Consider the following 226,717-nt stretch of genomic DNA (forward strand, 5'->3'; position numbering starts at 1 on the left):
TAGAAATTTGACTTCTAATTCTTCTAATTTTCCATTTCACATTCTACTGACAAACTGCCACTGCAGTAGGTCTGTTAATACAATACCTGAGCAACTTGTGTAGGAAAGGGGATTTAAAAAAATAACATCCCTTGGTGGTGTCTACCCAAAAAAGTTGGGAAAGGGGGGAGTGCATCACCCCTCCACCTTCCTCTGGGCCTTGGAAGCCAACCTAGAGGACCTTTTCCTCTAAAGAGTTTCAGTGTCATTCACTGTAGCAAACTAACAAATAGGAAAGTTACAGAGGGGGGTTATCAGGAGGTTTGTATTTGAAAAACAGCTGGGTTTTGGCCAAAGTGATAAACTTGTCCCAGAAATTTGTTTTCTCCCAGACCAGAGCTCAATTAAAATAAAGACTTTTCACTTTGCTTCCGTTCTTATAAGCTGTGTGACCTATGAAATTGCTTAACCCATTGCCTTTACCAAAACTGTATAATAGGGGCAAACTCATCCCAAATGCCTCACCTCCCAATCCAGGTGATAACTGATCCAAGTACAAAAGGTGTCAAAGTGGAATAAATTAGATTTTCCACAGACCTCAGGCATTAGGGAAACCAAAGTGTGAAGCTGTTAATGCCCTGCTGGGATGGTTCCCCTTCACTGACAGATGCATCCATCCCTTCACCCCAGTTGTTGTGTCAGCTGCAAATAACTCATAGCTGCCCCCTTCTGCAGACAACTGTTGATAGCTGATGAGGAGCCACCTCATGGGGAAATTAAGCAGGCCTACTGTGGGTAAGTAAAGTATCAGGCTTTTCTGCCCTCCCACCATTAGGATTGATGATGGTTCCTTACGGTCCTGAATGCATGCCTGATGGCGGATGCCTGGAGTAGGGTGTGGGCATACGTAGATGGGATTCACCTGGCCTGAGAGACGGGTTTATAAGGGTGGTGTCATGGGGCAGCCAGTAGAATGAATGGAAGAGCAGAGAAGCAGAACCACGAGAGGAAAGAGAAGCAGAGAGACCACCAGAGAATGCCAGAGAGCCCAGAGTGAAGATTTGCTGGAGGCTGGGAGGTTGGCCAGCCCCCCAGCCCCCCAGTACCTCTGCCTGCTGTGTACCTGGTAAATCCCAATAATAGCCTGGAAAAGCCACCGAGGGCTCCAGGACTCACTCCTCCTTTACCCCGTCTGCTTGGATCATAGAGATCCTGCTCCGTGTCCTGTCCTGCCGCTACACCTACCTCCCCTTTACTGCCTATGCCAGTGGCTTACTGGCACGGGGGTTCAGAAAGTCCTAGCTCAAGTTATGTACTATTTTATGGTGCAGTTCAAGCTCCAGTGGGTTCCAAGGGAAGCTCAGCTCCCACTGAGACTACATCCTTGCTAAATCCTTGCCTGCCCTCTCCTACCATCCCCTCTTCCCAGAGTCCCAGAAAAATTTAATTACATATGTAGCTCACATTATGTTTTTGTTGGTTAGTATTACTATAAGTAGTATTAATATAAGTAGCATATTCAGGGTCCATGAGAGTAAATTAAGGCCCAGAAAAAAACAAACAAGAGGAATGCGAGAAAGGGTAGATTCGTAGTGCTGGCAATGTAGTCTCACTGGGAGTTGAGCTTCCTTGGATCCCATTGGAGCCTGAACTGCACCATGAAAGATTTTCAAAAAGTGGCTTTTTAAGAAAATTTTCATATGATTTACAAATATGAAGGCAAATATTATCCTTAAACATGTCCCACTAGCTACATTTCAGGTTGCTGTGTAGCTGCGGTTAGCTAGTGTCTGCCATTTGGGATCATTAAGGTGTGTAGAATCCTAAGCACCAGTGAAAGAGAAGGATACTGCATCTATCAGTGGGCCAAAGTCTATGTGGCCTAGTACTGTTATAAAAGAAAGATGCAATAATATAACATATGAAGAGAAACCCTAAAACTCTTTTTTAATACTTTTTTATTTATTTATGCATACAAAAACTGGTGTGTAGGCCAAAGGTGCAAGGGTGGGGTGAGAGGTTTCACCAGAGACAGAGTGGGGAGCAGAACAGGAGGACTGACTGAAATACATGGCTGAAAGGAGCAGCGGGCGAGACAGGAGAGGTCTGCTGTGCCATGTGGATTGCTCCCTTGCTGGGGATTGAACTCCGGCAAGAGTGGCTGGCAATAGCTTGATAGTTCTGAGACTTTAACCCCTGTGCTACCAGGAAGGCCCAATAGAAGTAGTTTTATTGCTTCTTTTCCAATTCAATTTCAATTGAATTTCCAACGAAAACCCTGTATTTCATTTTCCTGCTCTGGTTAGAACTTCCAGTATAATATGGTAAAAGTGGGCATCATTGTCTTTTTCCTGATCTTGGGGAAAAGCCTTCAGTCTTTCATCATCTAATATGATGTTAGCTGTGGATTTTTTTACAGATTCCCTTTGTGAAATTGAGGAAATCCCCCTCAATTGCTAGTCTGGTCTGTATTGTTATTGTGACATAGTGTTAGATTTTTGTCAAATGCATTTTCTGTATGAATTGTGTTGACTGTAGGTTAGTTTATTAATGTTAAAACACCCTTGCTTTCCTGAGATAAATCCCTGAGATAGTCTTGAAGGTAATCATTGCAACATGCTGTTGAATTTGGATTGCTAGAATTTTGTTGACTATTTTTGCATCTATTTCAGCATGGACATTGGGTTATAATTTTGTTTTTGCCTGACTTTGGCCAATCTATCTAGAAAATAATCATTATAAGAATATACATACCTAACAAAAGAACCCCAAAATATATTAAACAAAAACAAATCCAAGAACGGACTGGAGAAATAGACAATAATAGCTTGGAAACAAAAATACTTTACTCTCAATAATGATTAAACAGACAGAAAATCAGTAAAGAAATAAAGGAGTTGTACAACACTATAAGCTAGCATTTTCCAGGACAGACCATATGTTAAGTAACAAAACAAGTTTAAGGAAATTTTCAAAAGCTGAAATCATACAAAGTATCTTTTCTGACCACAACAAAACCAGAAATCTAGGAGAGAAAATCAATACAATCAACAGGAGTTAGCGTACAAAAGTTTGGCTCATAAAAAAAGTTAAGCATGTAAAGTCTCCATGTATTAACATCACAATGTAAAAAATTTATAAGCAGTGACTGTCATCACACACACACAAATGAAGAAAATACGAGAAACAAACTGAAACAACTTGTAGGGCTTCAATGAAGAACATGATCAAATGTAACTGAGGGAGTCTTGCTAAATGGGGAGTGTAACTTGACAATGAAAAGGCATCATGTGGCCCAAATTAGATGTTAATTGTGATGACATTTATGACAAAGGAATTCTTTCTGGAACATAATAAATTGCTTATAGAGAAAATATATAGCACCTTTTAATTAAGTTACAAATGTACTGTAATGAGTCCCAAGAGGATTCCTTCTAGAAAAATAGTAAAGATGTTTTTTATGTTCTCTAGGCAACAAACACACTAAGTTATGAGTACAGCTATGTACACTGGCCACTCCCCCTCCCCAAACAGTTCATTCATTCATTCATTTATTCATCAATTTTCCATTGAGTGATCACTTAGCGTAAGGGAGTATATATGATAGAGACAAGTGGTGGATAAGACATACACACAGTCCTTGTACTAATGGGATTTCTACTCTAAGTGGGGCTGGGAGTTGTGTTTTGGAGGAAAGAAGAGGAATTGACTTCAAAAGAGTAACACCTACAATAATATAGTGTGCTAAATGCTATGAGGTGTGGATATAAGACATTGAAACACAGAGTGGAAGGTGCTAAAGTAGAGGGGTGAAGAAAAAACTATGAGGATAATGTTATGGGTTGGGTTGTGTTCCCTCAAAAAATATGTTGGTGTCCCAACTTCCTCTGAGAATGTGATTTATTCGGAGACAGGGCCTTGTTAAGGGACATCATGTTAAAATGAGATCCTTAAACTGGGTCTTCATCCAATGACTAGGGTCCTTATAAAGAGGGGAAATTTGGAAACAGGAGAAGATAAAACAAAAGTTGGGATGCTGCCTTGACAAACCAAGGAATGCCAGATACTGCCAACAAACCCCCAGAAATAAGGAGAGAGACAAACAGATTCTCTCTTATAACCCTCAGAAGGAAACAACTTGAAGAAGATACCTTAGTCTTGGAACTCCAGAACTGTGAGAAAATTAATTTCAGTTTTTTAAGCCACCTATGTTGCAAACTAGTGAACTAATAAAGGGAGTGTGATGTACATAAATGCTACAAGTCACATTTAATTCCAGACCTGAGGAATAAGTAACAAGAAGTCAGGTAAGGGCCTCCCCAGTGGCGCAGCAGTTGAGCGCTGGGTTGCGAAGTTGCCCGCAGCCTCTGCAGCGCTGGTTCAATCCTTGGCCACCCGTGAGGGTCCCACATGGTGCGCACATGGTCCCACATGGTCTCTCCTGCCACCCGCTGCTCCCCTCAGCAGTGTACTTCAGTCCTTCTGCCTATTGTGCTCCCTGCTCTGGCTCTGGTGAATTCTCTCACCCTCCCACGCTTCTGACTGTACCCAGTGCTTGTATAAATAAATAAATAAATCTTTACAATTGCTTTAAAAAAAAAAAAAAAAGCAAAGTCAGGTGAAGTATCCGCTAGGACTAGGGGAATGTTCTGGGCAAAAGGAACCAGATCTGCATTTATTAATCACATTTTAAATTTTTTTCTGTATTTTGTGACTTTTTGACAACATAGAAAGCTTACTGCTTAGGCGAGACTGTCCCTCCAAGGCTAATTCTTAATGATAGCAAAGGGTATGGCAGCCAGTGCAAACCAACCAATCCCAGAGATAGATGTGGGCACCTCAGCCAGTATTTCCTCTGCCCTCAGTCATCCCAGGGCCAGGTACCAGGCAACTAGAGACCAAAGTCCATTGGAATTATTCCAACTAGTCATTCCTAAGCTGCTTACTTCCCTGCCGTGACTTTCCAGTAGAGGCCACAATAACGGCCCTGGTTCAGGGATTCTTCTTCCTGCCTTCTACAACCTGATCATAACCTGGTGCTCCCTGCTGGCCCAGCATGGCATGTGGTGACACCTTCTTTGGGAGCTGTGAGTGTAACAGATCTCTTCCTTCCAAGCTTTGTTCTTATTTTCTCTTGCAGCTATACCCACTTTACCTCACCACATCCAGCATTTATGTTCTTAGGACACTGCAGGACTCAAAGAGGGGGACAGGGGGAGAGCTGGAGAGTAGCGAAGCAAATTTCTAACTCACCACATGAGTGATGAAGATCCAAAATTAGACGCTTTCAGAAGAAACTTTCTGCTTAGGGAGAAATGGCAGAAGACCAATGAATGAGGAGACACTACCACAGGGTCAGCGTATTTGAAATGAGTAATGAGAGTCGGTGCTGGCAGGAAGAATCAGTCTCCTAGGAGCAAAGGGTCATCATTAAGAAAGGTGTTAGGGCATCCCTGGTGGTGCAAGGGGTTAAGTCTCACCATTATGAAGCTATCAGCCACCACTGCAGCATAAGTTCAATTCCTGGCCAGAGAGCTACCCACATGGTGCAGCAGACCTCTCCTGACTCGCCTGCTGCTCCCCTCAGCAGTGTATTTCAGTCCATCATCCTGTTCTGCTCCCCACTGTCTCTGGTAAATCCTCTCACCCCCCGCTCTTCTGGTCTACACCCCAGCTCTTGTATGCATAAATAAATACAAAAAAAAAAAAAAGCAAAGGTGTTAATACCAGCTAACCTTGGGGATATTCCTATGTCCCAGGTACCACTTCTAAATGATTTAGATGTGTAGACCCATTCACTATGTGCAGAGAAAGTAGGTACAGTTTCGTACAGTTTCCTTTCACAGATTAGAAGTGTATTACTCAAGAAACTCACAAATACTATCAACTAATATTCCTCAGCATTAAGCTGTATGTGAACAGATTCATTGGAAGATCAGAAATAGATGTGGGGAGGGCCTCCCTGGTGGCACAAGGGGTTAAGACACAAACCATGAAGCTGTCCGCAGCCTCCGCAGCACGAGTTCAATCCCCAGACGGCCAAGGAACTACCCACATGGCGCAGCAGACCTCTCGTGGCTTGCCCACAGCTCCCCTCAGCAGTGTACTTCGATCAACCTGCCTGTTCTGTTCCCCACTCTGTCTCCAGTGAATCCTCTCACCCCCACACACCTCTGGCCTGTGCCCCAGTTCTTGCATGCATAAATAAACAAATATTTTTTAAAAAAGAAATAGATGTAGGGACAGGGAGATTTTTCTAGGCAGATGGGACAACATAGGCAAAGGCAGAAATAAAAGCGAATATATATATATATATTAAAGAGTCATTGGAGAAAATTCATGACTATCTCTAACTAAAGATGGAAGAAGTTTTGCTTCCACCAGGGTGGTTTCTCTGGCCTCAGTGCTATTAGTCAGTGTCTGTAGTGGTATGAAGTCTAGAAAGGGTCAGTTATCAGGTCATAAGTAATTCAAAATCCATATGTATTACACATTAACTTATGTTCAACAACCCTATGAGGAAGGGATGATTAGAGTTCCATTTTACAAGTTCCAACAATTAAAAGGGGGTGGCTGAAAAGCAAATCTATGAAAGATGCACTGGGCAAATAAATGGGCTGGGAGACACCATCATAAAAAGGTAGTGGTTATAAAGGGGACCTCATAGATCTAAGGACAAATCCATCCTTGCTGGTGAAAGGTCGATGCAGGGAGCAGGAATGAGGAAGCCCACATAAAAAAAAAATCAGACAATAAACCTTTTCTCGCCCTTCAAACCTTTTCCTGCCCTACCGAACCAAGCAAACCCAGTTTTCTGCCCTGCAAACCCAGTTTCTGGCCTGACCTCTCCTCACCCTATAAAAACATCCCTCCCCCTGGCAACAGCTGAGACTTCACTGACCCCCACCATGGGTCTGTGAACCTTGCCCGGGAGCTCAAATAAAGTTTCCTGCCTGTGAGAAACTTGGCCTGGCTCTCCTTCTCTTTACCCCGCCAATCCTTTCAGCTGGGGGAATCTAACTGGGTCCTAACTAGCTAAGCCCTAACTTGACCAATGGAAGGTTTGCACATGATCAGTGTTTAAAATGCAGTTATGGGAAAGTTCTCAAAGTCATACTGTTGGCTGGTAAAGATATGATTTACCAAAGATATGATTTTGTTTTCCCTTTTGCTTTCTTTATCTAGACTAACCTCTAGGAGACATATGTTTGTTTGGGTCCAGAAAAGAAACACATGATTAAGGTACTAGTGAGCACAATAAAAAAAAAAAAATGTTTTGAGGTAATTCCAAAAGATAACATAAAAAAAAATTATATCAACAGTGCAAAATTTTAAACGTTGGTTTTAGGATTTCTGAGCAACAAATCTAATGTATTCTTCTGAAATAGCTACTTTATATAGTTACTGGAAAGAGGAAGGTACTAAATAATATGGACTTCCTTTCACAAATAAATGTCCATATATTTTCATGTTGAGAATCTTACCTTAAAAGAAGTCAATCCAGACTCATTAACATGCTCATCACATTTAAGTGCTCATCTAATCTCCCCCCATAAGCTCTGAATAAGCAGATTGTGGGACACCAAGAAGTAAGCAGTACAAATGAGGAGGAACGCACTTGCTTTAAAGTGGACAGTTCCCAAAGTGGGGGTGGGAGCAATTTGCTGACCAGTACATAAAATAGCATACTCTAAGACAATATACCATGATCCCCAAATAATGTTTTTTCTTTGGGGACGTGTGTTTATAAAGACATGATATAATCACATATATATATTGGCATTTAAATATTTTAAATATCCTGGATTACATATAAATGTATTTATTGGGTCTTGTGCATATGTACTAAACAAGTATATATACAAGGGGTATATATACATATACCAACAACATATATATAGCAACGGCATAGTTTTTTTTTTTATACTAAGTACAGTTACCTTTATTTTAAGAAGCAAACATGAAATTTTATTTTACTATTACTTTAAGAAAGACCAATACTGACTTATTTTGGTATATAATATAATTATCATATCGTACAAGACTTTGCTATTTCCTTCCTCTCCTTAACCCCGACTTTTTAATAAGGTGTGATTTAAAACCTGTATTATTATTGTTAATAATAATGCTTATACTGTGCAGCGGCATAGTTTTATTTATGCTTATGCGTGTTTTTATAGATTTACGTATGTGTATGCGTATACATTTATGTGTACACACACAGGCACCCAAGTCCCCACAATACGTGGTAGTACTTTGGGTTGTATTTTTCTTGGCTTATGGTATGCTATTTTATGTATCGTTTTGCAACTTGCTTATACATAATACATAATGTGTATTAATGACTATAAAAATCAGGAGGGTACGCAAAGGATAAAACTCTTACTTCTGGGGGAGGGAGAAAGACAGAGATGGGCATAATGGTCAGCCTGGACCTTGGGCCTTTAGGAGGGCTGCTGGTGAGGGTGGCCCGGAGCGCAAGGGGGTGGTCCAGATGGCGTGGAGAGCCCACAGCCCCTGAGCCGGCCTCACCGCCCACCCCCTGCCCACCCCCTGCCCACCCCCTGCCCACCCCCTGCCCACCCCCTGCCCACCCCCTGCCCACCCCCTGCCCACCCCCTGCCCACCTTCCCCAGCCCCGCCCCGATTCCCTCGCCCCGCCGTTCCCCTCCCCTCCGGACCTGCCCAGCCCACCAGGGCGCGTGCGCGGGGCTGCGCCCAGCGGAGCCGGAGCGGCTCATCCTCCCGGAAGGGGCGGGGCGGAGCCGGGGGCAGGCCCCGCCCCCGAGGGAGCGCGGGTGGCCCCAGCCGGTTTCCCCTTTTCGAGGGTCTGTTTCCGGATCCGGTGGGGGTCCGTGCAGGGCGCGTTTGCTTTAGAGCTCGGGAACTTCTAGCCTCCTGGGGTACAGCCCCCTCAACACCGGGCCCGGGAGGGCGCCGGCTGCGGGATGGGAGCTGTGCGAGCCGCCGGCGGAGGCCTTCCCCGCCCGGGGCTGGGCCCCCGAGTAGGATGGTGAGGGACCAAGGCGGACTTTCAGGTAGAGGGAACACCTGGTGGAGCTAGAGCAGGGAGTCGGGGAATGTATTCAGCGCCTCTCAGCTAACCTTTGAAAGAAAAACCACAACCGTTAGGAAATCTCATTTTAAAAGAGGAGACTAAGGGAAGACACCAAGGCCCAGAATTGCTGATTTCCAAGTTAATGTTCTGTGCAGGACAGTTAGAATCAAGTCTCCTGGAGCCAAAACTAAATCAGCTAACCAGGGAGAATAATGTATTGGGTGACATTTACAAAATACTGTACATGAACGTATCAATTTAATCCTCACTGCAGCCCTGTAAAATTAGGTGATATTAAAATCTTTACCAATGTATATAAAGCCACAGCTAGTAGCGGCAGAATTCCCTATAAGCCTTAAGCTGGATACAGATTTTTTTTCTCGTTGTTTGTAATATTGATATACTGGAGACAACTTATTCTCCTTCAGCTGGAGAAGTGGATAAACTTAATTATGGAATATCCAGTTATGGGATACTATGCTGTACTAACCTGGAAAGTTCCCAAAAGACATTTTGGAGTTGAGAATAATATGTATTTAGTTATTATTCAAAACCTCCAAGCGCCTAAAAACAGTACTCTTTTATTCTGGCACACATATATCTTGTAAATTAGTAGAAAAAAGAACGAGAATAATATACACTATACTGACAACAGTGAATGGGAGGAAAGGAAAAACATAGGGACTTGCAGTGACATAGAACTTTATTCCTATTCATGAAATCTGGGGGGAAGTGATGTGGTCAGAAAAAATGTATATATGTTCTTTATATGATAAAAAATTAATTTAATTTTATTTTTTTTATAATTATTCAGTTTTTTTTTTAGAGGCATGTTTTATTTATTCATTTATTTGTTTGTTTTGTTTATACATGCACTGGGTACAGTCAGAAGCGCGGGAGGGTGAGAGAATTCACCAGAGCCAGAGTGGGGAGCAGAACAGGCAGAAGGACCGAAGTACACTGCTGAGGGGAGCAGCGGGCGGCAGGAGAGGTCTGCGCGCCATGTGGGACCCTCCTCCGGTGGCCAGGGAGCAGCCGGGGAACGAACCGGCACTGCAGAGGCTGCGGGCAGCTTCGCAACCCAGCGCTCAACCACTGCGCCACCGGGGAGGCCCTAAAAAGTTAATTTTAAAATGACATTTTTATCCTTGAAGCACCCACTCTGCTATCAGTAGCATTTGAATAATTGGAAAAATAAAATACAGTATGAAGAGGTGAAGATTTGTGGACCATGAGACTATGAACATAAAAATAAGACAATCTCAGGAATTCCAAAACAGAACATTAAAAGTAATTTAAACAATGCAATATTTAGTTGCTTAGTCTCAAGAAACTTCAAATATAAATATTAGCCTCAAGCTCCTCTAGGTTTATATTTCATATCTTTTTGGATAGCCAAGAAGTATTAAGTAACATTCGCTAGTTCTTCAAATATGTGTACTGAGATTTTCAGTTGAAATATTTTATACCATAACTTAAAATTTTTTTTAAAAGATTTATTTATTTATGCATGCAAGAGCTGGGGTGTAGATCAGAAGAGTGGGGGGTGAGAGGATTCACCAGAGACAGAGTGGGGAGCAGAACAGGCAGATGTACTGAAATACACTGCTGAGGGGTGCAGTGGTTGAGACAGGAGAGGTCTGCTGCACCATGTGGGTCAGCTCCCCAGCCAGCTGGGGATCGAACTTGTACTTCAGTGACTGGTGACAGCTTGACAGCTGTGTCTTCAACCCCTGCACCACCAGGGAGGCCCATAACTAAAGTTTTTTTTAATTTTTATATTATAAATGTATTTATTGTTTAATTATGAAATGTGAAGTTGGGGCCTCCCTGGTGGTACAGGGGTTAAAGTCAGCACTATCAAGCTATCACCAGCCACTGCAGCATGAGTTTGACCCTGACCAGGGAGCGAAACCACTTAGCTCAGTCTCACTTGCTGCTCCCCTCAGTAGTATATTTCAGTAGATCTGCCTGTTCTGCTCCCCACTTTGTCTCTGGTGAACCCTCTCATTCTCTGTACCTCTGGCCTACACGCCAGTTTTCTATGCATAAATAAATTAAATAAATATTTAATAAATAAATAAAACATTATGATGCTGTACATCTTTAAAAAAAGATTTTTTTATACAAGCACTGGGTACAGTCAGAAGCGCGGGAGGGTGAGAGAATTCACCAGAGCCAGAGCTGGGAGCAGAGCAGGCAGAAGGACCGAAGTACACTGCTGAGGGGAGCAGCGGGCGGCAGAAGAGGTCTGCGCGCCTTGCGGGATCCTCCTCCGGTGGCCAGGGAGCAGCCGGGGATCAAACCGGTGCCACGGAGGCTGCTTCTGCAGGCAGCCTCGCAGCCCAGCGCTTAACCGCTGTGCCAGCAGGGGAGGCTCTGAAGCTGTACATCTTAATGGTTTTCTAAAATCTCATCTTGGAGCACTATATAAAAATAGTTTAAAACAGACGAAAACCTTTAAAAACATCTGTTGTAAATTGTATGAGGGTCGAGGCCCCAGAACTGAAAGAGAAGTCTAGGGATTGAAATGAAGTGATATACTCTAGTTGGCAATATCCTCTTGGAATTGCCACTTAAAATGTTTTGACCAAAGGAATATCTTGAATCAAGAACTAAGGGTTTGAGGATCCCTTAGTGACTCATCTTTATTTGGGAGAGAGGAAAGCAAAAATAGATATGCTCACCTTGGGCCTTTCCTTCCCATGATTGGCAAGATCCCGTTAAATTAGGGTTCCAATCCTGATGATATCACAGCTATTGCTTGAGATACCACCTGATCAACAGAATTTTCACAAGATGGTAGGTTAGGCCATTCCTTATCTGACAAGATGCTTGAGATCTAGTTTAGCATAGGTATTTATTACTGCTGTGTAACAAATTTCTCCAGAAGACATTTTCTCCCACAGTTTCTGATGCCCAGGGATTCTAAGCAGTGTAGCCCGGTGGTTCTTGTACAGTCTTTCTTGAGCTTGCAGTCAAGCAGCTGTCCTGGGTTGCTGTCATCTCGAGGCTCTACTGGGGATAAAGAATATCCCAAGCTCATGCCCATGTTGTTAGCAGGTCTCAGCTCCTCATAATGTGAACCTCGCCATAGGGCTGCTTGAAACATGGCAGCTTGTTCCCCCAGAGTGAGAAAGATGGAGAGAGCAAATGGAAACTAAGTGTCTTTTACAATAATTTTGGAAGTCTCATGCCATCAATTCTCCAGTGCTATTGATCATACAGGCCAACCTTATTAGTACAGTGTGAGAGGGAACTTGAGAAGGCTGTGAAGAACTAGAGAGCATTGGGAACCCCGCACATTGTAGCTACTAAGATGTGGCACTATTCTAAACTCTCACTCTCAGTGATAATTGCTACAGCCTTCCTGAAACTATAGGAGAAATAAAGAAATTAGAGATATTGTATAAACTAAAAATTTTGGCTACAAATGCTACACTTGTATAATTTCTTTAACATCTGTTTAATAAGTTATCAGGGAAGATGATACAATGTATAAAATCAGTTTTACATAGTATTCTAAACATGTTGCTGATTACCTTATACAATATACTTAAACATCTGTTTACTGATACATTCCATTGAGACAGTATCTCTTTATTCATTCCCCACTATATCAATGAGAAATGTTGACCTCCTCTCTCTCATTACTACCAAACATATATATGGCTAGGCCATTCATTTTATACTATTAAAGTTTATAGCACTTACCTTCTGTTGGGTAACTATAATTATTTACGTAGTCATGATGATTAGTGAAGGTAAGTGGTGGGGACTTCCTCTGATGTTATTGATTTTCCTCTTAATTAAGAGGGTAGACTTTGAAGTTCATGTGGATGTTGAGATTGACTGGAAGGTCTCACTTTTAGAAGGCTTGTGATGGGGGAGCTAGAGAGACTAAGTAGGCAAAACAGGAAGCCCTAATCTGGGATGCCAGCTCCCACTTTAAAAGCCCTACCTCTGCCATGAAGAAGTTTCCATTTCTTTTGAGAGTTTGTCTTTGCTTCCTCATGAGAGAAAAACAATACTGCCCATGCAGTATAAATGAAGTTGGGTGAAGGGCATCTATACAGGCAGTGCCACCAGTTGTTAAGTCACTGAGATTTTGGTCTTCTGCTGTGGCTTTCTGTCCTTGGTCCAAAGGCTATGACCTTAGAGCAATTTCCACCTCTGCTCTGACCTTCTCTCATGAATGCATGCCTTGTGTCTTACTATTCTGTTCATTCATTGGTGTGATTTTGTAAAATACCATGAGAGTGGCATGAGCGGAGACTGGCAAAGTGGGCTGGGGCTCTGTTGAAAGTCCCTTTAGGTTCTGAATTTTGTTGTAAGTGCATTGGGAAGGCTGACCCATCACCAGACCTCATTGGTCCTTCTGCTTCCACTCCTGCCTTCTTCTTCCCTCACTTCTTTTTCGAAACACACTGAGCTCAGTGTCTGTTTACTTTCTTTCTGTCTGGGATAGTTTCTTCTGGATCGTAGCATGAGTAACACCGTCTCATGATTCAACTGCTCAAAAGAGACCTTTTAATCTTTATTTTTTAAAAAAGATTATTTATGCATACAAGAACTGGCGTGTAGGCCAGAAGTGGGGGGTGAGAGGATTCACCAGAGACAGAGTGGGGAGCAGAACAGGCAGATTGACTGAAATACACTGCTGATGGGAGCAGTGGGCGAGATAGAGGTCTGCCGTGCCACGTGGGTTTCTCCCTGGCTGGCTAGGAATTGAATCCATGCTGCAGAGGCTGCGGACAGCTTCATAGCCCTGCGCTCAACTGCCTGTGCCACTGGGAGGCCAGCTCATTTCTTAAAATAAATCTCTTTATATATACTTACTATGGTTCTATTTCTCTGGAGAACCCTGATGCACTTGCTTTCTTGAAAATAAACACAAAATGGGATATTCTTCAAACATATACAAACATAGAAAGAATAATGTAAACACTGGTATTGCCACACTCAAATTGAGTAACTGCCTGACATGATACTATATTTGCTTGAGAATTGTTTTTCTTAAAGAAGTAACATTTACAGGGCCTCCTTGGTGGTGCAAGGGATTAAGCACCATACTATGAAGCAAGCTGCAGTCTCTGCAGCATGAGTTCAATCCCCAGCCAGCCAAGGAGCATCCCACATGGCATGGCAGACCTCCCCTGTCTCGCCTGCTACTCCTCTCAGCAGTGCCTTCAGTCCATCTGCCTGTGCTATTCCCCGCTCTGTCTCTGGTGAATCCTCTCACCCCCTACCTGACTGACCTGTACTACAGCTGTTGTATGCATAAATAATAAATAAATCTTTAAAAAAAGTAACATTTACAGATATAGTTAAATTCCTATTTTTATTTTTTTTATAATAAATTTTATTTTTATATTCCCTATACAATTTCAACCGCCCCATTTTGACCCCAATCCCTCCCTTCCCTCCACCCACCCCCCCAAAAGTGTCTCTGGATCATAGATTTTTGTTGATTTTGATTTTTACTTTCTTATAGTTATTCATTTTCCTGGTCCCTTATTTAAATTTTCTAGATTCCTGCTATGAGTGAGACCATCCGGTATTTTTCTTTTTCTTTCTGGCTTATTTCGCTGAGCATGATCCCTTCCAGCACCATCCATGTTGCTGCAAATTGCATGTGTTTATCTTTTTTGAATGCTGAGTAATATTCCATGGTATATATGTACCACATCTTCTTGATCCAGTCATCTATTTTTGGGCATTTGGGCTGTTTCCAAAGCTTAGCTATTGTAAATAGTGCTGCTATAAACATAGGGGTGCAGGTGTTCTTTGGAATTGATGTTTCTGTGTCCTTTGGGTAAATACCTAGGAGTGGAATTGCTGGATCATATGGAAGCTCTATGTTTAGTAGGTCCAGAAATCTCCACACAGCTCTCCATAGTGGTTGGACCAGTTTGCACTCCCACCAACAGTGCAGAAGAGTTCCTTTTTCTCCACACCCTCGCCAACATTTGTTGTTGCTAGTTTTTTTAATATGTGCCATTCTCACTGGTGTAAGATGGTATCTCATGGTAGTTTTGATTTGCATTTCCCTGATTACAAGTGATGTTGAACATTTTTCAAATGCCTGTTGGCCATTTGCATTTCCTCTTCAGAGAAGTTTCTTTTTAGCTCTTCTGCCCATTTTTTGACTGGATTATTTTCTTTGTAGTTGTTGAGTCTCATCAGCTCTTTGCAAATTTTTGTGATCAATCCTTTATCATTAGTGTTGTGTGCAAAAATGTTCTCCCAGTTGGTGGGGTTTCTCTTTGTTTTTGTTATTGTCTCTTTTGCTGTGCAGAAGCTCTTTAATTTGATGTAGTCCCAGCTGTTTATCTTTGCCTTCACTATCACTGCTTTGGGTGATGTGTCTGTAAAGATGTCTTTGATGTGCAAATCACGTAGTGTTTCGCCTATATTTCCTTCTATGTATTTTATGGTTTCAGGTTTTATGTCTAGTTCTTTAATCCATTTTGAGTTGGTTTTTGTGTATGGTGTGAGGTAGTGGTCAAGCTTCATTCTTTTGCATGTAGCGGCCCAGTTTTCCCAGCACCATTTATTGAACAGACTTTCTTTGCTCCAATGCATATTCTTTTCTCCTTTGTCAAATATTAGTTGACCATAAATCTGTGGGTTTATTTCTGGATTTTCTATTCGATTCCATTGGTCTGTGTGTCTGTTCTTGTTCCAATACCATGCAGTTTTGATGATTATGGCTTTGTAGTATAGTTTGAAGTCTGGGAGTCTGATGCCTCCATTCCCTTCTTTTTTTTTCAGGAGAGCTTTGGCTATTCGGGGTTTTTGGTGATTCCATATGAATTTCATCAATAATTGTTCTATTTCTTTGAAGAATAACATTGAATTTTTTATTGGAATAGCATTGAATCGGTATATTGCTTTTGGTAGGATGGCCATTTTAATAATGTTTATTCTGCCAATCCATGAGCAGGGGATGTCTTTCCATTTCTTTGTATCTTCTTCTATTTCTTTTAACAGTGTTTTATAGTTTTCTTTGTAAAGGTCCTTTACCTCTTTTGTTAGATTTATTCCCAAGTATTTGATTTTTTTTGTTTCAATAATAAAGGGGATGGTTTTTTTTTCCATTTCTTCTTCTTCAGATTTATTGTTAGTATATAGGAAGGCTTCTGACTTTTGCATGTTGATTTTGTATCCTGCCACTTTGCTGAACTGATTGATGAGTTCAATTAGTTTTTCTATGGAGTTTTTGGGGTTCTCTATGTATATTATCATATCATCTGCAAATAGTGATAGTTTGACTTCTTCTTTTCCTATTTGGATTCCTTGGATGTCTTTCTCTTGTCTTATTGCTCTGGCTAGGACTTCCAGTATTATATTGAAAAGCAGTGGTGAGAGTGGACATCCTTGTCTTGTTCCAGATCTTAATGGAAATGCTTTCAGCTTTTCACCATTGAGAATGATACTGGCTGTTGGCTTGTCGTATATGGCCTTTATGATGTTGAGGTATGTTCCTTGTATCTCAAGAATTTCAAGGGCTTTTATCATGAATGGGTGTTGCACTTTGTCGAAAGCTTTCTCGGCATCTATTGATATTATCATATGGTTTTTATATTTCTTTTTGTTGATGTGTTGGATAACGTTGATTGATTTTCGGATGTTGAAACATCCTTGTGTCCCTGGAATGAATCCTACTTGGTCGTGGTGAATTACCTTATGGATACACTGTTGGATTCTGATAGCTAAAATTTTATTGAGGATTTTTGCATCAGTGTTCATTAGGGAGATTGGCCTATAGTTTTCTTTTTTTGTGTTGTCCTTGTTTGGTTTTGGTATTAGTGTAATGTTGGCTTCATAGAACGTGTTGGGTATTATACCTTCCTTCTCAATTTTTTGGAAGAGTTTGTGAAGGATAGGCACCAATTCGTCTCTGAATGTTTGGTAGAATTCATTTGTAAATCCATCAGGTCCTGGGCTTTTGTTTTTGGGGAGGTTTTTGATTACCATTTCAATTTCGCTGCTTGTAATTGGTCTGTTTAGGTGTTCTATTTCTTCTTTATGTAGCTTTGGGTGATTGTAGAGTTGTAGGAATTTGTCCATCTCCTCTAGATTGTTGAACTTGTTTCCATATAACTGTTCATAGTAGTTATTAATTATTCTTTTGATTTCTGCTGTGTCCGTTGTGATTTCTCCTCTTTCATTTATGATTCTGTGTATTTGTGCTTTCTCCCTTTTTGCCCTTGTGAGTCTGGCTAGGGGTTTATCTATTTTATTTATTTTTTCGAAGAACCAGCTCTTGGTTTCATTGATCTTTTGGATTGTTTTTTTAGTTTCGATTTCATTTATTTCTGCTTTGGTTTTTATTATTTCTTTTCTTCTACTGGTTTTGGGGTTTTTTTTGTTGTTCTTTTTCTAGATCTTTGAGCTTCGAGATTAGGTTGTTTCTTTGAGTTCTTTCTTGTTTCTTGATGTGAGCATCTATTGCTATATATTTTCCTCCTATTACTGCTTTTGCTGCATCCCATACATTTAGGAAATTGGTGTCCTCCTTGTCATTCAATTCAAAGAATTTTTTAATTTCTTCTTTTATCTCCTCGTTAGTCCAGTGGACTTCCAGTAGTGTGGGTTTCAATCTCCACGAGGTAGGAGAGTACCTTGCCTTCTTTTTATGGTTTATTTCTAGTTTGATGCCTTCATGGTCAGAAAAGATGGTTGGTATGATTTCAATCTTGGTGTATCTGTTGATGTTTGTCTTGTGCCCCAGTATATGATCGATCCTAGAGAATGATCCCTGTGCGCTTGAGAAAAATGTATACTCAGATTTTTTTGGGTTTAGTGTTCTATATGTGTCTGTTAAGCCCAAGCACTCTAGATCCTTATTTAGAGCTTTAGTGTCTTTACTTATTTTTTGTCTTGTTGATCTATCCATTGTTGATAGTGGTGTGTTGAAGTCTCCCACTATGTATGTGTTTTCTCTGATGTCTGTTTTCAGAGATGCCAATAGTTGTCTGATATATTTTGGTGCTCCTTCGTTTGGTGAATATATGTTAATGAGTGTTATTTCTTCTTGAAGTATTGTCCCCTTGATCATAATGTAGTGACCACTGGGGTCTCTTTTTATCTTTTTAAGTTTGAAATCTGTTATATCTGATATGAGTATAGCTGTTCCTGCCTTCTTTTTTTGGTCCATTTGCTTGTAGAATTGTTTTCCATCCTTTAACTTTGAGTCTATTTTTATCTTTTACAGCTAAATGTGTTTCCTGGAGACAGCAAAAGGTTGGGTTTTGTTTCTTAATCCAGCCTGCAACTCTGTGTCTTTTTATTGAAGAGTTTAGTCCATTTATATTTAGAGTTAGTATTGATATGTTAGCATCTGTATTTGCCATTGTGTTTGTCTTTCCTTTGATTTTATTTATTTATTCTTTTAATAACTTTCTTTGGCCTTCTTTTGTTGTTATTCGTCCCTCTGAGGTTCTGGCTTTAGGACTCCTTGTAGTATTTTTTGGAGTGGGGGTTTAGTCGTAATAAAATTCCAGAGTTTCTGTTTGTCTGGGAAGGTCCTTATTCTTTCTTCAAAGAGGAAGGAGAGCTTTGCGGGATAGAGTATTCTTGGTTGGCATCTGTTTTCTTGGAGTCTGTTGACTATGTCCCTCCACTCTCTCCTTGCCCGTAGTGTTTCTTCAGAGAAGTCTGATGTCAGTCTGATTGGTTTCCCTTTGAATGTTATCTGTTTCTTCCCTCTTGTTAGTTTCATTATTTTTTCCTTGTCTTGGATTCTTGGGAGCTTTACTATTATGTGTCTTGCTGTATTTTTCCTTTCGTCATGGAAGTTTGGTGTTCTTCTTGCTTCTTGTATATCAATTTTCAGCTCCTTCTTCGCGTTTGGGAAGTTCTCTTCAATTATCTCCTGGAATATTTTCTCTGTTCCTACATCTCTCTCCTCTCCTTCTGGGATTCCTATAACTCTTATATTTTCTTTCCTCATGGAGTCAGATAGTTCCTGAAGTCTTTCTTCGGTCTTTTTCCTTCGTACGTCTCCTTCCTTTTCTGTTTTAGTTCTTTTTATTTCTGTGTCTTCAAGAGTACTTATTCGTTCTTCCATTTCATCTATTCTGCTTTCATTGCTTTTCCCAGAGTTCTTTAGCGTCTCCATTAATTCTTTGATCGCCTGCATTTCTTTTACTTCCCTCTTTAGGGACTCAATTTCATTCTTCTGGTCATTAATTATTTTCCCCTTATCATTGTTTTCCTTTATGACTTCTGTCAGTTTTTTAATCACAGCAATTTTAAATTCTCTATATGGAAGGCTCAGAAGTTCTTCCAAGTTACTGTCGTTGCAATCTGGTAGATGGTTTTCTTTTTGCGGTGTGCTTTTTTGCTGAGGAGTTGCTGGGTTGCATGTGGTTTTTCTACTCCCTACTGCCTGTTTTCTAATTTGCCGTATTCCTTGTGACACTGTGTTGCTGGTACTGGTCGGCATCTTGGGCGACCTTCCCAGCTCCCCACTGGCTCCTCTGGGGAACTTCTGCTGGGTTCACAAGTCTCCAGCAAAGAAAGGTCCCTGCTGCAAAATGGCGATGCGGGAACCCGCTCCCCTGCATGCTCGGTCTGCCCCAGTGGTGGGTGCTGCTCCCCTCTGGGCTGGAACTGCAGGCTAGAAGGCGCCCGGCATGGGCAAGCCTCCCAGCTTACCTCTGTCTCCTTGGTGAGCCTTCTGCTGGGTTCACACAGTCTCCAGCAAGAAAGGTCCCTGCTGCAAAATGCCGGTGCCGGGGACTCACTCCCCTGCATGCCCAGTCTGCCCCAGCGGTGGGTGCTGCTCCCCTCTGGGCTGGAACTGCAGGCTAGAAGGTGCCCAGCATGGGCAAGCCTCCCAGCTTACCTCTCTCTCCTCGGTGAGCCTTCTGCTGGGTTCACACAGTCTCCAGCAAAGAAAGAAAGCTAAATTCCTATTTTTAATCCTTTCAGACCCCACTTTCCTCCTAACAATCTTTTTTTTTTTTTTTTAAGATTTATTTGCCAGAGAAGTTGTGGTACAGGCCAGAGGTGTGGGGGATGAGAGGACTCACCAGAGACAGAGTGGGAAACAGAACAGGCAGACTGACTGAAGTATACTGCTGAGAGGAGCAGCAGGTGAGCCAGGAGAGGTCTGCTGCACCATGTGGGTTGCTCCCTGGCTGGCCAAGGAATTGAACTCGAGCTGCAGAGGCTGGGGACAGCCTCACAGGGTGTGTCTTTTTTTTTTTTTTTTTAAGATTTATTTTTTTTATTTATACAATAGCTGGGGTATAGGCCAGAGGCGCAGGAGGGTGAGAGGATTTACCAGAGACAGAGTGGGGAGCAGGACAGGCAGACAAACTGAAAGCACTGCTGAGGGGAGCAGCGGGCACAACAGGAGAGGTCTGCTGTGCCCTGTGGGAATCTCCCTGGCCACCTGGGAATCGAACCCACACTGCAGAGGCTGCAGACAGCTTCACAGATCTGTGCTCAACCAGCTGTGCCACTGAAGAGGCCCACAGGTTGCATCTTAACCCCTTGCGCCACCAGGGAGGCCCTCCTCCTTCCATCTTAAGTCAGGCCTTATTCCCATTTCATATTTTTACTATTAATGTGTGTGTGTCTCAAAAAAATACACATTTTTCATATATTAGAAATTTCTTTATATACATGACATATTGTACTTTACAAGGCTGAATTTAGAGCCAGTTTTCTTGGATTTAAATTGTCTGCCAGAAATATTTTTTTAGGGGTGATGAAGGTATTCTAAAATTAGGTAGTGGAGATGGTTGTACAACTGTGACTATACTAAAAGCTACTCAATTGTGCACTTAGAAAGAGTGAGTTTTATGGTATGTCAGTTATCTCAATAAAGTTGTTATAAAATACAGTTAACAATGGAAGGTGACATGTGAAAAAAAATCCTGCCTGCAAATACAAGCGCTGTGACCTTGGGCAAAGTATTTAAAAAACTCTTAGCATCTATGTTCTCATCTATAAAATGGGATAATTATAGTATCTAGCTTGTAAGTTTGTTATGAGGATTGAATGAGTTAATATTTGTAAAAGCACAACAGAGTGAGGGAGTGGTGTCAACAGTACACAGTAAATATTAGTAATTATTAATGTTATGTAGTGCTCTGCAATTTACGCGTTTCTCTGTTTTCTATGATAAAAGGTGGGTCTAGTTGATTTCATTCTAATTGTTCTATGCTATTCATTTGCAAAGAGAACACATTTATTTTATTCCTTATTGATGGATAGTAGGTCATTTATACATTTCTTAATACAAACAATGTTGCAGTAAGCACCCTTATATACATATCCTTGAGCACATATAGGGGTATCCATAAGGAACCTAGAAGGAAATTACTGGGTCATTGGTATGTACCATTTGACTTTATTAAATATTGATATATGGCTTTGCATCAATGTATGATAGCTCCCCTTTCTCTGCATCCCCACCAACACTTGATAAGGTTTCAAAAAATATGGTAGTTTGAAATATTTCATTGTTAATTTGCATTCTATTAACTAGTGAAATTTATACATCTTGTGCAATGTTTGCTGGCCATTGTGGGTTCTTTTTTTGTTAATCATGTTTAATATTGTATGCTTATGTGCTATATCATCTATTTAAAAAAAAGGCTTTTACTTATTTATGCATACAAGAACTGGAGTGTAGGCCAGAGATATGGGGGGGTTTGAGAGGATTCACCAGAGACAGAGTAGGGAGCAGAACAGGCAGCTCTACTGAAATACACTGCTGAGGGGAGCAGTGGACAAGACAGGAGAGGTCTGCTGTACCAGGTGGGTTAGCTCCTTGGTAGGAGGATTGAACTCGTGCTGCAGTGGCTGGCATAGCTTGATAGCACTGAAACTTTAACCCCTGTGCCACCAGGGAGGCCCCATCTCTTTGTTTTAAAATTAAGTTCTAGGCAGGTTATATATATATATATTCTAGTTGTGGATTAAAGGCTGACTCTTAGGCTTTAGATTTGGACAAGTAGGTGAATTGTGTGCCATTAACATGGATGAAGACAATAGTAGAAAACAAGTTCTAGCAAGAATATCAAGAGTTCACTTTCAGACAAATTTGAGATGCTTTTGAATCATCCAAGAGAACAAGTCTGTGCTGCGGAGATACTTTTGGGAGTTGTCCTCTTACAGATGGTATGTAAAGTGATAGTGATGCACGTGGTTATCTCCTGAGACAATTTGGAGTGACATGAGAAGAATACTATAGAATTTATAGGTGGAGGATCCAGCAAGGACACTGAGTTGGGGGGCCAGTGAAATAGAAAAATAAAAAAAAAAACCAGAATCGTGTGATATCATGGAAGCTAAGAGAGGAATGTGCACTTTTCCTCCCTCAGGTTTTGTGATGAATGCATGTTTCATTGCATGGGTGTACCCTGTTTGCTTCTTGGAACTTAGATTTTTTCATTTTTTTTTAAATTATAAACTATACTTTGGTGAACGTTCTTGTAGATTTATCTGTTTTTGCAACTCTGGTTATTTCCTTTGGTATACTCCTACATGTAGGTCAAAGGGTATGCCTGTTTAACAGCATTTACTATAAGTTACACATTGTGTACTCGAAAGGTTGTGTTCATCTCTCACTCTCCAGAATGAGTTTGCAGTTTTCTTCATTTTTTGTAGTGGTGGGGAAGGGGTGAGAAACAGATATCACATACCAACATTTCTAATGGTTGCAGAGTGTGCTAATGTATGAATGTTCATAATTTAGTCAATTACATTGTTTTCTTGTTTTTGCTAATTACAGCTATGTTACAATTAATAACTTTTTTTTTATTATTTTTTTTTTTTTTAATTTTCTAGAGGCATGTCTTATTTATTTATTTATTATTTGTTTGTTTGTTTGGTTTATACATGCACTGGGTACAGTCAGAAGCGCGGGAGGGTGAGAGAATTCACCAGAGCCAGAGCGGGAACCAGAGCAGGCAGAAGGACCGAAGGACACTGCTGAGGGGAGCAGCGGGCTGCAGGAGAGGTCTGCTCGCCATGTGGGACCCTCCTCCGGTAGCCGGGGAGCAGCCGGGGATCGAACCGGTGCTGCAGAGGCTGCAGGCAGCTTCGCAACCCAGCGCTCAACCGCTGCGCCACCAGGGAGGCCCAATAACTTTTTTTTTAAAGATTTATTTATTTATTTATACAAGCACTGGGTACAGTCAGAAGCACAGGAGGGTGAGAGAATTCACCAGAGCCAGAGCGGGGAACAGAACAGGCAGACAGAGGAAACACACTGCTGAGGGGAGCAGCGGGCATGGCAGGAGAGGTCTGTCGTGCCCTGTGGGGCCCTCGCCGGTGGCCGGGATCGAACTGGCGCTGCAGAACCTGCGGGCAGCTTCGCAGCCCAGCATTCAACCGCTGTGCCACCAGGGAAGGCCCCAATTAATAACTTTTAAAGTTAGCTCTTTCTGCTTATTTTTAATCTGTTCCATAGAATAAATTCCTGAAAGTGGACTTGATGAGTCAAAAGTATTTGCATTTTTTTTTTTTTTTTTTAAAGATTTATGTATTTATTTATACAAGCACTGGGTACAGTCAGAAGCGCGGGAGGGTGAGAGAATTCACCAGAGCCAGAGCGGGGAGCACATCAGGCAGAAGGACCGAAGTACACTGCTGAGGGGAGCAGCGGGCGGCGGGAGAGGTCTGCGCGCCATGTGGGACCCTCCTCTGGTGGCCGGGGATCAAACCGGTGCTGCAGAGGTTGCGGGCAGCTTCGCAACCCAGCGCTCAACCGCTGCGCCACCAGGGGAGGCCCAAAAGTATTTGCATTTTTAAACTTGCGGATACAGGGCCTCCCTGATGGTGGAAGGAGTTGAGTCTCAGCACTAATAATCTATGGACAGACTGCAGCAGGAGTTTGATCCCCCGTCAGGGAGCTAACCTAACCCACATGGTGCAGCAGACCTCTCCTGTCTCGCTGCTGCTCCCCTCAGTGATGTATTTCAGTCAGTCTGCCTGTTCTGCTCCCTACTCTCTTTGGTGAATCCTCTCATCCCCACCCCTCTGGCCCATACCTCAGCTCTTGTATGAAAAAATAAAATAAATCTTAAAAAAAATAAAGTTGTGGATACATATAGATAAAATACCCTCCAGCGATACCCTCTCTGCATTTCCCATCAGCATGGTCATGTCTAATCTTTGAAAATTATTTGGAGAAGGGCCTCCCTGGTGGCACAGTGGTAGAGCGCTGGGTTGCGAAGCAGCCCTTGGCCTCTGCAGCGCCGGTTCGATCCCCAGCTGCTCCCCGGCCACCAGAGGAGGGTCCCACATGGCACGCAGACCTCTCCTGCCGCCTGCTGCTCCCCTCAGCAGTGTACTTCGGTCCTTCTGCCTGCTCTGCTCCCCGCTTTGGCTCTGGTGAATTCTCTCACCCTCCCGTGCTTCTGACTGTACCCAGTGCATGTATAAACAAAACAAACAAACAAACAAATAAATAAATAAATTAAAACATGCCTCTATTTAAAAAAAAAAAAAGAAAATTATTTGGAGAACCACGACGTCCATAATTACTTCCTTCAGGCTAAATGTATTCAGGATGACTCGATAGGAAAAGTGTGTTCAAATAAAATATCCAAACAATACCAACTTACGCACATTACACTGGAATTGAGGCCCAAGATCTAAAAAGGTTTTTATTGGGCCTCCCCGGTGGCGCAGCGGTTGAGCGCTGGGTTGCGAAGCTGCCCGTGTCCTCTGCGGCGCCGGTTCGATCCCCGGCTGCTCCCCGGCCACCGGAGGAGGGTCCCACATGGCGCGCAGACCTCTCCTGCCGCCCGCTGCTCCCCTCAGCAGTGTACTTCGGTCCCTCTGCCTGCTCTGCTTCCCGCTCTGGCTCTGGTGAATTCTCTCACCCTCCCGCGCTTCTGACTGTACCCAGTGCATGTATAAACAAAAAACAAAACAAACAAAAAATAAATAAATAAAGCATGCCTCTATAAAAAAAAAATTGTATTAAAAAAATAAATAAATAAAAAGGTTTTTATTCCAGGTCTATTACTGATCTGTGATCTCTAAAGAATTGTTTCAATAACGTAGTGTTTTGTTAGGTGACCAAACCATCAGGGACATCAGAGGGAAAAGAGGGTGGGATTTTGAAGCCAAGGGTTTCAAACCACAGTTGATTCAGTGTGGCCAAGGGGACGGTTGGAAAAGGCAGTCTCACGTAGTGTTTCGCCTATATTTCCTTCTATGTATTTTATGGTTTCAGGTCTTATGTCTAGTTCTTTAATCCATTTTGAGTTGCTTTGGAAACAACCTAAATGCCCAAAAATAGATGACTGGATCAAGAAGATGTGGTACATATACACCATAGAATATTACTCAGCATTCAAAAAAGATAAACACATGCAATTTGCAGCAACATGGATGGTGCTGGAAGGGATCATGCTCAGCGAAATAAGCCAGAAAGAAAAAGAAAAATACCGGATGGTCTCACTCATAGCAGGAATCTAGAAAACTTAAATAAGGGACCAGGAAAAAGAATAACTATAATAAAGTAAAAATCAAAATCAACAAACAACTATGAACCAGAGACACTCTATGGGGGGTGGGGGGCGGGGAGGGGAGGGATTGGGGTCAAAATAAGGGGGTTGCAATTGTATGGGGAATATAAAAAGAAAATTTATTTAAAAAAATAAAATAAAAATAAATATAAATTAAAAAAAAAAAGGAAAAGGCAGTCTCAGGTTTGAAATCATTTCAGTTGAAAGTTCTTCAAAACCAGTGGATTTCGTGTTGGGTTGCCTTCGCTTAGGAATCTAGTTGGCATTTCCTGTTTTATTGTGGCTTAACGGTTGACCAAAATAGCTTCAGAACTCATAGAGACGGGTCTTGTAGATTTTTTTTTTTTTTTTGAAAAACAAATGGCAAAATAGTCACTCTTGTATCCGCTAAAAGTAAACATCTGGATTCCAATCTCTGCGGACACCATTCTTACACTGGCACTGCTGTTGGCGTGAGAGGTGAGTGCTCTGACTCATCTGCTGTCTGAGGCAGAGGCCGATGTCCAACCCGCGCAGTGGCCATTGCCCCCCAGTCCCTCCCGGTCCGTCCTCCAAATCCGCCCCCGGCCCCCCGACCCAGCCATCAGGGCTCTGACAGCCCCGCCTGCCCTCCCGGAAGGGGCGGAGCCGGCGGCAGGACCCGCCCCCGGCGGCGGCGCAGGCGGACGGGCGAGTCTTCCGGCTCCCCGGGGCTACTTCCGGGTCCCGTGAGAGCGGCGCGGCTGCCCAGCGTGGCGGTCCTGGGGGAGCCGGCGGGCTGGGCTGCGGCCCGCGCGCGACCGGCGATGCTGGGGGGCAGCTCCAGGGCTCCGGAGTGCGAGGCGGAGGGCGGCGGGGCGGGGGCTCTGCCCGCGCCGCCTGCCATCGAATTCCCAGCCGAGGGCTCGGACCCCAAGTACGATGGTGAGACCCCGGAGTGCCTTGGCGGCCGCGACTGGCCCACGTCCACCCTCAGGCCCGCGGGCAGGGGACAGCGAGGTTCGCCTCAGGTCTGGGCGAATTTGGCTGGATCTGGGCTCGAACCCGGAGTCCAGGGGGGGCCCCATGGCCGAGTGGGCGGGCCGTCGAGGGTAAGGTAAACACTTAAGGAAACGAGTGTCTGCACCCCTCGTTTGTTTACGTTTCTGTTCTTTAGTTTCCTCTGCGGTCTCCGGCTTCGGACTAAGACTTCCTTCGGGCGACTTTCCAGCTCTCTAGCCCTGTAGTTTTGTCAGGCGATGGGTGTGGATCAAGAGTCTTGCTTTTTCCTTCTTTAGTCTTTCGCTTCGCTGACAGTAGCTCTAAACCTCTCGTAGTGAGGCAGTGTGGCAATCATTCTCGTCGTTTTAAAAACAATTGGCCAAGTTTTCTTGAGGGCTTTATTATTTTTTTTAAAGATTTACTTATGCATACAAGAGCTGGGGTACAGGCCAGATGTGTGGGGTGAGAGGATTCACCAGAGACAGAGCAGGGAGCAGAACAGGCAGACTGACTGAAAGACACTGCTAAGGGGAGCAGCAGGCGAGTCAGGAGAGGTCTGCTGCGCCATGTGGGCTGCCCCCTGGCAGGCCAGGGGATGGAACTCATGCAGCAGAGGCTGAGGACAGCTCCATGGGTTGGGTCTTACCCCCTTGCCCCACCAGGGAGGCCCTCTTGAGGGCTTTGGTTACTAGGAGATAAGCATTAGTGAGTCAAGTTATTTAGCATAAAGTAAGTTACATAAAATGTTGGCTCTGCCAGTTCACAGTATCTAATATTTAAATGAAAGTGCAATAGGCAAGTTATTTTAATTGCTACCAGTTTTCTTGGCCACTTTAAGAATTGTGTATCAAGACTGAATATATTGATTCAGGAGGGTTTTTACTATAATAGTTGCAATAGGAGAATTACAGAGAACACACATTCGGTTGGAGCATGAAACAATTATTAACATGTTGCAATGGGTTTAAAGGTGCACACAGAATTGAAAAGGTTTCAATTTCTTAAATTCATTGGTTTTTCATTCCTAACACTACCTAAAATTCTTGATCATAAAGGGAGACAAAAGCAAACTGGTAGTAATTTAAGTAGGAGTTGTAAGATAACTTTTTTATGGGACAAACACAGTTTTTTCCCCCACATGTAAGTTGTATATTACAGCAAGTCAAAACTATGTAAAGTGTTATGTCATAGGAAAAGTCCCAGCTGTAAACACAGTCTATCTTTTCTGTAATGTTGTGATAAGGTTTTCTGCAAGCTAAAGATTATTCTTGAAGGGAGTGATCTTAGATAAGTTTAAAAAAACTTCCTTATGGTTTCTAATAGTACTGTTGTGTATACACATTGCTTTTTCCTCCAAAAGACTCTCAATATCCAGACATGACTTACCTTTTTATATGAAAAGTGAAGCCTGTGAAAAATATAGCTACAGTTTTAATAGACATCAAAACAGAATAAATGATTTCTTGAAGGTCGTGGGATGTGAGGAGGTCTCTCTGCCAGTAAATGGTAGAGTCAGAAAATTCAGGTATAATCTTACACCTGTGTTCTTTGGCAACTACTGTGTAGAGATTTGCTTAGAGCCATAATCAGCCTTTGGTCAAAGTTGCTGTGGTATCTTTTTTTTCACCCCTGTGGAACATCATTCATTCAAAGGAAGGCCAACCTTAAACCCATTGTCAGACCCATTCATTTTTCTGTTCATTTGGCACAAGTTTTTCAGAATTTTTACCTTAGACTAGTTTTCCAGGTTCCTCTTTCATTTAATGAGTGGCCATCTGGATGATACTTCCCGGAGCAGATGGAGTTAGGTGATTCTTTTCCTGTCTACTCCTTTTCCACTGGGCAGAGATCTGGAACTCAATTTCACCTAGGATCTCTGTGTTATTTCTTACTCTTCTATAAACGAACTTGACAGCATCTTTCCTTTTAGCCACACTCCTCTTCTATTCTTGACCAGATTGTGAAAAGGGGAATTTATCCTTCTCTGCATTTTAGTATCTGACCAGTGGCCTTTTAAAGCTGTCATTTTCTTGATTTCCCAAATTCATGTGACTCCAGAGACCATTCTTTTTTTTTTTTTTTTAAAGATTTATTTATTTATTTATACAAGCGCTGGGTACAGTCAGAAGCACAGGAGGGTGAGAGAATTCACCAGAGCGAGGAGCAGAACAGGCAGACTGACAAAGTACACTGCTGAGGGGAGCAGTGGGCATGGCAGGAGAGGTCTGGGCGCCATGTGGGACCCCCGCCGGAGGCCGGGGATCGAACCGGTGCTGCAGAGGCTGTGGGCAGCTTTGCAGCCCAGCACTCAACTGCTGCGCCACCAGGGGAGGCCTGAGACCATTCTTTTTTTTTAATTAATAAGTAGAATTTTCTCATTTTAGAAAATAGGAAGTTATGAGTGGACCTAAACTCATAACACAGTGGACCTAAACTCATAACACAGAAGTGGACCTAAACACAGAAGTAGGATTTGTTGGATCAGAAAAATAAGCATAAAATTAAAGAAATATTTGATAATTTTGTTGCAGTGACCTCTTTAAAGGTTGTTAGTTTTGGGCTTCCCTGGAGGCACAAGGGGTTAAGTCTCACCACTATGAAGCTATCAGCAGCCACTGCGGGAGTTTGATTCCCAACCAGGGACCAAACCCACATGGCACAGCAGACCTCTCCTGTCTCACCACCTGTTCCCCTCAGCAGTGTATTTCAGTAGATCTGTTCTGCTCCTCACTCTGTCTCTGGTGAATCCTCTTACCTCCCTGCACCTCCGTCCTACACCCCAGCTCTCGTACTCATAAAAAATTAAATCTTTAAAAAAATAAAGGTTGCTAGTTTTTATGAAACTATCTGGTATCACCTTCATCAGTATTACTATCTGACAGCCGCCTTCTTTGATTTGATAATGGACTATTTATGATCATCTTTCTCTACACCATCATTTCTAACAGCAGTTTAGTATTCTGTGTACAGTTTATAATTTATTTAGCCAAATTTCAATATTCTGAAGAATTATGCTGAATAGTTTGTACATATGTATCTGTTCTGCTTTGCTTAATTATTTCCTTGGTATACATTTCTAAAAGTAGAATTGATGGGTCAAAGCATTGTACATTCAAAAATTCACAGTGTATTGCTGAAGGTTGCAAGTACTTTTGCCCCGTGGATTAAAAATATCTGCTTTCTGTGCCCTTAAGAATACTAGGTACGTGGTGGGTGGGGGGCGGGAGGGGAGGGATTGGGGTCAGAATGGGGGGGATTGCAATTGTATGGGGAATATAAAAATAAAATTTATTAAAAAAAAAAAAAAGAATACTAGGTACCCCAGGCTTTAAGTAGTTCACCAGTTAAATGGTAAACTACAGTACTCAAACAAGTATTGTGGTTATTTTAATATATGCTATTACTCTAGTTATATTAATCCTATATAAGTTTTAATTGTGGTTCACTTTCATATTAGCTTGTAAGAGCTCTGTAAATTTACTACCTTTTCCTTTTCATTATGGTACAGCTCTATGTACTGTATCTAAATTTGTGATTCATAGTTTCACTTTAAGATGTCTTTACATAGAGAAGTTTTTGCATGGCCACATTTTTCATTCTTCCTCAGTAATACTCATTTGAAATGAATAGCACATCTGCATCTAAACAGAGCTTTTATTTTAAGATTAATATAGCCACCAATTTAGATCAGAGAGGAAATTGCAATGAAGTCTGGATTTGAAAACTTTGGCTTTTCTAGGACCTTGAGTAGTTAATAGAGGAGAGTGGAATAGAATATCCATTTTCAAACAATAAAGATTAAATAAATGGTAGTATGATAGTCTTAATATCATTAATAGAATGATAGTCTTAATGTTTTTAAAGACTAATTTTTCATAAGAAGTGAGATTGACCTACTCAGTATTTCCATCTTTTCTTCTTTTCTTTCCTTATCTGTAAAGACTTTTTTCTTTGGGCCTGGCCTTGGTTGTCGTCTAAAAGAAGCCATCCTATTCCTGCCTGCTTGATTGTTGACTTGAATTTTTATCGATATTTCTACTTTTACAAACATCAATACTAAATACTAAAACTACCCCGTTCCTTCCCCCCCTGGTGTCTTTCTGCTAGTTCTCCAACTTCTAGAATTCAACTCAAAACCAGTTCCAGCAAGTCTTTCCTTTCTGGCTGAACTGACTGATCAGCCCTACTCAGCTTACTGCTCGTTTTTTATTTTTTAAAATTTAAGAAGTTTCTGTTTCAGTAATTAGAGTGTGCTGTTTTGTCATTAGAAGACATGCTTAACATTTACTAATTTTTTTTCTTTTTCTAATTTTTAGAATCTGATGTTCCAGCAGAACTCCAGGTGTTAAAAGAACCCCTACAGCAGCCATCTTTCCCCTTCGCAGTTGCAAACCAACTATTGCTTGTTTCTTTGCTGGAACACTTGAGCCATGTGCATGAACCAAACCCTCTTCGTTCAAGACAGGTGTTTAAATGTTAGTAAGATTAAATTAATCTTGCTAAATAGAAGTTGTAAAAAATAGTATGTTATTTAATGCCATAGGTCTGAGCAGCAGTTGGTATATAAAAATTTGAACTATTAAATTTTAATAGTTTACATTCATAAAATTCATTTTATGTTTTCCTTTGGGTAATTTCTTAGGAATATAATCATTCTGGGATCCCAAAAGATTAATTAAATATATACCACAAAAATTGTATATATTTAAATAAATAAGATAGTTTTGTATCTATAACATGATCATATAATTTTGGAAGATCTGCTAAGGTTCGGTCATTGACTAAGTGAATGGAAAATCACAGATACTCATTCTGAACCAGTTATTGACCAGAGAATTGGAACAATTGTGTTTTTGTTTTTGAAGGAAACCATTTTCCTTTACATACTGAATTCTCTGACACCAAATGTGGATTTTTTTTCCCCCTACATGGGCCAGTTCTCTGACACTAACTGGTCCTTGCAATTCAGTTCAATCCTTACACTAGCTGTCTGGAATTCAAGTCATAACTCATAGGTTAGGGACTTAGGCTAGTAAGATTCTCCTCATTTCAGAGCCAATTTTAAGTATAGTGGGTCTTTAGATTCCTCAGGTTATCCACGCTTCTTCTTTTAACTTCATTCTTGTATTTTGGGCTGCCAGTAAAGTGGAGTGTGTTTGAATGTCAGAAGACTACCATGCTCACATATTGTGTTGCCTTTTTAAAAAATAAACCCTAGTATTTTACTGACTGACCAGGCCTGGTCAGCAAGTGAGTGAATGGTTTCAGGTGAGTAATGACATCATGCTCCTAATCCGTGAGCACACCGACTCTTCCTTCTTTTTTGAGGATCAGTTACCACGTTGTAATATGTGTATAAATACGACTTTTGCCTAGTGGCTTTTTTTCCTAATAGAGGCCATTATTCCTCTTTATTCTATGTGTACTCTTTAAAAGTTACTATTTTGTTGATGGTGTTTCTGATAATAGTTTTCCATATTCTTTTTATAGTACTTTGTGAGACCTTTATCAAAATGGGACTGCTGTCTTCTTTCACCTGTAGTGACGAGTTCAGCTCATTAAGACTGCATCACAACAGAGCTATCACCCATTTAATGAGGTCAGCTAAAGAGAGAGTTCGTCAGGTAAGCACTGAGAAATGTACTTTGTATATGATAAAAACATTCTAATTTCAAGAGAACTGTATTTTAAATCATGATAATCATGATTTTAAAAATAGCTTTGTAACAATGTTGTCATTTGTTTATTCAAGAAATATTTATCAAATGACTACGAAGTGTTAGGGTCTTTTGTAGGAGCCAAGGGTTAAGCAATGAAAAAAATTAGAAATCTCTTTTCTCATAGAGCTTTTGTTCTGATGAGGGGGCCGTAAACAATAGGAAAAAAATATATCCATAGGAGTTAGATGGTGATAAGTGTTAAGAAGAAACATAAAACAGTGAAGGGATTTAGACCATGTCGGGAAGGGCCCTGTTGATTTTTGGATGGGCATAGAGGGCCTTGCCAAGATGGTATCATTTAAGTCAGGAGCTGAAGTGGGGAGATGAGATAAGCACTATTTGGAAGAAAAGCATTCCAGGCAGAGGAACAGAAATGCAGTGAGCTTGGCATGTTTGGGAAACTGATAGGCAGCCTTTTGGGGGAATAGGGTAAGCAAAGGGAGAGAACAAAAGGTGGGACTTGGGGAGCCAGACAGGGAAAAGGACAGATGGAGTAGGATCTTAAGACTGTTTTAATGTTTCTGGTTTTAACTCAGAATAAGATGGGAAGCTTCATAGGATTTTGAGCAGAGAAGTGATACAGTCTGACTGACTTATATTTTAATGGGATCACACCAGGTGCTGTATTGAAAATAGACTGAGGACAGGCAAGGGTCAAAGCAGAGAGGCAGGTATAGTCACAGAGGCTAGAGATACGGTGGCTTGGAATGGTGGTAGCAATGCAGTTTCTGCATATGTTTTCAAGGCAAAGTTAATATTTGCTGATGGAATGCCTTGGTAAATTCTCAGCTTTGGCAGTGAATAGCAAGAATATAGCTTTTTTATTAGTGATCTTTTGATTAAGAGAGAGATATTATCAATTGTAAACTCAAAGTAATATTGAAAAAAGCATTGGGCTTTTTTAAAAAAAATATTTTTTGAGCATTTGGAACAATTGATTTTTGATAGATTCCTTATTACATAAAAATTTCAAAATGCTTTTTAAAAGTTGTATTTTATTTTAGGATCCTTGTGAAGATAATTCTTATATCCAGAAGATCAGGTATGTGTTAAATACTTTTTTGATTATGCAAAGATTAAACTATCTAAAAGAAATCATGATTAGGAATGAATCTTGAATTAATCAGAAATTAGCATTGAGGTTAAATAATGTAGTTAGTGTAGTTTATGAAAATTAAAAGCCTTCGTCTTAGCAATTAATTACTGCTTCAAGATTTGCTTTACTTATTTCCCTCCTCTTTGATTCCCCCTGCCCCCCCTCATCTGCCAGTCCCCTCTGCCTCCCCCATTCTGTGTGGATTCCATAAACCCCACTCTTAATTTTGAGTACTGATACCCAGGCTGTCAGGGAAACACCACTGAATTTTGGTTATTTTTAGGAAATGCTAGTTTAAAATCTGAAATTGGTCTGACTCATTAAGAAATTTTAGTAAATTTACCACTTAACTAATCAACTTCTTCCTCTTAGTCATCCTTAAGATTGATGCTTTAAAACAGTGATAATCATTTCTAAGTAGATTACTAATTACTGGTAAAAAACTTGAACTTAGATTAATGATGGCCTTGCTGTCATTACTTTATTGATTCGCTAATCAGCAATCTATGAAATCTCCTCACAGAGAATGAAAAAGTTTGATTTAGCTCATCTTCCCAAATAACCACAGTTGAGTGATAAGCAAGGTTTGGCAGCTTAGTAATAAAGTAGTAACACCCCCTTTATCCTTGGAATGTGTGTTCCCAGACCCCCAGTGGTTTCCTGAAACCTCATAATACTGATCCTTGTACTTACTATATTGTTTCCTGTAAATACATACCTGTGATAAAGTTTAATTTATAAATTGGGCACAGTAACATATCAATAATGGGAAGTAATGAAAGAAAGAACAATTACAATATGGTAATAAAGGTTGTATGAATGTAGTTTCTCTCAGACTATCTTACTGCATGTAATATTTTCTCACTGAGAATAACTGAATCACAAAAATTAAACAGTTCACTAGTGTACCATGAACATGAGCTGTCTGAGAACATTTTGATTCTCTTGTTTTAATGGTTTGTTTATATTTAACTTTCAGATCAAGGGATATAGCCTTTGAAGCACAAACTTCACGTTACTTAAGTGAATTTGAAGAACTTGCCATCTTAGGAAAAGGTGGATATGGAAGAGTATACAAGGTGGTTTTACACATTTGTTTTAACTTTCTCTCTAAATAAATGTTCTAAATGAGATGTTGTTCTCATCATCATGTTTACAGGAAAATTCTTAGAAATCATGTATATTTACTTTTCACTAAGATTTGTCATTTAGAGGAAATTTGATAGGTTTTAATATTTTCCTGACCACATTAATGTTATAGATAGATTCTAAAAATTTTGATCTTGTGTTCTGTTGTTAAGTTTTATAAAAAATGTATTAGAAGTTGTGCTGCTGTGTTTTGGGCCTTACCTAGCCCTTTTTTCAGATATTGCCATTCTTTAGCCCTAAGAGCTTCTAGGAATTGAACTCTCACTGTTGTTTGAAAAGCTAGTCTGGCTGATTACTATTGACTTTCCTGCACAGAGTAAAGAGGATGCTTGTCTCCATCTTAATTTGGATCTCTAACAAGTTTGGATTATCTAAGCTCAGATGAAAAGAACTTTATTCTTTTGAAATTTAATGGCTCAGTAAATTTTGTCTTTTCCTTCATTTTTTAGGTCAGAAATAAATTGGATGGCCAATATTATGCAATTAAAAAAATACTGATTAAGGGTGCAACTAAAACAGATTGCATGAAGGTATGATTTTGAAAATTTTTGTATTTTGAGTAAATGAGCATTTGGGTCCCTCTTAAAGAATTATATGTTATATGTATATATTGGCAGAAAGGTGATTTAGATTGCCAAGTTATTAATAATTGGTTACAGTAAAATAAATGTCAACAATGAAATTTTATTTAATTTTGTTATATGCACTTTGCACTGACCACATTTCAGAATCATTGCTGGAGAAATTAACTTTTCAGCAAATGATTAATAAAAATGTAGCTTGTTGGGCCTCCCCTGGTGGCGCAGTGGTTGAGTGTGGCTGCGAAGCTGCCTGCAGTCTCTGAAGCACCGGTTTGATCGCCGGCTGCTGGCGAGGGTCCCACATGGTGTGCTGACCTCTCCTGCTGTGCCCGCTGCTCCCCTCAGCAGTGCATTCCGTCCATCTGCCTGTTCTGTTCCTTGCTCTGGCTCTGGTGAATTCTCTCACCCTCCCATGCTTCTGACTGTACCCAGTGCTTGTATAAATAAATAAATAATTAAAGGCACATAACAAATATATATAAAAAAAATGTAGCTTGTTGTGAAAAAACACAAGCCAGCTCAATATTCTCCTTGTCGTGCTGTGTAGTCCTGGGCCAACAGACCTAGTCCTTTCAGGCATTTGTCTCCTGTTTTTGAAATAGTGGTGATAATTTTTTTTTTAACTTGGAGGACTTAAGTTGATATCAAATAAGAGAATGATTATAAATGAACTGTGAAAAGTAAAAGTGTTACATACTTGTAAGTTACTTACTGTAACAGTTACATTTATGAACCTCCCTGGTGGCACAAGGACTTGAGTCTCAGCACTATGAAGCTATCAGCAGCCTCTGCAGCATGAGTTCAATCCCCAGCCAGGGAGCTAACCCATATGGCACAGCAGACCTCTCCTGTATCGCCCACTACTCCCCTCAGCAGTATATTTCAGTCAGTCCACCAGTTCTGCTCCTATTCTGTCCCTGGTGAATCCTCTCACCCCCGCCCCCCCGCACCTCTGGCTCTTATATGCATAAATAAATAAATCTTTTTTTTAAAGATTTATTTATTTATTTTATACAAGCCTTGGGTACAGTCAGAAGCACAGGAGGGTGAGAGAAGTCACCAGAGCCAGAGTGGGGAGCAGAATAGGCAGACTGACGAAATACACTGCTGAGGGGAGCAGCGAGAGTGGCAGGAGAGGTCTGCCACGCCACGTGGGACCCTCGCCAGCAGCTGGGGATCGAACGGGCGCTACAGAGGCTGCGAGCAGCTTCGCAGCCCAGTGCTCAACCACTGTGCCACCGGCGAAGCCCTAAATAAATAAATCTTTTAAAAAATTGTATTTGTCTCTCACAGAAATATTCCCATTATTTTAATATAGCTTAGATTCTTTGTACAGAGGAGTTTTTGTTATTTTACAGTAGAACAAATAATATTTGCTAACGAGCAATTATCAAAAAACTAAGTATATTTCTTCTTTAGGTACTACGGGAAGTGAAGGTGCTGGCGGGTCTTCAGCATCCTAATATTGTTGGTTATCACACTGCTTGGATAGAACATGTTCATGTGGCCCAAATGCAAGGTAAGCAGTTTTGATGATTTAATTGAGGTGTTGGCAGAATTCCTTCTGTGGCCAAATCTGGCCTGTTCCTGTTTTTGTACATCTCAGAAGCTGAGAATGCTTTACTTTTTACATCTTTAGATAGTTAAAAGAAATCAGAAGAAGAATGTTTTGTGGAAATTGTATGAAATTAAAATCTCAGTGTCAATGAATAAGGTATTAGAATACAGGCTCCTTCACTGAGTGCCTGTGACTGCCTTTGCACTGCACAGCAGAAGTGAGTACTTGAGCAGAGTCCCACAGGGCCTGCACAACCTAAAATGTTTACTTGATACTCTGCAGAAAGTTTGTGGTCCCTGGTCTAGTTGAATGGCTCTGTTTCTGTATTTCCTCAAATGTGCCAGTCATTTGAATAATGAGCTCAGTGTATTGTATTTTGCCAGAAGGTCAAGATATTTGGAGACTTGTAGTCTCATTTGGCATTTGTATATTTCAGCTCTGCCTTAGCCTGTAAATTAGAAAACTGGGCTGCTTGAAGATTTGTTTTTGTTTTTGCTTTTGTTCAGCAGATAGAATTTCTATTCAGTTGCCATCCCTGGAAGTGATCTCTGACCAAGAGGATGGCAGGTATGTAAGTGGGTATTGACCTTTACACTTTAGACATTTCCAGCTGTCACCTGTGTTGGATTGCTTTTGCCTCTTGCTACTAGGAGTTTGGGAGTATTTTAGAATTTCTTTTTGCTTATTCCCATTATAAAATATTAAATTATTTCCCTCCTGTCAGATATTTCCTGTTGGTATTTTATTTTTATTTATTTATTTAAATTTTAAATTTTACTTATTTTTACAAACATATATTAGCTTGAAGTGTACAACATGATGATTTGACATTTGTGTATATTACTAAATGATCACAAGTCCAAATTCACTATACATAGTTAAAAATTTTTTCTTCTGATGTATTTTAATGTAATTAAGCACATTTTAAGTATGTAATAGTATGCTGTATCTTCTCTTACCAGTATTTTAAATAGATGCTTCTAGATGGATTTGAAGTCATTTTTTTCAGGTGATTACTAATGAGAGTCATAGTCTTGAAGAAACAGTTGAGTTACACTTGCTCTTTTCTTTTTATATTCATTTGTGTTTTTACTGTCTTTTTTCCACCAGTGATCAATATGATGTTAGAAGTGATGAAAGTAATAGTCCATCCATCATCTTTGCTGAGTTTGCTTCAGAGAACAAAAAATCCTTTGGAGGACTGGAGCATCAGAATAACAGATTGGTGAACTACACCAGCAATTTAGTCACGAGAAATGCCAATGAATTTGAGTCATCTCTGGAACGCCAAGAGAGTGACTTGGCTGACTTGTCTTCCAGATCAATTGTTGAACATCATCTGCCACTTAGACATAAGTCAGATTTAGGAGAAATTTCCTCATCCATGGAGGAATCTTCTGAAGAAAATTTAAATTTGCTGGGACAGACAGAGGTATATTCCTTTCTCAGAACCTACTGAGTTAATGTTTACCAGGATGACTGTAAAGAACTGTGACTAGATGTGGCCTTTCCTTTCCCTGCACTGACTTCACCCATTGTGCCTCTCCCTCTCTCTGCTCCAACTCTTCTGCTCTGTGTTCATTTCCCTCTTGACATATGGCCTTTGTGGTTCATCTTCCTTCCTTCAGTTCGTTAGCTCCTGCCAATCCTTTACTGACCTCCAGTTCTTGTCCTGGAGTTGGAATCATCATTCACACTCTCATTTCTGTTGTATATTAGAATCATGCTATAAAAATATGCTTATGCATAGAAACTTTCTATATTTGGAACATAACTTTTAGTAGAGAATCCTAGTAGGATTGCCAGGTCACTTTCTGGGATTCTTTTGTTGAGAATTACAGATATCTGCTGGTGAGACCCCTATATACTCTTTACCAGTATTATTAGTATTTAAAAAATCTTGGACTTTAACAGGGTCTACCATAACCTGTGATGTTGAGGTTACAAAGCTGTGTATACCGCACACAGAGAATTTAATCTTAGCTAGAAATATGTGTTTCTGTTGAAGAGGGTTTTTTTTTTTTTTTTTTTTTTTTAAATGAAACACAAAACTTTGTATAGGTTCACCTGAATACAAAGGAACCAAGTTTGAGGGACTTTTAACAGAATCATTTTCTTTCTCTGTATTATATTTGAAAAATTTTCCTGGGTGCCTAAATAAATGGGCTGTTGTGAGTTTAACTTTTGCTGACCTTTTCCTGCAACAGGTTATTAGCTATATATGATATAAAGCCAGCCAGAGTATTTATATGGGCTTGGGGTATAAAGACAGTAACAGATATGGTCATTCTTTGATGCTTCATCTTAGCTTTTACACACTTTCTGTCTTGAGCAGATGACATACTTTCAGATCCAGTGCTTCAGTGTCACACTGAGAACTCTGCCATTTGAGGCCTGCCCAATTCCAGCCAGGCTTACCTGTACCCACTTGGATCATGACACACCTAATTGTTGTTGACCCTTGGACAACATGGATTTGAACTGTGCGGGTCCGTTTATAGGAAGATCTTTTTCAACTCCTCTTCCTCATCTTCCTTCTCCTCAGTCTATTCAAAGTGAAGACAGTGAGGATGAAGGCTTTTATCATGATCCACTTATTAATTTCTTAATCTTTTCTCTAGCTTACTTTATTGAAAGGGTACACATTTGGACATATGTAACATAAAATGTGACGGTTATTGGTAAGATGTTTGGTCAACAGTAGGCTATTAGTAGTTAAGTTTTTGGAGAGTCAAAAGTTATATGCGGGTTTTTGACTGCTTGTGGGGTGGGGGGAGGTATCAGCTCCTTTAATTACTGCATTGTTCAAGGGTCAGCTGCATTGCCTTACTCATCTGTGTCCCTCACTGGGTTTCTTGCACAGGCTTGTGTCTCTTTCCTCAGCACTTAGCTTAGTGCCTGGCTTAAAGTAGGCAAGTGAGAATTTTTGACTAAATGAACAATGTGGGTAAATTCTGCAAACATGATCCCAGCCATGTGTTGTGCCCCAGGTGCAGTACCACCTGATGTTGCACATCCAGATGCAACTGTGTGAGCGCTCGCTGTGGGACTGGATAGTGGAGAGAAACCAGCGGGGACGAGAATGCATGGATGAATCTGCGTGTGAGTAACCTGGGTCTACAGATCCCATCCTGGGAAGTAAAGATGCAATCAGAGCTGCAGCTTCTATTGGAGGACCTGCCCGCAGGGATTTAGATATTGGGGAGAAAGTCACTTTGGTAACCCAAATGGTGCTATTGTCATCATTTCTCAAAAACAAACAGGTATTTGGAAGTTAATCCAAAAGTTATCACTTTCTCTGTGATAGTACAGCTTGTGGATTTTTTTTTAAAGTGCTAATAAGTTAGAATTTTAGTTAATGATATTAGATAGAAAATGTCTTTAAAATTTTTTTTAAATTTTTTTAATCATTTAAAAGACATTGCAATTATAACCTTTTTGCACAAGCATTAGCTCTCCATTGGTAAACACTTTTTTTCAAAAATTTATTTATTTATGCATATAAGGGCTGGAGTGTAGGCCAGAGGTTGGGGGCGGGGCTGGTGAGAGGATTTGCCAGAGACAGAGTGGGGAGCAGAACAGGTGAATTGACTGAAATACACTGCTGAGGGGAGCAACCGGTGAGACAGGAGAGGTCTGCTGCGCCGTGTGGGTCAGCTCCCTGGCCGGGGATTGAACTTGTGTTGCAGTGACTGCGGATAGCTTCATAGTGCTGAGACAACCTCTTGTGCCACCAGGGAGGTACTAAAGTTCTTTTTTTTAATTGATGGCATCTTTTTAAAATTTTCCCAGGTGGTTCCAATGTGCAGCCCAAGTTGAGAACTAGTGGTATAATTTAAAATCATTAACAGTGGGCCTCCCCGGTGGCGCAGCGGTTGAGCACTGGGTTGCGAAGCTGCCCGCAGCCTCTGTGGCGCCGGTTCGATCCCCGGCTGCTCCCCGGCCACTGGAGGAGGGTCCCACATGGCGCGCATACCTCTCCTGCCGCCCGCTGCTCCCCTCAGCAGTGTACTTCGGTCCTTCTGCCTGCTCTGCTCCCCGCTCTGGCTCTGGTGAATTCTCTCACCCTCCCGCGCTTCTGACTGTACCCAGTGCATGTATAAACAAAAAAAAACAAACAAACAAATAAATAAATAAATAAAGCATGCCTCTATAAAAAAAAAAAAAAAAAAAATCATTAACAGGATTTCTAGAAGGATATATATTGATATTTTACTTTGGGGAGGTGGGGGAGGATCTAGATCTTGAGGGGGGACAAACTTTTCTTTACATACCCTTGCTTTCTTTAAAGATTATCTTTTTGTAATAGCATTGCACTTCAGGTTAAAAATATAAACAAGTACTTAACTTTTTTCCTTAAAAAATGTACTGTATATGGTTGATCTTTAAAACATAATACTTGGGAAATGAATCCCTCTTGAAGTATGGGATGAAAACTCAATTTATACCATCCTGTACAATAACCCTATCAAACAGTGAAGCAAAAAAATGTATGCTACCACTACCAGGATGTCCATTTTTCTAGTCTAATCACGAGAAAAATGCCAGACAGATCCCACTGGAGGGACAGTCTATAAAATACCTGACCAACACTTCTCAAAACTATTAAGGTGGTCATCATAAACAGGAAAAGTCTGAGAAACTGTCACAGACCAGAGGAGCCTCAAGAGACATGACAACTAAATGTAATGTGATATCCTGGATGGAATCCTGGGACAGAAAAAGGACATTAGGTAAAAAATAGGGAAATTGGAATAAATTATGGACTTGTGTCATCATTTGGTGCTTAATTATGGCAGATGTGCCATGCTAGTGTCAGGTGTTAAATAGGGAAACTGGATGTGGTCTCAACAGGAACTGTCTGTGCTGTCTTTTCAATTTTTCTGTAAATCTGGTGTTTAAAATGGGTGTTGTTTTGTACTACACCATGAATTTGGCCTGAATAGGACTTGGCTTTTGGTATTTTTTGAAAGTTCTGTTGTTGATTCTAATGGGTAGCCAAAGTTGAAAATCATTGTATGAGATTATTAAAATTAGGGATTGAAATGACCCATTTTTGCATAGACTCAGCTACTAGTCATTTGCTCTTGACTTTAATGACACTGTAAACCCTTTATTTTGTCTCAAATGTAGGTCACTTAACCTCCTCAGACTCTTAGGCTAGCTTCCCGTGGAAACATGTCTCCCTCCCGCAGCCCCAGTACTCTGTGCATACACCTGTGTTCACTTCAGTGGTAGCAAGTAGCAGGGAGGATATTTCAGAGCCCTCTAAAGTTGTATGCTTTGTGTTCTGCATGAGCATTGTAGTGCTATGTGCAGATGTCTTTTTGAAAAGGACAGTGTGTTTGTTTTTTTTAAGTCTTGTATGTAGTTGATCTTTAAAACATAACATTTGGAAAATGAATCCTTTCTGAAGTATGGGATGAGAACTCTAATTTATACCATCCTGTACAATAACCCTATCAAACAGTGAAGGCAAAAAATGTATGATACCACTACCAGGATGTCTATTTTTCTTTTAAAAGCACTGTGTGTACAACTTTGTATCAATTATATTTTTATATTAATCATGCCCAACAATCCCATGAGTGATAGATCTAAGTTTGACTCCTAATACAACAGGTTATGGTTTGGGGCAATTCAGGTAGCTGTTGTTAGTCTTTTTCCTCACCTTAAATGGAGAGTCAGTTATCTCCATTTTTTAGGGTGAGAATTAAACCATTAAGTGTGAAGGAGAGGGCCTCCCCGTGGCGCAGCGGTTGAGCGCTGGGTTGCGAAGCTGCCCGCAGCCTCTGCAGTGCCGGTTCGATCCCCGGCTGCTCCCCGGTCACCGGAGGAGGGTCCCACATGGCGCGCAGACCTCTCCTGCCGCCCGCTGCTCCCCTCAGCAGTGTACTTCGGTCCTTCTGCCTGCTCTGCTCCCAGCTCTGGCTCTGGTGAATTCTCTCACCCTCCCGCACTTCTGACTGTACCCAGTGCTTGTATAAATAAATAAACAAATAAATTTAAAAAAAAAAAAGTGTGAAGGAGATAGCAGGGAGTGAAGAAAAGCTTCTCACTGGACCAGGTCTATGTGTGATTACTGAATCCTCCAACAGTTGCCTATGTTTGAATGTGTTAGGTGGATGGAAATGACAACCATTGGCTTCAAAGAAAGACCATGGAACATGGTTATTCTGAATAGTTGTGAACATCACAAAGCCCTCCTTTCATGCCTACCCAGATAGGAAGTTAGGCACTTGAGTGTAAGGAGCAGCCATACTAGAAGTACTTAGAAATGGAGCCTTTGTGTATACACACGCACAAGAGCACACACACAGAGGCATAGTACTTGAGGTCCCTAAATTACACACTATATAGTGTAGAAGGACAGTGTGGTCTGGGTGTGAGCTGTATAAACAACAACGGTTCAGGGGGGAGTGGTGTGCCTGAAGGTAAACAGTAGGCTTAGGATTTATAATTACAGACTGCAGAGGAGTCCTTCAGTTTTTATTGTGCTATTACTAAACTTACTTGGTTGGAAAATGCCAGCTCTTTTTTCTTTACCAATTTTTGTTTCAGTCTTATAAGACCTCTCTGCTCTGTAAACTCATATAAGTCGTTATGTTAATAGGGTAAGGAATTCATTAACTCCCCTCTCTCTCCCCCATAGCCTTCATTTGTCATCTTCCAGATATTGGCACTTCATCACTTGAGCCATCATAATTTATTTTTTTTTCTTATTCTATTTGTAAAAATGTCTTTAATCCTTAGTGGGCTAGGACACCAGATTTAATTAGCATCAAACTCGGAATGTTAGGAGTTGAACAGGATTTAAATGTAATTTAATCTAGCCACTACTGGATGCCTGAGAATCCTTTACAAAGTAATTAATCCAGGGACTCTGAATGAAATTAGAGGGCCTTTCTTTGTGCTGACAAAAAGTTTCTTCTCTCTTGGGTGCTTGTTTGTGATGGCTTCTTGGCTAGCTGAGGATCTCCCCCTAATTCCTAGGTTTGAAAAAATTTTTGGAGTGTTGGAAATCTGAATAATGGATAGGTGCCAGATGTTAATGTATTTAGAACTACATTTAACTTTTAGATGTTAAAAAAGATTAGAGAAATAAAACTATTTTTTTCTTTTTTTTTTTCCTTAAAGATTGATTTATTTATGCACACAAGAGCTGGGCCACAGGCCAGAGGTGTAGGGGGTGAGAGGACTCACCAGAGACAGAGTGGGGAACAGAACAGGCAGATCGACCGAAGCATACTGCTGAGGGGAGCAGCAGGCAAGGCAGGAAAGGTCTGCTGTGCCATGTGGGTCTCTCCCTGGTGGGCCAGGGATTGAACTCATGCCACAGAGGCTGTGGATTGCTCCATAGTGTGGTGCTTAACCCCTTGCACCACCATGGAGGCCAGAACTAAAACTTTTTTTTCTTTTTTTTTTTAATTTCAAGGTCCTTACGTTATGGCCAATGTTGCAACAAAAATCTTTCACGAATTGGTGGAAGGTGTGTTTTACATACATAACATGGGAATTGTGCACAGAGATCTGAAGGTAAGTGGGGAGAGAGTCATGGAAAGCAATGGTAGTGTCTAATCAGGGAGGATATGGTGTTGGGTCATTAGATTAAGTCATTTGTGCCCTAGTCCATTTACTTAGGAAGCTTTTATTACTTTTATATAAATCTTCATTGCATAGGTCCAGAACATGAAATCTTTAGATTGAATTTGAAAGCAATAAATCTTTGGGCATTTGAAAATGCTCTGTGGGGCATTAGTACTATTTTTTTAGGTAGTGTATGGAGTCCTAATGTAACTGATGATGCTAAATGCACTTATGCTGACAGAAATGCCCAAATATTACTGCAGTCTTAGCGTTAAATCTATTTCTGTAATTATCCATTTTAGAGGAAATCTAAAATGGGAATTTTGTTGCTGCTTCTTTTAAAAATCTATAATGACTATTCCTGTTTTTATCTGCATAATACTATCAAGAAAGAGAAAATAAATTTACCTTGAAAAGCTTTTTAATGTGCTTATTTGGGGAGAAAATATTAAATCAGAGAAAATGTATTTAAAAGAATATTTAGGACCAAAAAGTTTATGTCAACTGTTTATTTTTGAAAAGGTTTATAAGCCAATAGTTTGCACTTTTCGGATGGGTTATGTACCAGGTGGTGGGTTAAGTGTTCTCTGGGTACATAGAGCCAGAAAATGCAGTTTGAATTAATGAAATTATCTGGCATTGTGAAACTTTGAGTTCTTATTTCAAGAGGTAAGCTAAGTCATAATAACCATATACAGAATTCCATATCTTCACTGGGAGAACTTGCTTCAAGTGTTGTTTGTATTTCTCTCCATAAATATTTCTGATGTTTCTTTTACAGATATCCTCTAGAGACAAGGGTTTTTGAGCTAACTTTATTAGCGTTTCCCTTAAGAGGTGGAATTCTGGTAGCATGATCCCTGCAGGTAGAATTCCCTGGTTATTGGTCAGTCTTAGAGGGTAAGAGCGAGACAGCAAACTGGCCAGCAGTGCTGTGTCTCTTACGTTGGAACTGCGCTGAAGGTACATATATATTGGAGATTCTCCATTTCTTGTTAAGATATTAACATTTGCTTCAAATTCAAGCAACAGATTGATAATTGCCTCTCTGCCTCCGAAACAGGCCTCGTGGATAGCTGTTTGACCTTCGTGGTCCTGGGCATTTACTTTGGCTCCGTGAATAAGCAGCAGACGGATGCAGCTTACCCCTGCTGCTAGCAGTCGGCCTGCCTTGCTTGATGCACTGCACACTGCCAGTTTAAGGGCTGTGTTCCCTGTAGTAGAGACAGCACAGTTAATGTCTGCTCCACAGGCAATTAGCGTTTCTATCATCTCCTTATTCAGTATATCTGCAGCCATGTGAAGGGGCGTCATGGTGGATTCATTAATAGCATTGACATGGGCACCATTTTGGGCCAAAATGGAAAGAACTGGATAGGTCCCATATGTTATGGCCAGGTGGAGGGGTGAGTGTTTGTTGCTGTTGTCTACTCGAGCATTCACTTGAGCTCCGTGTTCACACAAGATGCGCAGACATGTTACAGCGTTGTTCTGAATGTCTGTCAGGATCCTTTGGATTCTGTCTCCTGGTTTTGTCCATGTGGTCGAAGTGATTGGCCAGTGCAGTAGCATTAGGTGCAGTGTGGTCAGGCCTCTTGTGTCCCTGGAACAGGTATTGATCACAGATTACACTAAATTCACAACGAAATGGTTTTTATGTGAAGAGTTAATGCTTAAGAAGGCAACCTTTAAAGTAAACCGCCTTAATTACTTTAAAGAAGTGTTTGAAAATCTGCATTGCTTTTAACTTCTCAGGCTATCACAGCATTGGGGAGAGGGGGTGGTGTGCATCATAGCATGGTGGTGTCCGGCTTCCTATATAGCAGCTTGCTAGGACTGTGGCCTCTTCGAAGATCTTGGTTATTTCTGTACCCCAGAACCTCATCAGTGCTGAAATGTGTTAACAGACATTTAGTAAAATTGTGTGGACCTGGGTATGCTCTGGTATTGTCCTAAAAGGGAGCCATACAGCCAGAACCCCGCTGACACAGTTTTTTGTGAGCATCTGCTCTGCCTCCTGATATTGCACCCTTATGTGTCGGCTGAGTAGCTGGCCAGGCTGAGTCTGGAGACATAGTCACTGAAGTTAGGGAAGCCAGGCCATCTCCAGGCCCTGTTCCAACCCAGGTGGAATGAGTGTTCTAACCTGCAGCTCTCCTCAGCTCCACTATTGTAGTCTCTCAGGGTTGCCTCCAAAATTCCTTTATTTTGGCAGAAAAAAAGGGAAGGTTTATTTTGAAAATCTGACTGCTCTGACATTCAAAAATGTTTTTCACTTCACATGTATTTATTTAATAGAAGACCTAACATAACCCCACCTTCTCAAGGCTTATATTCAGTAAGGGGCGAACATTGATACATTGAACAACTGAGTACACAATTGCAAGTAAAGTAAGCAGAGTTCTAGGACAGACAACCGTCTCTGGTCTCCCCCGTGGATGGCATGTGGCTTGCAGGGTAGGAAAGGGTGTTCTGAGGAACTCTTGAGGCTGGGCAGAGTTTGAGATGGTCTAGTCATGGAAAGACTGAGAGAGGACCTGCAAAGTAGGATGGTGTGCATGGGGGAGGTGAGAGTAGGCCAGGCCAGGTGGGCTCTTCTGCTGTGTAAGGCTTTGGAACCGAACTTCCTTTTATTTTTATTTATTTATTTATTTATAAGTATTTATTTATTTATACAAGCACTGGGTACAGTCAGAAGCACAGGAGGGTGAGAGAATTCACCAGAGCAGAGCGGGGAGAAGAACAGGCAGAAGGACTGAAGTACACTGCTGAGGGGAGCAGTGGGCGGCAGGAGAGGTCTGCGTGCCATGTGGGACCCTCCCCGGTGGCCAGGTATTGAACCGGTGCTGCAGAGGCTGCGGGCAGCTTCGCAACCCAGCACTCAACTGCTGCGCCACCAGAGGAAGCCCTGAACTTCCTTTTAAATGTGATGGGGACAAGACGTTCTGTTATTTTTATACCCTGTAATTGTTGCACTCATTCAGCTAAGTATTTTTGAGCATTTACTAAGGAGCAGGCATTGGTTTTAGATGGTGAAGATATACTGGTGAGCTAAACTTCTCTCATGAAGTTTTCCTTCTAGTGGAGGGTAATAAATCCATTCCTTGTTTATATTTTATTTTTCATCCCTAACTTGGGTTTTTAAGCTCTTCTGAGGGCTGTAACCAAGGCTTAATGTATTTTTTACAACACCATTGCTGAATCTAAATACTGAGAAGGCTTTAAGTGGGCTAACTAATTTGTATTCTTGTATAGCTTCCAATTTTTCATAGTATCTTATCTAGCAGTGAAGAATTGGTTCATGCAAAACATGATAATTTGTTGTCCATAGCTCAGGTTTATTCTCATTTTGATGCGATCTCCTGTTGAGTTAACTTACCTGACTTCTGGGTTGGCGCCATGTTCTAACAGACAAAGCAAACTTTGCGCCCTGCGGTATTCAGCAGCCAGGTGAATGGGGATGATTGACTGTGTCTGCTTCAGGGGAGAATTCAAAATATATTAGCAAGTAGCTCTTTATAGTTAGAAATAATTACTGTCTTAGCTTGCCATTTCAAAGGAAGTTAGTGTATTTACCATCTCTTTGGTTCAGTATTTTTCTGGTATGTGCTTTGACATTTTTCTTTTCTTTTGCCTGTTTTAAATGACCCCAAACCAGTGCATTTCACTTATAAAATTTGTGTTTTATATAAAACTAAATTTACCAAGACAAAAGAAATAATGAAAGCTTTGAAGTTGATTCTGTGAAGAGTATAAGATTAATGGTAATAGATATTAAGTCACTTAGTCTTAAAATTAACCCACAGGGTGATTGCCAAGTAGGTTTTTATGTTTTTTAAGTCTTTGCCAAAGTTATAGACTCAGTAGTAATAGTAAAACTAGGGTTTTTGGGGAAATTTTTTGGGTTTCAGAGATAATGCAACATATGTTCTATCTCTGATTAGCAGAGCTGTTTATACCAGTTATTAAAAGATACATATATATGAGTAGTGACTGTATAGCATGGCTGCATGATAAGGGAGAAGGATGGGTTAGAGGGAGAGTGACTTTTTGAAAAACATTTTAATTATAAAGGTAAAGATCACTGTATAAAAATTTAGAAAATGAAAAAGTAAGTCTCTGTAAAAAAGGGAAAAAAGAATTCCATCACACAGATATAATCATCATTGTTATGTTTGGAGGATGACATTAATGTCCTAACCAAATGAGCTCTAGTCTTTTCTTGCATCAGATTGAGTGTAACTGAAGGGGGGAGGGGTGTGCAGACTCAGAACCCTGCTCTGGATGTCAACAGACATGTACTGTTGAGCCTCAGACATGCTGAGGGCAGTGGAGGTTGGATGAGTTCTCAAGGACTAGGTGGTGTTCATTGAGAAACATCTTTTTTCTGAAGCGACTGAACAGAAAAGAGGGTACCTGGTTCAGAAGTAATCTGTAGCTGGTGGAGTTGGCCAGAACGGTCATAGGCTGGTTGACAGGATGACATCTTAGGAGTGCCTGGATGGACGTGCAGTCTTCTCTCATTATGGCTTCGTAGAGTTTAGTGTGAAGCACTACCAGTGACCCATCTTCCAGTGACTTGGCTGTGTCAGTGACCAGCTCCCTGCTGCCCTTCTTGGTTATGTTTCCCATGAGAAAAAGACTTTAGAGTGAAGACTTAAGATTCAGGGGGAAAACTGTTATGGAATCAGTTAGTTTGAATCTCTCTATGATTCCTTCAATTCAGTTCTAGAACTATTCTAGAATTGTTGAGAATTGTATCCAGGAAAATGCTTCATTTATATATAAGAATCTAAATTGTAAAATTTAGATTTTACAATGTAGTCCAAATGAGAAGCACAGTTTTGGGGACCTTTTACTCAAAATCATAACAAAATTTACTTAGATTATCATCTTATACATAAATTATCTCTATTTTCTCTTCTCATTCAGTTATAGTTCACACAAAACTAAAACAGGGAATTATACATTGAAATAAAAAATACAAATTACTACATTTAAAGTAAGAAAGCACACATTTTAATCTGTATTTTTAGTTTTTTATTGGACTGCCTCCCTTCCTTCCCCCTTATGGGTACAGTTTTTCACTATCATCGGGATTGTTCTATTGGGAGATTTTTGGGTTTATGATGATTGTTTAAATAGAGCTAAATGTGCACTTTCATAGTGTGCCCTGGTTATTCCCAGTTCTGCCAAACATATAAGAATCATTTGAACCCTTAAAAAAAAATCAAAGTTTTGGGCCTCCCCGGTGGCGCAGCAGTTGAGCGCTGGGTCGCGAAGCTGCCCGCAGCCTCTGCAGCCCCTGTTAAATCCTCGGCCCCCAGGTGAGGGTCCCACATGGTGCACAGACCTCTCCTGCCGCCCGCTGCTCCCCTCAGCAGTGTACTTCGGTCCTTCTGCCTGTTCTGCTCCCTGCTCTGGCTCTGGTGAATTCTCTCACCCTCCCGCGCTTCTGACTGTACCCAGTGCTTGTATAAATAAATAAATAAATCTTTAAAAAAAAAGGGAATGCTTTAAAAAAAAAAATCAAAGTTTTTGATTTTTTTCTGACTTGATGGAGGAAACAGTAATTTGTATTTCTTTTGTTAATATTTTTTTCAACAGCAGTTATTGCATTCTTTTTTCTAAGATTATTTTTTCTCCACCACCATCCCTTGTATCCCCAGTCCCTTCAACTCCCTCCCTCTTAACCTCACAGCCCTCAGGGTGTTTATTGATGGCCACTGGTTTTTCAGTGTTTTATGTTACTGAATTGTCTGCTTTGTAAATGTCCAGTTTTTGTTTTTGTTATTCTGACTGATTTTGCTGCACATAATTCTCTCAAACTCCCTCCATTGTGTTGGTAATAGCTGTATTTCATCATTTCTTGTGGCTGTAAAGTACCCCATGGTGCCTATACACCACATCTTCTTGATCACATCATCCTCCAGTGGACATTTAAGCTGCTGCTGTGTCCTAGTTGTTGTAAATCAAGCTGCTGTGAAAACTGTGGAGTGAATGTTTTTTCTTTTTAAGATTTATTTATTTATGCATACAAGAACTGGGGTACAGGCCAGAGGTGCGGGGAGACAATGAGAGGATTCACCAGAGACAGTAGGGAGCAGAACAGGCACATCTACTGAAATACACTGCTGAGGGGAATTGGGCGAGACAGGAGAGGTCTGCTGGGCCAGAGTTAGCTCCCTGACTGGGATGGAACTCGTGCTGTAGTGGCTGCGGATAGCTTCATAGTGCTGCGACTTAACCCCTTGCGCCACCAGGGAGGCCCCTGGGGTTTTTCTTGTTGTTGATGATTTCATAATCTGAATAGATCCCCCAAGAAAGGGAATGCCAGATTGTATGGTATTTCCGTTTTTTGTTTTCAAAAATAAATCCAGATGGATTTCCATAGTACTTGCCCCAGTTCAAATTCCTACCAACAGTGTGATGGGGTTTGTTTTTTCCTCCATCCTTTCCAGCACTTGTTGGGAGTCCTTTTAATATGTGCCATACCCAGGGATGTGAGATGGCATCTCATTGTAGTTTTAATCTGTACCTCTTTTGGGCTTCCCTGGTGGCGCAAGGGGTTAAACACTGTACTATGAAGCAATCCGCAGCCTCTGCAGCACGAGTTCGATCCCGGGCCAGCTAGAGAGAAACCCACATGGCGAAGCAGACCTCTCCTGTCTTGCCTGCTGTTCCCCTTAGCAGTGTATTTCGTTAGTCTGCCTGTTCTGTTCCCCACTCTGTCTCTGGTTGAATCCTCTCATCCCCTGCCCCCTCCCCCCCCCCCCCCCCCCCCCCCCCCGCATCTCTGGCTCTAGCTCTTGTATGCATAAATAAATAAATCTTAAAAAAAAAAAATCTGTACCTCTTTTATTAGAAGTGACAATAAACATTTTTTCATAGGTCTTTTAACCTGGATATACTAACTGGCAAATTGTCTATTCATAACTGCTGGCCATTTATTAATTGGGTAATCTTTATTGTTGGATTATATGAGTTTTTTATATATCTTGGCTATTAATCCCTTACCAGTTAAATATTGTGTAACTATTTCTCCCTATTCAATAGACGTTTATTTAATTCTTATACTTTTTTTCACGTTATATATAGAAGCTTTTTAATTTGAGGTAATTCCAATTGTTTATTTTTGTTTTTAATTTTCTTTCCATAGGGATTGAGTGCCCAAAATAACTTCATTGTTGACATCAGGGAACATATAGACAATGTTTTCTTTTATGTATCTTATTGTTGTTGGTCTTATATCTAAATCTTTAATTCATTTGGAGTTTATTTTTGTGTGTGGTGTTAGCAAGTAATCTAACTTCATTATTTAATGTGTGGCTTTCCAGTTTTTCCAGCACCATTTATTAAAGAGTCTGTCTTGTCTTCCTTTTGGGGTCATGGATGCTTTGTCATAGATTAGGTGCTGGTGTGTACAGAATTTACTTTCTGGGCTTTCAAGTCTGTCCTATGGATCCATGACTCTGTTTTTGTGCCAATACCATGTTGTTTTTAATACCTTTGCTTTATAGTGAAGTTTGAGATTAAGTAATGTGAGACCTCCATTTCTCATGTCACGGTTGCATTTGCAATTTGAGGCCTTTGGTAGTTCCATATAAATTTCAGTAAGTTTTATTCAGTTTCTTTGAAAAATCTTACGGGTATTTTGTTGGCGATTGTGTTAAAATAGCTTAAAACCATTTTAGGCATCACAGTCATTTTAATTATATTGATTCTTCCATCCATAAGTGGGATATCATTCCATCTCCTTAGGCCATGAGTCCTATAGTAACATCTTGCAGTCTTGCTGTATATTTATCTCCATTGATTCTGAGGTATTTAATTCTTTTTGAGGCAGTTGTGTATCTATTTTTTTTAAGAAACTTTATTTTTACTTATTTATTTTTTAAGATTTATGCATATAAGAACTGGGGTACAGGCCAGAAGTGCGGGGGGTGAGAGGATTCACCAGAGACAGAGTGGGAAACAGAACAGGCAGATCAACTGAGAGACACTGCTGAGGGGAGCAGCAGGGGAGTCAGGATAGGTCTGCTGCGCCATGTGGGTCACCTCTATGGCCTGGGTCGAACTCGTGATGCAGAGGCTGTAGATTGCCTCACAGTGCTGTGCTTTACCCCTTGCGTCACCAGGGAGGCCCTTGAGTCAGTTATAAATGGAGTTACTTTCTTAATTTATTTTGCTTCTTGTTCATTGTAATAAAAAGACTGGATTTTTGTATTATGATTTTGTAACCTGTCACTGTACTGTATTCATTTGTTTCTAATAACTTTTTTGATCGAATCTTGAGGATTTTCTATACATAATACCACATCGTCTGTGAATAGTGATAGTTTCTTCTTTTTCCCCACCCCCTCATAATGTTTATTGAGGTGAAGTTGTTTTACATCATTGTATTTGTTTTAGGGGTTATAGGTTGAAAATTCTACACGTTTTCACACACTTTTCATGCCTACCACCAAATCTCCAGTAATCCTCTGCAATGCTCTGCTGGGTCTCCACCCTTCCACCCCACCACCCTCCCTTCTGGTTGCCTCAGTTTTGCAGTCAGATGTCAAGGGTTTGTTATTGGCTTGGTTTGGCTTTGTCTGACCCTTTGTTTTATTTCTCTATATTCCACATATAAGTGAAACCATCTGGTATTTGTCTTTCTCCTTCTGACTTGCTTAGTTTAGCATTATCCTCTCTAATTCCATCCATGTTGTCACAGGTGGCTAAAGCGCATCTCTCTTTTTTAAGCAGAGTAATACTCCATTGTGTAATAAATGGACCACATTTTTCTCGTCCATTCCTCTGTGCTTGGACACTTAGGTTGTTTTCATAACCTTGGCTGTTGTAAATAGGGCTGCAGTTAGTGATAGTTCCGCTTTTTCTTTTCCAACATGCATGGATTCCTTTTATTTCTTCTATTTGATAGTTCTGGCTGAAACCTCTAGTACTAAGCTAAACAGAAGTGATGACAGTGGACACACTTGACTTGTTCCTGATCTTAAGGGGGAAGTTATTAATGTTTCACTATTGAGTTTTATATTGGCTGTTGGCATGTGATATATAGCCTTTATTATATTGAGGTAGGTTCCTTCTTTTTCTAGCTATAGTGTTTCTTAGTGCTGTTATTTCTAATTGTAGCTGCTTCATATTTTCCCTACCTTTATTTTGTTGTTTTTATTCCTTTTTTTCCCCCCAGTTCCATAAGCATTGCCAAAACTGTCACCCTGAACTCCGCTGGTATTCTGCTTAGGGTTTTGTTTTTTTTTTTTTTCTGGCATTTGTAATGTGTTCTGTTTCATTTTTAATTTTTTATGGGTCTTAATAGGGATAGATTTTCATACTGTTGCTTTTGCACCTGTTGAAGTAATATGAGGACTAGAACCAGTGAGGGGCAGTAGGTATAAAGACCAAAGCAGCAATGCACAAAAGTGCTGCACCTCCCCCTGCAGTGACCTTTAGGGCTAACCGGCCCTAGGTCCGGCTGGGCAACCAGCGCGCAGGGGAAGAACAGCAAAACCCTACCTGCTGCACCTCCCCCCGCAGTGATCTTTAGGAATGGCTTTCGCCACGGTCCCTAGATCCGGCTGGGCAACCAGCGCGCGGGGAGAGAACAGCCTGAAGCAGAGGAAGTGCAGCGGAAGTTCCCTGAAAAGGCAGAAGCTTATCAATAGATAACGACCACCAAGAACCACTACAAGAATGCTAAAAATCTTATCCCGTCTTTCTAGAACTACAGCTTTAATCCCTTATCTGTCTTTCTAAACTTCCTCCTTTCTTCTATAATGGTCATTGCTTGTTATGTAGATCACCTCCCTGATGGTGATAGACTGAGCCCATGAGCAAGCTAATTTCTTTGATATTCATTCCTGTGCTTTTGGAAAACATATATATACTGGTCACAAACTCAAAGAAAATTACACTCAGATTTTCACTCTTGAAGTGTGTCTGTTTGTCATTTCTTTCGCCGACGCCCTGACCACCCTGCACGCTTCTCTCAACCCTGAGGTGGCCTCATCGTCTACTGTCTACTGCTGTGCTGGTCCGCGGCACAAAAGGGTCACTCCAGTAAACTCAGGAATTTGAACTTCCTGCTGTGCTGTGGGTACCAGGGCTGTGCTGTGCGGATCCAAGTGATGCCCTCCTCTGGGCCAGCTCCTTGGTCTTAGTATCTCATATTCTTATGTCCACTGTACATTATTTTTAAGCACTATATGCAGAGCTGGGTATGGACTGCAATTGATATGAGGTCAGGGATTTGTTCTCTTTTCTTTTCCATCACAAGAATCTTATTCTGGGGTGTTTGCTCCTATTGTTTGTAGGTATTTGAGCTCTAGTTTGTTCAAGCATTTCTTTGTTTAGGGTTTAGCCCTGGGGTGCAGGGTGGCAGGTGTTTTGAAATTCTCAGCCTGGGCTTTGAGTAACTTCTTCTGTAAGGAAATCCAGGTGTTCTGACCTGATTGAGACTATAGCTATTCTATATTAAGAACCTTAGGCTCAAGTCGTTAGTCCCTGCTCTCTGCCCTCACCTCTGCTGCTCTCCATCAATGCACCCGGCATCCTGGGTGCCTGCTCAGTCATCCCCTAAACCAGTCAACTCTGGTTCTCAGGAGCCCTGATGTTCTGTGCCTGAGTAGGTAGCTGTTGGGTCTCTGTACTGCACCTATTCTTTCCTCTTTTGGGTTGAACTGCACCATTATCACTGTAAACAGAATTCACTTAGTTTTTCCTACCCCTTTCTGCTGGACTGATGCTCCTAGTGTGCTGTGGATGTCTATCCCTTAGAAGATTTTGGGCTGTTTTACAGAGGTTCAGTTGTGAATATCTGGAGGAGGTAAGCTCAGCGTCTTCACTCTGCCATCTTCTGGCCAAATCTCGACAGTAATTTTTAAAAGATTCTCGGTGATTTTGATGTTTCAGTGTTGAGAACTTGTGTATGGAGCAGGCTTTACATTCCTGGTTCTCAAACTTGGAATGACATGGGGACTTTTAAATAATATTGATACCTGTGTTCACCCTTAGGAATTCTGGTTTCATTGGTCTGGGAGACAGGTTGGCATGGGTTTTTTTGTTGTGTGTTTTTTTTTTTTTTTTTTAAGATTTATTTATTTATGCATACAAGAGCTGGGGTACAAGCCAGAGGTGCAGGGGGTGAGAAGATTCACCAGAGACAGAGTAGGGAACAGAACAGCCAGACTGACCGAAATATATTGCTGAGGGGAGCAGCAGGTGAATCAGGAGAGGTCTGCTGTGCCATGTGGGCTGCTCCCTGGCCAGCCGGGGATCGAACTTGTGCTACAGAGGCTGCGGAGAGGTTCATAGGTTGCATTTTAATCCCCTGCGCCACCAGGGAGGCCCTAATTAATTTTTGAAGGGGCTACTCACTTACTTCTGAGTTGAAAACTCCTGCTATCCACATATTTTACTGTTTGCTTTAAGAATATCATGGAATTGACTTGTTCTTCTTGTTAACAGCCTAGAAATATTTTTCTTCATGGCCCTGATCAGCAAGTGAAAATAGGAGACTTTGGTCTGGCCTGCACAGACATCATCCAGAAGAACACAGGCTGGACCAGCAGAAATGGGAAGAGTAAGTTTTATTTGGTGGGTGGGTGTTTTTGTTTATTGCATTAAAAAGACACCATTGAACATGTCAGTATTTAAAGAGAACCTTAAAGATTCAGTATATCGTAAAGGTAAAAGAGACAGAAAGCAGCTCCTGTCCTCCTGGGAGTGAAAGTACCCTGCTCAGATTTGGAGTTCTTTGTTGTTGACAGTGTGAATGCTGCAGTGCTTACTATTTTGATTTTTTAACACTAGGGACAGCAGTACACACTTCCAGAGTGGGCACTTGTCTGTACGCTTCACCTGAACAGTTGGAAGGATCCGAGTATGATGCCAAGGTAGTGTTTCTTACCGTCTGACTGGACTTCACTCTGCGGTTTTAAGTAACAAAAAGTGTATAATAAATGCAGTGGCAGTTCCAATGTAGAGGTGTTTTCGGAGAACAGTTCTGTATGTTATCTATACATCAGACTGACAATTAGCAAAGCCTCACTTTTAGACAGAATCTGATTGCATTGCTGTATCTAAACTCCTGGGTGTCACAATTGTTTTTGAAATGAGCTTTACCTTAAAACATCTCTGTGTACCTCAGGATGGTAGAAGTCAGAGAAACCTATTTCAGCCTCTCATCCTTCAGTTTTCAAGTGTAGGTAATAAGTATTACGGGATAGGGTGACGTTTGCCTCCCTCTGAAGTGGAATGAATGGAGTGGAGAAGTTTTAATCTACAGTCTCTGAAGGAATGTCAAAAGTAAATCCTTTTTTCAAAATAACAGCCTAGTAAATTTTTATCTTTTGACAAATCATTCAGGCTTTTTATGATTTAGAAAGAACTTCCAGAGAAAATCATTGCAGCCCCTAAAATCCTATCTAGTAAAGGTCCTCCCCAAAAAACTATTTTGAGCAAAAGCAACAGATTGTATGCAGTTTGTTAAACTTTCCACTGAGAGCATTCTTGGTAGAGGTGAAAGTAGAGTAGGCACCAGGGGCTCCCTTGTGGCCCCATGTAGCTGGCATCTGTGTGTGAACTCACATTTCCCAGACTGCCTAGTCAGGGAGGAGCAGTGACTGCTGTGGGTGGTGGAGGGCTATCCCTGCCCATTTACGTGGCCACCAGTCCTTTCCCATGGATGCCAGTTTTTATATTAGAGAGATGGGATTGTAACATTCAGGTCTCCTCCCGCTCAGGATGTGGGTCTAGCAACAGACTCTGGTCTCTGAGGGATGAGCCAGCCTGCTGTGATCCCCCACCCCCCTTTGTAGAGACTGGACATCGTCCTTCCTTGTTGGAGTGCACTGAATGGGAATGTTATTTTGAATTTCACTACTAAATTACTTCCCTCCAACCCCCTTTTTCCAGTCAGATATGTATAGCTTGGGTGTGATCCTGCTAGAGCTTTTTCAGCCATTTGGAACCGAAATGGAGCGAGCACAAGTTTTAACAGGCTTAAGAACTGGCCAGATACCTGAATCCCTCAGCAAAAGGTGTCCCGTCCAAGCCAAGTACATCCAGCAGTTAACTGGAAAGAACTCATCCCAGAGACCGTCTGCTGTTCAGCTGCTGCAAAGCGAACTTTTCAAAAAATCTGGAAATGTATGTATATATTTTTCAATGATGGGGAGGATGTGAAACTTGATACAGTTTATTTAATTCCGATTCTGTGAAGAACATTTGAACTTAGAATAATTTGGAAACAAAATACTTAAATCCATTCTGAGTCCTAGTATAGCATACTTGTTCTTATAATCCACGTGAGCAAGAATATACCATTACCAACTGCTCCAAACATTGTAATTATGAACTTCAGTTTCTAGCCTCATCTTGCTGAGTCAAAAGGTTTTATTTTTCCTTTGCAACTATGGTATATACTTTTTATAAATGATTACAATAAACCTATTTGAAGGGCTTCCCTGGTGGCACAGGGGGTTAAGATACAACCTATGAAGCTATTTATAGCCACTGCAGCATGAGTTCAATCCCTGGCCGGCCAGGGAGCATCCTACGTGGTGCAGCAGACCTCTCCTGACTCACTTCCCTCAGCAGTGTATTTCGGTCAGTGTGCCTATTCTATTCTGTTCCCCACTCTGTCTCTGGTCAATCCTCTCACCACCATGCACCTGTGGCCTGTACCCTAGTTCTTGTGTATATGAATAAATCAATCTTTGGGAAAAAAATAAAAATGTTTGTCAAAACTGTAACAGATATGGAAATGGAAGAAATTTAAAAACTAGTATTTTAGTGCATTGTAATTGAGAATTTGAGTAGCTTGAACAGTGCCTACCTTCATCTCATTGTATAACTCAGTTTGGAGCGATCATCTTTTCTGTCTTGGTGAATTGTTATACTCCTTTCTATGTTCGATCAGTTCTACATTTTATCCTTTGTATTTAGATGCTCTGAACTATCTGAATTCTTTTATCGAGTTTTTTGCTAGTCTCACTTTATTTCCCTCATTTCCTTTGATAAGTCACCTTCATTTAGCCTATTGTGCATTCCCATAGCTGTTTCTTTTGGAGCACCATTTGTTTGATTTTGAAGTCCATTACTTGCATTTTTGTTGGCTTTTCTTATCCATTTTTTTTTTTTTTTTAAATAGAGGCATGTTTTATTTATTTATTTATTTGTTTGTTTGTTTTGTTTATACATGCACTGGGTACAGTCAGAAGCGCGGGAGGGTGAGAGAATTCACCAGAGCCAGAGCGGGGAGCAGAGCAGGCAGAAGGACCGAAGTACACTGCTGAGGGGAGCAGCGGGCGGCAGGAGAGGTCTGCGCTCCATGTGGGACCCTCCTCCAGTGGCCGGGGAGCAGCCGGGGATTGAACTGGCACCGCAGAGGCCGCGGGCAGCTTTGCAACCCAGCGCTCTACCGCTGCACCACCGGGGAGGCCCTTCTTATCCATTTTTAAATGAATGATGTGGATTTATCACTAGAAGACAGTGATGTAACACAACTATACACAGTACCTGTGTGTGAACTCAGAGCTGTGTTAGTGACAACACTGAGACTTTGAAAGATGTAACTGGCCCCTGATCATGATCTGCATGATCAGTGGAATGAAGCACTAATGAAACTAGTTACTGTATGTGGTAACTTACACTTGAACCGGGGTTCACTGCATTCTATGCATATTGGACTCATGCAAAGTGAGGCATCCCTGTGTTTGAAAGAGAAGCCATTTTAATGGAGTTTAAAATTTTCTTTACAGGTTAATCTCAGTCTACAGATGAAGATACTCGAGCAAGAAAAAGAAATCCAAGAACTAAAGAAGCAGCTAAGCCTTCTTTCTCAAAATAAAGGGGTTAAGGATGACATGAAAGATGGTGGTGTGCCTGGCTAGCCTTAATTAGGCTATATAAACATAAAAGTGGACTTAAACTATCTAACTGAATCAACTGGAATGTAAATTCTCAATATTTATTAGGATATAAATGATATGATACTTAATTCATTTAGTAATAAACGTGTACAAGCAGCCTTATTAAATTGAAGTTGTAAAAGTACTCCTAAACTACTTCCTTAGTAGTCCTTTGTAATGACCTAGCATTTTGAAGTTAAGACTGCTCTAAATGAAACCTGTTGTGCCCTTCCCTCCCTTCTGCTGTCCCGTAAGCTGAGTCCTGGATTTCTTGCTTTAGTATCACTGTCCATCCAGCCTCCGGAACAATATATTTAGACATTGGCCTCAATTCTTTCTCCTTTGATTTCTGCTGACCACCAAGTCCTCCTCTAGAAGGTTCTGCTGAATCTGAGTACTCACCCCACCCATCACTGCCCAAGCCCAGGCCTGCATACTAGCTAGAGTCTTCCAGTTTTGATAGCTGCCAATCTTCCTAACCTTTCACACCACTGCCAAAGACCCAGAAAGACACCTAGCGGTTCACTCCCTGGCTCAAAAGCGTCTGCTGGTTCTCATCTGCCTTGAAGACAGTTTAACTTCTTTGCACTGTATACACACACACATTCCAACTTACTCCTATTCTCATCACCTTCAACTTGGCATCACTTCCAAAGCCATGTCCTTCCAAAGCCTTCTACTTCTTGGCCCCAAATGATCTCAAAACAGCTTTGAGATCAGCGTTCCTGGCTGTCCTCACTGCCCCCACACTATGCTCTCCTATTTGTAGTACCCGACTCCCCGCCAGTCCCTATTCCTCAAAGGCGGGGAGGAGATATACTCATCTGGGTATGCCGAAGTGCCTGCCACGTACTGACAGCTGTCACGGTACATGATATTCCATTTCAAATGAAACAACCACAAGTGATGTGCTGCTTTTATTGATATTTGACAATTGGCCTAAATAAAGACTGATTTTATTACAAGTCCCAATACCAACAAGAGCTACAAAACAGCACCATTCTTTAAATCCTTTAGAATCAGGTATTGCAATTCACTTAAGCAGCTTGAGGGCAGTATTAAAAGGAGCCAGGTTTTCGCAGGCCCTCATCCACTTCTGCACGTTGGCCGGCACCGCCACACTGCCCCCTCCCGTCTGCTGGAGCACAGACCACAGCACGACATCGGCCACGGTAAGTTCGTTCCCCACGAGCCAGGGGCTCTTCCCCAGAGCAGAGTTCATGGAGCGGAACACCGCGGCTTTTTCTTTACTGCTTCCCTCTTTCAACTGAAAAACTGCAATATCAACCCAGCTATCTATGAGGGTCAAGTTTACAGCATTATGCTTCTGGCCAAACAGAGAGAACAGAAACCGTGCGATGTTCCCTTCTCCTTCAATGGGGCACATCGTTTGGACGCTGAACTTCATTTGCGTCTTTGGCACTGAAAGGAAAGACACCGCGGAAAGTCAGCAAGGGCAGCACCTGGGCAGTGTGCACACGAGGTGGAGGGGAGGGGACCACTAGTCAGCATGATCTGGCGGTGATGGGGAGGGTATCTTGAAAATCTTATTTGCAGTCTGTCTCCAAAAGGCTTACTATTTAAGAAAGTTTGCAGGTTTAACACAGTATAACCACATGTTAAAAAAGGTAACCATTTCTGGTATTTGATTATGCCAATTTCCAAGCTAAAATGGACCTCAACCATCTAATGCAACCCCTGTGCCTAAGGATTTGGTGGATGAGGACTGGAAACCAGGAGCCCGGTGCCCAGGCGAGGGAACTGGTTCAGTCTCACTGCTCCTTTGTTAATGTGCAGCTTAGAGCGCAGGGGGCATTCCCAGGGGACTGACTCACTGCCCTCCGTATAAACGTTAACTGGGAGAGCATGCAGCAGTGTGACCTTGGTACCCTGCCATTCTCTTCTGGCCATTTGCAAAGATACTGTCAATGTCCCTGTAGTGACAGGCTTTGGAATCTGAGGGCCAGATGGCTGTGACAGCATTACTCCCCTGCTCTGGCTGTTAGAGGACCTTCCATTAAAGCTGGGCCCTCGATTAGAGACCCTAAACTTCCAGAGAAGGAGGGTATCAGGGTCTGTGCTCTACTTCTAGAACTACCCCACAAGCTGTCTAGCCTTTTGATAATTTAACCCAGCAGCAAAAAGCTGAGAGACTGTACAGCTGTAGGACATCACATCCTTGCCCCCTTGCTGCTGCTTATTAAGTCACAGTGCATGTTTCATGTCGCCTAACCCACCCCTCTCCACTTACCATTCTTCCAGATTAGAGTGAAACCCAACTGATATTCATGGCGTGACTGTTTTTTAGTCTGCTCCCCAAAGCACTTGAGAAGGTTTTCTGGCACGCTCTTGACAGCTGAATGCGTGTGGACGGTGGACAGGACCCTATAGTGGTCACAGAGTAGCCGGTGCAGCACGAGCAGGGAGAGGGGAGGGGAGGCAGGGTTTGCGTTGATCACTATGTCTCTCAGGGCCCCATTATCCTGGGGGAGAAAACCCAGACAGAGCAAGTAAGAACTGCAGCAGGTGCTATTCTTAGACCTAACCAGGGTGACTGAACCAAATCTTCAACTCCCATGAAGAGGGTTCCATAATCGTGCCTCACAGCTGAGGGACTGAGTGTCAGGAGGTAACTTAGCCAAGGTCACAGCTCTGGAAGAAGCGGAGCTGGGATAGGAGCAAACTCCAGTCACGGCACTGCTGGCTCCCCACGAAGCCAAAGTGAACTTACAGTCAAATCGGTAAAACATACTGGGAATGACACTTCTTTTGTCCCTAAATTAGAAAAATCACACATGCAACTACTCCACTTACTAAATCTTTCTAACACCTGATCTGACAGGATATAGTTTCTACACCTATTTGTGGTGTCGTTATGTGTCAAGAGCCCTATAAAATAGGACTGGATATGGGAGGTGGGGAAGTTCTAAATAAACGCACTAGAACCTACTTTTAGGCACAGGTTTTCTGATTTCTGTACATTCCCTCCTAACAACAAATGAATTCATAAAATAACATGAAGGCCAAGTTCCTTGGCTTTCTGTATACAGCCTGGCACGATCTGGCCTCTGGTCTTGCCACTCCCAACTGGTGCCTTTCACTGAGCTACAGTGAATGCTCCGCAACTCTTAGAACTATCCTGTTACAGATGGGCCTTCTGCAGGATCAAAATTCCTTTTAAGCACCATGTGTTGGGGAAGACTTCCCGGTGCCCTGGGACAGTGCTGGCATAGTTGTGCGTGCTCAGACTGGGCCACAGTCAGATGGGCTCCGGGGGCTGGCTGGGCCTCACTGAGTCCTCTGTGTGTGAACATGAGCTGGATGATGAAGGAATCCATGAGAGTGAGGAACTGAAAACTGGGTTCACGGCAAGATACTGCAGCACTGCCTCCACATTTTAGGTCTTCATTTGCATCTTTGGTACTACTGCTGTCAACCTAATTCTAGAAGAGGGGTGTAAGCAGAGGTTTCTGGGACAAACCCCTTAGGAGCCACAAACACCACTCTGGAATAAGACGTTCTTCCTTTGCATACCAGGTTGTCCTCTAAAGTTGAAGCCTGTAGACCCATCATTATAGGCAGGGAACTTGATGTTAATGCAGCAAACAATTCTAAGTAAAAATACATTGGAAAATGAGGCTGTGATGGGCTCTTAGCAATATACTGCAAAGGAAGTGGTGGGACTTTTGTGCCTGGGCAGACAAAAATCTGAAATTCAGGCGACCCTCGGAATAAGGATTGACTCCTAACCTTGGCAAAGGACCAAGCAAGAACTATCAGACTGTTTCTTCAGGTCTTGGAGGTCGCTGGTCGCATAGTGCCAGGAATGGCAGGAAACCCTATCTCCTGACTTTTCTGCTTCCCCCAACCCCCATACTCTTCTGCACTGGGTCTGAGAAATCAAAAAGTGGCTGTAGAGCTTGCACTGGTTTCACTCATAGCTCACAAGTCTGTTTTGGGCAAAGATTAAAGCATTCAGAGGAGAAAAAACATACTCTTTGCGCCACTTTTGAAAACTAGAAGGTCAAGGCTCTAATCACACTAGCACAATTTGCTGGCACTAAAACAACACAGCACTCTGACATTCTTTAGCTTTCCAAGTGAACTTACCTTTCCGAGCACTGAATTTAAGTCCAGCGCATTGGCTGATAATGCAGTGGGCTCATCAGCCTGGATTATGTGGGTTACATCCAGGTCCGCATCTGGTGTCTGAATCATCTTGGAGAGACCGTCAACGGCAGCTTTCAATTCATATAGACGTTTTAAAATGTCATCTTGGCGGGACTCAAGAGCTTCGAGAGATGTGTTAGACTCTTCCTAAACCAACCAGCATCAAAACATTTTAAAATTTGATCAGTTGTCTAAACTTAAATCCACAAATTCATCAAACCTCCCACCTTTTAAAATGTTAAAACGAAGTAGGAGAATCATCATATTCTTCCCCAGTCCAAGAGGCCCTGCAAATGGGTCCACAAATGCTTTCAAGCAAAAAAAATGGTGTGGCTTTTAACCATTCTGAAACTGTGAGACTCGTATTTTAGGTATTTTAGTCTAAGACAAGGATAGGACATAAGCATAAATTGTTTTTGCATAAATAAATATAAAAATGGGGCAATAACAATGTACCTCAATGATTTCTATAGGAACGGGGAAAGGGAGCACACATAGGTCAAAAAAATTGTCCTGCGCCCTGGAAATCTATTCATGGGGTTGAACGATGAATTCCCCAAACCATTATCTAGGCAGTACTGGCACTCTTGTATCTTAGAATCTTCTAGAATTTTTCCACTGTTGAAATGTGAAATCTCAAATATGCAATGTTTACACCTTTCATTCACTGAGTCTGCACTGTTTTTGCATGCTGACCAGTACACAGCAAACAGATGTATAATATTTGCTGAGGAATAAATCTGTTCAGATTTACTTGAAAAAAAAAAAAGGCAACAAGAAACTTCCCAGTACAATCATGTTGTACAACCTATTTCCAGGCTCATGAACTCTTACACTAGATAATCCATTTTAAGTCCAGAAAATAAAGACTACCTCAAACATAAGGAAAAGGCTTCTAACTAGACAGCACAGTCAACATGGCAGCAACCGTGAGTTTATTTCAAATATGCATTCAGACGCAAGGTGAACAGCAGAGCCCCTGCTCATTTCGCGTGCTGGTAAGTTAAATGTTCTTGGGAACATGTCTCCTCCCCTAGTCACTCAACACAGCCTTTTCACGTAGATCCAGTTCATCAGCAGATGTTATCCATTTTCTGGAATCCCCGGGCTTCTCTAAGCATGTCTCCATTGTTACTGCTCAAGTCCAAGACATCCCCCCACCCTTTTTAAAAAAGATTTATTTATTTATTTATACAAGCACTGGGTACAGTCAGAAGCGCAGGAGGGTGAGAGAATTCGCTAGAGTCAGAGCAGGGAGCAGAACAGGCAGACGGATGAAGTACACTGCTGAGGGGAGCAGAGGGTGGCAGGAGAGTTCTGGGCGCCATGTGGGACCCTTGCCCGGCGGCCGGGGATCGAACTGGCACTGCAGAGGCTGCAGCAGCTTCACAACCCAGCGCTCAACCGCTGTGCCACTGGGGAGACCCCCAAGACATCCTTTTTCACCTGGCCTACTGCCTCTGGGCCCGTGGTGCCCTTTTTCATCTACTCTTTCAATCCATCCCTAAGATGGCAGCTACGGAGATGGAAAAACCCTGCGGATCCTGTCATTTCCTTTCTTTTGTTAATGTAGGCTCCTAGGACAAAAAGCAAAGCCTTGTGTAGCTTACTACATACCTTGTGTGCTGTGTCCCCGCTGGCTCCTCACACAACACTCTCCCCCTTGCACTGTCCTCTGGGTTCTTACGACACCCTCAGCCCCACCTGCCACAGCACTTCCACTCCTGTTCCCTCTTGCCTCTCCCCTGGCTAACTCCTTCCTATCTGCCCCTGAGCTAATCACCACCTTCTCACCTCTCCTTACTTGCTGCTCTTGTTTAAGATCAAACAATAAAGATATGTAAGATGAGTGACTTCTGGGTGGAACAAAGGAGAACAAAGAGTTCATCAAGCCAATTAAGTCATTAGGTACTAACTGGAAATAAGTGTGAATGCATGATGTGTGACAGGGTGAGCTGTCCTGTGGAACAGCCTCATCTTAGTCAGTGACAGCCCTCCCAAGTGACACTTCCAATCTTGTAACCAGCCTGTATTTGTGCACTGCCAGTGCACCATCTTTCATTTCTTAAAAAAAATCCCAACCAGGGGCAAAGAAATACCTAATGAATTATTTCTTTAAAATTTTTACTTGAAATACTTCTCGCTTACATTGTTGGTAGTGGTGTGGAAGGACAGCATCTCCCCCTTCAGGTGTAGTCACTGTAGTGCTCCTGCCACCAAAGCACCAGAGTCCACCACCAGTCCTCTAATGGAGCTGAGACCCATCGACACACACTGGAGAATATCTGAAATGAAGGCTGCCCAGATAATGTGGTCTGTCTGTGATTAGGTGCCCCAAGCACACACAGCTTGACAGACACCCTGTTGGCCTGAGTAATGTGCAAATGCTCTAGATCTGCCATACCTACCAGTACCTGCTGCTGTTTTCCTTGTGAGCAAGGAAATATGATTTGGCATATTGTATTTACCCATTTGCTGTATGTTAACATGTATTTAGAAGCAGCAGTTCATTCTTCCTGTTGCTTTAATTTATCCTGGAAATGCTTTATTTCTAGTATCTGTTTATCCATATCAGAGTGGTCTATCATTTGCTAAAGTGAAACTGTGTGTCTTCTCAGTCAAAAGTGTACAGTTAAAGACTGAAGGTAGGCTAGGCAGTGGGAAAGAAAGGGAGGGAGGGAAGGAAAGAAGGAAGGAAGATAGGTTGGAAAGAAAGAAAAGAAAGGCAAGCAGGCAGGATGGACTTGGTCTCAAATGAGATGTGTCCTGCGTTTCTTTTCAGTTCCACGGAACTGTCCAGTTGAGGGGATTCTGGACCAGGCTGCCACTTTTGTCTTACCTCTGCAGAGAGACAATGGTCATTTAAACAGACCTAACCATCTCTCTTCCAAAGGCAGAAAGTTATTAAGGCAAAGTGAAGGGTCATAAGCAATGTGAAAAAAACCCACAGAAGTGACCTATTCACCCATCTTCAGTCAGAATAAAGAGATGTCTCCCTTGGTACCTAAGCTGTGTATTTGTAACCAAAAAAGTGAAAGGCATGAGCAGGTATAAAGGCATAAAGCAACACAAATGACCAAAAAACATGAAAGGTGTGGCTGATCGGGAAGTCTGGGGAATCTGAGCTAGAACCCCATGAGGGTTCCATTGTACACCCATCAGCTCTGGGGAGGGTACGGGCACCAGGCTTTCTTACACACTGCAAGGTGAGAGCAAACCGGCAAAACCACTTTGGCAAGCAACTTCTCTAGTGCATTTTACAGACAGACCTGCCCGCTGAGCAATTACATTCCTTTGTACATATGCTGTGCCTGGGGGCTGATTCCTAGCAGCTGCTGGGCACCGCACCACCCGCGAGGGGCAGTCAGCAGACTGGGGAGAAGACCGTACTTTGCTGCCACGGCACCAAGCGATCCCCTAAATCATGTCTATGAGCAGCAGCAGCAGCGGCCGGACACAAGGACACGAACCGCACGATCCATTTACAAGACCGCACCGTGGGGACACCTAATCAGGTGGGAAGATGAAGCAGGACAGAATCACCACGCAAGCCGGGACCACTGAAGGGGGAAGCAGTTAGGTGCGGGGTTGACAACCTGTGTTAACCAGGGTGACGGCAACACTAGGGTTCGCCTTATAATTCCTCAAAATAAGCATTTTTGCAATACAAGTTTAATCATAAGCAAAAAAAGGAGAGGGTATATACAAAACGGACAGAATTTTTAATAGGCAAAAGTTAGGGTCACTCGGAGTCTGGGGGCTCGGGAGGCGGGGCGGGGGGGGACCTTGGCCCCGGCCACCCCGCCCCGCCGCGGCACCCACGCTCTGGACAGGCAAGCAGGCGCCTGCGCGCTGCGCGGGGACGGGGGAGGGGAGGTGGGGGGGCGCGCGGGCGGAGCCCCGGCGCATGCGCAGGAGGCGTGGGGGGGTGGGGCGGGGCGGCGCGGTCCTACCTGCACGTGGCCCACGACGGGAGTCGCGCTGCCGGTCTTTCCGTGTACGTTGGGGAGCCGGTACATGCAGGTGGGAAGCTCCACATGGAGAGAGGCGCCGCCCTCATGGTAGGGCTTTACCTGGTACATAGGCATCACGGGAGCCGAAGGAGGAAGGGAGACGGGCTGGGACACGACCGCTCAGAAGCCCTCCGGGGCCACCACAGACCGCTGCCGCCTCCTTCCCGACCCGACTCTGGCGTTCCGACCGGCGCGGTCTGTGCAATCTAATTGGTCCTGGCTCTTTTAACGTCACGGACTCAGCTTTTTGACGCAACCAATCAGCGAGAAGGCGATAGGGGCGCGTTGGCGGACTGTCCGGAAGGGGCGGGGCCCCGCGGTGGAGCCTGCCAATGGCCGAGGGGCGGGCGCCCGTGCGAGCCCCGGCGGCAACTGTCCGGAGTCCGGAAGGCGGATTAGGCTCTGGCTCCATGGAGCGAGGCGAGGGCCCGAGGTGAGCGGGGCTTGCAGTCTCCCCTCGCCCTCTTCCTCTCAGACCCACGGCGTTCTAGATTCCTGGCAAGGAGGAAAAGGGACCACGCGCGCGGCGAGCCTGCGGCTGCGAGGCCCTGGCGCCGCCCCGCTGCCCTTTGGGTGCCCTTTAAGGGCGGGGTCGGCGGGGTGGGAGGGCTCGGCCGGTTCTGGCTCTGCCAGCTCGCCCGCGCACTACAGGACCTGAGCCCGAGCGCGACGTCCCAGTCAACTGGCCATTTCATTTTTTTTTTTAAAGATTGATTGATTTATGCAGACAAGAGCTGGGGTACAGGCCAGAGGTCTGGGGGGGTGAAAGGATCCACCAGAGACAGAGTGGGGAGCAGAACAGGCAGACAACCGAAATACACTGCTGAGGGGAGCAGCGGGCGAGACAGGAGAGGTCTGCTGCGCCATGTGGGTATCTCCCTGGCGGGGGATCGAACTCGTGTTGCAGAGGATGCTGACAGCTTCATGGGTTGCGTCTTAACCCTTGCACCACCAGGGAGGCCTCTGGCTATTTCATTTTTAACTGGCTTGTCTCGCTTCTTTAAAATTAAGGTTATTTGACTTCAAGGCACATGCTAATTTGCATGGCTGCACGTTAAAAAAAAAAAATGCAGTACTTCTCTATAGCATTGAGGATGTGATGACTGGTTACTAAGTTATACCAAACTCAGTTATGGTCAATGTCAGGATGCAGATTTGTTATCTGTTTAAATGTTTTTATCTTAACTCCTCAAAATAAACATTGGATGTGGACCAATTTGGGGCCAGGTAACCTAATTTTTATTTATTATTATTATTATTATTATTATTTTATTTATTATTATTATTATTATTATTATTAAAACCTAATTTTTATTTATTATTATTATTTTTTAAACCCAGTGTTTTATTGGCAAATAAATCTTTTTATATTAAGGTGAAACAATAATCATTTTAAACAATCATGTGGAGTGTAATTACAAAATAGTTCATTTGGAAAGAACATTATCCTCTCATGAGATCCTCAGAAATTCTCAGCAGAAGGTGCTACCAATAAAACCAACAGTTATGAGACTTTGTTATTTCTCCTGCATACAGAAGCAAAATTCACATTTTAATGTCATAATGAGAAAACAATGCAAATTCTGATTAGGAAGCGGGAGCACTTGTTACAGCCAAGCGCAACCTCTCTCCTGTCCTTGCTGGCTCTGAGGTGGAACCACAGGAGGGGTCTGAGCTCTGGGCTCTTCAGAAATTCTCTGGACTCACATTCTGAGCTAGCACCAGACAGCAACCAGGGAACCAGAAAGATTTACTAGCAAATGCAAACAATTACATTGTGCAATACTCCACTTAGTTGCTATTAAATTCATTTTTAGATACTTCTCTGTTAAGTGGTATTGTTATGCAGTATCATGGGCAGTTTTCACTTTTAAGGCAAATGAGTAAAATCCTTTGTAAGTTAGAATGAAGTGTAACGATATTTGTTACTTTATTTTACAAGGATTTATTGCAGGTTTACTATGTGTCAGAAACTGGGAAACACCTAAAAGTTTCCCTGCCATGGAGGCTCCTGTGTTCTGTTGTACCCAAGTTTTGGATTAAACTTTTCACTAGAAATTGCTAAATTAATGAATACATGGATTACATTCTTGGAATGAGGAGGGGTTTGTCAGGCAGAGAATGAGGGGAGCAGTCTAGACAGACCTGTGTGGACAAGGTGCAGTGTCTAAAGCAACTTGTGATATTCACAAAACAGTTCACTGTAATTAGATTGTAGGGGAGTTGGCCAAGGGAGAAGGATTGATGAGGATGACAAAATAAGGTAGATTGGTGTCCAGTTATGACTAGATTTTAAACCTCATATAGTACAAAACCTGTTAAGGTTTTGTGCCAAAAACCTAATGTTAGATGTCTAATGTTCACTCTGACAGTAGCAAGGAAGAGGGAATAGAATAGGAAGAAGGTGGAGACAAACCAGTTGGAAACAATTCGAGCAGGTGCAGCAAGAACTTTGAGGGTATTTACTAAGTCAGCAAGCTTTGCCAAGCCTGAATTTGGAGTGAGATTCAGAAAACTATGGGAATATAAAAACTGGTTACCCAGTTCCTAAGATAGTTTCACTTTTTTTACATAAACACTGTATTTCCCACATACTCTTGGTTTTTCAAATTGTGTGGGAAATGATGCTTTCATTTTTCAAGAAAGAAGTTCCTAGTGTTACAAAAGATTATTGACCATGGCTTGAGGGAAAATGTTTGTCTTTCCCATGTAAATTCCAGTATTATCAGTTTATAAGTTTCTCCTGTATTTGAAGTGTCTATTCAGAAGATTTTTAAGTTTGTTTTTTTAATTAATTTTTGTGTGCAAGAATTGGGGTATAGACCAGAGGTGGGAGGGTAGAGGGTTTACCAGAGACAGAGTGGGGAGCAGAACAGGTGGATTTACTGAAATATACTACTAAAGGGAGCAGTAGGTGAGATAGGAAAGGTCTGCTGTGCCAGGGATCGAACTCAGGCCATAGTGCTCATAGAGCTGTGACTTAATCTCTAGGCCAACAAGGAGGCCCAGAAGCCTTTTTTTTTAAAGATTTATTTATTTATGCATACAAGAGCTGGGTGTAGCCCAGAGGTGCGGGGGAGGTGGGGACCAGAAGCTTCACCAGAGACAGTGGGAAGCAGAACAGGCTGAAATACAATGAAATACACTGCTAAGGGGAGCAGCGGCAAGACAGGAGAGGTCTGCTGCGCCATGTGGTGCTGCAGTAGCTGCGGATTGCTTCATAGTGCTGATACTTAACCCCTTGCGCCACCAGGGAGGCCCCCAGAAGATCTTTTGACAGATATTTAAAGATTATAGAACAGCCTTTATATTTATGACCATAATAAATGGATATGTTTGTATAGTAAATTAATATGTTAGACCTATTAACCATTAACAGAGATGAATCATTTCCCACAGTTAAAACCAGGATAAAAATAATTGCAGTTACTTTATTTCTTGTAACTGGTTTCTTTAGTACAGAACGTGCTAAGGTCATCAGACCTATTGATCGGAAGTCAGTCCATCAAATTTGTTCTGGACAAGTGGTACTGAGTCTCAGCACTGCCGTAAAGGAGTTGGTAGAAAATAGTCTGGATGCTGGTGCCACTAATATCGGTAAGTTTGGGAGAACTTGAAACCATAAGAATTCATCAGTTTGTGCTATTCATGAAAAGTTTTTACTGTTAGAGAAATCAGGTGTCTGTAAACTGAGAAATTATTACTCTCTAAACTTAAATCTTATACCTATTATTGTTCCTAGTACTTTGCTAGGTAGTAGTAATAATAGCAATTAACTTTTATTGTGTTCTTACTGTGTACCAGACATGCATTGTGCTAGCAACTATAACTGGGATAACAATCTGCAGAATAACCTTATTTGATAGGAATTTTTGTTATTGTTATTAGCACCATGTTACAGGTAAGGAAATTTAGGCACAAGGAATGTAATGTTTTCGAGGTTATTAAGTCAGTGAATTTGATCCCAGATGTCTGATTATAGAACCTGTTCTCTTTAATGACTGTTTTAAGATAGTCATTAAATAGTTCTTTCTTTCAAAAGAAAGAAAAATGAACTGTTTTATCTGAACTAGAAATTGGTCAAGAAGTATTTAAAAAATAAAAAATAAAAAATGAGATTAATATATTTAAATCAATGTAGCTGAGACTCAAGTTTGCCTTATGTAAGTTATAAATACTGTCAATATAAAAGCTTGTAGCTTGAATCAATTTTTGAGAAATAAATATTTTAAACATTTTAGATCTAAAGCTTAAAGACTATGGGGTGGATCTCATTGAAGTTTCAGACAATGGATGCGGGGTAGAAGAAGAAAACTTTGAAGGCTTAAGTAAGTTTAAATTTTCTAATCCTTTTTAAAAAAACTATTTGGGCAAAATGTCAGAATTTTGAGTAACATTGTCTTAAGAGACACAAGAACAGCTTTTTAAAACCAGTTACTTCAGAAGGTATTGTGCATATTCATTGCCCGCTCACTTGACATATCTTGGGCTTTACTTTATGCCTCTCTTTCAGCTCTGAAACATCACACTTCTAAGATTCAAGAGTTTGCTGACCTAACTCAGGTTGAAACTTTTGGCTTTCGGGGGGAAGCTCTGAGTTCACTTTGTGCACTGAGGTGATGGAATATTTTATATATCCACTGATTTGATCTCTTGTAAAAATCTCTCTGAAATAAAAAGTATAATTAGAATCATTATTGTTTACACATTTCCATTTGAATGTCTCAACTTCTAACTTCTGCATTCTTGTTCTTTTACTACCAATCTAAGTAGTCATACTTCTGAAATGTAAGCTATGAATGGAACGAACCAAATAGTATTATTAAAAAAAAAGTTACTATATATTTAAGCAGTAAACTCTCAAATTTTAAGTTACAGATAATAGAGTATAGCTACTATTGGGCTTAATTTATTTCAATGTTTAGGAAAAATTTTAATGGAAGCAAAAATGACATAATAGATTCTGTATTTTTGTAAGCAGTTACACATTTGTATCATAATTTTCTTTTAGACCTTTAAAAAAGTTTTGTTAGAACAATAATATCAAAACAGAAATAAATCTGTGTTCATGAATATATAAATTTTGAGATCTTTTGTTGTTTTGCAGTGTAGCAAAACAAAACTTAACCAAGTATCAAAACTTTTACCAAAACAAAGCACTTATAGAACTCTCTGTCTCACTGTCATGTAGGTACCAAACCTCAGATTTTATGATGACACCTTACCCATTTAGATCTTCTTGATTATCTCATCTTTTAAGGAGAGTTTTGCGTTTAGGAGAGTTTTGAGAACAGTGAGAAAATGAGCATGCAACGTCAAACACCAGTGAGTTTCTAATTGGCCATGCCCTGCCTGGCAATCTCTTACAGTGACGTAACTATTTCTACCTGCCACACATCTGTGAAGGTTGGGACGCGGCTGGTGTTTGATCATAGTGGGAAAATTGTCCAGAAAAGCCCATGTCCACGGCCCAGAGGGACAACGGTCAGCATACAACAGTTATTTTATACACTACCTGTGCGCCATAAGGAATTTCAAAGGAATATTAAAAAGGTACATAAATTCAAAATCCCATTTTCCAAGAGTATTTGTAGTAGAATGTGCATGTGTAGTGAAAGATCTACTGGAGTTGATTGTCTTCCCTTAAATTTTTCTTTTTAGGGGGTAATGTTGGTTTACAGTACCATATGTGATCAAGGGCATATGATCTAAAAGTTTTAAAGATTTATAGAGTTATTTCTTTTATTTTTTAAAGATTTATTTATTTATACAAGCACTGGATACAGTCAGAAGCGCGGGAGGGTGAGAGAATTCACCAGAGCCAGAGCAGGGAGCAGAACAGGCAGAAGGACCGAAGTACACTGCTGAGTGGGGCAGCGGGCAGCAGGAAAGGTCTGCGCGCCATGTGGGACCCTCGCCCAGTGGCCGGGGATCAAACCGGCGCTGCAGAGGCTGCGGGCAGCTTCGCAACCCAGTGTTCAACCGTTGCACCACTGGGGAGGCCCCAAATCATGTTTATTCTTTAAAAATAAAACATTTGTAGTGTACAGAAAACTTATATTCTTGTTAAGATTAATGTAATGTTGAGTTTTGCCTTTGTGCTTTTTGAACAGGAGTATGCCAGAATGGTCCAGGTCTTACATGCCTACTGTATCATTTCACCAGGCATTCGTGTAAGTTGCACCAATCAGGTTGGACAGGGCAGACGACAGCCTGTTTTATGCACAAGTGGGAGCTCCAGCATGAAGGAAAACATTGGAGCTGTGTTTGGGCAGAAGCAGGTAGTGGTGGCCAGTTTCTAAAATATATTTTATTGCTCTAGTGAATATGGCAGGTTTCTGTAATTCTCTCTAATGGAATAGAGACTAAAGTCCAAGAAATGAGTTTTTATTGGGTCCTGATCACAAAGATTAATACTGTAAGTTAAAAGTTCTTAATTTTATTCTTCTAGAGAAGAAAATAATCCTTTTACTCTCTCTGAAAAAAATAAATGGAATGTTATGCGCAATGTATTCATTATGGCTAAGTAGCATTTTATCTTTCTAATAACTCAAAATGATGAGAGCCCTCCGAAAAGCAGCTTGTGAGGGTCTGAGTTTCCCGGTGCTCTTCATGGGGAAGCTTGACTAGGAAAGACAACACTTGACCCCCCTCTTTTGCTTCCTTTCTGAAGTCAGGTGCCTCCTAGCTCTATTAGGAAGTAACTGAATCTTGGTTTCTTTCTAGTTGCAAAGCCTCATTCCTTTTGTTCAGCTGCCCCCTAGTGACCCAGTTTGTGAGGAGTACGGGCTGAGCTGTTCCGACGCGCTGCATAATCTGTTCTGGTAAGTAGGTTGCTGCCAGGAAAACCCCAATGGAGCAGTTTTTCCTGAGGTTTTTTTTTCTTCTTCTTAAAGATAGTGATTTCATGCCTTATAGTTTCTTAGTTCATCATAAAACTGTGGGCAGTAATACTGCTGGGAAAGATTTCTAGAAAAGACTCAGTTACTTCCTTCAGACAACATTCTTGGTAACAGGTGCGTTTGAGGAATTTTTTGTATTACAGTAGTCTTTGTAGTAAAGGCTCTGTTCAGTGAATAACTAGAATACGTTTTAAATTCTTTTATGGGTAATGTTTCACTTTGTTGGGATTAGCAGAGAGCAGTAGAGGCTTCATTTCCTGTAATTCATGCCTCACCCAACGTACAGTCCGGCATGATTACTTTTAGTTTAAGAAAACTAGGCATTTTTCATAAGTTAGGTTGGCCTGTGATGTCCATATTGCTCATCTTTCTCCACTTGCCTTTGGCTTTTGCCTGAAATCAAAGACATGGGTTCATGTCTTTATGTTAAAATATTGATTTTTTTGAAATTGCAGATCCCCCTGAAGGTAGATCTCATGTATAATAAATACTTCCTAGTTACAAGTTTGCTAACTAAGAACAGATTTTAAAAGGGCAAGGAATATGGACAAAGATCGTGATTCTAGCAGTTGGAGTCTTCAGACAGCTAGGGTGGATAGCACAGAGGATACAGAAAGTGATCTTTGAGGGGAGACCCACACCTTGCTTGGGGGCCAAGGATTTAATATGAAAGGTGAGAAGATCCATTGCATTGCCTCTGGTGGATTTGTTAAGTACAGGGGATTTAGAGTGTTCCAGAGGCTCTGTGTACTTTTTAGGATTTAGAATGGATACACAGTAATAGAAATATGAATACTTACAGACATGTCACCAGGTACTATGTTCTTAATTTCTTTTTACTTGGAGAATGTGCCCTAATATGTGCTCCTAATCCTTTTCTCTCTGGAATGCTTCTTTCTGGACACATTAACATTGGATAGCATCTCAGGCTTCATTTCTCACTGTACTCATGGTGTTGGAAGGAGCTCAACGGATAGACAGTTTTTCTTCATCAATCGACGTCCTTGTGACCCAGCAAAGGTATTAAACTTTTTTTGGTATTGGTTTTTTCATTTTGCCTTTGACTTTTTATATAATAGCTTTTCCTGACAGGCAATTTATGTGGCATGTGGGGTGTTGACTCACAAATGTGATTTTAAATTTTAGGCATTTAGAAAAGGCATTTAGAAAAGCTTGTGTATATATATGTGCACAAATTAACAACCAGTATATTTATTATTTTAAGGTAAGAATGTATACATTTCAAGTACTTAAAATGTTTAGACTTTTCAGTATGGCCTGACACATCGTCCACACTTTTGTCCGCTTTCCAGGAAAATAAGGGCCCAGATTATTTCTACCTCAGGCTTATCAGCTCATCTTGATAAGGTTACATGGGCTTTTAGTGGTTCAGATTTGATTCTGCATTTTCAGCAGCTTTGTGCCTCAGAACTATTTTCTGTTTTACAGTGATACTTTAAATTGAACCAGGTATTTTTCACCTTTAACTTTTTTATTTACATTGTAATTAGTGTGATTTTATGGTTTACTCCTAATGCCATTTCAGAATTTCAATATAAAGTCATGTAAATACATTTCTCAGTACATTTGAAGAATGTCGAGAACTTATCAAATTGTACACCTAACTATGTGCAGTTAGTTAGGTCAGTTATACCTCAGTAAAGCTGTTAAAAGCATGTCCCTTCAGTGGCTGGTTAGAGTCATGTGTTATTAGAACAGGGGAAGGGAATATTTATTTTTTTGTGATCTTTGTTTTTCCACTAGGTTTCCAGACTTGTGAATGAGGTCTATCACATGTATAATCGACATCAGTATCCTTTTGTTGTTCTGAACATTGCTGTTGATTCAGGTAGGTTCCATTGATATGTTAGTAAAATCAGTGACTTATGCCTAAAAGAAAAAAAATTAGTTTTAAAGCTCTGATATGACTGGGAAGAGACTTCTATAGTAATAACAAGTGGTGATTTTTTTTTTTGACTTTTATGGAATTTTATTTCCATTTTTACAGACTCGCCTGCCTTTGGCTAGAAATTATATTAATTATATTGTTAGGAAAATACAACTTTTTCTTGTCAACCAAGACAGAAAGTATACTAAAATGTTCTTCCTGGTTTTGAAAATATTTTTTTGTTTCCTTCTGTTAACATTTGCATTTATTATTATTCAGTATTTTTTCTAGATGCTTAGAAATAACTATGCACAAACCTTAAACAATGTGTGAAGATATATGTCTCCATCCTTCGAGGTGAAAATAAAAATTTGGGTGATTTTAAATCTTGCTCTTTTTTTTTTTTTAGTGTTACTGTTTTCCATGTCACTGAAAATTATTCAGAAACATGATTTTATAGCTGCATTCATGGAACTCCAAAATATGAATATATCTAATAAATTTCTAGAAGTAGAATTATTGGGTTAGTGAATATGATCATGTGGTAACAATATGTACATCTACCAATGATCTATTGGTAGCTATTATAATTTTTAACTAAATTTAATAGGTGATAAAATGTCATTTTTAGTGTGCAGTTTTCATGTGTTGTGCTTTTTCATGTATTTGGTTTTTTGCAAATAATCCATTCAAATCCTTGCATAATTTGCTTATTCAAAAAATTGTTCATCTTTTCCTTACTCATTTGAAAGAGTGAATTTTATGCTTTTTGAATATTAATCTGAATCCAGTAATGTACTTTTTAAGGATGCTTTTGGTAAGAACACATGAATAAAATGGTAGGTAGGGAAATTTTTATTGTTAAAGGTGAACTACCTAAACAAAACTATTTTCTTTCTTGCTGTAGAATGTGTTGATGTCAATGTTACTCCAGATAAGAGACAAATTTTACTACAAGAGGAGAAGCTTTTGTTGGCAGTTTTAAAGACGTCTTTGATTGCAATGTTTGATAGTGATGCTAACAAACTGAATGTCAGCCAGCAGCCTCTGTTGGATGTTGAAGGTAAGAAAAATGTAAGTGTATAAACAACCTCTGACCATAAAGCTACTGTGATACTGTCATAATTTTTTTCTGAGGTAATTTTTTGGACATGAAACAGATCTGCATTGTTTTAGACAGGGGCTGTGTCACACCAGGAAATTACAGGTAATCTGAATAAAAAGAGACATGAGCAACCACATCCAGAACACACAGGGATACATTCTTAACAAGATTCAGCTATTTTTTTAAATAAACACTCCCCAGTTGCTGCAAGCCCATTGTTAATTTCCAGGTTTCTGAGAAGTTGATTATGGCCTTTCTTTAAATAATTAATTAATTAATTAATTAATTAATTTTAAGGATTTGTTTATTTATTTATTTATATAAGCACTGGGCACAGTCAGAAGCGCGGGAGGGCGAGAGAATTCACCAGAGCCAGAGCGGGGAGCAGAGCAGGCAGAAGGACCCAAGCACATTGCTGAGGGGAGCAGCAGGCAGCAGGAGAGGTCTGCATGCTATGTGGGACCCTCCTCCGGTGGCCGGGGAGCAGCTGGGAATCAAACCAGCGCTACAGAGGCTGTGGACAGCTCCCAACCCAGCGCTCAACCGCTGTGCCACCGGGGAGGCCCGATTATGGCCTTTTTTTAAAAAAAAATTACTTATTTATGAATACAAGAGCTGGGGTATAGACCAGAGATGTGCAGGGTGAGAGGATTCACCAGAGACAGAGTGGAGAGCAGAATAGGCAGACTGACTGAAACACACAGCTGAGAGGTACAGCGGGCGAATCAGGAGAGGTCTGCTGCGCCATGTGGGTTGCTTCCTGGCTGGCTGGGTATTGAACTCATGCTGTAGAGGCTGCTGATTGCTTCATAGTGCAGTGCTTAACCCCTTGCGCCACCAGGGAGGCCTGATTATGGCCGTTTTTGCCAGTTTTCTAATTGCTTTGAGTAGAGCAGGGATGTTTCAGTGGCTCATGCTTTGCTATTTTCCCAAATGTCACCATGGTGCGTTCTTCTCTGATGTCATGTTGAAAGGAGGAGTTTCCACAAAGCTGGTTTGATATCTGTGATAACATGCATCATTATTATTTTCCTACCTGGTCATAAGTGATCAGCCATTTATTTAGTAGTTATTTTTACTTTTACTGATCCAAACCAAGTGCATGCAGAATATCTGGGAGGAGGGCCAAAGTTGAGACACCCCCCTCCCGTGTGCCTTGCCATCACCTGCCCTAACCAGCCAGGAGCAGTCCTGGGGTGGGGTGCTATCTAAATCAGCCTGCCCTGATCTCTGTGTCTGCACAGAGGTGGAGGTACTGGGTACCTATTTGTGTCCTCAGAGGCGGAAAGACCAGAGAGCTATTGAGGAAGCTAAAACTAGGGTTTGGGGGAATGTAAGGTGACAGGTGAATGCTAGTCCCAGTGAGAAGAAATTGCTTTGAGATGAATCTGTAAATCAGAGATTCAGAGATTCATTTACCAGGAACCATAGTCCAAGGGTAGGGGAAGGGTAGGGCTGGGAAGTGTAGGGCTGGGAGTGACTACTCCACCCTAACATTTCCTAACACACAAGAGTGGGGAGAGGTCACTTTGAAAGACAGTGGAATAGGCTTTCGTGGATTGCCATGGTGGACAGCTCTGTTGATAGAGGGCGTGGTGGAGGCACAAAGGTCCTGAGGGCTGGGCAGGGCACAGGCTCACTGACATCAAGGGGCAGAGCTGTTGGTAGTAGGTGGTGGTTCCCTGTCTTTCTGGGCCGTTCTCTGCTTGAGATCATACAGATGTGTATGTGGGAGTGGGGTAGGTAGTACACACTCTGGAATGGGCCAGCGGTGCACCCCTGAGCTTGCTCACAATCTGCCAGCAAGGCTGCCCCACAGTGAGAACCTGCCTGGCATAGCTGTGCCTCTTGAAGCATGGTTGACCATGCCCTCCTTAGAGGTAGCTTATGGAAGTGTGGCATCGTACAGAAACAAGCACACCATATGCATAGAACTTAAAAGTGGATCAGCCCTGAGGTGGAGAAGTAGCCCCTGTGGAACCACCCTTACACCCTAGTGGTAACTCTTCCTGACTTCTAACACCACAGTTTTATCTGCTTTTGTTTGATGTCTTTGCCATGTACTGTTTTTCCTCTCAGTGTTTGGTTTGTGAGGTTCCCAGGTCCTGGTTGGCAGCTCATCATTCTCCCTGCTATGCAGTGTTCCCTGGTATTTTTTTTTTAAGATTTATTTATTTATGCATACAAGAGCTGGGGTGCAGGCCAGAGGTGTTGGGGGGTGAGAGGATTCACCAGAGACAGAGTGGGAAGCAGAACAGGTGGATCTACTGAAATACACTGCTGAGGGGAGCAGCAGGTGAGACAGGAGAGGTCTGCTGTGCCATATGGGTAGCTCCCTAGCCGGGGATCGAACATGTGCTGCTATGGCTGCAGATAGCTTCATCGTGCTGCAACTGAACCCCTTGCGCCACCAGGAAGGCCCCCCCCAGCATTCCCTGGTATTTAAAGGTCGCACCTATGGGCAGTTGGGTGACTTGTCTGGGGCTGAAAGGAATAAAGCTGTCACGGGTCTCCCCACATACCCTTTGGGGAGCACAGGTGGACATTTCTTAGAGCAGCCGCGACCCTGGGTCACAGGGGTGCATGGTTTAGACTTAGGAGACACGTCCAGAGTTTCCTAAAGTCAAAGTGCATATCCCAAACTCACTGCCCACAGCAGAGTCTGAGCACTCCACTGGAGCCTCACCTTCGGGTACATGTCTTGTTTTGTGCTCCCCATTCTGGTGAGTCTCGGTGGCGTCACATGGTGGTTTTCAGTTCTGTCTCTTGTAAGATTAACTTAGATTGGTTTTCATGTTTAATTAGTCTTGGATCTCCTCTTTCATGAAGTGTCTTTCACCCAAAAATATCCTCATATTTCATTTCGGTGACAACCCTGATACTCTTCTCTGTTCATGTCTACTTAGGTAACTTAATAAAAACACACTCAGAGGAAATGGAAGTGCCTCTCCCAGCAACGCAGGGCCATCCTGCTTCCCCAAGAACTCAAGGAGAAGAGAAAAGGGCAGTGACCATTTCCAGACTGAGGGAGGCCTTCTCCCTTCGTCACACACCAGGGAACATGTCTCAGAGTCTAAAGACTACTGCACTGAGGCGGATCTCTCCCAAACAGAAAAGAAGGGGACCATTGGATAGCACCTGGGATCCTCTCTGTTCCCAGGAGACTGTTGCTGGCGCAGCCTCATCTGGCCCTCAGGAGGGGGTGACGAGTTCAGATGAAGGATCTCATGACCATAAGGATAGAGTGGCCATGGAGACAGACTCGGGGTTCAGCAGCACTTCAGCCAGCTCAGAGGAAAGGGTCAATACCCCAGAAATGGGCAGTCTGTCCAGTAGTGACTGTGTAGCAAGCTCCCCTGAAGACAGGTTTTCACAAGGAAGCATGGAGTCTTCTGAGAAGTCACTTGAGACTCACCATCATCTTTCAGACACAGAATGCCATTTAGACCAAGAAAACAGTGCGTGTAAATTTAGAGTTTTGCCTCAGCCAACTAATCTCTCATCCTCAAACACAAAGCGTTTAAAAAAAGAAGACATTCCTTTAAATTCTGACACCCCTCAAGAGGTGGTTAATACTCAGAACACATCAGTGTCTCAGGTTGATGTCGCTATTAAAATTAATAAGAAAATCGTGCCCCTCGACTTTTCCATGAGTTCTTTAACTAAAAGGATAGAGCAGTTACGTCACCAAGAACAGCAAAGAGAAGGTGAACAGAATTACAGGAAGTTTAGGGCAAAGATTTGCCCTGGAGAAAATCAAGCTGCAGAAGATGAACTAAGAAAAGAGATAAGGTAAAGTCTTTTCTTTTAGAGTATTTTTGTTCCTCTTAGTGGGCTGCTATAAGTGAACAAAAAAATGCAGTTCTGCTGCCTGAAATCTTTCAAGAATATTTCCAGCACAGATTCTTCTCGTGGGGCATCTACCTGAGGGGCCAGCATGTATCCAGACAGTAGCATTTGCTCCTCCTGGTCAGAGTTCTCCTGGAGCACTTGCAAAAAGAAAGGACAATCTCAGGTCCTTCCTTCTCAGCTCAGGTCCTCACCCTTTGAGAACCACAGAGCTTCATGGTGGCTCTCACAGAATCGCATTCCCTATAGCCGCATGGCTGATATATTTTCACAAAATACAATGTTCAGGTTACAGAATTACCATGCTAATTTCTCATGTGAAGGCTAGTGGTGGTGTCTGTCTCTTGTCTGGACTGGTTTGTGTGGTCATTAATGACATTAGATTTTCAAGCCACCCATTGAAGTATCCTGTGGTGAGCTTAGCAGATATTATTAGAAGGATTGATACCCAGTATTAGCAGAAAGGTGCTATTACACTTTGTTGGTGGGAGTATATCAGATTTCCTCTCAAAATAAAATGCACAAAATGGATAATTCCACATGTAGGGATTTATTATCTATTCTCCCACAAGTGAGTAGATTTTGGACATGAATGCTTATTGCAAGTTTGTGTGACTTAAAATGGCAGACAAAGGAAATGTTCTTTAGAAGAGAATGTGTCAAATTATGATATATTCACATAGTGACTTCCTATATGGCCATTAAAAAGAATGAAGTGGATCTATGTCAGTGGGTCTGGAAAAAATGCGTTGTTAAGTGATGAGAGAAATTCCATTTTTTTTTTTTTTTAAAAAAACAGTGACTCTTTAATTTTTTTTTTCTTTTTTCTTTAGTCTTCAACTCTTTAGACAAAGTACTGAAGGATGTACATCAAATTGTTAATAGTAGAAATTAACGTTTTCTCTGCAGAGTTGGATGAATGAGTGAATAACTCATGTTATCTTTAAAAAGTGGGACTTGTTAGGGACTTTGTGTTTTGTGTTGTGCAATATTTTATTACAGTGTTTTATTATAGTCAGAAAAATAATCTTTTAAAGTGTCTCATAGTGAGCATTTTTTTTAACACAGTAAAACGAGGTTTGCAGAAATGGAGATCATTGGTCAGTTTAACTTGGGATTTATCATCACCAAACTGAATGCAGATCTCTTCATAGTGGATCAACATGCCACGGATGAGAAATACAATTTTGAGATGCTCCAGCAGCACACTGTTCTCCAGGGCCAAAGGCTTATAGCGTAAGTTCATTCCAGCGATCAGAATTTTCAGCATCATTTCACCTCCCAAATTTAAGATCTAGTAGCTTACACATGTGTGTGGGTATATATGTATGTATGTGGGTATATGTATGTGTGCGTGTCTGTATATGTATGTGCCATAAGCATCCCTCAACATATTTTTTTTAAAAGATTTATTTATGCATACAAGAGCTGGAGTACAGGCCAGAGATGCAGGGGATGAGAGGATTCACCAGAGACAGAGTGGGGAACAGAACAGGCAGACTCACTGAAATACACTGCTGAGGGGAGCAGAGAGCGAGTCAGGAGAGGTCTTCTTCGCCTTGTGGGTTGCTCGCTGGCCAGCTGGGAATCGAACTCGTGCTGCAGAAGGTGCGGATTTCTTTGTAGTGTGGTGCTTAACCCCTTGTACCAACTCAACTTTTTTTTTTTTTAAGATTTATTTATTTATTTATACAAGCACTGGGTACAGTCAGAAGCACAGGAGGGTGAGAGAATTCACCAGAGCCAGAGCAGGGAGCAGAGCAGGTAGAAGGACCGAAGTACACTGCTGAGGGGAGCAGCGGGCGGCAGAAGAGGTCTGCGCGCCATGTGGGACCCTCCTCTGGTGGCCGGGGAGCAGCCGGGGATCGAACCGGCGCTGCAGAGGCTGCAGGCAGCTTCGCAACCCAGCACTCAACCACTGTGCCACTGGGGAGGCCCTCCACATATTTTTTTACATAATGACCATAACTGCCATTTATCATTTATTATGTGACAGGCCTGGTTAAAGCAATTTCCATGTATAAAGTCGTTTAATTCTCACAAACCTGTGAGGTAGTTTCTATAATCATGTGACAGGTAATAAAACTGAGGCACACACAGGGAGGGTAAATAACGTGCCTAAAGTCACATAGCTATGTTACCTGAGTGTCAGGCCTTTTTAGCTGTTAATATAGTCATCAATAATTGGCCAGAAAATCCTTTTGTTGAAGGACCACTTAAGGTATGTAGTATATTTATTTATAGTGTATAAAATGTGTGTGTTCAGAGAGACAGCCTGTCCTCTCTGTTGTGGTGCAGCAATCCCAATGACCAGATAGTCACTACAGAATTTGGAATTTCTCTGCCCTTTGCATCCCGCTATCACCCCCATTACCTCTGATCTGCCACATCCCCCCATTTCCCTGCAGGCTCATTTCCTCAGGGAAACCCTCAGCCCCTGTCTCACCAAGTCAGGTCTCCTTGTTGCACTGTGCTCGCATGGCGTGGGGTATCTCTTCTTCCTGATTCTTTAGCATTATAATTGATTTGTTTGACAATTTGATCAGTGTGTTTCTTCCCAACTGGACTATTCTTTGAGGGCAGAAACCAGGTCAACATACCATTAGATCTCCTTACTTCAGCAGTGTACGTTTCGAAGCCCTGAGTAAATCTGAAAGGAGAGATGGGTGGGTAGATCGCTACTTGCTCTGTCTTCAGATGTCTGTAATGACCCGACCCAATTTTTCAAACAATCTATGTTGTGAGGTGGGAAAATAGCATTTTTATGCTTTATTATATTTAAGGAGAGGATTCGAAAAAAGACTGGGCTGGTAGGTTGGGATGGCAAATTGAGGAAAAGCAAAACATTTTATTTCTATTTGAACACTGAAAAAAGAACTTAAAAAAAAACAAAAAGGAAATTTTCAGAGTTTTGCACCAGGATAGGCACTTAACTGTGTGTTATTTGTGTTGCTTTTTGAAATGAATTCCAAGAAACATTTTGTTTTTGCAGGGTATTTTTTGGTTTCATTTCTGCTTTAGAGCTTAATGTTTGACTTCAGATATGATTTAATCTGTTTTTCAGACCCCAGACTCTCAATTTAACTGCTGTGAATGAAGCTATTTTGATAGAAAATCTGGAAATCTTCAGAAAGAATGGCTTTGATTTTGTTATTGATGAAAGTGGTAAGTTACTACTTAAGACTGTAGAATCGTGTCTTTTTTGACCTGAGAACACGCTTTGAGGGCGTATAGTCAATGTATTTTATGCAACGAAATGGGTCCTCCCAAAAGTCCTTTGTGTCTGCCCTCACTATCAAGTGTTCATTATAAGTAACTCACAAATGAAACATTTTTCAAATGGATTTTCTCTAAATTTTATTCTTTCAGCTCCAGTCACTGAAAGGGCCAAGCTGATTTCCTTGCCAACTAGTAAAAACTGGACCTTTGGACCCCAGGACATAGATGAACTGATCTTTATGCTCAGTGACAGCCCTGGGGTCATGTGCCGGCCTTCCCGGGTCAGGCAGATGTTTGCTTCCAGAGCCTGCCGGAAGTCTGTAAGTAAAGCTCATCTCCTAGGGCCTAGGGTCTGCTTCAACAAGTGCTCGGGGGGCGAGGGGGGTGGTTTAATTCCGCTCTTGATTGGTCAGTCTTATTAAATACCTTTATGATGGATACAAGGAGCCACATTCTCTGTCAGTATAATGTACCAGGTCCACATGTCTGTGTCATCTTTGACCTCTAACTGTTAGCTGTTGTTGCTTCTAACTAATAGCTGTTTATGTCTCCAAGTGGAGACATAGAGATTTCATTAACCCTAGTGTGCAGTTAGCTACTTATGTACATTGTTCGCCTGTGGACCTTACAGGCGTTAACATCACTGGCGGATAAAGATTTGCAGCCACCACACCCACCTGGTACTGCCCACGATTGTGCAGAGTCCCTCAGTCAGCAAGCCTTTCCCAGGGTGCTCTGCTCAGATTGGTACTAAAAAGGTAGCAATGGTTGGTGATTAGCCTGATGTCAAAGCTAGTGAATCTCTATCCCATCGCCCACAGGAAAGGCAGGGGCACCATTCCTGCATTGAGTCAAGTGATATTCTTTGAGCCTCTGCTGCATGTCACCTCTTTCCTCCCACCCCCCCACCACTTGTTACTCGTTACGTGGAGTTATGAGATAACAAAGCAGATGGGGACCCTATGGAGCTTATGTTTAGTGGGAAGATGGATATAAATGAAAATCATGATGGCCAGTTAAGTTCAGTAAAGTTATAACATGTGGGCAGAGGGAGGGACCACAGAAAATTGAGGTGAGCATTTGAAATAGATGTCCAGGGAAGGGCTGTCTGAGCTGACAACTGGAAGGTGAGGTGGGAGATGAGAAAGGGTACTAACTTTACAAATAGATAAAAAAACAAGTGCAAAGGCTCTGGTGTTTGTCGAAGGCGGACGCTGGCCTGTGTGACTGGAGGGGGGCCCAGGATTAGAGTGAGCAGCATCCAGGGACTTGCAGCTCTTGGGCAGAATCTTGGAGTTTGTACTGCTTGTTGGGAGCCGCTGGAGGGTTGTGCTGGGTGAACAGCCGGTGTGAGGGCGGTGGTGAGGAGCAGCTTTCTTACATTTGGGGCGGTGTGGGACTAAGAGTTCTGTTTTAGACATGTTGCAATTGAGATCTCATTAGACTGTGAGTAGGATTGTGGGGTGTTGGGGGTTCGTTGGAAACCGTCTTATGAAGGAACCTAGAGCTCACGGAAATGTCAGGGTCAAAGGTGAAAGTTTAAATGTACCCTATAGCCATGAGGTTAGATGCAGTTACTCCGGGGAAGGTGTCATTAGCTCAGAGGACTCGAGAGCTGACTTACAGCCACAGGTGTGTCTTCGATGAAGACCTAGTAAAGGTCTTCTGGTGTTGGAGTTTGTGAGCATGGAAGCTCTGGCCTACCCTAGTAGTGAGGTATTTTTACACTGAGTGTAAGTCGCAGCGTCTTGGAGCCTCATGCTGCTCCTTTACTCCCCACTTGGCAGGTCCATCTTGCTGCAGCTTTTCTTCCTTTGGGCCACACACTTGCCAACCATTGTGGGCTTCCTAGAGCACACCCTAGGGCCCCAGGCCCTGCCCTTCTGCCCAATGGCACTGCACCAATCCCACGTCCTCACCCTCTCACACCTGAAGTCCTTTGTGCTTGCCCTGCCCATTGCCTGGACCCCCTGCCTTTGCTCTTCACATACCTGGCTCCGCTCTCTGGTCCTCAGGCCCTCCCTGAGTAGCTGTCTGAAGTCATCTCTCCTGGGTACTCCCCCTGCATTATCTTAGTGTTCAGAGGCGTCTCTCGTCTGTCTTCCTCCAATGCAGAAGAGCCCCGCTGTGTACCCTGCCCCTAAGAGCGTCTGGCACGTGGCAGAAAGAAGCTGGCAGCTAGGCTCGCACCTCTCTCCATCTCCTTGTTGCTCAGGGCTCGGTTCTCTGTGCTGTGGAGTCTGTGCATTTCCCTCTGACATCTGTATATCAGGCAGTGAAGGCGCTATGGAGGATACCCGGGCTAGGGGGCAGAGTTGCCATTTCATTGAGAGGAGGCAGGGATATTTGAGCAGCAGCCTGAAGGGAATGGGCAAGTGAGACATGGCAGCTATTTGGGGAAAGATTATCCCAGGTGTAGGCATAGGCCAGTGCTAAGGTCCTGAGGCAGCTCCTTGCTTTATGATTTTTGTGCAAGAGGAATGAGGGTTCTGGGGTGGGCGAGGCAGGAGTGTGCTTGCAGGTGTAGCCCAGAGGCCAGCAGGACCAAATCAGGTAATGCACTTGAAGGTGGGAGGGGAGGGCTGTGCAGGGACCATGTGATCTGACACACCTTAAAAGGAATCACTGGCATCCAAGTGGAGACCAACCGAGGCACAGGATTGCTATTGTTGAGATGAGAGGGTGGCTGAGGAGGGGCCAGGACTGATTGGATTCTGGGCAGGTGAGGTTGGTGTCCCTAGTAAAGGTATCATGCTGCAGGGGAGGGGCTAGATTTCAGGAAAAGGTACGTGCTGAAATATTAGAAGGTAGTATTCCTTGGAAGAAGACTTTTCAGTGAATGTTGTTGAGTTGCAACCTTGCCCAGCCTTGTGTCAGAGGAAAACATTTTGGAAGAGTTGCTACTCTGACCGAAAAGCAGTAAAACTTTAAACCCTTGTGTCTTGTATTCAGGTGATGATCGGAACTGCCCTTAACATGAGCGAGATGAAGAAACTCATCTCCCACATGGGTGAGATGGATCACCCCTGGAACTGCCCCCATGGAAGGCCAACCATGAGGCACATTGCCAACCTGGATACCGTTTCTCAAAACTGACAACACTGCACCGATCTCTGGGTTCTACCACAGATTTTTTTTTTTTTGAAAGATAAGGTTTTGGGCCTCCCTGGTGGCATAGCAGGTTGAGCGTGGCGCTGTGAAGCTGTCCACAGCCTCTGCAGCGCCGGTTCGATTCCCGGCCGGCCAGGGAGATTCCCACATGGCGAGGCAAACCTCTCCCGTCTCGCCTATTGCTCCCCTCAGCAGTGTACTTTGGTCCTTCTGCCTCTTCTGCTCCCCACTCTGTCTCTGGTGAATTCTCTCACCTTTCCTTGCCTCTGGCCTGTACCCCAGTGCTTGTGTAAATAAATAAGTCTTTAAAAAAATTTTTTTCTGAAAGATAAGGTTTCAACCAAACATTTTGTTTCAAAATTAATCTGCCACTTAGAAAAACCATACCCAATTCATTTAAAAAACTACTCGAGAACCTTTTCTCACAATTAGGAGCAGAGCTTGTGCTTCTTCGTTCTGTTTGCATGTGTGTGCAGACAGCGAGAGCACTTTGGAAGTCACAGGCTTCTGCTCTGACAGCATGTATCAGTCAGGCTGCAACATTAAGTTCTTAATGATGACTAAATTCATAATGGTTTAATTTCATAAATTCAAAATTGTATGGTCCTTTTGGGTTAGTGGTTTTCAACACTGAGGCTTATTAGCCTTTAAAAAGGGAGTAATTCAGAAAACTCAAAGGGGATTCTCAGTCCTCCTGGAAGAAATGCCTGGGTGTCGCTATTTTCAGTGCTCCCCACTGCAGTCAGGGTGGCACACTGTTCTTGCAAGGAGCAATAAAAGAATCTGTTATCTCTGTGACTTGTACTGTGATTTGGTTTCCTAGGTGTGCACTGCGGGAGATTGTAGTTGCCACTGTAGTGCACTAGCATGTACAGAAGTGACAAGTGTTGACACCTCCTATCCCTCCCCCTCCCCAGACCAGGGCCCTGAGAGAGAGGGCCCCCATTCATAAGTCTAGAATTCCTTAGGTGTGTCAAGGAATTCTGTGCTTTGGTGCCTACAAGAACTCTCAAACTGGTAATTGTAGGCAGAGTCATGATCCCCCCAAAGACTGGCATGTTCTAACCCTGAGAACCCTTGAATGTGTGACCTAAGTGGCCAGAGGTGTTCTGGGTGGGCACCCCCCACCCTGTTTCAACCCACAACTTAAACTTGGGGAGCTACTCCCAGCTGGGATACAGGGTTGCTGTGTTCCAGATGAAGGCAGGGGACCTCTAGGAGCTGGAAAAGACAAGGAAGTGGATTCCACCCTGGAGCCTCCAGAAGGAACCAGCTGTTTGTACTCCTAACAACTTCACGGTAAGATGATTTGTGTTACTTTAAGCCACAGAGTTTGGGGTAAGTTGTTGAAGACTGCAATGGAAAACGAATGCAAGACTGATACTTGATTTACGGTGGATAAAGGGTGTGAGGCCATCACACAATTAGCAGAACTGGGAAAACCCAGGTCAGGTTTATCCAGTTTAGATTTCCACCTGACCTTCTGGATCTGGACCCTGCAGTCCTGAAACTCAGCGTCCTCTCAGGCGCGCACTGCGTCCCCTTTAAGGGGCGGGAGTAGAGCCGCGGTTGCCTGGAGACCGGGTGGGGTTAAAGACGCTCAGCTGCAGGGCACCTCCTTCGCCCTGCGGAACCCGCCCTGCAGGGGCATCCGGAGCCTGGTGAGCACCTCTCTCCGGGTCCCAGGGCCATCTCTTTCCGTCTCAATGAACGTGGGGGGGGGGGGGGCTGGTACTGAGCTGGTGCATCGAGGGTGAGGAGAACCCTAGGCATGGGGTAAGAAAATGCGAGAACCCCACTCTCAGAGAATGCGTGCCCCTTTTGTGCTGCCTAATGAAAAATTAGCAGTGACACGCAGTAAAACGGTCTCAGCCAGGAATAATAGTAAATACACAAAAGTCAGTAGGAAACACTCCAGAAGAAATGAAATTTGCCACATCTGTAGCCCAGATTTCACTCATCGAGGATCAGAAAGCTCATAGGACTGGACCTCTGGAAGAAGGGACAGAATGTGGTGGGAAGTGGGGCAAGAGAATGAACGAGGTTTTGAAGGAAGAGAGCAGGGTGAGAGCCAGCCCCACAGGTGCGGTTGAGCTGGCAGGTGGGAGTCCAGAGGCTGCCCTCCAGGCGGAGGACCTTACTTAACACTCCAGGACTCACCCGTGGTCCTGCTTAATGACCCAGGAAGCTTTCAGTGGTGCTAGTTCTGGAGGGCCATGAAAAGTATGGCTTTGGAGCCCTGCCAGTGACCTTGGGCAAAGAATTAGCACAGAGATTCTTGTGTGGCATTTGAGGCACTTAGTCCATGGTAGGAAGTTCCATTCCAGGGAGTTGGCAGCCAATGATTTCAATTTCAAAAACTGGAAAGACCTAAAATCCCGTCGTTATTGATTGTGCATTGTGTCCCATAGTTGAGGAACTTTCTGTGTATAATCTCATTTAATCCTTATAATGAGAGAAGGTGTGATGCCTGTGTGAGATCTGAAGCAGAGCAATATTGGGTACACACAGCTGGTGAGATGAGCAGGCGCCTGCTCCAGGGCACTTTAAATGCTGACATCTTAAGATGGGCTTTTAAAGTATGAATTGGCAGCTTGTGAGACATTAGCAGTTAAGTAGCCATTTTTTATGTACAGGGTTACCCTTCTTCCTGGAACACCGGAAGGAACTAGTAGATGGTGGTTCCAATTAAAAAAAAAATGCAATATTGAGATTGCATAATTTTTTTTTTTAATTTTTTTTTTATAGAGGCATGCTTTATTTATTTGTTTGCTGGTTTGTTTGTTTGTTTTGTTTATACATGCACTGGGTACAGTCAGAAGCGCGGGAGGGTGAGAGAATTCACCAGAGCCAGAGCGGGGAGCAGAGCAGGTAGAAGGACCGAAGTACACTGCTGAGGGGAGCAGCGGGCGGCAGGAGAGGTCTGCACGCCATGTGGGACCCTCCTCCGGTGGCCGGGGAGCAGCCAGGGATCGAACCGGCGCCACAGAGGCCGCGGGCAGCTTCGCAACCCAGCGCTCAACCACTGCGCCACCGGGGAGGCCCGAGATTGCATAATTTTTGTAAACTGGTGATACTTGATACTTGTCATTTCTCAGGCTTTAAAGGAAGAAAATGATAATAACGTATAGCTACATTTTAACTGGTGAAAACTTCAAATATACAGAGACATTTTTTTTTTTGTTTTTCAGCTAAAACTCAGATGCATTGAAATAACTCAACCAAAGGAATCCTTTGCTGCTTCTGCATATAAAGTAAACTCAAGGTCTTCTGAAGGCAATGGTGAAAGAAAAGAAAAAGGCAGAAAAGAGAGGCGATAAACCCACTCCCTCCTCTCTCTCTGACTACCCAGAGTTTTCCAAACAAGATAGCAATGCTGTTGGGCAAGAAATGACACCGAGTGCCGACCCACCACTGGAAACGAAGCTCAAGGAGTCCAGAAACGAAAACCAGCAGAATGAAAACGCCACTCAATACGAAGAGCCCGTTCTGACCAAACTCATAGTTGAAAGGTGGTTTTCATGCCTGCAGCTTCCAAGGCCCTGTCTACCACTTTGTCCTCTCCCTCCGTGATCTCTCACCCCTCTCAGTAGGAGTTCGTGTCTAAGTACTACTATCTTTCCTAGAGTTTTAGGTTCAAGTTTTTAACTCCCTACTGCACATCATTCATGGCATTTCAAACCCCTTGTGTCCAAAAGCAGAAACTATAGACCTGAAATAAGAAAATCTGGACTTGAGTCTTGGCTGTAAAGCAATTCCCTCTCTGAAACTTTATGAGCCTCAAGATCTTAATTGGATGAAAATACACACCTTAGGAGGAGACTCTTGCAGTTTCTATCCCAGCCATTCTCTGTTTCTGTAAAGGCACCATCACTTTCTGACATCCAGCCTTGGGATCATAGAGCTATCCTTCTCCTTCCTTCCTTGACGGTGCTACTGGACTCACTTCCTAAAGATTTCTCTGCTTATAGATTTTCTAAATCTTAATTTTCTTGGAATAAGCCAATTTGGTCATAGCTCTCCCAGGTCCCTTTGTTTTTCGCTTGAATATTCTGTAGCCTCTCCCACACGTTCCACTTTTCCCTCCCAGCACTTAGCTCTCCCCACAGAGCAGCTGGAATGATCTTTCAGAGACATCTGATCTTGTCCAACTCTCCTCTTAAAAACCTCTTAAATTCCTGTGAGATCTCTGGATTTTACTGCAGGTCTTTATAAGAACCAACCGTACCTGACACATTGAGATGGGCTTTCCTTTGCTTTCCTCCCATGTGCATCCCCCTCTGAGGCTCCAGCTGCTCCACTCTATTTGCTGAGCTGGGGCTGTCAGGCTCTTTCCAGCTTTGGGGCTTTTGCACAAGCTGTGGATCTGCTTGGATCTGCTTCTTGCTTCTTGTGGCTGTTCGTTTCATGTCCTTCAGTTCTCCATACAACTCCGGAATCCAGGCTGAGAGAGGGCTCCACCTATTTACTGTCAGATCCATTTCCTGAGCATTTCCTTCACAAAAATTGAAATGATCTCATTGGTTTGTTTCCTGTTCCTCTCCTCAGTGAACCTTCTGACAGCAGGAATTATCCAGTCTCTTCATGCCCAGTTCTGAGAAAGGAGTGGGTATATTGTAGTTGAGTGAATGGGTGTGGAATGGACTTTACTGATGTTAACTGTATATTGTAACCCACATTCAGATTTACTCACATCTTTCTTTCCCTTGTGCTTTATTTCTTTGTAGCTATGAAGGAGCAAAAGTCCGTGGACTGTACGAGGGCGAAGGCTTTGCCATCTTTCGGGGAGGTTGTACCTACCGTGTGAGTCACACATTTTTGGGACTGAGCAGGGAGGAAAGTGTAGGGTGGTAGTTTGAAATTTGCATCTACAGAAGAGTTCATTGATTCTTTAAGGAAATTGGAAGCACTTAATGCTGATTTTATGTATTTTCAGATGCTGATTACACATGTAAGGTCAAAACATGGCTTGGTACAACTGAAGTAGTCATTTTACAAAATTTTTGTAGTGGCAGTTAGAAGCCATGAGTTTAGTACCCTGATTTTTTTCCCCTCATAACATACATTCATTTTCCTGTGTCATAAAAATGCTATTCAAAACTGCCATGTATGATAGAATGATATTTAAATGAATGTCCCATTTGACCTTTGCCAGGTATGGCATTTTAGGTATTTCATTCATCTTCCTCAGAATCTTCTTTCACTTCTGCTTTCACCTCACCTGTGCCCTACACAGTGCTGGTGTGGATGTAGTTCAGAATGACTCCTGTGCTGGATTACACAGAACAAGCCCCTCCCAGGCTGCTGGTGATGGGACTGCAGCTCTTGCCACCCCAATAGGGGCCTGTCTGGGTGCCCTTAGGTACGCAGCTAGTAGCTCAGGTTTGGTCTGGGCAGCCTGCCCTTCCCATTAATGGGGAGGTGAGGGCCCCTCCATTCTAGGTGATCTCCCTACTCACTGTTAGCTTCAGCTTCTTGCTTTATACATGTGCCATGTTTTCTTTAGACTCTATTGTTTGAATAAAAACAATGGTCAGGGCCTCCCCGGTGGCGCAGTGGTTGAGCGCTGGATTACAAAGCTGCCTGCAGCCTCTGCAGCGCCGGTTAGATCCCCAGCTGCTCCCTGGCCACCGGAGGAGGGTCCCACATGGCGCGCAGACCTCTCCTGCCTCCTGCTGCTTCCCTCAGCAGTGTACTTCGGTCCTTCTGCCTGCTCTGCTCCCCGCTCTGGCTCTGGTGAATTCTCTCACCCTCCTGTGCTTCTGACTGTACCCAGTGATTGTATAAATAAATAAACCTTTAAAAAAAATAAAATAAAGTAAAAACAATGGTCAGCTGGATCTTCAAGTTGTGAGGGAGACAGGCCCAGCAGAACAACACAGTAACCCTCTGTCCCATGTGGGTCAGACCTGGCTGTCATATGCTTAGATCACACGCCCCCAAACACGTGTTGCAGGAAAGATTGGCCCTTACCTTGTGCAGCTGCAAGGGGTGTCAGGCTCTGGTGTAAGGACTGAAACGGGGGCTGCAGTTTTGTGAGGTCAGCCACAAGTCCTAAGGGTCTTTGTGTTTTGTTTTGAAGGGCATGTTTTCAGAAGGACTCATGCACGGACAAGGGACTTACGTTTGGGCCGATGGACTGAAGTATGAGGTAAAGCATACAACATGTTACAGTTGAAGCTGTAATCATCAGATTTAATGGCCACTTTCCTCAGTTAAACATGCAACTTTAACAAAAGGAGTTTAACACATGGGTTTAAAAAAAAAATCCATAGAACCAAAGAATATCAGTGAAAAGTGACCTGTTGCTGCTCGGGGCCCTCAGGTAATTGCTGTTACCAGTTTTGTCTGTATGTTCTAGGTGTGTTCTGTGTTACAGAGGCATGAAAGCTCAGAGGGGTGTGTTTAGCTTCTCCTACTTTTTGCAAACACAAATAGTTTATCCTACAGTTGCTTCTGTACTTTTACTTTTTAGAAGTCAAGCCACATCCTTTCATCTAGATGCCTGTTTTTACTAGCTGCTTGTATTCCATGGTGTGGGTTTCACTGGACTCATCTGCTGGGTTGAGGGAAATGTGTTTATTAAATCAGTTGCTGAAACCAAACTGCTCTCTGAGAGGCGCTGATTGTGGCTCCCACCCACAAGGTGTGTGATGGGGCCCAGAACGCTCTTCTTTTTTTTTTTTAAGATTTATTTATTTATGCATACAAGAGCTGGGGTACAGGCCAGAGATGCGGGGAATGAGAGGATTCACCAGAGACAAAGTGGGAAACAGAACAGGCAGACTGACTGAAATATACTGCCAAGGGGAGCGGCGGGCGAGACAGGAGAGGTCTGCTTCGCCATGTGGGTTGCTCTCTGACTGGCTGGGGATCGAACTTGTGCTGCAGAGGCTGCAAGTGCCTAATAGTGTGGTGCTTAACCCCTTGCACCACCAAGGAGGCCCCCAAAATGCTCTTCTAAAGCCACACCCGCAGAGCTGCCAACATGATGGTGTTTGTAAGTGGTTACAGGAATATTCAAGACACATACATATCACACACACATTCAAATAACAGCCAGGTGAGGGAAACTGAGGCCTGTGTAGGCAGTGGGCAGCTGACTGGTGCTGGACAATGGGAGACATCTCAGAGTTGCAGGGAGAGCAAGGGAAGGGCGCCCCCGAGGGGAGACAGCCTCCCAGGTCCAGGGGAACCTGAGGATTGGGTCATAATTGGCTTTAGGCCAGACTTTCTTGGGAAACTAAACCCTTGCCCTGCCCCCTTCAGCTTTTGACCTCTGTTTCACTGTTTCTGGCAGCTGAGGTGGGGCTCATTCTTGTAGCCATAGACCTCAGTATCAGCCAAGTCAGGTGGTTTTATGGGCAGATTCATGTCCTCACAGAAGCATCTTCAGGAAGGTCAGTGGGCCTTATGGGATGGTTAGGCCAGGCCGCACTGGCCTCCCGTCTCTCCTCTCTGGCCATGGCCAGCAGCTTTTACATTCTTAGAAGAGAACCCACTGGCTCTGGGCTCTGGTGCCCAGGACTGTGTGTTGCTCACTCAGGGCTATCTGGCCCAATCACAGTGATTTTCTGAAAGGTGTCCTTGGGGCAGGTGGTTGACAGAAAAGTCTGCAGAACCACAGCCAAAAAGAAGGATTCCCACCAGTGAACACTAAGCCTGGCTGGTCATCAGGGTCTCCTGGAAGGTAAACTGGAAACTCAGTGAATTAGCCTGTGGTTTTCAAGAACCTAAAGTTACCAAGCCCAGGACTAGCAGCCACCCATTTACTGTGCCACCTGCTTGCTTCTTGGCACTTAGACTACACACAGCTTCCCAGGTATTTCATTCTGCCTGCGCTTCTGCCAATGGAGGGATTAGGTTAGAGAGGATGAGATGTGTAGAGAGAAGAGGAAGAAGGTGGAAGCTGGGGGGAGACAACCGTTTGCGCTGCACAAGAGATGGAATGGTGTCAGCAGTCAAGGCCATGTCTCCAGCAGCCCCCAGGCCCAGGATCTCACTGTCACCTGCCTCTGTCACTCTTCTGACCACTCTGCCTTAGGGGGACTTTGTGAAGAACATTCCCATGAACTACGGTGTGTACACATGGCCGGACGGCAGCACCTATGAAGGAGAAGTGCACAACGGCATGAGGAACGGTTATGGCATGTTCAAGTGCAGCACGCAGCCCATGTCTTACATCGGCCACTGGTGCCACGGCAAGAGGCATGGGAAGGTGGGTGAGGCGGCCACCGGGCTCAGGCAGTGAACAGGGAATTGGGAAGTTAAGGGAATATTAGCTTTTCCTTTGTGGAAAATTCTACTTCACCTTTGTGGAGGTGAAATTCACATCACTTGAAATGGACCATTTTAAGGTAATTCAGTTGCACTTAGTGCATTCGCAGTGTTGTGCTACCATCATCTCAACCCAGTTTCAAGACCTTTTCATTACTCCAAAATAAACTCTGTATCCATGAGGCATTTACTCTCTATCTCCACCCCACCACCCTAGGGGTAGTGGGTTATTTTGAGACAATTTCCAACAGGGAGGGGTGTGTGTGTGTGTGTGTGTGTGTGTGTGTGTGTGTGTGTCCCTCCCTCAGAGGAGTCATCAAAGAAAGGTGATGTGTGTCCACATATACTCACAAGCAGTAAAATGAATGACAATGGAAAAAACAAAAATGGTGGAAGGTGCTATTATTCATGTGAGGTGACAACAAAACAGGATTTCTTTTAGTACTGATTTGACTAATAATTGGCAAATACATAATGCATAGACTGAGTAGAGTAGGTGCAGCTGTCCCATGCCTTGGCGAGGAACTTGGTTATTAACGAATGACAGATCTGTGACTCTCTCTCTCTCTCACTTGGTAGGTATGTCACCATTTCCTTGGTTGCAAACCGCAAATGACGTGGATTATGCCTTACTAAGTTTGACACTGATTTCTGCATATTTTTATCTTATAAGGCATGATTATTTTAAAATTGTTTATTTTAGGGCTCCATCTATTATAACCAAGAGGGCACCTCTTGGTATGAGGGAGACTGGGTACAAAACATCAAGACAGGCTGGGGCATAAGATGGTGAGTCACTGACCATCACTGCTGTCACATTGGGGGGTGGGCGGAGTGTTTGTATGCCAAATAGTCTTCATTTGGGCTATTTAAAAATCAGGTGTGAGGGCCTCCCTGGTGGCGCAGCGGTTGAGCACTGGGTTGCGAAGCTGCCCGCAGCCTCTGCAGTGCTGGTTTGATTCCCGGCTGCTCCCCGGCCACTGGAGGAGGGTCCCACATGGCGTGCAGACCTCTCCTGCCACCTGCTGCTCCCCTCTGCAGTGTACTTAGGTCCTTCTGCCTGCTCTGCTCACTGCTCTGGCTCTGGTGAATTCTCTCACCCTCCCGCGCTTCTGACTGTACCCAGTGCTTGTATAAATAAATAAATAAATAAATAAATAAATAAATAAAAATCTTTAAAAATAAATAAATAAATAAAAATCAGATGTGGAAATTATAAAGGCTACATTTTCTATGTAAGTGAGGTGGAATATTTAAATTAACCCCAATATAATCTTCACAGTGATGAAAATAATTTACCGAAAATTTAGGAAAATGCCACTTGAAATGACGTCTATTTATAGTGTTTCACTTTAATCTAGAAACTGCTTTTCTTTGTTCTCTGTATTAATTATGTATCTCCATTATTAGTTGTATGTTTTTGAAGAATGATGATGTATTTGCTTTACTTTCGATTGAGTTGATGATCAATTAAGTGTTCAAGTATTTGAATACAAAATCTAAGCTAATCGTAATACTGTAGGGAATTATTTTTAAAGGACTTAAAATTTCTCCTAGTAAAGTGATGATCCCTGTTCCTCCCAAACGATGAATGATTATTGGCCAACCACATGCCTGTCCTTTCATTTGAAATACAGGGACACAAGAGTTGACACAAGGGTTGGATTTCTTCAAAGGTGTCTAAGGAGGAAATTTAAAAGAAATTTTTTTTATGATTTATTTTTCTTTATTTATGCATACAAGAACTGGGGTGTAGGCCAGAGGTGCAGGGGGTGAGAGGATTCATCAGAGACAGAATGGGGAGCAGAACAGGCAGAGCGACTGAAATACACTGCTGAGGAGAACAGCAGGCAAGACAGGAGAGGTCTGCTGTGCCATGTGGGTCAACTTCCTGGCTGGAGATTGAACTCGTGCAGCAGTGGCTGCCAATAGCTTGATAGCGCTGAGACATAACGCTTGCGCCACCAGGGAGGCCCTAAAAGAAAATCTTAAAGGTTAATGCTGTATGTGATATAACTGATTTTTTTTATTTTGTCCTAGTTACAAATCAGGAAACATATATGAAGGTCAGTGGGACAACAACATGCGCCATGGGGAAGGCAGGATGAGATGGCTGACCAGTAATGAAGAGTACACAGGCCAGTGGGACCGGGGGGTCCAGGTACTGCACCAGCTCCTGCTAGCAGGGTAGACCTGGAGTGGAAGCTCTGCTGCCCCACAGAACAGATATTTGTTTTGTTTTTTTAATTTTTTAAAAAAATTTATTTTATATATTTTTTACATCATTTTCCATTTTTGCACAATGTATGCATTTTCATGTTGGTTATCGTCCCCATACACTTCCCACCCTCCTTGTTTTTTATTTTTAAAATTTATTTATTTATACAAGAACTGGGGTACAGGCCAGATGTGTGGGAGGGTGAGAGGATTCACCAGAGACAGAGTGGGGAACAGAACAGGCAGACTGACTGAAATACACTGCTGAGGGGAGCAGCAGGCGAGACAGGAGAGGTCTGCCACGCCATGTGGGTTGCTCCACGGCCGGTGGGGATCAAACAGGCACTGCAGAGGCTGCGGACAGCTTTGCAGCTCTGTGCTCAACCTCCTGCGCCACCAGGAGGCCCCATCCCCCTTGTTTTGATCCTATTCACTTCTCCCTCCTCTGTAGTGTGTCTCTGATTTATAGTTGATTGTTGATTTTGATTTTTACTTTATTATAATTAGTCTTTTTCCTGGTCCCTTATTGAGGTTTTCTAAATTTCTGCTATGAGTGAGACCATCCGGTATTTTTCTTTTTCTTTCTGGCTTATTTTGCTGAGCATGATCCCTTTCAGCTCTATCCATGTTGCTGCAAATTGCATGAGTTTATCTTTTTTGATTGCTGAGTAATATTCCATGGTGTTTATGTACCACATCTTCTTGATCTAGTCCTCTATTTTTGGGCATTTGGGTTGTTTCCATAGCTTAGCTATTGTAAATAGTGCTGCTATAAACATAGGGGTGCAGGTGCCCTTTTGAATTAATGTTTCAGTGTCCTTTGGGTAAATACCTAGGAGTGGAATTGCTGGATCATATGGAAGCTCCATCTTTAGCAGATTGAGGAATCTCCACACAGCTCTCCATTGTGGTTGGACCAATTTGCACTCCACCAGCGGTGCAGGAGAGTTCTTTTTTCTCCACATCCTCGCTAACATTTTTTTTGCTAGTTTTTTTAATATGTGCCATTCTCACTGGCATAAGATGGTATCTCATTGTAGTTTTGAATTGTATTTCCCTGGTTACAAGTGATGCTGAACATTTTCTCATATGCCTGTTGGCCATTTGCATTTCCTCATTGGAGAAGTTTCTTTTTAGCTCTTCTGCCCATTTTTGACTGGGTTATTTACTTTGCTTTTGTTGAGTCTCGTCAGCTCTTTATAGATTTTTGTGATCAGTCCTTTATTATAAATGTTGTGTGCAAAAATTTTCTCCCAACTGGTGGGATGTCTCTTTGTTTTGGTTACTGTCTCTTTTGCTGCACAGAAGCTCTTTAATTTGATGTAGTCCCAGCCCACAGCACAGATATTATTTGGTTCACTATTGTTTGGTAAACTGAAATTCAAACTGCTAATTTTTTTTTTCAAACTGTAAACTCACATTATAATTAATTGGTATAAACCATCTTTTACTAGTATCACTTTATTGCTTAGTTTTCTTTAATAACTCCTAATATATCAAAGTTAGTTGAACAGAGAGGAAGCAGTGTTTAGAGAAAAAATCAATAAGAAGTATTTACATCAGAAAAGAAGAAATGTCTCAAATCAATAAAACTTCTTAAAGCCAGCCATCTTACAAGTCTAGGGAAAGAAGAGCAGATTAACTGAAAGTGCACATTTGTTAAAGAAATAGGTTAGTATAAATAGGTTATGTTTTATTTCATGGCCCAGAATATGGTCTGTCTTGGTGAATGCCACATGCATTTTTGCCAGATATCATTTATATCAAATTGGTTGATAGCAGTGTTCTGGTCTTCCCCATCATTCTTAAGTTTCTGCCCACATGTTTTATTCATTTTTGATAGGAGAGTATTGAAGTGTCCAAATATAATTGTAGATTGGTCTATTTTTGCTTCCAGATCTATCAGTTTTTGCTTCATGTATTTTGAAGCTCCTTTGTTAGGCTCATGCACATTTAGGATTGTTGTCTTCTTCGTGAATTGACACTTTCTTATTCCTCCATCCTATTACCTGGGTCAGAATTTCTGCCTTTTTAGGCTGAATTGCATGCCATTGTATGGGCTATCCATTTTGTTTATCCATTCATTTGTCGGGGGCACTTGGGTTGCTTCTACCTTTTGACTATTGCAAATAATGCTGCCATTGGGCCTCCCTGGTGGTGCAAGGGGTTAAGCACCGCACTATGAGGCAATCTGCAACCTCTGCAGCCTCTGCAGCATAAGTTCAATCCCCAGCTGGCCAGGGAGTTACCCACATGGTGCAGCAGACCTCTCCTGTCTCACCTGTTGCTCCCCTCAGCAGTGTGCTTTGGTCAATCTGCCTGTTCTGTTCCCCACTCTGTCTCTGGTGAATCCTCTCTCTCTCACACACACACACCCGCCCCGCATCTCTGGCCTCTACCCCAGCTCTTGTATGCATAGATAAATAAATCTTTAAAAAAAATGTTGCCATAAACAGAATGGACAAATAGCCGTTCATTCCCTGTTTTCAATTCTTTTGGGTATCTACCCGAAAGTTATAGGATGGTACATACAGAATCATCTCATTGTTGAAAAAATTGTGTAGTATTTGCATGTACATTTAATATCTTGATTTAATATGTATGATTGTACGTGCCTGGGAAAAATACAAGATGAATTCTCAAAAAGTAGTGGTTACCTCTGGAAAGTGGGATTGAGGAAGGGATATTTTATCAATCTTCATGTAAAGCTAAACAGAATGTGCTAGCTTTTATGTAAGAAAAGTAGAATATAAAATTATAATTAAAATAATCAGTCTCAAGCCAGGCACTTTCTATGCACTGTCTTCAGTCATTACATCTGCTGCAGGTTAGGAGTTCTTTCCATTTTACAGGTGAAACTCTTGGGGCTCGAATGATTTACCATGGGTCAGAAGGCTTGTTAGGTAGTAGCTGAACTGGGTCTGAACCCAAGTCTATGTGACCCCAACATTCATGTTCTTTGCCCCTTCAGATGAGTCACTGATTTTGAACCATACCTAATTTTAAATGGATTCAAGTAAAAAGAGCATTTATCATTTACTATGGAAATTCGCTTTCTTTTCAGAATGGCTTTGGAACACACACATGGTTTCTAAAGAGAATCCCAACCTCCCAGTATCCTTTGAGAAATGAATACATAGGAGACTTTGTAAACGGATACCGTCACGGCTGTGGGAAGTTCTGCTATGCCAGTGGAGCCCTGTATGAGGGAGGATGGGTTTCCAATAAAAAACACGGCCTGGTGAGTATAGCCCCATGAAGATTACATTTTAAAGATGATGTGAAGCAAATGAAATGCACTAAAAAACCTGTCATTCTCCAGGTAGTAGAGTATATTTATTTTACATAGGATAACTTACTCTTAAGATAATTAGCTGGATAGTTCCCTTCCCACCTGCCCACCTGTGACTATGCAGGTGCCTCTTTTCTTTTTTTTCTCCTTTTTCCTAATAAACCCATCCTTTTAAAATATAAAAGAAAAAAAAATCACCTAAATTTAAAAATAATTCCTAACATATTAATTTCATGTCTGTTTAGAGCTTAATTATTGGTGAGTGAGTGTGTATGTGTATTAGGGTGATCTTGCTTGCAAGTTGTAAAGAATCCAACTTCATCTTCCATAAATGACAAGGAATAATGTCAGCTTCAGGCCTGGTTGGATGCATCAACTCAGCGATGTCAGGGTTTCTCCACCAACCATCCACCATGTGCCCTGTCTGCGTCCCCTTTACCCTACGTGGTCTCTCCCCAACGACTGCAGGAGGGCTGCTGTGGCTTCAGACTTCACATCCATATACCACATGACATAGGAGAAAAGAAATTATTTTCTGAGGAGCTTTCCAGAATGTCTTTAGTTTAACTGAGCCGAGTTGGGCCATTTGCCACCTCCAAATCAGACAAGCACAAGAGCATCCCTATTGTGTATGGCTGCTCTGTTGGTCACCAGTGTAGTTTAATAAGACACATTCTACACCGAGGGGTGCTGAAAGTTGGGGAGGGAGCAGGGACGATACAGCAAGAGAAGAAGTGGGAGGAAGAGGAGGAAGGGAGAGGAGAGGATTTACACAAGAGACATTGGGATTCTAGGGACCTGCTTATATCCAAAGAACAAACCTATAAAACAAAAACCTCCCAATCCTTGAAAAAGATACCGACTACATTTACTAATGGATTTCTGAGAAAATTTTCCCAAACGGCAAAAAGTCATCTTTCCATCTGCAGGGCCGATTAACCTTCAAGAACGGGCGGGTGTACGAGGGCCCATTTACCAATGATCACATGGCACAGTTTCCAGACCTTGAAATGGAATTTTTGAGCTCCCTGGATCTGTCTTCAGAATCAGTCCACTGGTGCCAGTACCGTGGATCGTCCATCAGTGCTGGTAGGGAGTGTTCACCTGTCAGTTAAAAGCAAATGAGCATAAGGCCTCCCCGGTGTTGTAGCGGGTTGAGCACAATGCTGTGAAGCTGTCCGCAGCCACTGCAGCGCCGGCCGGCCAGGGAGATTCCCACATGGCACAGCAGACCTCTCCTATCTCACCCGGTGCTCCCCTCAGCAGTGCTTTCGGTCCATCTGCCTGTTCTGCTCCCTGCTCTGTCTCTGGTGAATCCTCACAGCCTCCCGTGCCTCTGGCCTGTACCCCAGTTCTTGTATAAAAATAAATAAATCTTTAAAAAAAAAAAAAGCAAATGGGTGTATATTACCCGAGGGGTCCACTCCACATACACCTCCTACTTCTGAAAACAGAAGTTTCCTGTGAGCAACTGCTTTCTTAGTAGGTTTTTTGTTTATTCTCATATCACATTCAGTGGAAAATCTTTTTGAAATAACACTGAAAAATTTTAACTTTGCTTTTCACAACTTGCCCCTTTATTTGCCTTCTTCTATTAGAAATTATGAGGAAGCTTGATGGCAGTGAGAGCAAATCTGTGTTAGGATCAAGCATTGAGCTGGATCTGGGTATGTTGCTGAATATGTACCCTGAGAAAGACCAACCAGAAGAAAAGAAGCAGGTAAAAACCTTTTGTATTATAAATTTGTATTTTAGGTTCTGCTTAATTATTGGCAGAGTCCCCACAGTCTTGGGAAAAATCCAGTTGGTTGCCATTGTGTCCCGAGTGTGCTTTACATCTGGCCGATGGCTTATAGATGTCATCTTATTTCATTTGCTAAGCACCACTGTGAGTGAGCAGGTTTCATGAGAAAGCAGAGCCCAGGTGGAGGGAGGTGGTGAATTACCCAGAGTTCAAGGGTCAAGTCACCCTCATGCCCTGCTTGCTCTGAAAGCCACGCTGTTGGCCACTGGCTCTGCAGGACACTAATTCTTCTGGGATTCAAAGGAACTTCAAATCCTGAGAATCATTAGAAATCTAGAAATGCTTAGAGACAGAGAAAGTTAAATGTACGTGGACCACTTTTGATGAGCATCTGGCAAATCAGGCTACCAATTGACACTTCAGGATCAAATCCCCTGATTTGGCTGTGGCTTGGTGGGCTGTTTCTGTGAAACAATTGTTAAAGATGTTTGCAATAAGAAAAGCATTGGTACCTCCAACTTGCGAGGAATCCTGGCTCCTGGATTGCCCTTATCATTGTTCCATCTGCCCCCAGTTCTTTGGGCCTCAAAAACCTTTGGGCTGCATCCTCATTTTAATGTAATACCAGGATAAATCCTGCTTGGGGCTGACGTATTTTTTTATACTGCTGGGTTCAATGTGCCAATATTTTGTTGAGGACTTTTGTGCCTGTATTTGTGAGGGATATTAATCTGCAGGTGAGGATTTTATTGCTGCCTGTAGACAGGCTGCCATCAAGGAGCAGCTTGCACGTAACCCCATGGTCAGGTCACAGCATGGAATTACTTCCCTCAAGTGACAAGGTACCTGGGGGAGGGGGTGCTATACCTTTGTTTGGCTCTTACAGTGCTAATAGGTAATTTTACACACGATATCTCGTTTAATTAAAAAAAACAGGTCTTGATTCTTTTCCTTTTGTTTTATTAGATGAGATTAGGATAGGCATGGCTGTCTCTTTTCAGGTAGAATATGCTGTCCTAAGAAATATCACCGAATTAAGAAGAATCTATAGCTTTTACAGCAGCCTGGGTTGTGACCACTCTTTGGATAATACTTTTTTGATGACAAAGCTTCATTTCTGGAGATTTCTAAAAGATTGCAAATTTCATCACCATAAGATCTCGCTGGCTGACATGGACAGGGTGTTAAGTAGTGAGTATCCCTGGGCCTTCCCACCCTTTGTGTTAAAGAGCAGCATAACAGCATGCAACCAGTTAGGAAATATTGAGGGGTGGGAAAGGCAGGTGTTGGAAGAGGTGTTCCAGAAATCAACATATGGCCTTATTCTCTGGGTGCTTAAAATGTACTGATGAGGCAATCTTGAGAAATAATAGAGGTCAGCAAAGTGGAGCATGAACCAAATCAAGCCCACTGCCTCTTCTGGTAAGTTTATTGGGAAACAGCCATGCCCATTTGTTTCTGTGTTGTCTGTGGCTGCCTTTGCCCTGAGGAGTTGTCACAGAGACTGCCTGACCCTTAACAGAACTGTCCACCTACCTTAACCCACTAAATTGTCGGATCAGGGAGCGCCTGAAATAGCCTAGAAAAGGCTTCCGGTAGTCTTAGTCTTGGACTTGATTTCAAATTAGAAAATTCATACAATAAATTTAACAAAGTTGAAGGTTCAGTGGAATTCCTTTCCGCTGAATTCTGGGAGGCATGACAGGGAGCTTCAGATTATAATTATCTACTTGAAAAATAAAATAGTAGAGTTAATATCTATTTACTTCAAATTTGAATGTTGGAACCAGACTTAGGGTCCATTTATAATTAGCAGCAAACCTCTTTGAAAAACACCAGACAAGAATCGTTTAACTTTTAAATTGTTTAACTTTCTTGCAAAGTGGCCACGTAGAGATTTCACATGGCATTACACTTCTAGGAGGATGTTTAGATACTGTTCTAGGGAAACAAATATTCCATTGCATTCGGTTCTTCAAATTGTGCACCAGGAGCAAATAAAGGACAAGTTTCTAGAAAATACGAAGTATCCTCTCCAATTTTCTTATTTCAGCCAGTAATAACGTGCCAGTTGAAGAAATTCACTCTCCATTTACAACGATACTTTTGAGAACATTTTTGAATTATCTCCTGCGTCTGGCTTACCACATTCATCACAAAGAATACCAGTAAGTATGCTTCCAGGCCCCAGAGAGGACGAGAGCAGAGCAGGCCACTTCTGCTGTGAGAATATTGTCTTCTTCAAGCTTCATTTTCATTTTTATGTACTCTTGAAGGACTAGAAACAAAAGGTTTCCACAAATATTAACACTTCAGATCAGTCATATTTCACACAGCAAATAGCTTTCAGTTTCTCCTGAGGAACAGTCACAGCAACCATTTGTTAGGTCAAAATTTCCTGCCTTCCTCAACAAAATCAATCCATCTTTTTTAAAAAAGTAATTGAACTAATTTTAGGTTTATAGTCATGCAGCGGAGTCGGTACAGTTCCTATAGATCCTTCCCTCAGCTTCCCCTGAGAATATCTTACAGACCCAGGGGGCACTTACAAAATTAGGGGGTTATGGCTGCAGTGTCACTAGCTAAAAGATAGGCTTCATCGGGATTTCCCAGGTTTTTCCACTGATGTCCCTTTTCTGTTCCGGGGCCCCATACCCTGTAGTTGTGGCATCTTCTTAGTCCCCTATAATTGTGATAATTTCTCAGACTTTGAGAACCTCACTTTTGAAGAATACCAGGTAGTAGTTTTGTAAAATGCCCCTTGATTTTGGTTTGCTGATGTTTTCTCATTGTTACCCCGAGGGTTGTGGGCTTGGGGAGGACACCACGGAAGGTGAACTGCCCCCTTCCCACACAGAACGTGGTGTGACGTCCACATTCTTATTACTTAGATTAACCTGAGCTCTTGGGTTAATGGGATCTGCCAGGTTTCTCAGCCGTAAACTTACTATTTTTCCTTTCTGTACTCTGCTTGCTCAAAGCAAGTTTTAAGTCCATCTCACACACAAGCAGAGGGGAATTAAGTTCCATCTGGAGGGAGGAATGATGGTGATATCTTTTTATTCACAGAGACAGAAGCCCGTCGCTCTTTCTGTGTTTTACAAAACTAATGACTGAGAACATCCATCCAAATGCCTGCCGTGTAAGAGGTAAAGTCAAAAATTGGTAAAATTCTGTTTACCATGATGATATAATTTTGTAATCATTTTTTGAATGCCTACTGTCCCTTTCTATTTTCAGGCAATTTATTCAGCGGGCAGCAGCAGACTCTCTATTCAATGAACTACGTTGATAAGTGCTGGGAGATTTATATAACTTACTGCAGGCCAAATGCTGCTCCTCCCCATGAGCTGACCATGAACATGAGACACTTCCTCTGGATGTTGAAGGTAACCACTTGTGACTGATGCTGGCTTTGTATTAATGGCATCTGCTTATATAGAAAGTGGCTACTCTAGGTCCTCCCTGGTGGCATAGCGGTTGAGCGCCGGCCTGCGAAGCTGCCCATAGCCTCTGCAGCGCCAATTCAATCCCCGGCCACTGGCGAGGGTCCCACATGGCGCACAGACCTCTCCTGACTCGCCTGCTGCTCCCCTCAGCAGTGTGTTTCAGTTAGTCTGCCTGTTCTGTTCCCCACTCTGTCTCTGGTGAATCCTCTCACACTCCCCCCACCCCCCACACCTCTGGCCTGTACTGCAGTTATTGTATTCATAAATAAATCTTTAAAAAAAAAGTATGTGACTGTTCTTATCCAGCTGTCTCTCCTTCCCAAGTTCCTCTGCATCCTGCTCCCTGAGCTCTCTGTTCCTCTGTCCAGAACTTTCCCACCTATAGAACTACATCCTCTCATGTCTGAATCATGTACTGTGGCTTTCTCTCTGTCCTGCGCTTATGCCTCTTAAGATAAAATTTACTGTTATTTTAGAGAGTTTAGGGAAGGAGTAGTGAGGTAAATACCTATGTTAATCCAGAAAGCTTTTCAGAATTATCAGCTAAGATGTTTACCTCTGAAACATCTTTTTTTTTTTTTTTAAGATTTATTTATTTATTTATACAAGCACTGGGTACAGTCAGAAGCGCAGGAGGGTGAGAGAATTCACCAGAGCCAGAGCGGGGAGCAGAGCAGGCAGAAGGACCAAAGTACACTGCTGAGGGGAGCAGCGGGCGGCAGGAGAGGTCTGCGCGCCATGTGGGATCCTCCTCCAGTGGCCAGGGAGCAGCCGGGGATCGAACTGGCGCTGCAGAGGCTGCAGGCACCTTCGCAACCCAGTGCTCAACCGCTGCGCCACCGGGGAGGCCCTACCTCTGAAACATCTTAAAGTGTTGCATTGATAGAAGTTGACCTTAAAACATATAGCTGCTTATAATTATGGATCACTATGATTGGGTTGTTTCTTTTACAGGACTTTAAGATGATAAATAAAGAATTAACAGCAACCAAATTTGTGGAAGTCCTAGCAGAGGACAACCCTTTCATACATGATGGAATTGACAGCAACTTGGAGCTTGAGGTTTGTAAAGAGGTATCACACGTGGTACAGTCCAATTCAGGCTGATTGTTTAGCCTTGGGTACTAAGAACTAAGATTCGATTGAAAAGGATTCTAACCCGAATACACAAAAGTAATTGTGTGTGTGTGTGTATACACATATATAGTAATGTAAGTATATATTCAAAACTAATCATATGAATTTGTATTTATATGTGAAATTAGCTATGCATATTTATATGTATATGTACATATAAAATATATATTACAGGAACTACTTATACTTACTGGCTTTAATTATATATATGTAGATGATATATAATTATATACAGTTCTCCTGGTTGTATTAGAAAACTAGAGACTACTATTAAAGAGTATTTTGGGTGTCAGGAAAGAAGTCAACGTAGTACAGAACTACAGCGCGTGGGTGATATAGCCACTTACTGCAGTATGTCTCTCTGGCTTATGTATCATTACATGTCAGTGACGCAAAGTGATCTCCTCCAGCGAATTAGGGAGAAGTAGAAGCTTCAATTTGAGCATTTCTTGCTGTAGGACTGGGGAATCGGCTTCCTTGGGTCTTTTTAGCTGTAAAATGAAGTGGGGCAACAAGCTGATGATCCCTTTAAGTGTTTGCTGCTCCTCGGTGCCAGTTGGCCTCCTGTATGCTGATTGTGCATGTGTGGAGGGAATCTTCTGCTCAGGGTGAGGAGAGGCGTATTCAGGCTCACCAGGAAACATGTCACGCCCTGGGCCACGCTGTTTACTAGTGGTGCCCACGAGCACGGGTTCACACGTCCCAAGGCAAAGCACAGCTCTGGCTGAGTCCTGACCCTTCTGCCTGCCCGCACTTGCACCCACACAGCCTGATGTGGTAGGTGGAAGACACAGTCGCCCCGAGCTCGCACCATAACGTGAATGTCAGGACACATTTTTCCAGGCTAGACACTCTCCCGCGCCCCCTTGCGTGTCTGCTGTTTCCTCCTCTCTTCAGTGTTAAGTTGAGCTCACAGTGGAATTTCCTGAGAAAACTGAAGCCACCCAAAGAGCATTTCCCAGACTCCCGGAACCACATCCACCCTGCCCCACCTTCTGCTCATGCCCATGGCCGAGGACCTCACGCTGCCCCTCACGTGGGTGGGCGCTTCCTTTCAGCAGGCCCTCCTGTTCTGTAGACAAAGGAGCAGCAGTGCTCCTCCTGAGCTACCTTCCCTGCCATCTCCCTTCTCCTTGCTGTGAAGGGAACCACTTAAAACATTCAAAATAGGGGCCTTCCTGGTGGTGCAGGTGTTAAGTCTCAGCTCTATGATGCTATTGGCAGTCACTGCAGCACGAGTTTGATCCCCGGCCAGGGAGCTGACCCACATGGCGCAGCAGACCTCTCCTGGCTCTTCCACTGCAACCCTCGGCAGTGTGTTTCAGTTGATTCACCTGTCCTGCTCCCCACTCTGTCTCTGGTGAATCCTCTCACCTCCCCCGCACCTCTGGCCTGTACCCCACTTCTTGTATGCTTAAGTAAATAAATTTAAAAAAATTCAAAATACACAATTCCACCATTCCAAAGAAACCCATACCTCCTTCCCCCAGCTCCAGGCAACCACTAGTCTGCTTTCAGTTTCTGTGGATGTACCTACTCTGCATAGTTAAAAAAACATGGCACCGCACTCGAACACATAGCCTAGTGTGGCCCTCCTGTTCCTTTGGGGAGCCCCTTTAGTCGGGCTCTCACTCAACTAAAACTCGGTCACTGGGACCCTTGCACTGATCCAGCCAGGGGCACCTTCTGAGTCCATTCCCCGGCCTCTCAGAGCCCTTGAAACACTTTCTCTCTCCTACTCAGTCTTCCCTCAGAGCCATTTCCTCTCCCCTCACTCTGCTTCCTCCTCTTTTTGCCACTCTGTGTCTGCCCTTGGACTCAGATCTGTCCCCTCCTTTAGTCAAACACACCTAGTCTCAGCTTTAAATACCATCTCTCTGACGGTAACTCCAAAATTTCTCTCTCTAATCTAACTCAGAAGATTCACTGGGATGCAGCCTCTCCCTGCAGAACTGAGAGACTTCAAAGTCTTTTGCTAGGCGGGGACTTTTGCATGTTGCCAGGAGACTTTGGGGAGACTGGGAGCGGTGTTGGGTGAGGTCGAGGAAGTCAGATCTGGGGCACTAGAGACTAAAAATGTCCTGTTCTTGTATGAAGCACATCTGATTGTGCCAGCACACTGCTGGCAGAGGACGCGGGGTGGCAGGGCTGCCGAGCTGGCCCTGGGAAGCAGGCAGGGGTGGTCTGGGACCTCTGGCAGATTAACGGACCTGCTCAAACCCAAGACTCAAGGGGCCCTGGGTTCAGGACTGACACGCAGGACAGCTGAGGGGCTAGAGTCCCACGAGCCATCCTCACATGCAGGTGCTCCCGCAGAGGGAGGTCCTGGACGTGGGCCAAGGACCCGGAGGGCACTGTTGCAGAGTGGAAAATCACGTGCCAGTTACTTAGGGCTGCCGGTGCCACTTCTCTCGATCTGGCAAAAAAAGGAAAGATTTTTGAAAATGTCCTCAGTTAGCTAATAGAAAATGTTTCCATCAGAAAGAGACAATCTGAGTGAATAACATTTGAAATGCTCTATTTTCTTCTATTACAAGTGAACACAGGGAGGCGTGGGCACTGAAAGAGGTGGTAATTCCTGGAGCACAAAACCAACCCTTAGGTCACGCCCCCCCAGGTGTATCTGAATGAGTAAGAGTCTTCCTGTTTTCTTGCATTTCAGCTGGTTTTCCTGGAATTCTTTGAAGCTCTCCTAAGTTTTGCATTCATTTCTGTTACTGATAAAATGACGATGTCCTATTCAAATATTTTAAATGAGCATCTGTCTAGTAAGAGAATTGGGAGCACATATATGATGAATCAGGTAACGACATCTTTGACTTACTGAGCAAGGAATGGTTTGATTTGGGATGGTTAAGCCTTCCGTGAAACTACCCTGGGCTTTTGTGACCCTTTAGGAGACCATTTCAGACTTCAGAAATAATTCAAGATTTCATATTTTAAAAGGCGTGAACCTATCTTTTTTCTTAAGTAAGGGAAATTGCATTTCCCGACCCAGGAACTGGCTCCCTAGCTACAGCAGTGAAGGTCACGGAGTGACTGAGACACTGAGTGTGCCGGGAGGCCTAGAATGTCCAAGACACTTTTTTATGAAATGTCTCCTTACACCTTTATGGTGTGTGCAAGAGGGGAAAGGCTGAGCAGAGATGCTATAGTGCAGCTCCGCATAGCATGGATGGGGTCCTCCCGGAGGACGGGGCTCCTCCCTGAGGATGGGGCTCCTCCCTGAGGATGGGGCTCTCCTAGGGCAGCCGGAGCCGGGACTGTATTGGCAGTTTCCTGAAGGATCCAGGTGCCTGGGGGGAATGGAAACCAACCAGTTTTGGGTACAGGTTTTGGGTACAGGTTAGTGGGTGTAAAGGATTTCTGATTTTTGAGGTAATTCATTTGGAGCCATGAGGGAGATTCTTGGGGGCCAGTGGAACCCGCTCTGGGAACTCATTATAGTTGCTCATGCAAGCATCCTTCTCACTGTTTCCTTCTCACTGTTTGTTGTGGGAGGAGTGATTGGCTTTTACCAGGAGTCCCTAGTCGGGCCCGGGATTCCTTGTGTGCGCGGAGCTTCATGTTCAGGTCTATACCTCACTGTCCACCGACGGGTCAGATATGCCTCTTCCAAGTCAACTAGGAGACAGGTCTGGGCCCTGCTCAGAGAGAAATGACCCTTCACCTAAATTCATCAAATTTCATGGATGGTGTCGCCAGGACTCCAAAAACTGAGTGGACATCTTAACTAAGGACTATCCTCAGACCCACTGGGTCAAGTTCACGTCTAGTTTTCAATATGGCAGTCCAAACGTTCACCAAGATAAATGATAGTCATACAATGGAGTGTGATCAGCAATGAAAAAACTCATGATACACACAACACAGATGAATCAAAATAATTATGCTGGGTGAAAAGCAGCCAGAAGATAAAGGGTGAATACAGCTAGGATTCTAGACAGTACAAAGTCTGTCTGGAAAGTCTATACAAAGTCATTTGCAGTAACAGAAAGCTAGGGGAAGAGGGAGGGGTTGCCATGGGCATAGGAAACTTGGGGGGGCGGTGATGGGTACATTGGGTGATAGTTTATAGGTATCTATGACAAAGCTCAAATAGAACACTTAATGTGTAGTCTATTATAAGTCACTAATGCTGTATTAATAGTGTATATTTCCAAGGAAATCAGAGATCCTGGTTTGTTTGTTTTCTAGAACACCCAGAACAGGAGTTCGAGTGTAGGAACAAGTCAGGGCTCTGATATCCACTATGGCAGCTCCAAGTACTCTTTATACAAGTTTGATATCAGCAAAATGACGAAGTCAGAGGTTTGTATCTACAGTCAACCACATGACAAAGTGACATGGCTGTGATGTCACCCTCCTTTGCACTGTGATGAGTGCTCTGCATGTTCTGGGGATCTAGTCATGAACAAAAAGCCTGTCTCGGTGGATTTCACATTCTAATGAGTGTGTGTAGGTGACAGCTAATACTTATGGGCGTGGGTTTTACCAGGTCAAGTGCTGCTCAGGTATTACCATTTAATGCTCAAAACCACCTTTGGGTACCGTTGTCTCCAGGTGAGAACTGAGGCATAAAGGGTTAAGTAACTTGCCCAGTTACAGAACTTGTAAGTAATGGGGCTTGTATGCAGGTGGTCTGACTCCAGAATTTCCCTCTATTGCCATAGTACTAATTTTTTATACTTAAGTAATATAAAGATGGAAAGGCAGTAGGCTGTGGAGGCTGAGTGACAGGTGGGGTGGGAAGGGAAGGTCTTCTAATGAAGTGACATTTGTGCCTACTCAAGACTGTCCTGTACAAAGGCCTAAGGTAGAAGCATGTTTGGGAGGTAGGGCGAGAAGGGTGGCCATGTGGTGGTGGTCCAGGAAGATAAGCTGAAGCCATGAAGCAAGACCTGGAGAGCATCTGGCTGTGATGAGGATCTTGCTTTTGGTCTGAGTAGGAAGCCCCCATGAACAGAGAGGGGTCAGTAGGCTATGCCTTCTCTGTTGACAAACCAGTAGGGAAGCTCTTGGAATTATCCGAAGGTATTTTGTGGGCTGTAGAGTTTGAGGAAAAGAGAAGGCAAAGGTGATTTGTAAGATATTCTGGCCCCAAAAGTGGCAGAATAGAGTAGCCACTTTTTTTTTTTTTTAAGATTTATTTATTTATTTATACAAGCACTGGATACAGTCAGAAGCGCAGAAGGGTGAGAGAATTCACCAGAGCCAGAGTGGGGAACAGAACAGGCTGACTGATGAAATACACTGCTGAGGGGAGCAGCGGGCACGGCAGGAGAGGTCTGTGCGCCATGTGGGACCCTCGCCAGTGGCCGGGGATTGAATTGGCGCTGCAGAGGCTATGGGCAGTTTCGCAGGCCAGCACTCAACCTCTATGCCACCAGGGAGGCCCTAGAGTAGCCACTTTCTATATAAGGGTAGACTGAGGAAGACTGAGGTGAGAGGGAGATGACTTTAGGGGCAGAATTAAAGGAGTGATTTTGGACATGTTAAGCTCAAGGAGCCTTATTAGATATCCAAGTAGGGGCTTGGCTGGAGACACAAGTCTGGAGATCAAGGGTGAGGTAGAAATGTACACGTTAACAGCGCATATGTGGTAATTTAGGGACGTAAATACAGTTAAATGTACATACCACCTTCCCAACAGACTCGAAGATTTTCAAATCTTTAGCTTCTTGGCGGGAGCCTTTCAATAGATTTCAAGTAATTATTACTTATTTCCTTAATGGTACAAATATCAACCTTTTATTCAGGTTAAAAATAATTGACTAGCTTAAGGAAAAAGGCCTCACTAATAATTATTAATTAGTTAATAACTAATATAGAAAACTCATTTTAGTCAATAATGATGCAGAAGTAATATTTTGCTTTTATGATTTTTTAACATAAAACCTCAAGATCAAGAAGTGTTTAAGTGATGAAAAGATTTCCAAGATGAATTATAAATCAGCAGGAAGAGGGCTAGACTTTTATTTATCTCAAAAAGGTAAGAATTTTAATGATAGAACTTTTATTTGTAAATTATTGCTTACAAATGATCTAAACTATATAAAAATGTACAACTGTATTTAAAAAAACATAATTAGGATTTTAATGTACTGCTGAATTTGGTTGCTAGTATTTTACTTAGAAGTTTGTATAGTAGTTGTTCTTGGGCGTGAAGCAAAACCACGAACATCCTATGTTGCCACTTTTGCGATGTCATACTTCCTAGGTTCAATTTCAAGGCCTGGTCTTGGTCTGTCATGGCAACTGTCTCCAACTGCGCCCCGCTGGCCTCTCTCTTGAGCCTGACCTGTTGACTAGACCCGTGTATCTCTCTCAGGAGTCTCACTATTCACTCTGGTTTTTTTGATTTATTTATTTATTTATACAAGCACTGGGTACAGTCAGAAGTGCGGGAGGGTGAGAGAATTCACCAGAGCCAGAGCGGGGAGCAGAGCAGGCAGAGGACCGAGGTACACTGCTGAGGGGAGCAGCGGGCAGCAGGAGAGGTCTGCGTGCCATGTGGGACCCTCCTCCAGTGGCCGGGGAGCAGCCGGGGATTGAACCGGCGCTGCAGAGGCTGCGGGCAGCTTTGCAACCCAGCGCTCAACCGCTGCGCCACCGGGGAGGCCCTTTTTGGTTTTTTTTTTAAAGATTTATTTATTTATTTTAGACAAGAACGGGGTAAAGGCCAGATGTGCGGGAGGGTGAGAGGATTCACCAGAGACAGAGCGGGGAACAGAACAGGCAGACTAACGAAATACACTGCTGAGGGGAGCAGCGGGCGAGACAGGAGAGGTCTAACTCGCCCTGTGGGACCCTCGCTGGCCAGCTGGGATCGAACCAGTGCTGCAGCAGCTACGGACAGCTTCACAGTGTTGCGCTCAACCACGTGCGCCACCAGGGGAGGCCCATATTCACTCTGGTTTTTTAAAGATGCTCAGTATTCTCCTTTTCCTTAGTAAAAATCTCTCTAGTATGTTCTTTATCTGCTGACTCTTTTTCCTCATCTCTAAACCCTGTCTACATCCCTTAGCCCAATCTCACCCCTCTCCTTCTGTTGACCAATCAATGCCACTGTGCTCATCTTATTAAAGAAGAACTAGGTATATTTATTTAAAAAGTTAAATATGGTCTAAATCTTGGAAATGAAAAAGCAAGAATAAAATAAACAAAATGCCGCACCAAGGACAAATTCCTCTATTCTTCTAAATAATGCTTAGAGAAAATAAAATTGCTTTCAGGAAATTGAAGTAACTTAATTCAAACTGAGACGGATGGGATGGTCGGAGCAAAAGTTTCTTAAGGAGAGAAAAGGAGTCAGGGATTTTATATTTATATTTAGCTTTCAGAGATGAAGGCTGTACACCAACTCTGGCCACTCATGAACCAAAGAACATTGTTCTCACAAGCCCTTCCTCTCGCACCCTCCCGCGTTTCTGACTGTACCCAGTGCTTGTATAAATAAATAAAAATAAATCTTAAAAAAAATAATAAAATAAAACTCATTTCTTTTTTTTTAAAGATTTATTTATTTATTGATTGATTTATACATACATACATACAAGCACTGGGTACAGTCAGAAGCGCAGGAGGGTGAGAGAATTCACCAGAGCCAGAGCGGGGAGCAAAGCAGGCAGAAGGACCAGGGTACACTGCTGAGGGGAGCAGCAGGCGGCAGGAGAGGTCTGCGCGCCATGTGGGACCCTCCTCCGGTGGCGGGGGAGCAGCCGGGGATCGAACTGGCCTAGCAGAGGCCGCGGGCAGCTTCGCAACCCAGCGCTCAACCTCTGCGCCACCGGGGAGGCCCAAAACTCATTTCTGTCTCTCTCTTCTCCTCACTCCCAGAGCATAAGTGTTCCAAGATCAGGAACTTAGTTATAATCACTGCTCTAGGCCCAGAGCTGATGATGCCAAGTGCATCCCAGGGACTTTCTCAGTCCTTTTTGTTTTCTCCTCTGACTGGATAATTTCATAGTTCTGCAAATCAGATTCTTTCTTTTGCTGGGTCCGTTCTGCTGTGGAGGCTCTTCACTGCAACTTGTAATTCACTGTATCCTTCAAAATTTGCTTGGTTTATTCTTATTTCTATCTTGTTAAACTTCTCATTTTATTCATGTCTTATTTTATTGATTTCATGGAATTGTGTTTTCTTGTGGTCTACTGCGAAGTTCCATTTTGGGGGCTGATGACGAGGAGGCTGTCATGCTCCTTCCCAGTGTTGTGTTTTCTAGACCCCCCTGCTCCTAGAGCTTGTGCATTGCAGTCTTTGAAGTAACAACCACTTCCCACAGTCTTTACTGGCCCCTTTTGGAGAGAAATCCTTCCCAGAGCTCATCTAGGGCTTCTGAGTGAAGTGCTCAGTTGACCTCTGGAGGCGCTGGCTATGCGCTGCTTGCTCCCTCTCCTGGCGGAATCCTGGATGCCTCAGGCCGAGTGCTGACAGCTTCCCTTTTGCTTTCCTAAGGCTGCAAGGACTGGGTGACCTTTCTGTGCATACTCACCAGCCATTAGCCAAAGTTCATTTCTGCTGCCATGGGGAGTGCCACAGGAAGCTGGCACAGAGTGAAGGTGCACCCCCCAGCTGGGGCTAGTGGTCCACTTTCTCCATGATGTTGCCTCTTCTGGACACTATAAATGGAATCATGTCTTTTGCATCTGGCTCTTTCACGTCTAATAGTTTTGGTGTTTGTTCGCATTAACATGTGTTCTTGGTTTCTTTGTAGTGCTGAGCAATAGCCCACCATGTGGATAGAGCACATTTGATCCTTTCAGTTAAGGGCTGTCATGACTAAAGCTGCTATGAACCTGGGTGTGCAAGTCTGTGTAGACATGGTTTCAATTCTCTAACTATGGAATTGTCATAGTTAAGTGGATGCTTAATTTTTAAAATAGGGTAACTATTTTCCTAAACTATTTTTCATGCCATCAGTAATACACAAGGAGGTAGCCTTTCTTTGGGTCCTCTCCAGCACTTAGGACTGGGTTTAAAAAAATTTTTTTTAAAGATTTATGTTTATTTATTTATGCATATAAGAACTAGGGTGCAGGCCAGAGGTGGGGGGTGAGAGGATTCACCAGAGACAGAGTGGAGAGCAGAACAGGTAGATTTACTGAAATACACTGCTGAGGGGAGCAGCGGGTGAGACAGCAGAGGTCTGCTGCACCATGTAGGTCAGCTCCCTGACCAGGGATAGACTCATGCCCCAGTGGCTGGTGAGAGCTTGAGAGTGCTGAGATTTTATCCCCTGCACCACCAGGGAGGCCCTCAAAAGAAATTTTATTTGCTTTGTCTCATTGAGATAGAGAAAACAGATTTTGCTGATATTTTCTCCAAGTGTGTGGCTTTTTAATTTGATAACATGTAAGGCTGTAATCTCCTTTGCCGGACATGGCTTGTGGGAAAACCACCAGCATATTATTGAAAGCTTTCTCTGCGTGGAGGTTAGTGCTCGAACCCTCACCCCAACTCTGTGAGGGGGTACTCTGTGGCTTCCCTTGTGCAAATGAGGAAATTCAGGTGAAGAGATGTCAACCTGCCAAGGTTACACAGCTCAGAACAGCTAGGAAGGGCCTGGAGTCCAACTAGCCAGTGCTCGGAATGCAGAGCTGGGCCAGACCTGGAAGTAGCGGTGCCCAGTAGCCTGGACTGATAATCCCAGCGGGTTGGTTTTTGTCAAGTGCCACCGCACCCCCTTCCATGTACAATTTGCCCCAGCCTGGCTACTACCAATTATGCTAATATTCTAAAACCTCAGCGTTCATGTGAGAAGTGCAAAATCTGGCATTGGTGTCAAGGTCTGTCCTTCCACACTGGCTCCTGGGGTGGGAGATGGAGTCTTCATAGAATACTAACTTTCCATGGTGCCCATCCCCCTCCTGGAGCAGAGTAGTCCACGCTAAGGACAGAGGCTAAAAATAACTGCGGTCTTTAAAGAGTCCAGATTCCTGACATTACAGAACGATCTGAAGCACTATCTTCTCAGAATCAAATATTAAAAACATGGAAAGTGGATATCCTCTGGTGTTAGCAGATGGTGAAGCAGCTCCTGGGTCAATAATTTTATTTACCTCCATTTCAGAGTTAAAATTCTATTTTCTTAGTGAAAATTTTTTTTTTTTTTTTAAGATTTATTTATGCAAGCACTGGGTACAGTCAGAAGCATGGGAGGGTGAGAGAATTCACCAGAGCGGGGAACTGAACAGGCAGACTGATGAAGAAATATACTAATTCATTGCTGAGGGGAGCAGCGGGTGCGGCAGGAGAGGTCTGTCGCACCATGTGGGACCCTCGAACCAGCGCTGCAGAGGCTGGGATCGAACCAGCGCTGCAGAGGCTGCGGGCAGCTTCGCAGCCCAGTGCTCAACCGCTGCGCCACCAGAGGAGGCCTAATGAAAACTTTTTTAAGACAGTTTAAGCAGAAGTCCAGAGTTGCTTTTCCTAAAACATGGAAAATGTAAATTTTCTAAAATTTTAGAAAACCCCAATATATAAGCTATTCAGAAACAAGTAAGTGCTGACAATCACAGCCATGATCTCCTGATACCTGCCTGTTCCAGGTGTCACCGAAGCCTTCTGAAGGTAGTTTACCCTTCACAGGCCCATAAAGAGCACCATCACCCCACCACAGGGGGCTGGGGTGGACACAGTCCCCTGCAGGAAGCGGCAGAGCTGAAATGTGAACACAGGTTCCCAAGTTATTGCAGGATTATGTCTGCTCATAAAATTAAACCTTCTTTCAGAGAAAAAAGAAAAACTCAAGTATCAGCAAAAGGAAAAACTCAACATGTGGATCAGTAATATGTACATCTTTTTTGTGAATATACTCTTCCAAGCACATAAACATGAAGAAATACTCAAGGAGAAAATACAGGAAGACAGGCTACGGATTGCAGCGATGGCCCAACAGAAGAAAATTGAAAATGATGAACTGGAAGAAAGGTAATGTGAAAAATCAGTTTCTTCTTTCTCCAGGAATTCTTTTATTTTCTCCTCTGTTCCCCAGCTACCAGAAGCTGCAGGCCCAAAAGCTATCATTTAAAACAGACTACCTGCTAAAGGGGGCCTTCCCTCTTGTGGCACTGAGAGCCTTCAGAATCCTGCCTGGGCCACCTTCTCTCTCCTGGTTGTTTAGGCTCACATCAAGAGACAAAGAAAGGTGGGGTGGGGGGGGGAGCTCAGCGTGACAGCGTCTGACTCCAAGTGGCAACAGAGGCAGTGGCTGAGAGGCCTGAGAGCTAGTCTGCCTGGTTCAAGTCCCACCCCCAGCACTTAACGCTTGGGTGACATGGGGCAAGGTCCATCACTGAGCACCTCAGCTTTCTCATCTGTACAGTCGAGACAGCACATCATAAACTGTGAGGATTAAGTCAAGCGTCTAGAACAATTCTAGCACAGAGTGAACACCCAGAACATACTGCACACTTACCTTTCTAGAATTGCTGTCAAGGCTCAGTTCCACACAGGCAGGTCAGTGTGGACCACAAATACCTGTCCCCTGTCAAGTGCGTAATGAGCCTGTTGACCCAGTGAAAAAAGCATTAAACTGCTTGAGGAGAAAGACCACAAGGGATATTTTAAAGGCCACTTGCTAATTGCTAGACTGCTACAGAGAAAAGTGGTTCACAAATCACTTTAGATATATGGAATCTCTATTTGCGACTGTCTAGCTATGGCATTTCTCAGGAAAAAAGGATGACAATTTATAGTTTTGTTTACAAAAGCAAGTTTATATAAACCAAGTATGGACTAGTTTCTGGCAAATACTGCATAAAAACTGGCTTTGAAATTAAAAAAAAAAAAAAAAAAAAGACAAAAACCTTGTGTTTGTTTCTCATGTTAGGCTGAATAACCTGAGAGAGGAAGAGGCCAGAAGGCAAGACTGTGAGCTCGACATCACTATGTTCAAGGAGCCGGTGAATGTCTTGTCTTCAACTTTCACACTGAGCCCCCCGAAAGAGGAAACAGTGGTGTCCCAACCCAGCAAGCCTGTCTCAATCAGGAAAAAGAAAAAGTAGAGGTTACTGGGTCTGTCATTGAGCCACAAGTACAAGCTGATGTAAAAAGTCTAGAACTATAACAATTTTCCTGGTTAATAAAATTGTTTTCATTTGACTTCTTAGTGTTTTTGAAACACCACTATGTGGGCTCACTGCTTTCAAGGTTCTTCTGTGGTTGGGTCACTGAAATGCTTATGTTCTGAAAACTGAGCTGAATGAAAATAAATGAATATGCATATTAAATGTGGCTATTAAGGTTTTTTAAAGGAGTTAGCTTTTTTTTTTTTAAAGATTTATTTATTTATGCATACAAGAGCTGGGGTACAGGCCAGAGATTCAGGGGAGTGAGCGGATTCACCAGAGACAGAGTAGGGAGCAGAACAGGCAGATCCATTGAAATACACTGCTGAGGGGAGCAGCGGGCAAGGCAGGAGAGGTCTGCTGCGCCATGAGGGTTTCTCCCTGGCCGGGGATCAAACTCGTGCTGCAGAGGCTGCGGATAGCTTCATAGTGCAGTGCTTAACCCCTTGCGCCACCAGGGAGGTCCTAAAGAAGTTAGCTTTTTAAATTTATGCATACAAGAACTGGGGTGTAGGTCAGAGGTACAGGGGGATAAGAGGATTCCCCAGAGACAAAGTGGGGAGCAGTACAGGAAGACTGACTAAAATACACTGCTGAGGGGAGCAGCGGGGGAAACAGGAGAGGTCTGCTTGCGCCATGTGGGTCAACGCCCTGGCCAGGGATTGCAGTGGCTGCTGATAGCTTCATAGTGCTTAGACTTAACCCCTCATGCCACCAGGGAGGCTCTGTTAAGTATGTTCTTAAAAAAGCTCAGTATTTGGTGATTGGTGATTAAGTTTAGAAACTGATGAAACCAACCATTACGTGGGAATGGAGGAAGTTCGTCTAGACTCGCTCCCCAAGTCCAGAAGACCTTCTTGGCGAGCCCACTGTCCTGCCTCTGCTCTGGCTTCTCCCCTGGCATTTCCCACCAGCCCCACAGCAGTAGCTCTGGGTGGCAGCAGGATGAGTTGTGGGAGTGCCCTTGGTAGTTAAATCAAGACTTAATCTCTGTTAAAAAAACATGGCAGCTAATAATTTAAGAGTAACCACCAAAGCATAAATACACAACATGTAGCTTCCAAACTAGCAGGATGAAAATTATCACCCAACATAAAGTTGGGGAGGGAAAACAAAAGAATGGAAACAGAAAACACAACAGATGGTGGGAGAATGCAAATATACCAGAAATTACAGGTTATTTAACTTACCTTATCCGCTCCCCAGAAATTAGACTGGATTGAAAAAATCCAAATTCACTTCAGTGTTAAAGGGAAACATCTTAAAACCATGTAGAAAGGATGAAACTAGATATGGGTAAAGATGTACCAGGAAAATTATTAAGATGACTGGACTAGCTAGCCATATTAAAAACAGGTAAGAGTTTTTAAAGCAAACATTTATATAAAAAAATGATAAATGGACCAACACCAAAAAGTGACATTATTCCTATGTTACTTGAGAAAGCTAACAAAATTACTGGGAAGAAAATTATAAAGGAAAAAAAGGACCAGGAGGACAACCATTGGGTAAGGATACAGATAATTTAAGCAATGAAACTAAAAAGTTTGACACAGCTTGAGAAAACAGAATAAACTATATTTTAGGTTGAAAAGTGTAACAATTTCAAGTGATACTGCAGAGACCACGGTCTAGTCTCCATGCATAACCAAGTGAGCAATGAACACCACATGTGAACACAACCTGATACAACCAGAAAGTTAGCAGTCTTCAGTAACTTATGGGTTAAGAGGAAATCCACCATGGAAAAGTGTGCATTACTTCATGTGAGAATGAGCAACAATAAAATTCTACAAATTGATGAGTGGTCATTAACTCCTCCCTAACTTACCAGGCTCATGCAGGCTAGGTGAAGGGGAGCAGTGGTGAGCTCGATGATGCCAGGTTTTCTAGGCCACACCTGAGTAGTTTTTTTTTTTTAAGATTTATCTATGCATATAAGAGCTGGGGTACAGGCCAGAGGTGTGGAGGGGGTGAGAGGACTCACCAGAGATGGAGTGGGGAACAGAACAGGCAGATTGAATGATGTACACTGCTGAAGGGAGCAGCGGGCGAGACAGGAGAGGTCTATACCATGTGGGTCACCTCCCTGGCCAGGGATCAAACTTGTGCTGCGGTGGCTGCTGATAGCTTCATAGTGCTGATCAGCTCAACCCTTTACACCACCAGGGAGGCCCATACCTGAGCAGTTTTCAACCAAACTCTGGGACGTCCAATCACCAAACGTTTGCGATTTGACCAGACTCCATCTCCACCATGCAGACGCACTCGAAGCTGTGGCTACTCTGTAGCTCTAGCTGACAGATGCTAATGCTGTACCTAGACAGTACTGGTCACTTCCACTAAGTTCTTTGTATCACAATGGGCTAAAAATCATGGCAGTACTCAAGATAAAAACCAAGGTCTAGCAGCTACTCTGGGGATATGCCTCACAGTTCCCCATTTCAAGTCTCATAACTGAAGGGCTCCCACTCTGAGACACTCAAACTGCTAGAAAATTCCCAAGGACCAGCCATACACCCACTGGTCAGTGTGATCTACAAACAAGCAAGTGGAGAGAGACTCGATGCAAAACCAGAATTTTAAAAACTTTAACAATTTATTAGTCTTATTTTCCAGTAAAATATTCACATAATGTCAAAAGAATGGAATGATAGAGATGTAGCTGACTGACAACCTTTAATTAAGTCCACATAAATATTTAAAATCTAAAAACCTCAGGGCATCATCAGACTGAGTAGAAATTTGATTCCTCAAAGCAAGTATTGCTTTACTATTGTCATTAATCCAGTCAATAATATGACCAATAATCTGCCATGGTAAACAAAATGCTTGCTGATTTGTTTTTCAAAAGATATTTCGGTGAGTCATATTCAGTCAATCCAAGAAGAATATGTTATTGAACTGAGTTGCACAAAGTTTCTTTACCTCTTCTGCAAAAAGAAGAGAAAACAGTGAGTAAGGACTAGAGGTTCCCACTTAGAAGGCTGTATGATATCTATTAGTACCTAAAATTCTTCTAGAATAAAGTTGGGAATACAAACTGCATTAACTCTGACCTTCACTCTCAAAAGGCTAAGTAAGAAGATAATCAAGTGAGGGGAAAAAAACCACACCTAATGTGCCTACGAAACTTCAAAGCAATTTAATATAGTGAAACACTGCTTCTTGGGGCCCGACAAAGCTCAAATCCAGCACCCCAAGTGCCAAACACACCCATGGGTTAGCGGGGTTAGGAGGGCAGCTTCTAAAATTTTGAGAAATCTGATGTAACAATATAAAACCCCCACTTGGCAACCTTGCACTGTGTCACATGTTCTACAGAGGCGCCTCCATCTAAACTTTACTCAATTCCCACTTTATATGAACAAATACTGATGTTTCTAATGTACACAAACGTATACAACTATTGATACGAGCATTATTGTAAAGGAAAAAAATTAATATGCCCTAGAAGAGACACGCAGCAAAATGACATCTCACATTAACATTTCTTGTAGCTTGCACTCCCTGCCCCAGGTCTCATGGGGAGTGGTAAAGAAGCCAGTAACGGTGACACCCAAAGCTCAAGGGCGGCAGAGCTGTCAGGATTAGTTAAAGCAGGTGTTAGGATCACACCAGGCAGAGGACAAGGAGGACACTTGCGCCTCCTTATTTTCTGTTCACGAACACAGATGGCTGCAAACTGCCACCTGAACCTGGCAGCTCTGCCTATAAAATGTGTTTTTATCACAGGAAATAAAAATGGACATACAAAGTATGCAGAGCTACGCGATTTTTTTCCTCAAAGCATTATAGAAAATTTTCTTTTGGTCACTGTCTGGTTTCCCATGATATAGGAAAGTGATGTACTTTTCCAAGGAATTTGAAAAATAGCTTATATTTTAAAATCATTAAAAAAATAAAATAAAAACACCCAAAACATAAAATGGAACCAGTAGTGATTTTTCTTCAAGCAATAAAGTCCTCTGCTTAAAATCCCAAATCATGATTTGGTCTATATAGCATGTTTCTTAGTATAATGAAAATAGTTTTTAAATATCAGTAGCATTAAAATTGTGCTCAAATACCAAATCTTGTATTTACCATTTACTTCAATCAGGTTTGCATTTTTTTGATTCAAAATAACATACAGCTCCCGCTGGTCAGACTTTTTCCCAACAACCCAGTAGTCACTCATGGCTTTTACGATGATTTCTTCATCTTCATCCACTCTGCAAGACAAGAGTTTCCAAATGCAGTAGTGTGTAAAAAGTACAGCCAGACAGTGCAAGACATTCAGTTACTTGAAAGGTTCAGGGAGTCGTGTTCGAGCGAGCAGCTACATCTAGGCTCAACGGTCTGCACGGACATGCCACCAGGAAGGCGGTCAAGCCTAAGTGTCCTTGGAGGGCTCCGGGTCCCTTGGTTTTGAAAATGACTCCCTAAGAGGGGGAACCTCACTTGAGAAGTTGTTAGAATTACCTTGTAAAATCGCTGTTGATGTCACCCAGAATCTTCATTAAATCCGGATGAACTGAAGTAAGTGACACACTGGGTGTTTTCCTCATATGAATGGTGCTTTTCTCTGCTAAATTCATATGGTTGAAGTAGATAAACTTAAACTGGGGTTCTTTTTCAGACCTGTGAAAATAAGTCATTAAAATGATAAAATTCTAAAAGAATAATTATCCAAACTATACAACTACATTGTTAAAGCTTTAAATCTGGAGGGCTAAGGCTTTACTTTCAGTGACATCCTTCAAACCAACAATCTCAGTGAGGAAATAACAGGCTCCTCATTGGATACCCTTGAGGTGTTCAATATGGTGTAATTTTCCAGAAAGCTTAAATGTATTTTTTTTAAAAAATCAAAGTATTTTAAATATTTTGAGAGGATTTGCTTAATAAAAGGAAAAATTTTTAAATTACATTTTTCATTAAGGTAACAACACTGGTTTACAACATGGTTCACACCTCTTCAAATGCATATTATCATAAGATGCCACCACCAAAGCATCCACAATCCTGGGCATAGCCCCCTGGGCTCCTTCCCCTCATTTCGCAGCCCCCCTCCCTGCTCAGTTCTGCAGTTAAATTCCAAGAATTTGTTTAGGTTTGGTTTTGTTGGGTTTTTTTGGCTTTGTTTCTTTATATTCCACATGAGTGAAATCATCTGGTATTTGTCCTTCTCCCAACTCACTTCACTTAGCATAATCCTTTCCACTTTCAAAAAGGATAGTGCTTTCTAAATAGGAGTCACTTGATAATTTGCTGACTTAAAAAAAATAAGCACACTGAAAAACAAATAAGCAAGCACACTGAATCAATACAGGCCATTTATGTTCTAGTAGAGGGGTTCACAAACTATGGTCCTGGGGTCATAACTGGCCCTGTTTTTCTAAAGTTTTATTGGAACAGCATTACCCCTGTATGTTTATGTATTGTCTATGGCTGTGTTCACTTAGACAATAGTTGAACAGTTGAAAGATATACGGCCTACTATGTCTCAACACTTATTATTTGGTCCTGTGCAGAAAAGCCTGTGTATCTGTTTGAAGAGTGACACTTGATCTATCCCACAGTGCAAGGGAAGGAACACAACCCACGCATTCAAATGGCCACAGAGGGCCTCCCTGGTGGCATAAGGGGTTAGGACATAACCTATGAAGCAATCTGCAGTCACTGCAGCACGAGTTTGATCCCCCGGCTGGCCAGGAAGCAACCCAGATGGTGCAGCAGACCTCTCCTGCCTCGCCTGCTGCTCCCCTCAACAGTCTTATTCAGTCAATCTGCCAGTTCTACTCCCCACTCTGTCTCTGGTGAATCCTCTCACCATCCACGCCTCTGGCCTGTACCCCAGTTCTTGTATGCATAAATAAATAAATCTTAAAATAAATAAATAAATGGCCACAGAGCTGCAGCCAGTACTCTAAGTGACACGGCTTTCATGACCCTAAACAGAGAGCATCCTAAACCATATTGGCCTTATTGACTGAAGTACAGCAGGTCCTCAAGTAACATCACTTCCTTCAGCGTCACTGCATTATGATGCTGATGAGAAAAAAGCAACTCTGGTTAATGCTGAACAAAACAACACTGTTGAAGGAGCTGCTTTTATGTTTTGTCACTTAAAGTCATAATTTGCTGACAACAATGTTAAGTGAGGACCTACTGTTACAGTGAACCCCTTAATTGGGTTGTATCCTTTATGACTTTAAGTGACTGGGTAATGCTACCACACTGCTCCCAGCTCGGAGTCTGATTCTTCAGAAACCAAGACAGCTGGCACCTGCCCTCCCTCATCTCTCACTGTATCCCTCATTTTCACTCAGGTCTAGGTAATAGTCTGGCATGGCCCTGCACTGGGGCTTAGAAGCTGTCTCTGCTACCTCAGGGTGAGCAGCCCTGCTCTGGAGGCTGCACATGCAGGAAACCCAACCCCTGGGCTATTGGGCTGTATAGGCTGGTGCTTACTCAAGACCACCTGAACACTACAAACACCAAGTTACACATAAATTCACTACATGTTAGTAACTTCTCAAACACATGGGAAGCCCTTATAAATAGGGCTTCTATTTCTCAAGTGCTTTCGAGCTACTCACTTTGCAATAATTCTACTTCACCCTGAAGATAGAGAATAGTTCAAAGACTTCAGTGTTTTTAGAGTCAAAGTGAGTTTAACCTGTGTCTCCTGATACTCGGCCCAGAGCCCTTGAGGCCATGAGACTCAGCACCAAGGCCCTCATGGCGCACACCACAGCCAACCTCATCTATACACTTTTGCATGAGGACCCAGAGGCTCTGTCTGCACAGAGCAAACCCTGCTGGTACTACTGCCAGTGTGAAGTTTGCAATCTGGGCCAGTCAAGTTGGGATGTGGTACTCACGAGGCCAAGTCCACAGGCGTAGCTAGCACACCTAATCCTGAAAATTCATGTCCAATCAAAGGAGAATTGAGGGAATATAAACAGAAGACCCAGCCCCCACTATCTTCTAGAGGCAGAAAACTCAGAACAGCTCCCCAGGAAGCTGTTCAGACAGGACTGAACAGCTCACTGCTGTTCTCTGGATTTAGAGGCAACATAACATTAATACTGCCCACATTCTTTAGTAAAAAACAGTATAATTCTTCCCGGACTGGTTAAATGTTCGAAAGTAAACACAAAGCAAAGTACAAACCCAGATATTCTCTTGTTGATGTTAAATTGCTCACAGATGTCAGATGCCAGCACAGTGAGCTGGGGCCCAACAATGCTGTCCAGTCTTCGGCAAAAATCCAACGTAGGTTGTATAGAGGCTAAGAAGCAATTTAAAAAATAGCTGTAAGTGCTGTAATACTTCTCATTAAAAGGGTCAATCTTTACTTTACCATCTTAACAGTATTCAAATTAAAAATTTATTGATCTGGGAAATAAAACAATAGATCCCCTTCCCCTCCAAACAGAAGAGTCAAAATTAATCATATTTAAGATGGAAAAAGTCAAAGAGCTGGCTCACTGTGACTATTGACTTAAGGACGCCGGGTGGGGCAACCCATTTATCTAACCCGTGTAGACCTAAGAAGAGCAAATATTTATATTTAACAAGCACTACAGACCATTCATGGGCCAGGTGATGTTTGCAACTTTACGAATATTCCTCATTTAATCCTCAAAGCCCTCTTTGAGATAAATACTCCTATGACTTCAGTCAGGGGCGAAGGTGGGGTAAGGAGCACAGAAAGGTGCCCAGCTGTTGCTGCCAACAAGCAAGAAAACCAGGACTTAAGAAATATTAGAAACAGATGGTTATGGTGGCAGCGGTACCACATGGAAATGGTACTTCATGGAATCTCAGTGTTGTTTATGACAATATATTTATCATTTAGGAACAGAACAAAACAAACTGTAAAGAGGAAAGGTCTGTCTAATTAGGATGAAGTCAGATAAAGGCACTCACTTACCGTCAATCATAAAGCACACAGCTGCACTCATGGCCTGAGAGGAGAAAACCAATCAAAGATTACAAAAAAGAAAACTTAAATAACCAAATGCAGTGTCCTTGTTTGAATCTTGAGTTGAACAAATGAACTTTACAAAGACATTTTGTATCTACTGGAGAAATCTGGATATAGAGTAGATATTAGCTATTAAGGAAATACTGTCTATTTTGTGGTTAACAGTGTTATAATAGCATAGTGGTGAAGTTAAAACAGATGTCCTTGTTAGAGATGCAAATCAAAGCATTTATGAGTGAAATGACATGATGTTTTAAAATGTTCTAGCAAAAAAACTAAAACAAAACACACAGACAGATGAAAGATTAGCATATTGCTAATTAAGCTGCATGAGGGGGAGCTGGGGATTCAATATTCTAGTCTCTAGTTTTGTGTCTGTGACAATTTTTATTAACACAAGTTAAAAAAACCCAAAAATTAACGTCACCATGTCTAAATTATGACATTAGCAAATAACAGCAAGCTATGGCAACCAAGAAATTAAAGAACCAAAAATGTTTAAATTTATCAAAACTGTGCACAGCATTAAAAAAGGCCAAGAGGGCCTCGCTGGTGGCGCAAGGGGTTAACCACCACACTATGAAGCAATCCGCAGCCTCTGCAGCACCAGTTTGATCCCCTGGCCAGCCAGGGAGCAACCCACATGGCGAAGCAGACCTCTCCTGACTTGCCCGCTGCTCCCCTCACTAGTGTACTTCGGTCAGTCTGCATGTTCTGTTCCCCACTCTGTCTCTGGTCAATCCTCTCACCCCCCACATGTCTGGCCTGTACCCCAGCTTTTGTGTGCATAAATGGATAAATCTTTAAAAAATAAAAAATAAAATAAAAAAGGCAAAGGATGTAAAAGGCTTATGATGAAGAAGCACTTTCTTCTCTTGGGCCTGGCCCCACGGGAACCTCTCACCCACTGGTAGACAATATGGCCACATGCTGTCACCTTGAGACACTCTCCCAGCTTCCTGCTTATGAGAGGATGCATGTGACCCCTCGCCTCATCTGCCTTCTTCCTCCTCCCCTGATCCTTGTTCCTCCCCGCGCGCCTCAAAGATGGAGGGCCCGCTCACCACACACCGGTCACAGGCAGCCACATTAGAACTGCCACTTTTTTTTTTTATATATTTCTTTTTCTTACATCATTGTTCATTTTTTAAAAATTTTATTTATTTATTTATACAAGCACCAGGTACAGTCAGAAGCGCGGGAGGGTGTGAGAACTCAGAATAGGCAGAAGGACTGAAGTACACTGCTGAGGGGAGCAGCGGGCGCGGCAGGAGAGGTCTGCGCGCCATGTGGGACCCTCGCTGGTGACCGGGGATCGAACTGGCGCTGCAGAGGCTGCGTCAGCTCTGCAGCCCAGTATTCAGCCACCACACCACCAGGGGAGGCCCCAGAACTGCTAGTTTTTAAAAGAGGACACTTACATACCCATGAGTCCCTAACCTTGCCACACTTCCATTGCCTGGCTCGGTCAGCTACTTCACTTTTACACGGTCAAAGTGAACTTCAGTTACACTATTCTGCAACTAAACATTTATTATTACTTGCCTATAAATGGTAGCAAATTTGATGGCTTATGGGCCAGTCCCAGTCAATGTATGTGGGTTTTTTTGTGTGTAGAATAATTGAGCCCTGGAGCTGCCTCTTCCCTGGGCTGAATTTAACCCATGCTCTTCTGCATAATAAACTGTGAGTACAACAGCTTCTCCAAGTTTTGTGAGTCCTTCTAGCAAACTATAGACTCTAAGAATAGCTGTGGGGACCCCTGAACTTTGCAGCTGGAGACTATTAAACTGTACCCTTTAGATGGGTGAATTACACGTTATGTGAAGTTACGTGAATTCTATCTCAATAAAGCCACTTAATTAAAATAAAACTTAATGTGAGCACAATGCCAATATCACGTCTACTCTATCATGATACTGTAGCTACCAGCGGACTCCAAAAATGGTACTCCAGCAGTGTGCCAGGCTCAGATCTCCTTCATTAGAGTTCACAGTCATTACCCCAGAGTCAACAGGACAATGATTTTAGTTTAATATTAGAAATGGGCTTTTCCCCCTACTCTAATTACTGCTCTAAATTATGTCCCATTTGATTCTGGTTCATTTTCATATCCTACCTTTTTATATTTCCCCTGGAATTCTCCTCTCCCTATGCCATTCTTTATTGTATTACACATATAATTGAATCTCTTAATCACATTATTTTATGAATGAAACATCTTTACTCTTGAGTCCTCTCATCAGAACAGAGACCCCTTCCCCTGTGCCCTCGTGAAAGCACTTGCGGTTTGTTGGCAGACCTTCAGAGCTCTGTCAAGCCAAGTCTTCCTTTTACCGTTCTCATGGAGAACACTATTTTAGATTCTAGGGTGTTCTCTTTCTTGGTTTCCTCCTTTCTTGGTTTCCCCTAGTGAGGTACAATTTTATGCAACATCTGAAGAAAGGAGGCCCTGGTAACCTTTTGAGACCTTTCATGTTTAATGTATTTTCCCTCGTCTCACCTATGATGGATAGTTTGGCTTGACAAGGAATTCTATGCTGAAATTCATTTTCTCTTAGAAATTTAGAAGTCTTTCACCTCTGCCACCTATCATCTAGTGCTGGCATGGAAACTACAAAGCCAGTTTTGTTTTTGTTCTTTTACAGGTGACCTGATTTGCTGCTGGAAGCTTTTAGAATTGTTTCTTTGTATTTCTGAAATTGTTCATTGTGGATCTTTATATTTACTGTGCTAGATGTCCAGTGCGCCCTTTCAATGTAGAAAATGTGTTCCTCTTCAGCTAGACATGTTCTTATCACATTACTTTACTCATTTTGTTTTCTCCATTTTCTGTTAATCAGAGGTTGAAATTTCTGAACACTCACCTTCCTCCTATACTACGATCTCTTGACATTTTATCTTATATTCTGAGACAGGAAGTTGTCTTGAATCCCTCTAATGAATTTCTTACATCTAATTTCTTAATTTAATTAGAAATAATTAAAACAGCAAATTTGTTACCTATATTTTACCACAACAAAAAATATTTTAAAAATTGTACTTTCAACTACTTTCAACAGTTTTATAGACACAACTTCTCTAATATTTGTGGACACTAAATTTCATTTTATTTTTTTAAAGATTTATTTTTATGCATACAAGAGCTGGGGTATAGGCCACAGGTGCGGGTGAGGGGGGCACGATGAGAGAGAATTCACCAGACACAGAGTGGGGAACAGAATAGGCAGACTGACTGAAATACACTGCTGAGGGGAGCAGCGGGAAAGATAGGAGAGGTCTGCCCCACCACGTGGGTAGCTCCCTGGCCAGGGATCGAACTTGTGTTTGCAGTGGCTGTGGACAGCTTCATAGGTTGCGTCTTAACCCCTTGCGCCACCAGGGAGACCTGACACTACTTTTTTTTTTTTTTTTTTTTTTTTTAAAGGCAGCCCCATAACTCTTATCCTTTCACTTCATTTTATTTTCAGGGCATTGATTATTCTTTTTTTTTTTTTTTTTTTTATAGAGGCATGTTTTTATTTATTTGTTTCTTTGTTTGTTTGTTTGGTTATACATGCACTGGGTACAGTCAGAAGCGCGGGAGGGTGAGAGAATTCACCAGAGCCAGAGCGGGGAGCAGAGCAGGCAGAAGGACCGAAGTACACTGCTGAGGGGAGCAGCGGGCGGCAGGAGAGGTCTGCGCGCCATGTGGGACCCTCCTCTGGTGGCCGGGGAGCAGCCGGGGATCGAACCGGCGTCGCAGAGGCCGCGGGCAGCTTCGCAACCCAGCGCTCAACCGCTGCGCCACCGTGGAGGCCCCCTGACACTACATTTTAAAAGTTCTTTTCAGTTCCCAGAATCATTTTAGTTTTTCTCAGACCAACAGTTTTGTCTTCCTGATAGTACTTACAGTGAGGGAACCAAGAGGCTGGCCAGGAAGGAAGCTTTACCTTGAGTGCAAGAGGAGCAGCGCCCAGGTGCACAGCCATAGCAGAGCGAGCTGGGCCCTAGCCACTCTGCATCTCTTCACAGTGTTTGTTTAAAAGACCCTCATCTGTGGCCAGGTTTATAAGGAAGGGGAGAGAGGGGAAGCTGACTGGTTTTTAATCTCCTTTCCAAGCCTACTTCCCATCTTGATACCTCAAATGACTGCCCAAGATGGGAGCTTCTCTGGGCTTCTGGCTCAGGGTACTACACTCTGCACTCATGTATGTAGGCTGACGCATCCTCCACCCTCCTCTATCAGGCATCACTCTTCCATCTCCTTCCTCTCTTCTAGGAAGTGACCAAATTCCCTTCTCCGATGTTCACCTCTTTCTCTACTCCTGTGGCATCACTGCTCAACCTTCATGAATTAAGGCTTAGAAACATAACTCTAACATAATTATACTGTGAAGTAGGAAAGAAGACAAACGCATATGCTGTCTTCTTTCTTGAACACTATACTACCTTTAAAGAAACCAACCTAACAATACATATCCTTCCAAGATGTTATCCTGACAGAAATAAGGACTGTCCTGATAGAACTTTAAAAGAGAGATAAGAGAAAGCATTATTCACGGTACAGGTAGGCCACTTCCAGGAGGTAGCTAATTAGGAGCAACACCCACCTTTGACAGCCTCTGATTGGTGAGCATGAGGGACGTAAATGTTTGTGAGTCACAGCCCTACAGTTACTCTTTCATGAATAACAACACTTTAAAAGGAGCTGAAAATAAAATTACTTCCCAGAAGAGCAACCATGATGAGTTTTACAACATTCAGAACTTCCAACATCTGTTCCAAGAAACATTTCAAAGGTTCCCAATATGCGCCGATGCTCATGTACACATGCAGGAAAGATCTACTTTAGTATTAATCTGAAATACTAGAGGGGAAAAGTTGTTACCTTATAAACAATTAAATGGAGCGCTTCATAGGTGTCATCTGTATTTACAAAAATTTTGGGGAATCTGCATTTTGCTTCCGGATCATTAAGGTTCAAAGGTCCAGTAAGAAATCTTAAAAGCAAGCACAGAGATTCCTTAATTCAGTTAGCAAATATAGACACAAGTACATTTCTACTTACAAATATCTATTTTTTTGAAGTTAGACATTATTTTGGAAAACAAAAAATAATAGTTTTAGTTCACTGGATAATGAGAATTTCCAAATAGCACAACAGAAATTATGATTTTATCTTGGCAAAAATAATAATAAAACTCAATATTATATAACAAAAAATAGCAGTCCTACCTTCCATAGTGTTGGAGATTTCCTGGCATTTCTGCCCTTATTGGAGAATCCCTTCCTGCCAACTGTAAACAAATTCAATGTTGAGAAATGACTTACTAGATAGCATTCATATCTACTAGTTGGTTCCATGCCATTTTTCTTTTTTTTCTTTGATTGATTAAACTTTATTTTCTTACATTGTTGTTCATTTTTGTTCAATATCTGATTCCTTCCCGCAGGTGTAGTCCCCATAAATCTTCCACCACCACATCACCCATTTAATTGTGACTCTATATACTTGTGCTCTTCCCTCCCCTGTTTTGATTCCCCTCTCCCTCCACCACCCTTGCTGGATCACTCAGCTCTGTGATGGCAAGTTTTGTCTTTTTTATGACCCTTTGTTTGGTTTCCCTATATTCCTCCTGGAAGTTTTTCTTTTCCCTTCTGACTTATTTCACTGAGCATAATCCCTTCCAGCTCCATCAATGTTGCTGTGAATGGCATGAGTTTATCATTTTTGATTGCTGAGTAGTATTCCACTGCATAATATTAATATATATATATATATATACACACACACACACACACACACACACACACACATTATCTTCTTGATCCATTCATCTGTTTTGGGACATTTGGGTTGTTTCCATATTTTGGCTATTGTAAATAGTGCTGCAATAAACATAGGAGTGCAGGTTTCCTTTCAAATTAGTGTTTTGTGTCCTTTAGGTAGGTCCCTAGGAGTAGACCTGCTGGGTCATATGGCAGACCCATTTTTAGTAATTTGAGGATCCTCCACATACCTTTCCATAGTGGTTGGACCAGTTTGCATCCCCACCATCAATACAACAGAGTTCTTTTTTCTCCACATCCTCATCAGTATTTGTTGTTGTCAGTTTTTAAAATATGGTCCATGCCATTTTTCTCTATCAATTTGGTGAGGAGAACCTCATACCCCAAAATGAAGGGAGACTATAGGGGTACATAAAGAACTCACTGATTTTAACCAGAACATATCATAACCTCAGGGTACCCTAAATTTCATATATTGATTTAATTGTCTTTATAGGAATAACTCAAATCTTCCATGTAGTTAATACATACTAGGCAATGATATAAAGGACTTAATTTCATCTCATGTCACCCTTTTGGGAATAAAGTACTAGACATCACTAAATAAAGCACTAAACGGAGGTTTCTGTGGTGGCAATGTCACACATGGAGAGCCTCCTGCAGTGATCCTAGGAGGGGTCACCTTAAGCTGGTGCTTTGGCATCCAGCCAACCCTGATATCAAGTCCATGTATTGTCCACGTATCAAGTCCTGACTCTGTCACGTATAGCAGAGTGACCCTGGTGAATAATTTAAGCTTCCTCAGCCTGAGTATCCTATCTGGAAGATGGAGATAAGGCACCCAACTCTTAGGGTTGCTTTCAGGAGGTCATGAGACAATGCATATTTGCTGGGCATTTAGGACAATGTCTGGCACATGGTCCACTGTCCAGAAATGTTAGTCACTGCCCACAAAGGAACTAAGCAAAAGAACAGGTCTTTCTCAAAATCTTGCTTTCAACTTGTTATCAGAGATTTTTCCTGTTGTTTCAAGTCAAGGCCTTAAAAAGAGAGAGAGAGGAAGGGAGGGAGGGTAAGAGACAAAGTGCACACCTGTACCCGAGTAGCGATGGCTTTATGGGCAGTGAATTAATTTTCACTTCCACCCCAATGAAAGCAAAGTGGACACTCTGGGGAGAACAATGAGGTATTTACAGTTTTCTGTAGAAAACCAGGAATTAAATACCAGAGTGGAAAAGCTAGGCAGGCAATATAATATCTAGTCAAAATTACATTTCATGTTTGTTAACGAAAAGACTACAAAGGAAATTAAATCAATTTTTTCAGAGATCCCTGGCACTTTCAAAGTTCCCTGAACTCTACCTAAAAATCCAGTTTTTTCTGTTATTCAATGAAACTCCTCTTAAAAACATTCCTTTGCTACTGCAACTGAGCATACCAAAATGAAAAAAGGACACACATGGTTTTGCTAAGTGATACACAAATATCATGAAGTATTACAATAGTAATGTAAACTATAAATCAGAGCTGCTCATGCACCACTTCACTCCACCCTCCGCCTCACCCCTCAACCTGCGTATAGTTGTCTGTGTACACAGATATACACAAGTACAGAGAGCGCGCGCAACAGAGATTAGTCCTCAGTCATACCTCAGGTTCGATATGCCTTGGAAATAGAGATGTGGTGAGGTATTTGTACAGAATTCTCATGTCATCTTGTTCTAATCCACTCCTGAAACATCACAAAAGCATTGTTGTTAAAAGTTTGGATTGGTCTTCTCTCTTTCTACTACTCTGAGATACAGTTCTTTTCTTCTCTTACATTAGATCAAGAAACCCTTTCCTAGACTGGCTGGTCCTTGAGCTGGATGCTTGAACTTGATCCTGCCCTGCCGAAAGCAACTAGTAGTAATCTGGCATTTTACATGCCATTTTACATAATGAGTAACAGCAGGTTTGATTCTCTGGAAGAGCTAATTCCATATGGGGGTCTCTAGGCAGCATCAAGAGACAATGCTGCATTTCAGGCGGCAGCGATCTCTCTGCTTCCTGCAACATTCGTTTGGCCAGTATCTCTAGTATCTCAGAAAATATTAGTATGCTGATGGGATTTGATCTCGCTATGTCTCAGATATTCATGCAGATTTTAATTCTCTAGATTTCAGCATAGGCAAAGAGGAGGAAGAGACAAACTTTCAGGCAAATCATTTAATCTGAAATGAGGCAAAAAAGAGTGTGTAGAAAAAAGTGCAGAGAAATTGGCAGGCATCGGATTCCATTTGAAATTGGCTTTTTAAGTAGGGATGAAAAAAGATGATGAGTCTATATCTGGGTTTTTTCTAGTCAAGATAATTTTAAAAATCCTGTGAGGAAACATAACTTTATATAAATCTAGCCTTTATGTCATATACCAGAGACTTGTTCTTCTTTTCCCAGAGAAGTTTTACATTAGAAAGAGTCTGGTCTGTCTTGGCTAATAAATACACTCACTTCCCTAGACTTCTGCAATTCTGTTTCACCCTTTCCTCTTCCTATACCAACTCTCTACTTTTAAGGCTCACTTTTCATGCCTTGTTCACAACTCAATCTATAACGGAGCCTTATACCCTTCACAGGTTTATTTTCTACCAAGTAGAAAGAGCAGTTCTGGGTCCAAAGTTAAGATCAGTAGAGAAGAAGTGGTTGAGAACCTTTAGCGCTTGTTCTATGACAACGCCAACGCCCCAAGTGTCATGTAGCCAAGTAGGCAGACGGAATTTCCAAATCAAACACCTGAAAAAAATCACCAATGTTTGGTTTGCAGAAATAATTGAGACAAGGGGAGAGAAAGGAAAACAAAGACAAAAAGGGTTCTGGATATTATTTTCTTTTTAGCATATAAATAAGAAGTACGGGAAAGGAGGGGCTATTACTTAAAAGATGCTATATAACAAGTGTGTTCTGGGCAATCTATGAAGAGCTATGTTTCCAATAGAGCAGCTACTCGGCATATCTGGCTATTGAACACTCAAAATATAGCTAGCTGAAATGAATGTAAAATACACAGTGGATCTGAAAGATCTATCACAAAAAGAGTATCTCATTAATAACGTTTAAAATAGTTTACTACTAAATATATCTAAAATTTTGTTATCAAGCTTACCAGGTTCTTTTATTTTAATGTGGCTACTAAAATATTGGAAATTATCTCTGTGGTTTGCATTATATTCTTATTGCACAATGTTATTCCAGATCAGAGAATACTGAGAAGAAAAACACTCTACAAAAGGAAATGGATGACAACACTTATTAACTGCTTACTAGGTACAATGTACTTAGGACTTTGTTTTTATTATTTCACTTAAAGCTTAACGCAAAGCATTAAAGACCTTGGTTTTAGTTTTCTGGGTAAAAGATTAAAAAAAAAAGTAAGTGGCCGCCAACCATTCAGAGTGTAATACACTCACTTTCCCCAGGGGATAACTGCCTAGAGCCCCGCCTAGTTATAATCTCCATGAGCCATTCTCTCCGTATGCCACCGCCATGCCTATTCCTGCTCCCCTACAAATGCAAATAAATGAAGTCATGTTGTATTACAATCATGAAATGTTGCCATCAGGGAAAAGTTCTGACAACTGCATGCCAATCTTCAATGACCCCAAACTAAAAATGAATAACAAAACTCAAGAGTTGCTTCCTTAGCACAAATAAACTTAAACAAAACTGTGCTCTGTAATTCCAAATAATTCAGAACTCCATCAAACAGGAAATAGCCCACAGCCTCAGAGATATAGATACTCTGCTTCATGAATAGTTATCTAAGAGGATTAAAAAAAAAAAACAAACAAGCTTTTCTTCAGCAGACATCTCAACTGATTCACGTGTGCACAAAAGACTGATTTTTCTGTGTTTTACCCAAAGCTAACTGGACTTTAGTTATTTTACATTAGGCCCACCCCACCTACTCTGAGTCAAAGAGCGACTCCCACTATGTAAGCCACAGGGCCCGGTGGTCAGGGGCACTGCATTTTACTCCTGCAAGCCAAGTTACTTCATTTGGGAACTTGCAGCAAAAACTCTACTGAGGATAAGGTGGTGACCACACAACACAGAATCCTTTACATTAGGCTCACTTGAGTCTATGACACAGAATATGTTACTGTCACATGTTGACAGTAATCATCTAGCAAGATCAAAGGGTATGGTCAGCTTTGAGCAACTTAAGAAATATCTAGGGCAATTACTCATAAAAGTGAATTGAAAAGCAGATCAATTCACTAAAAAGAAAATTCTCTCAAAAAAGAAACAGGCCAAAAAACTCTGGAAAAGATAATGAATTGATATTCTCTGACTAGTAGCAGTAAATGACAAGGTCACTGCAAAAACCAAACCCACTCATTAGATGCAATATAGTCCAAACAGGACTATGAAAGATTGTCTCCTAAATTTGCTCATTTGCTTTGAGCTCACGATCAATGTACGCTGAACACATACAATGTGCCTGGTTCTGACCATGTGTTGGAACTCATTTAGATCACTTCAATGTAGAAATAGAAGTAAACATAAATATACCAGCTTTGAAACAAGAAATAGCCTCTGAAAATGAGCTATTTTCTTGAAGTTTTCTTGCCATGAATGCCTGGGATTTGTGACATCCCAGTCAGCAGGTTAAGGTGAACTACCGAGCAACTCCATGCAGTCACCAGAGCCATGTGCTGTTCACTTCTAGGGGCTGTCATTCATTACTCTAGGGGGTGTCACTGTTTGTCAGTGATAAAGATGCCAAGAGGATTCCCAGGAATGGGGCAACAAGTAGCCCTGTGTGTTCAACTCAGTTGGTCACTGTGGCTCCAGGACTCCCATCGTGATCTGCTCAGCTCACAGGGAACCCTCTTGCTCCAGGTCTTACCCTCTCACTCCTAAAGCTCACACCCACATCAGGGTGCGTGTTATATCAGACTGTCAGCACTTGACCTTTCTTTGACGGTGGCCCCCAAGGTCATGGACTGCTATGGGAGTTTGACCCACTCCCCTTTATCTTCCGGCCACCGAGGATGGCTACACTCCCTGTCATTTTTACCTCTCCTCTTTAGACCCGCTGCAGCAACCTTTCATAGCAGCATTAACTTTCATCACACTATCGCACTGTTACTATCTCAGAAAACTAGAAAAGTTATTACAGCATAGAGTTGCCTGATAAACAAAGGAGATGTCTGTTAAAAAGGAGATGCATTTTCATCTGGAATTCATTTTCAATGGAGAAAACAAATTCTGTATGAAAACCCATCAACTTGCTTAATAATCCTGAGAGGGTACCTACCAGATGAGTTGATCATTATAGAGAAAGGCAGTATATTTGACTATACTCAGGCTTTCTTCCATTCTATTAATAAAGGACTGGATTTTCAAATAAGTCATTTTATCCAATGGGAAGAAGCTGATTCCGCCAAAAATGTCAAGCAGATCACAAGACTGCAAATGCAATGTTTGCAAATACTGTAGGAAAAAATAAGGCATAAACTTTACTAATAGTACACTAAATGTTGTATTCTTTGACAAGTGAAAATAATTAATCTTATATTTGACTAACATTTATGGAATAGTTACATACTGGCAAACAGCACACTGACAAGACCAGGTAAATAAGTTTCAGATAACTGAATCCGAAACCCGTATCAATTTCAAAATATAAAGTTCAACATGACTAGTTAACGTTTACTCAGAATTGTGTTTCTACTATTTGAAGTACTCACTTTCATATATTAGTGCTTCTCAAATTATTATAGCTTAACATCATTAGCAATGTATATAATGATGGACAGACATGATCTTGTAAGAAAATTATGTGAAAAGATGTGTAGTCAGGACAACAGCTGAACCCATTAACAGAATGTTGATAGGCGAAGAGTGATGAGAAATCAGAAGATAGTGTAAGAGTGAATAATTAAAACATTAAAGTGAAGAAACAAGAAAGAAAATTCATAAAAACAAAACATTGTAGGATAGATTATCAAATGGGGAGAAAACAAGTTGGGAATTATTCCTGTAAGATAAACTAACTTGGACCAAAGGAGGGGTGAGATGGGCAAAATTCAATGTATCATGAAAGAGAATACAACTATTTGTGAACATTCATTTATCACTTGGGGGAAATCAAATTATAACTACAAATGATAAAGTCTGTGTCACAGCCAAAAACTTTTATTGAGTCAATATAATCTTGTTTAGTGAACAGAATCAATCCATAAGACTGTGCAACTCCAGTACGTCTAAATTCTGCTAATTACCAATCCACCACACAGTAAGGAGGATTATGAGTAAGTCCATGTTAACAGACACACAGAGGACAAGGATGAGGCCACAAGATGTCTCCAAGGTGCTTTAAGGGGCTGTGCACAAGTGGCAGGATGCTCTGGTCCTATCCACAAGGTGAGAAAAGGACTCAAGAGTGCCAGTCTAATGACCTGCCTCAAGGTCTGGTTTTGCCACACATGTACATTTCTCTAAAGGTCTGCTTGAACACTACGAAGATTATAAATAAAAATCAAAATACTTACCCGATGAAAGAATTTCTCTAATCTTTCTTTTAGGAGTTTGACACCTCCATCTTCCATGGCTTTCAGAAATGTACCATTAAAGAGCTAAAAGTATAAAGTTTTTACAAGGTCAATTTCCTATTCCATGTAACAGTACCATTAGTTCTTTTTAGATTAATTAATTAACCTTATGTGACCCTCCAGTTCCTTTAAATACAAGAAAGCCTGAGTTACAAAGCTGCAAAAAAATACACTTCAGTGATGCTGCTACTTTTATGAAACCACTGAACTGTCCTAGGCATTTTTTTTTTAAGCGTCCATTCATATCTAAGTTTTGGCTCATGTAATATAGCCAGAATTGTTAAATCATGCAAATATTAGAGTATATACATTCCTTTGGAAGATGAGTTCTCTGGTTCACCAATGGTGATATATTCCTAGTAGAAGGCCAGGAACAGATGCTCAACGAATAAGTGTATACACAAATCTCAATACTATTTCAAAGGCCCCAATATTTCTTCCCCTCCAGTAGATACACAGTCACTCTGCAGTCATCCCTAGAATTGAGAATTATTTTTAAACCACCTCTGTAAATAAAGGTAACTGGTTAGATTCTCAATTCAGAAAGAATGTCATGCTTACCTTGTACATACTGTAGCACTGCTGTAACACTGAACTGTAAACCTTGTCCTACAAACAACACAAAGATACAGCACAGATTTCAATTCAAGGGGGAAAAAGTGTCTATCATATAGCAAAGATACAATGACTCTTGGTAAAGCAATATAATGCTTATAAACTTGGTCCTACAACAGCTGAAAATAAGGGGTGCTCAAATTTCTGCAAAGTAACCTAGTTTAAATTTGACCAAGTAAGTCACCCAATCTATTTAGTAATCATTTTTTTCCTAAAATGATGAAATAAGAAACAACATATTACCAGCAACTCTTCCTCTTGGTATTCAACAATTGGTTTTCCATCTTTACTCTGCTTTTCAATTATAGGATTCCGAACAACCTACAAAGTTTGATAAACTGACATTATACAATGAATCAATTTATATGTGTTTTTAATTTTCCCTTAATTAAAAAAATTTGAACATGTTAAAACACTGGACACATAACTTTTTAAAAGAGCCCCAAGAACATATATACTGAATGGGAGTTTGATTTTTAAAATTGCAACCAACTTTAATTTTACTTTGATGCAATGCTAGAGGGCTTTCCTAAGTTCCTAACAATAAAGATCACCCAAAGCTTTACTGTATAGATTCAAAAAGATGTACTGTGTATGTAAATACCATGACCATCCAGAAATTTTCTTCTGGTTCATTGAAGAACTGTCTATTCTTCTGTGTATGTAAAGATTTTGCAGGTTTTGATGGACTAAAGGTCCTAAAAAGGTTAAAAGAATATGTTTGGTGTCGACAATTCTCCAGTATAAATTGTAAGAATTCACTGAGCTTCACAAAAGCACATTTAAAGGCTTTACCTTGTAAACTGTACAATAGCTTCACATAATCCAACATTTCTAATTTTTTCATTCTTTTCTACTTCATTTGGATGATAAAACAAAATTTTATTTTCCTCCTAAAGTATGAAGAAACAGAAGCACATCAAAATAAGCACTTTCTCATCTTCGTTGTCTAAAACGCTGTTTAGTGCTAACCTCTCATGTCATCCATGGTAAGGGCAAGACCAAACAAAAGCCCTTTTTAGAAAGAATTACCATCATTGCGTAAATAACGCCCACCAGCCTGTAAGGCAATCGTGATCTTCCCTAAGCCACATGTCATCTGAAGTAGCACTAGACAAAAGAACATGCTCTGAAAACTCAACCTTTGCATTTCTCTTCCCTCTAGCTTGTAAAAAAACCAAACGCTTGTAAGAAACAAGCATGTACACACGTGCACAGACAAATCTCCCAGCAAATTAAATCTTTTAGATTCACAGGCATTTGGACTGACAGCCTTTATGATCTGCTGCCAACAAAACGTAGCTCCGGACATCCTCTGAGGAAGTCACCGTCCCCATCGAAAACACAAACACACCCCCCACCCCCATTTATTTATTATTTCGGGGGAAAAAAATAACATTCCGAGGCTTCACCAGTCCCGCATAACATAATTTGAGGGCTACAGTCCTCCACTCTTGTTCCACTCTTCTAGTCGGGAACTTCCAGTAACAAAGACACAAGCTTAACTGTAATGACCCAGAATGGATGCAAAGAGAAAAGATACTCAACCTGTGTGGAGGGATTAACCTGACGAACCTTCATTCACCACACAGGCACTGATCCAGGACCTGAAACAGGCCTGCGTTGCCCGGCCCCGCCGTATCCCCGGGCCCGGGGTGCACACCTGGCACAAAGCAGTCAGTAAGTGCCGCTTCGGGAGGGCGGAGTGACAGGTGCTGCCCAGCGCTGGGCGGGCCAGGGCCGCCTCCCGGGCGCACCCCGCGACTCCCCGGGCCGGACGCCGGCCGGTCCCCCCCTCCACCCCCGCCCCGGCCTTCCAGCAGCAGCCCGCGCGGCCCCCCTCCGCCTACCTCTCCCTCGCGCGGCCCGAAGCGAGGATTGTAGATGAAGAAGCTCAGCAGCGCCGGCGGGAACTGCTTCTCCTGGGCCGCCCAGGCCCCGGCCCCGGCCGCCGCCGCCGCCATCCCGGCCCGGCCCCCGCCCCGGGAGCGTCCTCCGCCGCCGGGAGACAGCCGCCGCGAGGAGACCGCTCTTCCGCCTCGCCGGCCCTCGCCCCGGAAGTGCTCGCCGCGACCCGGAAGCGGGGCCCGGCCCAGCGTCGCCTTCCGCCTCGCCCGGGCGCCTGGGTCCTGCTCGTCTCCCGAAAGGGCGTCTCTTACGTAAACGAGAATTAACGTGGAGGTGAACTCTTCGGCCCCCAGATTTCTGTCCTGGCTAAAGGCGAGGGCTATGTGTTTAAAGAATAACAAAACGGGGGCTTCCCTGGTGGCGCAAGGGGTTAAGCACAGCACAACCTCTGCAACACGAGTTCGATCCCCAGCCAGCCAGGGAGCTACCCACATGGCGCGGCAGACTTCTCCTGTCACGCCCACTGCTCCCCTCAGCAGTGTATTTCAGTCAGCCTGCCTGTTCTGTTCCTCACTCTGTGTCTGGTGAATCCTCGTACCCCCTCCCCCCACCGCATCTCTGGCCCTGCATCTCTGGCTCTTGTATGCATAAATAAATCTTTTTTAAAAATAAAGAATAACAAAGCGGGAGTCTTTTTTGGGAGAAGGTGCAAATGATGCCTCTGCATCGAAAGTGGTGCGTTTAGATGCAATCGTCCCACTATTTGCCTGTTTTCATCACCTACGGGCCCCTCTAGTTATTTATAGGGTTATAAAAATTCTCTGCAAGACTTAACTGGATCGCTGGATGGAGCCCGACAGACTAGCGTTTGCGCCTTCCCCAGTTTCTCTGGCTCCGGGGACAAAAATTGGCATAGATCTGAAGGCGCTAACCTTGGTGAGGCTCAGCGTGTGGCCAAGCGGGACCAGACCTGATATTCACCCCAATGTGGGCATTGTGCTTTCTAGTCACCTGCTTTTGAGACCTGTGGATTTTGACACCGTTGGGACCCCTTTTTCCCTGAAGCACTCTCAGTAGACCCCCTGGCCAAACTCAAGACCTTGGTTTTAGGTCGTTTTGTCTGTTACAAATTAAGTTTAGAAATAAGACCTCTTATCCAATCTGGCAGATGGGCTTCCACGTTTAGGGAGGCGATGCCTTGAAAATGGATATAAGACATATCTGGGTTCTTACCTAACTCTGTCACTTACTAGGTATGAGACCTTTCACCAGTCACAAAGCTTTCCTCATGACTCCAGATCTTATTTGTGAAGTGACTATCATTAGTAAATGCTTCCCTTGTAAGAATTTCACTTTAAGAGTTAAATGGGACCATCACTTATTATTCAACAAATGATTATCAGTACCTGCATTTGGAAGATTCCCTCAACTAGCTTGATCTAAACACTCTTTCATTAGAAAGACATGTTTTACATTGAAGTAGTAAGTTTCAAAAAGTTTATTTTTATTTTTTTACATTTTAAAAGGACAGGTTTATTAGGGAAAGGAGAAAAAATGAGGCACCCGCATAGTCACAGGTGGGCAGAAGAGTTGCCAATTTCCAAAAAGTTTTAAGATTGCAGAATCCGGGCCTCCCCGGTGGTGCAGAGGTTGAGTGCTGGGTTGCGAAGCTGCCTCTGCAGTGCCAGTTCGATCCCTGGCCACGGGGTGAGGGGCCCACAGACCTGGCACGCAGACCTCTCCTGATGCCCGCTGCTCCCCTCAGCAGTGTACTTCGTCAGTCTGCCTGTTCTGTTCCCCGCTCTGGCTCTAGTGAATTCTCTCGCCCTCCCATGCTTCTGACTGTACCCAGTGCTTGTATAAATACATAAATAAATAAATAAATCTTTAAAAAAAAAAAAAAGAATAAAGCTTTTCCCTGGTTTAAAAAAAAAAAAAAATTGCAGAATCCCTCTCACTCTTTATTTCCCCCAAAGTCTGTGGATACATCTAATATATAAAATAGATGTAGAGCTACTATAGTTGAATGAGAGCACAAGTGGTAGGAGTGAGGTTTAAGAGTAACTTCCTCACCTTTTTCAGAAGCTAGCTGACATCCCCATCTTCCTCTGGGGCCTTCAAGTACCTGCACAGGACCCTGGGACTCCAGAGAGCTAATTTGGAAACTACAGGTTAAAGAATACTTTCCTCTGTCTCAGAGCAAATGCTTCTGGAAGAGTAGTAGATAGCCCTGGCTGTCTGAATTTTAGTTCTCAGTTTGCCATATACCAATTGTATGACCTTTGATCACATAATTTTTTTTAACCTCAATTTCCTCCTCTGTAAAATGAGGGAAATACCTGCTCAGAGTTATTCCAAATATTACATTAGATGACACAAACAAAAGTATTCCGTGAAGTACAAAGTACTATATCGTGCCATGAGATAACACTTTATAGTATTAGTCAAGATTTCTCCCCAGCACACCTCTACTTCCTTGTGTATTTTGTGTCCTCTGCCCCCAACCATTGCATTAATTGCCACAGGAGAGAGATGACACAGAAACAAAGAAACAAAATAGAAATTAAAATGCTTTTTAAGTTTCAAAAGTCAGGAAGAAATCTTAGATATTGATGCATCCCCCTCTCCTACCACAGTCCTAGTAAGGTCTACAAATCGGAATGCACCTATGGGTGCAAATGGGAAGAGTAATGATAGACACCTAGATATGTTTAGTGATCTCAGAGTAGAGAGCATGTGTACACTGCTTTCCTGTGGAGGTGACAAACTGCAAAGCGTTTCCTTCTTTTTCACACATGGTGCAACAACAGTAGAGTAGCCATGGCCTCTTGAGTGTCTAGGCAGTAAGCTGCTACTTTTCAGGAAGCAGCCGTATGTTTTCTTGTGCACAGAAATAATTCAGAGAAAGTCAGACCTCAGAGGCCTTCAGAATAGGACAGAGGAAGTAGCTGTGGCCTAAGTGAAACTTAAGACAAAGCCTAAAGTAGAATGAGTATAACTCAGTGGTCACTAGTAGAAACTGAGCATCAGATGCTTCTTTCCCATGTGGGAAAGGATAAAACTCAAGTGTTCTCACAGACAAGAAAAATGAAGGTACATGTTTAATGGATGTGCTTAGCTTGATGGTGGGAATCCTTTCATAATGTATATGTATATCAAATCATGTTGTAAACATTAAATATACATTATAATTTTATGTCAGTTATATCTTAATAAAGCTGAAAAGAATTTGTGAGATGAAAATTCCAAGGAAATGAGATATTGGACAGACATGTTTTTGTGGTAGGGGGGTAACACAGTTGTAAGTAGTCACAGGATGGGTGGTTCGGGACACCTGCTCACATCTGTGTCCCTGCTGACAAGAAAAGTGAGCCTCTAGATGGTGGAACTCTACGGCAGCCTTGTTCCCATTGTTTCCCATATGCCTGTCTTGAAGACAATGATGTGTGTATTGAATACGTGAATTAAAGAGATACATGGAACAAGGAGGGTGGATAAACATGTTTTAGAGATAAACTTTCCTTCTTCAGAGTTCTGACTGCTGCATGTCATGCAGATGAAGCTCAGGTCTCTGTGGATAGGACATTCTAGTGAGTTCTCATCCCTATGTTCAGCTCAGCACATGCTCCAAGAGGAAGCCCTGGGCAGAGGCTAGGGTGTGAGCTATACCTCTAAGTTCATCTGTACCAATCGCCCTTTAGCCTGCTTTGTTGGCAGAAACAAAAGACCCATGAGTCAAGTATCTGATCTTTTCTCTGTTGCTTTGGCGTCCAGAGACTTTTATTCAGAGGTGACCTTATTCCTGAGGGTATATTTTCTCTTCTGCAGTTAAAATTGCCCTTGATCTCCAATGCTGTGATCGCCTGCAAGGGATCACAAAAACGTGTGATTCTTTTTATTAAAAAAAATGAAAAATCTGAATCAAATTCTGTAAGTCAGAATCTAATAGGAGAACCAGAATCACTAGAAGAAACTATATGTATATTATATATAATGTACTTTTTAGATATTAATTACAGCTGTTAGGTAATGATGTTATCATGTCATATGTACTTCTGTATATTATATATGTATCTGTGTCTATTAGAGGTATTATGTGTTTGTGCGAACTGGCTAACAGCAAACGAGGCTATTGTCTTCATCTGATGCTGGAGTTTGAAGTCTACAGAGAAGCAGGCAAGAGAGAAGCTGGATGCACTGAGGGAGAGAGTGAGGATAAGCTGGAACCCACTGGGCAGACCGGAGCTCAGGCCAGTGTCTCGCTGATCCAAGTCTGATGATGAAAGTGTGCTTCAGGGAAAGCTGGTGACCTTGGTTACAGAAGGAAACAGACTCCTGGAACTGGGGAGTGGAAGGACCCCACACCAAGGGGAGGAGAGGAGAGCCAGGGAGGAATGAGCACCCCATGACGCCGCTCTCTGCTGCATAAATACTGCCCTGCTGTTACTGATTCTCACCCTCCACACCTCAGGCATACTGTTTGTTGTCCACCCCAACATGCAGCCTAAACAAGTTGACATCTTACCAAGTCACCACAGCAAGATTTGACAAAAGGAGCGGTAGGTATGCAGGTGTTTGTTATGCTGAGTCTCTGTATATTCCCATCTGCATGTTTGAAATTCTTTATAATTTAAAAATAGCTGAAGGTGTGAAGCCATTTGCATTCATTGTAGAACCCCTAAGAAAGCAAAGTCAAAATCTGCTCCCACCCCAAAAAGTTGACTTTTTGAAACCAGTTAAGACATTATGTAAATGAACAGTCTTTCCAGTGAATAAATTAACAGGCCAGCTGGAAATGATCCTCGTGATTCCAATTTCATCTGTCTTCTTAAGTGTTTGCAAAGTAATACCACACCTTAACATTAGCAGAAGAGATAGAAGATAGGTTTTTGCTTGAAATTGGATTCCTGAGCACTCATTACATAAAATTAAACTGTAGTAGTTTCACAGAAGTAATTATGTAGCCTGAAAACCTGAACAGACAAGTAATTCACATTGTCACTGTTTTGTTTACTTTGCCTTTTGAATTGGTATGAACTACTGTGAAAACCTTTACATTTAAAATTATAAATAAAGATTTTATAATGTGCAGAAGTTGAAGCAAAATACTAAATATTTTAATTACTCCTATTAGTCTCAGCAATTAAGCTTCATGAAGCTAACTTTGGGATCACATTCCATTAAGTTATAAACTATTCCACCAGCTATAAGCCAAAATTATAAATAAAAATAGCCCAAAATAAACCACTGTTTTAGCCCTATTTTTTTAAGCGATTATGGAAAATAACTAAGTTTTGCAGCTCTGCAATCTCTGATGCAATCTAGGTCCATGCTTCAAAGCCAAAATATTTCACTCCACTGCTGAGAACCTGCTGTCTTGAGACAGGTTGGTGGTCACCTGTAAATCAGGTAAGAATCAATTTGTTCATTTGCTTGCCTTCCCTTTTCTGGATTGTTTTAATTTCATTTAGAGTTTTTCCAGTTTTGATTGGACTCTAAATACGTTTAATTTTTAAATTTTCCCTTGGCATATGATACATCAATGAGACCCCAAAAATGAATAGAAGTTTTGAAAACAGAATACTATGGCACGCATTCATTCATTTAAGTATGGGGCACATCCTTGGCTTAAAAGGATTTTTTTTTAATTAGAATTTATTAGTATTTTGGCTTATGGTAATACCTGGGTAAATTCTAAATCTTTGATTTTTCATTTTGCTAGTTACTATGCTGTGTTTTTAAAAAAAGGCCCTGTCTCATCACATGGTGACCCTACCAGATGGAGATGACAACGGTTAACATTTTGCTCTATATCCCTTATTCTTTGTCCTGTGAAGCACATGTTGAATAGGATTCATTGGAAGAGGAATTGTTTGTATGAAATTTATATAATGACTAAACTTGGGTAATTAAAAAAAGTTAATGTTCAAAAAATGCTTGCCATCAAAGATTTTGAAGTATTCATTTTACTACAAAACTTCATCTTAGAAAAAGTGCTAATTATCGAATATATTCAAATTCTGACATTGGTAAAAACATCCAGGGATGGAATGAAATCCCCTGACCCAAAATCCAACCAGCATAATTAATAATTGGTATCACTGCAGACAAGATTGCTGTGTTTCATTTAAGCATACCGCCTTGGGGCATGTTTTGAGTATTAAACACAGGCAGATAACTCCTTTTGATAGTTACTTCCTTGACAGACACTTGGAAATGGGGTTCCTAAGTCTTGGCTGGAAGAATGATTAGATTGGACAAAAAGAATTGAAAATGCCTTAGAAAGTGGTAGAATCAACAAAATTCATGCTAACTGACCATCATTCTATCTATAAAAATTTGTGGTGATTTATCCTCTGTGTGTGTTTGTCCTCTAAGCAATTTCCACAGTAGAGAACATCAGTAGAAGCCAATGACACAGTGACCCCTGGGTACTCCACAGAGCCCGTCTGGTTCTTATTCCTACACAGATGTTCGCTTGAGGCAGAAAAGAAGTAAGAGAAACACATAATCTTTACCTAAGCATGAGATTGCCTTGGCTGCCCCAACAGATGATGGATTGCTCATTCAAGAAGAGCTCATAGCCATTATTTTAAAAGCATCATTATTCACATTGTCTCTCCAAGGCGCACAGCGGCTGGGCCCAAACACCAAGGAGAGAGGGCTGTCGGATCACTTTGAGTTATTCAGAGCACCCCTTTAGAATTGAGGTTGAGATGAACAGCCCTCTGCAGGGAAGGCCTAATGCAGTCAAGTAAAGTAAATGGGAGGGGTCAGACTGTGTGTGGGACAGTGAAGGCACCGTGCAGGATTGTTCTAACAATCAAGGCTCTTATGTCAGTGTGGGCCAGGAAGCCCCCTGGTACTGTCTATATTTGAGGACTTCAGCAATGCATCTGGGAGATATCTTTACACACAAGGGGAAGCACAGGTCAGGAGGAGTCTGATTCCTGCCGGCAGGGAGTGGGAAGAGGTAGTCGTGAAATGAGAGCTTTATATTCTGACACTCCCCAAAAAGTCTTCATTTTCAAGCTATATTTCCCCATTTTGATGCATTTGAAAATGACCTTTATGGTTTTTGTCGCTCCAAATAATTATCTCTATAATCACTTTAACCATTCTTCTTCAGATGGTCACACCTTTAAATGTTTGATACTCTTTTACCCTCATTCTCAAGCAGAGATATTGAAATCACTTGTTTGTGCTAATTTTATTTTTTTCCTAACACATATTAAAATAAATACATGGTGATTAAAATTTAAAAATTGTGGATCACTGTCCCCCTAAATTCATCTTAAGGCTCCCTTATAGTGTTAGGGGGAAAAAGGATGTCCCAAAGCAAATTCCATATAGGCTTTGTGGACTCCACCCCCACCCCAGGTCAAAGCCAAAGACACTGGGAACTCCAAATCCCATCACCACCAAAGGGAAGGTGGCTGGGACCTGAGGGTGGGGTTAAGCAGCCAGGTGGATACAAAAGGCAGACACGTGGGCTTTGGGGGCTCTCCATTTTTGGGCTCTCGGCCAGCTCGCAGCGTCCGGCCAGCTCTGAGAGTGACTTTGGGTTTCCAGGTCGTCGGATCGGGTAGGACGCATTAAAGACTTTATTTCCCTATTTTCTCCCTGAGTTGTACATTTTCCTTATTTCTTTTTCTCTTGTAAATAAACCTTTTATTAACCCTTTTGTGTGTGTCTGTAGTAGAGTATTCATAAGTCCCTTTAAAGCACGCGGGTGAGGACCCACAGCCAGGAACCCGTTTAATATCGGGGTTGCTCTATAACAATAGTCTATGCCCCACATTTGAAAATTGCTGTAAGATGACCCCCAAAGAATAGGGCTTCAAAAGCCACTGAGCTGCTTGCCCAGGACATCCAGAGCACGTCAGCTGAAGTCGGATGTTGGGGTAAAGAGTATAAGCTCTTAAGCTCCCAGGAAAATTCCCCTATTCCTTCCAGGGGTCCCTGACTCTCAGGGTCAGCCAGAGAATTGCTTGAACCTGGAAATCAGACTAAGGAGAATTTCCTGGCTTGAGATTGCCCCACCTGAGGAAAACCCTGTAAGAGGACCCCTGGTGCTCACCTTGAATGTTCACACAGTTCTTGGTGTAACTGGCTCAGGTGGTATCAAATAAGAGCCAGGAAAGTTGTGGCTGAGAAGGGGGAGGGGAGACTGGAGGAGGCTGGGTATGAGCAGGTCAGTCTCTGACAGCCTGTTTGCTAAGAACAAAAATGTTGTAAATGAGTCTGTTTCACTGAACTAGCCTGGTTGGTCTCCTTAGCTACTGGCCTACTGTAACTTCACGCTGTTCTCTTCCATGATTTGCTTTATTTAAATCTCTCTTAGGGCAATCTAATACCCAGTAGCAGAAAACATCAGCAGGAGTGACTGTGTGCTGGCTAAAATCTCTTCATATTCTTTTCAGACCTAGGACATTTGCTAAGAAAGTCCTGACGTAACAACACCACTGATTTGTGACTTTTTCTAAGCTGTTTTCCCTCCCTGTTCGCTCATGCATCACATGAGTGTGCTTTGCTTAGTCGGTGCAAGGACCAGAAGTCTAATAGTCCTCAGTTCCCAAATTCCTTTCCTCCCTCTACCTTGCTGAGAAAAAAACACACCCACACAGCAGATGATGAGAAACGTGTCTTTATTGGATGCTTTTTAAAGGCATTGTCTGCTGAGGGCCTTATAGGAGTCATCAGGGCGTTCCCACCCCCCAAAAAAAGTCACAAATGACTCTCTTACTAGCTCACTACAATAAGCAAATCACAGAAGGATTTCAGGGGGAAATAATAAATAAACTAGGGGAAAGATTTGGGGTTTCCCATTCCTGGGCTTTGGAGGCCTTCCAGCTGGTTGTCTCTAGCTCCATAGACTGGGGCTTTTAAGAATGCACCATTTCCTGGAATTCTAGAACAGAGGAAGTAAGAACAGGGTCAGTGAGAAGGCTCAGCATTTTGTAGACATGCTACGGCCACTGAAAATTCTGAAGAGGAAAGGAAATGAAGCAAAGGGTCAGAGGACAGGCCTGGTCCCTTGAGGGGCACAGAAGGCAGAAAAATATGAGTCACTGCCTTCCAGTTCAGGGGGTCTATGGTGGTCCAGCTTCCTACATAGTCTAACTGAACAAATAGCATTAACGTTGCAATGTGGCCCCTTATGAAGTCAGTCCTTTTCCTCTGCCAAAGAGTGAATTCAGTGAAGGCTTATCATGATATGTGATCATTCTACTTTTTGGTCAGTTTAGACAGACATGTTGCTTTTTTTTTCTTATTTGGTAGCTATGTATTGCCTATTTAGGAAATGCTTAATAGGGTAGGATTTTGAACTAACTTTTCTCTATTGAGTTCTAATCCTACCTCAAAAAGGTTATATTACTAAAAGGCTACTACTACTCTACTAATGATGATGATGATAATGTGGGGCTACTACAAATTGAAATCGAAAAATGTTTTTTTTTTAATATTTATTGGTAAGTTTTGTCTATTTAGAAGTATTTTATGACTGAGTTTAAATGAATCAATCTTCCCTTACCTAATCTATTTTTCTGAACTATCTATAGAAATTGCATTAACTCCTGTATAGCAAGTTTTAGTGATATTTTGAATATGGGTTTTTGAAATAAGGACCTAAAGTAGCAGTTTTTAATTTCAGATTAGTACCACCACAAATACTATGTCTAGGTCCTGTTGACTTGGCATGCACAAAGTAGCTAAAAAGCATGCAGGCAACATAGTGAAAATTATCCTAGAGCTGTACAATTATGGTAGACTCTGACTATAGGGATCTCTACACAGAAGACCCCATAAACAGCAGTCGATTTATTTATTTATTCTCTATCTAATATTGTCCCCTTGGTGGACTAATTTCCAACAAAATGTACTTGCTTAAACCCTTGAAAGCTAAGAGGCTTTCCCACGCAAGCCTATCAACTCTGGTACGTACAAGACATGCTCGAGAATGCCGTCCCTTTCCTTATTCAGATGGACTCAAATTCCACTGGTGGAAATTCCTTACGCTATTTTCAGGGTGTGCTAGGGTGTCCTGCGAGTAATTGGCCAGGCAGCTACTAGTCTCCTAGGCAGCTGAAGGATATCCTCTGGTTCACATAATGACCAGTGGGGACCAGATCCTGTGATACCTCTGCAGGTGTCATGTTTTTACACACATCATTTGTATCCTCCCTTTAATCCCATTTTACAGGTGAAAACACTGAGGCTTAAGATTTTGAGGAAGTCAAGCTGGATTGGCTTTGTTAAGGCTAGGAAAGGTAGGTTTTAACCCACATCTGTCTGCTCTCATTGCCCAAGCCCTCTGATGCTCCTTGACCCAAGCTAAAGTCTTTTATGCAATGTACAGATGTGAACGTACCATCAGCCCCAATTTTTCCATCTCCATCATTATCAGCAGCTGCCATCAAGGACTTGGTTTCTGATTCAGTCAGTTCTCTAGCACCACTCTCAAACTTCTGCAGGAAAAACCTATAGGAAAATAAAGATGAGCAGAATATTTAGAAAGACCAGGCATCTCTGTACTAATCCCCCTCCTTTTTTTTTTAAGCAAACCATCCATTCCCAGCCATTGCCCTCATCTGTCAAGGGCTCAGCAAGCAAAGATTTCCTCCATTATAGAGACGAATAGTGAACATTTTGTTTTAAGAGTTTTATTTTATTTTAAAAATTTATTTATGCACACAATAGCTGGGGTACAGGCCAGAAATGCTGGGGGTGAGAGGATTCACCAGAGACAGAGTGGGGAACAAACAGGCAGACTGACTGAAATACACTGCTGAGGGGAGCAGCGGGCAAGGCAAGAGAGATCTGCTTCACCATGTGGGTAGCTCCCTGGCTGGCTGGGGATTGCTTCATAGTGCGGTGCTTACCCCCTTGTGCCACCAGGGAGGCCCCTTAAGAGTTTTATTCAGGGGCCTCCCCGGTGGCGCAGTGGTTGAGCGCTGGGTTGCGAAGCTGCCCGCAGCCTCTGCAGCGCCGGTTCGATCCCCAGCTGCTCCCGGCCACCAGAGGAGGGTCCCACATGGCGCGCAGACCTCTCCTGCCGCCCGCTGCTCCCCTCAGCAGTGTACTTCGGTCCTTCTGCCTGCTCTGCTCCCCGCTCTGGCTCTGGTGAATTCTCTCACCCTCCCCCGCTTCTGACTGTACCCAGTGCATGTATAAACAAAACAAACAAACAAATAAATAAATAAAACATGCCTCTATAAAAAAAAAAAAGAGTTTTATTCACAATTTTGTCAATAAGGAAAATCCTTCTAAAGGAAAACCCTAAAAGTAATGAAATATTGAACCTACAGTCTTTAGTGCCACATTTAATGTTCACAGGGATAGCTGACTTACGTATTTCCCTTTCATGAGGCTCTGCTGGATGGCCAGCATCTGGTCATTGTGAGAAACTGTGCAAACTGGCCTCTGACATATCCCGGCCCCACCCAGCAATGTCACATTTAGGACAAAACTTACTTGAGCTCTTCTTCATCCAGATATCCACTCTGGTCATTGTCTATGAACCGAAAAACATCCTTCACCTGACTGGCCGACATCTTGGAGAGGCCTGATGTCTGGAAGAATTTTTGGGGTTCAAAAGTATCTGGGTCTAAAGAACAGAGAATGGATTATGCTGATGCTCCTAGGGTCACATTTTGTATTTGGGCCACAATTGCTGAAAACACAGGCTATCCACAATAGTTTTCATAATCTCATTGAGCTACTAGGATGCTCTATTCAAAAAATTACAAAAGCAAATAAGGGCAAAGAGAGTTGTGACTAGTCCAAGATTTTGAGGCAGCCAAACTGCCTTGGTTCTGGGATTTCCTCTCCTGCCCCCTCCCTCGGCATCCCCTCTCCATGTGGCTGTGCCCCTCTCACTTCTCTTCCGTCCTCTCTGCAGTGCCTCTCCCTGCCCTTTTCACAGGCTGTGTTTCCAAGACTGACTCCGGCATCATGGGTCTGATTGGAGGAAAAGCAGTGGCTGGACCCAAGCAGGCCACAAGGTCTCCACGGGCTTCTTTTTTCATTTCTAGTATATTTCTCTCTCTTTACAGAAATGTAATTGCACGTACAGTTCTCCAACAACTTCAGCTCTTTAGTTAAGAACAGTTTTGTGCTCAGATTCAATGAATTTTCAGTAAAGTTTGCATTTTAATTTTCGTGGCTTTGCTGGATGTGGAGAACCGCGCTCACCCCCTCTGTACTTACCTTGGCATTCCTGCAGGGCGGCAGCGATGTCGTCAGCACTGAGCAGGTCTGTGATGCTCATGGTCCACCTGATGACACGGAGTAAACAAGACACAGTGAACGGCATGCAGGAACATGCACCCGTGGCGCAGGACGTGCTCCTAGGCCCATGGAGACGATGTCATTGTCTGCTAAGTGATGAGGTGGGATAGCCACGTAAAAGCCAAATGCTAAAAAGATCCCAGACCTTAGATCTCAGGGCCTCTCTTGAATATACACCAAAGATGGGGGGGGGGCAATTACCTCAAAACGACAGAACAAAACCTAAAGAATGACTTGAATCTGTTTTCTTATTAAAAAATACATATTTATATCATCACTCACATGGTTCTGGGATGGCATCTGCACACCATTCAGAAGTAAACCTGGTCACAGATGCATTTTGTGCAAATGCATTTTCATGCACCAGCTAGCAAAAGGCACTATTGCAGATTTGCTGTGGGGAAGGATAGAGCTTGGGCTGCTGACAGGCCTTCGGGAAAGAGATGTTATCTCTCTCTTGAAGGGTGGGAATCAGAGACCAGAAGAGCCCCTTTATCAGATACAAAAATTCTTCCAGACCAATTCCATGAGGAACCTGAGCATAACAAACCTAATGTGAATGCATGTGCAACAGAAGTCCTGGGGTTTGCTAAGTCCACCAGCTACTCACCGTTCTAGACTATCCCCCAAGAAGAATCAGGAAAATGAAATGAAGGAACAAAAAACAGAGGTGGTTTTGCTGCTTTACTGACTGATCTTATATAGGGTTGAAAAAAGTGATAGTTAGAACCTCTTAGATTTCTTTTACAAGGATCAAGTAGACGAAGCTCGAATGTCTTACCTTACTCGTGCAACCTCTTTTTTTTCTATTTATATCTCAAGGGAATGTGGGTGGGAACAGCCAATTTTTAAACACAAACCTCAACAAACCTTAACTAAGGTTTCACTTCAACAAATAAACCCTGCTGGTGAAGTGAGAAGGTACTAGAAACCTGGTCAAGAGGAGATTGTGACCAAACAAGGTTGAAAACATATGGGGGCTGCCCCCACACCGGTCACTAGGAAGGGATCCCCAGACATCAGTGGAGGCCATGTGAGGCAGGTCCATTGTCAGTCTCTAAAATGGTGGCTGTGTGAGGCCATCTTCAGTCCAAAGTTGGCATGTTCAAAGTTAGTCAGGTGGTACTGGCCCAAGAGAGGGGGTGGCTCTGGCTGGATGACTTCCTACAAAACTCTTGCCTTGTGTATCATAAATTGCACACATTAAAAAGGCAGGGAAGAGGAAAGCAACCAACCTTTCCCAACCCCATAGCTAAAATGTATAGGAAAAATATGAGGCCAGGACTTGAGACTGCAAATTTAGGATAAATTTCTTTTCAGCAAATTTGTGAGTCCTTAGGAGGTCAGTGCTGTGCTAGATTCCTCCACGACCACCACCACCACCATCACAATCATGAAATTTACCATCTTAGCCATTTTTAAGTATGCATACAGCAGCATTGTATTAACTCCACACCTAGTGGTACAATAGATCTCTGGAGCTTTTTCATCTTATAAAACAGAACTATGCATCCACTGAACAAGAACTCCCCATACCTCCTCAGTCCTTGGCAATGCCATTCTACTGCCTGTTTCTAAGAGCTAGATCACTTCAGATACCTCTTAGAGTGGAATCATGCAGGTTTGTCTTTTTGTGACTGGCTTCTTTCATTTAGCAAAATGTCCTCAAGGTTCACCCACGCTGTAGCATGTGACCTAATTCCCTTCTTCTTAAAGGCTGAATGCAAGTTTTTTAAGAAGTCAAAAATGGGTCCCACATGTCATGTCAATCAGAAGTGTTCAGTGGTTTAGAAATAGACTGGTCTGGAGCTCTAGAGTGGGGGCCTCTGACTTTTCCCTGGGTGATAGAATCTGGATAGTCAACTTCTACTTGTCCAGAAATACAGTTCCCTACTCCCACTCTGGTATTGTACTTTTGCTAGGGTCATCCACGAAAAGTTTCTCTCAGGAACACCTACTGCATTTCTTAAATTACCAAACCTCAGTCCGGCACCATTTCTGCCTTGCCCACATTATGTGCTTAACACAGTACCTGACCTAGTTAGGTGTCAGCCTTTATTTGACAGAGGCCCCATGAAAACAGCAAAAATAAAGGAAACCAAAATTACCAACCGGTACTACTTCCTCATACCTTAAAAAAAGGGTTTCTGAAAATAGGTCTCAAGAATTTTGAGTTAGGTTGCTAGCATGAAGTCATCACAGAAACTCACTGAACCCTTTCTTTCCAAGCAAGGGTTTGTAAATGCCTGTAAAGATAAAGGCATTAAAAAAAAAAACGCATTTCCATGAAAACAGCATATGGATTAAATCAAGGCATTTTAGATTTTCATGCTGCTTTTTGATAGAAAATAAAGATAACAGAAGCCCCCGTAAGCATGTCATTTGAATCAAGGAAGCAGCTAAGACTATGAGTTGAATTTCATTGTGCACAATCTGAGGTCCAAATATTGATTCACCCCAAGGACAAACTAAAGTATGCTTTCACCAGTACGAGGTACCTGCAGTAGTTAAGTTCACAGGGACAGAGAGAAGAAAGAAGGGTGGTTGCTAGGGCCTGGGAAGCGGGAGAGGGTGAGTGCTTAATGGGCACTGAGTTTCAGTTGGGGGAAGATGAAAGTTCTGGAGACAGCAATGAGAATGATTTAATGCTGCTGAACTATCCACTAAAAGTGGCAAATTCTATGCTATATCTTTTAACCACAATATGAAAAATTTGTGGATTCAGTGGTCTTTGTTATTTTGGTCACCAGTTGACATCTGCTCCTGGCAGAGTAGAAGGAAGATTTGCAACAGAAGACCTTAATCTAAACACTGCTCAGTCCTTTACCAGTCGTTTGACTAGGCCTCAGCTTCCTCTTGTAGGAAACAGGAGTCATGCAGAGGCCTGCCATGTCGACTTTCCAGGATTCTTTAGAAGATAATGGACAAAGTGCAGATTTATAAACATCTGGCGAGGTCTGAATATCCCTTGTTGAATCCCACCCCTGCCTGGGATTGAAAGAGAATTTCACCTCCTCCTCCTATTCCACTCTATTGGTAGGGTCTTCCCAGAATGGAGATTGTGGACTCTGGCATCAACTAACAATGCCTGCTGTGGGGAAGCTTGGCAGTGGGAGCAGGCAACTTGGTGACATTGGCTGGGTTGTGTGTTTGAACTTTGCTACTGCCAATGGCCGTGGACTCTCAGATCACACATCTGCTTCAGATATTGATGTTATTCCCAGCCAATCAACTGTTCTAATCCAAATCCTCAATACACTTCTTAATCCCTAAAACTTCTTCTGGACCAGAGCTTTGCCCAGAGCTCACATTCTGGTTGCCTGCTGATTTCACAGCTGGGGACATCTCTCTGGCACACAGGTCTGACCCGCTGGCCTGTCCCAGGAGCCATAGCTGCCTATGCCCAAGCCTGTCTGCCTTGTTGGTGACAAACCTCTTGGAAGTACCTCAGATCCTCTTTTCAAAGTGCATGATGCCATGAAAAAGGGCCCAATTGCCCACTTCTATTCTCTCAATAGATGTCACCCCCCACCCCAAGCATCTTTCAGCTTCATTTTGATGCCCACTGTCACCAGCCTGGCCCACGCCACCTTCATCTCTTGGGAACAACTGCAATGGAGTCCTAACTGTGCCAGCCTCATTCACTTTGATTCCCTTCCAACCTCATTGGGTGGACCTTTTAAAAATCCAAATATGGGCCTCCCTGGTGGTGCAGGCGATTGAGCACTGCACTATGAAGCTGTCCGAAGCCTCTGCAGCGCGTGTTCGATATCCTGGCTGGCCGGGGAGAGTCCCACATACGCACCAGACCTCTCCTGTCTCACCCACTGCTCCCCTCAGCGGTGTATTTCATCAGTCTGCCTGTTCTGTTCCCTCCTCTGCCTCTGGTGAATTCTCTCACCCTCCCGCGCATCTGGCCTGTACCCCGGTTCCTGTATAAAAATAAATAAATCTTTAAAAAAAAAAAATAAAAACTCAAATGTGTTAATTCCCTAGAGCCACTGTAAGATTGAGTGGTTTGAAACAACTTAAGTTCTAGTGGCCAGAGGCAGAAATCATGTTCCAGAACAAGTTCCCCTCTGAAAGCTCCAGGGAGGGGAGGATCATTACTGACAGTAGAACATTAATTATGTGAAAATTTTATTGTAATATTACATGATTTTTTTTTGCTAAAAACAAGGCAAGGAAAGAATTTTATTATTTAAATTATAACAAATTAAGAATTATGTATGTCTTAATTACTCATCCAAATATTGCTGACCCAGCAACAACACCCATACGTGAAATAGTTATGGTTAGTACTCTTTGAATTCTGCCTTTGGTTCAGGAAAAAGTCAATCATAGCCCACACACTAATAAAGTGTGTTAAGTACATGTGTATTTCTCTGCTCAGAGCATTCCCAAAAGGTATTTGTGCTCCCATTTTGGAGATTAGAAAAACTAAGCTAAATTTCAGAGCTTAGATGGCCAGAATGTGCCAGTCCTTAAGTTCCTGCTGAAATCTTTCTGGCTGCCTACTTCTTCCATGCTACTCGAATGAATTTTATTTTGTAAGAAGCAGAGAGCTGAAATCATTACTAATCAGGACCTGCCTGGGTCCCAGTCAACAGAGAGGCCATTATGAGAACATATAAAGAATTCTGCAAACGGCAGCCTATTCCTCTGCCAAAATTATAAAAAATCAAGAAGCCACAGCTCTGGTTTTGTGGCTGTGAGAACGCATCTGCTGAGGTCGGAGGAGAGCACAGACACTTCATTTAGCAACTATTAAATTTCATTTATGATACACTCATGTGGTGCATGGGACTCTGTGTTCTCACCCTGGGCTGGCAAAAGTCTGGAGTGGAAGCAAGGGCAAGAGTATTTCCAGAAGGAAGGACATTCAGATGAAGCCCGAGAATGCTGGTGAAGTTTCATGCCAGGGATGGTGAATGTGAGTTATTCCTGGGTAGTGCAGGTGGGAGCTGGTGGGCAGGTGGGGGAGGGAGGGGAGCAGCCAGAAGGGGGAGACAGAGGTAAGGGACATCTTTGTAGATGCCAGCTGCCAATAGCCTGGGGGTTCACAGAGGGTCAAAGAGGTCTGAGTGCCCTCCTTGTGGGAATATTAATGCTTCCTAGGTTTTAGTTTCTCTTCTCCCTCAATTCTTCCTCCAGCTTTCTGTTAGGGCCATATTCCCAATGTTTGAATCAGTCATGCCTATCTTGAGTAATGGTCTAGCTGGCATTCTGGATATGCATATGTTCCTATGAGCTTCAGGCTTCAGGCTTCACCCCAAACCCCACCCCAGCCTTCTCACTGACTCTGAGAAAAAGCATAAGTGACATCATTTTTTAACGTAAATATTGCAGGAAAAGACAATTTCCCCTGTCTACTTTCCCTCCTAAGACCTCATAATCATCCTAGATATTACAGCATGTAGTGTCTTTTCTTCCTCTTAGAAACTTGCTTTAATTACTCATCAACGATTGGTGGAAAACACCTATTAGTTCCTTAGCACACATGTCTTTGACTGGCTGTGTTTTCTGGCTTTGTAGAGCACTGCAGAAAGAAAAGGGATGAAATTAAGATGTGGGCCGAGCTCTCCAATGTTATCCACACCAGATGAATCTACGAGCTATTCCTTCTTTAACACACTGAGTTTACTGACCTCGGAGGCCTCTGCATGGTGAGATCTCAAGGACTCTGTGACTTACACACTTATTTTATTATTTCTAGTTCTGTACCAGTAATATTTAATTAGCCAAACAATTAATTTTTAACTTTTATTCCAGTGCCAGGCGCATAATAAGCACACCATAAAAAACTTATTGAATAAATGAATTAAAAAAACTGATGTTCTGAGAACTTGAGTGAATTCCCAAGGTCAGGCAACTGGAAAAATCAGTATGAGATCCCACATCCTCTGAGTGTCTGTTGAAGATCATGTCTAGGAACATGAGGGACTCATGAGGCCTTAGAACAATCTCCCAGATTTACAATTACCTCTGATGTCCAGAGTCTCCAGACAGCAGAGGACAGAGCCCCTTCCTTGGACTTTGTCTTATTGGATGGTTTACCTGGGGGTCTGGTTCTTGCAGGAATTGTCTACCCAATTCAAGGTGCCCCCCCCCCCAGCACCCACATCATAGAGAAGAGCAGACAGATGAGAAGAGATGTGGCCCTCTGTCATTATGTTGGGCTTAGTTGCCATTTCTCTTTAGTTAACTCACTCTTACTTAGTCTCCATTAAACTTGCCGTGAGTAAGCCAAGACGAGGATGCTCAGGTTTCTTTGTTCATGAAAAAATCAGCCTTCTAAAGCATTCTGTTTCTTTTCTCCTCTCGTATTTCATATGTGCCTGAGCAGTTTTAGACTGTCCCAATATTTTTTGCCCTTGGTCAAAAATTTATATATTCCTCAAAAAAACCACAGAATTGGTCAAATTGCAATAATCTGTCCAAGGACTTTTTTCTTAGTGAAAAAGTCTCAGGAACTTCTTGGAGAGAAGTCCTCAAATCTGGGGCCTGGGGGTGGTGATGGCAGTGGGGTTTGGTTTTAACAGATGGAGGAGGAAGTGCCTCGCCGTCCCAGTACTTCAGTGGAGGAAGCTGGAGTGGAATAACTGGATCCTCTGGTAGCTGTAATATTTTAAGACTCTGTCCAACTGTTTCCCAAATTATATTAGAGAAAGGGAGTTGAAAGTAACAAAGAGCCCAAGAGCACTGCTCAGTATTTGGGCAACACATTCCTGTTCATTCAGAGAAAGTAAGTTCAGCAGTTGAGGAGTTCCCACTTCTACAGACCCTCACCACCACTGGGTATGGTTAATCTTTCCATTTGGGGAAATTTTCATTGGTATCTATGAGTAGCTTGTGGTTTTAATCTGCATCTGCCTCATGATCAATGATGTTAGCATTCTTTTGTGTCTGTAGACTGTGGACTGGGTGTTTCAACCTCCCCAAAGTTCATATGTTGAAGCCTAACCTGATATATGATGGTATTTGGAAGGGCCTTTGGATGGTGATTCAGTCACGAAAGCGAGGTTTCATGAGTGGGATTTGTGCCCTTATAAAAGAGACCTCACAGAACTCTCTTGCTCCTTCCACTGTGTGAGCCCATACCAAGAAGTCTGTCCTCACCAAGAACCAAATCTACTAGCACCTTGGACATGGACTTCCAGCCTCCCAGCCTCCCAGCCTCCCAGCCTCCAGAACTATGAGAAACAAATGCACGCTGATTAAGTCCCCGGTCTGTGGTTTGTTATAGCAGCCTGAATGGAGGAAGACAATTCAACTGCTGTTCATACTGAGAATTAGTTGAAAAGGTACGATCAATAACAAATACATGTAGGGGAGTAAGGGGACAGTTAGTGGAGGGTGTCCAGGAGTGGTTGAGAGGGGCGGGTCCAGTGTGGATGTGGGGGAGCTGGCTTAGGTGGGAAGTGGATGGTTCATCTTCTGGGTGAGGCAAGGAGGCAGAGTATGTGGTTTTCAGATGCTGGGGGTGGGCAGGTGGGACATGGGGGGCAAAAAGTCTCTTGTGATGGTTTCTGTTTTTCCAGTGAAGGAGGAAGCAAGGACATCTGCTGAGAATGAAGCTGTTAGGGTTTGAGAAGTGAGAGTGATGGGGAGGGGGACAAGAGGGAGGCAGAAAGAGAGAGAGAGAGAGAGAGAACTGGAGATGTAGACTATGGTTTCTTGGCAGGATTTTTACTTGCAAGAGACAGTGCAGACTTAACTGACCTGAGATGTGTAACAGCCAGTGTCTGAAGTCTGACACCACTGGATAAGACCTGGGATTCCCATTAACCAAATTTGGTGTCACCGTGACCCAGTCACCTGAGCTAGCCACCTAGAGCATCTTTGTGAGTGCTTAAGGTGTTTTTCTTGGCCAGTGTTAGCACAACTGAGCAGTATGATTTGCAAATGCCTGAATTATTCATGCTTTTGACCTATTCTAACGAGAACTTTGCCCAGAAGACTAAATTATTAAGCGCCTGGGTGTGATATTGGAGGGTGTTGTCTAGAAAACCAGGACATGATGAATTTTCTTGCTGGTTTTGCTTCTTGAGGGAGTTAGCCTTCACTAATGAGTCCCAGTTGTTACCTAAAATGAAATATGGTGAGGCCAAGAGGCCACTGCTATCATCGGATGTGGAGAAGAAAGAGCCCTAACCATTAGATAAGGAGAGAGAACCAGTCCCCCTCTGGCCTGAGAGTCAGAGCTTTTTAGAACATCATGAAGATGGTGGGTGATTTTTAAATATATATTTTATTTATTTATTTTTAATTTATTTGAGATGATTTTTTTCCAAACGAAACAGAAATCATTTCTAAGAGTAGGAGAAATTTAAGTTCAGGATACTCAGCAGAGACCTAGGAGCTGAGAAAACTGGTTAGTACCTGAGCTACACATATCTGCGCATTTAGGGAAAGTGAGCTTAGTTTCATATTTGAGTAAATTGATAATGACAGTACTGAAATCTTTAGTTCTTTTACTTCTTTTTTGAAAACAGGATGAATATGTAAACCTGCCAATCTTTTAATAATGCTGTAGTTAATGTTCTGGTCTCCATTTGGATCAAGATTGGAATCACTGCCAATAACTACAGGACAATTGAGACTAGTCATAAATAATTTATGTGTTTTTGCAGGATTCCAGTTTGTGAGGAAAACATTTCAAGGATTTCTACAAAGAAAATCTATGCAAGTGTCCAGTTAATGTTTCTATCTGATATCTATGCATTGAGGAAAACAAAGAGGGCTGTTAAAGTTACCTGTCTATTCAGAGTCTTTCTTCTGGGGACTGGGAGTTTAGCAATGTCACATATTCCAGATTTGATGTTCTTTGAAAGTTACTGTCTAGACGCAGTAGTTTCCAAATTGCTGCCTTTTCACAGAGATAGCACTTTCCCTGGACAGTTTCTTCAGGACCAGAAAGCTGCATCCTGACTGTTGGTTTTCACCCCACAGTTGGGAACAGGGGGAGGGGTAACCACTTAATTCTTAGATTTGATTAACAGTGTGCAGGCACCAGAATATTTATTTCCAGAAGATCGCTGGATTCTCCGGACTCCTTGGTAGTTCTCTGCTTATGGGTATAAATTTCGCAGCTGCCTGTAGATGTCACCAGAGGAAGGCAGATCAGAGGGGACAACAGCCCACAGTGAAAACTGCAGCTCACAGCCAAGGGCTAAAAATGAACAGGAAGTCTCCATGTCAGATAGGAAAGAGGGCTGTGTTTTAAAACAGGAAATTTGTTCACAATGATGTAGTGAAACCCAATAAAACAAATATTGTCAGGCATCCCTGGTGGCGCAAGTATTTTAGTAGATCCGCCTGTTCTGCTCTCCACTCTGTCTCTGGTGAGTCCTCTCACCTCCTCCGTCTCTGGCCTACACCCCAGTTCTTATATTCATAAATAAATAAAAATAAAATCTTTTTTAAAAATCTCCAAAAAAATATTATCTTAAGCAACCAAATTAAATGTCAGTTGAGTTAAAAGTGAAATGAGAAACAGTTTTGTTATATTCAGGGGTTTGTACCAGTTTAATTGAGGTCAGATTGGATCAAATTCTTTTCTTTTTTAAGATTTATTTATTTATGCATACAAGAGGTGGGGTGCAGGCCAGAGGTGTGGGGGGTGAGAAGATTCACCTTAGACAGGGTGGAGAACAGAACAGGCGGATGAACTAAAGTACACTGCTGAGGGGAGCAGCGGGCCAGTCAGGAGAGGTCTGCTGTGCCATGTGAGTTGCCCCCTGGCCGGCCAGGGATCGAACTCATGCTGCAGAGGCTGCGGATTGCTTCATTGGTTGCATCTTAACCCCTTGTGCCACCAGGGAGACCCTGATCAAATTCTTCTTTTCAAAAGCTGGGCCTTCAGTTGGAGCTTGACTCCTTGTTTCTCATAAAGTGTCTTTTGTGTGTCTCTTCTGATGAGTGGGATAGCATTAATACAACCAGCTTTATCCTTCAAGATGCTGAGAATACAGTGCTGATCTAAACACAAGGTCTGCCAGCAGGAAGAGGACCTCCCTGTAAAGGGGGTAATAAACGGACAAATAAATAAGAACACAAACATGAAAATACAGCTTGCTGGGGAGGCCCATGACCACTCCCTCAGGAGCTCACATGTGAGGTCATACCCCCATTACCAGGGAAGCATTTTGGAGGTGTCATAAAGAAAGTGTCTGAATCTCTTCTTGGCAAAGCAGTTGGACATGTTTCTTGTTTAAGAGAATCAGTTAATGAAGAGGCAACCAGCTCTAGGCTACCCAGGGATGTTCCAGCCCCACCCTCCAGAAGCTGTATGGAGCAGATGGCATTTGCATTTCACAGGCAGAGCCCTGCACAAGACCTGGGATCCAGTCCCCACTCAGCTGAGCTGACAAACTACATGATCGCCAAGGAACCCCGTCTGCCCCCTGAGTCCAGCTTTCCTCAGCTGTAACTGTCAGAATGAGCCCTGTCCTCAGAGGTGTTTATAAGGGACACGGGGAATGGCACACGCAGGGCGTGGGACAGCATTGCCAAGGAGCAAGAACAGCCGACTCCGGCCCGCACCGCTGTCTGGGTGGTGTTGGTGCCTTCTCCCCAAGTCCACGTGGGTTTCTCCAGGAACCCCAGCTTCCTCCCATGTCCCAGAGATGTGCCCTCAGATCCGCGGGATGTCTCAATTGCCCCAGCTGGAGAGAGCGTGGGTGTGTGTGATGTGCCGCACTGTGGTGCCTGTCTGACCTGGAGTAAGAAGATTGGAAAATGAATGAATGAATACAAATTATTGTTGAACATTAGCAGTATTTTGGGTCTTTATTTAGAAGTGGTAAATCCTGGTGATGTTTTTGTGATCGGGAATGCACTGTAGGAACTCAAATTAACTCTCATATCAATTAGCCTGTGGTCAGTTGGTTTTGTTATATGTTGTTTCACCTAAAGCCGGTTTCCCAGAACCTCTCAACCACATTAAGTGAGGACTTACTGTACAGGAGGCAATTTTGTATTCTCCATACATAGCTGTTTATGTAATTATCTGTTTACTTTCCCATCTTGGGCAGGTCAATGGCTCTCTCTGAACTTCAGTGTTTCATCTTTAAAGGGGTTGTAAGAACTGTTTCTTCAAGTTCCTGAGATCTGCTATATGAATTGTGCTTATAGTTAACCTACTGTATTGTACTGACATACTTTGTTAAGATGATGCTTATCATAATAATAAAGAAAAGTGTTTTCACCCAGGAAGCAACAAAAATAAATCCAACCTGTGGCATTGGACCATATTTGGGGCACCCCAGACCCTCTTGGTCTCCTAGGGCAAACCTCTACTTTCCCTAGCTGATCCCTCCCCGCTCCTACCGCCCCCAAGCCACACGCTCCTCTCCTCATTGCCTCCTCTAAGGGCCAGCTGGGCAGAAGGCTGACTTGCCTTAGCTCTCCATGCTTTTGCTGTGCCCAAGCCAGAACCCAGGTCAGAACCCAGACAGAGCTCAAGGCCCAGAGGCCTGCCCTCAGGGGTAGTGAAGAATTAGCTGCAGCCAGAGGAAGGATTGGCGCTTGCCCTTGGCTACTGGGAGGTGACCTCTAGGCTTCTGGGATATCCTGCCTGATAGTGTTAGGGGGAAAGGATGTCCTGCGCTAATCCCATGCAGGCTTTGTGGACTCAACCCCCACTCCAGACCAAAGCCATCAGGACATTGAGAAAGACAAATCCCGTCACCACCAAAAAGAAGGTGGCTGGGACCTGAGGGTGGAATTAAGCAGCCAGGGTTGGTATAAAAACCAGACACGTGGGCCTTGGGGGTCTCTCGCTCTGTCGCTTGCCTCCTGGCTACACAGCTCCTGGCTCGTGGCCAGCTCTCAGAGTGCCATTTGGGATTCCAAATCGGCGGATCGGGTAGGAGTCATTTAAAACTTTGTCTCCCACTTTTCTCCCTGAGCTGTACGTTTCCTCACTTGCCCTTCCCTTGTAAATAAACCTTTTTTTTTTAAATATTTTTTTTTAATAGAGGCATGTTTTATTTATTTATTTGTTTGTTCTGTTTACACATGCACTGGGTACAGTCAGAAGCGCGGGAGGGGGAGAGAATTCACCAGAGCCAGAGCGGGGAGCAGAGCAGGCAGAAGGACAGAAGTACACTGCTGAGGGGAGCAGCGGGGCGGCAGGAGAGGTCTGCGCGCCATGTGGGACCCTCCTCCGGTGGCCGGGGGGCAGCCGGGGATCGAACCGGCATTGTAGAGGCTGCGGGCAGCTTCGCAACCCAGCGCTCAACCGCTGCGCCACCAGGGAGGCCCTAAATAAACCTTTTATGAACCTTTCGCGTGTGCCTGCGGTAGAGCATTGATAAGTCCTTTTAAGCGCGCGGTGAGGACCCACAGTCAGGCACCCCGTTTTGTATAGGGGCTGCCCTATAACAATAGGAGTGTCTTGTTTCCTGGGGCTCCAGCCATTGAACAGTCTGACAATATGATTTATGGTGGGAACTGCCAAAGAGAACCAGAGTGGACGTTCATTACAGGCTCAAGGCAGCTTTTATTCTGGCTGCTGCAGGACTTCCATGTAAATTGAGCTCAACTCCAACCTGTGTGTTGGTGACGGGTGTTTTAAAGGAAGGGTGAGGAAGCAGGAAGAGGGAATGAGCTGGTGCCCAAGTAGAAAATGACAAAAAGCTAGTGGGGGCTATTTTCAGAGAATCATTAAACAAAGCAGCTGTAGGGCCAGGTGCATCTCAGGCAGTGAGTTCTTTTGGCAGCTTTGAGCTTTCCCAAGCAGGAACCTGAAAGTGAGTGGCGTAGTCATCCCAGGGCCCTACCTTGAACTGTTAGAAAGAAGGCGAGTGTCTGCCCAAGTCTCTCAGTGTGTGTGGGTGGATGAATCATTTCTGCTGAGTTTGCAGTTCTGGTAGGACAAGGTTGAGGCCTAGAGAAGAGGGGAGTCCGAAGAGTCTTTGTCCGGGGTGCATCACGTTTCCCCTTTGAAAGAAGTGGAGATGGCCCTTCCTCGCCCTCCAGAGGGGCTGGAGAGCAAAGGGGGGCCCCAGGCAGTGTGTGGTGGAGACCCAAGGAGAACTCTGAGCAGGGGAGCCTGCCTGGCAGCAGGACTCCATGGGTGTTATCGCACCTCATGGCCAGGAGATGGTGACATGCCCATGATGCCTTGGGGAGGGGACAGTGGAAGCGTCACACACAGCTCCTCCCGGCCCTGCCCAGGGCTGACTTGGATCTTCATCCTTTTACTGTAGTAACCATGACTGTGAGTAGAATAGCTTTTAGTGAATTCTGTGGGTCTTTCTGGCAAATCACCAAGCCTGAAGGTGTTTTTTTGGAACTTCTCAAGCTTACAGTTGGCATCAGAAGTGAGAACTGTTTCTTCTACAATTGGCTAACTCTCACTGGTGGCCTGGTTCCTCCCTAGGTGCCCTGTTTTCTTGGGTGCCGGGGCAGGTGGTAGGGGTGGATAGGCATGTGAGAGGGCGGGAGGACACTCTGGCAGGGTATGGGGCTGGGAGCAATGACAATGGTACCAGCCCATTAGGCCTGGTGGCCGCCTGCCCCTTCTGGACACATTGTCAAGATTTGAGCCACATTTGGCAACCACAAGCAATGACTGGTGTGTGCTGCTTCTTCTGTGAGGCCTGCTGGTGTCTGTCCTACCCATACTGGCCTCTCCTGAGGTCTCAGATTCTGTGATGCCCACGGAGAAGTCTGGATGCTTCGAACCTGGCCCACTCTGTGGAGGCAGACCTGTGTTCTTCACTGGGGCCACCCAGCTTCCAGGTGGCCGCACCATCTCGGTGGCCTCTATGCCCTCACCCTGGAGCTCTCTGCCACTTCACTCTTCTCCATTTATTTTTTACCTTTCCCACCACATACTATTACCAGTGGAAAATCTGGACTGAAACTCCATTTGGGGCTAAACGTCATAGCTTTGAGAACCAAGTACGTGCTCAAAAGAGGCTCGCAGGAATTGAATGTGAGATTATGAGAAATGAATTCACACGATTAAAAAAATAATAATCTTTTCTTTATGTGATAAGTTTTGTGTGGCTGTGGGAACAAATAGTTCCACCAAACTGAGAAGCTAATTTGAGTCCAAAGAATGAAGCAGGCAGGGCCTTCCTGGTGGCGCAAGTGGTTAAGCACTGCACTATGAAGCAATCCACAGCCTCTGCAGCATGAGTTCGATCCCCGGCTGGCCAGGGAGCAACCCACATGGCACAGCAGACCTCTCCTGTCTCACCCGCTGCTCCCTTCAGCAGTGTGTTTCAGTCAGTCTGCCTGTTCTGTTCCCCACCCTGTCTCTGGTGAATCCTCTCACCCTCCTCCCCCACCCCCATCTCTGGCCCGCACTCCAGCTCTTGTCGGTATAAATAAATAAATCTTTTAAAAAAAGTGATGCAAAGAATGAAGCAGGCACAACCATTAATCACACTTAAAGTTTACTAAGGGCAGCTCACAAGCAGGGGTTCAGCACCGGAGCAGGGGGACAGGACTTCAGTTTGAGGCAGGATCCACACACAAAGGGGGTTTCTTATACCCTGCTTGTTACCTGTGATCTTCCCTGTGTGAGTAATGACAACAGGTGTCCCAGGGGCATGTCAGGTCCGCCCTTGTTCTGGAAGGTTGTCTAATAGGTTATGAGTACATAATAGGTTGTGAGTACAGATTGTCATAATAGGTTATGAGTACAGATTAATAACATGAAAGAAACAATGTGGACACTGATATCCTCCCAGGGCAGGGCACTGAGCAGTCACGGGGCTAAGATGGCATTGATACAAAATGGAGTCACTTTGGTTTTCCTATGCCTTTTGGTCCATACATTTCTAACACCGTCGAGAACATCAATCTGTTAAAAAACATAACATTATATTTTATGGATGTTCTGAATTTTCTTTTTCTCCCTTCCAAAGTAAACTCCAAAAGGAAAGTAAGGTATTTGCTTTCCTTGTACATTGTAACATCCGCTGAGCGAACGTTTAAATGTCTTAGAATCATCTTGAACAGAACCAAAGTACATCAGTGCCCCTCGCTGAGGTTCAGCACTTGATGTGAGACCCAGGCCCATGGGATCTGGGGACAGACAGAGAGCCAGCCCTGACTGGCGCCCGTGCTGGAGCGGAGCCTGCAGATTCCCGTGTTCTCAGCGCAGACGGCCGTCAGTTCTGCGCACACAGCAACCATCTGTGAATTGTAAAAGATTTGTAAAAGCTACATCTGGTTTTAAATATTAATAATTCATTGAGATGGGTGGTGACAATGAAGCACACAAGTAGTACACAAACATGTGTTTCTGAAAATTGAAAGCTTCAACAAAATCCCCCTGAATCTCCACGAAGTCTTCGTGGAGCCCAGGAGCAGAAGCAGCTTGAAGGGAGAGGGTCCCCTGGGTGAGTTCTGGGGAGGGAGACCCAGGAACTGGAAGATGTGGTCCCTGCCCTTGAGGTGCTGAAACATAACTGAAACTTTTCATAAAAAAAGAAAACACAACTCACCCAGTCTCATAGGCAAGTGCAAATGAAGGCAGAAGGTGTCGATAATCTGTTATTAATTCATGTTTATCCTGCTCTCTTCTTTCATATCCTCATCATGCAGTTAATTCCTACCATGCATTATGGTTATGCCCTCTCACAATAAGATATGTTGAAGCCCTAACCCCACTGTACCTCAGATAAGACATTATTTGGAATTAGGGTCGTTATTGAGGCAATCATGTAAAATAAGACCACGGGGGCTGAGTGGGTGGGGGAGGAGAAGAGGAGAGGCCCTAATCTAACATGACTGATGTCCTTCTGAAAAGGGACAGTTTGGGGGCCTCTCTGGTGGTGCAGGAGTTAAAGTCTCAGCCCTATCAAGCTATCACCAGCCACTGTGGCATGAGTTCAATTCCTAGCCAGGGAAGTGACCCACATGGCACAGCAGACCTCTCCTGTCTCGCCTGCTACTCCCCTCAGCAGTGAACCCCCTCACCTCTGGCCTGCACCCCAGTTCTTATATGCATAAATAAAAATAAATCTTAAAAAAAAGAAAGAAAGGGGACACTTTAGACACATTCACCCCAATAGGCTGTGTGAAGATGAAGATGGACTGGAGGGCACCTGCAAGCCAGGAGGCTACAGAGATGGCTAGCAAGCCCCCAGAGGCGAGGGGGGGAGGGGCAGAAGGAACCAGAAGGAACCAACCCTACTGACACCCTGACCTCGGCTTTTTGGCTTCCAGAACTGTGAGAGCCTGGATTTCTGTTGTTCAAGCTGCCCGCTGCACCTTGGTACGAGTAAACCAACATACCTTAATGTTGTTTGCTGCAAACGGGCTGGGAAGACAAAAAGATGGAAGTCTGCAGTGGCAGCAGGCAGGCTGGGGATGCAGTTTTTATTTCGCAGAGAGCTTTGGTTTCAAGAGGAGCAGCAAATGCCTTTGGGGCACTGCTCACTGCGGAACTTTCAACCACGGCCTGATCCACGCTCTGAGGAGATGCAGCACCCCAGGGCCACATGCGCCCCACTCTGCGCTGAAGGGGAGCAGGATGGAAGGGAGTGGGTAACCAAGGAGACGCTGCTCTGTGGATGTGAGGCTGGTCACCGGCTGATCACCAAGTCCTCTCTCCCTGAGACTGAGCCTGAGCCTGGAAGGACAGGGAGGATTCTCCCCTCTGGGGCTAGGGGAGCATGACACCCGCACCCACCTACTAACCTCACCTAGAACTGAACTTCTCCTTGGGCCTGTTGTCATCACATTACTTATTTATTTTATTTCCTGAGGCTTTGACATTTGGGGGCTCTGCTGACACTGGAAGGGCAGGCTCTCCACAGGAGCTGGACAACTGGCCTGAGAACACACCTTTCATATACAGACCAGCAGTCAGCCAAGAACCTCCTCTGTGGGCCTCCAGACACTAGGCCACTGCCCCCTATCCCTGCTCAGGGCAGGGCCAGAACTCCAGGGACAGCCTCTAGACCCCAGGGCCGGCTGGGTTGTCTACACTGGCTGTCCTGAGCTTGCTCACCTGTCCCTTCCAGAGGACAACACAGTAGAGCCTCTTGCCCACATTCCCCGCCTTCTTCTGCCTCCCCCAAACCTGGATCTTCCCCAGAAGGCCCTCCAGGGTGGTATGCCAGGTCATCAATTCCTGGAACTGAGTAACCCACTGTCTTTTCAACTGATCTGTTGGCCTCCCCATATCCGAATAATGATAAAACTTGCATTTAAAACAGGGCCTAACAGCTAAAGTGTTGCCCTTTAAGTGTGTTGCAGGGTAAGGAAGGTTGAGGGAAGAGAGCACCTTGGTTTTTTTCACCGAGGAAGGAGTTAATGATAGTCGTATCCACACTGTTGTGAGAGATTTAGGGTCACAATCTTTATACATTGGATGGTGATGTCTGGTACCTACACAGCTTTCAATCATTTTCAGAGTGATTGTTTTCACTGTAAAATTCCAGAGCCAGGGGCGCATTCTTCACTTTGTCCACCAGGGGTCGCCAGTGCCCACAGCGCTGAGTCCTGGTGCGGTGAAGCCCACCTAGCCTGCACTCTCCTTGTTGGCCCTTCTGCAGCAGGACATGCCTTCAGGTGTCACCTCTCAGTCCCTTTGACTCTGATTCCATTTGTATTCCCACGTCACTGCTTTAACCAGGAGCAAAATGTTCCCAGATTGTCCTGATCAATGTTACGGAATTACCTGATTACCTGTGCCCTCGTGGGGGGTTGGGGGGGGGTCTTCCTTCTGCAGAAATTTCAGGCCATCATGTTGGCCTATTTATTGGGGCCAAATGATCTCCTGCTGCAGGTAATTACCATGCTCTCTCCCCTTTGAGGGCTTTATGAGGGTCAGGTGAGGGAAAGTCCCTCATAACCACAGCCTGGTGGTGGGGCGTAGGGGTAGGACAATTGTGTGTCTCAGGCCTGGGCCCTGAGGAGTCCTTTCTGCTCAGAACAAGCATTGGGAATACATGCAGTTTTCAGACCTCCCTGGTGGCGCAGGTGGTTGAGTGCTGCATTGTGAAGCTGGCCACAGCTTCTGCAGCGCGGGTTCAATCCTGGCCAGCGAGAATCTCACATGGTGTGGCAGAACTCTCCTGTCTCGCCCGCTGCTCCCCTCAGCAGTTTATTTCGTCAGTCTGCCTGTTCTGTTTCCCCACTCTGTCTCTGGTGGATCCTCTCACCGTCCCATGCATATGGTCTGTACCCCAGATCTTGTATAAATAAATAAATAAATCTTTTTTAAAAATGTAGTTTTTAAGCAGAAACAGAACATTTAAGTGTCCCAAGAGAAAGGTTGGTGGGCACCATGTTCAATTCTTTATTTTTCCTTTTTTTCCCTTTTTTTCCTTACTAGCTTTATTATTTTTTAAAGTTCTTTATTTGCATATATTTTACATCAGTTGTAGTCCCCATAGAATTTCCACCACCAATTCACCTGTGCACCATCACCTACCATGTTCAATTCCAAGGCGGCAGCTGCTCCTACGGCTCAGGGGGTTGCCTGTTGGGCCTCCACCTGAGCTCAGTGGGGCAGTTACTCTGTTTTTCAAGAGTCTGAAAATGCATAATTTTTTTACACATAAAGTCTCCAGAATTTTCAATACAGGCAATTATAATCTTTCAAGCTCTGTGTGGGCCAGTCAAAACAGTCTGAGGGCAGATATCAGCAGACGGGCGCCGTGAGGCCTCTTGTGGGTCTTGTTTGAGACACCGAGTAGAGGTGCTGGACAACTGGCCTGAGAACACACGTTTCATATGCAGACCAACAGTCAGCCAAGGAACCTCATCTGTGGGCCTTCAGACAATAGGCTACTGCCCCCTGTCCCTGCTCAGTGGGGCAGGAATTACGGTGATGTTGACCATGGGAATGACTGGGTTTCAAGCTTCCCAGGTGCCCTTTGCTGCTCAGCTGCTGAGGGATGGACCAGGCTCCTAATTTATCCTATGGGGAGGTGGGAGGCCGTGTCCTTGACTGCCTTCCCAGGGCCCAAGCTGAACCAGTACCCTAGAGACGTGAAAAGTCCCCTTCATATCCCATTTCCCTGAGCTGTCCAGCTTCGCTCCTCCTGCAAGACTTTTTGCGTGAGCAGCAAGAGACACTTGATAACCCAGTTATGGCTTTGCACTGGGCTTTGACAGGCAGGGAGCATCGAGTTCCCCCTCTGACCCTGGGAAGGTATGTCTGGGCGGATGCAAGGAGGACACTCCCAGCCACCCCAAGAAACATCAACCGCCAACTGCACACCCATGGTTCAACCATCCCAAGAAAGGTCAACCTCACCTGGCCCCATGGATGGTGCGGAAGCGCCTTTGAATGGGGGGGAGGAGCTTTGTCCTGGCAACCCCATCCTCAGAGTCAGTGCCTGGCTGTGGGAGGAAAGATTGTCCCTGCCGGTTGGGTTGGGCTGGAAAGTCCTGATGCTGCTCTTCACACCCACCCAGAGAGTGTGATCGCGGCTACAGGATCCAAAATAGATGTGCTTGGCAGAGGGCCTTTTGAGGTGCTGAAATGGGATTTCACATGCCAGGCTGACATCTGCATGCAATAGGGAGCTGGACTCTCCGCCACTCCCCCCCTCTCACCCCCCCACCCCCGTGAATGTAGGGCATGGGATTTCTTGTGGCGGTCCTGGTTCGCTTGCTTCTGACCCCAAGTAGGCAGCTGGATCAGGCAGTCCTGAGGAGGTGACCCATTTCCCTAATTTGGGAGTGTGAAATGCTGACTGCAGCCGTCCCAGGCATATTTATCCCACGCCCCCTCCCCCAGACTTAACTTCCATGGAATGAACAAAGTCAGATTTTAATGAGGATGATACAGCCAAGGGCAAAATAAATTCTGCTTCTCTCTCTGCTTCTCTCTCTGTAGCTCCCCAAAGAGCTGACTACACACACACACACACACACACACACACACACACACACACACAAACTCCTCTTAAATCCCTGCAGTTGAATTTTAGAAACAGAATCGCTCAAAACACAAGAGGTTGGTCACAGGTCACAGCAACATTTTTCATGATTTGGAAATACCCAGTTGAGAGAAAATGATTCCCCTTTTCAATTTCAGGAACGAAGCTAACTACCGGCTTCTGGCCTACTTCATCTCCCGTCTCAGTGGACTTGTGGGAAGTGGCCTCTTTCTGCTGAGAAGGGAACAGCAGACAGGCTTTGTGGCTGAGGTCTCTTTCTAATGATGCCAGGGGGCCATCGGCCAGTTCTTTCTGAGGGGAGCAGACATCACAGCATCTCTGTTCTCTTCTCCAACAAGATCAGCTGTCAGCAAGAGCACCTCTTATTCCCCTCCTGCAACAGCCCTGGGTCTGAGAGTTCACGGTGACCATCACAGCTGGCCTTCTTGGGTCCCAGCCATGAGCTGGACATTGTACATCCCTCAGACCAGCATTGTCCACCTGCCTGTCTGCCTCAATGGACATGTTCTATGTCCCTGCTGTCCAGTACAGTGGCCACCAGCCACATGTGACTATTGAGCCCTGGAAATGTGGCCAATATGACTGAAGGATTGAAGTCTAATTTGAATACATTTCCATTTAAATAGCCACACAAGGCTGTTTATTAGACTGCACAATTTTAGACCCAGGAAACCAGCTTGCTAGTACTGCTACTATTCACCCATTTTACAGATGAGGGACTTGTCTGAGGGATACAGTAGCTTGCCGGGCGCCACAGAACTCCCTGTAACCATGGGCCAAGTCTTTGCATTTGAGAGCAATGTTGCTTGGGAGGCTATATCCTCAAGGCCCACCCACAGCCCCCCATGGGACTGGATACCAATTTATACTCATTAGCTGTGGGTGAGAATGATTTCTTTCTTTATCTTCATCAAATATTATCACAGTCATAATATTAATGTCATAATATTTTCCATCTTGGTTTGTATGAAACCCTGATATGGCAAGCTTATTTAGTCTTTGTAGTAAATACATCCCTGACTGGTCTGCCTTTTAATTTTTTTATGATTTTTTTTAAACTAGAATTTTATTACCAATGACTGTTCAACCATTGTTAGTTAGTTCCACTGGTTTCAAGGTGAGAGTGCCCTCTGTGATGACTTGCAGCGTGCCCATGCTCCGGTTCTACTGTTATAGGGCAGGAAGAGGGGCAGCCCAAAGCCTGCAAACCTGCGTATTCTATAGAGGGTTCTGCCATCCGCCGCATCAACACAAAACATGAGACTTTAATGGGAAGGAACTTTAATACAATTAGGAAACAACACAGGAAAGGCAAGAATCTAGTTTCTAAATCAAGCACCCAAAGTTACCTGTCCTCTCGTGGGTAAAAGTCCATCCAAATGGGATTGGCCCAGAGCAAGGCCCCAAAGCCTGCCACAAGTCCAAAGCATCTTCCAGTGGGGACCCACAGAAAAGGGTCAGAAACCACCAGACAAGCCCGGAAGGAAAAGAACAAAATCAAAATAAAAGCTGCCACTGTCACCTCCCCACGGGTCTCGCCCACATCTGTGTCACCCCGTCCACGACCAAAAGACAAGGGCAGTTTCTTCACGTGTCTCTAGGCTCCATGAGCCTCCTCCAGGTCTCCTTCTGGCTCCATCTTGCTTCCTTCCTCAGTCTCCTCTGCAGCTTCTTCTCTCCCTGCTCAGCTCCACCCTCCCTTGGGTTGGGCAGGGAACCTGGAACCTCCCCCTTTCCTGGGTACCACCCTGTTACACTACTGCTCATCCTGTTTGCAGAACCTAAAATGCACGAGGCCATTGGATTTGGGGTGTAGTCTAAGGAGGAGGAAGGAGCTTTGTGCAGGGAAATTAAGTAGTCCTAGGAGGGATAGGAGAGGACAGGAGATGGGGTAAAGAGGTGAGAGGTGGGAAAGAAGTGGCAGCTAAGCACTAGTTGTGGGCAAGGATAGGGGATGGAAAGAGGGGCTGCATGAGACTGCTTGGGGGCCCAGAGGACTGAGGCTACATAGGCAGGAAACTCCCTCCCCCATCCCTTCCTCCCACCCTATATCCATGCAGGCATCTATTCATTCATGCATGCATTCTGGCCTTCGTGGTAGGGCAGGAGCACAAGAAAAAGTCAAAGCTTAGTGCCAGGATGGACCCGCATCTCAGGGCCTCAGGAGAGGAGCTCTGGCCGGGCTCCTTTCAGGGATGAGTCACTGGAAAGAGCATGGGCCCTTGTGTCCCCTCCCCCACCCTGGGACCTGATGTGAGTCGCCAGGAACTGGACGGGCAGGATTATGGCTTCATTTGTGCTGCTTGCTCAGGATCAGGCTGAGCTGGGACTGGGTCACTGTCACACCTGCAGCTACAGGGAGACAGGTCCTGGGGGCAAGTTGAGGGGGGTGTGCACAGTGCTAGCCCCTGAGGTCCCTGGACTTGGGCACAAGAGCTCTGGACCTCCTGGTGAACACTGTGGGAGCAATCGTGACGTTTCAAACAGAGTAGAAAAAATATGATAAGCGAAGGTAAACTTCATTTCAAGTTCTTGTTCCTGGGCGCCTCTGCAAGGGAGGGACGTATCCTCTTCTTGCTGTGCGGCTCCTTCAGCTGCTCCTCCCCAAACATTTCAGGATGTGTCATTTCCCTTCACTCCCTGCTGGACCGGGTCAGGACCCTGGCTCACGGCACACCCTACTCATGTCTAACTTTAATTTTGTCTTCATTATTGTTTTATTGTGCTAAAATACGCGTAACATAAAATTTACCCTCCTACCCATTTTGAGGTGTACATGACACTAGGTACCCGAGCTAGTGTGGGATCCCCGGCCCCCCTTGTTCTCAGGGCTGTTGACTCGATGCCCAGAGTTCTTGCTGGTCAGCTAAACATACAATCAGGCAGGAGGCCTCTCACCAAGGACAAAAGTCCTGGTATGAGGAACATACTGGGAAACCAGTATCTGCTGAAAACAGCAGGCAGACGTTATGGCCAGATTAACAAAATTAGCTAGAATACCTTACTTGTAAAGTTTAACAAAAAGTTAGGTAAGAATAGAGACTAGAGATAATATGCTTTGACTAGCAGGAACAACGGAGCCCCCCAGGCAATAGCCCCTGGTCACTCCGCCCCCACTTGCACCAGAGGATAAAGCATCCCACTCAACACAGTGCTTGCCACCTTCTTTAAATACTATTCTAAATAAGTGTGAGACTACCTTGGGCTCGAGGCTGCACATTACATCCCTGTGTAGCCCCGCTATGCTTCCCATCGCTCCAACCACTTTGGACTTTGAGTGGTCTCATGTCTGTGCTGCCCCAGCTCCACAACCTTTCATCCTCCCAAAGCTAAACTGAGCGCCTGTTCAACACTTGCTTCCATGTTCTAACTCTGTGAACTCCTCCATTCTAGACACCAAACAGAAGTGGAGCTGTTGTAGAGCAACCCCGATACAAAACGGGGTGCCTGACTGTGGGTCCTCACCCGCGCGCTTAAAAGGACTTATCAATGCTCTACTGCAGGCACACGCGAAAGGTTAATAAAAGGTTTGTTTACAAGGGAAGGGGAAATGAGGAAATGTACAGCTCAGGGAGAAAAGTGGGAGACAAAGTTTTAAATGAGTCCTACCCGATCCGCCGATCAGGAATCCCAAAATGGCGCTCTCAGAGTTGGCCGCCAGCCAGGAGCTGTGTAGCCAGGAGGCGAGCGATCGCGAGCCAGAGAGAGCCCAAGGCCCACGTGTTTGGTTTTTATATCCAACCTGGCTGCCCAACTCCACCCTCAGGTCCCAGCCACCCTCCCTTTGGTGGTGACGGGATTTGTCTTTCCCAATGTCCTGATGGCTTTAGTCTGGAATGGGGGTGGGGTCCACAAAGCCTGTATGGGATCAGCTCAGGACATCATTTCCCCCTAACAGAGCCACCTAGTATTTGTCTTATATCCGGCCTATTTCACTGAGCGTAATATTTTCAAGGTCCATCCAGGTTGGCTTTACTATTTTTTTTTTAAGATTTATTTTATTTATTTATGCATACAAGACCTGGGGGGTAGGCCAGATGTGTGGGCAGTGAGAGGACTCACCAGAGACAGAGTAGAGACCAGAACAAGCAGACTGACGAAATACACTGCTGAGGGGAGCAGTGGGTGAGACAGGAGAGGTCTGCTGTGCCATGTGGGTCAGCTCTCTGGCTGGGGATCAAACTCAGGCCACAGTGGCTGGCGATAGCTTGATAGCACTGAGACTTAACCCCTGCACCACCAGGGAGGCCCCTGGCTTTACTTTTTAAATATCTCAATGTTTATTGCAGTTTCCCTACTAAGTGGCAATTCCCTGATGCTTTCTGTTGATCAGAATCCTCCCTGGATCCCCCAAACACAGATGCCCATCCCAGGAGCTGGAGCAGCCAGGAGGGTCAGTGCAGAAGAAAGAGATGTTCGAGTGCAGGCTGCTTTTTCTTTGTTTTATTTTTCTCTTCTCCACATTGCGAGTTGCTACAGTCACCTGCCCTGCCCTTGCCAGCACCCGAAAGCCTGCTTGGCTACCAGTCCTGATGGTGCAGTTGGCAGCAAACGGTTGTTTGAGAAATGCCACAAAATGACAGAAAGGATGGAGAGGTGAGCCCCGAGTGTGAAGAGGACTTGAGGGACAGTGTGCTGGGGTCAGTCCTTGTGTGTCCTTGGGTCGGAGACTGGCTACGCCTTCACCAGAGACTGGAATTCTGACAAGAAAAGAGAAGGCACACTAAATTAGAGGTGCTACAGGGAGGAAAGCCAACCCCACATCAAGTCATCACTGGAGCAAAACAAGATTTGTCAGCCCAGATTTTTGCCTCTGCCTCTGTGCTCCTCGCCCTCTGTGCTCCTCACAAAGCTAGAAGCTGTTGGAGGGGAGCCCAGATGCAGTGGCCTGGCTGCCCGTGAGGAGGCCCCTGGCAGTAGTCACAGCTGACATGGGTTTGGCACACTGTGTATAGGCACCACGAAAGCACTTGACGTTCATTGATTAGATTGCTATAACAATCCCAAGAGGTAGGAGGTTTTGCTAAGTCTGTTGGACCAAGAAGAATCAAAATTCTTTGTACTTATATGACTCTGTACCCAAGTCTCCAGGTCTCATGGCTGGCAAGTGGGGGATCCCAGCTTCAAACCTGGCAGCAGACCCCCTAAACCACAAGCTGCCACCTCTCAAGCTATCTCACTTTAGTCTGCAAGGCCATTCAACAAGGAGGAGGAACAGAGGGCAGAGCCGGGTGGTTGAGTCCCAGAGGCACTCTTTCCAAGCAGCAGGAATCTGCAACCTTTTAAGCATCCTGGAAATGTCAAGTTTCACTCAGCAATCAACAGCTTGATGTTACAGGTGGGGCCTGGTGGGGCCTTGGGCAGGTAACCCCCATACACACAGGCATGCATGGAGTGGAGAGTGCTGAGACTGATTCTCTTTCTGCAAAGGAGACCTTGATACAAGGTAGAAGGAAGGTCAAAACAAGAGGCACCAAAACAATCTGCTGTATTCTTGGCACCTCAGTGTGGCCAGGTACACTGCAGCCCTGACTGCAGAGGTGATCAGAGGACCTGGGGCAGGCTACCAACTTGTCTCAAGCCCTGCCCAGAAAATCTTAAACTGGGAGCTGAGATGGCTACAAGAGTTTTGCTTTTTTTTTTTCCAAGATGTATTTATTTATGCATACAAGAGCAGTGGTGTAGGCCAGACCTCTGGGGCGGGGGTGAGAGGATTCACCAGAGACAGAGTGGGGAGCAGAACAGGCAGATCGACTGAAATACACTGCTGAGGGCAGCAGCGGGTGAGACAGGAGAGGTCTGCTGTGCCATGTGGGTAGCTCCCTGGCTGGGGATTGAACTCATTCTCCAGTGGCTGCTAATAACTTGATAGCACAGAGACTTAACCCCTGTGCCATCAGGGAGGCCTCCAAGAATTTAAACAATTCTTTGTTTTAATTTTTAAACTATTTTTTTGCTTTTATAAAAAAGCTTTAATTTTAGAATGATGATTTGTACTAAGATAATTGATGCTGTCCTAGAGAAGGTAGGACTCTTGTATCTTTGCCCTCCTTCTCCAGGAGTTTTACTGGATAAAATTTGTAACCTATTCTGCTACAACCATTTCCCCAGCTGTTTGTTTTTTATAGAAGTGTGTAGATCTCGATGAACTCTTCTTCATGCATGTCCTACCAAGGTTAAGACACAGAATGTTTCCATTTTTCCAGAAATTCCCCTCAGGACCCTTTCTAGTCTTAAAAAATTATTTCAGCAACCCAAACTTTATTCTATTGGTATTGCAACTGAAAACTATTCACTGAATAAGAGTTTAGACTCCGAAGTCATTGCTTGTCAAACAGCAAGTTCTGTGGAGCTCAGGGGTCCCAGCCAAGATGCCCCTCTTTAAAGGGGTCTGAAGGTCATTCAAGGCTGGGGAACCCTGGATCTCCTCTACAAACATGATCCACGAACCTCGTGCAGGGTTTCTCTGCCTCAGTACCTCTGACGCGGGGGCAGGATCATTCCGTGTTGTGGGTGACCTTCCTGTGCCTGTGGGATATTTCACCGCATCTCTGGGCACCCACCCTGCCATCTCTGGGCATACCACCCCGCAGTTGTGACAATACAAGTGTCTCCAGGTGGGCACCGTCACCCCTGATTAGAATCACTGCTCTACTTTGACATGCTTGGGTCTCAGAAATTAAAGATCTTGTAATAAATCAGACTGTGGCTTCAGTACTGATAAAAATTAATAATAAAGGCGGGGCTGGTTTGTCAGGGATCTCAGGGTACTCCTGCAGGGAGCCAGGGGGGGTCTGGGCAGGCAGGTGGGCGTGAATGGGTGCATGAGCTCCAGGAGGGGTCCTGTGCACTTACCATCCACGCCTATCTTGCCATCTCCATCGGAGTCACCCGCCTCCAGGAAGGCCTTTGTCTCCTTGTCAGTCAGGACCCGGGCAGAGGGGGAAAAGTTCTTCAGGAACAATCTGTAGGGATAGGGCTTGGTCAGGGGGATTAGACAGGGCAGCCAGTATAGAGGCTGGAGGGTGCTGAGCAAGGCCTGGAAAAGCAAGTCACCCAAAGGAGTCTGGGACTCGGGGCTGTCTTCAAGACCCTGCATAAATCACAACCCCAGGAAATTTTAACTCCGGTTCATCCTTTTTCCCCACTAGCATGTTGGAGAAGTCTTACTTAAGCTCTTCTTCTTCAATGAAGCCACTCTTGTCCTGGTCTAGGATGGCAAATGCTTTCCTGACAAGGTCAATGTCCTTGCTGGATAAGCCCACCTCAGAGAAGAAGGCTTTGTGGTTGAAGCTCCCCGGATCTGAAAGATATAGAGAGACTTAAGGGTTATGTTTGATTGTATTTTTCATCTTGGGGTGTGGCCCAACCCCTATCAGTGAGTGTTTGAAGCCCTCATCTTCTATCTCCAAGTAGATTCCTAATAGATGGGCTATGAATGTTACTGATGTAAAATTCACAAAAAATAACATTACCCATTTAAAAACAAACAATTCAGGGGCATCAAGTACATTCCCAGTGTTCTGCAGTAACCATCTCCAACCACTTCCAAAATATTTCATCAGCCATTGATCACAATCACTGCCTGCTCCCTTCCCTGACAACCACCAAACCATGCTCTCTCTCTGAATTTGCCTATTTCATATAAGTGGAGTTATACAACACATGAGTTTTTTGTTTCTGGCTTATTTTCCTTAGCATAATATTGTCAAAGTTCACTCATGTGTAGAATGTGCCAGTATGTCATTCCTTTCATGGCTGAATAATATTCTGCAGAATGCATCTGCATTTTATCTACCCATTCATTCATTGATAAACACTTGAGTTGTTTCTACCTTTGAGATGTTGTGAATAATGCTACTGTAAACATATGTGTACAAGTATTTGAGTACCTGTTTTCTATTCTTTTGGTTATATACCTAGAAGTGGGATTGCTGGGTCATGTGGTCATTCTGTTTAAATGTTTGAGAAACCATCAAATGGCTTTCCACAACAACTGCACCATTTTATGTTCCTACCAGCATTGCATTTGGGTCTTATTTCCACATCCTTGGCAACACCTGTTATTTTCCATTTTTAAAATTATAGCCGTCCTGTTGAGTATGAAGGGATTTAGAGTCTTTATAGGATACTTTTGGCATATAGTCATAAATGAGGAAGTTGTATCAAATGTCCTCTCCTAGAGGAGCCAAAGTATCTGTGTCTAGCAGTAATTATCACAAATGGACATTTTTTTAAACACCCAATCGCTAGGTGTGATTGGATGCAATAGAAATCTGAAGCCAACCTGAGAGTTACAGAGCTGGCCACAGATAACAAAGGAATGCTCTTGTTTTCTTCCCAGCATATAAACTTTTTCTCATTCACAAAGAAGCCTCAATGAAAGATGGCCAAGTTAATTTCAATAATATCTAGAATTTATTGAGTGCTTAACTGCACGTCAGATACTGGGCATTTTAGGTGGGAAACAGCCTCTATTTTAACCTCCATTTTACAAATGAACTCCCTGAAGCTAAGTGGCTATTTAATGGAAGTGAAATGGCCATTCACTGTCCTGAGGTTGGGAAGTGGCCAAGCAGAGACTTAATCTGGGTAGTCTGTGTTGTCTCTCGAGGTAATCTGCTTCCTTACACCCCAGATGCTACAGGATGAGCCATGTTCTTTTTGCTGGGAGCATGACCTGGGAGTCTGGAAGCCTGACAATGGAAGTGGGTCAGCCCATCCCCCTCTGAGTTTACTTTTCTGGATGCAAGAGGATTGGACCGAGCGATCTAAGGCACATCCACTCGGGCATCCCAGTGCCCTCCCCACTTAAGGAAGAGAGCATACCCCCTCACCTTTGCAGCTGGACAGAGCCGCCTCGATGTCCTTCAAGGAGACAATATCGGTCATTGCCATGGCTGGGCTAAGAATGACAAACAAGAGTGAGTGAGCCTCTTTGCCTTGGAGTCCCTGGTCGACCTCTCTTACACTTGAAACCAAAACCCAGGTGGAGAGTTTGGGGTCTGGTCATGAGGGAGACATCCTCTGAAAGAGGCAGGGCACAGAGAGGAGGGAAGCCTGCACTTTGGGTCCATCCCTATGCTGGTGCATCCACACACGAGGTCTGGGGACAGGAAATTCACTCTTAGTCACCATCCCAGGCTGACTTGCACTGGACCCCCGCCAGCAGTGTCCCCACCCGCTCTGAATCCAGCCCAACACCATGCCTGGAATCCATAACTTCTGCAAATGCATTCTCTGTTTAACCTGGATCTTGGTGCCACCACGCTGAGCAATTGCTTTGGAAACAGGGGCGAGGTTCATGGCAATGAAGGATGGTAAAGAAAAGCCTTTCTTCCTCATCATTCTGACACTTTCAAAGGAACCCAGAAATAGCCACCCTGAGAAGGGAATTCTGCCTGGGAATGGCGGAGGTTCCTCTGAGAGCAGGACTCAGTGTGGTTTTTCGTGAAACTCAAGAGAACTTATCTAATTAACATGTCAGAGAACGTACAACCCCCTTCGCCTTTGGCCAGGGCAACTCCTTTTCTAGCAGAAGGAACACACAAAGCTGGGAGGCAGGATGATGTAGGTGGGACTCAATCAAAATAGATGATTGGGAGAGGGAGGGGGTGCCGGGCCTCATCCCTTCTCTGGAATCACTTCAGGCAAGCCTTATGTGGGGATGTTTCAAATTATTTATTTATGCATGCAAGAGCTGGGGTGCAGGCCAGAGGTGCGGGGGCAGGGGTTGAGAGGATTCAGAGACAGTGGGGAGCAGAACAGGCTGATCCACTGAAATACACTGCTGAGGGGAGCAGCGGTGAGACAGGAGAGGTCTGCTGCGCCGTGTGGGTCAGCTCCCTGGCTGGCCAGGGATCGAACTCATGCTGCAGTAGCTGTGGATTACTTCATAGTGCTGTGCCTTAACCCCTTGCACCACCAGGGAGGCCCAATGTTTCAAACTTTTATATTGGGAAGGTATTATGGGCAATACACATGTTACTTGTATACTTAAATTTAATTTCTACAAGGCTACTCTCTTGGAAACCATGATAGGGGTACTTAGCAACCTCCTGATCTATAAGTCATTGTGGTCTCCAATTCAAGCCTTCCTTCTCTGTTGTTTTCTTCATAAATGTTATGTCTTTGAAATTATTTTATGTATGTATGTGGCGGGGGGGCAGGCAGGGGTCTGTGTCCACACATTAGGAGGTATCAATAATAACATCATCTACTACTTACTCCATGCCAAGCTCCTTTTAAGTGGATGCAAATGCATTTCTTTAAGCATCACCTTTAAGCAAATCCTGAGGGGATAGGGCTTTAATATTCGCATCTGACAGGCGAGGACACTGAGGCCCAGAGAGATGAAATGATTTCCTCAGGGTCATGGGGCCAGGAATTAAGTTCAGTCACAGGCTCAAGAGTCTGAGTCTGAGCCACTAACCAGGCTATTTAGCTGTCGCTGGTGTTGTAGAGCAACCCCGATACAAAACGGGGTGCCTGACTGTGGGTCCTCACCCGCGCGCTTAAAAGGACTTATCAATGCTCTACTGCAGGCACACCCGAAAGGTTAATAGAAGGTTTATTTACAAGGGAAGGGCAAATGAGGAAATGTACAGCTCTGGCAGAAAAGTGGGAGACAAAGTTTTAAATGAGTCCTACCCGATCCGCCGATCAGGAATCCCAAGATGGTGCTCTGAGAGCTGGCTGCAAGCCAGGAGCCGTGTAGCCAGGAGGCGAGCAACAGTGAGCCAGCCCAAGGCCCACCTGTCTGGTTTTTATATCCAACCTGGCTGCTTAACTCCACCCTCAGGTCCCAGCCACCCTCCCTTTGGTGGTGACGGGATTTGTCTTTCCCAATGTCTTGATGGCTTTAGTCTGGAGTGGGGGTGGGGTCCACAAAGCCTGCATGGGACCAGCTCAGGACATCATTTCCCCCTAACACTGGGACCAACTCGCTGGTCAAGAAGACAGATCTTGGTTTTCTTACCAGTTGGGTTTGTTGACCACCTGTGGGCACGTGCTACCCCACCCCAACACACACATGCTCTTTCCATCAGCCCACGTTTAGGGTGTGGCCTGAATCAAGGTCCTGAACCCACCAAGAAAGGATCCCTCAGCAGAGCTCAGGCCCACCCTGGCCTCAGTCCTCCAGATATGCCGCGGACCAGCCCAGCGGCAGCGGGAGATAGAGACAATCTCCGAGATTGAGTGAGAACGAGCAAAAGGTGGTCGAAGGAATTAGGGCGGGGGACAAGAAAGAATGACACACAGACACACTCAAGGGAGAGTGAAAATCTGAGTGCAATTTATTGAAAGTATCATGCTCTTTTTATACATTTTCATAGACATTGCATAAGGTTGCTTTTGTACATTATGTGGTTAATCATACACCAAATCATTGCATGCAGTGAAACATAACGAAGACAATATGCACTAAATCTAGCTTCTGATCATGCACAAGCGTCGATGATTCAGGTACATACCGAGACCTTTGCAAGAGGTCCCATTTTTCTCTACGCTATTCATGACCTCTAGGTTTTTGGTAATTAACCCTAGTTTAACCATTGACTCAACTATTCAGAATTCTCTTGTACTTAGGATTTATGTTGACCTACATATTTTTGTTATTACTGTGACTGTTTACACAGCACAACCTAATTCCATTATTCTAGGCTCCCCACACCCGCCAGATTGCTAATGCATTTTCCGTAAGCAGTTAAACTAGTTTTACAATAATAGTTTAATAAAGCTTAAACCTATTATTAAGGAGCAATGGTGTGACCTCAACAAATTGAGCAAGTTATTGAAACTCAATGCTATTGCCTTCTAGCAGTTATTTTCCATAGAGTTAAAAAGGGGGGACACTTATAAATCCCCTCGGGGACTGCGCCTGTCTTAGGTCGTCAGGAGTCACAAACCGAAGGTCTGTTCCTGATCTTACCCGTCATTGGCTGACCAGTCCAGCGCACAGGGGAAGAGGGTCTTACATACTTTATTTGTGATCATCCACAGTACAGCCACTCTTTATTTCATTCAATTACTGGCGATCAATGGTGGCAACAGTGGCATTGCCAACCATGGAGGCAGGAGCTGCCACACAGATAGTCCCACACTCTCAGGGACGTGACATCAAAAAACATTTCCCCCACATTTCTGGCAGCACACAATTGGGCTTCAGGATCTTCTTGGAGAAAGGCAGCGGGGTTACAGGCTTACCTGGGGGTGCTCCTGGGCAGGGTCCTGTGGGTGTCTGGGAGGCAGCATGCTGCCACTTTTATACACCTTACACCGAGTCCACATGCAGACCCCGGGCCCTGGTGTCCAAATACGGCTGGTGTCAGATGGACCTGCCGAAAATCACCCCATGCTATTTTTATCTTAAGGGGATGCATATGCTATTTGCAAATGAAACAAGATGAGTGGCTAAATCTGAGGAAAGTGCTTGGCCATAAACATAAGATCAAATTTCTTAGGCTTTAAGCAGAAAATTTAAACTTCTCTGTAAGCCCAGAGACAAGGGCAAGGACAAGTGCTGGGCTGCACCCCATGGCCAGGACAAGCCAAGTGACAGCCACTGCGGAGGGGGTGGAATGTGCTGACCCGTCCCTGCTGCGTGCAGACAGCACCCGGGGACAAGGCCATCTGGCCAGTGTCTGGGGAAGAAATGAATCCTGCAACCTGCAGCTCATGTTGGATTTTGGGGGCAGATGAACAGGAACAGGGTTGACTCAGATTTTTGAAAGAGGGGAAAGGGGTGGGGCCTGGGTCTGTTCCTCCTGGTGGGTGAAGGGGGTGCTGGGGTACAAGGAGGATATCAGCCTCTAAAGCTGCTCACTGATCGCTGGATGGGCAGGTTCAGATTCCCTTAGAATTTATCAAAGAGATTCTCGTGCTTAAATTTATTTTTAGCAGGTTGTTTACATCTAAAAATTGTAGTAATATATATATAACCAAATTTACCCTTTCAGCCATGTTTTAAGTGTCATTAAGTGCATTCATATTGCTGTACAATCATCACTGCCGTCGAACGTTCTTGTCTTCCTCAAGGCTCTCCGAGGGATCGACTAGGTGGGCTCGTCCAGGTGGAGCAGGACTGACTGCCCACACGGAGAGACCTCCAGTAGGCCTCACTGTCCTCCGCTCTGGCCTCTCAACTCAATCTCCTCATGCACGGTCCCCCAGAGGCTTGGAAAACAGTCCACTTTGGTCAGCCGTCTTCATTCTGGTGCTGGTGTTTTCTGCCGTAGACAGAATCTATTTTGAACAGCCTTTTTTTGTCTGCTTGCTTTATACGTGTGGGTCTCCGTGGGCTCCACATGGAGCTACTTCATCCCCTTGCTAGCTCCCCGAAACTGAGGCTGCCACATGGGGAGAGCTGTTCTCTGGTGCAGATGGCCCCGGGGGAGGGGGGAAGGGGAAGGCCCTCCCCTGCTGCAGGAAAGAGGCAATTCTGGGCTTTGCAAATCAGAAGGAGCCCACCACAAGGCTACTTATAAAACCGCTGGCCTGCCGCCCTGGGCCTCCTAAACATGTGCCCCAATTGCCTTCTGTTCTTGGGGCTGAGATTTTGGAAGTCTGCAGGATGAACTCTTTTTAAATTGGGGTTTCTATACACTTATGCTTTCTGCTAAATTGGCACCACAGAGTGATGCTGGAGAGTGTCTGCCCCCCCCCCCCATCGTGGCACTTCCCACCCCGCACCTCATTGGTTTGGGAGAGGACAGATTTCAGGAACAATATGCACTCTGGACTCTGGCGCTGAGCAGCTGGAGAGGGTGAGGGACAAGAGTGGAGAGCCAGAGACTCAGGGGTCCTGCAGAAAATTCTCCATGGCTGTTGGCCAGAGCAATCCTGGGGTCCTGTTACTCACCCACACACAGCAATAACTATTTTAAACTCCCCCTTCTCCCATCAAACTTTCATTCCCGGCCACACTCAGCCAGTAGCCTCAACTTCCACTTCGCAGAGCCTAGGAAACCTTCAGGTAGAAATCCTAAAGCCCCTCTTGCAGCCTCCGCTGTGCTGCCTGCCCCTTTGGCTCCTCTGCTGTCTGAGCCTGCTCCACCCCATCCCTCTGTCCACTGGATCCTCCCCATTGATTTTTTAGCAAAACAAAATACATAAAACCCTCCCAAGGCCCCTCACCCACCTCTGACTACTGCCAGCTTTCTCTTTTCCCTTTCACATTAAATCCCTCCAAACCCATCTCTAAACCCACTGCCTCCTCTCTCTTTCTCCCGCCCCCCATTTTTATCCTCATGCCTCCACTGAGGTCACTGGGAACAACAACCCCCATGTCACGAAGGCCAGGGTCAGCTCATCCTCTTCTCATCCACACTTTTGTCAGGAGAAATGCTGGAAGGTTCTTTTTGCTGGACTGCTGAAGTTGTTCCTGTTTTGTTAGAAAGCTGCAGGATCCTCATCCCTTGACAGGATTCTGATCCCCCTCATTCTACTCTCTCTTTGATATTCTCATCCACATATGACATCAGTTAGGTCGATTCCTGGTCACTATGCTCTATAGTGAAGAAATGAAGTTGATAAATACTGGCCCATGGCTTTCAGGGGAAAGATGGGGTCAAGTCCCCCAGCCTCTGATGGTGAGCGGCATGGCTGCAAGCCCTCTACCTAGTGTGTGTTAGCTTGTGGGACAAAGGGTCCCTCCCTCTGCTTCTTTCCAGGCCTTCCCTGGCTAGTCTTACCTGTTCATTTTTTCCAGATGAAGTTTAATGTCATTCATTCAAACTGCAAGAAAAGTCTGCTGGTGGGATTTTATTGGATTTATAGAGCAATATAGGGAGAATTAGAGTCCTAATTCTTGTAGAAGAATGTGACCTGTCTTTCCATTTACTTAAAACTCTTGTTATCCTTGATTAACCTTCAGAGTCTCTTCTTATGTTTAAGTTTCTATGCAGAGTTTTCATTAATTATTACCGCGACTGGTATCATTTCTTCATTATATTTTTCTTGGCTGTCTTGTAGCTCTAGGAAATCAGTGCGTTGGGCACATTCATGCTGTAATCTGACATCTTACTGAATTATCTGTGCCATAAATAGGGTAGATTCTTTTGCATAGATATATAATTATCTCATCTGTAAATAATTGCAACAACAAACACATTTCTTTCTCTTGTTTACTTGCTTTAATTCCCATTTCCAGAATAAAATGAAATAATTTGAAGCCAGCGAGCATTCTTGTCCTTTATTCTTGCTTTGAATGATAACATTTTTAGGTTTCCCCCCTTGAAACAATGAACACACACACAGTCATGTAAAGTAAGAATTCTCCTAATTTTAATTTGCCAAGAGTTTTATTAAGAGCAAAGATTGGATTTTTCAGTTGGCATCTATTATGATGATTATGCAGATTCTCTCTTTTTTTTTTAGAGGCATGTTTTATTTATTTATTTGTTTGTTTGTTTTGTTTATACATGCACTGGGTACAGTCAGAAGCACGGGAGGGTGAGAGAATTCACCAGAGCCAGAGCAACGGGAAGCAGAGCAGGCAGAGGGACCGAAGTACACTGCTGAGGGGAGCAGCGGGCAGCAGGAGAGGTCTGCGTGCCATGTGGGACCCTCCTCCAGTGGCCGGGGAGCAGCCGGGGATCGAACTGGCGCCACAGAGGCCGCGGGCAGCATTGCAACCCAGGGCTCAACCGCTGTGCCACCGGGGAGGCCCTTTTTTTGATCTTTTAAAGTGATGCCCTGTCTTCATGGGTTTCTAGGCCTTTAGCTGGCTTTGCACTGTGGGACTGCACCTCTGTCATGGAGCACTGAGTTCTTTCAAATTTATTTTAAGGGCCTCCCTTGTGGTACAAAGGTTAAAGTTGCAGCACTATGAAGCTATGCGCAGCCACTGCAGCAGAGTTCAATCCCCGGCCAGGGAACTATGCACATGGTGCAGCAGACCTCTCCTGTCTCACCCGCTGCTCCCCTCAGCAGTGTATTTCAGTCACTCTGCCTTTCTGTTCCCCACTGTCTCTGGTGAATCCTCTCACCACTCCGCATCCTGGCCTGTACCCCAGCTCTCGTATGCACAAATAAATAAATCTTTAAAAAAAAATAAAAATAAAAACAGAAGCCTTGAAATTAAGTTCTAAATCAGGAAACATATGGGAGAACCTTGAAAACATTATGCTGAGTGAAGAAAGCCAGGCCCCAAAGGACACATAGAATCTGATTTCACTTACATGAAGTATCTAGACTAGATGAAGTCAAGGACAGAAAGTAGAATGGACGCTTCTGGGGGATGGGATAGAAAATACTGGAGTTCTTGCTCAAGGGACGCAGATTTTTTCTTTGGGGTGATGAAAACATTTTGGCTATCCATAGGGGTGATCATTGTATAATACTGTGAATATCATGAATGCTGCTGAGTTGTATACTTAAAGATGACTAGAGTGGCAAATTTCATGTTATATACATTTTTTAAAAAGATTTATTTTAGGGCCTCCCTGGTGGCGCAGCGGTTGAGCGCTGGGTTGCGAAGCTGCCCGCGGCCTCTGCGGCACCGGTTCGATCCCCAGCTGCTCCCCGGCCACTGGAGGAGGGTCCCACATGGCGCACAGACCTTTCCTGCCGCCCGCTGCTCCCCTCAGCAGTGTCCTTCGGTCCTTCTGCCTGCTCTGCTCCCCGCTCTGGCTCTGGTGAATTCTCTCACCCTCCCGCGCTTCTGACTGTACCCAGTGCATGTATAAACAAAACAAACAAACAAACAAATAAATAAATAAATAAAAATGACTCTATAAAAAAATAATAATAATAAATAAAAGAGAAAGAAAAACTTGTAACTGTGTGGTAATGAATGTTAACTAATCATTTAAAAAAAAAAAAAAAAGATAAGAGGAGCCTTGCTTCCCACTAAAAAAAAAAAAAGATTTATTTTATTTATTTATGCACTCAAGAACTGGGGTATAGGCCAGATTCACCAGAGACAGGTGGGGAACAGAACAGGCAGATCTACTGAAATACACTGCTGAGGGGCGCAGCAGGCGAGACAGGAGAGATCTGTTGTGCCATGTGGGTCAACTCCCTGGCTGGGGATTGAATTCATGCTGCTTGGTTGTTGATAGCTTGATAGTGCTGAGACTTTAGCCCCTGTGCCACCAGGGAGGCCCATTTTATATACATTTTACCACACTTTCAAACATTATTAAAGTGAGTGAAATGCCAAACTAATCATATACTAATCATATACCCTCTGAATCATACAGCTGAACTGAGTGAATTGTGTGGTACACTAGTTATTCTCAATGAAGCTGTTTTTGAACAATGGAAGGCTCGCCTGGGATCAACACCCTCCAAGAAGGAAACCCTGATTTGACCCTGGTCATCATCCTCCCCCAAGGCCCCTCTCACTTCCTCCCCTTACTCCTTAAACCACCAGGACCACCTCACTGTTGGTCCACCATACCCAGGGGGGCCTCAAGGCTTTTTTCTGCAGCTCTCCCCTAGATACCTGCACAGCATAGGCCTGCATTCCCATCAGCTCTCTCCCCAAATGTTATCCCAGACACCTCCCTTCACCAACAAAACAGCAGACACATCACCCCATCACTTTCTGTTCCTTACCCTGGTTTTTCTTCTTAGCACATTTCACCATCTGACTATTACATACGTTAAAAAAAAAATCATCTGTCTCCTCCAACTAGAATCTTGGCATGGTGAGAAGAAGGGACTTTGTTTTAGCTCCCAGCTCCTAAAATAATGCCTGGCCATAGCCTACTGAGCGAATTGAAGAGCCACACAATATTCCAGTTTAAGGTGCTGCATAATGGATTTCACCAGCCACAAGATGGGTTTTCTAGTCTTTGGTCTATTAATAGTGTGACGGTGAGTTCCCTTGTTTTTACTTCCCTTGTGTTTACTTCCTGAGTGCACGTAAGAGTGTGCCTTTTATGGAACTGAGGAATCAGAGGGCACGTGGTTTTTTTTGTTTGATAGATGCTGCCAGTTTGCCTCCATCCACCATGGCTGACCACCCCATCACTCATGTGGATTTTCCTCTTGCCCAGAAAGATAATATGCTACTTTTTAAATTTGGCCATCTGAGAGGAGCAAAATTTTAATTTCTGTTTCTCATTTAGAGTAAGGTTAACCATGTTTTATTTATTTATTTATTTATTTATTTATTTTTAAAATATTTGTTCATTTGTTTATTTATTTTTGTTTAGAGAAAGAACAATTTATTAAGGAGAAAAGGAACACATATAAAGTTGGTCTCCCAGGCCCTTGGACCAGGCCAGGGAGGGAAAGGAAGCCAAAGTCTAGTCATGCCTCAGGGAATATGCACCTTCTTTCCCTAATTATTCTAAAGCTCCACCAGTCTCTCAGTGATTGGTTTGTTCTCATGGGTCTCCCTCACTGCCTTAAAGTATCTGTGACCAGAACTAAGTCTCTGTGTCCCAGCCCTTAACTTAGCATACTTTTCTTTATCAGCCTTGTTCCAGAATGTCCTGTCGCTCCTAGTCTTGGGGGTTCCCTTTGGAATTTGTTGCCCTTACCTGTGGAGCCTTCCTTAACTCTCCTGAAGTCCCTGCCTTAGGGATTTGAAGCTGTCCTTGAAGATGCCTAATTATCCCTAAGTTGCCCAAGGACTCACTTCTATAAGAGGATCATCTCCATTAATTTTTCTATCTAGATCAGGTCTAAAGATTTATTTATTTATGCATGCAAGAGCTGGGGTGTAGGCCAGAGGTACAGGGAGGTGAGAGGATTCATCAGATACAGAGTGAGGAGCAGAACAGGGAGAGCTACCGAAATACACTGCCGAGGGGAGAAGCAGGCGAGGCAGGAGAGGTCTGCTGCGCCATGTGGGTCAGCTCCCTGGCTGGGGATCGAACTCATGCCTCAGTGGCTTCATGCCACAGTGACTGGCAATAGCTTCATAGTGCTGAGACTTTACCCTTTGCACCACCAGGGAGGCCCCCGGTTCATCATGTTTTAAAGTCAATTGTTGAACTATGGATTGAAAGCAATCCCAGTCAATGGTTTGTTCAACCAATTCCCTATTCATGAGCATGCCTGTGGTGTCCAATATTTCAAGATTTTAAATCTATGCACAATACATATGTCTTTGCACACTTGTCTGCTGATCTTCCTAGCTGGAAGTGGAATTGCTGACTCAGGGTACACCCATTTACATTTTGGGTATGATATAAAAAATACCCAGAAACTAAAACAATACCTTGTGGGTGGATATTAATAGTCTTTCAAACACGGTTCAGTTTATTCCCACCATGAAGCAGAAAAGAACTGAGCTGCCCTCTGGGAAGTTAGGACCAACCACACTCCCTGGCAGAGCAGGGGTCTGCTTCCTTGTACCCACCTCACTAATTCTCTTCATTGTTCTGTCTCCAGAGTGTTACTTGTAGTGCAGAAAGGATTTGACCCCAAGAGAGCTCTGCCTTCTGCCCTCTGTCCTTGGCTCTTGGTGTTGATCTCCAAGCCCTGGGAATGTCCCACCTGATAAGAATGTTTTCCTTTATCTGGGTACCTGTAGCCATACTACACAGACATATGCAATGTGACTTGCACGTGCTGTCAGCTCAACCACCAGAGACAGGCTGGAGAAGAGGCCAGCCATGTGCAGAATCAACATGTGATGGAACCCCAATAAAAACTCTGGGCACCAAGGGGCCTCCCTGGTGGCGCAAGGGGTCAAAGCACCGCACTATGAAGCAATCCACAGCCTCGGCAGCATGAGTTCAATCCCCGGCCAGCCAGGGAGTAACCCATATGGTGAGGCAGACATCTCCTGTCTCGTCCGCTGCTCCCGTCAGCAGTATATTTCAACCAGTCTGCCTGTTCTCTCTCCACTCTGTCTCTAGTGAATCCTCTCACCCCCCACCTCCACATCTCTGGCCTGCACCTCAGCACTTGTATGCATAAATAAATAAATCTTTAAAAAAAAATTCTGGACACTTAGACGCAGGGGAGCTTCCCTGGTGGGGTAACCCCATGCATGTTGTCAGGCACCATTGCTGGGAGGTGTCAGGGTTGTCTGTGTCCCACTGGGAGGGGACAGCTAGTTCTGCATGGTTCTCTCCCCTATGAGCCTCTGCACTTGGCTGATTTTAATATGTATCCTTTGCTATAACACACACACACACACACACACACACACACACAATGGCTTTGCTGAGTTCTTCGAGGACTTTTGGCAAATGATCAAGTCTGAGGATGGTCTCGGAGCTCCTGATCTTGGAACTTATCTTTGCAAAATTCAGCAGCATCTGGTGTGGCCCATGCAGTACCTGTGAAAAAGCCATGTCTGCTCTCTTCTGCTTGCCTCTGAGACGCACTGACTGCTCCAGTCCTTCCCCCACTTTTGCTATTTTGGCTTCTGCCCTAGCTCATGGGTTTCTTGGAGACCCTCTAGAACGTAGCCAGGTTGTTCCCTTCCTTATTGGACAAAATCTTGATGCATCCAGTACTTACTGGCCAAGTCACTCCCTAAAATGATGGAAGATTAGCTATGAGCCCTGCATCCAAAAGGAGGAGAAAGGCACATAAATTATGGTACATCTACCAGATGGGCTGTTACGTAGTTCTTAAAAATAACAAGCATGGGAATTGCTGCAATATATAAAAGATGGCCACAACATTTAAAGTAAAACAAGCAGAATCCAAAACTGTATCTGTGCTGATTGGAACTATGTAAACACACACCTGCAGGGAACAAAGGCTGACAGCGTGGAGAACAGTGTGAACGATTTTCATTTCTTCCCTTGGTTGTGGTGGTGTGGTCAGTGGGGATTGAGAGCAGGGAATGAGTACAGGGCCTCACAAGGGCTGGATTTGGCAGTAGTTTGCCTCCTGCTCCTGCCCTGAAGGGCTGCTGGGAGAGTCCAGGTCCTTCTGCAGCCTTTGCACCCCTGGGGTGTGGCTCCATGGAAGGGGCATGCCAATGTGCTCACAAGCTCGTGGGAGCCACCTTAGACTTACTTTCCCCATGTGTGAGCATGTAACCTAACATCAAGGCAAGCAGGGTTTTTGTTGTTGTTTATGGTAAAATATACCTAACGTAGTTCAGTGATATTAAATGCACTCACATTTTTGTACAACCATCATCACCATCAAGGAGGTTTTCATTTTCCCAAACTGAAATACCTATAAACATCAGCCCCTCATCTTCTCCCCTGGCCCTCGGCAGCCACCTTTTTCTTTTGACTCGATCCATTTGACTCCTCTGGGAACAGTGGGGGGACATTTGACATTTTATTTATTTATGCATACAAGAATTGGGGTACAGGCCACAGGTGCAGAGGGTGAGAGGATTCACCAGAGACAGAGTGGGGAGCAGAACAGGCAGATTGACTGAAATATACTGCTGAGGGGAGCAGCGGGCGAGATAGGAAATGTCTGCTGCGCCATGTGGGTAGCTCCCTGGCCAGGAATGGAACTTGTGCTGCAGGCTGCGGATAACTTCATAGTGCTGTGCTTTTAACCCCTTGCACCACCAGGGAGGCCCTTCATTAATTTTTAAAAGAAAATAAAGCAGTGCTGAAGAGTTTTCTTTTCTATTCTTCAGGCCTTCTGTCTCTGACTTTTAAAGAGAGGGAAACCTAAGGCTGGGGGGGTAGGGCGACAGGATTGAGGCCAAGAGAGTGGGGGATGAAAACAGGCCTGTGGCAGATGGATGGCACAGGACACCTACTTCGTGGTGCCAGTTTGTCTCTCCTCCTGTCCATCTGTATCCACGGCAACCAGGGGAGGGTGCTTGACTGGACCAGTTATCAAGCGAGACTCCCTGGCGCCACCTGGTGGCAGGCTCTTCTAGGGGTCCCCAGGTGTGAGGGAAGGAAGTCGCCTTCAGGGGCATTCCTTAAACATAAAGAGTTCATTGTCCTGTCACACTGGGTCTTTTGTAGCTGGGTCTTGCTGCCCTTAGGACAATGGAAATTCATTTCAAAACCTGCTTTCATCAAACTTCAACTGCAATTATTAACCATCAAGGGTTTGCTGGGTGTCTCTTTGTGTGTGGCCTCATGGGGATCTCTAGAGCTTCAGGAGACCCCAGGACATGGCTTTATAACATGTCAGTGTGGACTTCTACAGAGCACATACTCTTCCTTTTATAAATTATTTATAAATTTGTTTTATGCTAAAAGTAACATAAATTTATAGAAGCTGTGGACAAGCATCTCACCTCCCACACGTAACCAGAGCTAACATTTGGGTCCTTATGGGATCCCTCTGCTCCTTTCATTTTTGAGGGGTTGTGATTTTCCACCAGGAGGTACTTGGTAAATGTTTATAGACTTGAATCAAAGATGCTCTGAGCTACAGATATGATCCTTGAATCTTTAATCGTGATTAAAGTGACATCATCTATCAGACCCTGTATATAGCTCAGCCTATTGTAAAGAAGAATTGAACTAACAACTGGGGGGCTCTCTTGTGTCTTGGGCCTGTCATTGTCATTATGGTTAATGAAGTACCAGGTTTTCTTTTTTTTTAAGATCTATTTATTTATTTTATATAAGAACCAGGGTACAGGCCAGATGTGCGGTAGGGTAAAAGGATTCACCAGAGACAGAGCAGGGAACAGAGCAGGCAGACTGACAAAATACACTGCTGAGAGGAGCAGCAAGTGAGACAGGAGAGGTCTGCCACGCCATGTTGGACCCTTGCTGGCCGACCGGGATCGAACCTGCGCTGTAGAGGCTGCAGACAACTTCACAGCGCGGCACTCAACAGCCTGCACCACCAGGGGAGGCACAATGAAGTACCAGGATTTTGAAGCTGGGCTAACCTGGGTTCAAATTGAAATGTGGGGGCCTCCCTGTCAGCACAGGTGTTAAAGTCTCAGCACTATCAAGCAATCTCCAGTCACTGCAGCAGCTGGCCAGGGAGCTGATCTACATGGCGCAGCAGACCTCTCCCGTCTCACCCTCTGCTCCCCTCGGCAATGTACTTCAGTAGATCCCCCTGTTCTGCTCCCCACTCTGTCTCTGGTGAATCCTCTTAACCCCACACCTTTGGCCTACACTCCAGTTCTTGTATGCATAAATAAATAAATCTTTTTTTAAAAAATTGAAGATGTGGTGTGGTCTTGGGTAGGTTACTTGATTTCTCTGAACCTTAGTTCCCTGAACTGTAACAAGTTTCGCTCATGATGTTTCAGTCAACAACAGCTGGTAGTCCCACTGGGCTGTGCCAGTTAGCCTTGGTGTGCAGTAAGCTGTATTATTTAGGTTTGTATAGTTACACTCTGACATTCACACAACAAAATCACCTAACGACGTATTTCTCAGAACATGCCCCTGTTGTTAGTGACACAAGACTAATGAAACTAACTTCAAAGAGTTGTTGTGAAGACTGAACAAGGAGAAGGCATAATAAATCATGAGCAAAACTTGGCATGTGTTCACTGCTCCAGAAATGTTGACTATCACCTTCGCTCCTCACAATAAAAAGTAGGTGCAGTCTTACTTCCTTTTTACCAAAGGAGGAAGAAAAACTTGGACAGATTAGATGGCCTACCTAGGGGTACATGAGTAGTGTGGGGTTAGAACCTGGGATGGCCCCTGTATTAACATGCTTGGGCTTCAAGAAACCTGGGGTCTCCTGAGGCCTCTCTCCTTGGCGTGCAGACGGCATCTTCTTTCTGTGTCCTCACAGGGTCTTCTCTCTGTGCTTGGCTGTGTCCTGATCTCGTCTTCTTATGAAGACCCCACATAATGGGTTGGCTTCCACCCACGTGACCTTGTCTAACTTAATCACTTCTTAAAAGCCCTGTCTCCAAAAACAGTCCATTTAAAAAAATTTTTTTTGATTTATTATTCATGCATACAAGAGCTGGGGTACAGGCCAGAGATGTAGGGGTGGTGGGAGGGGGAGAGGATTCATCAGAAACAGAGTAGGGAACAGAACAGGCAGACTGACTGAAAAACACTGCCGAGGGGAGCAGCGGGCAAGTCAGGAGAGGTCTGCTGTGCCATGTGGGTTGCTCCCTGGCCTGCCGGGGATCGAACTGTGCTGCAGAGGCTGCGGATTGCTTCATAGTGCAGTACTTAACCCCTTGTGCCACCAGGGAGGCCCAAAACAGTCCATTCTGAGGTACTAGGTTTTAAGACTTGGCTGTATACATCTGGGGAGCACCTAATTCTGCTCCTAAAAGCCCCCTTCCTGTTATTTTTGGGCTCTAATTCTGGAGGTACGGGTCTGTCCTAGCATCTGGGCCTGGCATCTCCTGCTTCCAGGGCCGATAGTTTAGACCAGGAGGAAACACCCAGTCGGCCAGGTGCATTCTGGGACAGCAGCTCATCCCACATGAGGCTGGGCGGCCCTGGGGCCTTGGCAAGACTAGAAAGCACCAGTCCGACCGTGTGGAGTGGTAGCTGTTCAGACAGGCCGGGCTGGCAGCGCTCACCTCCACAGGAAGACTCAGGAGAGGGGAAAAATATCTGTTGGCTAAATGGAAAAGAACAACCCTTCAATTAATGATTCCCTGGGGGCTGTGGGGGTGAAAATTGGTGGGGAGATGGCCAGACAGTAAAAATTTCCATCCACAGTGACTGAAAATCCACTGGGATACCTGGGGGAGGAGACTGACGAGCAGTAGGAATAAACAAGCAAGATGGTTTCAAATGGTGATGGGGCAGTGAAGAGGATTCCAGATGATGTGACAAGGGGGTGACAGGAAGTCCTGCTTTACAAAGAATTGGAGGGATGTCTAAGAATTTGTCATTGAGCTGAGGCTTGAAAGACAAGGAAGATAGAGCTATGGAAAGATCTAGAACCAGTTTCTCAAACCTCAGCCTTGTGGACATTTGGGGTAGAATAATTCTATGCTGAGGGGGGCTGTCCAGTGCAATGTGGGGTGATGGGTAGCATTCCTGGCCTCTGTCCACTAGATGCCAGGAGTACCCTCATAACCCCCCCCAGTCCTCCCATGTGACAACCAAAACTGTCTCCATGTTTTACCAGATGTCCCCTAGGCGGCAAATCACCCCTCTGGAGATCCACCATCCAGAGGAAGGGCACTCCCAGAACAGGGAACAATAAACACGAGGTGGGAACCAGCTAAGCAGGTTTTCTGGGAACAGAAGTTTCCGGAAATGAAAGTTTTCAAGGAAATGACAGTTCAAGGTGGAGTCCAGTGAGGGACAGGAGTGGAGAGGTCAGCAGGGCCAGATCGCATGGCGCCAAGTACTGTGGGAAGGGGACAGAATTCCACCTGACCTCCAATCCCGATGCTAGGGTGGGCTGGGGGCACAGGCTGGGGCAAGCGGGAATTTACATTTCCTGTGGCTGCTGTGAAAAACAACCAGAACCTGGACGGTTTAAAAAACATAAATACATTCTTTTGTTCCAGAGGCCAGAAATCCAAAATCAGGGCTGTGCTCCCTCTGAAGCTCTAGGGGAGGAGCCTCACCTCGCCCCTGCCCGCTCCTGGTGGCCCCGGGCATTCTATGGCCACAACCCTCCAGTCTGCCCCTCAGCGACACCGCCGGCCTTCTTGTATCTGTGTCCTCTTCTCATTTCATAAGGACAGTGAGCATTGAATTTGGGGCCCTCCTAAATCCACGATGATTTCAGCTCAGATCCTTACCCATGGCAGCTGCAAAGACCCTATTTTCAAATAAGGTCACTTTCTGAGGTTCCGGGTGGCTGTTGAGTTTGGGGGCACACTGTTTAACCCACATGGCGAGCAAGGAGGAGGCAGAAGGGACTGTTGACTATCTCCATGTGTTATAGAGCAGCCCCGATATTGAACGGGTTCTGGGGTGGGGGTGGAGTCCACAAAGCCTGTATGGAATTAGCTTTAGGACATCCTTTTCCCCCTAACACATGCAGAAATAGGTGGGGCCTGGGTACAGAGGAGAGAAAGAGCTGCAAAGACAGACCTCCACCTTCTGATAGGCTGTGGAGCCCATGTTCAGCACACAGGCCCTGCCTCCCAACTCCAGGTCACCCCACCCCATCCTGCATGTACCCCCTCACTCCCATGCAATCCCCCACTGTTGTGCATCCCCTCCACAGTGCACGTGCACACACACACTCCATGCTTGCACTATGTTGGAACTCCCTTCCCATAAAGCATAGCAACTCAGTCCCTGTCTCCTGCCTACCATCTAAAGATCTCATGTCAAGGTTTTTTTCTAACCGAGATTAGGAGCCTTTATCTCTGGGTCAAGGGCAAAGCAGAAGAATGTCCCTGGGCAGGCACCCTCATGGTGCCCTGGCTTGTTTTTCAGGTTTTGGTCAATGGGGGGCTTTTGTTCTCCACAGAAAGGAAACCCAGGGCCCTGGGTCCCCTGTCCTAGTGGGGGGGGGGGTTTACTGGGCATTGCTGTCCCTCAGTCCAGGTGTCCTTGGCATGCCTCCTCCCACCCCACCCCCACCCCCACTGCAGCCTCAGCCCTTCCTCCTGAGACAGTGACCTGCTGCTCCAGGAGGGAATGTTCCCCAAGCAGGAACCCAGTTCAAGGATGATGCTCCTCGACTCTCAGGACTTGCAGTGGGTGGGGCAAAGGGCACGAGAGGTCAGGATTAGGATGGAGTGGGTCGTGGGTGGGGACAGGAGGAGGACGCATTCCTGTAGCACCCTGCAATGGATGTGTGTGTGCCATCAATTAGTCCACTGATGGGTGGTGCTGCCGGGACTCTGCAGTGAGTGCAGGGCCTGAGGCCACCAGGAGGGGTGGCTGGGCTCTGGGATGCCCATTCTGGGACACAGACACTGACAGTAACTGAGTGGTCCCCTGCTACCTTGCCTTTCTGTGGTGCCTGGTGCACTGAGATGGGACCCACAAACTGTCAACAGCCAGACCACAGATGACAGAGGAATGCTGCCCCACAATCTGCACATGCACCCTGGCCCCAGCCACAGGCTCTCTGCCATGTGGGCCCAGGCAGCCAGGACCCCCTCAGGACTGTCAACTTCCCTACTCTTTGTCCCAGCTTCCAACGGAGCCAGACTGAGCAAAGCAATAAGCTCCCCTACATAGTCACTTAGGACACCCGCTTCTAGCAGCATCTCTAGCTGCCATGGGGACAATTTGCAATCAGGGTAGAGGGGAGCCTCCCTTCCTTCTGTAGAGCAGTGAGGAGGCACCCCTCCCTCACCCCCCTGAAAGGTCCACGCAGGAGGCCGGAATGCAGAAGCCAACCAGGAAGCCCACCTGGGGGGCAGGAATGCGGATACCTGCCTGGAGGATTCAGGCAGTGAGCCTCCCCCTCCCCCTACGAGTCTCTTCTCAGACAAAGAACCTCTACCTGCCCCACGAAACTCCCCCCGCCCAACAAACTTTTTCCCGCCATAAGAGCCCAACTTCCCACCTGACCCCTCCTTACCCTATAAAACCCTGCCTCCCCCTAACAACGTGCGCGGCTTCACTGACCCCCACCTTGGGTGCGTGAGGTCCGCCCGGGGCGCAATAAACTTTCCCTCCCTTTGAGAAATTTAGCCTGGCTCTCCTTTTTTTTACCGCTCCGAACCTTTCACCCCTCACCTTCTTGGCCTTATCCAATAGTCATGCCTCTCATGAAGCCCATGAGAACTGTTTTCCTTTCTTTTTATTGAGATGAAATTCACATGCCACAAAAATAGCCATTCTAATGTGAATGATCCAGTGGCATCTGGCCCAATCACAATGCTGTTGCAAATACCACCTCCATCCAGTTCCGTTGTCACCCCAAAAGGACCCCCGGACCCAATAAGCAGTAAGCAGTCCTTCCCCACATGCCTCCCAGCTCAATCTCTGGCATGTACCCGCTGGCCCCACATGTTTTGAGAACTGCTCCCTCCTTCCCTGTCTTTTGGGATGGCCTGCTCGACCTGCACTGGATGAAAACACCCCAGCCTCTGGCTGTTGGGGCTCCAGGGGCTTAGGTTACACCCTCAGCTTATTTTTTATCCCTTCCCTCTTAAGACAAAATTGTCTTCGGTAATAATTATGTAAAAATGATCATTTTCTAGATTTGTCTTTAGTTTTAAACTGCCCAACAATATAGGAAATAAAAATTAATTTCTATGTTTGAAGATATTATTAAAATTCAGTCCAATATTTCACATATGAACTAAAAGTTACACTTCATAAAAACATCACAACTTCCAGTTGGCACTTTATTTTGCTGTTTTATTTATTTAATTTTTTTTTTATAGAGGCATGTTTTTTTTTATTTATTTATTTGTTTGCTTTTTTTGTTTTGTTTATACATGCACTGAGTACAGTCAGAAGCACTGAGTACAGTCAGAAGCGCGGGAGGGTGAGAGAATTCACCAGAGCCAGAGCAGGGAGCAGAGCAGGCAGAAGGACCGAAGTACACTGCTGAGGGGAGCAGCGGGCGGCAGGAGAGGTCTGCGCGCCATGTGGGACCCTCCTCTGGTGGCCGGGGAGCAGCAGGGGATCGAACCGGCACTGCAGAGGTCGCGGGCAGCTTCGCAACCCAGCGCTCAACCGCTGCGCCACCGGGGAGGCCCTATTTTGCTGTTTTAAATCCCTATGAAATCTCACCAAGAAAGGAAGATTCTGGGTCTTCTCTCTGTTCCTTTCTGGAATATGTGGTGGTACAACAGAGGTGAGGGCCACAAACCCACCCAAAGTTTGATCCAGCAGCACCTAACCCTCACCTGTGGGTCCATACCTGGCAGGGCCCAGCTGCATGCTGGGAACTCCTGAGTTCACTTCCACGTAGGCTGTGATGCTTATTAAAGATTGAGAAATAAAATGTGTAAATTGGTGTTTACATATTATATTATAGAAACTCAACACCCACTGCAGCAATTGCATGAAACTTAAACCAACAGTAATTTATTTTCCCCAAAGAGGGGTATTTTTTGAGTGATAGTGCTTTGAATTGCTGGCACAATGTGATAAATAAAATGCAGACGGATGTTGGGTGGAGTTTATTATTGTTATTAAGTCCTCAGCACATAAAGCACCACCTTGAAGCCTGCTCGCCCTGTCCTGCCCTTAGTATGCCATGGGGCTCCTGGAAGGGAAACCCTGGAAGCAACCTCCCCAGCCCCAACATGCACATGAGGAGGAAGTGGGCAGCCTTGAGGCTGTTAGCTGTTTTTGTGTACATTGAGGGGGGCCCACACTACGCAAGAAGGAAGAAAGAGCAAGCCTCTGGGTCAAACCAGTGCTGAAGCCGGCATGAACAGCTTCGAACACACATCTGGACAAAGGCTAGAAGCTAGAACTCTGACACACAGCCTCTAAGGCAAGCAGGCTTCTCTTCGGGTAGGGTCAGTCTCTCACTGCACACAGACTAATTAGCTAAAGGGGGTCTTTAGAGGCTTTCAAATCACATTTATTTATTTTGGCGTAGAAGAAATAGGGCATAGGCCGGAGGTGCAGGTGTGTGGGGGGGGGGGGTGGGCAGGATTCAGCAGAGACAGAGTGGGGAACAGAACAGGCAGACTGACTGAAAAACACTGCTGAAGGGAGCAGCGGGCGAGATAGGAGAGGTCTGCTGCGCCATGTGGGTCAGTTCCCCGGAAGCTGATTGAACTCAGGCCATAGTGGTGATAGCTCTCTGAGACTTAATCCCTAGGCCACCAAGTAGGGGCAGAGAAGGTAGGTCCAAAAAGCCTAAACCAAGAACCCCAGAAGTGTCTGGGAGACTGGGGAGACTTCGAGCAGGAGCCTCATCATCCTTCCTTGAACTTGAGTGGCACTGGCTCCCAGGCATCCTGATGAGGGAGCATTCCCAGACTTATTTTGTTAAAAAAAAAAAAAAAGGGAGGGCCTCCCTGGTGGCGCAAGGGGTTAAAACACAACCTATGAAGCTATCCGCAGCCACTGCAGCACAAGTTGGATCCCTGGCCAGGGAGATACCCACATGGTGCGGCAGACCTCAACTGACTCACATGCTGCTCCCCTCAGCAGTGTATTTCAGTCAATCTGCCTGTTCTGCTCCGCACTTTGTCTCTGGTGAATCCTCTCACCACCGCCCCCCACCGACCCCTGGCCTGTACCCCAGTTCTTGTATGCATAAATAAATAAATCTTAAAAAAAAAAAAAAGGAAGACATTGGGTGTGGACATCTCATGACCAGGCCCACACGTTTTAGGGACTAGGGAATATACATCTGAATACTGGTTCCCCTCCCTGGTTAATTGTGGGTTTTGTCTCCAAGGGGTGGAAGTTCATTTTTCCTGTAATTAGGTGAAAATGTTACTGCAATTGTGTCAGTAATTGCTGTGCTCACACCAAAGCAGGGCTGAGTGGCCAGCCCTTGGGAACCAAGCCCACAGCCTTGACAACCTCCCCCTGGAGGGAGGCCACAGTGTCCTCTTATCTGGAGTGCCTGGGTCTCTGTCCTGTATCTGAGGATCTGACCACTGTCTGAGAATTTAAACATAGGCTCCAGGAGTTCTTGCAATTGTGATTTTCATCATTTCTTGACTATCCATCTCTGTGAGCACTGTCCATACATTATTGCATTTAGTCCTCATGATCATCAGAGAGATAGACCCCAAGGTCCTTGTTTACAGGTGAGAAACTGGGGCTCTGGCAGGAAAGCCACAAACCCAAGCCTCATAGCTGGAGGTGGCTGGGGGGCAACTGAAATTCTCTGAAACCCAGGTTGTACTCATCATAAGCACATAGTAGGGTCTTCATTCAAACTTTAGGGTAAAATGCTATGTACCCAAGTGGAGATCTCTGCAGACCAGCCAGAGAATTTTCCCTGCATGTGAACCATTACCTGCTACACATTCTCCAGCTCTGAGTTGTGTGTTTTATTTATTTATTTTTAAGATTTATTTATTTTGCATAGAAGAGCGGGGGTTCAGGCCAGAGGTGTGGGAGCAGGGGTGAGAGGATTCACCAGAGACAGAGTGGGGAGCAGAATAGGCAGATCTACTGAAATACACTGCTGAGGGGAGCAGTGGGTGAGACAGGAGAGGTCTGCTGTGCTATGTGGGTCAGCGATCTCGAACTTGTGCTGCAGCGACTGGCGGTAGCTTGATAGAACTGTCTTTAACCCTTGTGCCACCATGGAGGTCCTAAGTTGTGTGTTTTAAAAGATTGTTTACTCAAGGAAAATGCAGGGTACAGTGAGGCCAGCAGACCAGGCGACGCTGCCAGTGAAAAGGTAGTTTCCTCACAGCTCTCAAGAGGTGGGGGCACATGTGGCACACAGGGCTACATGCAGAAGCACCAGGGTTGGAGGCAGAGGGAGGGGTGAATGTGGGCAAGAGATTTTAATGTGGTTTCCTCAGGAAGGAAACGGGGAGGCAGAGTGAGCAGGCTTAGGATGGGCTAGTGTGAGTACTTTTGGTGGGTCTGGACACAAGGCTGTCCCTAGTTATGAGGTGCTTGGCCCTGGGTGCTTAGGACATGGGGGTGGAGACCCTTAGTGTGAGAGCCCCATGGAGGAGGGTGTGGGTTCTGGATTGACGGGTTTGCCTCTGCAAGGCACACAATTTGAGGTGCACATCTGCTATCCTTAGGGTTTGGCTATCCCTGGGAAGCCTCATCCCTTCAGGGCCAGCAAGTCCCAAAGATGCAAAGCAGCTGAGGGTAGAAAAGAAAAGACATGGTTAACACATTGCAAGAACTCTCCACCCTCCTCTCATCACAAGTAAACTCTGTACCACGAGAGACAAGCAGGACTTCACCAGGCTGGAGAGGAAGAGTGGGAAGGGATTTTCAGACAGAGCAGTGGTGTAAGCAAAGCAAAGGAGGCAGAAAGGAATAGGTACATGTGTCGTGGTGTCTGGAAGGATCTGGAAGGTCACATAGTCCAGGCAGTTACCCTGGACACTCTCCTTCCTTTAAACGCCAACCCCTCTGCATTCTGTTTCCACATCATGGAGATGCCGTACCCCACAATACCCCTCCTTTCCATCATCTCTGCTCATACTGCACCAGAGCACCCTCAGCTCTCACCTGGAGAGACACGAGGGCCTCCTAGCCAGTGTCCCAACCGCCCCTATTCTCCCTTCTGCCTGTCACCTTCATGGGACATCAATCTTAACATTTTCTCTGTTCAAACCTTGAGTGGAACTGGACATGCAAAGCCATTAAGGAATGGATTATTTTTGTTGGTGGTGGTATTGTGGGTCTTTTTTTCTGTTCATAAAATCTGTTCCTTGAAATATTTGGGAATGGAATAGTAAAATGTCTGGAATTTGCTTTGTAGTTATATAGGCGAAGGGAGCAGGTAGAGGTGAGACCAGAATGGCCCTGAGTTAGGTAAAGGCTGATGACAGATACGGGGGTGGGTGACTAGTGAACAAAGTTCAAATCCTGGCCTGGCATTTCTGATCTCATGACCCAGCTTCTCTTCTCCTCTCTGGCCCCTGCTGCTCCTCTGGGGACTGACATGTGTCACACATCCAATGCCACTTGACCCCTAAAGGGGACACTGTCCTGTCCCCTACTCACAGCCCACAATCAATCTCATCTCTTTTGCTCAACTCCAGGCTGGTGCCTCCATTATTCTGTGTATAGCCCAAATCACCTCGTATTTTAACACCTGTTTCTCTGTCTCATTCATTCAACCATCAGTATCTACTGAGCATTTAATTCGGCCATTGGGACTGCACCAGGGAGTGTGTCTGCGCCACCCAGACCAGGGCCTGCTGTGTTACAGCCCAGATGCTGGGGTCACAGGGCCTTGGCCGGATAGCACAGCACACCTGCAGTCCTCTGGCCCTCACAGCAACCTGAACAGCAGGAGCAAGAAGGCAGGTGACGGGGCCTCCCTTGGTGGTGCAGCAGTTGAGCTCTGGGCTGCGAGGCTGCCCGTGCAGCCTCTGTAGTGCCGGTTCGTTCCCCGGCCACCGGCGAGGGTCCCACAAAAAAAAAAAAAAAAAGAAGGCAGGTGACGGGTGTTGCTTGTTTGTAAGCAGATGAGTTCAGAGCATATGTTCAAAGTGTCCAAAACGTTCTTCAAACAAATCAGTGACCCCACTTTGGACCTCACTGTGAATTGAGGGGGACCTCACTCCTTGCGTCCCAAACAAAGCCATTTCCCTCCCTGTCTGCAGCTCTGGCTGGGAACTAGAACTCCCAAGCGGCAGCTGATCTTGAAGCAATAAAGGAGAATCCTGCGATGCTACATCACACCCTCTAAAGTGGGACGCAAAACCTCTCGACACTGCCTGTTTCAGCTGCTCTACAATCCCAGGTGGATTTTTTATTTTAAACTATGAACTCAAGCACATTTCAGGGAGAAAAATCCCACTCAACACTAAACCCCATAATCTCTTCAAATGATCTTTTGATCTGTCTTGAGGGCCTTGGGGGTGTGCACAGATACAATCAGCATATATAGATATCTGGAGGTTTTCTTCTTTCTCTAAACCTGGTTTTACCACAGAGAATCAGTGCCATTTAGTGGGTTAGCTTGAAGACCATTGCAGCCAGCTGCCAGGTGTGAATCCCAGCCCCTTGCTGTGTGTGTGATCTTGGGCAATGTATTTGATCTCTCTGTGCCTTTGTTTCCTTATCTGTAAAATCAAGTTGGCAACAGTACCTGTTTTGTTGGGTGGATGTGATGATTAAATGAATTCATGCATGTGCAAATGCGCTAGGCTAAGCAGCAAGGCAGCTGCACGAGCCAGACATTCAGAGGCCACCCTTCATTTGGGGCCCACATTCTGTGGCTTATGTCTAGGAAGTCTTTCCCAGCCTCCCACTTTTCTCCTTATCATTGTTTGCCTGCATCAGCACAGTGCTCACCCCTTAGTGGTTTCCCCTCTTGACTCTTTTCAAGATAGTGATTTCATTTCCTTTGGATTTATTCCCAGAGGTGGAATTGCTGGCTCATAAGCTCTATTTTCTGTTTCTGCTGGAATCTCCATGTTGTTTTCCATAGCAGCCGCACCAATTTACATTCCCACCAACAGTGCAAAAAGGGCTTCCCTTTTTTTCTACGTCCTCACCAACGTTTGCTATCCCTTGTCTTTTTGATAATAGACATCCTAATAGATGGAAGTGATACCTTGCTGTGATTTGGATTTGCGTTTCTCTGATGTTGATGCACCTTTCCAGGTACCTGTTGTCTCCTTTGGAAAAATGTTTCTTCAGTCCCTCTGCAACTGCCCCCGCATATTGCTATGTTTATAATATTATGTCTGTGTAAATTTAGGTCCACTTTTCAATCAGATCATTTATGATCCAAGGAGGGATCCAAGGAGGGATGATCCAAGGAGGGATGAAGTTGGGGAGTTTTTTATGGGCAAAAAAAGATGAAGATGAAGTGGTTAAAGGGTTAATTAGTGTTAGCGGGCTTAAACAATTCTTGACTGTACATAATTTGTTACTGAGTCTCTAGAAATGATGAAAAAGGAACTGATTCTATCCTTGGCTAACAGCTCATAATCGTCAGTTCTGGTGACCCAGGTGAGTTCTCAAACAATTGTTTGCTTGATGGTTTCTTAAAACAGTTATCTTTGGCCTAGTCCATAAGTCTTTGACCTGGTTCAAACACAATAGTTAACACAATTCCTCTGTAATGGTTCCCTTGTTTGATTTTAAAGCTGGTGTTGCTAATGTCAACTTTCCACAGTATTTATGCTATGGAAATTGGTCTTATGATGGCATCAGCATCTGATCTCTCTTCATCTCACCATCCAACTTTCCTCTGTGCTAGATTCACTCTCAGGCTGGATCTGTCATGATGGTGTGAGGCAGTGGCAACAGTTCCAGCCAACACCTTCCGAGGTATGCCAGGGGCAAGAGAGAAGACTACTTTCTCCTGGTCCATTTTGTGTCTCTAACTCCAATTGGATTATAGGTCCATTCAAAAGCAGTCACTGTCTCCATTCAAAAATTAGTTATCATGTGCCTACTGATTCTATCCTTGGCTAGCCAGACATTGAGTAAGATTCTGGAGTTTCCGTGTTGATAATACAGATAAAAATCCCTCTGCTTCTAGAACTTGTGTTCTAATGGGGGTGACAGACCAAAAGAGAGATCTGCACTCCCATGTTCATTGCAGCATTATTGACAATAGTCAAGATGTAGAAATAACTTCAAAATCCATCAACAGACAAAAAGATGAAGATGTGGTATTTATAAACAATAGAATATTATTCAACCATAATAAATGAGGAAATTCTACCATGTTCTATAAAATGGCTGGCTGCACCTTGAGGTCATTATTGTTAAGTGAGATAAGTCAGACAGAGAAAGACAAGTACGGTAGGTATGAACTTGTAGCTGTTAATGGGCTTGCTACCTAAGGCATGACATCAGGGTTTGAGAAACAAAAGAAACTTTATTACAAATCAATTGGCAAAGAGGCAGGAAGTAAACTCAAATCAGCTCCCCTTTTGAGAAAGGGAATGAGATTATATAAGTTTTGGGGACCAAGGTTGAGAACAAAGTTATTAAATTTTATTAGCTAAGGAATGGGCTAAGAACAAAAGAAATGAGGACTTGACTGAAGTTCATTGGCTAATTCCAGGGCAGTCTGTATATGAAGAAGTATGAAGAGGTTAATTTATTTATTTTTTAAAATCTGGAGTTTTGAGTGTCTACTGGTGTGCCCCTCATCTCGGCGACACTTTCCTCCTCTGTATTTGCAGTCTCTTGGGTACAGTTAAAGGTTAGTTGCGTCAAGGTGCTCAGAATGGGTCACCTGCAGGTAACTTGTGTCTGTGAATACAAACCTCAAAGGCAAAGATTTTTTCCTTTTGTGCTCTAGGTTTTGAGAACAATTTAACCATTTAATCTTGATTAGATTCTCACTTACATGCAGAATCTAAAGAAAGCCAAACTACCAGTAAAATCAAAGCAGAAGGGCAATAATCCCAGGCCCTGGAGGTCAGAAAGGGAATTGAGGAGATATTGTTTAAGGTAAACTTGCAGCTAGTAGATAAGTCTTAGAGATCAAATGCACACAGCATAGTGATTATAGTTAGCACAATGCTGGGTTATAAGCTTCAAAGTTGCTAAGAGACTCGATCTTAATTGTTCTCATTGCAAAAAAGAAATAATTATGTGACTTGATAGAGGTGTTACTAACACGATGGTGATAGTCATATTGCAATACACAAATGTATCAAATAGATGGATTTAGGCAATGTGAAGCCGACACAAAGTTTTATGTCCATTCTACCTCAATTGAAAAAATGTTCACATTCACAAAAAATGGACCAGGGACCTGACTTGACCCACGACCAGAGTCTGCCCACTCCTCCTCTAGGCTGATCTGGGAGGTTTTTATGGCCGTAGGGAAGGGTAGCCCAGAAAGAGAACAAGGAACGCATTGTCTCAAAACTGGCTACTCTTAGGCATCAATCGCAAGTCTTGGTGTTGAAATCCAAGCTCCGTCATGAAGGTTGGTGCTTTCCCATTTTCCTTTAGCTTCAATTGGCAAATGCATGGGCCTTAGCAGTTCACCTGAGGGCTAGATGAGAAGGGACGTGTTCTCTTGTGAGGACACAGGGAGTTGAGAGGAGGGACTGAGGAGCGAAGGACCCAGTGACGAGAGACTCATGTTCACTAGCGGGCACAACTGACAGTGAGGGAACCTGGTTAGTGTGGGACACTACACTAGAGAAAAGGTGGGCTGCCCTTCAGTCCCGCAGGGTGTGGACACGCTCCTGATACATTGGCAGGCTTGAGCTGTGATACATTGTAACCGACTCTTATTGGCCAGCTGATGGCCAGTCACAAATGGCCCATCACAAATGGGCCACCACGGCAGTATTTGCACCATGAACATCAGGGAATCAGGAAAATCAGGGACAAATCAAAGCTTTTTATTTTCTGACGAGCCTTTTGTTGAACGAAAGGCTGTCATGTTGTGATTTCCTGCTCCTCCTCAGCTGCATCGTGGCATCAGGGCTAGTGCAGGCCCCCTGCCTTTCTACATACAAAAGGAAAATAAAATAATCACAACTAAGGAAAGGGGGTCAGGGCCAGTTAAATAAGAAAAGAAGGCCTCCCTGGTGGTGCAAAGGGTTAAGCACTTCATGAGTTCGATCCCCAACCGGCCAGGGAGCAGCACACATTGCGCGGCAGACCTCTCCTGTCTCACCCGCTGCTCCCCTCAGCAGTGCCTTTCAGTCTGTCTGCCTGTTCTGTTCCCCACTCTGTCTCTGGTGAATCCTCTCACCAGCCCCCCATCCCCCGCATCCCTGTCCTGTACCCTAGCTCTTGTATGCATAAATAAATAAATCTTAAAATAAATAAATAAATAAGAAAAGAAGTGACACTGGAAACATACGAAGTCAAAACACAAGTCAAAGGTTGACACATAGTTGCCCTAGGCATCTCTTACTTGCTTCTGAGCTTCCTGGCAGACAAAGTGAAAAGTGAGACGTGATCAGTTGTGTCCTTCATATTGTCATGTCTATGCCAGATAGCTCCCCTTTGCCACTGCAGATCTACTCTCAACCCTTCTCCAACTGCTCTCTGTCCTAGGAAGCAGAGCTCTAAGGACCATATCAAGTAGTTCCTGTGCCCTCCAGCTTTTTACAGAGTCTGGTCCATGCACAGCTCTGTCAGGAGATAAGAGGGAAAGAGAAGAGTGAGGTTGGATAATTTAGCTGCCCCGAATTCTTATCCCTTCAAAGTCAGGTTGTCCTGGGCTGGCTATTCCCTCCAGGAAGGTCAGCCCTCTCTACTAGCTTCTACCCTCCTGGGTCTGGTAGCCCCTCCTTCCCCACTCCTTACAGCCAAGGCTGATAGCAACTCGGCTGCTATTATCACACCTTTGTAAATAGCTCCATTGTAAATAAACCCTCCCCCAATGATCCTATTTTGAGAGTGCCATCTGGATCCAGATGGGACCTTGACTAAGATAATATCCATTTCTTGGGGAAGCAAGCTTTTTTGGCCCCAAGTTCCAAAATGACAGTCTTATATAGAATAGGGAATAGGGAGTGTGAGTGAGTGAGTGAGTGAGTGAGTGAGTGTGTGTGTGTGAGAGAGAGAGAGAGAGAGAGAGAAGAGAGAGAGAGAGAGAGAGAGAGAGAGAGAATATGATATCCCCGCTGCAAAGGCAAAAACAGCAATGAATTTCAATGGACTGTTTCCTTTAATGTTTAATGAGAGCCAAGAACATCTCATTCACTCATTCAACAAGTAATTATTGAGCACCTATTATGTACCAGGTATTATTCTAATTGCCCTGAACTACATAGTGGAACTGTGTAGTAGTGAATAAAATGCAATGCAAAGAAGGGAGCTCTGTGAGAGGCAGAATTCACGCAGCCTGAGAGTGTGGGAATCTTCAGCAGTGGTTCAAACATTATCATCAGATCCCCCTGGAAGACTGGTTCAAACACAGACTGTAGGTCCTGACATCTACTTCTGTTTCAGGAGGTCCAGAACGGGTCTGAGAATGTGTCTTTCTAGCAAGTTCAAGGGGATGCCTTTGGTTTGGGAACCACACTAACTTTTGATGCCGGATCCCGAGATGCACAGAAAGTCTTTTGGGATAGTTACATCCTCAAGCTCTCTATCAGCAATATAGCTGCACTTGTGTAGGTCATCCACGGCTATGTCCTCCAGCCAGGGGTCAGGATGTTAAAATTTCCCACTCTTAATAAACTGAACCTTGGTTATAAGAAACCCAGGGGACCTCCCCTTATGAAAACAAAGGCACCAATTCTATGACCATGGTTAGCACAGGAGAGCTGGTAGGTAAAACCTAAACCTGCAAAATGTCCTGGTATCCTTTTCTGTGTTTCCTCACTGTGAAAGAGACTGGTAACTCTCCACCACATCTGTGTACCACTTCCCTAGTAAATGAAGTCTTCAATGCTTAGCTGGTCACACAGCTATTGGAAGAAAGCTTATCATCCCAGCCTCCTTTGCATCTAGGTACGGCCATGTGTCTAAGTTCTGACCAGTGAGATTTTTTAAAAATTGAGATATAATTCCCATACCATATAATTCACCCTTGAAGGGAATTTCAGTGGTTTTCAGTACAAATCACAAATTTGTGCATCCATTACCTCTATCAAATTCCAGAATGGCTCATGGGTCTTAAGCTTCCAGGAGCCTTCCATAAAAGATACCTGTCACAAACTCTGTCTCTTCTTGTCTTCTCTTCCATTTTGTAATCTGGAATGTGAACTCCAATGGCTAATGTTCCAGATGTCATGTTGGACCAAGAGGATGGGGCCTCACCCTAGGCATAGCAGAATGGGAAACTAGAAGGATCTCGGACACCTGAGACTTTTGTTTTGCCATGACACTCATTTAGGTTTTCAAGTGATAAAGGAAAAAAAAAACTGTATTGTTTAATGCTCTTTTATTGAGAGTCACCCATACCCATAGCTGAAACTAATTCTGATAATCAGTAGTGTGATGAATCAGTCTGGTTTCTTATTATAACCACAGAAACTAATTCTAACTTGTTTAAGCAGAAAAGGGACCCATTAAAGGATATCGGTAACTCATGGAATCTCCAGGAAGGTTGGAGAACCTCGCACTTATACATCTGACTGGTTGAAAACAGCTACCTTGAAGGAGCCTGGGAAAAAGATCATTAGCCACTGCTATGTTATTACAGAAAGAATGAGGATATACCCATCTCTGGCATTCCCCACAGCTGTTGTCAAACCAGAAGTGGGGGTGGCTGTCTGCTGATTGGGAGCCTCTGGTTTATGACTGCATAGAGAAAATCTCTGATGGGCAATGTTTTATCTCCCGGACTTAATCAGCTCCACCTTTTAATGCTCTATGCCTGTCACTCTGGATGTCATGAGTCTGTCTGGTGCCACTTAAAATTCCCACCTGTCCTAAGGAAAAGCCTATGCAGATGCAGCTGGTTGGTCACAGGAGCAAGTAATTTCTGACCCAGCAGAAAATTCCCTTACAGTTCCTATTCCAGAGCTGTGGCTCCATTTTCCCTTATCCATGGGAGGATAAGGGCCAAGTTTCATGACTAGGCCATAAGGAATGTCTTACTGCAAGACTTGGACATATTGCAGATTCTTCATCCACAGAGATAAATTTTGGCTCCATACTTCTGAAGACCCTTCCAGCTCAAATGGATGTTCTGAGATTCAGGGGTCCTGCATTTCATGGGGTCTCTCCAGGATGCTGGTTATGACACAAGTACTGGGAGTCAGAGAACTTTGCAATTGACCTACTTTCCATTTCTATTAAAATGTCTGCCTGCTTGGCAGTTCCTCTTCTGGGGACCCAGAGGAGTCTAAGGCAGGGACACAGCAGATATTTGCATATTCATGTTCATAGCAGTATTAGTTACAATAGCCAATGATTGGAAACAACCCCAATGACCACTGACAGATAAATAAACAAAAGACATAAACAAAATGAGGTCTTTCCAAACAATGGAATATTATCCACCATGAACCAACCTGAGGACATGCTACCTGGAGGACTCAAATTCATAGTCAGGAAGTAGAAGAGTGGCTGCCAGGACTAGGGAGTTCAGGGACAGTTATTCTTTACTGACAAGTTTCGGTTTGGGAAGAAGGTGGCTAGGGTGATGGTTGCACAACAATGTGAATGGGCTTGATGCCATTGAAAATACACTTCAAGATGGTTCAAGTGGTACATTTTATGTATATTTTACTGAATACCAATTAGAAAATATGTTTGCTCAGAGCCCAGAATCTTCAAAGACCGCCTGGGCAGGATATTATTAGCAGGACTACAGCCAAGCAACTTATTGCCCAAAACATCATGTCAGATTAACAAGATCACTCAGTCCATTGATACTTGTAATCAATACAAAGGAAAACAACTGATGGATCCTTCCCTCCCTGTATTATAGGAAGGAGCCAGTAAGTGCGGATGGCCTGGGGACCTGGAACACCCCCACATCCCACACCCTCAGCCCCCCAGCCAGCAAACCCGGCAGAGTTTGGACTCGGCTATTCCAGAATTGCATAGGATGTCCTGTTCCCGGACAAACCAGCGACCTAGTGGCTCCAGCTTCCTTCCAAATAGACACACAAACACTCAGATTTGAATAAAACACAACAAATAGGATTTCATTTCCATGCATCTATACCTGGCTCAGAAACAATGCAGAAGAGCAAAAGCTATCTGTCATCAGCAGAGAGCAACAGTCTTTCAAGCAAAATTTGAAGCGAATACATGGAATGTAGCCAGCCATCCCCACCAAAAATAAAACACTCCACTTCCCTCAGCATATTCAATTATCTCTCTAAAAAAGGGTTGTTTTTTTTTTTTTAACACCTCCCAGCAGGCAGCAGAGAGTTGGTGAGGATAACAGTGCATAATCAAGCCACCAGATCCCAAGGTGTAGACAAAAACATGGACTGGCTCGGCCGGGAGCAGCAGCACCCTACGGCCAAGAAAATAAAAAGTTAAGAAATGGATATTATCGCTTTAGTACCATCTGGAATATTTTCCACAATGTAAAGCATATTAAACAAATTCTTCATGCTTCTCTAATTGTGAAACTATGCTGGTGACAAAGTCTCTGTCCTTGACGTGCTATTGCTCTGAGTTGAGTCTATAAAATCCATCCGCTTAAAAATGAAAATAAACACACAAAGGAAAAAAACCTCCTCCCTTCTTCTTATAAAATAATTTGCATTTATTACAGAAAAGTGAGAAAATGCAAAGAAGAAGAGATAAAGAAAAAGAGAAGAAACATCCATAGTCCTACCATTCAGAGATAATCACATTAGTGTTCTAATATTTTGGTAATTTTCTTCTGGTCCTTATGAATATGCATAAATATGAATATCTATTTGCACATGAGTTTTGGATCTTGCTCCTTTTATGTAGCATGATAGCATTGCATTTTCCTTGTAAACCCGGTCGCTACTAGTCCTATCCCATTTATATGATGCCCTTTCATCCCTTTTTAAGCCCTGACTTCTGTCCTCTGGCTGGAATATCTGTCCTGCATTGCACTTTCCTTCCTCATCTACTATTTACGTATCCCTGCAATGTACATTTTACATTACACTGGCCTTGCCTCCACTTTGGAGTTTTGTGCTCAGAACCTGGACAGGGTCACCAGGAGTTGGTGGGGAACCAGCAGCCAACCCCACTGGACCCTGGCTCCCTGGTTTGGCCTCAACAGCCAGGATAGTCAGGCCACTGTCACCAGCTATCCCACCAGCCTTAAATTAAATGGCTCAAAAAGCCCAAGTGTTCCCTCCATTGAACTGCCTTTTTGAAATATAAAAGAGTCTGCAGGGTTTCCCCACAAGAATCCTTTGCTGGCTTGGTTTCCATTCCTTGGCCATCTCAATAAGAAAGTCACAGATGGTGGTTCTAAAGGAATGTGGGGCGTGGCTGAGAAAGGCCGAAGTAAACACTGCACAAAGAGAAGGCTGAGGCTGTTTCAGGGCCTGACTCATAGGGGTGAGAAAGACCCCATTCTCCTGCTTGCAGTTTTTTGTCTTTTCAAGACCCAGGACACACCTGGTGTTGGTTCCTCCACCCTGTCCCTCCTGGTGGTCCCTGCTGGCCCACCTGGACTGAGCCAACCCTTCCCATTCACAGGCAACAGCCTTAGTTCTTTGGGGGAGCAAGGGTGAGCAGGGGGTGCAGAGCCCATGTCTCCTGAGAGGGAGGGAGGGAGGCAACAGCCATGGGCCCAAGTGAAGTCGGTGGCAGAAGGTGAACATTTTCACAAGCTCTTTCTGCTACTGCAGATCAAGTACCATCATCCTTGGGAAAGAAAGATGCCCCAGTTCCTGTATCTGTGAAATGAGCACAGCTCCAGCTGAAAAGGGTTATCCTGGAGAGTGATGACATAACACCTCAGAAGTGCCTGCAGGTCGCCCAGGCCAGGTCACGGAGCTGAGTGTCGTGAGCAGAGTCTGGATTCTCGTGGGACTTGTTCCCAGGAACTCAAGAGAGGGACACACACGTTTGTCTCACGGAAGAAGAGTTGTGATTTATGACTACAACCGGGTGTGCGAGAGCCAGTAAAAAGGTCCATGTCTAACCAACACTGGCAATGAATAATATAGTCATACCTCCCACTGCTATTAAATAACAAAATCCCATTGAACTTTAGAGAAGGAATCTGATGCTAGCTGATCCTGTTGGCAGATGTTGGAACTAAACAGCTGCAAGCACAGGTGGGGCAAAGGGAGGGTCCTTGCAGCCACAGTGTGGGGTTGGGGTGGTGCTGCTGGTGAGGCAGCCTTCCTGCCAGAGTCCAACCCTTAAAAGAAACTTGCAAAGAGCGGCCGATGGCTTATCTGGAGGACTTGGACCTCAGGTTCCAGGCAGCTGGGTTTTAGAGCAGTCATATCCTCACTTGTCATATTTGGGGTCACATGAAGTGCTTGTTTTCCTAGCATTTGGGGGGCAGATGGAACCTGCTCCCTTTTGTGGAAACTTCCCAGTGGGGGAGAGGTTCTCTAGAGAGGGGGTTTAAGATCAGGTACACCCTCACAGAAAAATACAAGGGAAAGTCGTCCTTCCCTGGCTGCCCCTTGATAGGCCAGCACAGAACCTCACGTGGGGCAAGGTGGGTTGCACAAGGAGGTGAAGAGGCCCAGGTAGGCATTCCTGGAGGTGCCTATCCTAGGATTTCTTCTGCTTCAAAGCGTCCAGGCCTGACTTCCTGAAATTCCCTCTGGTCCAGCACCCAGGAAGGGCCAGAGGTCGACACTGCATGGGCTGATTTACCTGGACGAGCCCCAGAGCCACGTGCCTGCCTTGCTCTGGTGAAACTTCCCACCTACACCGGCAGACTGCCTGGCACTGCCTCATAGGCTGCCCCACTGGTTCGATGGGCACTGACACAGGCAGTTACCCCTGACGTCAACCTTGGTTTTATAGGCTTGTGGCATGTGTCCTGTGACTAGAGGGGAGAGCAGCCAGGCGGGGCTTTCCAAAGCAGTCCTGGTGCAGCCTGTCCTGGAACAGCACGCCTCCCCAGGAGCACGGCTGCATCTTTCTGTTCACGTTAGTGCCCCACACACCCCCACTTATAGTTCTGCTGGAATCACTGTGGTGTGGCTGACCAGGAGCACATGTGATTAGAACACACGCCCTGCCCTTGACAAGAAGCCTCTGGCCACAGAGGCCACAGAAGCCAGCCGTGGCATATAGAGCAAGGGGATGCACCACAGCCTTGGGCTGGGGAGGAGGCTGGGAAGGAATGGGGAGCAGCCTGGAATGGATGAAGGTTGCCTCAAGCACCAAGAGGAAGGGTCTTGTAGATGCAGGAACAGCAGTTGTAAAGGTGTGGGGGTCCGAGGTTTGAGGAAGTGGAAGGAGGGGGCAGGGGAGGCTGACAGAAGCTGAGGAAGGGCTGTGGCCCAGGCCAGTTGTAGGCCTCGTGTGGACAAGGGCTGCTGGCTGTTTTAAAAAGAGCAGTGACACACAGACCTTTGTCTGGAAAATGACTGTGGAAGGTGGATGGGGGCAGAGGGGAGGAGGGTGAGTGACACAGAGACCCTCCCCATCAGAACTTAACCTGTCCTGGTCCTTCTACCAGAATGTGAGAGTTTCCACTTAGACACATTAGAGATAAAATATTAAAGGCCATGCTCTTTCCTCCTTCCTTTAGTAACCTACCTCCTGTTCATCCTTGGGATTGCTGCTCACTTGTCACCTCCTCAAAGAAGCCTTCCCTGATCCTTAGGGCTGGGTCAGACTATCTTTTTTTTTTTTTTTTAAAGATTTATTTATTTATGCATACAAGAACTGGAGTGCAGGCCAGATGTGCGGGAGGGTGAGAGAATTCACCATAGACAGATTGGGGAACAGAACAGGCAGACTGACTGAAGTACACTGCTGAGGGGAGCAGCGGGTGAGACAGGAGAGGTTTGCTGCACCATGTGGTCATCTCCCCAGCCGGCCGGGATCGAACAAACGCTGCAGAGGTTGTGGACAGCTTCACAGCCCTGAACTCAACTGCCTGCGCCACCAGGGAGGCCCTGGGTCAGACTGTCTCACACACGAACAGTTGTACCACCACAACAGTGCATTCATAACTAAGCATTGTGTTATTGCCTGTGGGATTTCAGTCTCGACTAGAGCACAAGGCTAGGAGGGCAAGGACATCACCTACCTCGTCCATCAGGGCATCTCATGCCCAGCATAATGGTTGGCAGGTAGTTGATGCTCCATGAGTGCCCGGGGCCTGGTTCAGAAGCAACTCCCCAAGTGCTGGCTGTACCAACAGGAAGGAGCAACTGAGGTTCTTTGCAGAAGCCTGAAGTAGCCCCGATTTCTGAGGATCTTCTGAGCCTCTGAGAGCTTGCACGGGACTCAGAAGGGGCTGAAAGCAGCAGGTAACTGCAGATCAGCTGGGCTCAGGACATGGGCAGTGGAAAAGCCACCAAGGAAGTGACCGGATGAAGTGACTATCAGCACCACCACCACGTCATCCTGGGAGGATGGCCCTGCCCTGGCTGCCGGTGCCCAGAGGGTGTGTCTGGCCCATAGTCTTCACAGTGGGGAGGCAACTTCCTCCTACCAAGAAGGCACAAGCAATGATGAGCCTGGAAAATATGTGATTATGATAGGATTTTAAAGTGGTATACCAACCTGAATCTCCCTGCCTTGTGTACGTCTATAAATTCTATAATTTTCTTGTGAATAGCTTCCTTATAAATTATGTATACTGAAACTTACATAATTAATTTATTTGTTAATTTGTTTAGCACATATCTGAGCCTTACTTTAGCATTTATTTCTGTTTGTTCATTAATTCATTCATTTTTACTATATTGGGAGTTCCTTTCACCCCTGAGTGGGTGGTGGCTCATGGTGCTGAGAGCCACCTGGTGAGCACCTGGTGAGCTGTCGCTGAATCAGAGAGCTTTAGACAAGATCTAGAAGGCAGCAAAAGGTACTTAGAAGGAGAGCCAACACCTCTTACACAGATAAAGATGGTTGTCACCAGGGATGAGGTACATAGCTTTTGTTTGATTGACAGAAAGCTAGCAAGTTGGACTTTTAATCTTCATGTTCTTCTTATTCACCTAAGGCTGGATTAAAGTAATGAAACCACGGAAAGTATTCAAGTTAGCAAGGGTCAACCAAAAAGACCTGTAAATGGTACCATTGTGACCACTTGTGTTCATAATAAAAGACTGCGGGGGAGGGGGGAGCCTTGATTAGTTCTGTTTGCCAATTTTCATAGTGTGAATACTCACATCAAGGCTTATTTCAAAATATAGACTTGTCAGAGTCGGGAAGAGATGTACAATAATATAGTATTAAACAATATGTTCATCATATAGTCACAATAGACACAAATAACCTCAAAATCATAGATAATAGTAAAATGTAGAAAAGTAATTAAGGATCAATAACTTTTTAGTATTTATCATCTTCACTTTTATTTTTTATTTATTTTATTAATTATTTGGTGTGTGTGATGATCACTTTTATATTTTGACGCAGGCAGGCAGGCAGGCAGGTCAGGATGGATGGATGGATGAAGGGGAAAGGGAAAGAAGGAAGATATTAAATAAATGACAAATTAAAAGCATATCCTGCCCAGTTTCAAAGCATTTATACTACAAATGAGGTGTCCTCTTTTTTTTTTTTTTTAAGATTTATTTATTTTTGCTTTCAAGAGCTGGGGTATAGGCCAGGATGCGGAGTGGTGAGAGGATTCACCAGAGACAGAGTGGGGAGCAGAACAGGCAGATCTCCTGAAATACACTGCAGAGGGGAGCAGTGGGTGAGACAGGAGAGGTCTGCTGCACTATGTGAGTAGCTCCCCGGCTGGGCAGCTTCATAGGTTGTGTCTTAACCCCTTGTGCCAACAGGGAGACCTGAGGTGTCCTTTCTTGAGCCACTCAGTTCCTCTTTGTGGGGGAGGGGGATCTAGGGCAGGGCATCTAGACACTTCTCACCAAGGCCCCAAAAGTGAGCAAGAGGGCACGGGAGAGAGAAAAGCTACTTTTCACTTCCCAGGAAACTGGGGCCCCCGTGGGGAGCCTGATCCACGCATGGGAGGAACCTGATGGGGTAAGGCAGGTCTCTCTCCAGGGTGGACGCCTTCGGGTGTCTTTGCGGGGTTGGCCACCTAGTCTGCTTTCCTGCCCCGCCAGGGAGGACATGATCTTGAGCCTCTTTGATTTATTTGAGTTGATTTTTGTATATAGAGTGATGAAGTGGTTCATCTTCATTCTCTCCATGTGGATTATCCCAGCACCATTTGCTGAGAGACTCCTATTTCCCATTGAATTCTCTCGGCACCCTGTTGAATATCAATTAACTATAAATATTTAAGTTTATTTCTAGACTCAGTTCTGTTCCTAATGCCAACATCACATTGTTTTTATTACTATAGCTTTATAATCAGGAAATCTGAGTCCACTAACTTTGGTCATTTTTCTTGATGGTTTTGACTATTCTGGGTTCCCAGGATTTTCATATGAATATTAGAATCAGCCTCTCAATTTCTGCAATGAATTTGAGGGGGTTGCATTGAAACAGCAGGTCAATTTGGGGAGTATTAACTTCTCAACAATATTAAATCTTCTAATCCATGAACATGGGATGGCTTTCCACTTATTCAGGTGTTCTTTAATGTTTTTCAGTAAACTTTTAATTGCTTAGACATGTTTCCTTTAAGTCTTCAAACAAATATATAATTGCTGATTTATTTATGTTTTTAAAAATTAATTGCATGTCTATTAATTTACAAGTTTTTTTTTAATCAATTACAGGTTTTTTTTTTTAATAGAGGCATGTTTTATTTATTTATTTGTTTGTTTGTTTTGTTTATACATGCACTGGGTACAGTCAGAATCGCGGGAGGGTGAGAGAATTCACCAGAGTCAGAGCAGGGAGCAGAGCAGGCAGAAGGACCGAAGTACACTGCTGAGGGGAGCAGCGGGCGGCAGGAGAGGTCTGCGCGCCATGTGGGACCCTCCTTTGGTGGCCGGGGAGCAGCCGGGGGTCGAACGGGCGCCGCAGAGGCCACAGGCAGCTTCGCAACCTAGCGCTCAACTGCTGCGCCACCGGGGAGGCCCTAATTTACAAGTTTTATCTATTAAGTCCACTTTCTCAACCTCCTGAGGGAAAGTTTTTACTTACTGCTTTCAAAGTCCGGTGTATGGGGCATACTTTTCTGTATCTTTGCATGTCTTGCAATTGTTTTTGAAAACTGGACATTTAAAATCATATAATATGGCAATTCTGAGAATGAGTTTTCCCTGATACTCTCTTTCCCCAGGGTTTGTATTATTTTGTTTTTTGTTGTTGTTGCTGCCAATCATTCAATTGTTTAGTGACTTTCTTGGACTAATTCTGTCCAGTTTGTATCTTTTATTGTGTATTGCCACTGAAGTCTCTGTTTAGCCAGCTTAGTGGTCAGAAATAACTGCACAGAGATTTCCTTAAATGCCTTGAACCAACATGTCTCCCTGGTTTTGTTAAGAATTTCTGCATATGTATTTTTTTTTTTCCTCTTTCATTTTTTTTTTTAAATTTTATTTTTATATTCCCCCATACAATTGCAAACGCCCCATTCTGACCCCAATCCTTCCCCTCCCGCCCCACCCCCCAAAAAGTGTCTCTGGTTCATAGTTTTTTGTTGATTTTGATTTTCACTTTCTTATATTCATTTTCCTGGTCCCTTATTTAAGTTTTCTAGATTCCTGCTATGAGTGAGACCATCCGGTATTTTTCTTTTTCTTTTTGGCTTATTTCGCTGAGCATGATCCCTTCCAGCGCCATCCATGTTGCTGCAAATTCTGCATATGTATTGATACATACCTTCAATGATCCAAGCTTAAAATTCTGCCTTAGCCTTTCTTCCTGCTTGCACAAAGCCTCAAGATTATCCAGAGATGGTGGCGCAATGGTCGAGCGCTGGGCTGCGAAGCTGCCCGCAGCCTCTGCAGTGCTGGTTGTATCCCTGGCCGGCCGCTGGGCGAGGGTCCCACATGGCGCGACAGACCTCGCCTGCCGCGCCCACTGCTCCCCTCAGCAATGTATTTCATCACTCTGCCTGCTCTGTTCCCCGCTCTGGCGAATTCTCTCACCGTCCGGTGCTCCTGACTGTACCCAGTGCTTGTATAAATAAATAAATAAATAAATAAATAAATAAATAAATAAATAAATAAATAAATAAATAAATAAATCTTAAAAAAAAAAAGATTATCCAGAGATGAGTGATTTTGTATTCTCATGTCTTTCTTGGGCATGTGCACAGCTCTGCCCATGAACATGGATTTTTAGATTTCTAGACATATGTGAAGAAATTTTAAAGTCCCCATGACATCTCATTCTCCAAATTTTTCTCTTTCAAGTTTTTGATCAGTCAATTGGTGTCAGTGGCTCAGAAAGCTGTAGTGTTAAACAATTTCCACTGATTGTTTTCAACAAACTGAGTGAAAGAACTGTTGGCACTAAGTGAGTTCTGAGTCATGTTAAATAAAGAGAGTCCTGGAAAAGGTACTTTTCTAGGGAGCTGCCTTGCAGCTCAAATAGTGATGGTTCTCTCTGGGGATGCAACTTTGGGGTAATCCCCAAACCTGTTCTGTCCCCTCAAGTGGCTGTTACACTGCTCATTTTCATATGGATCACTGTTGTCAGGTTGCTCTTCTTCAAGGCTACCCTCTGGGGAGAGAAAAATGGGACTCGCACAAATGAAAATACCATGAAGCTCACAATTCTTAGGGAGATTCATTTTTCTTTAATAAACACTCCTCATGTTGCAAACATTTAGCTAATTTCTAGAGTTTTGAAGAAGTTGATTTTGACAATTTTTGCCAGTGTTCCCACTGTTTCCCATTCAGGAAGTGCTTTTCCTTTTTGCCAATTTTTTTTTTTTTTATATTTATTTTTATTTATACAAGCATTGGGTACAGTCAGAAGCACGGGAGGGTGAGAGAATTCACCAGAGCCAGAGCGGGGAGCAGAGCAGTCAGACTGACAAAACACACTGCTGAGGGGAGCAGCGGGCGGCAGGAGAGGTCTGCACACCATGTGGGACCCTCCCCGGTGGCCGGGGAGCAGCGGGGGGGGGGGGGGGGCGGGCCCGGTGGCCGGGGAGCAGCCGGGGATTGAACCGGAGCTGCAGAGGCTGCGGGCAGGTTTGCAACCCAGCGCTCAACCGCTGCGCCACTGGGGAGGCCCCTTGCCAATTTATTTTTAAAGTGTAGCTCATGTCCCTCCTTTAACCCCACTATACTTAGCCCCTAGTTTATCATGCTGCAAACTAGACTCCCTCTAGAGGCAGAGGGGGTGGTTTGTTGCTTAAGGTATTGACCTAGATGTTTTAAAGTTGTGAGAATTACCTTTTTGTTAATATAATTTATTTAATTGTAAAATTTATGTAATATAATTTTAAATAATGGCTGTGTTTACCAACTGGCATACAGAATTCCTAAAGATTTAAGAATTGTTCTCAAGTGCTGGTCCCAACTGGCGCCAGTTTATCAATGACAGGACCCTCAGGGAGGTACCTATTTAATCCAATTTAGCCCTACAATCATTGAGGGTATTCGCTTGGTGCCAGACTTCCAGAAACTCAAGCACATCCAGTATCAAATGAACTCCATATCTGTCAGCACGAGTCGCTAGGCAGAACTTCTGGCAGGACAGACCAACTGATGGTAGGGTTTTCCAAATGATGGCTTGGCATGGGAGAAAAACTGGAAAAAGCTGAGCACATATGTGAATGACTATGGGAACACCAAAATATATTACATCTAATTTTAGGGAACAAATCCCAAACGATGCCAGAGGCTATTTTCTGACTGCTATGTGAAACTAAACAAGCAGACTTTCGTTTGTTTTATAAATTCTCTGACTCGAAGCCTTCAAGGGAAGCACTGGGGCAAAGGTGTGAGAAGTCAGGTGGATGGTGGGGAAAGGTTTCCATTAGACACCCTGGGAGGAATGTGAACTTTAACCTCTGTTCTGTGAAGTAAAGGAAAAAAAAGTTTTAAAAACTTTTGGGCATGCTCAAATAAGAAGCCTGTTTGGGGATTGTGGCTTGACATATTATTTGGGTGCACTTTAATTATGATTAACAACCACAAGGATTATGAGGCAGGGCCTTGCTTGGGCCAGCACTGCTCCAAGCAAACAGTGACTCCTCCCATAGTCAGCAGGAGCATTCCCTGGCTTCCTCAAACTCAAAGTCCATAGCTTCCTGCTACAAGTAGGACAATAATGCTTATATCTATTTTTGAGACCTTTGCCTCCCTTTCCTTTTCCACGTAGAGATTGTCAGAGAGGCATGGATGCTCTAATTCACATTTTACATTTCCCTTTCCTTGTTTACATAGGTGTTTATTGGCTTGCTTTAATTGATCAACAAATATTACCTTGACATTGTTTGTGTGTCCTTTGCTGGGTTAGTGTGGCAGAAGCCTGGAATTTAAGGTGAACATTTGAGGAGGTTGGAGAACAGGGGAAGCTTCCCTGTTGCTAATTAGCAGAGCCCCATCTGATCAGATTCAAATCAGGGCCTCTCATGCACAAATTGGACTACAAATGCTGCTTCTCCAGAAATGCGGGGCGTTTCTGTCCGCCCCCCCGCCCCCCAGCCTTTGACTACTGTTAATTCTGCCTGGAAAGTACTTTTGCTACCCTTTCTTTAGGACTATGGTCTTTCATACTTGGTGTTGGGGCCCTGTTTCTGGGGGTGGGGAAGATTACACCTGGGAGCTCATCTCTGGTGTCATTCCTTTAGAGAAGGCCACTAGGAGCTGGTCCCGGGGACTCTGGTTGACACAGGGCCAGCTCTTGTCCTCAGGGATCTTACAGTCACAGGAACAATAAAAGATGGCAGCTAAACTAGCCATCAGGGGCTGGGCACCAGATGCAGGTTGCTTCTCCTGGGGTTTAGGGAGGGGCCTCCTTAGATGAAGTCATCTTGCAGGTGAGCTTGACAGAAGAAAGGGAGTGTCCCGGGTGGATAAGAGGACAGGAAGGACATCTTGGCAAAGAGAATAGCTTAAGTTCAGGAGTTGAGTCTGAGTGTCGACGAGAGAGACATCCTTGTTAATTGAAGTAAAAAGCACAAGCTCTTTGATGGCTGATAACATGTGTAAATCATCCTAAGGAGAAGAACCTAAAACAGGCATGGACAAGTAAATAAGGAAAAGATAAAACCCAGCAATCTGTTCATATTTTAAAGATTCATTTTATTTATTTATTTATATTTATTTATAAATAAATAATTATTTATACAATAACTGGGGTACAGGTCAGAGGCACAGGAGGGTGAGAGGATTCATCAGAGACAGAGGTGGGGGGCCGGGCACAGAACAGGCAGACTGACCGAAAGCACTGCTGAGGGGAGCAGCGGGCAAGACAGGCGAGGTCAGCCTCGCCATGTGGAACGCTCCCTGGCGGGCCGGGAATCGA

The 226,717-nt window shown here is 43.9% G+C and overlaps 8 protein-coding genes across 18 annotated transcripts; 3 read left to right on the top strand and 5 right to left on the bottom strand.

Annotated features, from left to right (window-relative positions):
* The first annotated feature begins 26,314 nt into the window (after positions 1-26,314).
* Positions 26,315-60,085, top strand: EIF2AK1 (eukaryotic translation initiation factor 2 alpha kinase 1). Of its 4 annotated transcripts, none has more exons than XM_054693693.1 (16): positions 26,315-26,445; positions 30,819-30,977; positions 31,993-32,126; positions 33,227-33,264; positions 34,298-34,397; positions 34,917-34,997; positions 36,468-36,567; positions 37,113-37,173; positions 37,717-38,038; positions 39,597-39,708; positions 41,217-41,339; positions 44,042-44,142; positions 55,663-55,777; positions 56,008-56,090; positions 57,112-57,345; positions 58,959-60,085. In XM_054693693.1, the coding sequence occupies exons 1-16, from the start codon at positions 26,328-26,330 to the stop codon at positions 59,088-59,090; spliced, it is 2,013 nt and encodes a 670-aa protein (XP_054549668.1). In that variant the 5' UTR covers positions 26,315-26,327; the 3' UTR covers positions 59,091-60,085. The 4 variants fall into 4 exon arrangements, with proteins under 4 accessions (XP_054549668.1, XP_054549669.1, XP_037363000.1 ...); XM_054693694.1 differs by having other exon boundaries at positions 37,116-37,173; XM_037507103.2 differs by lacking the exon at positions 41,217-41,339 and having other exon boundaries at positions 58,959-60,084.
* Positions 44,620-48,914, bottom strand: ANKRD61 (ankyrin repeat domain 61). Its single transcript, XM_037507107.2, has 3 exons — positions 48,610-48,914; positions 47,573-47,670; positions 44,620-45,796 (listed from the first exon to the last, which is right to left on the bottom strand). Exons 1-3 carry the CDS (start codon positions 48,823-48,825, stop codon positions 44,851-44,853), a joined length of 1,260 nt encoding a protein of 419 aa, XP_037363004.1. The 5' UTR covers positions 48,826-48,914; the 3' UTR covers positions 44,620-44,850.
* On the bottom strand, positions 59,418-67,508 carry AIMP2 (aminoacyl tRNA synthetase complex interacting multifunctional protein 2). Its single transcript, XM_037507116.2, has 4 exons — positions 67,232-67,508; positions 63,219-63,425; positions 61,360-61,591; positions 59,418-60,530 (listed from the first exon to the last, which is right to left on the bottom strand). The coding sequence occupies exons 1-4, from the start codon at positions 67,364-67,366 to the stop codon at positions 60,142-60,144; spliced, it is 963 nt and encodes a 320-aa protein (XP_037363013.1). The 5' UTR covers positions 67,367-67,508; the 3' UTR covers positions 59,418-60,141.
* On the top strand, positions 67,241-88,156 carry PMS2 (PMS1 homolog 2, mismatch repair system component). Of its 4 annotated transcripts, none has more exons than XM_037507089.2 (15): positions 67,241-67,724; positions 70,749-70,888; positions 71,533-71,619; positions 71,805-71,907; positions 72,661-72,844; positions 73,405-73,572; positions 74,018-74,115; positions 75,114-75,213; positions 75,958-76,042; positions 76,989-77,144; positions 80,093-80,978; positions 82,104-82,271; positions 84,100-84,200; positions 84,405-84,574; positions 87,207-88,156. In XM_037507089.2, the coding sequence occupies exons 1-15, from the start codon at positions 67,624-67,626 to the stop codon at positions 87,348-87,350; spliced, it is 2,691 nt and encodes an 896-aa protein (XP_037362986.1). In that variant the 5' UTR covers positions 67,241-67,623; the 3' UTR covers positions 87,351-88,156. The 4 variants fall into 4 exon arrangements, with proteins under 4 accessions (XP_037362986.1, XP_054549657.1, XP_037362988.1 ...); XM_054693682.1 differs by having other exon boundaries at positions 67,684-67,724; positions 70,754-70,888; XM_037507091.2 differs by lacking the exon at positions 67,241-67,724 and adding an exon at positions 67,919-68,518.
* A 762-nt stretch (positions 88,157-88,918) lies between these two features.
* Positions 88,919-119,711, top strand: RSPH10B (radial spoke head 10 homolog B). 4 transcript variants are annotated; one of them, XM_037507092.2, is made up of 20 exons: positions 88,919-89,026; positions 90,557-90,877; positions 92,093-92,168; positions 93,448-93,516; positions 95,410-95,583; positions 96,346-96,431; positions 97,683-97,803; positions 100,924-101,100; positions 102,081-102,240; positions 102,750-102,871; positions 103,897-104,086; positions 104,949-105,063; positions 105,965-106,044; positions 106,136-106,284; positions 107,299-107,406; positions 110,144-110,284; positions 111,679-111,792; positions 113,386-113,473; positions 118,216-118,414; positions 119,316-119,711. In XM_037507092.2, exons 2-20 carry the CDS (start codon positions 90,645-90,647, stop codon positions 119,488-119,490), a joined length of 2,577 nt encoding a protein of 858 aa, XP_037362989.1. In that variant the 5' UTR covers positions 88,919-89,026; positions 90,557-90,644; the 3' UTR covers positions 119,491-119,711. The 4 variants fall into 4 exon arrangements, with proteins under 4 accessions (XP_037362989.1, XP_054549658.1, XP_054549659.1 ...); XM_054693683.1 differs by lacking the exon at positions 95,410-95,583; XM_054693684.1 differs by lacking the exons at positions 96,346-96,431; positions 97,683-97,803.
* A 2,422-nt stretch (positions 119,712-122,133) lies between these two features.
* Positions 122,134-142,627, bottom strand: CCZ1 (CCZ1 homolog, vacuolar protein trafficking and biogenesis associated). Of its 2 annotated transcripts, none has more exons than XM_037507126.1 (15): positions 142,365-142,627; positions 141,310-141,407; positions 141,119-141,212; positions 140,758-140,835; positions 140,461-140,508; positions 139,840-139,923; positions 138,603-138,778; positions 134,954-135,035; positions 132,749-132,810; positions 132,402-132,513; positions 127,478-127,511; positions 126,715-126,832; positions 124,018-124,176; positions 123,640-123,767; positions 122,134-122,486 (listed from the first exon to the last, which is right to left on the bottom strand). In XM_037507126.1, exons 1-15 carry the CDS (start codon positions 142,476-142,478, stop codon positions 122,431-122,433), a joined length of 1,443 nt encoding a protein of 480 aa, XP_037363023.1. In that variant the 5' UTR covers positions 142,479-142,627; the 3' UTR covers positions 122,134-122,430. The 2 variants fall into 2 exon arrangements, with proteins under 2 accessions (XP_037363023.1, XP_054549680.1); XM_054693705.1 differs by lacking the exon at positions 142,365-142,627 and adding an exon at positions 142,063-142,177.
* Positions 142,628-151,165: 8,538 nt separating this feature from the next.
* LOC119240162 (oncomodulin) lies at positions 151,166-154,633 on the bottom strand. The gene is made up of 4 exons (XM_037504523.1): positions 154,573-154,633; positions 153,838-153,970; positions 152,735-152,844; positions 151,166-151,273 (listed from the first exon to the last, which is right to left on the bottom strand). The coding sequence occupies exons 1-4, from the start codon at positions 154,631-154,633 to the stop codon at positions 151,248-151,250; spliced, it is 330 nt and encodes a 109-aa protein (XP_037360420.1). The 3' UTR covers positions 151,166-151,247.
* A 24,577-nt stretch (positions 154,634-179,210) lies between these two features.
* LOC119240163 (parvalbumin, thymic-like) lies at positions 179,211-183,434 on the bottom strand. The gene is made up of 4 exons (XM_037504525.1): positions 183,374-183,434; positions 181,707-181,839; positions 181,392-181,501; positions 179,211-179,236 (listed from the first exon to the last, which is right to left on the bottom strand). Exons 1-4 carry the CDS (start codon positions 183,432-183,434, stop codon positions 179,211-179,213), a joined length of 330 nt encoding a protein of 109 aa, XP_037360422.1.
* Positions 183,435-226,717: the final 43,283 nt, after the last annotated feature.

The sequence above is a fragment of the Talpa occidentalis genome, unplaced genomic scaffold, assembly GCF_014898055.3.
Source record: "Talpa occidentalis isolate TD23 unplaced genomic scaffold, MPIMG_talOcc4v2.1 talOcc4.12, whole genome shotgun sequence".
Lineage (NCBI taxonomy): Eukaryota > Metazoa > Chordata > Mammalia > Eulipotyphla > Talpidae > Talpa > Talpa occidentalis.

Excerpts from the sequence above, each read along its gene's own strand:
- AIMP2 (XM_037507116.2), bottom strand. The coding sequence starts at position 67,366 with ATGCCTATGTACCAGGTAAAGCCCTACCATGAGGGCGGCGCCTCTCTC. Across the intron at positions 63,426-67,231 it reads CCGTCGTGGGCCACGTGCAG|GAAGAGTCTAACACATCTCT; the intron begins GTAGGACCGCGC and ends TGGTTGGTTTAG. Across the intron at positions 60,531-61,359 it reads CACTCTAATCTGGAAGAATG|TGCCAAAGACGCAAATGAAG; the intron begins GTAAGTGGAGAG and ends CTTTCCTTTCAG.
- LOC119240163 (XM_037504525.1), bottom strand. The coding sequence starts at position 183,434 with ATGGCAATGACCGATATTGTCTCCTTGAAGGACATCGAGGCGGCTCTG. Across the intron at positions 181,840-183,373 it reads GGCTCTGTCCAGCTGCAAAG|ATCCGGGGAGCTTCAACCAC; the intron begins GTGAGGGGGTAT and ends TATATCTTTCAG. Across the intron at positions 179,237-181,391 it reads TGGCAAGATAGGCGTGGATG|AATTCCAGTCTCTGGTGAAG; the intron begins GTAAGTGCACAG and ends TTTTCTTGTCAG.
- EIF2AK1 (XM_054693693.1), top strand. The coding sequence starts at position 26,328 with ATGCTGGGGGGCAGCTCCAGGGCTCCGGAGTGCGAGGCGGAGGGCGGC. Across the intron at positions 55,778-56,007 it reads GACCAGCAGAAATGGGAAGA|GGACAGCAGTACACACTTCC; the intron begins GTAAGTTTTATT and ends TTTTAACACTAG. Across the intron at positions 57,346-58,958 it reads TTTTCAAAAAATCTGGAAAT|GTTAATCTCAGTCTACAGAT; the intron begins GTATGTATATAT and ends TTTTCTTTACAG.
- ANKRD61 (XM_037507107.2), bottom strand. The coding sequence starts at position 48,825 with ATGGGAAACATAACCAAGAAGGGCAGCAGGGAGCTGGTCACTGACACA. Across the intron at positions 47,671-48,609 it reads ACAGATTACTTCTGAACCAG|CAGACACAGTCAATCATCCC; the intron begins GTACCCTCTTTT and ends TCTCCCCTGAAG. Across the intron at positions 45,797-47,572 it reads GGCGCCAACCCAGAAGTCAG|GGACACAAGAGGCCTGACCA; the intron begins GTAAGTTAACTC and ends TACCTGTTCCAG.
- PMS2 (XM_037507089.2), top strand. The coding sequence starts at position 67,624 with ATGGCCGAGGGGCGGGCGCCCGTGCGAGCCCCGGCGGCAACTGTCCGG. Across the intron at positions 82,272-84,099 it reads CAGGGCCAAAGGCTTATAGC|ACCCCAGACTCTCAATTTAA; the intron begins GTAAGTTCATTC and ends TCTGTTTTTCAG. Across the intron at positions 84,201-84,404 it reads TTTTGTTATTGATGAAAGTG|CTCCAGTCACTGAAAGGGCC; the intron begins GTAAGTTACTAC and ends TTATTCTTTCAG.
- CCZ1 (XM_037507126.1), bottom strand. The coding sequence starts at position 142,478 with ATGGCGGCGGCGGCGGCCGGGGCCGGGGCCTGGGCGGCCCAGGAGAAG. Across the intron at positions 140,509-140,757 it reads ACCAAGAGGAAGAGTTGCTG|GACAAGGTTTACAGTTCAGT; the intron begins GTAATATGTTGT and ends TGTTGTTTGTAG. Across the intron at positions 132,811-134,953 it reads CAAGGCATATCGAACCTGAG|TTGGCAGGAAGGGATTCTCC; the intron begins GTATGACTGAGG and ends ATTTGTTTACAG.
- RSPH10B (XM_037507092.2), top strand. The coding sequence starts at position 90,645 with ATGGTGAAAGAAAAGAAAAAGGCAGAAAAGAGAGGCGATAAACCCACT. Across the intron at positions 97,804-100,923 it reads AGTGGGACCGGGGGGTCCAG|AATGGCTTTGGAACACACAC; the intron begins GTACTGCACCAG and ends CTTTCTTTTCAG. Across the intron at positions 106,045-106,135 it reads AAATGCCTGCCGTGTAAGAG|GCAATTTATTCAGCGGGCAG; the intron begins GTAAAGTCAAAA and ends TTCTATTTTCAG.
- LOC119240162 (XM_037504523.1), bottom strand. The coding sequence starts at position 154,633 with ATGAGCATCACAGACCTGCTCAGTGCTGACGACATCGCTGCCGCCCTG. Across the intron at positions 153,971-154,572 it reads CGCCCTGCAGGAATGCCAAG|ACCCAGATACTTTTGAACCC; the intron begins GTAAGTACAGAG and ends TCTGTTCTTTAG. Across the intron at positions 151,274-152,734 it reads TGGAAAAATTGGGGCTGATG|AATTCCAGGAAATGGTGCAT; the intron begins GTACGTTCACAT and ends CCTCTGTTCTAG.